This window comes from Ornithorhynchus anatinus, chromosome 3 (genome assembly GCF_004115215.2).
Source record: "Ornithorhynchus anatinus isolate Pmale09 chromosome 3, mOrnAna1.pri.v4, whole genome shotgun sequence".
Taxonomy (NCBI): Eukaryota; Metazoa; Chordata; class Mammalia; order Monotremata; family Ornithorhynchidae; genus Ornithorhynchus; species Ornithorhynchus anatinus.
Genome location: NC_041730.1, coordinates 111,738,122 through 112,026,479, shown reverse-complemented (window position 1 = coordinate 112,026,479; position 288,358 = coordinate 111,738,122). Strand labels below are relative to the sequence as shown.

The 288,358-nt window shown below is 45.3% G+C and overlaps 2 protein-coding genes and 3 non-coding genes across 12 annotated transcripts in view; 3 read left to right on the top strand and 2 right to left on the bottom strand.

Moving 5' to 3' along the window:
* The window catches only part of HECTD2 (HECT domain E3 ubiquitin protein ligase 2), a 96,143-nt gene extending 427 nt beyond the window's left edge, over window positions 1-95,716 (bottom strand). Inside the window, exons 1-22 of the mRNA XM_039911327.1 lie at window positions 95,713-95,716; window positions 79,757-79,860; window positions 68,094-68,229; window positions 51,829-51,967; window positions 50,774-50,876; window positions 50,221-50,310; window positions 48,375-48,439; window positions 46,505-46,550; window positions 38,777-38,886; window positions 36,992-37,140; window positions 34,650-34,770; window positions 33,217-33,313; window positions 31,246-31,353; window positions 27,710-27,842; window positions 26,951-27,039; window positions 17,057-17,215; window positions 15,166-15,240; window positions 12,784-12,871; window positions 12,448-12,554; window positions 6,535-6,650; window positions 4,358-4,501; window positions 1-1,779 (exon numbers count right to left, since the gene is read on the bottom strand). The exon at window positions 1-1,779 is cut by the window's left edge and continues 427 nt beyond it. Of these exons, the coding sequence (XP_039767261.1) occupies window positions 1,659-1,779; window positions 4,358-4,501; window positions 6,535-6,650; window positions 12,448-12,554; window positions 12,784-12,871; window positions 15,166-15,240; window positions 17,057-17,215; window positions 26,951-27,039; window positions 27,710-27,842; window positions 31,246-31,353; window positions 33,217-33,313; window positions 34,650-34,770; window positions 36,992-37,140; window positions 38,777-38,886; window positions 46,505-46,550; window positions 48,375-48,439; window positions 50,221-50,310; window positions 50,774-50,876; window positions 51,829-51,967; window positions 68,094-68,229; window positions 79,757-79,860; window positions 95,713-95,716 (2,304 nt within the window). The 3' untranslated portion in view covers window positions 1-1,658. The remainder of the gene's footprint in view (window positions 1,780-4,357; window positions 4,502-6,534; window positions 6,651-12,447; window positions 12,555-12,783; window positions 12,872-15,165; window positions 15,241-17,056; window positions 17,216-26,950; window positions 27,040-27,709; window positions 27,843-31,245; window positions 31,354-33,216; window positions 33,314-34,649; window positions 34,771-36,991; window positions 37,141-38,776; window positions 38,887-46,504; window positions 46,551-48,374; window positions 48,440-50,220; window positions 50,311-50,773; window positions 50,877-51,828; window positions 51,968-68,093; window positions 68,230-79,756; window positions 79,861-95,712) is intronic.
* On the top strand, window positions 24,430-24,566 carry LOC114810799. The gene has a single exon (XR_003758491.1). It is a non-coding gene; the product is annotated as a small nucleolar RNA SNORA7 (small nucleolar RNA).
* An 18,964-nt stretch (window positions 95,717-114,680) lies between the features above and the next one.
* Window positions 114,681-257,766, bottom strand: PCGF5 (polycomb group ring finger 5). 8 transcript variants are annotated; one of them, XM_029059653.2, is made up of 11 exons: window positions 202,245-202,342; window positions 202,001-202,088; window positions 198,961-199,261; window positions 174,208-174,304; window positions 160,511-160,566; window positions 160,287-160,346; window positions 156,479-156,627; window positions 152,172-152,270; window positions 148,713-148,802; window positions 133,927-133,986; window positions 114,681-120,683 (listed from the first exon to the last, which is right to left on the bottom strand). In XM_029059653.2, the coding sequence occupies exons 3-11, from the start codon at window positions 199,070-199,072 to the stop codon at window positions 120,636-120,638; spliced, it is 771 nt and encodes a 256-aa protein (XP_028915486.1). In that variant the 5' UTR covers window positions 199,073-199,261; window positions 202,001-202,088; window positions 202,245-202,342; the 3' UTR covers window positions 114,681-120,635. The 8 variants fall into 8 exon arrangements, with proteins under 8 accessions (XP_028915486.1, XP_028915485.1, XP_028915491.1 ...); XM_029059652.2 differs by lacking the exon at window positions 202,001-202,088 and adding an exon at window positions 199,380-199,473 and having other exon boundaries at window positions 202,245-202,336; XM_029059658.2 differs by lacking the exons at window positions 202,001-202,088; window positions 202,245-202,342 and adding an exon at window positions 257,483-257,766.
* Window positions 123,268-123,405, top strand: LOC114810856. Its single transcript, XR_003758546.1, has one exon. It is a non-coding gene; the product is annotated as a small nucleolar RNA SNORA7 (small nucleolar RNA).
* Window positions 241,198-241,335, top strand: LOC114810679. The gene has a single exon (XR_003758374.1). It is a non-coding gene; the product is annotated as a small nucleolar RNA SNORA7 (small nucleolar RNA).
* Window positions 257,767-288,358: the final 30,592 nt, after the last annotated feature.

The window sequence follows — 288,358 nt, the reverse complement described above, 5'->3', positions numbered from 1 at the left end:
ATCTGACTTCTTACCCACGATTTGTGCTTATTAGTCTAAACTGACTTACATGTCTCCAAATCTAATTCAAGCAATACAGCAGTGAAGTAGTTTTAGTTGCATATGAATTAAAAACAAACAAAAACAACAACTAAACCAGTCAGCAATTATTTTAAGCTTTCAGGATTTTTTTTAAAGACACTCATCACTACAGATAACTAGGAACCCCAGATAGTAAAAGCAGTCACTTCATACAGACAGAGCATTTCAGGATCACAGACGAATCGGTTGATTAGTTTTTTTTCTCCACCCGGGTTGAAGTCTGCTGGTTGGGTGCAAGAAGCGAAGCCACGAGAAAGCAGCGCAACTCAGAGAAATTTGGGAAAGGTGAACTAAAGTATGTTTTGCATGTGCGTTATAAGCTGGCAATGCATGCTGGTATCATTTTACTGTTATTGCAAAAATATAACTTCTGAGTTTGCTGAAGCAAAGCTCATAGCTAGTCTTTGAGAAAAATATTTAGAAAGCTGATAAAGAGCTTCTCTTTTACAAAAAACTGCACTTCCCATAGTGACCTTACAAGCAGTTTCCCTCAGAAGCTACTTTGCTACTTTACATTCAAACTAACAATCGTCTGAATTTAGTCTATTGTTCAGAGAGCAGTGAGTCAAACAAACATTCAGGCCAAGAGGTTGACCACTAGGGTATTCTGACACAAATGTTCATTCATTTCTTCACTTTTGTCATAAAAATTGATTCTACAGTTCCACAGGTTAGAGTTGCTGCTGTTACAATAAGCAGGGTCTGTCAAACAAGAAGACAACAGGAATGTCATTCATTTCCTGTGGACTTCTGCTAAGTCTCCTTTTGAACAATCAGATGCCTTGCGGGACAATTATCGTTTTAAAAGCCCCTCTACTGGGGGATCCCAACGAGATTATTTTCTGGCCGATTGCAATCTATAGGCATGCGGACTAACACTAACACTTACAAGTGTATTTCTCTGAATGCGGTTACTCTTACAGTGTTACGTTACCGGACAATCATTTCAGTTAATTTGTAAAAGCTGCATGCTCATCTAAAACCCTGAATCTATTTTGTAAAAATAAATCTCTAGCAATAAATGGCACTATCAAAATCCCATTTCCTCAAGGAATTATGTACATGCTTCTTTAGCAGCCCATTTAATCCTCACGGAACGAAAGCGAGAATATCAAAAGAACTGTAAATTTAATTTACAGTTAAATTGTTGTTTGCCTCAATATGAAAATATGGCTATATGCTTTTTTTTTTTTAATCAATGGCAGAGTAGCTCTATGTTTCGCTGTTGACTATTCCCAATCTGCTACTATGCTTAACTCTGCCGGGAATGCTTTAATTTTGAACTTGGTTTCCCGGTGGAATGTGGGTGATACAAACAAATTGCGATGAGCAGTCCAGAGCTCTAGAGATCCCACACAAAGCCCCGTCCTCGTTATCGGTGTCTTCCGTCAAGCAAAGTCTCTCTTGGGCCTTCGGAGAGCCGCGCTGTGCCTCGGCTTCAAAATGTATCAAATGTATCAGTGGCTGAAACTGCGAAAGACCGGCAGGGCGTTGGGGACAAGAATATGGAAAGGTCAAAGGCACAATAAGAGGAAAGGGAATGCTACATAGAAACAGCGAACTCGAGGTTCTCCACGTTACTCTAGACCGAAACCTTCTGAATTGGAAATGCCAATGATCAGCTTCTGTCTCAGTTCCTTTTTGTTCTTGTAAGGAGGCAGGCAGAGTTGGTTGAAGCAGGTGTGGGCCACAGGCAACCTGTTCAAAATAAAGAGGGAACTTAAAAATTCGACCCACACTGCAACCGCCTCCCACTGACTCATGCTGCTGTTCAGACCCCACAACTCATATATGTTGCTTTTTACTGTCTGTTTTTCAAAGACAGTCCTTAAGGGCCCAGAGCTCTAAGACCACTAACCTACCTGACCATGAAGTCTAAGGTCCAGATCATATAATCTGAGTCCAAACCGTCCCTCTCTCCTCATATTTCTAGACTGTGAGCCGTTGTTGGGTAGGGATTGTTAGCTAGCTGTTGCCGAATTGTACTTTCCAAGCACTTAGTAAATACGACTGACTGACTGACTGACTGACTGACTGAATGAATGAATACTTCAGTCCTGGGAACCAGAAAGCTTCCAAGTTTACTCTCACCCCTTAGGTTCGGTTCAGACATAATCCAACTTGGAATTTCATTCATTCATTCTTTCTTTCATTCAGTTGTATTTACTGAGCGCTTGCTCTACAACAAAGCACTGTACTAAGCATTTGGGAGAGTACAATATAACAACAGACACATTCCTGCCCACAATGAGTTCAATTCCTTGAGAAGAAGTGGGGGTCCGCTCTTGTTGACACTAAGCTCCAGAGGGTCTGCATTACTTCCAGCCCCAAAGATTTCCGGATGAATCAAGATGAATGGATCGAAAAAAGTTTCCTAAATTCCATAATAATAAAAATCATAATTAAGTGCTTACTGTGTGCTAAGTGCTGAAGTCGATGCAAGATCATCATATAGGACACAGACCCTCTCACACTTGGGCCTCACAATCTACCTGATCAACACTTTACAGATGAGGAAACTGAGGCCCAGAGATGTCGAGTGGCTTGCCCAAAGTCACACAGACAGAATTGAGACTAGAATCCAGGTCTCTTGACTCCTAGTTCCATACTCTTCACTAGATTCCACTGCCTCCCCTAAACTGATACTGTTATTTTTGCAAAAAGTAGTTTACTGGTACTCTACCAGAACATACCACAAATGATCTAAAGTAGAATCATAATAATTATAATTGTGGTATTAAGTGCATTCTATATGCCAAGCGCTGTTCTAAGTGCTGCGGTTAATACAAGATAATCAAGTCCCACCGGGGGCTCACTAAGTAGGTGGGAGAAAAGGTATTACATACCCATTTTGCAAATGAGGGAACTGAGGCACAGAGAAGTTAAGTGACTTGCCCAAACTCACATAGCAGACAAGTGGCAGAGCTGAGATTAGAACCCAGGTCCTCTGAATCCCAGGTCTGTGCTCTTTCGACTAGGCCACGCTGCTTCTCTAACAGAAGAACCACATTGAAATAGTTCAAAACTCCATTGCTTAATGCTAAATTACAAGCAGATCAATTGTCAATAAAAGAAATCATGGATGACCAGCAGAAAGAGGTTGGAGCCTGATCTTTCCTAAATTGTTGCTTGCTGAGCTGCTGAGGCTCCCTTCCTCCTGCCGGGGCTGGGGTTCAGCTTGGCTTCCTTTCAGTGCAAAACCACCAGAAAATTGCAGGAGGGTGTTGGGGAGGGAGAGAGAGAGAGAGAAAGAGGGAGGGAGAGAGAGAAAGAAAGAGGGAGGAAGGAAGAGAGAAAGAGAAAAGGAGAGAGATGACAGGAATGAAAATGCAGAAGCAGCAGAAGAGAAAAAGTGGCAGCATTGAGAGGAATGGGAGTAGTAAAAAAGAGCAGAGAAGACTATGAAGGAGGACCCACTGACAAAGATAAAATGAGAAGAGAGTAAACTACAAGAGGAAAGGGGAAACCATGGTGAAAAGTGCAGGGACCTGAGGTGGGAGCTATGTATTTTTTTTAATGGTATTTGTTAAGCGCTTACTATGTACCAGACACTGTACTAAGTGTGGCGGTAGATACAAGGTAACCAAGTTGGACACAGTCTAGTCAATGTCCCACATGGTTGCTCACAGTCTTAATCCCCATTTTCCAGATGAGGTAACTGAGGCTCAGAGAAGTTATGTGACTTGCCCAAGGTCACACAGCAGACAAGTGGCAGAGCTAAAATTAGAGACCACGTCCGCTGACTCCTAGGCCCGTGCTCTTTCTACTAGGCCACGCTGCTTCCCTGGGGAAGTCATTACCTGGGGAGAGAATTCAGTTCAAACTATATGTAAAGCAATCACTAGCATTGAGATTGTGAGTGAATTTTCATCAGCGGGTGCTGTTGAAGATTGGGGGCAGTCTGTGATCAATCAATCAATCACTGGTATCTTTGAGTGCTTACTGGGTGCGAAACGCTATACTAAGAGCGTGGGAGAGTACAATAGAATAGAGCTGGTAGACATGTTCCCTAAAAACATATATATGCGCTACTGTCTCCACCATTTTCAGATTCCACTCTAACAACGGTCGACATGACACAACCCGGTGAATGGGCACTTGATCACTTGAGCAAGGCAAGCAAAAATTCTCAAACTCTCACAACGCTAGCCATGCATTTCAGGAAAAGAGGAAGCTTAGAGGGCTAAAAACCATGATCTCTACAGGAAATAGACCATTTTCTTTCAAAATGGCACTTCTCCAAAATAAAAACCAGAAGACAAACTAAAAAAATCACCAGTTGGTGGATGTTTCATTCTTTGAAATCTTGAAGTTCAAATCAGCCATCCCTCCCACGGGGACTCTGTCACTTCCCGTAGTAAAATGCAGTAATTTCTTTTGAAGATCAAGAGAAAACTCAAGTACAACGTCCCAAAAATATCTAAAAGAAACAAAGAAAAATCTGTTCAGTTTCTTGGCCAAATTAATTTAAAGTCATATACAGTCTAGAAGAAAAATGGATTTACAGAAAATGAATATGCACACCTTTAAAAACAGAGGGAAGGCTATCTTAAACAAAAGATGGAGAAAACTGAATTTTTCTGAGCTGTTCTATATGAATACATTTGTTTTTAACTAAGATTCTGTATGTAAGTGCCTATGACCAAGTGAGGCCTAGGAATATTTAATGACCGCAAGGTCTTCAGGTCGGGAACCAACCACCATTTTTGGTCGTGAGACATCGGGACCAAGAACCAGTATGAAGGAACTGATTTGAGAGCAGGTCATTGACACAGTGCCACTCCCATTCCCTTGGGAATAAGTTCCCTTTGAGGCCTGGAGTGCCATGATCAATTTGCATGATCGATTAAACAAATTGATTTGTTTAATCAATCGCACTTACTGACCGGTAATTGCAGAGCACCGTACTAAGTGCTGGGGAGAGTAAAACAGAATTAGCAGACAGGTTCCCTACCCATATCGAGCTTAGAGACTAGAGGGGGAGACAGACATTAGTATAATAGTGACTCAAATATCAACCTGGCAACATCGATTCTACAGGATAATTAAATAAGACATTAACAATCATGAGACAAACTCTATTTTAATGGATATTTTACAAGCCATCTCCTGGAGAATTCACAAATGGTATCTTTCCAATACGGGTTGATGGAGACGCCCCACTGAATTACAGCTGAGCTTCCCGTCCTGAGATTTCCAGCCCCACAAAGACCCAAAGGTACTGATTACTGGGGTGAGTGTTTGTGCAAAGCCACTTACACTCATTCATTCAGTCGTATTTATTAAGCACAAACTGTGCACAGCAGTGTTCTAAGCTCTTGAGAGAGTACAACATTACAGTCACATTCTCTGCTCACAACGATCTTACACTCCCTCATCCCCGCCAGCTGAATTAGCCCTTGTGGCACAAGTGGACTCAAATGAAGATGCTCTTTATTACCAATTCGAAAAGATTTATGATGGTGCTACCAGAATCACAACTAAATCAAGATTTTAGCTCAGTCTGGATGATTACTTTAAGTTGGTACTCTGAGCTACAATTTTTTTTTTACAGCAGCAGACTGGTAGGTAACCCCAGAGTGGTGTAGCCTTGCTGCCCCCTCCCCTAATTCTGAACTAAATAATAATAATGAAGGCATTTCTTAAGCACTTACTATGTGCTTAAGCACTGTTCTAAGTGCTGGGGGGTACCAGGTAATCAGATTGTCCCATATGAGGTTCCAGTCTTAATCCCCATTTTACAGATGGAGGTAACTGAGGCACAGAGAAGTTAGGTGACTTGCCCAAAGTCACACAGCTGACAAGTGGCGGAGCCAGGAATAGAACCCAGTAGCTTTGACTCCCAAGCTCGTGCTCTTTCCACTAAGCTATGCTGCTTCTCTATGCCTGCCTCCAGCAAAGAAATGTTAGCCCCGGGACCAGCTGGCACTGGGTAGTGGCTCAGACTTAAGGTGTTTTTTTTGGTGTTTGTTAAGCGCTTTCTATGTACCAGGCACTGTACTGAGCGCTGGAATAGATACAAACTACACAGTTTGGATACTGTCCATGCCCCACATGAGGCTCCAGTCTTAATCCCCATTTTACCAATGAGGTAACTGAGGCCCAGAGAAGTACAGAGAGAGAAATTAAGTGAGAGAAGTGAAGTGACTCACCCAAGGTCACACAGCAGACACGTGGCAGAGCCGGGATTAGAACCTACTTCCTTCTGAGTCCCCGGTCCAAGTTCTATCCACTAGGCCACGCTGCTTCTCTAAGGAATGGGACCGGGATACGTGCTGACAGATCGAGATCTCCCCTGACAGGGAGTTCTGAAGCTCTGTAACACCAAATCCATCAGGCCTCCCGAGGGAATCCAAACTGAACCAAATTATGACAGCCTAATGGTACTTTTGACATCTTTGGAAAAACACACGTACACACACCCACACCCAGACGCCCACACACACGCTTTACCGTATAGTCAGGTCAGTTTTCACATAGCCTTCGTACTGAGTATTTCTCTGTAGAGCATGCATATCCAGCTGAGGACTCCCACAGACTAGAATTTCCACTTCTTCCGGACGAAGCAGCTGCCAAAAACCAGGCTCAAAATTATAATAAAGAATCATCAGGGAATAATTTAAAAACCCCAACTAAAAATATTTCTAGCAGATTATAGCACTGAAAAAAAAAAACCTTTGCCTCCATCCATTATTTTGCATTTTTGAAAATTCAATTCCATTTCAATGAAACGGGCACCTTAGGGACCCTATCAGATGATGATTCTGGTGGCAAATGATTTTAGGGAAGGGAGAGTTCCAGCAGAAGCATCCGGAGAAAGAATTGGAATTATAGTACTAATAATTATGGTATTTGTTAAGCATTTTCAGTGTGCCAAGCACTGGAGTAGTGACAAGCAAGTCGGGTTGGACACAGTCCCTGTCCCATGTGGGGCTCACAGTCTCAATCCCCATTTTCCAGATGTGGTGACTGAGGCCCAGAGAAGTGAAGTGACTTACCCAAAGTCATACAGCAGACTAGTGGCAGAACCGGGATTAGAACCCATGACCCCAGGCCAGTGCTCTATCCAATACACCATGCTACTTCCAATAGGCCACGAAAGGGCAGGGGGGCTTGTTTCTTGACAGGTCAAACTCTCAGCGTGGCTCAGTGGAAAGAGCACGGGCTTTGGAGTCAGGGCTCATGAGTTCGAATCCCAGCTCTGCCACTTATCAGCTGTGTGACTGTGGGCAAGTCACTTAACTTCTCTGTGCCTCAGTTCCCTCATCTGTAAAATGGGGATTAAGACTGTGAGCCCCACGTGGGACAACCTGATTCCCCTATGTCTACCCCAGCGCTTAGAACAGTGCTCGGCACATAGTAAGCGCTTAACAAATACCAACATTATTATTATTATTATTCCTGCCATATTTCTGATACTTTGCTGAGAGGTTACAGTTCACTTTTGGAGCTGCTTATTCATTTGAGGCATCGCTGTTGTATTTTGAGGGTTATAAAGAGTTACCTTAGAGAAGCAGCATGGCTCAGTGGAAAGAGCACGGGCTTGGAAGTCAGAGGTCATGAGTTCGAATCCCGACTCTGCCACTTGTCAGCTGTGTGACTGTGGGCAAGTCACTTCACTTCTCTGTGCCTGTTACCTCATCTGTAAAATGGGGATTAACTGTGAGCCTCACGTGGGACAACCTGATTACCCTGTATCTACCCTAGCGCTTAGAACAGTGCTCGGCACATAATAAGCACTTAACAAATGCCAACATTATTATTATTATTATTACCTTTTGATTCCAAACTTGATTCTGTGATAGTAAGAGGTGAGCCATGCAGAATTCAAAACCCACAATTCCATCCCAACCACACTAGGGCACACAAAAAGGGTGTCTTTTGATCAACCAATCAATTGTATTAATTAAGCGTTTACTGTGTGCACAGCATTGAACTAAGTGCTTTGGAGAGTACAATATATCCGAGTGGATGGCCATACTCTCTGGCCACAACGAGCTTACAGTCTGCGGGGAAGGGGGAGAGATATGTTGCTTCAGGTTGATTGTGGCTTCTAGGCTATTTTTGGTAGTGGCTCTTGTTATCATGTGTTTTGATCTTGGTGATCTTGACTTTGTTCCAGGGCTTCATTGCTGGTAATCCCGCCTTGTCATTTAATGTTGAAAATGGCTCCAAGTTAAGCTGAAACTGCTTGAAAAGCATGATCTTTCTTCTGGGGTAAATTTTACAGCCACAGGTTACCCTTTGATCTGTACTCAAATACAATATACAACTTTGAATATTGTACTTTGATCTGCACTGTAGCTTTAAAGCCCTCCATCACCTTGCTCCCTCCTGCCTCACCTCGCTAATTTCCTTCTACAACCCAGCCCGCACACTTCACTCCTCTAGTGCTGACCTTCTCACTGTGCCTCGATCTCTCCTGTCTCGCCGCTAACCCCTGCCCATGTCCTACCTCTGGCCTGGATCGCCCTCCCCTTCCTCAAATCCGCCAGACAGTGACTCTCCTCCACCTTCAAAGCCTTACTGAAGGCATATCTCCTCCAAGAAGCCTTCCAAAGCTAAATCCCACTTTTCCTCATCTCCCACTCCCTTCTGCGTTACACTGACTTGCTCCCTCTCCCTCCCCACAGCACTTATGTATATATCTGTAATGTCATTTATTCATACTATTGCTTGTTTATTTATATTGATGTCTGTCTCCTGCCCTGTAGACTGTGACTCCTTGTGGGCAGGGATTTCTCTCTTTTTTGCTAAATCTGTTGTTTTGTACTCCCCCAAGCTAATGCTCTGCACACAGCAGGACTCAATAAATACAATTGATTACTCTTTGAGCACTTGATAATCACCCCATTCTTGCCCCCACAGCACTTACGTACACATCCCAGCCTGCTCACTTCGCTCCTCTAATGCCAACCTTCTCACCATCCCTCGATCTCTACTATCTCCGCACGGACCTCTCGTCCACGGCCTGTCTCTGGCCTGGAAAGTCCTCCATCCTCAAATCTGACAATTACTCTCCCCCCTTCAAAGCCTTATTGAAGGCACATCTTCTCCAAGAGGCCTTCCCACACTAAGCCTCTCTTCCATCTTCTACTCCCTTCCGTGGCACCCTGACTTGCTCCCTTTATTCATCCTTCCTCACAGCCCCACAGCATTTATGTACATAGCTGTAATTAATTTTTTAATATTACTATCTCCCCCTCTAGACTGTAAACTCAGGTGAGCAGGGAATGTCTCTGTTTACTGTTATAGCGTACTCTTCCAAAGCTCTGCACACAATAAGCGCTGAACGAATAAATACAACTGAACGAATGCTTTATTAATAGTAATGTCTGTCTCCCCATATAGATTTTAAGCTTCTTATAGGTTGCACTTTACTTCCCAGCAGTTAGTGCTCTGTACAGTGTATGTGCTCGATAAATACGAATGATTGACTGACTGATTGATACTGAAGACTGAAGACTGAAGACTTCAGATTGCAATTGGATCTGTAGTTTACTGCCTCAATGTCACCATGGTGAAGGCCAGTCTCACAAAGGCCCCGTTGGGCTTCTTGATTCTGTTTTCAACTTCTCTGTTTATCCTTGTTTCACTGGCTAAAGGTGTGGTATTTATTCAATCAATCAATGGTACTTATTGAGTGCTTACTGTGTGCAGAGCACTGCACTAAGCACTTGGGAGAGTACAATATGTCAGAACTAGCAGACATATTCCCTGCCCACAGTGAGCTTTCAGTCTAAGACAGTCAGATTCAGCAATTGCATTCAACTTTGTATGTCCACTGAAAATCTTTGGTCTTTGTTGCTGAATTGTACTTTCCAAGTGCTTAGTACAGTGCTCTGCACACAGTAAGTGCTCAATAAATATGATTGAAAGAATGGTCGTGCAGAGGGATTCTCAGGTCGGGTTGGGATAAAGAGATCAGGGAACATATCTGTTTAATGCTATATTGTACTCTCTCAAGCGCTTAGTACAATGTTTTGCTGTACAGTAAGCACTAAATAAATAAGTTTGAATGAATGAATGAAGTATTTCTTCAGACTTCTGTTATTCCATTGGGTTTTACAGATGGTGCCACATAACTCCTAATGACTGAATGTCTTCAATCAATCAATCATCTTTGTTCAGCGCTTACTGTGTCCAGATCACTGTACTCTCTCCCTCTAGACTGGAAGCACGCTGGGGCAAGGAATGTATCCATCAACTCTGTTGCAGTGTACTTTCCCAAGCACTTAGTACAGTCCAATGAACATATCTGTAATTTTATTTATTTATACTAATGACTTTTTCCCCTTCTAGACTGTAAGCTTGTTGTGGACAGGGAATGTGTCTTACAGTATATTCTCCTAAGGGCTTAGTACAGTGCTCCACACACAGCCAGCACCCAAAAAATAAAACTGACTGACTGTTCTGCAGCACACAGTTACTGATAATGTTGGATGATGATGATGAATAGCGCCTTGGGAGAGGACAATATAACAGAGTTGGTGGACATGTGACCTGCCACAAGGAGATTACAGTCTGGAGCCTCCAGTCTTCTTGTGTATTTGCTTCCAGAGCATGGCAATCGGTGGGTAGCAGCTCCTGGATGATTGTCTCAAGGCTTTTTTAAAAAAAATGGCATTTGTTAAGCACTTACTATGTGTCGGGCACAGTACTAAGCAAGATAGTTGGGTTGGACAAAGTACCTGTCCCACATGGAGCTCACCCTCTTAACCCCCATTTTACAGATGAGGTAACCAAGGCACAGAGAAGCAGAGTGAGCTTTCCTCTAGACTGTAAGGTCGTTGTGGGCAGGGACTGTGTCTGCTATATTGTTATACTGCACTCTCCTAAGCACTCAACACAGTGCATGGCATACAGCAAGCGCTCAATAAATATGATTGACGGATTTACTTGCCCAAGGTCATGGAGCAGACAAATAGCAGAGTCAGAATTAGAACCCAGATCCTCTGAATCCCAGGACTGTGCTCTTTCTACTAAGCCATGTTGGTTCCAATGAATCTCGTAGCCTGTTCACATGGAAAAGTTTTTTTTTCCCCCAAATAGGAGCCTATTGTAATAGCGACTTTCAGATTCCCAATGGTGTAAGTATGGGCACATAGTCCTTTTAGTCTGTGAGCCTGTTGTTGGGCAGGGATTGTCTCTGTTGCCAAATTGTACATTCCAAGCACTGAGTACAGTGCTCTGCACACAGTAAGTGCTCAATAAATAAATACAATTGAATGAATAGAGGAAGTTGTACAAGATGATGACAGAGAAAATACCATTTAACCAGCAGTGTCCTGGGCTGCTCAGAGGGGACCCTCCCCTTTGCCATCGGCTAAATTATCAGTTCATCCCAAGAGTGTGCAGTGAATGTCAAGTTGTCAGGGATGGTAATTGCTTCTATTATCATTATTACTATTAAGTGCTGTCGAGTGGTTCCCGATTCATAGCAACTCCATGGATTCTCTATCTTCATTCTCCAGAATGCCCTGTCCTCTGCCATAATCCATAACCTTTCTAATTATCCATTATCATTATGGTTTTCATCCATCTAGTCACTGGTCTGCCTCCTCCACGTTTTCCCTGGACTTTTCCTAGCATTAGTGTCTTCTCCAGAGACTCAGTCCTCCTGATTATGTGTCCAAAATATGCTAATCTAAGTCGAGTCATTTGGCCTTCCAAAGACCACTTTGGTTTAATTTGCTCCAAAATCCATTTGTTTGGTTTTTGGGCAGTCCATGGTATATGCTAAAGCCTTCTCCAACACCACATTTCAAAAGAATTGATGTTCTTTCTATCCTGTTTTTTTCACTGGCTGTGTATAGAAGTGATTATTTTATGGGGACCTTAAAACTTGCTAGGAATTGGAAAGAGAATTAAGGAATTAATGAAGTGAAATGACTTGCCCAGGATCACACAAGCAGACCAGTGGCAGAGCCAGGATTAGAGGTCATCTATCCACTATGCCATGCTCCATCTCACAAAGGGCCCACAGTCTTAATCTCCATTTTACAGATGAGGTAAGTGAGACACAGAGAAATTAAGTAGCTTGCCCAAGGTCACATAGGAGCCAAGTAGCAGGGCCAGGATTAGAACCTAGGTCCTCTGACTCCCAGGCCCATGACCTATCCACTTGGCCACGCTGCTTCTCCACAAGAATCTTCTGAGGTCTCCTTTAACAGTAAAATTGCATAGTGGCCCTTCCCCGCCCCCTCCCCGCAAAGAATCAGATAATTCCTTGCCCATTCTAACCAACAGAAAACATTCTTTCCCCAAAATCTCAGTGACTTGAGAATAGTCTTCTGTAGACATTTGCCCAGTGATTCTAGCTCACAGTCCTATCTCTTTGGTAGCATGCTTTGGACTTATACTTACCATTAGTGCATTTGAAGCGCACACACTATGAAATCCATAATAAAATGCGGCAAACTGTTTATAAATGGATTTGTTGAGAAGAAAGTCAATATAAAGCTGCACGTATTCTAGAAAGAAATTTAACAAAACAATTTAACTTCATTAAAGTGTATGAAAATATGTAAAGCAACCTCTAAACTCTTACGTGCTAATACAATGCTTGGCCCATTAAGTTTCCTTTAAAAACACCAATATTTAAATTTTTCCAATAAAATTCTGCCGTAAATCTTCATTTTCCTATTTAATTAATAAAACTGAACTCCAGGTGCTGAGTTTGAATTTTCAATCTTCACTTACCTTTCCTATTCTGGTTGGTAACTGGAATTTTATCACCCCCTGGTTTTAGACTGTACGATTTAATCACGCCAAATTCTTCTTGGAAAACCTGACGAGAGATCCAGGACAATATATTTTCTTGTTTGGCTCATCAAGTGGCTACTGTTCAACACCATTAACGGTTCAGTGGCAGTGAAGTAAAATTAGCTCTGCGGTTTCATGCTTACCCTAAATGCAAACTTTCATGAAAGAATGACATTTCTTGTCGGGTGAAGTACAAAATGCAGTGTTAAATGCATTTGGAACTTAAGTGAGTATGTCATCTATCTTTGAACTGACAGGTCTTACTGAGAGCACAAAGGTTGTTGCTCTGGACAGGAATTCACTCTCAGAATGGTCGTCTGTGGTCATTCTCATCTCCCGGATTCATCATGATAGAGTGTGCCCACAAATTTTGGTCCAGGGTTGTAAAACATTTAATTTTGCTAAAAGACGCACTTTATGTGCCGGTGCCTTCTTCATCTCTGCAAGTAATTCCTCAGATTTACAGCCCAGAAAAATATTTCACAGCCTACATAGCTGTTGTTTATAATAATAATAATAATGATAATAATAATTGTGGTATTTATTAAGAGCTTGATATGTGCCAGAAACTGTACTAAGCGCTAAGGCGGAATCAAACAAATTGGGTTGGAAGCAGTCCGTCCCTCACGGGGCTCACAGTCTTAATCCCCATTTTACAAATGAGGTGACTGAGGCACAGAGAAGTTAAGTGACATGCCCAAGGTCACACAGCAGACAAGTTGACAGAGCCGAGAATAGAACCCAGGTCCTTCTCACTCTCAGGCCTCTGTTCTATCCACTAGGCCACGCTGCTTCTATAATGCCATTTTAAAACTGTTTCGTTGAAGATTATAGGGCAAGAGTCTTCAACTGTCAGCAAACTATCCAATTAGACTGTAAGCCCGTCAATGGGCAGGGACTGTCTCTGTTGCCGATTTGTACATTCCAAGTGCTTAGTACAGTGCTCTGCACATAGTAAGCGCTCAATAAATACTATTGAATGAATGAAAATGACTGTTTTAACTCATTTACGGTATCTGCGAGGTTGTTGGCAAATAATCCATAGCCAGGAAGGCTTCTGTTTCCAAAACTCTCTCCGTCTATTGGGCTATTTTCAGAATTGGGTCACACGACAAGATACTTCAGGCCACCCAACCTGCCTCATGACTGGGTAAAACACCTGCAACAGGTTCAGTGGAGGAAGTCGAAAGCCCAGCTGGGGCTAGAGCACCCCCTGGTCCTTCCCTGAATACTATGAATCAATATTGTATTGTTAGATTGTAGTCTCCCAAGTGATTAGTACAGTGCTTGGCACTGACTAAGCGCTCAATAAATCCAATTGACTGACTGCCCCCTTCCTTCCTGCTATCTAGGATTCCTGCTCCCACAGTGCTCCGTGCACACCGGGCTGAGGACAGAAGTTGCTATTGGGTGTCCTTGGCGTTCCCCACTCTCCACGTACAGCCAGTTACACTGCCTCCCCTAAAACTGTCATTGACTCTTCTGTACCCCTGAGAAGACTCCACCCTGTGCTGTCTTCCACCACCCTGGTGGGAAACACCAAAAAACCCATGGCATAGTGGATAGAGGTATGGGCCGGGGGGTCAGAAGGTCATGGGTTCTAGTCACGGCTCTGCCACTTGTCTCCCTTGTGACCCTGGGCAAATCACCTCACTTCTCTGGGCCTCAGCTACTTCATCTGTAAAATGGGAATTGAGACTGTGTGCCCCACGTGGGACATGAACTGCATCCAACCCATTTGCTTGTATCCATCCCAGCGTTTAGAACAGTGCCTGGCATATAGTAAACACTTCACAAATACCATAATCATAAATGAGGACTCCACAAAACCCAGAGGTTGCTATGGCTGTGAGCTGTGGGCAGGGAACATGTCTACGAACTCTGTTGTATTGTAGTCTCCCCTGCCCTTAGTACAGTGCTCTGCACACAGTAAGTGCTCAGTAAATACCACTGATGCTGATGATGTTGATGAGTCTGTCTCCAGTCCCTTCTCCTGTCCAGATTGATTTGCTCGTATCCATCCCAGCACTTAGTATAGTGCCTGGCACATAGTAAGCACTTAACAAATACCATTTTTATTATTATGTTATTATTCTTTTAGATTGTGAGTCCCCAAAGGGGCTTAGTATAGAGTGCGCTGCACGCAGAAAACACTTAATCAATATTACCGCAACTACTTAAACTCTGCACAGGTTCTCAGTCCTGAAGTCTCTATTATTATCACAGCAGTGTCTTGATGGTGATAAGTCAATAAGAAAATGATCATCACCTTCATGTTTACCTAAATTGAATATTAATGGTTTTGTATCTTACATTTACCTGGAAGGTTGAATAGAAATCTTCTTCAACATTACCTTCATAAGATAAAAGTTCACTGAGTCCATGAGCCAACTCCTGCAAAACATAAAAATATATTAGCCCTTTTTACAGTAAAAAGTAACGAAAACCAACTGACAATAAAATATTTAACCGATCACAATGCTTAAGACATTAGGTAAATCACCCAAGGAAGTGTCCTTAAGAAAAAACATATAATTATCAATTAATATATGGACCACTTCTGAAAAGAAACACTTTTTTTGAATAGCCAATTAAAAGCATAATTTGGTAACCGAATAGCATTGTTAACCTCTTAAATAAGGTCAACTGATGTCAACTATTTTAAAAAACAATTTTCCCTGTTTGACACAATGTTAATTGTTAATAACATGATTTGGCTACAGTTATATTACAAACAACTACTTTAGTTTTCTTCCCAGTAAGCACTCAATCACTCAAAATATTATCTTTGTAAAAACTGTCAGACTACATTACCAAATGAAGACTTTTTGTTCCAAGAATAAAAATTTCAAGACAACTGCCTACTTTGTGCTTTAAAATCTCCAGAAGGAGATTTAACAAGTCCTTAAAGAAATCCAGGGGAAATCACAATTTTACAGGGAAGCAATTAACCTCCTCGACCATTTTACTGCCAATTTACATACCCTTTCTTCATCAACTTGAAATGTGCCATTAGATCCCCTCTGTCTTTTACGCTCTAGAGTACAGGTATCCTATTCCTCAAATAATCTACTTTCCAAACCTTTAAATTGTGTTTTGGCACTTCTCTGGACCCTCTCCGAGTTCTCCGTATTGTGATCGCTTGACCTGCAGCGGTATAAGCACTTCCACATGCCGAGTTTGGAGGAGATCGTTTTTGTGTTCATTATAGCTCAACTTTTTTTTACACATCAAGCATGATAAATCTGAAATTTAGATTGTACCCCCAGGGCAGAAACTGAATCTGCTGGTTTCTTCAACTTCCTATTGCACTAGAAAGTTTATATTTAGAGAGAGATGGAGATGTCTATATATAGACAGATAGATAGCTATATTACCTGGAATGTGACTGCTCATTGTTGTACTGTACTCTCTCAAGCACTTAGTATAGCGCTCTGCACACAGTTAGCTCTCAGTAAATACAATTGACTGACTGGCTGAGTGGGTATCAAGCAGTTATGCACTCGGGGTGTGTCTGCCAAAAACAAAGCTACCACGGCTCGGCTTCCCAGCAACACACGAACGGTGTCAATAAACAAGACACATTGTTGGGAAGTAGCCCATGCCTCTTTCAAATAAAGAGGGGCCAAAACAAGCTCATTCTCCCCTCTGTGGCGCCTGAGATGTCCGGGGGAAAATTAAGCTCATTTTGTCTGTCGACCCTTGTTAAAACAAAAAGCTCAGTCAGGCCTGACTAGGGAGATACTTGTCCTACTGGACTTCATCCTGTGAAAACTGCCCTTTAATTCAATAATAATAGTAACTGTGGCATTTGTTAAATACTTACTATGTGCCAGGCACTGTACCAAGCACTGGGGTGGATACAAGTAAATCGGGTAGGATGCAGTACCTGTTCCACATGGGGCTCACAGTCTCAATCCCCATTGTACGGATGAGGTAACTGAGGCCCAGAGAAATGAAGTGACTTGCCCAAGGTCACTCAGGAAACAAGTGGGAGAGCCGGGATCACAACCCATGACTTTCTGACTCCCAGGCCCGGGCCTTATCCACTATGCCATACTGCTTCTCTGTGAATTTTCACTATCCATGAACCTGGCCAAAGACATTTCACAATATATATGGTACACAAGATGTGTAATCCTGCAGGCTTAACAATTATTTAACCAGTCAGTCATTTCAGCAAGGTAAAGCAGAAATGATGTATACTTACAGGCATAATCTGGTACAGGTCATCTATTGAAACACCGCAGATGCCTACAGGCGAATTGGAATCACAGGGAACAACGGGAGGACTCAACAGTTTCTTGTAACAGCAGAGTGGGAAATGAATATCCAAGTTATTGCTGTTATAAACAGCTAGTCCCATAAGCTAGGCACGTTAAATGTTAAGTATTAAAATCACAAGCATGGCAGCAAACCAGAATGAAATTAAACCATCATGTTTCTTCTCCTTCTAATTCTTGTACATATCCTGCTGGATCATTATTTCCCTAATTACGCCTACTCATTTCCTTCCCATCAGATACTTTCTCTTCAATATTTTTTGAGTTTGAAGACCACGCTTTGCTCATATCCTATGAAACGTGATCCATCTGCTGTTTCTCCAGAGTTGCCCGTTTAAATTGTTTCCAATTTAAGTTGACTTTTTATGATAATAAAATGTATTCAAAAACTGGAAGATGATAATAATCATAATAATAACGGCACTCGTTAAGCTTTTACTTTGTGCCAGGCACTACTAAGCGCTGGTATGGACACAAGCTAATCAGGATTGGCAAGGTCCTTATCCCACAAGGGGGTTCCCGGTCTTAACCCTCATTTTACAGATGAGGTAACTGAGGCCCAGAGAGGTTAAGTGACTTGCCCAAGGTCACACAGCAGACAAGTGATTCAGTGGTTCAGTGGTTCAGGCTCGCATCTCCTCCTGCCTCCAGGACGTCTCCACCTGGATGTCGGCCCGCCACCTAAAACTCAACATGAGCAAGACTGAGCTCCTCGTCTTCCCTCCCAAACCCGGACCTCTCCCAGACTTCTCTATCACCGTGGATGGCACGACCATCCTTCCCGTCTCTCAGGCCCGCGATCTCGGTGTCATCCTTGACTCGTCCCTCTCGTTCACCCCACGCATCCTATCCGTTACCGAGACCTGCCGGTTTCACCTCTACGATATCGCCAAGATCCGCCCTTTCCTCTCCACCCAAACGGCTACCTTACTGTTACGGGCTCTCGTTATATCCCGGCTAGACTACTGTCAGCCTTCTCTCTGACCTCCCTTCCTCCTCTCTCGCCCCGCTCCGGTCTATTCTTCACTCCGCTGCCCGGCTCATCTTCCTGCAGAAACGATCTGGGCATGTCACTCCCCTTCTTAAACAACTCCAGTGGTTGCCTATCGACCTCTGCTCCAAACAAAAACTCCTCACTCTAGGCTTCGAGGCTCTCCGTCACCTTGCCCCTTCCTACCTCTCCTCCCTTCTCTCTTTCTACCGCCCACCCCGCACGCTCCGCTCCTCCGCCGCCCACCTCCTCACCGTCCCTCGGTCTCGCCCATCCTGCCGTCGACCCCCGGGTCGCGTCCTCCCGCGGTCCCGGAACGCCCTCCCTCCTCACCTCCGCCAAACTGATTCTCTTTCCCTCTTCAAAACCCTACTTAAAAATCACCTCCTCCAAGAGGCGTTCCCAGACTGAGCTCCTCTTCCCCCTCTACTCCCTCTGCCATCCCCCTTTACCTCTCCGCAGCTAAAGCCTCACTTTCCCCTTTTCCCTCTGCTCCTCCACCTCTCCCTTCCCATCCCCACAGCACTGTACTCGTCCGCTCAACTGTATATATTTTCGTTACCCTATTTATTTTGTTAATGAATTGTACATCGCCTCGATTCTATTTAGTTGCCATTGTTTTTACGAGATGTTCTTCCCCTTGACTCTGTTTATTGCCATCGTTCTCGTCTGTCCATCTCCCCCGATTAGACCGTAAGCCCGTCAAACGGCAGGGACTGTCTCTACCTGTTGCCGACTTGTTCATCCCAAGCGCTTAGTACAGTGCTCTGCATATTGTAAGCGCTCAATAAATACTATTGAATGAATGAAAAGTGGTTGAGCCGGGATCAAAACCTAGGGCCTTCTGACTCCCAAGCCCATGCTCTTCCCACAAGGCCACGCTGCTTCTCACGGGATTCTCACTGTCTCCTGATACAACCAACCATCATCCCTTCCCCTACAGCAGCCACCTGGAATACAGCGGAGAGAAAGGGGCTGGGAGACTGTGGCAGGGGACAGCGGAGTACCCTTTGTGGGCCCTGATCTGTCAGTGGAGGGGTGAGGAAATGGAAAAGAGAACAGAATTTCCACTCTTCACTCCCCATTCCCTGAAAAAGACCTCTCGCCTGCATTGCCTGCCCTAGGCCCTGATTTTCTACCAGGGACACTCAGTCAGTCCATCATGTTTATTGAGCGCTTCCTGGGTGCAGAGCAGTGTACTAAGCACTTGAGAGAGTGCAATATAACAATAAACACATTTCTTGCCCACAACGAGCTTAAAGTCTCCTCAAAAGGCTAATAACTTAAAAATGGTCCTCCAATCCAGAGAACTGACCTCTCCTCCTTCACAGAACACCCTGGCAACTTTATGTAGATTCCATCGGCAAAACTGCTAATTGTGAAGCTGGAAAGTATTGGGATCATTCCATCCAAAAATAACTCTCTTTATGTCTATTTTAAGTTCTCAAATGTCCAGCATGATGCTTCGAGTACACAGAAGGCACGCAATACATATTTTTGTTGAAGTTGATAATGATGATGATATTCTCACTGGGTCAGCTGTCTTCCCATCCTCTTCTAAAGCTATCCAAGTGGCTCTCCACATATCTATGCAATTATCACAATTTACTATTATCTAGGATGCACTAACATTTTATAAGAAGGTCTGTAGGCCATCAATCTTATCTTCCAAATATTCCGAATACTGAACGATATTTTGTGGCTGAGAAGTCTTTTTCTTTCCATATGGGATTTGTGTACTCGAAATATGACTAAGGTGGTTGACCAAAGACTGGCAAGGATTGTTGCAATTTAGTCAGAAATGGGGAGGAGCGGGGAGGAGGACTGGGAGGAGAATGGGAAGGGATAAAGAAGGAGCGTGGCTCAGTGGAAACAGCCCGGGTTGGGAGTCATAGGTCATGGCTTTGAATCCCTACTCAGCTGCTTGTCAGCTGTGTGACTGTGGGCAAGTCACTTAACTTCTCTGTGCCTCAGTTACCTCATCTATAAAATGGGGATTAACTGTGAGCCTCACGTGGGACAACCTGATTACCCTGTATCTACCCCAGTGCTTAGAACAGTGCTCTGCACATACTAAGTGCTTAACAAATACCAACATTATTATGATTATTATGAAGAGAAAGTGGTTTGGAGGGAGAGAGAAGGCACAGGGAGGGAAGGGGAGAGCTGGGGAGGGAAGGGATGAGGCAGGGAGGGATACGGAGGGGAAGGAGGTTCAGAGTTCCCAAGAAGCTGCTTCTCCTGTTCTTTTCTTTCCATCTTTTTCTGGCATCCTAAAGCTCCACAAGTCTGGCTCTTTGCGCTACATTACTCCGTCATGGACGTCCATCCATGTCCATGTCCGTCATGGACACTTGACTAGGGTCTCTCAAAATAGTGCACACAGTTTTTAAAGTTAAACTGGAGGTCAACTTAAAGACATCTTTCTCTGACTCCACTTCCATGTCTTCATTAGCTAACAGCCCTAGCCCTGGCCAGAATCAAACACTGCAATTATATGCCCGGGGAAGAAATGTTGCTTGTCGATCAGTGGCATTGGCCATACTTGTTATGAGAAGCAGCATGGCCTAGTAGATACAGCACGGACCTGGGAGTCAGAAGATCATGGGTTCTAATCCCTGCTCTGTCACTTGTCTGCTGTGGGACTTTGGGCAAGTCGCTTCACTTTTCTGTGTCTCAGTTACCTCACCTGGAAAATGCAGATTAAAACTGTGAGTCCTATGTAGGACAGGGACTGTGTCCAACCTGATTATCTTGTATCAACCCCAGCACTTAGTACAGTAATATCACACAGAGAGTGCTTAACAGATACCACAACTATCACTATTATTTTTATACTCCTCTATGAGAGGAAGCTCTCACCAACATGTCTGCTCTCCCATTTGACCCATTTGATTAGAGAAGCAGCATGGCTCAGTGGAAAGAGCACGGGCTTGGGAGTCAGAGATCATGGGTTCAAATCCCTACTCAGCTGCTTGTCAGCTGTGTGACTTTGGGCAAGTCACTTAACTTCTCCATGCCTCAGTTATCTCATCTGTAAAATGGGGATTAAGACTGTGAGCCCCACGTGGGACAACCTGATCCCCTGATATCCTCTCCAGTGCTTAGAATAGTGCTTTGCACATAGTAAGCGCTTAACAAATGCCATCATTATTATTTGACCCAGAAGATGTTTGATAGGTAGCCTGGGCAGTATTTTTCCAGCACTATTAGATACTCTCTGCTTAAGGCCATGATTCAATTTCAGACTGGAAGTTGCAAAGTCACAGCTATCTGGCAAACAGTGGTTAGATTTTTTTCAACTGATGCTACAGTCTTTGAATACCTGTTTCTTAAACTATGTGAGCTCATCCACTCTGATCCTCGGAGACTTCAACATTCACATGGATGTACCCGATGACTCCGCTGCCGCCTGCCGGCTATCCCTCCTCGACTCTGCCGACCTCCTGCTCCACCATACCTCGCCCACTCACCGACTCGGTCACACCCTCGATCTCGTCAACTCCTACCGCTGCACTACCTCCTCCCTCACCAACTCTGAAATCCCTCTCTCTGACCATAACCTTCTCACCTGCCTCATCTCTCACACTCTCTCCCCCTGCAAATCTTTGCTACTCCCCCACATAGACCTCCGCTCTCTCGATCCCATCCATCTCTCCTAAAGCATCTCTCCCCACCCTGCCCCCGTCCTCTCTTCCCACTCTCGATGATCAGGTCACCGCTCTCAACTCCACCCTCTCTACTCATCTCAACTCTTTCGCCCCCCTTTCCCACCGCCGCTCTCGCTCCACTAACCCACGGCCCTGGGTCACCGCCTCTGTCCGCCTCCTACGCTTCTATGCTCGAGCTGCCGAGCGCTGCTGGCAAAAGTCTAAGCACCAAGCCGACCTCATACATTTCAAATTTATCCTTTCCTGCCATAACTCTGCCCTCTCCTCCGCCAGGCAAAACTTCTTCTCCTCCCTCATCGACACCCATGCCCGTCACCCCCGCAAATTGTTCCGGACCTTTAACTCTCTCCTTAGGCCTCCTGTTCCTCCCCCTCCCCCCTCCCTCACCCCCAGTGATCTGGCCACCTACTTCATCACAAAAATTAACACAATCAGGTCTGAGCTCCCCAAAGTCACCCCTCCCCCTCTTGCCTCCCCACCCCCAACCCTCTCCCCTACTTTCCCATCCTTCCCTGCAGTATCCTCAGAGGAGATCTCCTCCCTCCTCGCAAGTGCCACCCCCTCCACCTGTGCCTCGGACCCCATTCCCGTTCACCTTATAAAAACCATCGCCCCTGCCCTCCTCCCCTCTTTAACTTCTATCTTTAACCACTCACTCTCCAATGGCTTCTTCCCCTCTGCCTTCAAACATGCCCATGTCTTCCCCATCCTAAAAAACCCTCTTTCGACTCCACTTCCCCTTCCAGTTATCGCCCTATCTCCCTACTACCCTTCCTTTCCAAGATCCTAGAACGAGTCGTCTACACTCGCTGCTTAGAATTCCTTAACTCCCATTCTCTCCTAGACCCCCTCCAATCTGGCTTCCGTCCCCTCCACTCTATCGAGACTGTTCTAAGGTCACCCGTGACCTCCTTCTTGCCAAATCCAATGGCTCCTACTCCATTCTAATCCTCCTAGACCTCTCAGCTGCCTTTGACACTGTCGACCATCCCCTCCTCCTCCACACCTTATCTCACCCTGGCTTCACAGACTCCGTCCTCTCCTGGTTCTCCTCTTATCTCTCTGGCCGGTCATTCTCGGTCTCCTTTGCAGGCTCCTCCTCCCCCTCCCATCCTCTGTTGGAGTTCCTCAAGGGTCAGTTCTTGGCCCTCTTCTGTTCTCCATTTACACTCACTCCCTCGGTGAACTCATTTGCTCTTACGGCTTCAACTACCATCTCTATGCAGATGACACACAGATCTATATCTCTGCCCCGTCCTCTCCCCCTCCCTTCAGGCTCGTATCTCCTCCTGCCGCCGGGACGTCTCCACCTGAATGTCTGCCCGCCACCTAAAACTCAACATGACCAAAACTGAGCTCCTCATCTTCCCTCCCAAGCCCGGTCCTCTCCCTGACTTCCCTATCACCGTGGATGGTACGACCATCCTTCCCGTCTCTCAGGCCCACAACCTCGATGTCACCTTTGACTCGGCTCTCTCGTTCACCCCACACATTCGATCCGTTACCAAGACCTGCTGGTCTCACCTTTATAATATTGCCAAGATCCGCCCTTTCCTCTCCACCTTACTGCTTCAGGCTCTCGTAATATCCCGGCTAGACTACTGTCAGCCTGCTCTCTGATCTCCCTTCCTCCTGTCTCTCCCCGCTCCAGTCTATTCTTCACTCCACTGCCCGGCTCATCTTCCTGCAGAAATGCTCTGGGCATGTCACTCCCCTTCTTAAAAACCTCCAGTGGTTGCCTATCAACCTCCGCACAAAATGAAAACTCCTCACTCTAGGCTTCAAGGCTCTCCATCACCTTGCCCCTTCCTACCTCTCCTCCCTTCTCTCTTTCTACTGCCCACCCCGCACGCTCCGCTCCTCTGCCGCCCACCTCCTCACCGTCCCCCGTTCTCGCCTATCCCGCTGTCGACCCCTGGGCCACATCCTCCCGCGGTCCTGGAACGCCCTCCCTCCTCACCTCTGCCAAACTAATTCTCTTCCCATCTTCAAAACCCTACTTAAAGCTCACCTCCTCCAAGACGCTTTCCCAGACCGAGCTCCTCTTTTCCCTCTGCTCCCTCTACCCCCCACTTCACCTTTCTGCAGCTTTCCCTCTGCTCCTCCCCTTCTCCTGTCCCATCCCCTCAGCACTGTACTTGTCCACTCAACTGTATATATCTTCATCACCTTATTTATTTTATTTAATGAGATGTACATCACCCTGATTCTATTTATTTGCCATTGTTTTTATGAGATCTTCTTCCCCTGACTCTATTTATTGCCACTGTTCTTGTCTGTCTGTCTCCCCTGATTAGACTGTAAGCCCATCAAAGGGCAGGGACTGTCTCTATCAGTTACCGATCTGTACATTGCAAGCGCTTAGTACAGTGCTCTGCACATAGTAAGCGCTCAATAAATACTATTGAATGAATGAAATTGGGGACATGCTGAATTTCTTCATTAGCATCAGCTTGCTGTGAGAGATGGCTTCTTAGGTATGGAAAATATTCCATGTTTTCTAGCATCTTCTCAGGATATGAATTGCAGGGGTTAGAATACCCTCATTATAAATTAGTGCTTTTTCCATTATGGTTCTCTCCCACAACACTTTATCTTGTTCTCTATATTTTTGTATTTTTAATCATATTTGTTAAGTACACTCTCAGGATGGCACCTGGAGAGTTTCAGTACTCTACCAGTCTCAGCTATGGGAGGAAGAGTCAAGCAGAGGCCTACCCATTCCATTCCTAGTTTGGGCAGTGGCTAGCGAGTGGAAGGCGATCTGCTACAAGTCAAAACTCACCCTTGCTGGGCATCAGTAGCACGGGAGAGAGTAGAAGGCGGAGACTCAAGTTTACTGCGCGGAAGGAGGCAATGGTAAATCACTTCAGTAGTTTTACCAATAATAATAATAATAATAATAATAATAGTGGCATTTGTTAAGCTCTTACTATATGCCAAGCACTGTTCTAAGCGCTGGGGTAGATACTAGGTAATCAGGTTGTCCCACGTGGGGCTCACAGTCTTAATCCCCATTGTACAGATGAGGTAACTGAGGCACAGAAAAGTTAAATGACTTGCCCAAAGTCACACAGCTGACTAGTGGCGGAGCTGGGATTAGACCCACAACCGCTGATGCCCATTCCATGCTCTTTCTACGAAACCATGCTGCTTACCAAGAAAACTCTTTGGATACACTACCAGAATGATTGCAGGTGGAGCTGGGGCATTCTAGGAGAGATATGTACATGGAGTCGCTATGGGTCAGAACGACTCAACAACAGCATAAGACAAAACTTGTTAAGTGCTTACTCTGTGCCACGACTGTACTAAGTGCTGGGATCAATACAAGGTAATCAGGTTGGACACAGTTCCCGCCCCACATGGGGCTCACAGTTTAAATTGGAAGGAGAAAGATTTAATCCCCATTTTACAGGTGAGGTAATGGGCACAGAGAAGTTAAGTGACTTGCCCAAGGTCACACAGCAGGCCTAGTGGCAGAACTGGGATTAGAATCCAGGTCCTTGGACTCCAAGACCCAGGCTCTTTCCACTAGGCCATGCTGTTTCTCTAAGTTGCAACTGATGTACTTTCTCCTCAAATCTCTGAGATAGAGAACTGAATGAACAGCTATCCAGTGCTTTGGCTTCAGGGGACCCAGAGGCTTTTAGGGAGAAAGAAAAATAAAGAAGTTGAAGCAGCACTGTGTGTAACTCCATTAAATTCCTAATGGCCCAATCTTTTTCCTTTTTAATTTGAAAACTCTAGTTTAGCCATCGAGCCCAATAAACATCTACTCCTTTTCGGCAAAGGGATAAATGATTGCCCTACCAGGGTCATCACAGAAAGCTGCTAATGTCCATTTGTTACACAGTCAGGAGTGAGAGGTTAACAATTAGTCACAGGATTGGACTGATTGGTTATATGGATTGACACCTAGGTAATAAAGCAGCTCAGAGACTGGAGGTGAAGATGAGTAAACCATCGCTATAGGGGTATAGTAAACTCCTCTTCTAGACTATAAGCTCCCGGTGGGCAGGAACTTGCCTACCAACTCTGTTGTAGTGTAGTCTCCCAAGTGCTTTATAGTGCTCTGCCCCAAGTAAGAGCTCAATAAATGCCACTGATTGGAGTTAAACTGGATCTGAGATGGAGAATTAGAGATAAGGAAGGGTACATCTTTTGCCAATCCATGCCTGCAGCTTTTCAGGTTCCACGATCAATGATTTTATAATATTTTAAATATCAGTCCTCAAACGTGCAGCTTTCTGCAGCGGATGATTAATGCTGCTAGTTTCCACTTGACTATAGATGCCAACATCTGAGAAGCAATGTGGCCTAGTGGATACAGTACAGGCCTGGGAGTCAGAAGAACATGGGTTCTAATCCTGGCTCCACCACTTGTCTGCTGTGTGACCTTGAGCAAGTCACTTCTCTTCTCTGTGCCTCAGTCACCTCATCTGTAAAATGGAGATTGAGACTGGGAGTCTTCTGTGGGACATGGACTCTGTCCAAACTGCTTATCTTTATCTACCCCAGCACTTAGTACAGTTTCTGGCACATGGTAAACACCTAACAAATACCACAATTATTATTATTATTTAGGAACTTCATTTGAACCGATAAACATTTCAGATACCCATGGACTTTTTAGAGGGTTTTCTTTGTTCACCAAATTAGTAGGATGGTGAAGAAAAAATGGAATTTTCAGACACACAGGAGAAAGCGTAGAATTTTTTTAAAAACTGGCTATGATCTCCCTAAATGGGGAAATACTAGACTGGCAACTGAGAAAATACATCTCTTGACTTTTAAACTCTTTTAAGGCATTGGACTCTTTTACAGTACACATTACCATCCTTGAAGGAGACAAATCAACACTACCTCAATATGCTCATAAAATGGTTTCTTTTCAGTTGCGAGAAGGCAGAACAAACAAGTTAGCAAGAAAGTTAAGATTCTATTAAAGGTTTATAGTCACCATTTAAATATTTGGTTATTTATAGTACCTCTACTTAAATTCTCTCTGCTCCAGTTATCCAGGCAGATGACATTACTAATAATAAAAGCAGAACTCTATGACAAGAGTAGAGACATGTATCTATTAAAATATTCGCAGCAATGAACCAGAAATAAAAAATCTGTTAGCACCTCCTAGTGGACAACTTAAAGGATACAATTCCAACCAATCGGAATTCAGAATAATTATCACATTTAAAGCCGCTAAACCAATGACTGTGTGAATCCTTGTGATAAGCAAACATACCTGCAAGAGGGAAAAATAGTCAACCGAAATGACAGTGAATGACCAAGAATGAGAGGCTAAAGCTTCTCTTAAGTCTGCACCTATTAGAAGGTTTCATGGTATAAAATGCCAACCATTTTCCTTTTCTCAACAAAAAGTCTTAAAATATCTATGCAGACGCACGAATGTAGGTTTGAAACAACAGTCGGAGTCCCACTTAAATAAAGGATTTCATTTGTTTTACGTTTTGGGGAAGAGGAGATTTCCAAGCTCTTTGTGGGCAGGGATCATGTCTAACCTCTTCTATTATTGGCATTTATTTATTCATAAATTATTGACTTGCATGAATGTCTGTCTGTGTCCATGGTTTATTCATCTGCATTAATGTCTGTCTCCTTCTAGTCCGTAAACTCATCTTGGGCGGGGGATACGCCTACCAACTCTGTTGCACTATACTCTTCCAAGCACTTAGTAGAGTGTTCGACACACAGTAAATGCTCAGGGAATACCACTGATTGACTAAACACAATTGATTCACTGAGGGTTTGGGAGAGAATAACACAATAGCACTTAGTAAAGCGCTCTGCACACTGTAAGTGCTAAACAAATACCATGGATGGACTGAAATTCACTGATGAATTCAGCTTCTCATTTAAAGGAGCAATCAAGTAGTTTGAATTCAAGTACTCACCATAGTCTGGATGAAAAATCTGGCGAATTAGAAGAAGGAACCATTCCTTTGTCAAGCCGCCCATATCGAGGCCAGCCTCCCCTACAAATGTAACCTTCAGTTTCTTTTTCAAATCCGCTGTTTTTCGTGTTAGCTGTTTTTTTTAAAGAAAGACACCCTTAGAATGACACAAAACAATGACTGAAAAGCAAACTATCTTATCTTAGCTACACTGCAAATTTAAAGAAATATGCATCAATTGATTTTCCTATCTTTCCCTACTTTTTTATTACTAGAGCTATAAAAACAACATTTGAAACACTTTGGGTACAAATGCATATAAACCTCTGACTGCAAATAAAAATCCCAAATGGCTCATCTGATTATTATTATTATGGTATCTGTTAAGCGCTTACCATGTGCCAAGCATTGTTCTAAGCGCTGAGGTAGATACAAGGTAATCGGGTAGTCCCACGTGGGGCTCATAGTCTTAATCCCCATTTTACAGATGAGGTAACTGAGACACAGAGAAGTTAAATGACTTGCCCAAGGTCACACAGCAGACAAGTGGCGGAGTGGGGATTATAACCCACATCCTCTGACTCCCAAGCCCGTGCTCTTGCCACTAAGCCACACTGCTTCTCCCATTCTGATGTTCTTTGGAAAAAGAAAAACCAAAAACCACTGTTTCTTAAGAGCACAAATGGCTTCAAATGAAAGGGAGACTGGCTATCAGTTCTTTTTATTATAGCTGGTGATTGGGTCTCCTGCAAAATAGCAGATGAGACCTGCACTCAGGAAATGACTACCAGGATAATAGTTTCCAAAGCACCGTTTGCACTCTCTTGCTCCAATCAACTGCTTTCCCGATGCGGCTCAGAGTGTGACAGAGAGAGAAGGTAGGCAGGGAGGCACTGCCTTCACACTGCAAAATGATGCACAGTTGTGGTTTTCTTTACTAGCAGGCCGCCAAAGTGACCATGGCATAATGCCGATGCCGTGGCATAATGTCTCAACCCAGCAGGTGCTTGCCTAACAGCAGTCAAAGCTGCCTACTAAAACCAGCTATAGTGTACCCTTCCCAGTGGGCAGTGCTCTGCCCACAGAAAGCGCTCAATAGATACCACTGACTGTGATTTTGCAAGAAATAAACACCCGGCCTCCCCAACCATGATGCTCTGCTTTAAGTGTTCTTTCTAGAGAGCACTGTTGGATTTTATGGTATTACCAGCACTCTCACTTTGATAATCTGCTGAGTTTAGATGGTCCTAAGTGCTTCATCCCTTTTGCCTGACTTTCTTTTTTATTATGGTATTTGTTAAGCGCTTACTATGCACCAGGGAACCTTTCTAAGCATTCAGGTAGATACAAAGAAATCAGGTTGGACCCAATCCATGTCCCACATGGGGCCCACAGTCTTAATCCTCATTTTACAGGTGAGGTAACTAACTGAGGCCCGGAGAAGTTAAGTGGCTTTCCCAAGGCCACGCAGCAGAGAAGTGGCAAAACTGGAACTCCTTCTGATTCCCAAGCTTGTGCTTTATCCTCTAAGCCACGCTGCTTCAAGATTTGAAGAGGAAGGATTGCAGGGCATTTCAATTTAACATAGACAATGACAGATCTACTTGGGGTGGATGGTGGCATCCTCTTTTTGCTGAATAAAATGCGAAAAAAGAACTCTTTGGAAACTAAGTATCTGTATTTCATATGGACACAAAAAATCAAATTCAGAATCTTTCATTACTGGCACATATACTGCCATTTGATTCTGTAACCACATTTATTGTGTTTTTAATCAATTTTAAAATATAGTCATTATTTTGGTCCATTTTTTTGATCTTCAGAATGCCATATTTCTCTTGTGAAACTATACTTTTTTTTTTAGCAATCTCAAGTTAACATGATTTTTAAGGAAACAATTATAATACCTAGTATTTTAGGCACTACTGATTATGGAATTAGAATGACCTATCTAGAATGTAAACTCGTTGTGGGCAGGGAATGTGTCTACCAACTCTGTAACATTGTCCTCTCCCAAGCGCTTAGTACAGCGCTCTGCCCTTGGTGAGTGCTCAATAAATACGATTGATTGACTCAAGGGAAAATCCCTACATATCCAAGGTAAGAAAGCTATATATCTACTAAAAAGGGAGTCATTTTTATCATTCGAACCCATATTGTGAGATCTAACTAGTGCTTCTAGTGCAGTGGAGGCACTGTTTATTGAATCTGCTGTTTTGTTAAATCAGGAGCAGCCAAGCCTCATGAATGAGAATGGAAACCAATATCAGAAACTAGTTGAGAAACGGGAATAAAAAAATAAAAGTAATATAACTGGAGCAGCAAGAAAGCACTCTGGAAGAGCTGGGGTAGAAATGAAATCTAGTATGTATTCTAAATCCCAGACATGAGGCTGAATTGACAAAATATCCTACTTAGAAAGAAATCCATGTTATAAGCATACAGTATTCAAATTTAATACCAGATACACTTCAGGGTAGTCTTAGGTCTCCCTTTAATTATATGATTCAAAAGAATTTTTTAATTCAGTCAAACATACTCAATGCCTGGGAGCCTCCCTAGGGAGTTTTGCATAAAAAGCAAACACATTAAACTGGGACAATTTCAGGACCTCTCTGAGATTTTGAGGGGCTTCTGGGGAGTTGAACCTGGGATTGCTGTACCTCAAGGCAAATTAATTCTTCCCAAGGCCACTCTGGACCTGACCCAGAACAACAGAGGGCAGTTCTATGGCGCCCTAAAAAGACTTTCAGCACTGGGGAGTGAGTGCACCGTTAGCTCAAGCTCCTTGTGGGCAGGAAACATGCCTACTCTACTGTATTGTCATGGTTTCTAATTGGCCATGGGTTCTAACCCTGGCTCCTCCACTTGTCTGCTGTGTGACTTTGGGCAAGTTACTTCACTTCTCTGTGCCTCAGTTACCTCATCTGTAAAATGGAGACTGAGACTGTGAGCCCCACATGGGACAGGGAATGTGTCCAACCCAATTTGCTCATATCCACCTCAATGGTTAGTATAGTGCCTAGCACATAATAAGCACATAAATACCATTATCAATATTATTATTACTCTCCCAAGAGCTTAATACAGTAATCTGCACAGAATAAGTGTCCAGTAAATACCATCGATACTCATTTCTTCCAGCATGGCACATGTGACATTTTTTAAATGAACTAGGACACGGGTAGTTGGGACAAAATCTGAGTGCAAAGAGTGCAGAATTCCCAATTCCAATCAAAGCCAGGTAAAAAATCACTTCCCTGACATGGAATACTTCTGTCCCACCAAAAGGGAGGAGTGGAGGGACCCGTTTCTGCTTGGCAGGAGTAATACGGTGCTTAAAATACAACACTGTCTAAAATGTCTTACTGTCTCCCCCTGTAGTATGAACAGTAAACACTCATTTACCAACAGGAGCCAAATGGAACATTGGACTGTAGAAATAATGAAAGAGTTCAGTTACTCTATAATCATACCAGATCCCAGATTGAACGCAAAACGACAATGAATTCTAATATGAAATCATTTATTTATACCTCATCAAGTGAATCGCTAACCAGATGCGTTCTCCTTACTTTCATATTTAGAAATAACATATTCATGTCAGGTCTCTGCCTCCGAGATACTTTGTCCACCAGGCTTTGCTATTTAAAATGAGAGAACATGTTTTTTTACTTTACCCAGAGAACTTTACCAGATAACCCGACTAGATTGTAAGCTACTTTAGGGTAATCATGTCTACCAACTCTACTGTATTGTACTCTCCCGACCACTTAGTTCAGTGCTCTGCACATTGTAGGCACTTAATAAATACCCTTGAATGACTGATAATTTAATACAATAAACAAGAATGTCATTATAACTTTGGGAGTATATGGTGTTCTTGCCTTCCCTGGATCCTAAGTAAAAAATGCAATAAAGTCCACACTTAACATAATTCCTGAATAGTATAATGCTTTGTTTCAGTTTTCTACCAAAGTACTTACAGGGTAATACAGCCTAATCAGCAAAGACCACCAAAAACAACAGACAAGGTTTTTTAAAAAAATAAATCTTACAAAAAGATGTTCAAATTTCCAAACATGCTTTTTTAAATCAACTTTAAAAAACCAACCAACCTGCCACCAAACCATTTTTTTCCTAAGTACAAAAAATCTTAATTGGACATAATTCTCTTCTACTCATCGGCAGGATATACACTCCATTCTTACAGCACTGTCATTTAAATCAAGCTTGTTGTGAGCAGGGAATTTGTCTGTTTATTGTAATTTTGTACTCGCCCAAGCGCTCAGTACAGCCTCTGCACGAAGTAAGCGTTCAATAAATATGATTGAGTGAATGAATTTCGCAGACATATTGACCACAATGGTATCAGAAAACTGCGGTACTTTTAAGTAATGGGAATACTACTATACTGGGAAAGTTTTCAAGTTTCACTGCAGCTCTGCGTAATTTAATATATTATTAAGCTTAAAACATTGAAATAAATGAGCAGCGCACATGGAATCCTTCTATAGAACATCAGCATTAATTTCCAATAAGTTCCTTCCTTTCTAGATGATTATATTCAGTGAAAGCTCCTAAATCATTGGGAATTGCACAGACTAAGAGATTTCACAAGCATTACTTTGGATAAGAAAGTTAACAAAAATGGCAGGGTAAGAATCTCAATTAGAACAATGGCAAGTTTTCATAGGCATGGCAAAGGTAAAACAGGTCCAGGCATTAGGGTTGAGAAGGAAACTGGTTACTGGTATTTTTTTGCAATTTTCTCTACTTTGGGGACAGGATGAGGTAGATTTTCATTTGGAGGTAGACTTTCCAGCAGAGGTTCTGCAGTTTTTTATTGATATTCTCTCCTTCATCTGTCTCCCTCCAAACGAAATCTTTCCTGGGCTCTAAGATTTCAGTAGGCAGTTGTTAAAGGAAAGAACCCCTCTGAAACCCAGCCTCCTCCCAATTCTACAGTAAGTGGTCTCCTACTCTGAGGTCGCCTAATGTTGCTTCGGTTTTTAAGGGGCTTGCTATTTAAGGGGCTGACAATTTTCACCTTCCTATAGCCGGTACTTCAGTAATTACGATACACCTCCATATATTTTCCTTGTTTAGTTTTTTCGAAAAGAAAATTGTTCTCAATGACTTCAAGAAGTGCCCCTGGGGACCTCCTATAAATGATCCACCAGGTGGCACTGAGTATTTTGGGAATGAATATGGCAGGAAGGGGTACGACATCTAGAGAAAGAAATGAGACGAACTTTCCAGCATCGAATCTTTTCTAAATCTGAAGGGAAGCCAGTCCTGATGTTGAAAGGAATGTCATGATTGGTCTGGTAACAGTATATCACACAGAGCTTTCCTAGAGTTATTACAATACAAACTGTCAGCGAGCGGCATTTACTTTCTAGCTTCGGTGATAGTCCTGGTCATGTTCATAATACGTACGACACAGTCAAATATTTCCTGCATCTATTATGTTGACAGGAAGATTTTTCCAAGTTCTGGCTTACCCGTGCAATGGTGATCATCTGTTGCTCTGAATCCCTCTGAATGATGACTTTTTTTGCAGCTATAGAAATAATGAATGGGTACTGACAAAAGGAAAACCTGGTCAATAAGAGACAGAAAACAGGTAAAGAAAAAAAGACACTACGCTTTTAGGGAAATAGAATAAGGAATTGATTAATACAGCTCTTCGTTAAGTTGCCCTTTTGAATGAATCTTTTCTGAAGAATGACACCCATATTTCTGACATGATTCGCTCTATATAACCTAAATGGATGGTACACTGTCAAGGCTGAGGGAGTGACCGGAAAGATCCCCCACACCCACTTCATGTCCTTTAACACAGGAGCTCTACAAAACCAGCAACATGAGAAGGAAGTTTGACAACTGGGCAAATGCACCTAAACAAATGCATGAGGGAATACGGTATTCTTGATCCTGCGTTCTCAGGCAGATGCCAAAATGTGGCCTGAGGTTTCAGGAAAAACCGGTGAGGTGTAGCTCCATCCTGAGGAGACTGGTGGAAGGCCCCAGAAAAACCCAGATTCATCTCAGAACCAACCCCATTACCCTGGTTAACCCCGATCCGACCTGTTTTCGTAGGGGGTTGCCAGGCTGGAAATGACCCGGGCTGAACTTTCGTTTGACCCATCACCCACCTTCCCTCTCACACTTGCCTTCCCAACAAGATACCAGCACTCTGTTCATTCATTCATTCGTTCATTCACTCATATTTACTGAGTGCTTACTGTGTGCAGAGCACTGTACCAAATGCTTGGGAGAGTACAACATTCTGACTCTTAGCCTTGGTTTTTGATGATGCACATGGGAGAATGCATTTTTGTGACTGTGCGTAAACCCCAGTGTGTGTGGGGGGAGATGGCAGGAAGGGGAGAATTCTTGATTGTTTCTGCTATCTCCATTTTTAATGATGGAGGCAGGGGGGAGTGGGTGTGTCTCTTGATTCCTAGAATGCATCTTCCCAGCCACTCTTATCTATCTCCTCAAAGCTGTGACAGTGGTAGCCTCCATCTATTCTCATCTCGTTCTCTTTGCCCTCAGGGGGTTAGTCTGGTTGATTTAGCTAATCAATTGCCTAATCAATCAGGACTTTTCCAAATACAGATTCTGGGTCCTGGTAAGGCATCAAACAAAAGACAAATGCCATCACTATTATCAAGAAAAAATGAATTTTAGTAATATAACATAGTAACAAAGTAACATGAATTTCTTTCAAAACCCTATATTTTTAGATATATTTTTACTGACTTCATACAAGCAGCATTTGTAATCTATTGCCTCAACTGAAGATGGAAAGTAAATGAATTAGTCATCAGTTTTGACTTGCCTTTTAACTGGCACAGATATAATTAAACTGTTTGAGAGGAAGGCGGGGGAAGAACAGCTCAGCGCCCTTGGATCCATTTTCCGTTCTTACCTATGAGAGGCATAGTTCTGCCAAGTATGATACTCTTCCAGAAGATCAATGTGATCCAGTGTAGAATTATAGAAATCAGTGTAAGGGATAATAGGAGGATTAACTAGGCTGTTTGCAGCACCTGAAAAGAGAATATGAAGAATTACTCTCAGGAGTTTTCTTGCAATGCTTACTGTACATGAAGCCGATCTCCACAACAGAGTAGATAGTCTATTGCTTAAAATGTTTTATCATTTATTCACACATGAAAGGCCTCCAATTTCCTTAGGAATCCTCATTTGGGGTCATTTTAACCCCCCCGAACACAAGTGTTTTTGACTCAAAGGGAAATTTCAGCCAAAAATAAAGATAATAATGGTGGTATTTGTTAAACACTTACTATGTATCAAGCACTGTTCTAAGCACTGGGGTAGATACAAGGTCATCAGGTTGTCCCATGTGGGGCTCCCAGTCTTAATCCCCATTTTACAGAGGAGGTAACTGAGGCCCAGAGAAGTTAAGTGACTTGTCACACAGCTGACAAGTGGCAGAGATAACATTAGAACCCATGACCTCTGACTCCTAAGCCTGGGCTCTTTCCACTAAGCCAAGCTGATATTTTTCAATGTATTGGAGTGAGTCAAGGAAAGAGGGAAAATTCCTGTTTTTGTCTGAATCTGCCTGGGGCAAACATAAAACTAGGCAATCAGCTAAAATCACAGGGAGACAAGATCAATACTTTGGAAGTACAAACAAATGAATTGGTGCCTGGGTCAGCAAACTACTGAACTTATATAAGCAGCAGATGCCAGAGTGGTAGCTTTCCCTCACAGAATCTCCCCCCAGCCAAACTTCCCTGGCCCAAAGCAACTCTGGAAAAAAGGAGTCTCCACCCTGATTTCTGTTACTTCCCAGGAGGTGATATTCTGTGGATCGCTCATTCCCCTGTAATCGTTTACACAGAAACTTCATGTTTCTCCAGTCCTGCCTTAATATATTTATGATATGTAATATGTATATTATATATTATTATAACAATAATATCTGAGGGGGTGGTGTCCTTTGTATTCAGAGAAAACACTACTGACGGTGAAGCTCACCATCAGTGCAAGTGTGAATGCAAAGGTAATGCGGGATCCATAGTCCTGGCCACACTGGGCATAAAAAGCAGTTGTCCCACTTGTTGTGTTGCTGTACTTCGCGTTTGTAGGAGCTGGAGATACCTTCTCTTTTGCCTCCTTGTGGCTCTTTCCATATGACACATTTGTTCAAACGGAGCCAGCCCCTTCTTAATAGCAGTGGGATAAGCAGGTCTATTCTGAGCAATCGACTCCCAGGTTTCAGGTTGGATGCAACATTTTCTGAGGTCTTGCTTTGCTGTGTCCTTTGAAATGCTTCCTCTGCCCTCCCTGCTTTCGGTTTGCACTCTTTATTCACCTCCCCCTCAGTCCAGTAAGCACTTATATACATATCTTAATTTCTATTACCGTCTGTCTCCCCATCTAGACCATAAGCTCCCTATAGGCAATCTACCACCTCTATTATATTGTACTTTCCCAAACATACAGTAAACGCTCAATAAATATCACTGATTGGATGACTGATTGATTTCCCAATTTCAGCTGTCTCTACAGCAGCTGTTTGGGTATCCTGCTGCTGATCATTCTCCTTACATGTTCTACTCAGAGCTTCTGTGTTGAGAACACAGTTTTGATACTAAGAAACTGACTACATTCCCGAACTTCACTGTCCATCAAGGGTTATCATTTCCTGTGGATGGCAAATGGCAATAAGGCAGAGGCCCTCTGGCCAATCAGGAGAGAGCATGCTCACCAAGAATAAACAACTCAAGTGATCATCTTGAGCTTACATTTTTGCTCTCTACTGTACTCAGTTGAGACAGTGAGAAACAGGAACAAATCCTCTTTATGTGTGTGGCTATTGTGTGAGGCAATTAGAGTTTGTTAAGATACTGCTAGATTCTGTGAAAATTTTCCAAACTGCTGTTAGATTTGCTCCATAAACAGTCTTACTGTTTTCCCATATAGAGTCTCTTAAAATTGATCTGAGTTCCAGGGTATTTCAAATTTTGGTTTCTATAAAATCTCAATTAATTCAAGTTTATGTGGCTTTGGTTTAATGAAATTTCTTTGCTAACCAAAAGACTCGCAAGGGGGCAAATTCCAGTTAAATGAACAAAGATTTCTCCACCTAGCTAAGAACTCCATTTCTCTAATTTTACAAAAGCCTCTCCCTGGCCTGATTTTGAGAATTAACAAAATTTTCTGTATTAGACATGGAGGTGACTATTTTTATGGGTGTGCTGAGAACAGAGAATTGAATTAGCGGAAGACAAAACCTACTAAGTAAAGCCAAGACTTTGGTAGCGGAAGGAATCCACCAGGAACATTTTATCATGGGCGGGAGTTCTTCAGGCTTTGCAGGAAACAGGCGAAGAGAAATAAACTGCAGCAATCTGTCTACCAACTGCTTGAATCTCTTCTGTGATAGGCTAGGAAAGATTTTGAAATAATCCTAGTCAGTTTCCAGATGTCATCTAATATATACATATATATATTTATGGTATTTGTTACGTGCTTACTATGTGTCAGGCAGCACTTGGGCAGATACAAACCAATCCGGTTGGACACAGTCCATGTCCCACCTGGGGCAAACAGCGTTAATCCCCATTTGACAGAGGAGGAAACGGAGGTACGGAGAAGTGAAGTGACTTTTCCAAGATCACGCAGCGGACAAGTGGGGGAGGCAGAATTAGAACCCAGGTCCTCTGACTCCAAGGCCCATATAAACTAGCTAGAGATTGACAGGATAGTAAACAAGATCCAATCAAGGACCATGAGGGACCTGGTTGAGCTCTGATCGGGGTCTGCCCTTGTCAGGGCTAGGATAGGAAGGCGGTGGGGGAGGGGAAGGAAGGGCCCAGGCAGGGTTTTGTATAGGTGCAAATGAAAAAACAGCCAGGTGCATGCTCCCCCCTCTAAATAATTAGGCAATCAGCAATTAGGCAATTAGGCAGGCATGGCAAATTTGGCCCAAATCTGCAGAGAGTCCAGAATTACATTGGGGTAGCCAAGTCCCACCCTAGCACTGTGAACAGGACAGTTACAAGTCACGAGGTCTGCAGCAGCTGCCCACATTGCCCCAAAACACAATCCCGTTTCCTACCAAATATGCAGACTTTAGACGCTGAGTGGCCTAGTGGAAAGAGCACAGGCCTGGGAGTCAGAAGGCACAGGTTCAAATCCCCACTCTGCCATTTTTCTGCTATGTGATCTTGGGCAAGTTATTTAACCTGTGTCTCAGTTTTCTCACCTATGAAATGGGGACTTGAATACTTGGCCTCCCTCCTACTTAGACTGTAAGTGGGACTGTGGGACTGAGACTGAGATTCCCTAGTGCTTACATAGTAAGCGTTTAACAAATACCACAATCATCTTCATCATCGTGGCAAAAATATACAACCATCAATTCATTTTAAAAATGGGAAATGCAGATATATATACAAATTACTTCTCCAAATATTGTCTTTGATTATTTTCATTTAAAATCTACTAGTCTACCTTGTGGTTGGGTGTAAAGTGCTTCTCTGGCTTTGAAATAAATCAATTCCATTTTCTGATGGCAGATTTCTTTTCACATTACTGCATACATCAATTGTAGGAAAAATTCATTTAAATACATCTACCAAAAAATTTAATTCAGGGTCTTTATAAGTCCCCGATAATTTACACTACATGTGATGGATGATGGTGATGATGGTGAAGATGACGGCTATGACAGTTACTGCTTACAAAAAAGGAAATGTTAAATTTGTAAATAGCTGCCGATTCAAGGCACTCTTTTTGAAATACTTTTAAAACCTGATAAGTGTACTCCAAAAAATTGTGCAAAGCAAGCCCAAAAGATAAAAATTCAAAACTGCTATCTAATCAACAGGCTACATGAAACAAGAGGTAAAGCAATTGTAATTAAAATAGATTTAATACTAACTTTATATGCAGAATTTTACATTAATATCAAAATGTAAACAGTGTCAATACATATGAAGTTGTTTAGACACTTTTTTTTTTGAAATTTTACCAAAGTTAAGGCTACAAAAAAGTATTTGGAATCATGGAAAGAATTACTTTTTAAACCAGTGAACCAAGAAATGATGATCAGCTTCGGGTAAGGTGGCTATCTGCCTTAGTAAGTGAGCATAGATGACATAAGTAGATGTCATGCTAAACTGAGGATTCTGAAAAGATAATAAAAAACATTTTGTGAATATTCTAAATCATTAAAGGACAGTATTAAAACACTATGAATCACATATAATTACTTTTAAATGTTTCTAATTAAGAAACTAGTACGATAAAGCTAAAATGACAAAACCCCATATAATGATCTTTCAAATGTAAAGTTTAGCTTCAACCTTTTAAATGTAATTTTTGCCTTTTACCATATATATCGGTACATTTAACATGATGCTAAATAGAAGTATTCAAAAGGGAAGGGGAGTTGCCACAAATCTGCAGATTCACCTCTATGGACTTACGAAATGAGCCTAACATTAGCTCCTTGTGGGCAAGGACTACATCTATCAACTATTGTATCGTATTCTCCGTATTCAATGAATGTGCTGGTGTTTGGCAAACGGAATGCCTCTCGACTGCCTTCTATGTTGTGCACCACTCCCTTCTCCTAGAAACATTACCTCCTCTTGGATTATCTGCCACAGTCTCTCCTGGTCTTCTTCTCTTACCTCTGTAGCTGAACCATCTTAATCAATCAATCCAGTTCTCCTTCCTATTGTGAGCCCTGTGTGGGACAGGGATTGTGTCCACCCTAATTAACTCATAACTATCCCAGCACTTACACATCTTGGCACATAGTAAGTGCTTTACAAATGTAATTAAAAAATCAATCAATTAATCAATGGCATTTACTGAGCGCTTACTGGGTTCAGTGCTTTATACTTCAACTACCATCTCTATGCCAACAAGACCCAAATCCACATCTCCTCCCCTAATCTCTCTCCCTCTCTCCAGGCTCACCTCACCCTCTGACTTTAAGACATCTCTACTTGGAGATCCTCCTATCACCTCAAACTTAACATATCCAAAACAGAGCTCCTTATCTTCCCATCAAAACCCTGTCCTCTCCCGGACTTTCCCATCACTGTAGACTGCACCACCATCCTTCCCATCTCACAAGCCCGCAACCTTGGCACTATCCTTAACTCCGTGCTCTCATTCAACCCACATATCCATTCAGTCACCAAATCCTATCAGTTTCACCTTCGCAACATGGTTAAAACCCACCGTGTCCTCTCCATCCAAACTGCTAACACGTTAATGCAATCACTCATCCCATCCCATCTAGATTACTGCATCAGCCTCCTTTCCGACCTCCCAATATCCTGCCTCTCCCCACCCCAGTCCATACTTCACTAAACTGCCTGGATCTTCTTTCAATAGAAATGTTCAAGACATGTCGCCCCGCTCCTCAAAAATCTCCAGCGGTTGCCTATCCACCTCCAATTCAGACAAAATTCCTCACCATTGGCTTTAAAGCTCTCCATCACCTTTGCCCTTTCTACCTCGCCGCACTTCTCTCCTTCTATAACCCAGCCTGCACACTTGGCTCCTCTGGTGCTAACTTTCTCACTGTGCCTCAATATCACCTGTCTCGCCGCTGACTCCTGGCCCACATCCTACCTCTGGCCTGGAACGCCCTCCCTCCTCAAATCCTCCAGACAATTACTCTCCTCCCTTTCAAAACCTTACTGAAGGCACATTTCCTCCAAGAGGCCTTCCCAGACTAAGCCCCGTTTTTCCTCATCTGACCACCTCCTTCTGGTCACCCTGACTCGCTCTCTTTGCTCTTCCCTCCACTTCCCACACCATAGGATTTACGTATAGATCTGTAATTTTATTTATTTATATAGATGTCTGTTTATTTGTACTGATGTCTGTTCCCACCCTCCTCAGCTGTGAGCTTGTTCTGGGCAGGGATTGATTGTCTCTCTTTATTGCTGCACTGTACTTTACCAAGCACTTAGTACATTACTCTTCCCAGAGTAAGCACTCAATAAATACGACTGAATTGAATTGAACACAATACAACAGAGTTGACAGACACGATCCCTACTCACAAGAAGTTTAGAGTCTAGAAGGGAAGACAGACATTAAAATAAATGATGGACAGGGAAAAGAGTAATCAGGAAAATTACATAAGCCCTGAGGGGCTGGAGTGAGTACCAAAGTATTTAAAGAGTGCACAGCCACATTCATAGTCGATAATAATAATAATAATAATGGCATTTGTTAAGCGCTTACTACGTGCAGAGCACTGTTCTAAGCGCTGGGGTAGATACAGGGGAATGAGGTTGTCCCATGTGAGGCTCACAGTCTTCATCCCCATTTTACAGTTGAGGGAACTGAGGCACAGAGAAGTTAAGTGACTTGCTCACAGTCACACAGCTGACAAGGGGCAGAGTCGGGATACAAAATGGAGGGGAGATAAGGGAAATGAGGGCTTAATAAGGGAAGTCTTCTTAGAAGAGATGTGGTTTAGGGAGGATTCTGAAGAAGGGGAGAATGTTGGTCTGTCAGATATGAAGGAGGAGAGGGTTCCAGGCCCAAGGGAGAATATTTAAAAGGGTTTGGTGGTGAGATAGACGAGAACAAGGTAGAGAGTAGGTTGACAATGGAGGAGAACAAGATGAGAGAGGGTAGGTTGGCATTACAGGAGCAGAGTGTGTGGGTTGGGTTGCAGTAGATTAGCAAGGTTAGGAGGGAGGGAGAGATATGACTGAGCACTTTAAAGCTGAAAGCAAGGAGTTTTCATTTGATGCGGTGGTGACTGGGCACCTATACCAGGTTTTTGAGGAGTGGGGAGATATGGATTGAATGGTTTTCAAAAAAAATGATCCAGGCAGCAGAGTGAAGTACTGACTGGAGAGGGGAGACACAAGAGGCAGGGAGATCGGTTAGGAGACTGATGCTGTAGTCAAGGTGGAATGAGATACGTTCTTGGGTCAGCTTGGTAGCGGTTTGGATGGAGATTGAACAAACGGGCTGAAGGAGAGATGAGTCAGGATAATGTCAAATTTATGGGGTTGGGAGACAAGGGAGGATGGTGGTGTCCTCTCCAAGGATAGGAGAGTTGGGAGTTGGGCACAGGGTTTGGGTGGGAAGATGAGGAGTTCTGTTTTGGATATGTTGAGTTTGATATCTAAGCAGAGATGTCCCGAAGACAGAAGGAATTGTGAGACTGCAAAGAAGGAGAGAGGTCAGGGCTAGAGAGGTACATTTGGGAATCATCTGCGTTGAGACAGCAGTTGAAGCCATGGAAGCAAATGACTTAGCCAGCTCTTCCTCTGCCTCCCATCCCTTAACAGTAGGTGTCTCTAAAAGACTCAGTTTTAGGTTCTCTTCTTGTCTCGATTCATATTCACCTCTGTAGGCAGCTCATCTGCTCCCACCGATTCAATTATAACCTTCATACGGGTGGCTCCCAAATCCACCTCACTAGCCAGACTTCTCTCTGTCCCTCAATGTTGCATTTCCTCCTGCCTCTGGGACTTAGATGTTCCCCAGGGACCACAAGCTTTACATATTCATCAAATATCATTATTATATCCAAAATCAAATTCATCTTCCCTGACAACTCCCCTCCACTACTTACCTTTCCCAACTCATTTTTCACCACCACCATCATTCCCAACTCCCAACCTTGGTATTACCCTTGACTTCTCCCTGTACAACGACCCCCTTATTCAGTCTGTCACAAATCTTGTCAGTTCTTCCCCCACATCATTTCCAGATCTGTCCCTTACTCTCCAGCCAGAAGGTCACCAGGCTGGCCCAGGACCTTGCAGTATCCTGACTCAACTACTGCATCAGTTCATAATTCCAAAATGTCATTACGCATATGTCTTCCCACACCTCAAATGGTTCCCCATTTCCCACCTCATTAAGCAGACACTTCGGGTCATTGGCTTTGAAGTACTACATCCACTTCTCCCTCCTATACTCTCTTCTCAAACTATCCCCGGGCTCACACTTTTTGTTCCTGTTCACTGTGCTTCGTCTCTCCTACCAACTGACCCCTGGCTCACACCCTCCCCACTGCCTGGGACTCTCTCCCCCTTCATATTTGACAGACCAAAGCTCTCCCCATCTTCAAAATCCTTCTGAAATCCAATCTCCTCAGAACTCTAATCTCCTCCTCTAGACTGTAAAGTCCTGTGGGCAGGGAACACGATGTCTACCATCTAAATTGCATTGTAATTAACAATAATTAATAATTCTGGTACATGTTAAGCCGAGCACTGTTCTAAGCGCTGGGGTAAATCCAAGTTAATTAGGTTGGAGACAGTCCCTTTCCCACATGGGACTCACAGTCCTCATTCACAGATGAGGTAACTGAGGCCCAGGGAAGTGAAGTGACTTGCCCAAGATCACACAGCAAACAAGTGGCAGAGCTGGAATTAGAACCCATAACCTTCTGATTCCCAGGTCCATGCTCTAACCACTACGCCATGCTGCTTCTCTTACTCTCCTAATGGCTTAATGATAATAACAACAACGGAATTTATTAAGAGCTTACTATGTGCAAAGCACTGTTCTAAGCGCTGGGGAGACACAATGTGATCAGGTTGTCCCACGTGGGGCTCACAGTTTTAATGCCCATTTTACAGATAACTGAGGCACAGAGAAGTTAACTGACTTGCCCAAAGTCACTCAGCTTACAAGCGGCAGAGCTGGGATTTAAACCCATGACCTCTGACTCCCCAACCTGTGGTCTTTCCAGTGAGCCACACTGCTTCTCTAGTTTAGCGATCTGCATACAGTAAGAAAATATTTTTCTTCCCTTACTGACACCCATGCCCATCACCCCGCCAGCTGTTCCAGACATTTAACTCCCTCCTCAGGCCCCCTGTTCCTCCTCCTTCTCCATCCCTCACCCCCATCCCTCACCATCAGGTCTGAGCTCCCTGAAATCACCCCTCCTCCTTCTCCATCCTCCCTACCCTCAACCCTCTCCTCTACTTTCCCAACCTTCCCAGCAGTATCTTCAGAGATCTCCTCGCTCTTTTCAAGTGCCAGCCCCTCCACTTGTGCTTTTGACCCCATTCCCGCTCTCTTATAAAAACTCTCATCCCTTCCCTCCTCCCCTCCTTAACTACCATCTTCAACTGTCCACTCTCCCATCTGCCTTCAAATATGCCTACGTCTCTCCCATCTTAAAAAACCCCTCTCTTGACCCCACTGCCCTTTCCAGTTATAGCCCTATCTCCCTCCTACCCTTCCTTTCCAAACTCCTGGAGCGAGTCATCTACACTCGCTGCCTCGAATTCCTCAACTCCAACTCTTTCCTGGACCCCCTCCAATCTGGCTTCCGTTGGCTCTATTCCAACAAAACTGCCCTCTCAAAGGTCACCAATGGCCTCCTTCTTGCCAAATCCAATGGCTCCCACTGTATCCTAATCTTTCTCAACCCCTCATCTGCCTTTGACACTGTTAACCATCCCCTCCTCCTCAACACATTACCCAACCTTAGCTTCACGGACTCCGTCCTCTCCTGTTTCTCCTCTTATCTCTCTGGCTGTTCATTCTCAGTCTCCTTCGCGGGCTCCTCCTCCCTCTCCCATCCCCAAACTAAAGGGGTTCCTCATGGGTCAGTTCTAGGTTCCCTTCTGTTTTCCATCTATACTCACTCCCTTGGGGAACTCATTCGCTCCCATGGCTTCATCTATCATCTCTATGCAGATGACACACAAATCTACATCTCCACCCCTGTTCTCTTCTCCTCCCTCCAGACTCGTATCTCCTCCTGCCTCCAGGACGTCTCCACCTGGATGTCTGCCCGCCACCTAAAACTCAACATGTCTAAAACTTAGCTCCTTATCTTCCATCCCAAGCCCTGTCCTCTCCCTGACTTCCTGTCACTGTGGACAGCACGACCCTCCTTCCCGTCTCACAGGCCCACAACTTCGGTGTCACCCTTGACTTTGTGCTCTCATTCACCCCACACATCCAATCCGTCACCAAAACCTGATGGTCTCACCTTCACAACATGGCCAAGATCCGCCCCTTCCTCTCCTCCCAAACTGCTACCTTGCTGGTACAATCTCTCATAATATCCCGACTGGACTACTGAATCAGCCTCCGTTCTGATCTCCCAACCTTCTGTCTCTCCCTGCTTCAGTCTATACTTTACTCGCTGCCTGGATTATCTTTCTGTAGAAACGCTCTGGGCATGTCACTCCCCTCCTCAAAAAACTCCAGTGGTTGCCTATTAACCCTCGCATGAAGCAAAAACTCCACATTATTGGCTTCAAAGCTCTCCATTACCTAGCCCCCCTACCTCACCTCCCCCTCTCTTCTTATAGCCCAACCCGCATACTCTGCTCCTCTGCCGATAACCTACTCACTGTGCCTCATTCCCACCTGTCCCACCGTCGACCCCTGGCCCACATCCTACCTCTGACCTGGAATGCCTTCCCTCCTCACATCCGCCAAACTAACTCTCCTCCCCTCTTCAAAGCCCTACTTAGAGCTCACCTTCTCCAGGAGGCCTTCCCAGACTGAGCCCTCCCTTTGCCTCTGCTCCTCCTCCCCTCCCTATTGCCCCTACTCCCTCCCTCTGCTCTACCCCCTTCCCACAGCACTTGTATATATTTCTATATATTTATTGCTCTATTTATTTTATTAATGATGTGTATTTATCTCTGGTTCTATTTATCTGTTTTGATGGTAGTGATGCCTGTCTACTTGTTTTGCTTAGTTGTCTGTCTCCCCCTTCTAGACTGTGAGCCCAGTGTTAGGTAGAGATTGTCTCTATCTGTTGCCAAATTGAACTTCCCAAGCGCTTAGTACAGTGCTCTGCACACAGTAAGCGCTCAATAAATATGATTGAATGAATACCTTCCCTGATTAATTTCTAATTTCCACTTTTATATCCCCAAACTGCCACTTAAGCACTTCCACACTTCCTAAGTTTTCACAACTCCTGCAACATTTATGTACATGACTCACAGATTTGATTACCTCCTCCTTTCCATAATTTATTTTTAATGTATGTCTCCTCCTCTACACTGTATGCCCCTTGAGGGCACGGATCATGTATACAATTCTGTGGTACTCTCCCACGTGCTTACTACAGTACTCCGCACACGTAATTGCTCAATAACTACAACTGAATGAATGATTGACAATGCACAGCATAGTTTGGGGGTTGCCTAGAGGTGAGACAGGAGTCAGATAGCTACAGGGGGATCGGGAATGATTGTCATCATCAGCCTAGCACTCTCCTCTTCCTCAAGCTTTTCAATGCTGTCATTTTAAGAAGGAGTGGGCTGAGCAGTGCTACAAAATTTGACCATTTGGCCAGTGAAGCTCTTAAGGGGCCAGAGGTATGACTCAAGAAAAGAATACATCAGGAGGGAGACAGAAGCAACTTGCTCTTCCCACCACCTCTCATTCCTGAGAGAGCTTTCTGGCCCCTCAGGAGTCAAGGAGCAGGCAGGCTCAAAGTATGACTAGTAAAAGTAAGACCATAAGACTGTAAGTCCAATGTGGGTAGGGAATGTGTCTATTTACTGTTATAGTATACACTCCCAAGTGCTTCGCACAGTGCTCTGCACACAGTAACGCTCAACAAATACAACTGAATGATTGAATATATAAAAGTAAAATACCTTTCCTTGTTTTCAAAAAATTGCCAATAGTTTAAATGTTTTGGCAATAAATGTTGAGGCGATTTTATAAAATAATCAATAGGTTTAACTAAATTAGAGGGCTTTCACAGATATTACCAATTTATTTCACTTTCACTTGGTTTAGCACCATATTTGACTTTCTTACCTGTAAAAGTATAAAGTATGCTCTAAGATCATCTTTTATTCGCGGCCTAGAAACAAAAAAGCATTTCAAAGACTATTATGAATGTGTAATTCTTACAGGGATCATATGGAATTGACTAGAAGTGTTCACTGCAAAACATATCTGAACTAATACAGATAAGGAATAACGTTAGACAACATTAGAGGTTGGGATCACAATTTAACGTGGCAGGACAGAGAAAGGATAAAAGGAATCAGGGGAAGCTTTATGAGTGAGGTAGGTCTTGAGGTGTGATTTATGAAGGGATGATGCTCCACGCCTAAAAGATCTCTTGGGCAAAGCTCAAAGTTGGGAAGAGGATTGAGGCAGAAGGCTGGATTAAAACGGCACACGAGTGGAGATGGATGAGATCGATCCAGCTGCTGGAGAGCTTTGTAAAATGCTAGTCGGAAGCTTGGGTTTACGGAGAGATTCAGTAATTCTAAGTTGAAGCAAAGCAGAGGTGAGGATGGTATTTCAATAGCAATTTCCAGGTAACTTTGGAGTAAGGAGAGGCTGACGGCTGAGAGTTTGTGTAGCAGGTTAGGAAGGTTTCTGGTGCTGGCTTGTTTGATGTGGCTTGGGCATAGCTTTAAGATCAAGGTAGAAATTGTGACTTCCCTAACTTGGTCTGAGCTTTGAGGAGTCCGAAATCCTGCTGTTCCTTTGTCTCTTGTATTTTTGCTCACCTTTCCTTACATGCCTGTCAGCAAAAGGCTCTCTTCGGCACCCAATTCTTAGACTGTGAGCTCCTGGGGGCCAGGGAACGCAACTATAGCTAATCTATGGACTTCTTTCTCAGGGCTTACTACACTGCTTTGCACATTGTGAAATGCTAAATAAATGTAATTACAACTAATATTAACAATAATTATTATGCTACTTGTTAAACATTTACTATGTGCCAAGCACTGTTTTAAGCACTGGGATAGATACAAGGTAATCCGGTTGTACAGAGTCTCTGTCCTACATGAGTCTCACAGTCTTAATCCCCATTTTACAAATGAGGTAACAGAGGCACAGAGATGTTAAAGTGACTTGCCCAAAGTCACGCAGGAGACAAGTGGTGGAGCCGGGATTAGAACCCACATCCTCTGACTCCCAAACCTGTGCTCTTGCCACTAGGCCTTGTTGCTCCCTTCTATTACTCCTACAACTGGGAGGCATTTTTCATAGCTTAGATATAAGAATTTGGGTGAAGAATGCAAATGTGGAGATGGGCACATATAAGCAACGTGATAGAAAAGGAAGCAACTGATTATATGTGGGAGGGAAGTGAAAGAGAAACATTAAATACAATCCTGAAGCTCCAGGGTTGGTTGATGATGTTGGTATTTGTTAAGCGCTTACTATGTGCCGAGCACTGTTCTAAGCGCTGGGGTAGATACAGGGTCAGCAGGTTGTCCCGTGTGAGGCTCACAGTTAATCCCCATTTTACAGATGAGGTAACTGAGGCACAGAGAAGTGAAGTGACTTGCCCAGAGTCACACAGCTGACAAGTGGCAGAGGTGGGATTCGAACTCATGACCTCTGACTCCCAAGCCCAGGCTCTTTCCACTAAGCCACGCTGATTCTCTAGGAAAGGCAAAGAAGCAACTGGACATGGGGAAAAGACAAGAAGCTCCATCTTTTGTGCTACTCAGTATTTCATGACCCAGTATTTAAAAACCAAACAAAATACACACCAAAATAAGACACTTTTTTGGTACAACTGATTTATAATCATGCATGTTACTCTACATACCTATTCTAGTGTGACATATTTAAAATAATCTATATTTTTAATTCCCAAAGTACTCTGGTATTTCATAGAGTTAAACTTCCCAATTTAAGAATACATGTTGGCTCTTACCCTTTCCATTCCATTAATAGACTGTTAATGATTCCCTTTAGTACTGACTTCTGAATATCTTGAGGCTGTGGAGATGAATAAATGATAATATCAGGTCTTTGGACTCAAAAGAAAATCCAGTTTTACATTTTAGGCACACATGTAGTCTCCTTCCTGAATAGAGAAACGTGATTTGTTAAACAGTAAGCAATTGAAAAGAGAATTTGCTTTAGTCTGCTTTGTGCCACCACCAGCCCCTAACTGGGAAAGTTAAGCAGATTATGTTTCCTTAATAAAGCACTGTAAATCTTATTTTATTAAAAAAGAATGAAAATCAATCATCCAATCAATCATATTTACTGAGCGCTTGTTCTTTGCAGAACACTGAACTAAGCACTTGGGACAGTACAATACAACCGAACTGTATTGAATTGTAATGAATTGTAGTGTATTGAATACAGACACGTTCCCTGCCCGTAACGACTTTGAGATGAGAGCTTTTGGAATTGAAGAAATATGCAAATGAAAAACTCTTAAAATTAATCACACACATCATTTAAAGGAAAAAGTAATGAAAGGAATGTAGAAGTTTAGTATTCTACCTTCAACTATAGAAAGAAGGATGACACTAACTTAGTTAAAGATTCTGAATGTTCTGAATCTACTACCTGGGCTTCTCAGGCCCCTGCAGTGCATTTTTCAGAGATGAGGATAAACAGTGACTCAGTGATCAACAGCATGAGCACAGCGTGGCTCAGTGGAAAGAGCATGGGCTTGGGAGTCAGAGGTCATGGGTTCGAATCCCAGCTCAGCCACTTGTCAGCTATGTGACTGTGGGCAAGTCATTTAACTTCTCTGTGCCTCAGTTACCTCATCTGTAAAATGAGGATTAAGACTGTGAGCTTCACGTGGGACAACCTGATTACCCTCTACCTACCCCAGGGCTTAGAACAGTGCTCTGCACATAGTAAGCACTTAACAATACCAACATTATTATTCAGCGTGGCTCAGTGGAAAGAGCCCAGGTTTGGGAGTTGAAGGTCATGGGTTCGAATCCCGGCTCTGCCACTTGTCAGCTATGTGACTGTGGGCAAGTCACTTCACTTCTCTGTGCCTCAGTTACCTCATCTGTAAAATGGGGATTAGCTGTGAGCCTCACATGGGACAACCTGATTACCTTGTATCTACCTCAGCGCTTAGAACAGTGCTCTGCACATAGTAGGCGCTTAACAAATACCAACATTATTATTATTATTATTACTACCAGTTACTCCAAGTCAAATTATCTGAGACAGAGAGAGAGATAGCACCCATTTCCCTTCCCTTACCCACTGCTTCCCTAAGATTCAGTTTCCCACTTTTCCCCATCAGGCTTCGGCCCTTCAACAACAACAACAAAAAATGCCATAAAAAAATACACATATGGTAGACATGACCCCACCTACAAAGAACTTACAGTCAAGAGGGGGTGACAGACATTAAAACAAATTACAGATAGGGGAAATGGCAGAATGTAAGGAAATGTATATAATAAGTGCTGTGGGGCTGAAAGCGGGGTGAATACCAAATACTCTGAGATGGGGGAATATCAAATGCTTAGAAGGTACAGATTCAGTTGAATAGGTGACAGAAGGGAGAAGGAGTAGGAAAAATTGGGGCTTAGCCAGGGAAGGCCTCTTGGAGGAAATATGATTTTACACTGGCTATGAACCCTTCTCCTGTATGTAAATGGCAAAAGGTGTTTCTTTCAAAAGTTTGCAAGTTTTGTGAGAAAATTTTAGGTTACACAAAGATGGTTTTGTAAACTGCACTCAATACTTCAGCAGAAATCCATCTATTTGTAAAGAGGTGATATTTTAATACTTACAGTATTTAATAAGGCATCATACACAGCATTCACAAACTGAGCATTGATCCCAGAATCCTCAGTGGTATTAAATGGAGCATTGGCATCTTTCTGAAAATACAATTGAATTAATGAGTACTAGAGAAAAGTTTTTAATGCCAGCTCTCACTTACTACTAATATATTTGTTCTTTGATAGAAATGTTCATTATTGTTTTTATTACAGGAAAAAAAAAAACATTTCTCTTGAAGAAATTCTTGAAGTTGGAAATAACTTTATTTTGGAAAGTATTTGGTATTTGCATAGATGTTGTGTGGTTAATTTTTATTCCCCACAAAGAAGTCTATTGGAACAATCCAAATGATTTCTTTGTGAAAAATAAAGTCATTTATACTAATATCAAATGTTTTCTAAAGTAGCACTCAGACTGTGCTCATAAGTGTTTGGAGCAGAAATACTTTCAATCACTCCGGTGTATTTGAAATACTATTTTATCTCATTAATACTTTTTTTCATCTCTTTAAATTAAAATGAGAATAAAATATATTAAGCATAGATTAATTTTTCTACCAACCTTAAATGCAGCATTTAGTTGCAAGAAAGAATCAAATGTTGTTAGATAAAAATCATGTACAGCTTTCCATTCTCCGGATGACTTAACTTTCTCCACATTCTCCCTAGAAGGAGAATATACATATTTCTAACTAAAAAAGAATAATTTATGAAGGTTAAAGACATTTATTACCTCTTTTCAATCATTTATTGAGCACTTACTGAGTGCAGAGCACTCAGTACAATATAACATTAGAGGCAGACCACTATTACCAGTTCACTTTTCAATATTACAGTTCAAGAGTTGTAACAACATTTGCATGAAGAGGGATAAAGAGTGATGGAAAAGGAGGGAAGGTAAAAGGGAAGGAAAAAGGGAGAGAGAGGGAGGGGAGGGAAGATATGGGATTTAAAGGTGATAGCTAGAAATATAATTATAATTATAGTAATAATGTTGGTATTTGTTAAGTGCTTACTATGTGCAGAGCACTGTTCTAAGCGCTGGGGTAGATACAGGATCATCAGGTTGTCCCACGTGAGGCTCACAATCTTAATGCCCATTTTACAGATGAGGTAACTGAGGCACAGAGAAGGTAAGTGCCTTGCCCACAGTCACACAGCTGACAAGTGGCAGAGCCGCAGAGAATGTATTCATTCACTGGTCTCGAATTCCCACCCCCTTCATATCTGACACACCGCCACTCTCCCATCTTCAAAGGCTTGCTAAAAGTCACATCTCCTCCTAGAAGTGTTCCCTGACTGTGCCTTAAACTTGGTTCTTGATACTCACCCCACCCTCAGCCCCACAGCACTTATTCTCTCCCATTTCCTCTGTGTGTAGTTTATTTTAATGCCTGTCTCTCTCTCTCCCACCCCCTGGACTACAAGCTCCTTGTGGGCAGAGAACGTGTCTGCTAATTCTGTTGTATTGCACTCTCCCAGGTGTTCAGTACAGTGCTCTTAGTACAAGAGTAAGTGTTCAATAAATATCATTGATGGCTTCACTGATGTCCCAAATCTATCCTGAGAGAAAGAGAGAAGTATTAGGGAAATACAGAATGGATAGCTGGAACTTACTGAAAGTTTTGAATAGTTTTGTTGAGGAGAGGGAGGGCAGGTTCTGCAGGGGTTGGTGCCTTCATTTCAGGAGGCAAAGCGTCTGGAGAGACACGTTGTTTTTGTCTCACATCAAGGCAAATCGGTGGTCGCTCTCTCCCTGTGTAGCACAAAAAAGAAAACTGATAGTTATGAGTTCTAAGACTCTTTGAAATACAGAGCGAACTGATGGAGAACTCCAAATTTATCCTTTAATTTTCTGGCTAAAATGTAAACCCACTGAAGTACTGTTTGAGAGAGAGTAAATTAAGAGCATTTTGGAGGTTTGTTGTAGAATAAGAGAGCTCTAACAGATAGGCCCAACCGATAGCTTTAATAGATAGGCCGAGAAGTAGCATGGTGAAGTGGAGAGAGCGGGGGCCTGGGTGTCAGGAGGTCTTGGGTTCTAATTCTGGCTCCGCCACTTTTGTCTGATAGGTGATCTTGGGTAAGTCACTTCACTTTTCTGTGCCTCGGTTACCGCATATGTGAAATGGGGATTGAAACTGTGTGCCCTAGGAAGGGCAAAGACTGTGTCCAAACCCTATTTGCTTATATCCATACCAGCGCTAAGTACAGTGCCTTGCAGCATGGCGTAGTGGATAGAGCTTGGGCCTGGGAGGCAGAAGGTCATGGGTTCTAACCCTGGCTCCGCCACTTGTCTGTTGTGTGACCTTGGGCAAGTCACTTCACTTCTCTGGACCCCAGGGACCTCATCTTTAAAATGGGGATTAAGACTGTGAGCACCATGTGGGACAGGGACTGTGTCCAACCTGATCACTTCAGTATCATATTACCATGTAATAAATGCTTAACAAATACCACCATTATTATTATTGCACATAGTAAATGCTTAACAAATACCATATTATAATTACTTCACTCACCACAGATCCCCTGGATGACAGCTCTCCCCATCTTCGAAGCCTTTTGGCAATCACATCTGCTCCAGGAGGCCTTCCCAGATTACCTTCCATTCTCCCCAGGTTATAATTTGCCAAATATTTCAGGAGATCTGTGCCAACTATGTACTTCTGTTCTCACAATCATTCATAGCACTTTTTTTAATGGTATTTGTTAAGCACTCAGTACGTATCAAGCACTGTTCTAAGCGCTGGTAGATACAAGTTAATCAGGACAGATACAGTCCCTGTCCCACATGGGGCTCGCCATCACAGTAGGAGGAAGAACAAGTATTGAACCTGCATTTTGCAGTTGAGGAAACCGAAGCACAGAGAAGTGAAGTGAATTGCCCAAGGACACAAAGCAGGCAAGCGGTAGAACTGGAATTAGAACTCAGGTCCTCTGGCTCTCAGGCCTGTGATTTATGAACTAGGCCACACTGCTTCCCTTCTGAATTTTTGACCATATTTTACTTTCCCTACTACTTAAGCACTAATTCTTAAGTCTATCCAATTTTCCTTCTTCCTCAGATTTGTACACTGTTTCAGTGTCTACTCCCCCACTAGTTTCTAAGATCCCTACCATCTATCATACTCTCCTAAATACTAATTACAGTGCTCTACACACACATAAGCAACACAAATAGCTATTTCAGGCCTGGGGTTCAGAGAAACTGGGATCTAATCCTGGCTCTGCCACTTTCCCGTTGCATGACCTTGGGCAAATCCCTTAATTTCTCTAGGCTTCAGTCTCCTCATCTGTAAAATGGAGATTCAACACCTGTTCTCTCATCTACTTAGACTGTGAGACCGATGAAGGACAGGAACTGTGCCTGATCTGATTATCTTGTATCTTTCCTAGAAGTTAATACAGTGCTTGGCACATAGTAAGTACTTAACAAATACCACCATCAGAACACTAATAATTATTGTTTGGTAAGACAATATGCATTAATGTATAAACACTGAAATAAATGATTAAATATTTGTAAACAACAAAATGAATTACAGAAGATATGACCTGAGAGAAATGTTTAAATAAAAGGTGTACTTTACTTATTTAAATTCTTTCCATTTTCCCCATATGGCACTTTTAATTTCCAGAAGCTGATTTTCTTCCCACATATACATTACAATGGAATTACAGCAACTTTCCCAAAAAGATCTTCATTGACTGACTTCTCAGGCCTAACAAGATTCCTTTACTGTAACAGTGCAAAGCTTCAATTTATATAATAGTAATTATAATTCATATTAACCCTAAACTATGCCTAAGTAATGGGGAAAATACTAAATAATCAGAATGGCCACAGGTAGGCCTCATTCCACATGGAGTTTACAATCTTCGTCATCATCGTCATCACCATCATCAGTGGCATTTACCGAGCACTTTCTATTTGCAGAGTACTGTACTAAGTACTTGGTAGGTTATCAATCAATTATATTTATTGAGTGCTTACTTGTGGAGAGGACTATACTAAACACATGGGAGAATACAACAGAGTTGGTAGACATGTTCCCTGCTTCTAGACTTACAAGCTGGTTTCAAAATAATACAATAATAATAATAATAGTATTTGACAAGTGCTTATTCTGGGTCAAGCACTGTTCTAAGCATTGGGGTAGATACAAGGTAATAATAATAATTGTGGTATTTGCTAAGCGCTTACTATGTGCCGGCACTGTACTAAGCACTGGGGTGGATACAAGTAAATTGGGTTGGACACAGTTACACAGTCTTTATCTCCATTTGGAAGATGAGGTAATTAGGTCCCAAAGAAGTGAAGTCACTTGCTCAAAGTCACACAGCAGACAAATGGCAGAGCCACGATTAGAACCCAGGTCCTTCTGACTCCCAGGCCCATGCTCTACCCATTAGGCATCATCTACCGCTCCCTTGGTCCCACCTCCAACTTCTTTAACCATTTTGACCCTTCTCACCTTCCTTCTCGCTTTTTCCCTGCCCATTATGATCCTCGGAGACGTCAACATCCACATGGATGTACCCGGTGACGACTCTGCCGCCTGCCTTCTATCACTCCTTGACTCCGCCGACCTCCTGTTCCATCCCACCTCGCCCACTCACCAACTTGGTTACACCCTTGATCTCATCATCTCATACCACAGCACTATCTCCACCCTCACTAACTCTGAAATCCCTCTCTCTGACTATAACCTTCTCACCTGCCTCCTCTCTCACACTCCCCCTCCCCGTAAATCTGTATTACTCCCCCAGAGTCCTCTGCTCTCTTGAACCTATCCATCTCTCTCAGCGCATCACACCCCATCCTGCCTTCCTATCCACTCTACCCACTCTTGCTGACCACATTGATGCTCTCAACTCCAACCTGTCTACTCAACTCAACTCACTCGCTCCCCATCCCTTCATCGCTCTCGTTCCACTAGCCCACGGCCCTGGATCACTCCCACTGTCTGCCTCCTTCGCTCTTATTATCAAGCTGCTGAACGCTGCTGGTGGAAGTCTAAACACTAGGACAACCCTGTTCACTTTAAATTTATCCTTTCCTGCCTTAACTCTGGCCTCTCCTCTGCCAGGCAAAGCTATTTTTCTTCCTTTAATGACCCTCATTCTCACCCCCCTTGCCAGCTGTTCTGGACATTTAACTCCCTCCTCAGGGCCCCTGTTCCTCCCCCTCCCTGATCCCTCACCCACAACAATCTGGCCATCTACTTCATTAGGAAAATTAACACCATCAGGTCTGAGGTCCCCAAAATCACCCCTCCCCCTTTTCCATCTGCCCCGCTCTCAACTCCCTCCCTCTACTTCCCATCCTTCCCAGCAGTATCTTTAGAGGAGAGCTCCTCCCTCCTCTCAAGTGCTACCCTTCCACCTGTGCTTCGGACCCCATTTCCTCTTACCTTATAAAAAATCTCACCTTTCCGTCCTCTCCTCAACTTCCATCTTCAACCACTCACTCTCCAACAGTCTTCTTCCCTTCTGCCTTCAAACATGCCCATGTCTCCCTCATCCTAAAAAAAACCTCTCGACCACACTGCCCCTTCCAGTTATCTCTCCATCTTCCTCCTATGCTTCCTTTCCAAACTCCTACAGCAAGTCATCTACACTCACTTCCTGGACCCCCTCCAATCTGGCTTCTGCCCCCTCCACTCAACCAAAATAGCCCTCCCAAAAGTCACCAATGACAACCTCCTTGCCAAATCCAATGGCTCCTTCTCTAACCTAATCCTCCTCAACCTCTCAGCTGCTTTTGACACTATCAACTATCCCCTTCTCAACACGTTATCCAAGCTTGGCTTCACGGACTCCGTCCTCTCCTGGTTCTCCTCTTATCTCTCTGGCCATTCATTCTCAGTCTCCTTTGCGGGCTCCTCCCCCCCACCATCCCCTAATTATAAATGTTCCTCAAGGGTCAGTTATTGGTCCCCCTTCTGTTCTCCATCTATACTCATTCCCTTGGTGAACTCATTCGCTTCCATGGCTTCAACTATCATCTCTATGCAGCTGACACGCAAATCTACATCTCCTCCCATGTTCTCTCTCCCTCCCTCCAGGCTTGTATCTCCCTCTCCCTTCAGGACATCTCCACGTGGATGTCTGCCCCCCACCTAAAACTCAGCATGTCCAAGATTGAGTTCCTTATCTTCCCTCCGAAACCCTGTCCTCTCCCTTTCTCGTCACCGTGGACAGCACTATCAACCTTTCCGTCTCACAAGCCCGCAACCTCGGTGTCATCCTTGACTCTGCTCTCTCATTTACCCCACACATCCAATCTGTCACCAAAACCTGCCAGTCTAACCTTCACAACATCGCCAAGATCCACCCCTTCCTCTTCTCCCAAACTGCTATCTTGCCAGTACAATCTCGCATAATATCCCGACTGGACTACTGCATCAGCCTCCTTTCTGATCTCTCAACCTCCTGTCTCTCCCTGCTTCAGTCTAAACTTCACTCTGCTGCCCGGATTATCTTCCTACAGAAATGCTCTGGGCATGTCCTCCTCAAACCTCCTCTTCAGTGGTTTCCTATCAACCTACGTATGAAGCAAAAACTCCTCACCCTTGGCTTCAGAGCTCTCCATCACCTTGCCCCCTCCTACCTCACCTCCCTTCTCTCCTTCTCCAGCCCAGGCCGCACACTCCATTCCTCTGCTGCTAACACCTCACTGTGCCTCGTTCCTGCCTGCCCCGCTGTCGACCCCTGGCCCATGACCTACCTTTGGCCTGGAATGCCCTCCCTCTCACATCTGCCAAACTAGCTCTCTTCCCCTCTTCAAAGCCCTACTGAGAGTTCACCTCCTCCAGGAAGCCTTCCCAGACTGAGCCCCCCTTTTTCCTCTACTCCTCCCCCGCCCCATCGCTCCGACTCCCTCCCTCTGGTCTATCCCCCTCCCCGCCCCACGGCACTGGTGTATATTTGTACACATTTATTATTGTATTTATTTTATTAATCACGTGTATATATCTATAATTGTATTTAACTATTTTGATGCTATTGATGTCTATCTACTTTTTTTGTCTGTCTCCCCTTTCTAGACTGTGAGCGCGTTGTTGGGTAGGGATTGTCTCTATCTGTTGCCCAATTGTACTTTCCAAGCTCTTAGTACAGTGCTCTGCACATAGTAAGCACTAAATAAATACTACAATAAATGAATGAATAGGCCATGCTGCTTCTCTCTCTACAATGGAAAAAAGACAGAATGATCTCCCTCTAGACTGTAAGTTCACTGTGGGCAGGGAACGGGTCTACCAACTCTATTGTACTGTATTCTCCCAAGTGCTTAGTACAGTGCTCTGGACATGGTAAACATTCAATAAATACCAGTGACTGATGTATCACAGAAGGCTGTACTGATGGCAAAAACATTTCTATATTCTCCTCAACTCAATTCATTCATTCAAGAGTGTACGGGGTGGCCAGCAGAAAGAGAGAAGAGAGATGAGGTAGGAGAGGGCAAGGTGATGGAGAGCTTTGAAGCCATGAGTGAGGAGTTTTTGTTTTGTGCGAAGGTTGATAGGCAACCACTGGAGGTTTTTGAGGAGGGGAGCGACGTGTCCAGAACGTTTCTGTAGAAAGATAATCCGGGCAGCAGAGTGAAGTATGGACTGAAGAGGGGAGAGACAGGAGGATGGGAGATCAAAAAGGAGGCTGATGCAATAATCCAGTCGGGATATTATGAGAGCTTGTACCAGCATGATAGCAGTTTGGATGGAGAGGAAAGGGCGGATCTTGGCGATATTGTGAAGGTGAGACCGGCAGGTGTTGGTGACGGATTGGATGTGTGGGGTGAATGAGAGAGCTGAGTCAAGGGCGACACCGAAGTTGTGGGCCTGTGAGACGGGAAGGATGGTCGTGCTGTCCACAGTGACAGGAAGTCAAGGAGAGGACAGGGCTTGGGAGGGAAGATATGGAGCTCAGTTTTAGACATGTTGAGTTTAGGTGGCGGGCGGACATCCAGGTGGAGATGTCCTGGAGGCAGGAGGAGATACGAACCTAGAGAGAGGAGGAGAGAACAGGGAAAGAGATGTAGATTTGGGTGTCATCTTCGTGGAGATGATAGATGAAGCCATGGGAGCAAATAAATTCACCAAGAGAGTGAATATACACAGAGAACAGAAGACGGCTAAGAAATGACCCTTCAGGAACCCCTACAGTTAGTGGATGGGAGGGGGAAGAGGAGCCCGTGAAGGAGACTGAGAATCAACGGCCAGAAAGATAAGAGGAGAACCAGGAGAGGCCATGAAGCCAAGGTGAGATAAAGTGTGGAGGAGAAGGGGATGGTCGACAGTGTCAAAGGCAGCTGAGAGGTCGAGGAGGATTAGGATAGAATAGGAGCCATCGGATTTGGCAAGAAGGAGGTCATGGGTGACCTTTGAGAGGGCAGTTTCGGTGGAGTGGAGGGGACGGAAGCCAGATTGGAGGGGGTCCAGGAGAGAGTTGGAGTTCAAAGCAGCGAGTGCAGACCACTATCAGAAACAGCATCCTTCAAATCAGGCCAAGGCTTCTAACATGGGGAGGTCTGGAATTTACTCCAACTCTTGGGGAAAACACCGCAGCAATCAGAGCCATTGAAAAAGGAAGAGCACCCAGGTCCGATGGCATCATCCACCTACTAAGTGGCAGTATGGACTAATGGATAGAGCACAGGCCTGGGAGTCAGAAGGTCATGGGTTCTAATCCCGATTATGCCACTTGTATGCTCTGTGACCTTGGGCAAGTCACTTAACTTCTCTCAAACTCAGTTCTCTCATCTGTAAAATGGGGATTAAGACTGTGAGACTCATGTACTATGTCCAATCCAATTATCTTCTATCTACCCCAGCACTTAGAACAGTTCCTGGCACATAATATGCGCTTAACAAATACCATTATTATTATTATTATTGAGATCCACAGCCCCAGGGGTCAACCTTTATGAGTGGGACAATGCAGCTGGGACTGGAGATCGCACATTGGCCTTTTCACTAGCATGTACACCCCTGGGTAAATTTCACTTTTGGTGGTGACCTTCATTTAGGAAAGGACAACCATTTATGAGTGCCTTTATGTTCCTATATCTACAGTACACATACCCTTTGCCATGGAGAGCAACAGCATTGTTTCTAAAGTCTGATTTCCTGCTTAGTCTCAGAGATGTGGAAGCAGCATGGTCTAGTTGATAATAATAATAATACTTGTTAAATGCTTACTATATGCTGAGCACTGTTGTGGTAGTTACAAGCTAATCAGGTTGGACACAGTCCCTGTCCCACATGGGGCTAACAGTCTCAATCCCCATTTTCCAAATGAGGGAACTGAGGCCCAGAGAAGTGAATTGACTTGCCCAAGGTCACACAGCAGACAAGTGACAGAACCAGAACCTTCTGATTCCAGGGCCCGTGTTCTATCCAGTACACCATGCTGCTTCTGGAGTCAGGGGACATGGGTTCAAATCTCAGCTCTGCCCTGTGTCAGCTCTGTGACCCTGAGCATGTCACTTAACTTCTCTGGGTCTCAGTTACCTCATCTGTAAAATGGGATTAAATCCTACTCCCTCCTACTTAGACTGTGGCCCCCGTGTGGCATAGGTACTGTGTCCAAACCTGCTCCAGCGGTTAGAAAAGTGCTTGGCACATAGTAAGCACATAATAGGCACCATAAAAAAAGAGATGAGTAGTAAGATTTAGAGTCCAAAGAAGCAATTAATAGCCATGTTAATGAACGTAGACACCTGAAGACAACCAATTGGGCCTGGGCCGGATAGAGCCTGTCGGCAGGCAGTGACAAATCAGTAACGGCCAACAGAACTCGAATGTTCGGACAACTGGAAACCCAAGAAGGCTGGTGGGGAGGGAAGGAGTTCAAAGGTCGCACCAAAAGAATTAGTGTGAAGAAGGCGAGAGAGACGATCACACTCTTCTTCCTTGGCCTATTTACTAAGAGATAGATTTGAGGTAAAGTGATGATGTTGGGAAATGACGCGAGGCAGGCTGAAATTGAAAAAAGCATTAGAAAGTTGGGCTTCATTTATTTAATGGATATAATACAGTCTCAGACTTGGAGGGCCTGTGACAATGAGTGAATAAATTAATCTCAAACGTGACATAAATAGAACGAGTGGGGTTTTATTTTATCACATACAAATCTCTGAAATACAAAGTTACCACAATGCTACGAAAGAAGCCACTGTACATTCATCAGCTAAACCCTGTCACAGGTTTAATTCAGCCAATACTTGGGAACATTGTGTGCTGAATTAATAATCAGTGGCTTTTTTTTTCCCCATTTCTTTTTATATCATGCTGCCACTTTTAGCTGGTTGCCTGGTTACCAAAGGTAAAATCCTGAAAATTAGTGCATGAAGAGGAAAGGTTGAAATCCTATGGAATAGTACACCATAGTCCTAGGATGGAGTTTGAGTACCACCAGAATTTAAAATTCCCCAAAGCCAAACAGGTGATAAGAAGTTTCGAAGTAACCAGTGGGAGAAAACTTGGGCCAATCACCATCACCATGTCAGAACCCTCACTACCACTGTTGCTGCTAATTGTTAACATTTTACCTTTAAAATGTGGAAAATAATTATAAACACTTTCACTGAATCGGCCAGGCGATATGTATACGTGTTAAGTCTAAAGTAAACCAAGGTGATATATTTGCCTACACCAGACTAGCCATATTCACAACCAAAAATGTATATCAGCAGCACAGAATTAATGCTGTCCCAGAATTTTCTTAACTACATAGTACGCTAACCAACAAAGCAGTGTGAGGAAAAGAAAGCAGCATAGCCTAGTGGAAAGGGTATGGGCCTGGAAGTCAGAGGACCTGGGTTCTAATCCCGGGTCTAGCAACGGCTTGCTGTGTGACCTTGGGCAAGTCGTTTGACTGCTCTGTGCCTCAGTGACCTCGTCTGTAAAATGAGGATCGAGATTGTGAGCCTCACATGGGGCAGGGACTGACTGTAACCTGATGATGAACTCCCTCCCCACTCATATATGACTGGCAATCACTCTCCCCACCTTCGAGGCCTTGTTAAAAACCACACCTCCTCCAAGAAGCCTTCTCTGATTGGGTAATTGGGTTGTCCCACGTAGGGCTCACAGTCTTAATCCCCATTTTATAGATGAGGTCACTGAGGCACAGAGCAGTCAAGCTACTTGCCCAAGGTCATGGAGAAGGCAAGTGGCTGAGCCGGGATTAGAACCTATGTCCTCTGACTTTCAAATCCATGCACCTGCCACTAAGTCATGCAGATTTGGGAGTCTACCCTCTGAGCGGTGTTAGCCAAAGTCTAGACTGTAAGCTTCCTGTAGGCAGGGAATATGTCTAGCCACTCTGTTGCATTTTCCTCTCCCAAGTGTTTAGTACAGTGCTCGACACCCAGTAAGCACTCATGCCCTAGGGAAGCAATGTGACCTAAAGGAAAAAGCACGGGCTTGGGAGTCAGAGGAAGTGGGTTCTAAGCCCAGATCCACCAAGTGTCTGCTTTGTGACCTTAGGCAAGTCATTTAACTTCTCTGTGCCTCAGTTCCCTCATCGTCTGTAAAGTGGGGATTGGGACTGTGAGCCCCATTTGGGACAGGGACTGTGTCCAACCTGATTACCTTGTATGTACCCCAGTGCTGAGAACAGCGCTTGGCATGTAGCAGGCGGTTAACAAATACCAAAATTATTATTATTATCAGCAATAATAATGATAATAATAATAAATACCACTGTTTGATTATGTGAGCAGATAAGCTCAATTAACAAATCAGTCAGAATGAGATGAGTAGGAGATCCTGAATAGAGGCCATGGGACTTGCAAGGTGGCTGGGAGGCTGAAAAGGGGGCCAGTGAATAAAATGGACCAAAATGGAGCAGTCCAAGGAGTATGTGATGAAGCAGGTGAGTACCGAGTCGGCAAAACCGAGGTGTGAGAGGGCTTCCAAGGCGGGGCGGACCAGTACCCACCGCGGCTAAGATGTTAAAGAGGATTAGGACAAGAGTAGAGTCCACTGGACTTGGCTCTGAGGAACTCATCGGTCGCCTCACAGAGTGTAATCATCATCATCATAATAATATGATGATGGTATCTGTTAAGCAATTACTATGTGCCAGGCACTGTACTAAGCACTGGGGTGGATACAGGCAAAACAAGCAAATCAAGTTGTAATTAGTCCTTGTCCCATGTGGGGCTCACAGTCTCAATCCCCATTTTACAAATGAGGTAACTGAGGCACAGAGAATAATAATAATAATCATTAGGGAACTTGTTAAGCACTCATTATGTGCTAAGCACTGTTCTAGGTGCTGGGGTAGATACAAGTTAATCAGGTTGGACTCAGTCTCTGTCCCACATTGGGCTCACACTCTTAAATCCCAATTTTTCACAGATGAGGTAATTGAGGCACAGAGAAGTTAAGTGACTTGCCCAAGGTCACACAGCAGACAAGTGGCGGAGCCGGGATTAGAACCCATGACCTTCTGATTCCCAGGCCCGTGCTCTATCCACTACATCATGTGAAGTGACCTGCCAAAGGTCATCCGGCAGGCAAGTGGAGGAGGCGGGATTAGAACCCATGACCTTCTGACTTCCAGGCCCATGCTCTATCCACTAGGCCAGGCTGCTGCTAATCATGGCAGGGCTAATGGAGTGAGGCGGGAAGACCCGATGGCACCCTGAGAACCAATCCTAGGAAGTGTAGAGAAGCAGGCAGCTGTTGTGGCCCGTGAGAACAACAGGTGCCTCTCGGGGACGCTAAAATAGCTCCCTGAGAACAGAAAATGTAAAGAGTCATTTCAGAAGGAATGACGGTTTCTGGTCAGGCTGACCCGATGGCAACGCCGCCCTAGCTGTGCTGCGCAGTCAGGAGAGCCCCCAGCATACTTGTCATTCAATCCACATACTCAATCTGTCACCAAATCCCGTCGATTCTACCTATACAACACCTCTATAATCTGCACTATCCTCTCCATCCAAACCGCTACTCTGCTGATCCAAGGGCTTATCAATCAATCGATCGATCAATGGTATTTATCAAGCGCTTACTATGTGCAGAGCACTTTTCTATGCCTTGGGCAGAGTACAATAGAGGAGAATTAGCAGCTAGGTTCCCGGCCCAGAATGACCTTAATTATATCTTGCCTTGACTACTGCATCAGCCTCCTTGTTAAGCTCCCTTCTTTCTGTCTCTCCTCACTCCAGTCCTTACTTTACCCTGCTGCCCAGATGGCTTTTCTACAAAAACATTCAGTTCACACCTTCCCACTCCTGAAGAAAAACCAGTGATTGCCCATCCACCTCCGCATAGAGAGAAAATCCTCATCGTCGGCTTTAAAACACTCAATCTGCTTGCCCCCTCATATCCTACCTCACTGATCTCCTCCAACGCCAACCTACTCGCTGTACCTTGATCTCATCTAACTCACTGCCTACCCTTTGCCCACGTATTCCCTGAGGCCTGGAAGTCACTCCCCAATCATATACAATCGGCAATCAGTCTTCCCACCTTCGAGGCCTTATTAAAAACCACACCTCCTCCAAGAAGCCGTCCCTGACTAAACCCTCATTTCCGCTACTCCCTCTCACTTCTATATCACCCATGCACTCACTGTTCCCTCTGGACTGTAAGCTCGTTGTGGGCAGGGTATGTATCTCCTTATTGTTATACTGTACTTTCCCATGTGCTTAGTACAGGGCTCTGCCCACAGTAAGCCCTCAATAAATATAACTAAATGAATGTATGGTCTGTATCCTCGGAGTACTTGAAATTCTCTCTAGTATCAGCAATTTGGCACTTGTGTACATGTCCATAATTCCTTGTAATGACTGTCTCCCACTCTAGATTGTAAGCTCCTACCAACTCTGTTGTTTTGTACTCCCTCAGGCATTTAGTACAGTGCTCTGCACACAGTAAACACTCAGTAAAAATCACTGGTTGATTGGGCCAGCAAAACTCAGGTGGATGTGGTTGAGTGTCATTCAAACTGGGGTGATTATTGAGTCTGTAGAGGAATTACGTCCCAGATGGTTCCCCCGAGACCCCACCCTTTGTGAGTAAGCAGGTTTCCTGCTGCAGGAAACAGCTGTGAGACCTGAAGATCCACTCGCCGGACCCTTCACCCCAGCCCAGCTTCACCCTGGATTCTCTCACAAGTGAAGCTAGATTGTGATTGTGGTTTGGGGCACCTAACACCTCCACATTACTTCAGTGTGAAAGATGAATCTACCCTCTTCCATCCTTCCCCTAGTGAGTAGCCTGGCCTAGAGGATAGAGCATGTCCTGAGAGTCAGAAGGAACTGGGTTCTAATCCCAGCTCTGCCACTTGTCTGCTGTGGGCTGGGTGAGTCACTTCATTTGCTCTGGGCTTCAGTTACCTCATCTGTAAAATGGGGATTTAGACTGTGATCCCCATATGGGACAGGGACTGTGTCCAACCTGATTAGCTTGTATCTACCCCAGCGCTTAGTACAGTGCCTGGAACATAGTAAGCATTTAACAAATATCACTATTATCATTATTATTATTATTATTATCTTCTTTGCTCTTCTCCTTGGCCCTTGTCTGATTACTTCCAACCACTCAAGAATTCTATCCTCTCTCAGTGATCAGCATCCATTTATTTCACATTATGGTGCGAACACTGTAGCATGGCCTAGTGAAGAGAGCACGGGCCTGGGAGTTACAGGACCTGGATTCTAATCCCAGCTTTCCCCGTATCTGCTCTGTGATCTTGGGCAAGTCACTTCACTTCTCTGTGCCTTGGTTTTTCTCTTCTGTCAAATGGGGATTCAAAACCTGATCTCCCTCCTGCTTAGACTACGAGCCCCATGTGGAACAGGAAATGTGTCTGACTTGATTGTCCTGTATCTATGTCAATGCTTAGAGTGCTTGGCACATAGTAAGCACTTAATTATTATAATTATTATTACAATCATTGCTATATATTATTTTTTTGAAATGCTTAATGGAATTTATTAAGCGCTTACTATGTGCCGGGCACTACATTAAATGTTGGGGTAGATCAAAGCTAATCAGGTTGGAAACAGTTCTTATCCCACATGGGAGCTTGCAGTCCTGATCCCCATTTTACAGATGAGGTAACTGAGGCACAGAGGAGGAAAGCCAGTCCCCCAAAATCAGACGGCAGACAGGTGGAAGAGCCGCCAGTTCCTTCTGACTCCCAGGCCTGTGCTCTAGCCATTAGGCCACACTGTTTCTCTCCTCTTCTTCACTTCTTATTAAATCCTTTGACAGATTTCCTGGCCCCAGTGAGACTAGTGGGGGAGACAGACTTTAATATAACGGATATGTACATAAGTGCTGTTCCCCCTTAGGATCATTTGACTCGGCTCTCTCGTTCACCCCACACATCCAATCCGTCACCAAAACCTGCCGGTCTCACCTTTATAATATCGCCAAGATCCGCCCTTTCCTCTCCACCCAAACGGCTATTTTACTGTTACAGGCTCTCGTAATATCCCGGCTAGACTACTGTGTCAGCCTGCTCTCTGATCTCCCTTCCTCCTCTCTTTCCCCGCTCCAGTCTATTCTTCACTCCACTGCCCGGCTCATCTTCCTGCAGAAACGCTCTGGGCATGTCACTCCCCTTCTTAAAAACCTCCAGTGGTTGCCTATCAACCTCTGCATGAAATAAAAACTTCTCACTCTAGGCTTCAAGGTTCTCCATCACCTTGCCCCCTCCTCCACTCCTCCCTTCTCTCTTTCCACTGCCCACTCCGAAACATTCCGCTCCTCTGCTGCCCACCTCCTCACCGTCCCCCGTTCTTGCCTATCCCGCCGTCGACCCCTGGGCCACGTCCTCCCGCAGTCCCGGAACGCCCTCCCTCCTCACCTCCGCCAAACTAATTCTCTTCCCCTTTTCAAAACCCTACCTAAAGCTCACCTCCTCCAAGAGGCCTTCCCAGACTGAGGTCCCCTTTTCCCTCTGCTCCCTCTACACCCCCTCACCTCTCCGCAGCTACACCCTCTTTTTCCCTCTTTCTCTCTGCTCCTCCCCCCTCCCTTCCCATCCCTTCAGCAGTGAACTCGTCCACTTAACTGTATATATTTTCATTACCCTATTTATTTTGTTAATGAGATGTACATAGCCTTGATTCTATTTATTTGCTATTTTTTAATGAGATGTTCATCCCCTTAATTCTATTTATTGCTATTGTTCTCGTCTGTCCGTCTCCCCCGATTAGACTGTAAGCCCGTCAAAGGGCAGGGACTGTCTCTATCTGTTACCGATTTGTACATTCCAAGCGCTTAGTACAGTGCTCTGCACATGAGAAGCAGTGTGGCTCAGTGGAAAGAGCACGGGCTTTGGAGTCAGAGGTCATGGGTTCGAATCCTGGCTCGGCCACTTGTCAGCTGTGTGACTTTGGGCAAGTCACTTAACTTCTCGGTGCCTCAGTTACCTCATCTGTAAAATGGGGATTAAGACTGTGAGCCCCACGTGGGGCAACCTGATTCCCCTGTGTCTACTCCAGCGCTTAGAAGAGTGCTCGGCACATAGTAAGCGCTTAACAAATACCAACATTATTATTATTATTATAGTAAGCACTCAATAAATACTATTGAATGAATTGAATGAATGAGAATTCCAGAACTCTACCAGTTTCGGCTATGGGAGGGAGAGTCAAGCAGAGGCATAACCATGCCATTCCTAGCTTGGCCAGTGGTTAGCGAATGGAAGAAAGCTGCTACAAGTCAAAACTCACCTGTGCTGGGCAGTAACGGCACGGGAGAGAGTTGAGGGCGGAGATTCAAGTTGACTGGGCAGAAGAAGGCAATGGTAAACCATTTCCTGATTTTTACCAAGATATCTACAGATCTACTACCAGAACGACTGCAGATGGAGGTAGGGCGTTCTGGGAAAGATGTGTCCATGGAGTCGCTCTGGGTCCCAAATGACTTGACCGCATAAGACAAAAGTGCTGAGGGACTTGAAGGAGGGGTGAATAAAGGTGCAAATTCAAGTACGGGGGTGCCGCAGAAGGGAGTGGGAGAAGGGTAAATGAGGGCTTAACTGAGGAATGTCTTTTGGAGATGTACCTTCAATAAGGTTTTGAAGGTGGGGAGAGTGATCATCTGTCAAATATGAAGAGGGAGAGAGTTCCAGACTAGAGGTAGGCCATGAGCAAGAGGTCAGTGGAAAGAGAGGAGACCGAGGTACTGTGAGTAGGTCAGCGTTAGAGGAGCAAAGTATGCAGGCTGGGTTGTTAGTAGGAAATCAGGGAGGTGAGGTAGGAGGGGGCAAATTGAAGGAGTGCTTTAAAGCCAGTGGTGAGGAGTTTCTGTTTGATGCGGAGGTGAAGGACAACCACTGGAGGTCCTTGGGGACATGAACTCAACAGTTCTGCAGAAAAATGATCCCAGCAGCAGAATGGAACTAGCAGAAGTATGGACTAGAGAGGGGAGAGACAGGAGGCAGGGAGGTCAGCAAGGAGGATGATCTAGTACTCAAGACAAAAAATGATTAGTGCTTGGATTAACGTGGTAGCGACTTGGATGGAGAGGAAAGAGTGGATTTTAGAGATGTGAAGGTTGAACCGTCAGGATCTGGTGAGAGAATGAATGCACGTATTGAATGAGAGAGATGAGTCGAGGACAACACAAGGTTAAAGGCTTGTGAGGCAGGTAGGATGGTGGTGTGTCTACAGGGACAGCAAAGTCAGGAGAAGACAGGGCAACAGTACCAAGCAACAACAACAGCAGGAAATTGAAAAACTTAATGGATACCTGAAGAATGTGGCAGAGCTAATATTTGTTTGGCTGGCTAATGTCCTTAAGAGGATCGAGAAAAATAGGTGAAAATTCAAAGTTTAAAATACTTAACATTATTGCCACAATTTAAGGATTTCAAAAGGCAAAAAATCTTCTGTAAGTCTTTACCATTTTTGATGCTAGGTGCAGCAAGTGGAGGAGGGGATCCTCTGCTCTCAGCTCCCTCTTTCTTCTGATTAATGGTTGAAATGAAACTCCTCAAAGTGGATAATCGGCCTTTGGCTCCTCTGTCTTCTCCCTGTGACTAAGACGACAGATATTTAAGACGACGGATACTGGACAGACAGGCATTATACCAGATACAGGGGCACTCTGATCCTTTCAAGGAAAACCATTCACCGGAAACACGATAAGTCATTGTCAAGGTGCTCTAATTTAAGCCTACGTACAGTGTGAAATTGTTCAATGGCTATATTGGCTCAGTACCAGCAAAGAACTTGAAGAATCGTGTTTTCTGGGCCTTGATGTCATATATGACCCAATACTGTATTTCTCAGCATCTCAGCATAACTATTTGAGACTTTTTCAAAAAGTGCACAAATAGATATTTTCTGATTTCAGATCAACAAAACTCTTCTGCTACTTCTTTCCTTTTGGCTCGTATTTTGGATGCCATAATGTCGAACAATCTCTCTTAATAATAATTATGGTATTTGTCAAATGCTTACTATGTGCCAGGCACTGTATTAAGCGCTAGAGAGGATACAAGTAAATTGGGTTGGACACAGTCCCTGTCCCATAGGGGGCTCACAGTCTCGATCCGCATTTTACAGATGAGGTAACTGAGGCACAGAGAAGTGAAGTGGCTTGTCCAAGATAACATAGCAGACGAGTGGTGGAGCTGGGATTAGAAGCCATGACCTTCTGATTCCGAGGCCTGTGCTCTACCCACTGTGCCATACTGCTTCTCTAGACTCTATGCTCACTAATGGGAGGGAATGTTCAGTTCCCGAGTGCTTAGTACAGTGTTCTGCACATAGTAAACACTCAATAAATACCATTGATCAATAATGATAAGGTGGCACTGATATTTTAGAAAAAACACATCTCGGTTAACCCAAGTGCAGGATAGTCCAATTCCTCTTAGTAACGATCACGTTCCGATTAACTTTGGCAGTGGCTCTGGTTACTAGATTGAAGAGTTGTACTAGAGGATAGCACACATGCCAGTTTCTAGGGTTTTCTGCTTGGGAAAGTGCCAGAAAACACAGCTTTTCCTGTTTTGTGCCACAGAATTACCGTCTCTTAGATTAGTACTGAGTTATTTTCCTTTCAGGATCCCGAAATTTTGTCAGCTTGCATCAGTGGCCCTCTCGTGAGTATTATAACACATTTTATATATCTCTATTTATGGCCTGGCCTAGGCGACAAATTATTTTGATGTAAACATATTCCAACGTAAGCGTAACCGAGAAAGTGTTTGCACCTCCTCTGTCAAAATACACATGAAAATATTTTCACAGACTATCACCAAGAGATATTCCCTCCATAAAAATATTTAGCAGCACTGGCATCAAAAAACTACGCTCAGCCTTGGTGGCTAAAATTCATTCATTCAATCGTATTTATTGAGTGCTTACTAAAATGGCAGTAGCTCACTTGAGAGCGTGGCAAAGATGGCAACAAGCTGACGAATACTCAATTTAGTCCATCCCCAAAGGGGTGTCAAGGTTGATAATTAGGAAGCGATCACTAACAAATGAAAGGGGACATCTTGACAAGGAACATAGACATTATTCTCTACTCCTGCCAGATCTTCTGAGGGACTGGCCTATTAGCACACTGCGGAACCTTTGATTCAGATTGCGATATTCACTAGAATTTTTCCCTTTGTTTTAAAATTCAAGGAGGGAGGGTGCCAAAGATTTGGAGAATGGCTTTCTTTCACCCACCCATGTAAATAAAGGAAGAGACGACAGACTGCCGAAGCAACAGGAGTGCATTTGGCTAATGAGGATACATTTTCTCAATTCGACATTATAGACAACAGTAACAGCGCTGCTATTAAGCACTTACTATTTGCTCTGCATGGAGATTGAACAAGGTTACCGGATCAAGTCCTGTCCCAAACTCAGCTCATGACCTCTCTTATCCCCGTTTCACAGATGAGGAAACTGAGGGCCAAATAAGTAATTTGCCCAAGGTCAACACAACAGACTAGCTGCAGACCTGGAACTAACACCCACTTGTTCTAAGCTCCCTTGGGGCAGAGACCATACCTACAAATTCTATTCAATAAATACAACTGATTTACTGAATTGGGAGAGTACAATCTAACAGAGCTGGTAGACACGTTCCCTGCCCACAAGGGGCTTACAGTCTAGAGGGGGACACAGACATTAAAATAAATGATGGATGCGTACGTGATTACCGTGGGACTGAGGATGGGGTGAATAAAGGGTACAAATCAAAATACATGAGTGACACCGAAGGGAAAAGGGGTAGGGGAAATGAGGGCTCAGGCAACTGTAGAAGGCCTCTTGGAGGAAATGTGCAATTTTAATACGGCCTTGAAGGTGGGAAGAGTGGTAGTCCGTCAGCTCTAAAGGGGGACGGAATTTCAGGACACGGGAAAGGGGTTGGCGGCATGATAGACGAGATGGAGGTACAGTGAGAAGGCCGTCCTGAGTTGTAGTGAGAAATAAGTGAGGTAAGACGGGAGAGGGCAGGTGATTGAGCACTTCCAAGCCTATGATAAGGAGTTTTGATCTGATGTCGAGCCCATCCATCTCCGCGTCACAAAGAAACTCCTTACCGTTGGCTTTAAAGCACTCATTCGGCTCACCCCCTCCTACTTTACCTCCCTGATCTCCTATTACTGCCCATCCCACTCACTCCACCCCTCTAGTGCCACCTTATTCACTGTGTTCTGATCTCGTCTATCTTGTCAATGACCCCTTTCCTACATCCTTCCCCCCAGCCTGTAACTCCCACTCCTCTCTCCACCTTCAAAGCATTCAAACCTTCAAAGCATTATTAAGGTCACCTCCGAACTGTGAGCTCACTGTGGGCAGAAAATGCGCCTGTTTGTTGTGGTACTGTACTCTCCCAAGCGCTTAGTATAGTGCTTTGAGTAAGTGCTCAATAACTACGATTGAATGAATGAATGAACATCACTTCCAAGAGGCCTTCCCCGATTACGACCTCTTTCCACCGGCTCGCTCTCCCTTCTGCATCATCTATGCACTTGGATCTGTGACCTTTGGACATCTGATAGTCAACCCACCCCCATACCCACAGCACTTATGGACATATCTTTAAATTATATATTATAAAATAAATCACTTATTTATTCCTATTAATGTCTGCCTCCCCCTCTAGACCATAAACTCATTTTGGGCAGCGAACGTATCTGCTAAATTCTGTTGCATTGAACTCTCACAGGAGCTTAGTAGTGCTCTGCAAGTGCTCAATAAATACGATCGATTGATTGATAGATTGGAGGTGCACGAGTAACGATCGGAGAAACTTGAGGAGTGGGGAAACATGGACTGAAGATTTTTTTTAGAAAAGTCATCTGAGCAGTAGAGTGAAGATGGAGTGGGGAAAGACAGAAGGCATTCATTCATTCAATTGTATTTACTGAGCGCTTACTGTGAGCAGAGCGCTGTACTAAGTGCTTGGAGAGTTCAATTCAGCAATAAAGAGAGACAATTCCTGCCCACATCGGGCTTACAGTCTAGAAGGTCAGCAACGAGACTGATGCAGTAGTCAAGGCAAGAGAGGATTAGTGTTGGTTTCAACATGGTAGCAGTTTGGATGGAGCAGAAAGGGGGGATTTTAGCAATGGCAAAATAAGGTACAACTGACAGGATTTGGTGACAGATTGAATATGTGGGTTAAATGAGAGATAAGTCAAGGATAATGCCCAGGCTTGTAAGACAGGGAGGATGGTGGTGCTGTCTACAGTGATGGGAAAGTCAAGGGGAGGGCAGGTGAGGAGCTCTCTTCGGTATATGCTAAGTTTGAGGTGTCAGCGGGACATCCAAGTAGAGATGTCCCGAAGGCCGAGGAAATACGAGAATGCAGACAAGTTGGTTTTGTGGACCGAAGGAGGCAGAATCCAAATTGGCACACAATAATCAAGTCAGTCACAGGCTCACTACCTAAGGGGAGAGAAGAACAGATGCCCTCTCATTTTAGAGTGAGGAAACGAAGTGCCAGAGAGGCTAAGGACATTCCTGAAGTTATTCATTCATTTATTCAATCAAATTTATTGAGTGTTTACTGTGTGTAGACCACTGTACTAAGCGCTTGGGAGAGTACAGTATAACCATAAGCAGACACATTCCCCGCCCACAATGAACTTACAGTCTAGAGGACGAGAAGCAGGCTTGTGTCAGAGCCAGGATTAGAACCCAGATCTCCTGAGTCCTATGTCTGTGCTGTTTCCATTAGGCCGTGCAACCACCACCAGGTTTGTCAACAGAACCAGTACACTGGTTCTGAGCCTCGTGCGGGATGGGGACTGTGTCGGACCCAGTGATATTGCATCTACCCGAGCTCTTAGAATAGTGGCTGGCACATAGTCACCACTTAACAGACAGCACAGTTATAATTTGTGGTAATGGTGGTAGAAATTATCCAGGCTCCACCACTAGTCTTTTCATTCATTCAATCGTATTTACTGAGCACTTACTGTGTGCAGAGTACTGAACTAAGCGCTTGGAAAGTACAATTCGGCAACAGAGAGAGACAATCCCTACCCAAACAACTGGCTCACAGTCTAGAAGGGGGAGAAAGACAACAAAACAAGTAGACCGGCATCAATATCATCCAAATAGATGTATAGAATAATAGACAATCACTTCACTTCTCTGTGCCTCCGTTTCCTCATCTGTAAAATGGGGATTGAGACTGTGAGCCCCATGTGGGATTGAGATTTTGTCCAACCCGATTTGCTTGTATCTAACCCAGTACCTTAGGACCATGCTTGGCAAATAGTAAGTGCTTAGCATATTAGAGAAGCAGCGTGGCTCAGTGGAAAGAGCATGGGCTTTGGAGTCAGAGGTTATGGGTTCGAATCCCAGCTCGGCCACTTGTCAGCTGTGTGACTTTGGGCAAGTCACTTAACTTCTCGGGGCCTCAGTTACCTCATCTGTCAAATGGGGATTAAGACTGTGAGCCCCACGTGGGACAACCTGATTCCCCCTGTGTCTACCCCAGCGCTTAGAACAGTGCTCGGCACATAGTAAGCGCTTAACAAATACCAACATTATTAAATACCACAATTATTATTATTAGTAATAGGACAAAACATCCTCTAGGGATGATCCACTAGGCACCTTTACTATCCCCTAACCTTCTCCCTGTCCATCCCAGTCACCTCCTACTGCTTTAGCTCTTCTCTATGGAGTACCTCTTTTTTACATTTTTATTGCTTTACAGTATTGGCTAAACACTTACTATGGTCAAACACTGCTCTAAGCCCTGGGATAGGTACGAGTTAATTAGGTCGGACGTAGTCCATGACTATTACGAGGTGGTCTTTTCTGTCTTTTTGCTGCCACAGGGCATCTAGTGGAATCCTTCCTCTGTGGAGGAGTAAAAAGGGGAGCCCGTGGAGTAAGGGTGTGCCTCCTGTCTGGAGGCCTCCCATCTCTTTCAGGCGGACACTCACACAGAGAAAATGATTATTACCAGACTGGCTACTTTCACAAAGTGATTTTTTGTATTATGAAAGCTTGAACTGCTGCTGTGTACGAGAGGGGACAATTAAGTAAAAGGGATAACAGGTACTGAATCTCCACTTTACAGAGGAGGAAACTGAGGCAATGAGAAGTTAAGTGACTTGCCCAAAGTCACACAGAAAGCAATTGGCAGGATTAGAACCAAGATCCTCTGACTCTCAGGCCTGTGCGCTAGCCACGAAGCCATGCTGCTTCAGGATTGCTAAACATGGGCCCGAAAAGTTCAGGTTCTCATCAGTCATTCACTGCAGAGCACTGTACTGAGTGCTTGGGAGAGTACAATACAAGTGAGTTGGTAGACATGTTCCTTCTCCACAATGAGTTTGCAGTCTAGAGTTTTGGTTTTTTTAAAGCTATTTGTTAAGCACTTACTATGTGCCAGGCACTCTATTAAGCACTGGGGTAGATACAACGCTGGGGTAGATACAAGATAATCAGGTTGGACACAGTCCAGGTCCCACATGGGACTCATAGACTTAATCCCCATTTTACCAATGAAGTTCCCTCTAGACTGTAAGCTTGTGGTGGGCAGGGAACGTGTCTGTTATACAGTTGTGTTATACTCTCCCACTTAGCACATTGCCATGCACATGGCAAGCACTCGATAAAAATGATTGACTGATGGAAATAACTGAGCCCAGAGAAGTTAAGTGACTTGCCCAAGGTCACAGAGCAGATGGATGGTAGAGTGGGGATTAGAACGCATGTCCTTCTGACTCCTAGGCCCGGGCTCTATCAGGGTAAGAGGAAGCAGATAGGAAGCAATCAATCAGTCGTACTTATTGAATCCATATTGTGTGCAGAGCACTGTACTAAGCATTTCGAAGAGTACAGTACAAGAGAATTGGTAGACATACTCCCGGCCCACAGTGACTTTACAGTCTAGAGATGGAGTAAGTAGGCAGGAAGAGAGGAGAGTAAGGGGAAGCAGATAGGAAGCAATCAATCATATTTACTGAACGCTTACTGTATGCAGAGTACTGTACTGTGCGCTTGGGAGAGTACAATATAGCTGAGCTGTTAGGCATGTTTTCTGCCTACAGTAATAGAATGAAGATAATGGGAAGGTCAGAAAGGGTCATGCATGAAGGACTGTGAGCCCGTTGTTGGGCAGGGATTATCTCTATCTGTTGCTGATTTGTACATTCCAAGCGCTTAGTACAGTGCTCTGCACATAGTAAGCGCTCAATAAATACGAATGAATGAATGAATGAATGAATGAATGAATAGGGAAGCCAGGTGAGGAGAAAATCAGAGGACACAGAGAAAAGCACCATGGCATAATGGATAGATCCAGGACCTTCTGATTCTCAGGACCTGAGAATCAGAAGGTCATGGTTCTAATCCCTGCTCTTCCAGTTGTCAGCTGGGTGACCTTGGGCAAATCACTTCACTTCTCTATGCCTCAGTTGCCTCCTCATACAGTGCTAAGCACTTAATACAGTGTTCTGTACACTGTAAGAGCTCAAAAAATACAATTGAATGACTGAATTGAATGAATAAAATGGGGATTGAGACGATGAGTCCCACATGGGACCGGGACTGTGTCCAACCCGATTTGCTTGTATCCTTCCCAGCGCTTAGTACAGCGCCTGGCACAGAGTGAGGGCTTAACAAATACCATCATGATTATTATTATTAGAAAAACAGAGTCATGCGAAGCAAAAGCACGGCTAAGTCAGGCATGGGAAGAGTTAGAGATGGTAAAGTCTTCCCCTGGCTGAAAGCTTGGGCCTGGGTCTGCCCCTAGCCCAAAACCCCGCTGGGCGCAAGAGGATCCAATCTCGCCTTTAGGTGCGGAAAGAGTTACGGTCCCCTTGAGTGCCTACCAAGGGGGAATCCAAGCCGGACACAGGGGCCATCCTTTTGCATGAAGACGCGGTCGTCTTTTCGGGGAACTGCAACCACCCCCACCAGTGGGCCAGAGGAAGCCCAAAACAAAGGCTCGCCATCCCTTTCAAATCCGAGGCAGGTGGAAGCTGCCAACACAGGGCTCCCACCATCAGCGTTCCTGGGTCCAAGAGGACCCCCAGAGGTCCGTCTGGGACCTGATGTGACCCCTCCCTCTCCACCTGCCAGAACGAAGAAGCCCCTCCACCCCATCACTGGAGGAGCAGAGAAGAAACCACCTACCCAAAATGACAATTGGGGAGAGGTTGAATCTGTTCCTCACTAAAGTCTGACTGAAGCAGCATGGCCAGGTGGAAAGAGCATGGGAATGGGAATCAGAGGACCTGGGTTCTAATCCCAGCTCTGCCCTTACCTGTTGTTTGACCTTGGGTGTGTCACTAACTTCTCTGTGCCTCAGTTCCCCTATTCTTCCTCTACTTGGACTGTGGGACCCATGCAGGACAGGAACTGTGACCAACCTGATTGACTTTTAACTACCTCAGCGCTTAGAACACTGACACCATAGTAAACGCTCAACAAATACCATAAAAACATGGAGCACTGAGGTGCCCAAGAACTGTACATATAAAATATCTGAATATATCTGTTCTGATAACATTAATTGTTGACTTTTTTCTGTGTGTCTGTCATCTCCTGTGCCTTTTAGGTGATTATCAGGTAGAAATCAATTCATTCATTCATTCAATCGTATTTATTGAGAGCTTACTGTGTGCAAAGCACTGCACGAAGAGCTTGGGAGAGTACAATATAATAACAGGCACATTCCTGCCCATAAGGAGCTCACAGACTAGAGGGGGAGACGACATTAATTTAAATAAATAAATTACAGATATGTACAGATATAGACATATAACAATGTTGGTATTTGTTAAGCGTTTACTATGTGCAGAGCACTGTTCTAAGCGCTGGGGCAGATACAGGGTAATCAGTTTGTCCCACTTGAGGCTCACAGATAATCCCCATTTTACAGATGAGGTAACTGAGGCACAGAGAAGTTAAGTGACTTGCCCACAGTCACACAGCTGACAAGTGGCAGAGCTGGGATTCGAACCCCTGACCTCTGACCCCCAAGCCCACACTCTTTTCACTGAGCCACACTGCTTCTCCATATCTGCTGTGGGGATAGAAGGGAGGATGAAGGAAGGAGCAAGTAAGAGCGGTGCAGAAGGGAGTGGAAAAGAGGAGAGGTGGACTTAGTCAAGGAAGGCTTCTTGGAGGAGATGTGCCTTCGATGTCAAAGTCCCTAAGGTTAGCGGGGAGCTTTGCACTTAATGTTATTGTCTATGACTCATGGGCCTCCTAAGCGGAGTGTGAGCCCTTTGGGTCACATCCAGCCTGGGCTTGGCTTGCAAAGGAGGGAAAGGACACGGTCTGCTGGGGAGAAAAGTGGGGGGAAATGGACAGGAGAGACAAGAAGGGGGGAGGGGTAAGATGGAATGACTGCGGAGAGAAAAGAACACGTGAAAATCTCCCTTCCCAGACGGTCATGTCCTTCCCTCCCCTCAGTCTCTCTCCTTTTATCCTCTTCCCCCGGCCACACACACACACACACACACACACACACACACACACACACACACACACACACACACACACACACACACAGAGTCCTCCTTGCAGGGGCTCAAGGCTCGACAGGAGATGAGTGACAGAGAGGCCAATGTTCAAGTGATTCTCTACACTTTCTAGTGAGTGCTGGGAAGGTTCATTTATTCTGGGTATACCATTTCATTAAAGGTTTCACAATTAGCCATCCAATTAGCTCTTCCTCAAAATTCTCCTTTAAGTACTTTGGGCAGATTTCACTCAAGAGGATACTTTCTCTCAGACCCGTACTTCAAAAAAACCAAGCAGAGTTTTCCTGCCTATGATTCTGTGCTCATTTTGAGAAAGTGCAGTGACCAAAAGAAACTAAAAGTTATACTTTGTCACCACTTTAACGAGGTGAGCTTAGCTATTAATCACATCTATGAAATATACTAATAAAATGTACGTGTGGTGGGGAATGTTCATCACCTATACCCATCCACAGAACACTTATGTACACTTCCAGTTCTAATTTATTTTAATGTCTATCTCTCCCTCTAGTTTGTAAGCTCCTTGTGGGCAGAAGTGGAGAAACAACAGGGTGAAGTGAAGAGAGCCCGGACCTGGGAGTTGGAAGGTCGGAGGTTCTAATCCCGGGTCCACTGCTTGTCTGCTGTGCAAGTCACTTCACTTCTCTGTGCCTCAGTTACCTCATCTGTAAAATGGGGATTGAGACTGTGAGCCCCGTGTGGGACATGGACTGTGTCCAACCTGATTTGTCTTGTATTCCCACCCCAATGCTTAGTACAGTGCCTGGCACAGAGCAAGCACTTAAAAACCACAATTATTATTCATTCATTCATTCAATCGTATTTATTGGGCGCTTACTGTATGCAGAGCACTGTACTAAGCGCTTGGGAACTACAATTCCCTAGTAAAGAGAGACAATCCCTGCCCACAATGGGCTCACAGTCTAGAAGGGTGGAGACAAGCATCAAAACAAGTAAACGGGCATCAATAGCATCGATATCAAAATATGAAACGCTTCACGAATTACCTACTCTCTTGCACTGTACTCTCCCAAGAACTCAGTACAGAGCTTTACACGCAGTAAGCACTCAACAGATGTCATTTATTAACTGAAATCTTAATAAGGCTAGATAAGACAGTACTTAAAACCTCAAAAATTAAAACGAGGGGAATCCAATGACGTCAGTCACTATTCTACTGTCGGAAATGCTTGAAGCCTCTTTCATTCATTCAATCGTATTTACTGAGCTCTTACTGCGTGCAGAGCAATGTACTAAGCGCTCCGGGAAAAAACCGCGGCTCGCGAAATCATTCCTGTCAAAGTTGGATACATTCAGCTTTCCATGATTACAGGCTAAAAAAGCCTCAAAAAAAAAAAAGTCACATGTCTGTTCCGTATAAAATAAATAAATAAAATAATGCCGCCGGCGGTGCACCCACTCCCTGCTTTCCTGATAGAAATGGAAAGGTCATAATTAAGTGGTAAGTCACCACATAGCAGGATGCAATGTGCAGGGAGGGGAGGGAGAAAAGAATAGGGAAAAATAAAAATTCTCCTTCCCTCTGAGAGCTCAAGCATTTTCCTTTTTGGTTACCTGCCCCCCCCCCCCCAGCCTCCCAACCCCATCCCCAACACACACACACACACACACACACACACACACAACACCCCACACAAACACCCCCTGTACAGCTATGACTTTTACGCCTGATGCTCCTGCTACGTCAGAAAAAAATAAATAAATCTGTCATCGCCGTTCTTTGGATATTCCGGCCTGAAAATAAATTCGAGCGCGGAACCCCCGCCTTCCCCCACCCCCCCAGCCCATCCCCACCACCAATCTCCCGGGTCCCGAGGCCTCGGTACTTTGAAGATGACTTCAGTTTCAACGTGTGACCTCCCTAACTGTCTGTAGGATTGGATGGGGCGAGGATTCCCCCCGGTCTCTCCCTGAGCTGGGGAATCCCGGCGGCTTCGGCAGGCCCGGAGCGGGGCTCCGCGAACGGGGCTGCGCCGCGGCTCAGCCGAGGTTGGCCCCAACGGGGCCCCAACGGTCCCGCGCCGCTCCGGACGGTCCCCGAACGGTCCCGCGCCGCTCCGGACGGTCCCCGACCGGTCCCGCGCCGTTCCGAACGGACCCCGAACGGTCCCGAGCCGTTCCGAACGGACCCCAAACGGTCCCGCGCCGTTCCGAACGGTCTCCGTGCCGTTCCGAACGGACCACCCGACGGTCTCGCGCCGTTCCGAACGGCCCCCAAACGGCCCGACGCCGTTCCGAACGCCCCCCCCCGAAACGGTCCGCGCCGTTGCGAACCCCCGCGTCCGTTTTCGAACACACCTCGCCCGTTTTCGCACAACCCTCCACCCGTTTGTGAACGCCCCGGGGCCGTTCCGAACGCCCCCCCCCCCACCGCCCGTTTTTCGAACGGCCCATCCGGTGGGGAAACAACGGTCCCGCACCGATTCGAACGGCCGCGGGGCGTCCCGGCCGGTCCCGCGCCGCCCGCCACGGTCCCCGGCCGTCCGGCGCGCAGCCGAGCGTCTCGTTGCCGCGTCCGGCCGGCGGCCTCGGTGTCCCCGGTGTCCCCGGGGAGGGGGGGGGGCGGCCCTACCCCGGACGCCGCGGTGTCGCAGGCGGTCGGGCGGGGCGGCGGCTTCTCTGGCTTCTGCGCTTCGTCGTCGTCGTCGTCCCCCTCCGCCTCCTCCTCCTGCTGGTCCTCCTGCCCTGCCTCCGCCTCCGCCTCCTCCTCCTCCTCCTCCCGCTCCTCCCGCGGGGGCGTTGGCGGGGGCGGTGCGGGCCCCGGGCGGGCGGCGTCCATCCCGCAGCCCGGCGGGGGCGGCTTGGGGGGCGGGGACGGGGGCGGGAGCGGGAGCGGGGCGGCGGGTCCGGAGCAGGAGGTCGGTGCGGCTCCGCGGCGGCGGCGGCGGGTCCGGGGGGGGGGGGGGGGCGGGGGCGGGGGCCGGCCGGGTCGGGGCTGGGGAACCACCGCTAGGGGGCTCTGGCCCGCCGGCCCCGGCCCGAGGCGGGAGACCGGCCCCGCCCCCGGCCCCGCCCCCGGCTCCGCCCCCTCCCCCCGGTCCGTCCCCCCGCTTCTCCCGCCCGCCCGGACAAAACCGCGTCCTCCCCGGGCTGCCGCCGGGCCGCTCCGGGACGCCGACGGGAAGAGGCCCGGGCTGGGAAGGGAAGAAGGCCCGGGCGAGGGCGGCGCCGGCCGCGGGGTGGCGCTGTCGGGCCCGGAGGGCTCGGCGGGGCTCGGTCGGGGTGGGCGGGGAGTGGCCGCTAGGGGGCGTGGCCTGGTCGGGGAGGGCGGGGAAGGGCCACTAGGCGGCGGGGCCTGGTCGGGGTGGGCGGGGAAGGGCCACTAGGGGGCGGGGCCTGGTCGGGGGGCGGAGAAGGGACACTAGGCGGCGGGGCCTGGCCGGAGTGGGCGGAGAATGGCCACGAGGGGGCGTGGCCTGGCTGGGGTGGGCGGGGAATGGCCACTAGGGGGCGTGGCATGGCCGGTGTGGACGGGGAAGGGCCACTAGGGGCCGTGGCCCGGCCGGGTGAGCGGAGAATGGCCACTAGGGGGCGTGGCCTGGCCGGGGGGGAAAATGGCCACTAGGGGGCGTGGCCTGGACCAAAGGGGTTGGGGGCTCTGGCCGAGATGGGCGTGGCCTGTCCGGGGAGGGAGTGGCCTGGTCTGAAGGGGGCGTGGCTCGGCCTGGGTGGGCGGGGTCTGGCCAGTAATAATAACGTTGGTATTTGTTAAGCGCCTACTACGTGCAGAGCACTGTTCTAAGCGCTGGGGGAGATACAGGGGAATGAGGTTGTCCCACGTGAGGCTCACAGTCTTCATCCCCATTTTACAGATAAGGTAACCGAGGCCCAGAGAAGTGAAGTGACTTGCCCACAGTCACACAGCTGACAAGGGGCGGAGTCGGAATTCGCCCCCATGACCTCTGACTTCCAAGCTCTTTCCACGGAGCCACGCTGCTTCTCTAGCCACGCTAGGGGGCGTGGCCTGGACTGGAGGGGCGGGGCCTGGCCGAGAGGGGCGTGGTCTAGTATATATGGGCGTGGCCTGGTCGGGATGGGCGTGGCTTGTTCGTGTAGGGCGGGGCGTGGTCAGAAGGGGCGGGGCTTGGCGAGGGCGTGGTCTATACCAATGGGTGTGGTCTAAAGGGGCGTGGTTGCCCTGTGGGCGTGGTCTAGGGGGACGTGGGCCCCCCCCCATGGGCGTGGCCTGGTCTGGGGGCGTGGTTTGTGTGCGGTGGGCGTGGCCTGTCCTGATTGGGCGTGGCCGGACTCCGAAGCCCCGCCCCTCCCGTGCCCTCCCGTGTTGGCTCTGTTTGTGGTATTTGTTAAGCGCTTACTATGTGTAGAGCACTGTTCTAAACGCTGGGGTAGATACAGGGTCATCAGATCGTCCCACCTGGGGCTCCCTTTTGCTTTTTTTAATCCCCATTTTTCCAGATGAGGTAACTGAGGCCCAGAGAAGTGAAGTGACTTGCCCAAGGTCACACAGCAAAGTGGCGGAGCGGGATTAGAACCCACGAGCTCCGACTCCCAAGCCCGGGCTCTTTCCACTAAGCCACGCCGCTTCTCTCACCGTGCCCTCCCGTGCCCTCTTCCCGACCCGCCGTCGGCCGCCCCACAGCCTGCTTCAGCGGGGCCGGGGGTTATAAGACGAAACATTCTCCCCCTCTTGGCTGCTGCCTGGCCTTTGGGGAGTCACTTCCCTTCTCTGGGCCTCAGTTCCCTCATCTGGAAAATGGGGATCGAGACCGTGTGCCCCACCTGGAACGGGGACTGGGTCCCACCCCATCCGCTTGAAGCCGTCACAGTGCTCAGTACGGAGCCTGGCACACAGTAAGCGCTTAACAAATGCCACAATTATTATTAGTAGTAGTATTATTCTTAATAAAACACAGGTTCAGGGACATGGACCAGGGCACGGGTAATAATAATGATAATGTTGGTATTCGTTAACTGCTATGTGCCAAGCACTGTTCTAAGCACTGAGGTAGATCCAAAGTAATCAGGCTGTCCCACTTAGGGCTCACAGTCTTCATCCCCATTTCACAGATGAGGCAGTTGAGGCACAGAGAAGTGAAGTGATTTGCCTAAGGTATTACAACTGACCAGCTGCAGAACAGGCTTAGAACCCATGACCTCTGACTCCCAAGCCCGGGCTCTTTCCTCTAAACTACACTGCTTCAGGTAGGCATAGAGACATAGAAAGTCTACCAGTAAGGCCGAGTCACAGACAAATCCCGTTATTTGGAAATGATGCTGCAGATGATGTGATTTGACCCATAATTGTGTTACCTGTTAAGCTCTTACTATGTGCTAAGCACTTTTCTAAACACTGGGGTAGATGCGAGGCAATCAGGTTAGACACAGTCCCCTTCCCCCAGGGGGCTCAGAGCCTCAATCCCCATTTTACAGATGAGGTAAATGATGCACAGAGAAGTGAAGTGACTTGCCCAAGGTCATACAGCAGCCAAGTGGGGGAGCCAGGATAAGAGCCCACGACCTCTGACTCCCAAACCCGTGCTCTTGCCGTTAGGCCACACAGTTTCCACGTGTAACAACTGTCTTGGAGAGAGAACCTCCTGTGCCCTTACGCCCTGTGAAATAGCTGTTCAAAGAGCCCGGGGCTTGAGATTCAGATGACCTTGGGCAAGTCACTTCACTTGTCTCAGTTTTCTCTTCTGTAAAATGGCGATTCAATACCTGTTCACCCTCCTACTTGGACTGTGAGCCCCGTGAGAGAGAGGGATTGGGTCCAATCTGATTAGTGCTTATTCATTCAATAGTATTTATTGAGCGCTTACTATGTGCAGAGCACTGTACTAAGTGCTTGGAATGTACAAATCGGCAACAGATAGAGACAGTCCCTGCCCTTTGACGGGCTTACAGTCTAATCGGGGGAGACGGACAGACAAGAACAATGGCGATAAATAGAGTCGAGGGGAAGAAACATCTCGTTAAAACAATAGCAAATAAATAGAATCAGGGTGATGTACATCTCATTAAACAAAATAAATAGGGTGATGAAGATATATACAGTTGAGCGGACGAGTACAGAGCTGAGGGGATGGGACGAGAGAGGGGGAGGAGCAGAGGGAAAGGGGGGGAAGAGGGGGAGGAACAGAGGGAAGGGGGGGGGAAGAGGGTTTAGCTGCGGCGAGGTGAAGGGGGTGGGTAGAGGGAGCAGAGGGAAAAGGGGAGCTCAGTCTGGGAAGGCCTCCCTCTCCCCAATGCTTAGTGCAGTGCCTGGCACATACTAAGTGCTTAACCTATACCATTAAAAACAAAACAGAATAAAACGCTCAATGGCAGTAGAAATCATTAATCCATCATCACTCAGTAAACCACGGTTGAATACTTCCTTGATTACTTTCTATCTCTACCAGCCCTTAGTAGAGTCCTTGGCAGATAATATAGGGTACTTGTTAAGCACTCAAGTAAGTACCAAGTAAGTGCTCAATTAGTGCCATAATCATCATTAGGTCCGGATATCAGTAAATCTGTTTTTCAATCCCGACTCTTTCACTGGCCTGCTCTGTGATCTTGGGTAAGTCATTTAGCCACTTTGGATCTCAGTTCCCTCTAGACTGTAAGCTAACTGTGGGCAGGGAATATGTCTGTTATATTGTAATACTGTAATAATCATAATAATAATTATGGTATTTTCATTCATTCATTCAATAGTATTTATTGAGCGCTTACTATGTGCAGAGCACTGTACTAAGCACTTGGACTGAACAAGTCGGCAACAGATAGAGACAGTCCCTGCCGTTTGACGGGCTTACGGTCTAATCGGGGGAGACGGACGGACGAGAACGATGGCGATAAATAGAGTCGAGGGGAAGAACATCTCATAAAAACAATGGCAACTAAATAGAATCAAGGCGATGTACATTTCATTAACAAAATAAATAGGGTAATGAAAATATATACAGTTGAGCGGACGAGTACAGTGCTGAGGGGATGGGAAGGTAGAGGGGGAGGAGCAGAGGGAAATGGGGGGAAAAGAAGGTTAAGCTGCGGAGAGATTATTAAGTGCTTCCTATGTACAAGACACTGTACTAAGTGCTGGGGAGGATACAGGCAAATTGAGTTGGACACAGTCCCTGTCCCACGTGGGGCTCACAATTCCAATCCCCATTTTACAGATCAGGTAACTGAGGCACAGAGAAGTGAAGTGACTTGCCCAAGGTCACACAGCAGATATGTGGCAGAGCTGGGATTAGAACCCACGACCTCTGGCTCCCAAATCCGTGCTCTTTCCACGAAGCCACGTTGCTTCTCCAAGCAGATTCTCCCAAGTTCAGAGTAGAGTGCTCCGCCCATAGTAAGTGCTCAATAAATATGATCGATGGGCTGACTCACTTGTAAAGCGGAGAAACTAATATCGTCTCTTCTTAATTTGCGGGTTATTGTGAGAATAAAATGAGAAATGATGTGGAAGTTTTTTGGAAAAAAAAATCACAAGTATTCAAGATACACATGTAGATGAGCACAAATGAAGATTCACATATTCACATTCAAATGTACCTAGTCACACTGATTCACACTCATACAGATATATACGGACACAGTCACACCAAGGCAAATATACAAACATAAAAATAATACCCTCAAGCGGGCCGACTTGCCCAGAATCATCGTGCCAAGGGGAATAATGATGAAGGTAAACAGCAGCTGTTGAGCTCAGCCAGTGTCAGTGCCGGCTCTCTGGATGTTTTTCCAGTGCTGATGTCCAGCAAGAAGCCTTTTCATCATCCAGCAATCGATCGTACTTATTGAGCACTTAATATCGGCTGAGCACCGTACTACGCACTTGGGAGAGTACAATGCCACCGAGTTGGTAGACACGTTCCCGGCCCACTAAGAGTTTACAGTCTAGAGAGGGAGCTAGATATTAATAAAAATAAATAATTTATAATCCATAATTTGTGGATGCGTATATAAGTGCTGTAGGGTCGAGGGTGGGGCAAATACGAAGTGCCCGAAGATCACAGATCCAACTACGCAGACAACGCAGAAGGGAGAGGGAGCCGGGGGAGGTGAGCTTAATTGGGGCAGGCCTCTTGGAGGAGATGTGATGTTAATAAGGCTTTGAAGGTGGGGAGAGTGTTGGTCGGCCATATATGGAGGGGGACGGCGTTCCAGGCTGGAGAGCAACGCTTTTGTGAGATTGCAGAAGGCATGAACTTTCAGGGCTGCCGCTTTAAGCAGCATAGCCTAGCGAGAAGCTGTGTGGCCAAATGGATAGAGCCCAAACCTGGGAGTCAAGGACCTGGGTTCTAATCCCATCTCTGCCACTTGTCTGCTGCGTGACTCTAGGAACGTCACTTCACTTCCTCTGTGCCTCAGTTCCCTCTTCTGTAAAATGGGGATTAAGACTGTGAGCTCCATGAGGGCCAGGGACTCTGTCCAACCTGCTTACCTTGTATCTACCCCAATGCTTAGAACAGTGCTTGGCACAGAGTAAGTGTTTAACAAATACCATAATAGTAATTCTTATTATTATCATTTAATTGCCCTCTGTCACTCAGCTCCGCAGTGGACTTCCCAGCCCTCCCATTATCCCTCTCCCCTCCATAGTGAAATGGGACTTTTGTTGGCCTTACAGTCTTCCTCGTCTGTCATCATTTCTGACAATTACCCCACAGTATTTGTGTATCTAGTCTTATACCCTGCCATTCCCTGCTAGTGGTAATTCATTTTAATGTCTGTCTCCCCCTCTGGACTGTAAACTCATCTGAGGCAGGGTCATGTCTACCCTCTCCATGGTGTCGTACTCTCCCAAGTGCTTAGTACGGTGCTCTGCAGAGAATAGGCACTCAGAAAATACCATTGATTAATTGATTAATTTAAATGGCTGACCAGTTGTTGGTTTTTCAGTAGATTGTGTAAGCGCCTCAAAACCAGGGGCCTTTACTGTTTCCTGTTTGTATTGTTGGCTCCCAAGCACCTGGACTGTGAACCTACAACTACAAGCCAGCTCACACACTTCACTCCTCTAGCGCTAACCTTTTCACTGTGCCTCGATGCCGTGCATCTCGCTGCCGACCCCTTGCCCACATCCTGCCTCTGGCCTGGAACGCCCTCCCTCCTCAAATCCAACAGACAATTACTCTCAGCCTCTTCAAAGCCTTATTGAGGGCACATCTCCTCCAAGAAAGCTTCCGACTAAGCCCTCCTTTCCTCTTCTCCCACTCCCTTCTGCATCGCCCTGACTTGTTCCCTTTGTTCATCCCTCTTCCCAGCCCCAAAGCTCTTATGTACATAGCTGTAATTTACTGATTTATATTAATGTCTGTCTCCCCCTCTAGATTGTAAACTCGTTATAAGCAGGGAATGTATCTGTTTATTGTTATAAATGTATCTGTTTATTGTTATATTGCACTCTCCTAAGCGCTTAGTACAGTGCTGTGCACACAGAAAATACTCAATAAATACTATTGAATGAATGAATGAATGAACCTTATGTGGAACAAGAGCTGCATCCAATCTGTTACGTTTGTATCTAACCCAGAATTTAACACAATGCTTGGCACCTAGAAGGCACTTAATAATGATGGCATTTGTTAAGCACTTACTATGTGTCAAGCACTGTTCTAAGTGCTGGGGTAGGTAGAGTCTAATCAGGTTGGACACAGTCCCTGTCCCACATGGGGCTCACAGTCTTAACCTCCTTTTCACAGATGAGGTAACTGAGATACAGAGAAGTGAAGTGACTTGCCTGAGGTTACACAGCAGATAAGTGGAAAAGCTGGAATTAGAACTCAGGTCCTTCTGACTACCAGGCCCACGCACGGCCACTAGGCCTTGCTGCAATGGTAGACTATGTGCTAGATGCTGGGGTAGATTGCAAATTCAAGAGACTAGACTGACCACAGGACTCACAATTATCATTAATGATAATAATCATCTTATTTGTTAAGTCCTTATTACGTGTCAAATCCTGTTCTAAGTGCTGGGGTAGGTTCAGTCTAAACAGGTTACAGATGCGGTAACTGAGACGCAGAGAAGTTAAGTGACTTGCCCAAAGTCATACAGAAGACAAGCAGTGGAGCTGGTGGAACTCTTTCCTGTGCTTTTTCCCCTAGACAACACTGCCTTGCCTACAAATTTCACACCTAACCAATAATAGTAACTGTGGTATTTCTTAGGCGCTTACTATGTGCCAGGCACTGTACTAAGCGCTGGGGTAGATATGAGATGATGGGTTTGGACACAGTCCCTGTCCCACATAGGACTCACAGTCTTAATCCTCATTTTGCAGATGAGGAAGCTGAGACACAGAGAAATAAAGTGACTTGCCCAAGGTCACACAGCAGATAGGTGGAGGAGTGGGGATTAGAACCCAGTGCCTCCAACTCCCGGACCTGTGATCTTTCCACTAGGCATTCTGCTAACTAAATTAAAAGAGTACTCTAATTACAGTAAAGGGCTCAATAAGTACTGAAAAATGAGTGAATGAAAAGCCAAGTTTTTTTTGTTTTACATTTTTAAAGTTAAAGGCACATTCATATATAACAATATTCATATATATATAAGGTAGTACTTTTGTTTTGAGAAGACTGCCCCTGGAATTAGAATGGGGTGAAAATCCCCTCAAGATGCATTATTTCCAAGCCACCAGATTATACTTTTTAAAACCTTTTTTTTATTTTAGAAGTACCTTTCTCAAGAGGCTCTTAAGAGTATAAAGACCTAGTGTAAGTCAGTAGAGCAAAAATTGCTCACAATATTGCTCAACTCTGGTGGCCTAAGAACATATTAATACCCTCTGCCATGCCCACACTTATGGTGGGAATATATTATTTATCACCGAATTGTACTTTCCAAACGCTTAGTACAGCGCTCTGCACACGGTAAGCACTCAATAAATACGATTGAATGAATGAATCAGCAAAAGAAAAACTGGAAGCTGAAAGGGCAAGGGTCGGCATTCAAGCAACATAGTTCTCCAATGAAGCGTCAGCTCCCTGTGGGCAGGGGACGTGTCTTGTGCTTTAATTACCCTTCTCAAGGGATTAGAAGAGTGCATGGCATTTAGTAGGCTTTTTCAGGAGTATAATAATGGTGGTATTTGTTAAGCGCTTACTATGTGCCGAGCGCTGTTCTAAGCGCTGGGGTCGACACAGGGGAATGAGGTTGTCCCACGTGGGGCTCACAGTCTTCATCCCCATTTTACAGATGAGGGAACTGAGGCACCGAGAAGTGAAGTGACTTGCCCAAAGTCACACAGTTGACAAGTGGCCGAGCCGGGATTCGAACCCTTGACCTCTGCCTCCAAAGCCTGTGCTCTTTCCACTGAGCCACGCTGCTTCTCTGTCCTAATGGAGAGAGTGCAGAGGACCTGGGTCCTAATCCTGCCTTTGCCACTTTCCTGCTGTGTGACCTTGGGCAAGTCACTTCACTTCTCTGGGCCTCAGTTTCCTCATTTGTAAAGTGGGGATAAAATGCCTGTTCTCCCTCCCCGCTTAGATTGTGAGCCCCACGTGGGACTGGGACTGGGACCGACTGGATTATTTTACATTTTATTATATCTTATTGTTATAGTGTACTCTTCCAAGGGCTTAGCACAGTGTTCTGCACAGAGTAAGCGCTCAATAAATAAGAATGAAGTATCTATCCCAGCACTTTCAAGTAGCACTGACATATAGTGAGAAGGAGCATGACGTAGTGGACAGAGCACAGGGCTGGGAGTCTGAAGGTCATGGGTTCTAATCCTGCCTCCACCACTTGTCTGCATTGTGACCTTGGGCAAGTCATTTCACTTCTCTGGGCCTCAGTTACCGCAGCTGTAAAATGGGGATTGAGATCGGTAGCCCCATTCAAGATAAGGACTGTGTCCAACCTGATTTGCTTGTATCCACCCCAGTGCTTAGCACAGAGCCTGGCACATAGTAAGTGGCTTAACAAATGCCATAATTATTAATTATAGTAAGCACTTACAAGTACTATAATAACAATAATATTAAAAACGAATATTTCATTACCACGACAATCTGACTTCTATTACTACTAGTTCCTGGAGGAAGTGAAAGGGGGTGCCTATGCCCCTGACATCAGTAAAGGTTTGGTCTCCCTGACGTCACCGGCAACTGAGGCTGGGAGGCAGACCAAAGAGCTGGTAGGGGAAGGATGGTCACTGAGGGTGATGTTTGGGAGAAGGGAAAATCAATCGATCAATCATATTTATCAAGCGCTTACTGTGTGCAGAGCACTTTATGAAGCGCTTGGAAGAGCACAACACAACAATATGACCGACACATTCCCTGCCCACAATAAGCTGACAGTTAAGAGGTGGAGAGTAATCAATCCATCAAACGATGGTATTTTTTGAGCACTTACTGTATTCAGAGGACTGTACTAAGCATCTAGGAGAGTGAAATACAATAGAATTGGTAACCATGTTCCCTGCCCACAAGGAGCTTACAGTCTACAATTATAGTGGACAATAAAAATGGTTCATCTCTTCCCTCTCCCAAAAGGCGAGACCAGGAGAGGCAGGAGGGCTTCTACCCCGCTTCCACTAGTGGAATGGTTCTCCCAACTGCTACAGGTTAAACCGTTATCATGCAAGTACCTCAAGAGACTGTGAATTCCTTGTGCTTCTGGTTAGAGTCCTTTCTTTAAAAAAAAAATCCTCGAGAACTTTATACTTCACCCTTACGATATGCCCTTCAAAAGAAAAAGTGTGACTTTTTATGTTTTCTCAGAAGGTTTCTTTAAAAGTGCAAAAGTGGGTTTATATATATATACACATATAGATCCGATTCCTGCCCTCAAGGAGCTTACAGTCTAGACGGGGAGACAGATAAATTGATGATGCTATCACAACGCTAGATTAAAAAGGGACCGGTCCCCATGGAGAAATAAATATTTTATTATATTCTTTAATATTATCCATTACTCTATGGGTTTAGGTTGCCCTGGATTTGAGGAAAGGAAGTCAATCCTGATATGGAAAACAGTAACCCACAGATCGGCTTATCAGATCACTGTGGAGTTTGGAAACTTGTTTCCTGCAGTTCTAGGTGGCTTTTGCATAAACCACCCTGCTTGTAGTTATGGAACTATATATAGGTTAATAAAAACTTAACTAAATGATTAATTTGAATGAGTCACATCCTGTCTTTGAGCCAATTACTGAATGTGTCTTCAATCCAGCTGCCATGTGCAACACTCTTTTGAGTTAAGAATAGGGACTGTTTCTGATCTGATTGCATTTTATCTACCCCAGTGTTTACATCAGTGCTTGGCACATAGGAAGCACTTAATAAATACCGCAATTACTATCATGCTAAATTATTTCATGGCGTTCAAATGCCCCCAGTCATTATCATTTTGGTGTTGAAGTATATTAAATGTATTTTAAATAACCATTACTTAGCAAACCAATGAACTATCTCTTAAAGTGATCAACAGTAAAACAAAATTGTAGGTGAAATCATTTTAAATAAGCTTTGGATCCCTTTAAAATCTCCGAAAAAAGTCAAATACAAGCAAATATCCTTGTCAGGGTAACTTTTAAAATTTCTTATTGGTACAATTTCCAACAGTTAATCTTGAATAAACCGAATGCAATTAAATTAAGGATTCCCATACATCTGTGCAGTTAAAAAGGCATTAGGTAAAGCGATTGAATGAGAAGTCAAAAAAGTATGCAATACAAAAGAAAAGGCTGTCTTTTCAATGGTATCTGTTAAGTGGTTTCCCCTCTCAGGGTCGCACCTGGAGAGTTGCCAATACTCTATCAGCTTCGTCTATAGGAGGGAGAGTCAAGCAGAGGCCTACCCATTATATTCCTAGCTTGGGCCGCGGTAAGCCAGTGGAAGGCAATCTGCTACAAGTCAAAACTCCCCTGTGCTGGGCAGTGACATGGGAGAGAGTCAAGGGCAGAGACTTAGGTTTACTGCCCAGAAGGAGCAGTGGTAAACCACTTGCGGATTTTTACCAAGAAAACTCTCTGGATCCACTACCAGAACGATTGCAGATGGAGAACAGGGCATTCTCGGACAGATGTGTTCATGGTGTCGCTTATGTCGATGGCATAAGACAAGTGCTTACTGTGTGCCAGGCATCATCACCACCTTCATCACCATCATCATCATCAATGGTTTTTGTTGAGCACTTACTACATGCAGACCACTGCACTAAACAGTTGGGAGAGTACGCTACAACAGAGTTGGCAGACACAATGCCTGCCCACAGTGAGCTTACAGTCCAGAGGATTGTAATAAGTCCTGAGGTAAATACAAGCTAATAATAATAATGATATTTGTTAAGTGCTTACTATATGCCAAGCACTGTTCTAAGCGCTGGGGTAGATACAAGGTAAGCAGGTTGTCCTACGTGGGGCTCAAAGTCTTAACCAAGGCACAGAGAAGTTAAGTCACTTGCCCAAAGTCACACAGCTGATAAGTGGCAAAGCTGGGATTAGAACCCCTCACCTCTGACTCCCGGCGTGTGCTCATTCACTGGACTATATTGCTTCTCTCTTCACAGTCCCTGTCCCACAGGGGGCTCACAACCTGACGAAGAAAAAGTCGGCATTTAATCCCCATTTCACAGATGAGGAATCTGAGGCACAGAGAAGTGAAGCGACTTACCCAAGGTCACCCAGCAAGCAACTGGCAGAGCCGGGATTAGAGCCCAGGTCCTCTGACTCCCAGGCCCGGGCTCTTTCCGCTAGGCCACACTGCCCCTCAGCAAGCTCCTTCTAGACTGTAAGCTCGTTGTGGGCAGGGAATGTGTCCATTTATTGTTGTATCGTGCTCCCCCGAGCGCTTAGTACAGTGCTCCGCACACAGTAAGCGCTTAATAAATACAACCGAATGAATGAATGAATTACGCCTTGAAATTCATTTCTTAAACCTTCCCCCATGAGGCCGGCCCATGGTTCCTTCATTCAGGCGTATTTATTAAGCGCTTACTGTTTGCAGAGCACTGTGGCGAGGGGCCAAGTCGGGTCAGGGGATGGAGCAGCATAGAAAGAGGTAATTTATGTTGTCAGGCGCTAGAGTGGGAGGCAGAACAAATAGCTCTATGTTAATGCCGAAAAGGAAATGGAGAATTAGTGGGAAAACTTACTGATGTTCTCCAGCTGCTGTCACTAATATAGAAAGCCAAACCGTGGCTGCGGCAGTCAAATTTGTCAATATTACATTTCACTTTTCACTTTTTCAATGTAAAACCGTTCCAAAAGACAAGACTTTGAAATTAAACTCAGCAGCTCCCAATTAACTAAATAGTTTGAAAAGCCAATTTCCATCTTTCCAGAAAAGCAAGCGAGGAAGTGCAATAATGCTTAACCACACTGGGATAATACATCCCATTGATGCCCGAAAGTGTCGATCTATGTACTAGGTTCTCCTGAATTCTTCTGCATGCGAATTGGTTATTTCATTAGAGATATCCAGGGGGGGCTTGAAGGCTGAATAGAAATGGGTCCAAATTCAGCATTAACATCGCAAATCTCCTCACGCCCCGGGGCAGAAGAGTGAAACACAGGCGGTGAGAGAGAGTAAGGGATGAGCAGAAGAGTACGCATTGACCTACTCTGACCCCTGAAAGGTTATGGGCAGCAGTGCACGTATCATCAATTATAACCATCAAGAGTTCAGTGGAAAATAAGTTTCCTGATTTTACAGCCCCCTCTCCAGTACTCCAGTAGAATTTCCAGTACTCTACAACTCTCAACTCCGGGAGGGAGAGTCAAGCAGAGGCCTACCCGGTCCATTCCTAGCTTGGGCAGCGGCTAGTGAGTTGAAGGCAATCTGCTACAAGTCAAAACTCACCTGTGCTGGGCAGCAGCGGCAAGGGAGAGAGTCGAGGGCGGAGACTCAAGTTGACTGCATTGGAAGGATGCGATGGTAAACCACTTCTGGATTTTTACCCAGAAAAATCTATGGATACACTTACCGGCACGAATGCAGATGGCAGTGGGGCATACAGTGCTCTGCATATAGTAAGTGCTCAGTAAATACTATTGAATGAATTTTGGGAGAGATGAGTCGCTATGAGTTGCTATGGGTCGGATGCTACTCGACAGCATGAAACAAGATTTTCCAGAAATGGAACAGGAGCCTTCAGGATTCCACAATTCCAAGATGAGCACAATCATGATTATGGTATCTGTTAAGCGGGTCCAGTGTGCCAGGCACTGTACTAAGCACTGGGTGGATACAAGGATAGTGGGTTGGACACAGTCCCTGTCTCATGTGGGGCTCACAATCATGATCCCCATTTTCCAGATGAGGTAACTGAGGCCCAGAGGAGTGATGTGACTTCGCCAAGGTCACACAGCAGACAAGTGGCAAACCCGGAAATAGAACCCATGACCTTCTGACTCCCAGGCCCGTGTTCTATCCACTACGCCATGCTGCTTCTCTTTCGCCTTGGAAATACCCTAAAATAACATGTACTCGGTCTGGGATCCATCCCCTACCTGTTGCCAGAGTGCGTATGTCCAGACCCAAATAGAAGACTTTCAAACACAAGAGAATCCAGAGCAGGAGATGCTTGTGGTTTGATATGAGACACTTGGCTTCTGGAATTCATTTCTTCTGGTTCTCTTTCAGCAAAATCAACATTCATTCCCCAACCTGACACTTCGTGGGACTGTGCATGATGTTGCTAGGGCTGAAGCACATGGCCTAGTGGAAAGAGCACGAGCCTGGGAGTCAGAGGCCCTGGGTTCTAATCCTGCCTCCACCACTTTGGAGAAGCAGCGTGGCTCAGTGGAAAGAGCATGGGCTTTGGAGTCAGGGCTCATGAGTTTGAATCCCAGCTCTGCCACTTGTCGGCTGTGTGACTGTGGGCAAGTCACTTAACTTCTCTGTGCCTCAGTTCCCTCATCTGTAAAATGGGGATGAAGACTGTGAGCCCCACGTGGGACAACCTGATTCCCCTATGTCTACCCCAGCGCTTAGAACAGTGCTCGGCACATAGTAAGCGCTTAACAAATACCAACATTATTATTAATTGGTGTGTGATCTTGTGCAAGTCACTTCACTTCTCTATGCCTCAGTTCCCTCATCTGCAAACTGGGGATTCAATATCTATTCTCCCACCTACTTATGCTATGAGCCCCATGTGGGACCTGACTATCCTCCATCGAGCACGGGCCTGGAAGTCAGAAGGTCATGGGTTCCAATCCCGGCTCCACCATTTGTCTGCTGTGTGACCTTGGGCAAGTTATTTTATTTCTCTTTGCCTCAGTTACCTCATCTATAAAACGGGGATTGAGTCTGTGAATCCCACATGGGACAGGGACTGAATCCAACCCAATTTGCTTGTATCTACCCCAGCGGTTAGTACAGTGCCTGGCACACAGTTAGCACTTATAAATACCATAATTATTATAATTATTACTATCATTATTACCCCAGCACTTGGCATAGACTAAGCACTTAACAGTTACCACATTTATTATTATTAGGAACTTTGATTCTCCTGGGTGTTTTGTTTTAGAGAAGCAACATGGCATAGGAGTCCAGGTCATGGATTCTAATTCCAGCTCGGCCACTTGTCGGCTGTGTGACCTTGGACTTCATTTCTCAGGGCCTCAGTTACCTCATCTGTAAAATGGGGATTGAGAGTTTGAGCCCCACATGGGACAACCCGATTACTTTGTACCTACCCCAGCTCTTAGAAGAGTGATTGGCACATAGTAAGTGCTTAACAAGTACCATAATTATTATTATTGTTATTATCATTTTCAATCAATAGTATTAACTGAGGGTTTACAGTGTGCAGAGTACTGTATTTAGTACTTGGGAAAGCACAACAGAGACAGTAGATATGATCCCTCCCCTGAAGGAGGAATCTTTAGTGGGGTAGAAAGAAATTGAAATAAATTACAAGCAAAGGGCAACAGCAGAATTTAACAACGTGCATGCATGGACATTCATGCACTCGTTCAATCATATTCATTGAGCGCTTCCTGTATGCAGAGCACTGTACTAAGCCCTTGAGAGAGTACAATATAACAATACAGAGACACGTTCTCTGCTCACGAGGAGCTTACAGTCTAGAGGGACATGTAAGTTCGGTGTGGGCAGGGAACATATCTCTTCTCTTACACTGTCAAATCATCTCCGACCCACAGCGACTCCATAGACACATCTCTTCCAGAACGCCCCACTTCCATCTGCAATTGAACCGGTAGTGCGTCCATAGAGCTTTCTCGGTAAAAATCCGGAAGTGGTTTATCATTACCTTCTTCCACCCAGTAAACTTGAGTCTTCACCCTCGACTCTGTCCCATGCCACTGCTGCCCAGCACGGGTGAGTTTCGACTTGTAGCAGATCGCCTTCCACTTGCTAGCCACTGGCCAAGCTAAGAATGGAGCTGTTATGCCTCTGCTTGACTCTCCCTCCCGAAGCCAAGACTGGTAGAGTACTGGAAACTCTCCAGGGTACATTCCCGAGAGGGGAGGGAACACTTCTACCAAATCTTTTATATTGTACTTTCCCAAGCGATTAGTACAGCGTTCTGCACACAGTAAGCGTTCAATGAATACGATTGAATGAACGAATGAATGTCCAGGCGTACACATCGCGAATTGGTGTATTCTCAATAAATACGATTGATTCACTGATTGATTCCTTGGATTTTGGGGAGAGTGACCCACAAGTCCTGAAGTGGTCAGGGGATGAGAGATTAATCAGGGAAGGTCTCTTGGTAAGGAATGGGATAATAAAATGGCTTTGGAGATGGAGGAGGTCAGTGGTCTACCAGATGTAAGGAGGGAGTCAGTCAGTCAAACGTATTTATTGAACTCTTACTGCAGAATACTGCACTGAGTGCTTGGGAGAGTTCAATATAACAGACACATTTCCTGCCCACAATGAACTTATGTTCTAGGGAGGGAGTTCCAGCCAGTCACTTAGCTAGTTCATTCATTCATTCATTCATTCAATAGTATTTATTGAGCGCTTACTAAGTGCACAGCACTGTACTAAGCGCTTGCAATGTACAGTTCGGCAACAGATAGAGACAATCTCTGCCCAGTGACAAGCTTACAGTCTAATCGGGGGAGACAGACGGACAAAAACAAGACAACATAATCACGATAAATAGAATCAAGGGGATGGACATCTCATTAACAAAATAAAGTTCCAGGCAAGCAGGACGGAGGGACCAAGATGTCAATGGTGCGAGGTATTAGAATGATGTCCATACAGTAGATTGGCTTGGGAGGAGCAAAGTGTGCAAGTTGGGCTGTACTGGGAGAAGAATGTGGATAAAAAGAAGAGTGTGGATAACATAGGAGGGAGATTGCTGTTAAGGTGCCTTAAAGCCACTGGTCAGGAGTTTCAGCTTGCTGCAGTGAGAAGCAGCCTGGCTTAATGGAGAGTGCACAGGCCTGGGAATGAGAAGGAACTGGGTTCTAATCCTACCTCTGTCAATTGCCTGATGTGTGACCTTGGGCAAGTCACTTCACTTCTCCAGGCCTCAGTTCCCTGACCTGTAAAGTAGGGATTAAGACTGTGAGCCCCAGGTGGGACATGGACCATGTCCAAACTGATGAGGGGCTTTTCCAGACCCCTCCTTTCCTCTTCTCCCAGTCCCTTCTGTGTCACCCTGACTTGCTCCCTTTGTTCTTCCCCCCTCCCAGACCCACAGCGCTTACCTACATATATGTAATTTATTTATCTGTATTGATTCTGTGATTCTCTCTCCCCCCATCTAGACTGTAAGCTTGTTGTGGGCAGGGAATGTTTCTGTTTATTGTTTGTATTGTATTCCCCCAAGTGCTTAGTACAGTGCTCTGCATAGAGTAAGCACTCAACAAATACGATTGAATGAATAAATCTGCCCCAGTACTTAGTATGGTGTCTGACACTTTACAAATACTGAAAAAAGAAAAACAAAGTGCCTGGAATTGGGTCTCCAGCCCTACTTCTGAATGCCAGACATGGCAGCTTTTCAATTTTGCTTCTCGTAGTTTGATCAGATTTGTATGAAAGCTGCCTATGTCTTGGTTGTTCTCTGTTCTCTAGGTTTAAGACGTTCCTGAATTATTTCCGATTCGCCAGGTGCCCAGGAAGGGTAGATTGGGGAGGATTAGAACTGCTGGGTGGCCCAGCATGTGCTCAGTCGGTCCTGCTGTTGTTCCTGCTCCTGCCGCTGCCAAGAGAGCCAGCCACGCTCCTGGATGAAGGCCTTACCACAGCCCAGCACCCACTTCCCTGTCAAATCGGCCGAAGCCCACCCCATCCATCTTCAGAGACCTCCTAAGAAACCAGGGTCAATAGGAGCTCATTGGCAGGCCAGCCAGTTAGCCATCATCATTGAAAATGATAACCAACCCACTAACCCTGTCTCGAAGACTTGGGGACCGAGTACTTGTGCGAAGGGATGAGGTTATAATGCCAATATCACTTGCACGGTGTCACTCTGTCTGTCCGGCCGGGCGGTTGTGTTCCCGCTAGGGTGTGGAGTACAGTTAATGGGCAGGCACACAGGACTGCAGCACGCTGAGAAAGGCACACGAGAAATGGGGAGAAGCAGTGGGCCCTAGTGGAAAGAGCCTGGGCCTGGGAGTCAGAGGACCTGGGTTCTAATCCCAGCTCTGCCACATGTCTGCTGAGCGACCTTGGGCAAGTCACTTTACTTTTCTCTGCCTCTGTACTTTTCTCTGTAAAATAGGGATCAAATCCTACTCCCTCATACTTAGATTGTGAGCCCCATGTGGGAAAGGCATTGTGGCCAATCTGATGAACTTGTATCCACCCCAGCACTTAAAACAGTGTTTGGACCACAGTGTTTAACAAGTATAACAATTTTTAATATTACTCATTTACATCCAAAGTAACTGCAGCAAAGTGCTGACACTTTTTTATGGTTTTTGTTAAGTACTTACTACGTGCCAGGAACTGTACTAAGCACTGGGGTAGATAAAAGCTAATCAGGTTAGACCCAGTTCCTGTCCCACATGGGGCTCCCAGTTTTAATCCCCATTTTAGATGTGGTAGCTGAAGCACAGAGAAGTGAAGTAACTTGTCCAGGGTCACAGAGCAGACAAGTGGCAGAGCCAGGATTAGAACCCAGGTCCTTAATTTAGACTAGGAGGTGGGTGAATGCTATTGCTAGGAGCTTCCTGGGAGCTCATAAGGTGTGAGGTAGTTAAGACAGCTCCCATGACTCCCTAAAGTTCCACCTCACCGGATGGGAAATTTAATCAATCTTCCAGATGGCAGTTGACAAACTGAGATGCCGCAACAATTTGCCGCCCTCTTCCCCAAGATCAGGGGGATGACTAGTTGTGTTAATCATTGGAGCATCAGGCAGATTTGCCTTTATTCCCATTATATTCTACCTCTCAGATGGAGCTGTTGGAAGGAGCCCATGAGTTAAGGGCACGGGAACACATTTCTAACATTTCACACATAGTTTTGGTCAGTGACATCTGCCAGTAACAATAATAATAACAATCGTGGTATTTCTTAAGCACTTACTAGGTGCCAGGCACTGTTCTAAGTGCTGGGGTGGATACAAGCAAATTGGGTTGGACACAGTCCCTGTCCACATGGGGCTCACAGTCTCGTTCACCATTATACGGATGAGGTAACTGAGGAACAGGGAAGTGAAGGGACTTGCCCAAGGTCCCACAACAGACAAGTGGCGGAGCCAGGATTAGAAGCCATGACCTCTGACTCCCAAGCCCGTGCTCTTGCTTTGACTCGAAATATAAAAGAATGCATCTCTTCTCCAATGAGCAAATAACTCTATACAGCACAACAGGCAGAGTCTCTGGGAGAAGGGGGGGCAGAGAGAAAGAGAGAGAGAGAAAGGCATTCGAGGTTCCCTTCTCCCCATTTCCTCATCTCCCTGACTCTAAGTACCTTACTTATCCCAGCAGAGAGTCTAGCACGTACCAAGTGCTCTCAATAACTGCAGCAATCTCTCATTTTCTTATGGAGAATTAAAAGGATAAAAAAATTAGATGTGTTGCTTGTGAGAGATAGAACGCGAAGAATTCTGAATATTTAACAGGTTTTCAGTCTGAGCCTGCCCCCGCATGCCCAGGACCTGTGACTCCCCAGAATTCATTGTCCTCCATCATTAGGGAAATCCATGAAGTTGTGGTTTTTCATATTCCACTCAAATGGCCCTTTATTTAAATAGAAAAGAAAATGTATTTCTAGCAGTAGTGTTTCGTGCACTCTTTCAGGGAGCTCCTCCGCTCAACTCCCTCCCCCCAGCTTCTTCGCTGACTTAGCAGCCTCCAGTCTCTTCCCTCTCCCATTCAAATGTCATATTGCTCCCCCCAAACTTTTCTACACCACTGTTCTACGCACACCTCCCCAATCCTCAAAAACCTCTTATGGTTGAGCATTCCTCTCCACATCAGAAAATAAACTCTTGGCCCCTGGCTTCAAGGTGCTCAATTAGCTCTCCCACCCCTACTTATCCTCGCTCCTCTCCCTCCACACTCGAGTCACACATTTCTTACCTTCTCAAGCCAACCTACTCACTTGCTTAATTCTCAACTCTTCACCTCTGACCCCTTGCTTTACATCCTCCCTTCTGGATGAAATTCCCTCCCCCTTCACATGCGGCAGACCTCGGCCCTTCCCATCTTCAAAGCCCTTCTGAAATCACATCCCTTCCTGGAAGCCTTCCCTGATTTTGCTCTCACAAGACCACAATTTTTTACGCATTTTGTTAAGTGCTTACTACGTGCCAGACACTGTACTAAGTGCCTATCTCTCCCAAATGCCACTACAGCACTTCTCCATCCCCTCCCCACCCCACCACTTAACTACTCGCATCTTCCCCATGCTTTTCTCTAGGTCCGTCTCCCTAATCTGTCTAAATCTATCAACGGTATTTATTGAACACTTCCTGCATGCAAAGCACTATACTAAGGACTTGGAAGAGTACAATAAAACAGAGTTCGTAGACACATTCCCTGCCTGTGGTCTAGCGGGCCAGTTTGGATTCTAATCCTGTCTTCCACAGTATTTGAGAAATTTAGTATTCATTCATTCATTCAATAGTATTTATTGAGCGTTTACTATGTGCAGAGCACTGTACTAAGCACTTGGAATGTACAAATCGGCAACAGATAGTGACAGTTCCTGCCCTTTGACGGGCTTACAGTCTAATCAGGGGAGACAGACAGACAAGAACAATGGCAATCAATAGAGTCAAGGGGAAGAACATCTCATTAAAACAATAGCAAATAAATGGAATCAGGGTGATGTACATCTCATTAAACAAAATAAATAGGGTGATGAAGATATATACAGTTGAGCGGACGAGTACAGTGCTGAGGGGATGGGACGGGAGAGGAGGAGGAGCAGAGGGAAAGGGGGGAGAAGAGGGTTTAGCTGCGGAGAGGTGAAGGGGGGGGGTAGAGAGAGCAGAGGGAAAAGGGGAGCTCAGTCTGGGAAGGCCTCTAGGAGAAGGTGAGCTTTAAGTAGGGGTTTGAAGACGGGAAGAGAATTAGTTTGGCGGAGGTGAGGAGGGAAGGCATTCCAGGACCACGGGAGGATGTGGCCCAGGGGTCGACGGGGGGATAGGTGAGACCGAGGGATGGTGAGGAGGTGGGTAGCAGAGGAGTGGAGGGTGCGGGGTGGGCAGTGGAAAGAGAGAAGGGAGGAGAGGTAGGAAGGGGCGAGGTGATGGAGAGCCTCAAAGCCTAGAGTGAGAAGTTACTGTTTCCTGCGGATGTTGATAGGCAAGTTGATAGGCAACCACTGGAGGTCTTCAAGAAGGGAAGTGACATGCCCAGAGCGTTTCTGCAGGAAGATGAGCCAGGCAGCGGAGTGAAGAATACACTGGAGCAGGGAGAGACAGGACAAAGGGAGATCAGAGAGCAGGCTGACACAGTAGTCTAGCCGGGATATTAAGAGAGCCAGTAGCAGTAAGGTAGCCATTTGGGTGAGGAGGAAAGGGTGGATCTTGGCGATATTATAAAGGTAGACCGGCAAGTCTTGGTAACAGATTGGATGTGTGGGGTGAACGAGAGAGCCGAGTCAAAGATGACACCGAGATTGCGGGCCTGAGAGACAGGAAGGATGGTCTTACCATCCACGGTGATCCCCAAAGTCACCCCTCCGCCTCTCCCCTCACCCCCACCAACCCCCTCCCCTACTTTCCCATCCTTCCCTGCAGTATCCTCAGAGGAGATCTCCTCCCTCCTCGCAAGTGCCACCCCCTCCACCTGCGCCTCGGACCCCATTCCCGCTCACCTTCTTAAAACCGTCGCCCCTGCCCTCCTCCCTTCCTTAACTTCTATTTTTAACCACTCAATCTCCAAGGGCTCCTTCCCCTCTGCCTTCAAACACGCCCACGTCTCCCCCATCCTAAAAAAACCCGCTCTTGACCCCACTTCCCCCTCTAGTTATCGTCCTATCTCCCTACTACCCTTCCTTTCCAAAATCCTAGAACGAGTCGTCTACGATCGATGCCTAGAATTCCTTAACTCCCATTCTCTCCTAGACCCCCTCCGATCTGGCTTCCGTCTCCTCCACTCTACCGAGACTGCTCTCTCTAAGGTCACCCTTGACCTCCTTCTTGCCAAATCCAATGGCTCCTACTCCATTCTGATCCTCCTTGACCTCTCTGCTGCCTTTGACACTGTCGACCATCCCCTCCTCCTCCATACCTTATCTCACCTTGGCTTCACAGACTCTGTCCTCTCCTGGTTCTCCTCTTACCTCTCTGGCCGATCATTCTCGGTCTCCTTCACTGGAGCCTCCTCCCCCTCCCATCCTTTAACTGTTGGAGTTCCTCAAGGGTCAGTTCTTGGCCCTCTGCTGTTCTCCATTTACACTCACTCCCTCGGTGAACTCATCCGCTCTCACGGCTTTGACTACCATCTCTACGCAGATGACACGCAGATCTACATCTCCGCCCCTGTCCTCTCCCCCTCCCTTCAGGCTCACATCTCCTCCCGCCTCCGGGACGTCTCCACCTGGATGTCGGCCCGCCACCTAAAACTCAACATGAGCGAGACTGAGCTCCTCATCTTCCCTCCCAAACCCGGTCCTCTCCCAGACTTCTCTATCACCGTGGATGGCATGACCATCCTTCCCGTCTCTCAGGCCCGCAATCTCGGTGTCATCCTTGACTCATCCCTCTCGTTCACCCCACACATCCTATCCGTTACCGAGACCTGCCGGTTTCACCTCTACAATATCGCCAAGATCCGCCCTTTCCTCTCCACCCAAACGGCTACCTTACTATTACGGGCTCTCGTTATATCCCGGCTAGACTACTGTGTCAGCCTTCTCTCTGACCTCCCTTCCTCCTCTCTCGCCCCGCTCCGGTCTATTCTTCACTCCGCTGCCCGGCTCATCTTCCTGCAGAAACGATCTGGGCATGTCACTCCCCTTCTTAAACGACTCCAGTGGTTGCCTATCGACCTCCGCTCCAAACAAAAACTCCTCACTCTAGGCTTCGAGGCTCTCCATCACCTTGCCCCTTCCTACCTCTCCTCCCTTCTCTCTTTCTACCGCCCACCCCGCACGCTCCGCTCCTCTGCCACCCACCTCCTCACCGTCCCTCGGTCTCGCCTATCCCGCCGTCGACCCCTGGGTCACGTCCTCCCGCGGTCCTGGAACGCCCTCCCTCCTCACCTCTGCCAAACTGATTCTCTTTCCCTCTTCAAAACCCTACTTAAAAATCACCTCCTCCAAGAGGCGTTCCCAGACTGAGCTCCTCTTCTCCCTCTACTCCCTCTGCCATCCCCCCTTTACCTCTCCGCAGCTAAAGCCTCATTTTCCCCTTTTCACTCTGCTCCTCCACCTCTCCCTTCCCATCCCCACAGCGCTGTACTCGTCCGCTCAACTGTATATATTTTCGTTACCCTATTTATTTTGTTAATGAATTGTACATCGCCTTGATTCTATTTAGTTGCCATTGTTTTTACGAGATGTTCTTCCCCTTGACGCTGTTTATTGCCATTGTTCTCGTCTGTCCGTCTCCCCCGATCAGACCGTAAGCCCGTCAAACGGCAGGGACTGTCTCTATCTGTTGCCGACTTGTTCATCCCAAGCGCTTAGTACAGTGCTCTGCACATAGTAAGCGCTCAATAAATACTATTGAATGAAAGTCTGGGAGAGGTCCGGGCTTGGAAGGGAAGATGAGGAACTCAGTTTTGGTCATGTTGAGTTTTAGGTGGCGGGCAGATATCCAGGTGGAGACATCCCAGGAGGCAGGAGGAGATACGAGCCTGAAGGGAGGGGGAGAAGACAGGGGCAGAGATGTAGATCTGCGTGTCATTTGCGGAGAGATGGTAGTTGAAGCCGTGAGAATGGATGAGTTCACCAAGGGAATGAGTGTAAATGGAGAACAGAAGAGGGCCAAGAACTAACCCTTGAAGAATTCCAACAGTTAGAGGATGGGAGGGGGAGGAGGAGCCTGCGAAGGAGACCGAGAATGACCGGCCAGAGAGATAAGAGGAGAACCAGGAGAGGACAGAGTCTGTGAAGCCAAGGTGAGATAAGGTGTGGAGGAGAAGGGGATGGTCGACGGTGTCAAAGGCAGCTGAGAGGTCAAGGAGGATTAGAACGGAGTAGGAGCCATTGGATTTGGTAAGAAGGAGGTCACGGGTGACCTTAGAGAGAGCAGTCTCGGTAGAGTGGAGGGGACGGAAGCCAGATCGGAGGGGGTCTGGGAGAGAATGGGAGTTAAGGAATTCTAAGCATCGATTGTAGACGACTCGTTCTAGGATTTTGGAAAGGAAGGGTAGTAGGGAGATAGGACGATAACTGGAGGGGGAAGTGGGGTCAAGAGCGGGTTTTTTTAGGATGGGGGAGATGTGGGCATGTTTGAAGGCAGAGGGGAAGGAGCCCTTGGAGATTGAGTGGTTAAAGATAGAAGTTAAGGAGGGGAGGAGGCCAGGGCGATGGTTTTTTATAAAACCATTATAGGTGAGCGGGAATGGGGTCCGAGGCACGGGTGGAGGGGGTGGCACTTGTGAGGAGGGAGGAGATCTCCTCTGAGGATACTGCAGGGAAGGATGGGAAAGTAGGGGAGAATCATCTGTAAATCTGATGAGAACATTCTCAATTACTTCAGCCACAGTCAACGGTAAAGATATTGAATAGACTCAATCCCAGAGCCAATCCCAGTGGAACACCTCTTGCTATTCCCCACCCAGCCCTCAGCCCCTGTAGTTGCTGACCTAGAAGCTACTGATAATGACCCTTACTTAGATTGTGACCCTTGAACCGGTCTCTCCCAGAACTACCTCCCAGGTATTGATGAGGCAGGCCTGGAGAGACTGAGAAGGAAAGCTGGCCCTGACAATCCAGAAGCATCTCTGATTTGAGAATTAATATGATGATGATAATGGTATTTGTTTAACACTTACTATGTGTCAAGCACTCTTCTAGGTGCTGGGTAGACACAAGCTAATCAGGTTGGACACAGCCCCTGTCCCACGTGGGGCTCACAGTCTTAATCCCCTTTTTACAGATAAGGGAAGTTAAGCCACTTGCCCAAGGCCACGCAGGAGACAAGTGGCAGTGCGGGGATTAGAACCCAGGTCCTTCTGACTCCAGGCCTGTGCTCTACTCATTAGACCATGCTGCTTCCCAGAACTCATCATTCCTGTCATGGCCATCTTAGATTCACATTAGTCTACCAAGCAATTTCTTCCTGGCCTTTCGATGCTACGGGCGAGTACTTACTTTGTGCAGAACACTGCCCCAAAGGCTTGGGAGGAACAGCATGGCCTAGTGGGTAGATCCTGGACCTAGGAGTCAGAAGGTCATGGTTTCTAATCCCAGCACCCTTTGTCTTCTGTTTGACCTTGGGCAAATCACTTCTCTGGGCTTCAGTTCCCTCATCTGTAAAATGGGGATGAAGACTGTTAGCCCTCTGTGGGACAAGAGACTGTGTACAACTCGATTATCTTGTAACTACCCCAGAGCTTAGAAAAGTGACTGGCTCTTAGTAAGCACTTAACAAATACCATCGTCATTATTATCATTATCATATCCAAGAGTTGATAGGCACGATCCCTGCCCTCTAGGAGCTTACAATCTGGTGCAGGTGGTGTTGTTGCCTTATGCTATCAAGTCGTGTCCGGCCCATAGCGACGCCATAGACACATCTCTACCAGAACGCCCCACTTCCATTTGTAATCGTTCTGGTAGTGTATCCACAGAGTTTTCTTGGTAAAAATACAGAAGAGGTTTACCATTGCCGCCTTCCGTGAAGCAAACCTGAATCTCCTCCCTCGACTTTCTCCCATGCTGATGCTGAGCAGCATGGGTGAGTTTTGACTTGTAACAGATTGCCTTCCACTCCCTAGCCACTGCCCAAGCTAGGAATGGACTGGGTAGGCCTCTCCTTGACTCTCCCTCCCAAAGCCGAGACTGGTAATGGAAACTCTCCAGGCGTGACCCTGAGAGGAGTGCAGGTGACAGATATTAAAATAAATTACCCTCCCTAGAATCCACAGCCCCTTCTCATTGTCACCCCGATTCCTCTTACCATTCTTCTCCAAACTCTTCGATTCAGTGGTCTATATCTGCTGCTACCAGGATTTGGTGACAGAGTGAATATGTGGGTTGAATGAGAGAAATTGAGGATAACGCCAAGGTTACAGGCTTGTGAAACGAGGATAGTAGTGTTGTCTAAAGTGGAGGGAAGATGGAGAGAGAGCAGGGTTGTATTATACTCTCCCACGCGCTTAGTACAGTGCTCTGCACAGCATAAGCACTCAATAAATGCAATTGATCGATTAACGGTCACACCCCTCCAGTCCCACAGCATTTACATCCATTCATATCTGTAACATTTATATTAATGTCTGTCTCCCCTTCTAGACTGTAAACTCACTGTGGACAGAGAACGTGTCTTCCAACTCAGTTGTACTCTCCCTAGCACGTAGTACCGTGCTCTGCACAAGGTAAGAGCTCAACAAATACCATCGATTGACTGACGTGGCAGACCTGTGGTCGCTTGACAGATAGCAGCCGAAGAAGCAGGCCGTCCATAGTGAGATATGGCAAAACATGAGTGAGGTGGCTCCGTTTCAACCGAGGCGTTGAGGAGATTGTGGTGCTGAGAAAGAGTCTATTGTACACTGGGAGGGAACAATGTTTACATCCCTGCATTTTGCTAATGCCAACCCAATCGCGGTTCCTCGATCTCGTCTATCTCACCGCCGACCTCTCGGCCAGGTCCTATCTCTGGCCTGGAATGCCCTCCCACTTCATAACCCACAGACCATCACTCTCCCCTTCTTCGAAGCCTTATTAAAAACACATCTCTTCCAAGAGACCTTCCCCAACAAAGCCCTCATTTCCTCTTCTCCCACTTCCTTCTGTGCTACTCTTTCACTAAGAATTTGCATCCTTTATTCACCCTCCCTCAGTCCCATAGCACTAATGTTCAGATCCATAATTTAATGGATTTATTTCTATTTATGTCTGTTTCTCCCCGCTAGACTATAAGCTCGCTGTAGGCAGGGAAATGTGTCTGTTATGTTGTACTTTCCCAAACGCTCAGTACAGTATGCTACATGCTGTAGGCTCTCAATAAATACAACTGATTGACTAGATTGTAAGGTCTTTGTTGGGAGGCAACATGTCTACCAACTCTATTACACTGTACTCTCCCAAGCGCTCAGTACAGTGCTCTGCACACAGGAAGCGTTCAATAAATACGACTGAGGGCTCGACTGATTGCTACTGGAAGAGATAATTTCCCAACTTAGCCTTACCTCAAAGCAGAGAAGGGCCCTGTCCAGTGCACTGTAGGACTGACCACAAATTCCTTGATTGCTTCACTTTCCATTGAATTTAGAAAGATGGCAATAGAAACTTACAGCTTTGTAAGATTTAACTGTACAAGGAGGGGCTTTGTGTTCCAGCAGCGTGGCCCAGTGGATACAGCACCGGCCTCGGAGTCAGAAGGACCTGGGTTCTAATCCTGGCTCCACCACGTCTGCTGTGTGACCTTGGGCCAGTCGCTTAACTTCTCTGGCCCTCAGTTACCTCATCTGTAAAATGAGGATTGAGAGTGTGAGCCCCATGTGGTACAAGGACTGTGTCCAACCTGATTAACTTATATCTACCCCAGAGCTTAGAACAGTTCTGGGCACACGATAACAAGCCCCCTAATATATAGTCCAGCTGCAGTGATGTCACTGAACAGTTTGGGAAACCCTGACCGAGACCAGCCACAAGCTTCTGACAAGCCCAGGCAGGATGACAGCAACTTCAAATCTGTCACCAGAGCAGACTCCGTATGAGCTCACCACCTGAATTAAGGGCCCGATGAGGCTAAAAAGACATGCCATTGGTCACCCAACTGAGATAAAAGCTGCAGTCACAAGTGCTTGCAGCAAGCTGGTCTCTCTTGCCAACTCTATATATGGATGAAGAATGTCTCAGCAGAGACACACCTGCAAATTTTTAGATAACAAAAATGATGGTAGATTCTCTCATGGGGGACTGGGAGATAACTGCCCCTTGCCAAAGTTCGTTTTATGTCTATGTGGCAATAAAAATTCAGAGATTTGATTGCTTCTCTAAAAGGGGAAGTTTTCAACCTGAAGGTTCTAAAAGCTGGAGCTCACTGCTTCTCCCTGGAGTTTATAAACACTGATGAATTGGTTTGTGGCTCAGAAGGAACAGGGAGCATCTATTTTTAAAGCAGAGCAATGAGAACAAGCAGTGAAACCATAAATGGAAAACAATTTTAATACAAGTAGAAAATAAAATATACATACCAAGACGACAATACCAACTGTGCTTTGCCATAAAATGCTCTACTTTCTTGTCCGCAGAGGAAGCAAGGAAGGAATGGATACTTAATTTTGGAGAAGATATACAAAAGAATTGAAGGAGAGAAGAAGCATGGCCTAGCCGAAAAAACACAGGTCTGGGAGTCAGAAGACCTGGTTTCTCATCCTGGCTCTGCCACTTGTCTGCTGTTTGACTTTGGGCAAGTCACTTAATGTCCCTGTGCCTCAGTTACCTCATCTATAAAATGGGAATTAAATCCTCCTTCCCCCTACTAAGACTGGCAGCCCAACGTAGGATGGGAACTGTGCCCAACCTGTCTGGCATCTACCCAGTGCTTAATACAATGCTTGGCACGAGTACCATTTTTTTAAAAAAAATAGAATTGAATGTATCCATGTATTTCATCCTCAGGACATTCAATCTGAAGTCAGTGAAGGGCTGGGGGACAAAGAACCAAAAGAATGGGGAACTCCATCAGATCAACCTAAAGTAGTCACTCAAATTCAACTCTAGAAAAGACTTACAGAAGTCAATGTAGATTCACTGTATTCCATTGCACTTATTACATGCTCTGCACAGAGGAAACATTCAATCAATTTTACTGGTTTGTCTTGCAGTGTGATTATTGCTAAGAATGTGATTGAGACAGAAGTAGGAAACATTGCCAAATGTTTGTTTTTTGTGTGCTCTCCTGGTTTAGCATCATTTTCAGGTTCAGATTCATCCTCCTATTTGTCCTCAAATATTACATCCAGGGAACATGGTTCATTCATTCAATCGTATTTATTTAGAGCTTACTGTGTGAAGAGCACTGTACTAAGCGCTTAGACATTTTTCTAGCAGAAAGGGCATTGTTTCACTCCTCACACCCCACTTTTTTCCAACCTGACACTTCCCTCACTTCTCCCCTGGCTCCTACTGCCTGCAAATGTTCTTATTCCCTATCAATAGTAATAATACCAACAACATAATAATAATTTTAGTACTTAAGTGCCTACTATGTGCAAGCACTGTTCTAAGTGCTGGGGTTGATACAACCTAATCAGGTTGGACATCAATTGATCAATGGTATTTACTGAGCATTTGCTATGTGCAGAGCACTGTACAAAGCACTTGAGAGAGTATAATGTGATAGAGTTGGTAGACATCATCACTGTCCACAAGGAGCTTATAGTCTACAGGGTGAGGCAGCATTTAAATAAATGATTTAGGGGGAAGGGCAGGGTATTAGGAAATGCATAGAACTGTTGTGGGGCTGAAGTTGGGGTGAATATCAAGTACTTTAAGGGGTAACAGATTCAAGTGTACAGATGATGCAGAAGGGAAAAGGAGCAGGGGAAAGAGGGCTTAGTGGGGGAAGACCCCTTGAAGGTGTGGAGAGCGGTGGCCTGCTGGATATGAAGGGGGACGAGGTTCCAGGAGGGAGGGAGAGAAAGAGAGGATGAGAGGAAGAGATCCATGGAGAGATAGATAAGCTCAAGATACAGTGAGTAGGCTGGTGTTAGAGGAGTGAAGTGTGTGGGGCTCTTTCTTCTTCATTCCCTGACCACCTCTTCGACTGCTTACAACCCTTTGCTCTCCAATGGCTCCTTTCCCGCTGCTTTCAAATATTCCCATATATCCCGTCTTAAAAAAAAAACCCTTCCTTGACCCTCCAGTTATTACCCCATCTTCCTACTACTGTTCCTTTCCAAACTCCTGGAGTGAGTTGCCTTTGCCTACACCCGCTGTCTCCAATTCTCTCCTTGACCCACTCCAATCCTGCTTCTGCCCCTTCCCTCCACAAAAACTGCCTTCTCTAAGGTCACCAATGACCTCTTTCTTGCCAAATCCAACAGCCTCTACTCCTACCTAATCCTCCTTACCTTTCAGGGGCTTTCTGAGACCTGAAAGCACTGTGGACCATCCCCTTCTGCTAGAAAAATGATCTAACTTTGGCTTCACTGACAATGTCATTTTTTTAGGGCATTTGTTAATAGTTACTATGTGCCAGATCCTGTACTAAACACTGGGGTAGATACAAGATAACTGGGTTGGACCCAGTCCCTGTCCCACTGGGCAACTAAGAGATTGCTATGCACCCTGGACTCACTAGACCAACCCAAACAACTGCTCCTTCTAAGACTGGGCTGGAGGAAAATGCACCCTCCTATTGAACGATAAGTTTTGCCTTCGGTTCTGTAACTCCGACTCTTTGACACTGTACTGTCCCAAGCGCTTAGTACAGTGTTCTGCACATAGTAAGTGCTCAGTAAATACCACTGACCCATCGATAACATTTCAATCACATCAGCGATCTTGTCCGTTAGCTGGATCTAGTTTCTCCTCCAACTATCCCGCCTGTTCTTGCCCTTTGCCCATCTCACTGCTCATCAGAATCTCTCCCAGAGATCATGCAGGGAAGGGAGGTTGGAGGAGACATAAATCAGGCCATTTTGTCACTGGTTAGAAGATCTAGCTAAAGATTGGGAAGGGAGGAGATTGAGTCTATTAAACAGGGAATCGTCTGGCTTTACAATCATGCTTTCTATTCCCCTCCCCATCACTAATATAATTATTGGGAATTAGAGGGAACGGAGTGGTCTGGTTAAACAATATCCTTTAGAGTTTGTGCAGAGAATCTCTTTGAAGACAAAACTCAGCAGCAGTGTGATCTTCATGCTCCAGACTCTCATGGGGAATCTTAGGCAGTTCTGCTTCTCATCAGCTACCTCTAGCAGCTGCATGCTTCTAATAACTGTGGTATTTGTTATGCGCTCATTACGTGCCAGGCACTGTACTAAGCGCTGGAAAAGAAACAAGCAAATTGGGTTGGACACGTCCCGCATGGGGCTTACAGTCTCAAACCCCATTTTACAGATGAGGTAACTGAGGAACGGTGAAGTGACTTGCTCAAGGCCATACGGCAGATGTGACAGAGCTGGGATTAGAACCCATGATCTTCTGACTCCCAGCCCTCTGCTCTATCCACTAGGCCGTTCTATTTCCCCTGCACCTTGCTCTACATCTCTTGGGGCCCCAGTGGACATTGCTAGCAGAGGTCATATTGGAGCAACCAGTCCACCCTGCTCTAATGGACTTTCACTTCTCGAGCCCCCCACACCGATCCATTTCCCTTCCACTCCACAACCCACTTTCGAGTTCCTCACTGGAACTTTCCAGGCCAGCCCTGAGAGTAACAAATCCAGCTCTGCTTCAGGGTGTGGGCATCCTTAATCCGGCCCTGGGGTTGCCCATCAGTAACACCAGACTTCTCCTTGGGGCCCAGTGGAATCCAAATTTTTTTTTCTTTTGGCATTTGTTAAGCACTTACTATGTGCCTGGCTAAGGTGGATAAGTTTTCCACATCCACAAACAGCCCCATTTACCAGTGGGGCTCCCCTGATTCCTCATCGTGGAATACTAAAGTGTTTAAACTTTAGTGTTAGAGTCTTCTGGGAAAGAAAGAACTGCCTTACGGCCGGTGAAGTGACCTTGCTTTTCTCTACGTGGCAAAAGAGATTCTCTTTGGATGGCATGCAAGGGCAGTGGGAGAATAATCAGATTGGACACAGGCCATATCCTAAACAGGGCTCACAGTCCTAACTCCCATTTTACAGATAAGGGAACTGAGCCCCAGAGAAGTGAAGTGACTTGCCCAAGGTCACACAGCAAACAAGCAACAGAGCTGGGACTAAAACCCAGATTCTTCGGAAACATTTTTTTCTAGGACCACAGAAAAGGTTCACTGCTCTGGCAGAGTCTTCCCAATTTTTTCCCAAGTGAGATTTACAACCTCTCCCCCTGCCCCTGCATGTCATTGAAAGAGAATCTTTCACCCACATAGAGAAAAGTGAGGTCACTTCACCAGGCATGAGGCAGTCCCTCTCCGAAGACACTAACACTAAAGTTTAAAAACTTCAGGATTCCAAGATGAGGAAGCAGGGGAGCCCCACTGGTAAATGGGGCTGTTTGCGGATGTGGAAAATTTAAGGTGTAATAGGCTCTGGTTAATGCAGCAGAACTGAGAGGTGCTGGGAAACAATAGCCGCGAGCTGACCAACTTAGCATGTAGTAATCAGGAGTGAGCTGTAGCTTTGGGAGGACAGGGCTAGCTAGAGACAGAATTTAAATACCACATGATGTTGTAAATAGCAAGTGCATCGGTGCCCTGAGGAAGGGAAGCAGCATGGCACAGTGGATAGAGCACGGGGCTGAGAGTCAGAAGGTCATGGGTTCTAATCCCGGCTCCACCATTTGCCCGCTGTGTGACCTTGGGCAAGACACATCACTAGGCCTCAGCTACCTTATCTGTTAAACGGGGATTGAGACTGTAAGCTCCATGTGGGACAGGGACTGTGTCCAACCTGATTTGCTTGTATCCACCCAGCGCTTAGTACATTGTCTGGCACATAGTAAGCGCTTAACAAATATAATTATTATTACTAAGGGACTGAGTCTCCAAATGATCATTTCAGCCATACCTACACATTCATGGAGAATTTATTCCATAGTGTACTCTCCCAAGTTTTTAGTACTTAGTGAGAAGCACCGTGGCTTAGTGGAAAGAGTGAGGGCTTGGGATTCAGAGAATATGGGTTCTAATTCCTGCTCCGCCACTTGTCTGCTGTGTGACCTTGGGCAAGCCACTTCACTTCTCTGTGCCTGTTACCTCATCTGTAAAATGGGGATTAAGACTGTGAGCCTCATGTGGAACAAACTGATGACCTTGTATTTGCTTTAGATATATTTAATTTTAGGAGGCGGAGGGACATCGAAGTAGAGTTATTCTATGCCCCGTCAGTCAACAAGAAATGGGGGGATAGAGAGCTTCTGACTGATGACAATCCATAGTCGGGAAGAAACAGCCTGTAGAGATTTGGGGAACAGCCCCCCTGCCTCTTTCCTCTCCAAACACCCCATGCTGTGGCCAGCACCACTGCCGCCAGCAACTCTATAAAGTCAGTAGGCCAGGAGAGAAGTTCTTTGAGAGCAGAACTATCATACTCTCCTAATATGCAGTGCTCCGCCCAGAAAAAGCATTATAGAAATACTATTTATGGATTGATTTGGGTGTCATCTGTGTTCAGACTGTAACTGAAGCCATGAACTCTTCAGGGGAGTGAATGTCAACTAAATAGAACCAAGGCCCGGAACCTTGAGGGACACTCAGGGTAGGGTAGCAGGGAAGAACAGGAGGCAGTCCATGTGATGGACGAGTATATCTTTTAACTCCATCTGTCTACAGTCCCTCAAACTGATCCCGATTTATGGTTAACCATATGCTAGGCAATGTATTATCAGTAGCCATTCCAAAGCTGGTGGGATTCCATACCTGCCCTCAAGGAGCTGACAATCAAATATTACTGATTGCTTTTGGCCCTTCTCTTCGGCAGAGCTCTACACATCTCTCTCTCCCTCCCCATTCATCTGTTTCATCTCGGTAACTTTCTCCACTGTTGTTTTATTCTCCCAATTTCCCTTACTTTCTGAATCTGTGTCCATCTTAGATAACTCACCTGGTGTCTCCTCTAGCTTTCGCCAACCATGCTTGCTGTAAACAACTTGAAAAATATATAAATGATTAGTTAAACAGGGGTAAAGGAAACTGACAGATGCACTAAGGAAGAGGTGACAAACCCAAAGGATTAAGGAAGAGCAGTTGGAAGATTAGGTTAGGATTTAGTGATTCATCAGAAATCTATGGTGGTCTTTGTTTTCAGCAATGTGGTATTTTGGCTATGATTTACCAGTTGCAGGATGGTCAAATGTTTAGTACAGTGCTCTGCAAATGGTAAGTGCTCAATAAATATGATTAATTGATCAGTGGATCAGGTGATTAACTGATCAACAATCCAAGTCCTAAGAGCTTGGTAGATGGTGGCTGCAGTAGCTGTGTAGCTTTTGTGCTCACATCCTTTACTCCATAAGCAGCGTGGCCTAGTGGATCAAGCACGGGCCTGTGAGTAAGAGGACCTGGGTTCTAATCCCGGTTCTGCCACTTGTCTGCTCTGTGACCTCGGACAAGTCATTTCACTTTTCTGTGCTTTATCTCATCTGTAAAATGGGTATTAAGACTATGAGCCCCATGCGGGACAGGGACCCTGTCCAACCTGATTAACTTGTATCTATCCCAGAGTTTAGCACGGAGCCTGGCACATAGTAAGGGATTAACAAATACCACTTGAAATACAAAAACAAAACCCCACGTATGAAACACGTGCTTCTCAGTTGGTAGATGGAGGCAAAGGAAGATCAGATAGGGAAAGAATATGGGCCCTTTTTTTTTTAATCTGGTCACAACTCCAAGGGCTTATCCTGCTTTCCTTCCCTGCCCCAGTGAGTGTTTCCAAGACATATAACAGCTACTCTTCTCCCCACTCAAAAGAAACCAAAGGGCAAGGAGCAGGTCTGTCTCCCCCTCTAGACTGTAAGCCCGTTGTGGGCAGAGAATGAGTCTGTTTATTGTTATATTGGACTCTCCCAAGTGCTTTGTACAGTGCTCTGCACACAGTACGTGCTCGATAAAAACGACAGACTGACTCCAACCGGCGCGTATTTGTGAGTGGAGGTGTTGTGGGGTTGGAGGAAAGGGAAAACGTGAGGGTTAGAGCCCCAGGGGGGAAACGCTCGGGGCTACATGGACCCCCTAGGATGGGGGAGCCCCGCCTCCAAAAGCTGCAGAGGGGACCTCCCCCATCAAGTTCGCACCTGTGAATAGGACCAAATGAAAAATCAGAATCCTCCACGTAGGTGCAATCTGATAGGATGCAATAAGGAAATAACATCTCATAGTAAAGATGACAAATGGCCCGATCCTGATATTATGCAATCAGAGTTTTAATAACAAAGATACTATTTGTAGCATGGTCAGATATACTTGGCAAAATCCAGATAAAAAATGTATTTAGCCCAACTGTAACAACTATACAGCTTTATACAGAACATTCCATAAATCAACAGAAAATACATTTGAGCACAAAAATAAAAAAATATTTAAGTGATTTTCTAAGCAGCATTTTATTTCTGCAAAACCAACATAGCTCTATCTTGGACTGATTAAATATCTACAAGTGCTTTTCCTTTACAAAAATACATATATTTTTTTAATAATAGGATAGACTAAGTCATTAACAATGACCTGGTTATTTTTTTTTCACTTCAATTTGAATGATTTATAAGCTAAATTTTACAACCACAAAAAGGTTTATTTGTATTTAGATGTTACCACTTTTGACAAAAAGCTTAAAATATTTTAGATTTTAAAAGAAAATTAGCAACATAACGTGACTCTACGCTATAGTCTAGGATTTTTTTTTTCAGTATCGGATGTGAGGGCCGTAATGCCAAAAAACTGACAATCACTAGAGCGCTGACCAGATGCGAGGAAGCATTAGAACATCGGTACTGCCCAAGCGGCCTTTTCCAGCTTCTTTCTTGTCGCTACTAGGCTCTCGGCTTAGCTGAGGTCTCTCAGACATCCCTCACCCCCTTGAAAACAACAAAAGTGATCCGAAACCCCACTCTGGTACGGTCTGATCCCACTCCTGAGGCCCCAGGGGCAAAACTACCATTTACGGGACTAGTTGCACAGTGCGTGAAGGGAGAGCTTGGGGACTCTGTGAAAGAAGAAAATGAAACCCCGGTTGTGTAAAAATAGAGGATTCAAATGTCAAGCCCAATTTTCAACTCTAATTGGGAAATCTGAAACTCTTCAATTTCAATTCCAGACACAAATTCTTAATCAATTCATGAAAACATGAAAACGTTTCCTGACTTACCATTTAATTGTTATTGGAAACTCTCCTGAATGTCTAATTTCTTGCAATATTTTATTTTAAAATCTAAAGCAGACAGTAGGCAATACTACCAATTGTGACAGCTGCACTTACTACACTATGCAAAAGAGAATTACATCTTTAATTTTTCTATCGATAATTTGAAATTATTGAAAGCACTGCCATAGCTTCAAAAAAAATGCTATTACAGCCAACACAGTGCACTTTTATATATTTTTCTGAAACGTCAAACCTTCCCTCCCCAGTAAAATTTTATTGAACAAGGCCAAGAAAATCTAAAAGTAGCTGGTGACCTTATTGTGCTTTGGAAGGGCTAAGAGATGGACACCACTTTTAAGAATTTTATCTGTTTCCAAAACATGTGTCATGCAATCCCTGTGCTCACTCTTGCTCGGTGATTTTTGCCTTTAGGTGCAGGGCTAAAGATAGAAAAATAACTGTAAACCTAATGCCACCTCTATTCTTCATGTCTTCTCTGAGAGGAAACCGTCTCCAAATTTGGCAGCTCTTTTAAATCAAACTGATATCTGATTTTACAGATAGTTAACCAGATTATCATCCTACTTCTTTAGGCTGGAAAAAAAAATTGCTTTTTAAATAGATTCCACACATCTGAACTTGCAGGAATTTTTAGTGCACAGTGGATTTTTAAAATAGGCTCTCAATTGATAACTACTGAATGACAGAAAAAGATGTATTTTGTTTTGTTTTCTTAGCCACCTGGAATTCTGTCGCCTTTTATAAAGGTAAAGGTACCTACTGCTTTACCTAACTTATAAGATGCCATTACCGATTAACAAAGTTCCAAAATGGGCTGCCTTCACAAAAATAGATGCTCCTCACCTTGACCTGAAAATTCTTGGCTTACATTTGCTTAAAGTTTCAATGTAAATATCAGTACCATAAAAACATTTATACAGGAATTAAATGTATATTCTACTGCCATTACCTCTTTATCTGAACCCTGTTCACCATATATCATTTCCAGAAAAGATGGACAGACAATTGTGCTCATTTCTCTGTTCTTTGGGGATATATTTTAGTCTGCCAGTGTTCAACTCGACTGAAACCGGCAGGTAGAAAAAAATCAAAAACTGAGGTTATTGCAAGGAAACCTGCAACAGACTGGTCTCATCAGGCAAATTCAGTCTACAGCCTCTCTTTGGTGAATGTTAATAGAAACCAATAAAAATTATTTGTCTAACCAAATATAAAATTAAATCAATCCAAGCTTCAACCTGTTTCCAGTTTGCAAATTGTTCAAACTGTATTTCCGGACACGGTAACCCAATTAACAATAAACATTTCTTTGGTGATAACTATTCATTTTAAATGCTTTAAAGAAAGGAACTTTTTTTTTCCTAAACGTATCTTTTTTAAGAAATCTTTCTAGTTTAAATAATGAAACTATTCATAAGATAGGAACAAAAATATTTCGATCAAAATGCACGTATTAATTCTAAAACACAGATATGTGGTTTTAGCAATGAGGCACTTTCTCTTAACATTTTCAATAAAGCTAAAGCGTTAGTCACAATATTATATAATATAAACATCTGGTTTTCTTTCAATTAAATAATCAGTTAAAAATTAAATCAGTTAAAATTTAAACTTTATCTGAATGGTATGTCATACTTGAAAGTATTCATTTCCCAATATAAAATGTGGCACATTAGTAAAGGATGGATTTTTTTTTTAACAGTGGAAAGGTACATAACATATCCTTCTTAATACAATGAAAAGATATTACACAATTTTTGTCAGAGTTTACAAGATCTTTTTCTCCTTAAATCAGGTTATGTGCTTCTATTATTATTCTATTAACATCTGGTTAATTTGATGGGACCTGCACTTACCCAATTCAAACAATGAGTTGACTGGAGAAAGCAAATACCCTCTACCTCTCAAATTTTTTTGTATTTACTGTACATATTTAGGGGGTTTTCCTAAGGTAACTAAAACAGATTTAAAAAACAACTATCTTTTCTGGAATGGGGGAGAGGGCCAAGGGGGGGGGGGGGTGGAGTGTAACGGCCCTTTAGTTTATTGCTACTTTATCTAGGCAATGGAATAGTTCCAGCAAAACTGCCTAGGGTTGAATTTGCATTTTCAAGCTTCTAACCTTCTCGGCCCGTTTCTATAGAGATCCCATGGAGGTGATACTCTCTTGGGGCTACTGAGTTAACTTTCCACTAAACTTCAAAAACTGACTTCTCACTTCTTGCATCTCAGCTTTTGCAAATATAAAAAACTGATTTATGGGGCCAACCTTTCTGAGCATGCGTAGTTAGTGGACATGAAAGTAGTTTATACCCACAGTGTCATTTCTGACCTGACCAAAACAGTGGCAAGAGTTATCATGCACTATTTTGGAGAAAGGGAGGGTGTGACTTCCCACAAAATTTCTTTGAAATTCCAGCCATGTGACCATTTTTCCCACCCCCCCCCCGAAATATCCTATTTAAACTGCCAGTTGCTGCCTCTTTTTCTCTCCCCCTCCCCCCAACCCAAGAGCATTCCTCAATATTTTTGGCACATTTGTCAACAGGTATAATTAAATTTCAATAGGCATGTGGCACATACACCCTAGATGAACATATTTTAACCGATGACTGTCCATATACATTTGAAATTGCTTGGTGTCTATTCCACAGAGATAAATTTTAGGACAATATGCAATCTTGACAGAATACCGAACACCTTAAGGAGCTAAAGAGACTAAGCACATAGGAATATATTTAAGGCTCTAATTCTTGACTGGAATTATGGAAATATCTCAGTCTCAAACTTTCATTGTTAGTAAAAGAAGTCACCCGTTTTAATCTATCTCTGGGTCAGATTAGCTAATAAAATAAAAATTACTTTCAATTCGGAACAAGGTAAGTAGTTTTCTCAAAGGTATATGACAAATTTTTTGATTTTCTTCCACCGTTTGGGCTATTCAGGGAATAAGAGGGTCTGACAAAAGGACAAACTACTTTTTGTCGTTCAGTGTTAAAATCCTTTTCAAACATTCAAGGACTGTTCACTAACACATGGTGGTTTAAATCTCCTCTTAATGGGTAATGATAAATAAGTACCTACGCCCAAGGAACCACTCAAGAAGCTGGCAGCTTGAAGCTTTAAATGTATCTTTAATTTCCTGACCAAAACATTTTAAGAACTTTGAAATACATCTTTAACTTTTAAAAATTGGTGAAAACACTATTATGAAATGACATTGTGCAGAATATATAAATTTAGGGTTTTTTAAAATATTTTGTTATTCTATGGTATTTCCTAATACTAAAGTATGTCTTTGTGATTCTGGAGGCACTACTTGAAAATATATTTTTGAGATATTTATACTCAGAGTTTATAGCATATATATACTGGGTGTCTAACAGAAACTGCTCATTTCAAACTTCTAAAGCAGGTAAAGTCTATTTTTAACTTCTGTGCTCTCCCCCTTTAAGGTTTTTTTTTTTTGCTTTTTTTTTTTTTTGCTTTTCTAAGTGACTAATTCAACTTACTTTCAGAGTCAATTACCCCTTTTTGATCACAAAGAAACTAAGAAAATCTAAAAATGCTGGTAACTTGAATTGTATTAGAAAGCACAGTTTTATTCTCGGTAGACTTCAAAATAAGACTTGTTTTGACTTGTAAACTGAGCAGAAATGAATGGAAGACTACAATACGAGACCGGTAATATTAAGGATGCCATTTCAGCACTAACCTTAATACTGCTAAATTTCCTAAAATAGATAAGGCAAAAATCCCATTTTCTCTATTCTTACAGTATCTAAAATGAAATGCCCATACCCACCTTTTATTTTGGTGAGACTACAGATCTGCCATACCGCATGGCCTCTAGCTTTAGGCATAGACATGAAAACATGACATTCAACTGAAAATGTTCATCTAGGTTTGCTTTAGGATGCTGGAAAGAAAAGTCACAAAATATCTAGCCATCAGGTCTATGGATTGTAACATTTAATGTTAATTCAACTTATAACCTTTTGCATGGCAACAATGACATATTCCTAAGGCCAATCTTTTTTTGTGTGTCTGTATGTGTATGAGCAAATAACTCATTCATTTAAACAGCAACCAACTAAGGAGACTTTAAAAAAACAAAACAAAACGATGACTTGAGCAAGCAGCATTGCTTGTCCATAAGGCATTTGATGAAGGGAGTAACCTCACCGACATATTGATTTTACTCTAAGCGATCAGCTGCCAATATCCTGGGGTAGGTGTTAATCAGAGTTCAGTTCTCACACAAGTCACACACATTTTCATTCAAGAAGACCAACAGGCCTTCCTGTGCTACTGGTAGACGATTTAGACAAAATAAAAATGAATCTACAATTATGTTGTGGTCTGCTTTTACCTCAAGTATATCAACATCCACTGGAAAAGGACTCTTGCACACCCATGAGTGAGCTGTACCTGTACCCAAAAGAAGGTTTACAAGAACGAGATAGTGGTCCAACAACCACATGTCTAAATATTGTCTTTCTAAACAAAATGATTTCAATATATAATTCCCAAGTCCTTGAAAGGTACTCTACTATTTTAAACATGACTCGATAAAATAGTAAATATGTGAAAACTGCAACACCACAAAGATTGGACACTGTCATTTTGCTAGTGTAATCAACGGTAGGACCAGAACAACCTTGTAACAGGCGAGCAAAATATTGAGAAGACTGAATGTTGACTGTACAATTGATTGATTTTGACTACAACTTGGGTACACCGGTAAGAGAGCACAACAATCTTATGCAGGCATTTCAGTAGCAGAATGACACTTGGCTTGCTCTAATAGAAACGACAAAGACGGCTATGACGATTGAAAGAGAACGTCCTTATTTGCATGCTGAAATTCTGGTTGTGCCAGATATGCCTAGCTCAGGCCCACCCATTCATTTGTGCAATCTGTTGAAAGGTAAACAAATAGTGCAGGAGTCAGTTCAGTGGGATTTAGGCCCTTTGGCTAGCCGAAATCAATTCTTGGTCGATACTGCAGTACCATTGGATAAGACTACAAAAGAAAACAAAAAGAAAAAAAGAAATAAATGTAAGTGAAGCATCCTAGAGAGGAGCATAAGATGGTTAGGTTAGAACTTTCCTGAGAGTAGGGGTGATGGCTACGATTCAAGTTATAACTTTTACTGCAATTAATTTTACTTTCTAGTCAGTTTTTCTAAGAGGCATTAGTTCAATATTTCAGGTGCGTTGGCCGACTCCTTTCACAAAAGGTCTCCTAATTAAGAATGAAAAAAAACTGGACCTTCCTCAAGAACTACATTTTGGGAGTGCAGATTTAAAACAAACTTTTACAACACAAACAACATACATATAACCTACCATTTGCGTGAGATGGGTGACTTCAATCGTACAGTACTCTTTCAGCCAACGCGATGACTTTGGACACTACTACATGGGAACCCAGTGAGCAAACACAGTCGAGAAGGAGCATGGCCTAATGGATATGGTATGGGCCTGGGGGTCAGAAGGACCTGGGTTCTAATCCCAGCTCCGCCGCTTGTCTGTTGTGTGACCTTGGGGGAGTCACTAATTTCTCTGTTGCCTCAGTTACCTCATCTGTAAAATGGGGATTAAGACTGTGAACCCCATGTGGGACATGAACTGTGTCTGACCTGATTAGCCTGTATCTACCCCAGCGCTTAGTATGATTCCTGGCACATAGTAAGTGCATAACAAACACCATAAAAAAAGAAATTTTCAGGAGCTTTACTTTTATGGTTGATCTGTATATTTCAGGCCCAGCCCCATTCCTCCTGCCTTAGCAGCAGCAACCTAAGTTCCTGGCAGCAACTCTTTTTTGCCTGCTCATCTGTGCTGCTAGCCCTAGCGTCCCCACTATGGCTCTGGAATGCTCAAGGGCTCCTGTACCAACAGGTGCCCTTTTCTGGGCATGAAAGAGCTCCCTTGCAAAGAAGATCCAATCTACAGGCAGGGGAAGGCTCTTCCCAATTTAGGCTGGGCTTCCTGATATCTGCCTAGAGCTTGGGGCCAGTATGAACTCCATGTCTTCTTTCTGGCCTGGAACACTCTCCCCCACCATATATGACCACCGCTCACTCCACCTTCAAAGCCATCCTAAAAACACTTCTCCTTCAAGAGGCTCTCTCTGATCAGTGCTTTGAACAGTGCTTGGCATGCAGTAAGTGCTTAACAAATACCATCATTATCATTAGCCCTCGTTTTCCCCACCCACGCTCCCTTCTATGTCACCTGTGTACTTGAGTCTGTACACTTTAAGCACTTTAATATTCATCCCACCCTCTGCCCCACAGCATTTACACACATATCCTTATTCCCTGCTATTCCCCCATCTGTCATTTATTTTAAGTCTGCCTCCCGCCTCTAGACTGTAAACTCCTTGTAGGCAGGAATCATGTCTACCCATTGCACTGTACTCTCCCAAGTGCTCAACCTAAGATGAGTACTCAATAGAGAAGCAGCATGGCCTAGTGGATAAAGCACGGCCCAGGGAATCAGAAGGGCCTGGGTTCTAATCTCGGCTCCGCAACTTGCCTGCAGTGTGACCAAGTCACTTAACTTCTTTGTATCTCAGCTACCTCAACTGAAAAATGGGGATGAAGATTATGAGCCCCATGTGGGACAAGGACTATGTCCAACTTAATAAGTCTGTATCTACCCTGGCGCTTTGTGGCACATCGTAAGCAGTTACCAAATAAAATTAAAAAATAAATAAATACCATTGATTGATTGATTGACTGATATGCCTGGAGTTGAATTTAGGGCTGGGTCACAAAATTTCAGTCAATTCACTTTCACATTATCCTCTTGCACTCTGATACTGCAGAAAAGACTGCGGTGACATTTGCTAATTAGCAGATGGCAGGTGTCCTTTCAGGCCCCAAAATCACTACTCTCATAGAGGAGGTTTTCTAAGCCTGATCCTGATTGTTCCCAATTTCCTGCCACTCTCCTCTCTGGGATGCCTGGGGAACATAAAGGAAAAGCAGAGCCTTTCATGTACTGCTAGAAACTGTCAAGGCCTTCCCTCTGGTTCCTTTCTCCAAATCGGCTCTCCAGGCTGAGAAACTCTCTGAACTCCCATGGGCTGGAAGCGAGGGACAAGTCCGTAGTTTCTGCCCCTCAGAGTTCAATCAATCAAGAGTATTTATTGAGTCAGTCAGTCGATCGTATTCATTGAGTTCATACTGTGTGTACAGCACTGTACTAAGCGCTTGGGAAAGATATAAAAATACAACGGACACATTCCCTGCCCACGACGAGCTTACAGTCTAGAAAGCTTGAGTACTTACTCTGAACAGAGTACTAAATACTTCAAAGAGTATAACAGAGCAGGTAGACATGATTCCTGTCCTCGAGGAGCTTATGATTTAAGATGATCTAGTTCTTTTCTTAATGAACCTGGGACTGGAACCTACGTCTCGACTCCCAGTTCTGTGCTCTACCTACTAAGCTACACTGCCTCTCTGCAGTTCACTGAGTGACCTGGAATCACCTTTTCAATCCCAAATATACATTTTAGTCAATGATCATCTAATGGTCTCAATGATTACTTAACCTCTGACAGGGTTGAAAAATCATTTGTAATTGGCTATGGGCCCCTCTAAAGGTTGCACCTGGAGAGTTTCCAGTACTCCACCAGTCTCTGCAATGGGAGGGAGAGTCAAACAGAGGGCTACCCATTCCATTCCTAGCTTGGGCAGTGGCTAGCGAGTGAAAGGCAATCTGCTACAAGTCAAAACTCGCCTATGCTGGGCAGCAGCGTCATGGGAGAGAATTGAGGGCGGCGACTCAAGTTTACTGCGTGGAAGGAGGCGATGGTAAACCACTACTGAATTTTGACCAAGAAAACTCTATGGATCCACTACCAGAATGACTGCAGATGTATGAGGGGCGTTCTGGGAGAGATGTGTCCATGGCGTCGCTTTGGGTCGAAGACGACTCGAAAACATAAGACAAATTGGCTACGGCACCTCTGGCAAGATGGTCTGTCTGATTTCCTGTTGGCCCCGGACCTGCTGCATCTAATGACCCTCCCTGTTCTCATCCATGGGATAACTTTCCATTTATTAAAGGAGGCCGTTTTCCCTTTCATGATCTCTTTCAGAGGTGCCACATTTTCACTTTGGGAGACAAAATGAGGGAGGGTTTTGAGTGGAGCATGAAAGCTGAAAGGAGACACAGATCACAAGCCATTATTTGGGTTTTTGGGGGAGGGCCTGCTTGGAAACTCCCAGGCTTTGCCAGAGACCTGGGATGAGGAAGTCTGGGAGGCAGGTTTAAAAACTGTGAGCACCACTGCCCCCAAGTAATGAAGCACCTATGATCTCTTTAACTCTGCCACCTAGCCAGGCCGGATTTTGATAGTCATCTTTTTTTTGTTGTTGGGATGGGAGGGGTGGCTGTTTTATGTTTTGTTCTGGGAAGACATTTTACCACAGCCCCTGAAGATAGAATTTTCTTTTATACACGCTTCTAATAAGTCCCTTTTTCTTTTAGAGCTAAGCCTTTCTGCTTCTTCCAACTAAGGTTGGAAATTTTTCAGTTTTCTAAAATGAAAACTCCTTTTTGTGGATTAAAAAAATACGCTATTTGTTAAGCACTTATTTTGTGTCAAGCACTGCTCTAAGCACTGGATTAGATACAAATTAATTACATCAGACACAGTCCCTGTCCCACATGGGGCTCACAGTCTAATCTAGAAGGAGAACAGGTACTGAATTCCCATTTTACAGTTGAGGAAACTGAGGCACAGAGCAGTTACATAACTTGTCCTAGGCCACACAACAGGGAATGGCGGAGCCAGGATTAGAACGCAGGACCTTTGACTAACAGTCCCGTGCTCTTTCCACTAGGCCACATTGCTTCCCTTTCCTCTTTATTCAACACCCAAAATTTGAAGTATTTTTTCAAGGTGATGTCACAGTTGCAAAGTGGCTTTCTCGCATCAACTTCCTTTATCACCTGTTCTGTCCACTACTCAAAATTCAATCCAATATTTTAGCTTTCCTTTTTGGCTCTATGGTTAGCTATTCCAGAAAAGACATCTATCCTAATCTAACACCAAATTTACACCTCTTGCCCTGACTTTTGTAGCCAATTTATATGAGGATAAGGGAAGACTCACATGATTAGTACCTATAATTTTTTTTAATCTTCCCCAACCTGGTACAACATTTCCTGATCACTCCTCCATATCCTAGTCATGAGAGCAGTAGAACACCCCTATGGTGACATTTTTGTTTACATTTAGAATTTCTAAGGGAAAAAGATCATGGTACTTATTTACTCATATCTACCAACATTTTCACACACATTTTCTTGGAGTAGATGCCCTTCCCCCACCCTCCCTTCTCCTACACACACACAGATGCACACTCTCTCCCTCTCTCTCTCTTCCATTTTTCTATAGGACTTATAGCCTAGTAGTACTGGACCCCTCCATTACTTCTAAACATGCTCAAGTCTCTTCTGTCCTAAACTGCCCCACCCTTCATCCCATGGCTCCCTCCAGTTATCAGCCCATCTTCCTCCTACCATTCCTCACCACCATCCTTCCTGTCTCACAAGCCCGTAACCTTGGCTTTATCCTTGACTTCTCTCTCTCATTCACCAACAATTCAATCTATCACTAAATCCTTTCGGTTCAATCTTCACATCTCTGCCCTTTCCTCTCCATTCAAACTGTCATGCCGATTGAAGCATTTATCCCACATTGATTACTGTATCAGCCTCCTTGCTGACCTCCCTGCCTCCTCTTTCTCCACACTACTAATCCATACTTCACACTGCTGCCTGAATCATTTTCCTACAAAAAGTTCAGACCCTGTTTCTCTACTCCTCAAGAACCGCCAGTGGTTGCCCATCTACCTCCGCATCAAACAGAAACTCCTTAGCATTGGCTTTAAAGTACTTAATAAATGTGCACCTTCCTACCTCCCCTGGTTACTCTCCTACTACAAACCGGCTTGCACACTCAGCTCCTCTAATGCCAACCTATTCACTGTATCTCGATCTTGTCTATCTCGCCACTCACCTCTCACCCACGTCCTACCTCTGGCCTGGAATGCCCTTCCTTTTCATATCTGTCAGACAGTTACTCTCCTCCCCTTCAAATCCTTACTGAAGGCACATCTCCTCCAAGAGGCTTTCCTTGAATAAGCCCTCATTTCCCCTTTTCCTACTCCTTTCTGCATCACCCTGACTTGCTCCCTTTATTCATCCCACTCCCACCCCCAACCCCAGAGCACTTATGTACATATCTGTAATTTATTTATCTATATTAACGTCTGCCTCCCCCTACAGACTATAAGGTCTCTGTGGGTAGGGAATGTGTCAGTTATACTGTTGTATTATACTCTCCCAAGCGCTTATTACAGTGCTCCCCACACAGTAAGCACTCAATAAATGTGATTGATTTACTTCTCTACACCTGCTGCCTCTGCTTCCTTTCTTTCAACTATCTCCTCAACTCCCTGCAATCTGACTTCGGCCCCATTCACTCCGTGAAAATAGCCCTCTCTAAGGTCACCAATGACCTCCTTTGTGCCAAATCCAACAGCCCTGAGAAGCAGCGTGGCTTAGTGGAAAGACCACGGGCTTGGGAGTCAGACGTCAGGGGTTCTAATTCTGGTTCTGCCACTTGTCAGGTGTGTGACTCTGGACGAGTCACTTAACTTCTCTGTGCCTCAGTTACTTCATCTGTAAAATGGGGATTAAGACTGTGAGCCCCACGTGGGGCAATCTGATTACCTTTTATCTACCCCAGCGCTTAGACCAGTGCTTGGTACAAAGTGAACATTTAAATGCCATTATTATTATCCTACTCCTCTTCAACCTCTCAGCTTCCTTCCACACTTCCCCTTCTCCTGGAAACTCTGTCTAACCTTGGTTTCACCTACACTGTCCTCTCCTGGTTCTCCTCTTATCTCTCTGAGTGTTCTTCCTCAGTCTCCTTCCGCTGGCTCCTCCTCTCCCTCCCACCCCTCTAACTGTGCCTCAAGGCTCAGGTTGTTTGGAGTTTTTTCATGGTATTTGTTCTGGGTCCCCTTCTAGTCTCTATCTCTACCCACTCTCTTGGAGAATTCACTCACTCCCACCACTTCGACTACCATTCCACCTCTACTTGGATGCCCCGCCGACACCTCAAACTTAACACGGCCTAAACAGAACTCCTTATCTTCCCACCTAAACCGCGTCTTCCCCCTGACTTTCTGATCACCAAAGACATCTCAACCATCCTCCCTTTCTTACAAGCTCACACCTTGGCATTATCCTGAACTCATCTCTCTCATTCATCCCAAATCTTTAATCTGTCATCAAATTATGTCAATTCTACTTTCATGACGTCTTGAGAATCTAGCCCTTCTCCTTCCAAACTCCTACCAGGCTGATCCAAGATCTTATCCTATGCCACCTTGACCATTCTGCTTCCTGACTCTCTCCACTTCCAGTCCATACGTCACTCTGCTGCCTGGATCATTTTTCTGAAACACCTCTCAGTCCACATCTCCCCACACTCAAAAACCTCCAGCGGTTGCCCATTGACCTCTGTATCAGACAGAAGCTTCTTACTGCCAAAGCTCTCTCCCTTCTACCTCACCTCACTCATCTCCTACCACAATCCAATACTTACACTTGGCTCCTCTAACGCCAATCCACTCTTTCTACCTCCATATCATTTATCCCGCTACCGACCCCTTGCTCACCTCCTCCTTCGGGCTTGGAACTCCCTCCCTTTTCATAACTGATGGTTCAACCCACTCGCCACCTTCAAAACCCTCCTAAAATCTCATGTCCTCCGAGATGTCACCCGAGTAAACCTTCATTTCCCCTATTCACCTGCCTCTCCGTGACACCTACTCACTTGACTGTGTACCCACTTGGACATTCACCCTGGCCCTTGAGCACTTATGTACATATCCTTTCCCTCTAATAATAATAATGCTGGTATTTGTTAAGCGCTTACTATGTGCAGAGCACTGTTCTAAGCACTGAGGTAAATACAAGGTAATCATATTGTCCCACGTGAGGCTCACAGTTAATCCGCATTTTACAGATGAGGGAACCAGAGAACCAGAGAAGTTAAGGGACCTGCCCACAGTCACACAGCTGACAAGTAGCGGATCCGGGATTCAAACCCATGACCTCTGACTCCCAAGCTCGGGCTCTTTCCACTGAGCCACGCTGCTTCCCATAACTACTTCTCCTATCTGAAATTTATTCATCCTCCCTCCCAGCCCCAGAGCACTATGTACATATCTGTAATTTATTTATTTATATTAATGCCTGTCCCCATCCCCCAGACTGTAAACTCATTGTGAGCAGGGAATGTGTCTGTTTATTATTGTATTGTACTCTCCCAAGCACTTAGTACAGTGCTCCACAAACGGTAAGCGCTCAATATATATGATTGAATGAATGGTAAGCACTTGATATATGACTGAATAAATGAATAAGCTTTCCTGAATTCATTCAGTAAACTACTGAACTAATGAATTCAACTAATGAATTTTACTATCCATCTCCCCCTGTAGATTGCTAGCTTCTACTGTATTGTATATTCCCTAGGGCTTAGAAGTGTGCTTTGCACACTGTGAACGCTGAATGAATGCCAATGATAGATTGACTGATCGTCGCACATGTGAATTACGTCAAAATCTCGATTAGCGACTTAAGCATCCGATCCATCCATTTTACTCTCTAGCCTTCCGGCACTGGTGTAGAAAGAGGTCCATTTTCCGGCTTTGCTTTTTTTGGGCCAATTTTACATCGGCTGTCCCACGAGACAGGCAGTCTAATCTGCCCTTGGTCTTTTCCTCAGATGTTCCATTTGATTCCCTCTGGGCTTCTCCAGCCTTCCTTGATCTGGAGCCCTGTCCCTCCCAGGAGGGGCAGCCAGGTTGCCTTATTTTTCTGCACCCGCCAGCTTTCCCCCAGCCTAAGTTGAACACCGTCTCTGCCACCTTTATATACTTTCGTGTCAGCAGCCCGATGCCATTTTAGGTTAAAAGAGTTTTTGTTCCACCTGCCGCCCTCCCCCCTAACCCTCAGAGGTTTTCCCCAGTTCTTAACGTATCTAAACCCCACCTCTCTACATCACCATGTGCACACGTCTTAAGAATCTGGCCTGCCTCTTGGAATCTGCTTTAGGAACTGGCGGCTTTTCAGAGACCACTATCGTTGGAGGCACCTGAACGTCATTCCCCAACCTCAGGATCTAAATTTGTCTTCCAAATTGCTACCTTTGCTCAGCCTCCTCAGAGCTAACATCAGAGCGGCTGGCTCTTTCCCCCCATCCCCACCTAACAATCGATTCCATGTCCGGTGAGGTGTGCGCAGTCCTCTGCTTCCGGGCAGACAATAACCAGAGAGTCATCCCAGACGTCACAAACACAGCTACCTCTGGGCCTAAAGACTAAATCGCCCACTAGGACCAGCGACTTCTGCCTAACCGAGGAGACCGGCTTCTGAGAATAGTAACCTTTGGGCAAGAGAACTACAGGGCATCAGATGGAAGTTGAGTCAATATCCGAGGGTAAAATTAAAGGAAGAACCCCGTGCCTAGATTCTTTTCCCCACTTAGCTTCAGTCAATCACTGGTATGTTATCAAGTACCTCCTGTATGTAGAACACTGCAATAAGCACTTGGGAGATTACCAGCCCCCCTTCACCTCTCCGCAGCTTAACCCTCTTTTCCCCCCATTTCCCTCTGCTCCTCCCCCTCTCCCTTCCCGTTCCCTCAGCACTGTACTCGTCTGCTCAACTGTATATATTTTCTTTACCCTATTTATTTTTATGAATTGTACATCACCTTGATTCGATTTAGTTGCCATTGTTTTTACGAGATGTTCTTCCCCTCGACTCTATTTATTGCCACTGTTCTTGTCTGTCCGTCTCCCCCGATTAGACCATAAGCCCGTCAAACGGCAGGGACTGTCTCTATCTGTTGCCGACTTGTTCATTCCAAGTGCTTAGTACATTGCTCTGCACATAGTAAGCGCTCAATAAATACTATTGAATGAGATGTTTACGAAACAGAACAGAAAATGAAATGGAAGCTCATCTCTAGACCATAAGCTTGTTTTGGGCAGGGAAGGTGTCTACCAACTCCGTTATATTGCGCTATTCTGAGTGCTTAGTACAGTGCTCTGCACACAGTATGCGTTCAATAAATATGATTATTAATAATAATCCATTATCCAATAATAATAATTGAGATATTCGTTAAGCACTTACTATGTACCAGGCACTGTATTAAGCACGGGGGTGGAAACAAGCAAATCAGGTTGGATACAGTCCATGTCCCATGTGAGGCTCACATTTTAAAATCCCCATTTTAAAGATGAGGTAACTGGGCCCCAAAGAAGTGAAGTGACTTGACTAAGGTCACACAGCAGACAAGTGGCAGAGCCGGGATTAGCACTCATTGTTTGATTGAGAGCATAACAGCATGAGAAAAGATGATCCCTGCCCTCGAGATGTTTAATATCTAAAGGGAGAAATGGAGTGGTGGGGGGGGGGCGTGTTAAGGGACAACAGACAAAGAAAATCAATCAATCAATGGTACTGATTTGAATACCGTGTGCAGAACACTGTATTAAGCACTTGAGAGAGAATGACAGAGATGGAAGACACAATCCCTGCTCTCAACATAAATTACGGATACATGAAAGACAGTAGGAATAGATAATAAAAGATGTGTACCTAAGGGGCTCTAAGCAGTTAATTTCTTAGGATGGGCACAGATTTTAAAGGGGCAGCTGGGGAAATATAGAGTTGAGAAGATTAGAAATTAACTGGGGAAGGCCACTTGGAGGAGATGTGATTTCAGAAGGGTTCTGAAGATGGGGAGAGAAGTGGTTCACTGGATACAAAGCAGGCATGAGCAAGAGGTCGGTGGCGGGAGAGGTGAGAATGAGGCACACTGAGTAGATTACCTTGAGAGGAACGAGAGTATAAACTGGGGTGTAGTGGAAGAAGAGAATGAATAAGCAGGAGGGGGAGAGCCGAATGAATGATTTAAAGCCAATGATAAGGCATTTCTGCCTGATGCGGAGAAGAACGGGAAACAGTTGGAGGTTCCAACCCAAAGAATCAAGAGTGCCTGAAAAAAATTTTAAGACCAGGAAAGGCATACCTGGAATACGATTCTGTAATGAAGCATTTATCTAAATAGTCACAGAAACAAATTTGACCTGTATATACTATAGATATGTGAGTGTGTAGCTATGTCTCATACAGTGATGTGAAAACTCATCGGTTTAGATCGGATGAATGAAAAGAGGATAAATAGTTTATTTCTCAAAGATATATTAATTCGTATAAAATACAGTGAAACTAAATATCACCGAAATACTGAACATGTACCATTTTAGAGAAAATTGCAATTTCTTCAGGAACTAATATCATCTCTAATTCTTTATTGATTAATCGGAAATTTTAAAAATTAGGACAAAATGCTATAAAGGCAAAGAAATTGTTTTAGTAATAATGAAGGCACATTGTTCTTGATTGACTGAAATAAATACCTGAACTCTACCTTGCCAACCTAGTAATTTATATGTCTAAAAATAGCAAAATGTACCCATATATTGGGATTATATAAATACATTATACATATTATTCATTCATTCATTAGTATTTATTGAGTGCTTACTATGTGCAGAGCACTATACTAAATGCTTGGAATGTACAATTCGGCAACAGAGAGAGACAATCCCTGCCCACTGATGGGCTTACAGTCTAATCGGAGGAGACAGAGAGACAAAAACAATAGCAATAAATAGAATCAAGGGGATGTACATCTCATTAACAAAATAAATTGGGTAATAAATATACAAATGAGCAGATGAGCACAGCGCTGAGGGGAAGGGAGGGGGGAGGAGCAGAGGGAAAGGGGGGAAAAGGGGGCTTAGCTGAGGGGAGGAAGGGGGGGCAGAGAGGCAGCAGAGGGAACAGAGGGAAAAGGGGAAGCTCATATTATATATGTTATATATACTGAATGCTTTTGCAGAGAAAGAAAACATAGGAAGTGGCAGTTGAATGATAAGAAATGGATAATTAATGATAATTAGAAAAGAATTAAATCACAATCATTTCTAGAATAAAAAGAAGTTTAAAAAAGGGTAATGTTTTTTCTATCTTCCTTTACTAAAGAATCTCCCATTTCTCTTCAATTTTTCTGGCCTAAACTAAAAATATCCTCTGATGCATTTACTTTGCTTACTTCTCTTCTCACTTTAACTGCTGATTCTCAGTTGCTGTATTCAATGTTAAACCTTTTTCTAATTTTTATACTGAAATTGCAGTAAAATAACACTCAAAGTTTTGGGTGTAAAACAAGGAACAGTGGACACCCCAGGCATATGGTATTTCATCAACTGAATTTTTCTGGTCACAAATAAAATAGAGAATTAAAAAAAGGTCAGTATGCCCAATATAGCAGTTATTTTGGATTATAAATTGCCTCTTTAATGAAAGCATAACATGCATTTGTTGGGATGTTATCTGTGGTGTTCATACTATTAAACCCACGTATATTCATTTGTGGCACAAACCTAATTTTTGGAATTTATTTATTTTCCAGTTTTAAAGCACTAGTTGAGAGAAATTCAGTGGCTCCAAAACCCTAAGAGTGAAATACAGCTTCTCTGAAAAACTACATATGAGCAGCTCCTCAAATCGCTTCTCCATCTTGAAAACATATTTATCCTAATTAGATCTTCATTTCTTTTGCAGGATGATTTTCTAATGTGTTTGTCTTATAGAACTGGTGAGACACTGGCTTTTAGAGATAATGTGGCCTAATGGAAAGAGCACAGGACTGGAAGTGAGAAAGCTTGAAGTTCCATTCCCAGTTCTGCCACCTGCCTGCTGCATGGCTTAGGGTAAGTCACTTAACCTCTCTGGGCCAGCTTCCTCTTCTGTAAAATGAAGATAAAATACATATTCTCCCTCCCTCTTAGACAGTAACTTCCTATAGGGCAAGGGCCATATCCAAGCTGATTCTCTTACACCCACCCTAATGCTTAGGATATAGAAAGCACTTAATAAATACAATAATTATTATTATCCCTTCTTTCCTGTACTCAGCTACTCTAAAGAACATCTGTGGAAACAAGAGCAAAGAGACCTGGGTTCTAATCCAGGCTCCGCCACTCAAGAAGCAGCATGGCTTAGTGGAAAGAGCACAGGCTTGGGAGTCAGAGGTTGTGGGTTCTAATCCTGGCTCTGCCAGTTGTCAGCTCTGTGACCTTGGGCAAGTCACTTAACTTCCCTGTGCCTCAGTTACCTCATCTGTAAAATGGGGATGAAGACTGTGAGCCTTACGTGGGACAACCGATTACCTTGTATCTACCCCAGCGCTTAGAATAGTGCTTGGCACATAGTAAGCATTTAACAAATACCAACATTCTTCTTATCATTATTTATTGTCTGCTGGGTGATCTTGGGCAAGTCGCTTCACTTTCCTGTGCCGCGGTTACCTCATCTGTAAAATGGGGATTAAGACCGTGAGCTCCATGTGGGACTGGGTTGTGTCCACCCTAATTAGCTTCTATCTACTCCAGCTCTTAGTACCCTGAATGGCTCATAGTAAGTGCTTAGCAAATACCATTTTAAAAAAGGTGGGGTGGGGAGAGAGAAGTCACACCAGAAGGCAAATTAGTTGCTCAAGCAGGACTAAAGAAAGCCATGTTCAATCATTCTGACAGTAACAGTTCTGTGGGTAAAGGAGGAAAACACTTTTGAGAGAGATGTGCTGGTGCTTTCTAGCTAGACTGAGATGAACCACAAAAACCCTAATTGAGGTCACGGGTCCTGGAAACATTACATGGGCTCTATCGCCTATAATGTTTTAAATATACTTCTGTGGTGTAGCACTTTCTCAGTTCATCTAATCTGGCAATTTCTGTCCACAGTACATGCATGACTTGGGAAAAAGAGATACGGTTTCTGTAACGCGATAATGCGAAACAAGATCAAGAAGAGAGCCTACACATTACTGAAAATCTGAAACAATTCTACTCAACCTCCCTCTAAAGGTCACTTTAGCCTTGATACTAAATAGATTTGAATAGAATTCCAAAAGCTTTTAAACTTCATCAGCACATCCATGCTGTCATAAGGATGTTTAATTTTATTGCCCACATGAAATAAGCAACACTAAGTGGTAAATCCTAGAAAACAGGTGTTTGAGATGGGGTGTTTACACATCCTTAATGGCAGTGACATGTACAGTCGTGAGTGCCTCTTACCTGATAAAAAGGGCCATCCTGTGAGCAGACTTGCGAAGCTGAGCAGTTCAGACACCGAAACTGCGGAGGAGATGAACTGATCAGATAAGAGGCATCCACAACTGGACACATATTTATATCTCTTCATGTCAAATGGTTTAAAATCAAACATGAGAATTAACAATGATTTCCTTCTCAATTAATTCTCTCAAAATATGACCACAGTCTCTTCGAAATAAAATCTTTTCATTTCACAATCCAAAGTAAATTTGGGTTGGCATGTTAAATGCACAGAAATGAAAACTTGGAAACTGCTTGCTCTAAGCAGAACCAGTGGTTCAGGAGTTTGGAAAAAAAACCACTACCTTCAAAAAAACATCTAAACACATTATGAATGAAACAATTTTATTGGAATGTATGCCACATTTGGTAAACTAAGAGCCCTATGGAGTTGAGGTATTGATAGAAAAAGGAAAAGATTTTTAAAATAATTTCCTTGCCTGTGTTGGTATAGTAGTAAGATTTTCTTACTTAAAATATATCCACCATCTAAGCTGATTTTAAAAGACTTTTGGTTTCTTCAATCAGGTGATTGCATAATAGGGACGAAAATGGCTTGCCATGGGTTTTGAATTTCAAAGGGAATGTTTAAGGAAAAAAATCATCTCTAAATACTGAATTACCTAAATAGGGTGAATCAATGTGTGCCTCTCTCCAGCCCCAAGACAAAAGTGCAGTGTGCCTCCAAGTAAGCTTTTGGGATGGGGAGGAAAATGCAAGGCAAACCCGATGGGGATTTGGCCAGGACTCTGAAAGGGAGGGTAAAGAAAAGTTGTGGGGGGGAGAGAAACAGCTGCAGAGGAAAAAGTGGTTAAGTGGAGGCTTCAGAAGATAGTACCAGAGACAAAGATCTGGCTTGGCCTGGGGCAGGGGGTGGGAAAGGCTATAAAACTATGAAGTCTGGAGAAATTAGGAGCCAGGAAAGGAAGGGGAAGTCTTCCATTACTGACAAATAAAAATACTTTATAAGACTGAATGAATGCTTTTGAGAAAGAAACATAAATTAGGGAACAAAAAAATAAAAAGATAGATAAAAGACAAGGAACAAGAGACACACATTGGCCACCACAAGTACACAAAGAAGGCAGTGATGGGACGGAGTAGAAAGCTAGATTGAGGGTGGACAGAACAGAAGATGAGACATTTCACAACGAATTTAATAGAAAGTCTGCCTAGAACAATCACAGAATGCATTTTTAGAGACAGATCAACCAGGCTCAGGAAAACCATCTACAATGAAATACAAAATGGACCTCCGAGAAATGAGTGCATTGCATTCTGGGGGCACTCAATTAACACCATTACTCTTACTTGCTCTCAATCATTCAATTGAATTATTGAGTGCTTGCTGTGTGCTGGGCACTGTACTAAGCGCTTGGGAGAGTACAACAGAGTTGGCAGACACATTCCCTGCGCCACACCCGTTTAGCGTCTAAAGGGGGAGACAGACATTAATAAAAATCAATGAATTGCAGGTATGTACCTAAGTGCTGTGGGGCTGAGAGAGGGGTGAAAAAAGGGTGCAAATCCAAGTGCACTTCCTATCTTCCTCTTGGTTTATCCCTCCTTCATGGTTCTCCTCTTACTATCCATCATCCCTCTCTTTCTTTGTATTTCTCTTTCAGCCTACCCATATTTCTTCATCCATTTCCCCCAATCTCACTCTTTTGTGACCATCTCTCTTCCTCTTTCCTTGCTCCCTAACCCCAACCTATTAACTCCGGTGTAATTGGCTCCATTTTTCACGGTGGCTTATTGAGATTCTATACTGTTCCTCGGTTATTATGACTTTCTCTTGTGATTTTGGTTTCTAGCCTATTCTTCTTCCCTTTGCTTACTCTTTTTCCACTGTGATCTCAGTTGTATCCTTCAATAGGATGCCCTCTGTCAGAACTTCTTGTTCTATCCTTTCTTTGCAGAACTGAGCAGTCACCATTAGAAGATAGGAGGATCGTGTCCCAGAACGCTTTTTCTGTGTTCCAGTTGCACATGGCTGACACAGGAATCCTGGCAGCTTGCATGGCAATTGGGCTACAGATTTTTCACACTCAGGCTAACAGACCAATTTCCAATACAATTTACTTGCTCACCATGAAGGTTTAACATAAGGAGCTATTACTTGGAACTTATTACAACTAACTGCTCCCTAGGAATGAGTTTTAACAAGTGGGGAGTTTTGAGCTGCCAGGGATGGAAGACGACAAAATGGAAAGCTGGACTGTTTTCTTGGGAACTGTGGAGGAGATAAAGGAACTGCTTTCTTATTTCTAACTTTGCTCCCTCCAGCTTACCTAGCTTCTTGAAGGGACTAAAAATAGAAAAACAAATTTCACCGAGCAAGTATTTTCTTAGGGTGCTGATAGGGATCCTTGAAAACCTGGCTTTCTTTTCTCTCTGTCACTCTCTTTCTGATTCCTCTCACTTCACTGGATTTTAGCTGCTAAAAGCCCCGCAGCAACTGAGGTGGATAGGAGTGAAGGCCTTGATCTACTACTTCTCTCTAGCCCAACTCAGGGCACTGATTCCATGGGGCAATCATTCCCTCTTTGTCACTCTCCTTCAACAAGTCCTTGACAGCCTTTGCATCTTCTCCTTTCCAACATTCATTTTAGGAAGTAGGACCTTAAAGAAAACTTTGGTAAGAGAGGATAGTTATGGGGCAGAGAGGGAGAATAAAGAGAATGATGCCGTATAGTACTTTCCAAGCACTTAGTACAGTGCTCTGCACAAAGTAAGTGCTCAATAAATACGATTGAATGAATAAATGAACTGATTCCACGCCCCCATGGAGGCCTCAGCCTCTTTTCTCTGCATCCAAGTTTGGACCTGGGTTCTAGTCCCAGGGCCGCCACTTGACTGCTGTGTGACCTTGGGCAAGTCACTTCGCTTCTCTATGTCTCAGGGACCTCATCTGTAAAATGGGGATTAGGACTGTGAGCCCCACGTAGGTCAGGGGCTGCGTTCAACCTGAGAACCCCGGAACTACCCCAGCGCTCAACAAACCCCATCATTATTATTATTACAAGAGTGACGGTACAATGAAGTTCTTCCCCGTCAACCCACGATGTCACACGTAACTTTGGGCACACGCATGGCATGATGATATCATGGGCTGGTACAGTGGCCAGCAACCCAGCCTCTCTCTGGTCTCCATCTGTAAAGCAGGAAGCCAGAATTCCCTTAAGAAAGGCCCCCAGCCCTCTTCACCCCTGCCCCCCCCACCCCAAGCAGTTCTCCCCCTAGCCTGCTTGAACCAGCAACCAGCAACAGGGTTTGTGCAGGGGCAATAGAGGTGGGGCAGCCGCTCCTATTCAGACCCCAAATTTTCATTCTCCTCCTGTCCTCCTGTCCGATCACACCCAGAGTCCTCCGGGGTGGTGATGGAAGAGGGCGGCCATAGGTAGAGGAGGAAGGAGTGAGCAGATTACCACCATCTCCTTCACCTGGAAACCGGGTGAGGGATGAGGGAGCAGAAATAAACTGGTCCAGAGGCCGAGGTGGGATCAGAACCCAGGTCTCCTGAACCCCAGGCCCAGGTACTTTCCACTGAGCCACATGGCTTCTCTTCCACTTGGAAGACTGCTTTAGCGGAGATGGGCTGAGTGAGACTTTGAGTTAAGGCCAGGGAAGTTGAGGGCAAAGCCAGGCTCCAGGGGAGTTCGGAACAGAACCAGGCTGACACCGCATGCATATGTAAAACTGAATTCCAGTTCTCTGATGCAATTCCAAACGATCGCTGTTACAACCTGGGTTGGTCCTGTGTTGGTCAATAAGGTGCTATTTGACCGTTATACCAGCTGGTTACAAGGAGGGAGGGTAAGCTACAAAATGAGAGCAGTAGAGAAGCAAGATGACTCTTATTGAGGAGGAGGACAGTATGCACTGTGAATTTCTGAGACTAAGAGAAGGCACCTGCTGGGTATGAGCATACTGTCTCTTTCATCCACTCTTCACTCACAACGAAGTCTAAACTATCAGGGAAGGCTGGCTGGGAACTCGGTGTGAGTTTTATTCATGTATCAGCTGATATTTGCCCTTCATATCTAGCTAAAAAGTGAAGGGAGAATGTATTTTCTGTCACTTTCTATTTAAAAAGCAGGAGAAGTCTTTTTCTAATTTCAGAGTCATTGATCACTCCTCCAATCTATAGCATTTATTGAGCCCTTTTGCTGCAAAGAGATGTACAAGGCACTTGGGAGGGTACATTAGAGTCAGTAGACCACTAGTCGGGGAGTTGAGACAGGTGCTAAATCCCAAATAGTGTGAAGCAACACAGTTCAAAAGCTATTGTACTTAGGTGCTACATGTGGTAGGCAGGTGCTGTTGACGTGCTGAAGTGGCAGAATCGAAGGAAATAGAGTGGGGAGATGAGAGATTATAATCAGGGAAGACCTCCTTGAGATGTCATTTCAGAAGGGCTTTGACGATAGGAAAGTAGTGGTCTGCTGGATGTGAATAGTAACAGAAATAACTGTGATATTTGTAAAGTGCTTACAATAAGTCAAGCACTGTAAAAAGCACTGGTGTAGACATAAGATAATCAGGTTCCATATGAGGCTCACAGTCTAAGAGAGGACAGGTATTGAATCCCCATTTTACAGATGAGGGAACCGAGACACACAGAAGTTAAGTGACTGCAGTAAGTGGCAGAGCCAGGATTAGAACTCAGTTTCTCTGATTCCCAGGCTTCTGCTCTTTCCACTACACCAAGCTGTTTCCCGGGGTGGAGGGAGGAATTCTAGGCAGGATGGAGGGTGTAAGCAAGAGTCTGACCATGAGAAAGACAAGAACAAGGCACAGAGAGCAAGCTGGCTTGACAGGAGCAAAGCAGATGAGCAGGGGTTTAACGGAAGAGGAACGACGGGGGAGAGAGCTGACTGAGTAGCCTAAAGCTGATGGTGAGGAGTTTCTGCTGGATGGGGAGAGGAATGGGCAACCGTTACAGATTTCGGAGGAGTAGGGAGATGTGTAAAATAATAGTTTAGAAAAATGATCTGGGAAGACATCTCCTCCAAGAAGCCTTCCCTGATCAAGCGCCCCTCTTCTCTTCTCCCACTGCTTTCTGTGCCACTCTTACTTGCTCCTTCATTCATTCTCCCTCCTATCTCCACAGCACTATGTATAGACCTGTAATTTATTTCATTTACTTATTTATCTATTTATATTAATGTCTGTCTCCCCCTCTAGACTGTGAGCTCGTTTGGGGCAGGTATGTTGTCATACTGTACTCTCCCAAGCGCTCAGTACAGTGCTTTGCCCACAGTAAACACTCAATAAATATGAACAATTGAATGAATAAAAGCAGAATGAAGCCGGGACTGGAGAAGGGAGAGACTGGAAGCAGGAAGATCTGCGAGGAGGTCTATGTCAGGTATTTATGCATGATCTTAAAAACTGAATACAATTCAAATGGATCAACAGGAGAATCAAGCCATTTAGGACTGCAGAAGGCTCAAGAGGGCTTGGATACAAACTCGGATGTTAGGTAAAGGATGGTCATCAATCCGTAGTAGCTGCTGAGTGTCTACCGTGAGCAAAACATTATACTAATTGCTGGGGAGACCCCAATACAGATAGAAGACACAATCTCTGCCCTCAGTCTAATGGGGAAGACAAACATGAACTAATTCCCGTTACAGGAGGAAGAAAAGACTGGAGATGGCTATATACGTACATAAGGAAAAGTATGTATTTTAACAGTATGGTGAAGTGCTCTGGGGGTAGTTGTGAGTACATAAGCTCTGAGGCCTTTGAGGCGGGACTTGGAAGGACAAGATCTGGGGAAAAGATAAATTAATCCAGGAAAACCTCCCGGAGGAGGCACAGTTTCAGCAGGACTCTGGCGGTGGGTGGAGAAGCAGCGTGGCTCAGTGGAAAGAGCATGGGCTTTGGAGTCAGAGGTCATGGGTTCAAATCCCGGCTCTGCCACTTGTCAGCTGTGTGACTGTGGGCAGGTCACAACTTCTCGGTGCCTCAGTTACCTCATCTGTAAAATGGGGATTAAGACTGTGAGGCCCACGTGGGACAACCTGATTCCCCTGTGTCTACCCCAGCGCTTAGAACAGTGCTCTGCAAATAGTAAGCGCTTAACAAATACCAACATTATCAGAGCCGATTTGAAAAAGAGGGAGGTCCAGGCAGGAGGAAGACTCTGAACCAGGGCCGAGTGGTGGGGGAGTAAGGAGCCAAGTACCGTGAGAAGGGGAGTTTGGGAATAATAATAATAATGTTGGTATTTGTTAAGAGCTTACTATGTGCAGAGCACTGTTCTAAGCGCTGGGGTAGATACGGGGTAATCAGATTGTCCCATGTGAGGCTCACAGTTAATCCCCATTTTCCAGATGAGGTATTTGAGGTACAAAGAAGTTAAGTGACTTGCCCACAGTCACACAACTGACAAGTGGCAGAGCTGGGATTCGAACTCATGACCTCTGACTCCCAAGCCCGTGCTCTTTCCACTAAGCCACGTTGCTGAAGGGCATGAGCTAGGGTATTACTGGGAAAAGCTGGGGCTGTTACAAGATCCACCATTAGCCAGGTAACGTCAAGGAGGGCAAACACCTCCCATTATTCCAAGAGACCCCGAGCCGAACCGCTGAAGCATCGTTTTGGCACTTTTCGATTTTGCAGCGTCCTCGTTTAGCTTCGGTGATGGGGCTTTAGGTCCAGCCTGGGGAAGAGGCTGTAGCGGGACAGTTAGAAGCCCCATCTGAAATCGAAAAGAGAATGGAGCAAAGCTTTGCGAACAGCAGGTTGAACTTCCAGGCTGGTTAAAAGTGCAAAAAGAGAGTGCCAGACATCTGGCTGCATACTTCCCCCTAGTGGCTACAAAGATTAATTAATTCCCTTTTTTTCTGCCCCCCCCCCCCCAAAAAAAAGGACAGAGTAGGGGCCCCCCAAGGGGAGCCTGAACTCTCTCCCTTTAGTGTCGCCCGCTGTAGCTGGGCAGATGGGCCCGGCTGAGGTTGCAGTGAGAGCTGTAGACTCAACATATGCCCCCTCCTCGTGACGTCATTTGGATTCACCTAGCAACAGAAGGGCCCCGGCGGTAACGGGAGTTCAGTGAAGCTAATCTAATTCTCCCCTTTATATGCCGCTAGCTAATGGCTACCTGACAACATTTGGCTTCTAAGTATTTTTTCAGTGCTCTAGCAAATGGTCAGAGTGGACCCTTGTTCGGATATCTGAGGAGCAGAGCACCGCCCCCGCTCCCCCCGCCAGGTTTAACCTCCAATTTAGAGATTGATCGGGGAAGAAATGGGGATGTCTTTATAGTTATTATTAATGATGACGATGATAATAATAACTGTGGTTTTTTAAGTGCTTACTATGTGCCAGGCACTGTACTACGGGGGGATGGATACAAGCAAATTGAGATGCACAGAGTTCCTGTCCCACATGAGGCTCACGGTCTCAATCCCCATTTTCCAGATGAGGTAACTGAGGCCCAGAGAAGGGAAGTGACTTGCCCAAGCAGCATGGCGTAGCAGCTAGAGCCCGGGCCTGGGAGTCACAAGGTCACGGGCTCTAATCCCAGCTCCGCCACTTGTCTGTGTGACCTTGGATAAGTCACTTCACTGGGCCTCACTTACCACATCTGTAAAATGGGGATGAAGAAGACTGTGAGCCCAAGGTGGGACAAGGACGTGTCCAACCCAATTTACTTGTATCCACCCCAGCACTTAATACGGTGCCTGGCACATAGTGAGCCCTTAACCGATGCCATCATTATTTCTAGACTGTAAGCCCGGTGTTGGCAGGGCTTATCTCTCTTTCTTGCTGAACTGTACCTTCCAAGCGCTTAGTAGAGTTTTCTACACATAGTAAGCGCTCAATAAATACAACTGAATGAATGAAAGTGGCAGAGCCGGCTTGAATTAGTGCTTAAGTCCTAGGGGATGTAAACTAGGTAGGGAAGTGCTACGGGAGGTTAGGAGTGCACAGGTTTTCAGGAGTTGCAGAGAAGCTGAAGTGGCAGCTGGGGAAAGTAGAAATTTAATAACAATAACAACGATGGTATTTGTTAAGCTCTTACTGTGTGTGAAGCACTGTTCTAAGCGCTGAAGCACTGTTAGAGAAGGCTTTCTGAAGATGTGATTTCAGGAGGGCACTGAAGATGTGAAGGGCTGCAGTCCAACAGATTTGAGGTCCGGGGGGGGGGGGGGGGGGGGGGAGTTCCAGGCAAGAGAGAGGCCAGGGGGAGATGACAATGTGGCCCGGTGAATAAATTAGCTGGAGGGAAGCAGAGAGTGCGAGCTGGGGTATACTGGGAGAAAAGAAGATAAGTAGGAGAGAGAGAGCAGAGGGTTTTAAAGCTAATAATCAGGGGGTTCTGTTTGATGTGGGGAGGAATATGTTCACTAATGAACATTTTAAGGTCTGAGAAGAAGTGTGCAGAATGATGGCGTAGAAAAATGACTTGGGCTGCAGAGTGAAGTAGGGCCTGGAGAGGGGACACCATAGGCAGGGACACCGGAGAGGAAGGGGATGGAGTAGTCGATCTGGGATTTGACAAGTGCCTGAACTAGTGCGGTGGCCATCTGCATGAAGAGCAAGGGATAGATTCTGGAAATGTTGGGCAGGAGGAACCAACTGATTTTAGTGAGAGATTGAATGTTGAGGGAAAAAGGGAGAGAGGAGACAGGGATAATGCTGAGGTTGTAGGATTCAGGGACAGGGAGGATGGTGATGCTGTCAGCTCTGATGGGAAAGTTAGGCGGAGGAGGGAATTTGGGAGGAAAGATCAAATGAGGGAAGCAGCTGGCCTAGGAGAAAGAGCCAGGGGACCTGGGTTCTAATTCTGGCTCTGCCACTTGCCTGATATGTGACTTTGGGTAAATCACTTCATTTCTATGTACCTCAGTATCCTCAACTGAAAATGGGGATAAAATACCTATTTTCCCTTCTACTTAGACTGTGAGCCCATGTGGGGCAGGGATTGTGTCCTACCTGATTGATTTGTACCTCCCCCAGTGTTTAGAAAAGTGCTTGACATATATTTAGCACTTAGCAAAAGCCATAATAATGATAGTTTATCATTATTATTATTTTAATTTTGGACACATTAAGGTTGAAATATCACTGGGATGTTCAAGTAGCGATGCCTTGAAGGCAGGGAGAAATTTTGTGAGATTGCAGAGGTGAAATAAGGTTGGGGTTAGCGAGGTAGACTTGGAAATCATCTGCATAGAGTTTACAGTTGAAACATACAGGGACCTAGAATAGAATAGGAGGTGGGAGGTAGGAAGAGAGCCAGTAAAAAAGACTGAAAAGAATCACCAGAGATAAGGGGAACGTGGAGATAACTGGGCCAGGAAAACCAAGGATAGATCTTTTTTAACATTGTATTTGCTAGGGCTTACTATGTGTCAAGTACTTTACTAAGCACTGGGGGAGATACACACTAATCAGGTTGGACACAGCCCTGGTCCCACATGGGGTTCCCAGCCTTAATCTTCCTTTTACAGATGAGTGAAGGCTCAGAGAAGTGAAGTGACTTGCCCAAAGTCACAGAGCAGTCGAGTGGCTGAGTTGGGATTAGAACCCAGGTCCTCTGGCTCCCAGGCCTGGACTCTTTCCACTAGGGCACACTGCTTCTCAATGTTTCCAGAAGAAGGGAAAGATCCAGAGTATCAAAGGCAGCCAGGAGGTTGAAGAAGATCAGAATAGAGTCTATTAGATCACCAAGGATCTTGGAGATCTTGGAGACAGCGGGGTGAAGGGGGGTAGAAACCAGACTGTGGAGGTTCAAAAAGCAAATCAGAGGAGAGGAAGCGGAATCAGAGGGTGTATATAGCCCATTCAAGGAGTTTAGACAAGAATAGGAGGAAGGAGTTGGGGTGATAGCTGAATGGTCAAGGGGGCTCAGAGGGCTTTTTGTTTTTTTTTTTTTTTTTTTAGAGTAGGGGTGACGTGGGCATGTTCAAAGGCAGAGGGGAAGGAGCCATTGGAGAGTGAGTGGTAAAAGATGGCAGCCAAGGATTGAAAGAGATTAAGTGCAAGTGCTGTTAGGTAATAATGATGGGATTTGTGGGATTTGTTAAGTGCTTACTATATGCCGAGGACTGTTCTAAGTGCTGGTAGATACAAGGTCATCAGGTTGTCCCACGTGGGGCTCACAGTCTGAATCCCCATTTTACAGACATGGTAACTGAAGTGCTGAGAAGTGAAGTGACTTGCCCAAAGTCTCAAGGCTGACAAGTGGCGGATCTGGGATTAGAACCCAAGACTTCTGACTCCCAAGTCCGTGTTCTTTCCATTGAGCCACACTGCTTCTTTAAATGGTAAGAAGGAATGGAGTTAGAGGAACATGTGGAGGAGATGTATTTTGAAAACAGACCGGAGATCTTGTCTTGAAAGAAATCTGAGAAGAATGAAAATTAAGAGTGAAAAGAATGAGAAGCAGCGTCATCTAGTGGATAGAGCACGGGCCTGGGAGTCAGAAGCACCTGGGTTCTAATCCCGGCTCCCTCATTCATCGGATGTGTGACCGTGAACAAGTCACTTCACTTCTCTGTGCCTCATTGACCTCATCTGTAAAACGGGGATTAAGAATGTGAGCCCTATGCGGGACAGGGACCCGGTCCAACCTGATTAGCTTGTATCTAACCCAGTGCTCAACACAGTGCCTGGCACAGAGTAAGCACTTAACAAATACCTTGAATAAAAATGTTCATCTTGAGAGAAATGTGTCGAACAAAAGAGTGGATGTGGGATCTGGGAGAGTGGATTAGGGAAGTGAGAAGAATTTGGGGAGCTAATACCTGATGATTTTAACTTTGCCAATATTCAGGGACAAGGGAGGAGGAGGGCGGCCCTGGGGGCCTCAGAAGTGAATTAAAGAACTGGTGAGGGCAAAGGAAGTACATGATGAACAATACAGGCGAGCACAGTCATTTTACCTATACAAATAGGGTTTAACAAATGTTTTGATCAATCAATCAACCAACGGTATTTATTGAGCATCTACGGTGTGCAGAGCACTGCACTACACACTTAGATGGATACAATATAGCTTTTATGGTGGCAAAGACAACAGAACACTGCTTTAAAAACTGCAGTCAAGGCCACAGAGGAGTGCGACAACTTCACGGATTCCACCGCTTTTATTAAATGGAACGAGTGTTTTACCCACTTTTATGAGACAATTTAAATTGCTCAAACTGCCGGTTAGAAATAAACTGCAAGTTAATTTGTTCTAGTGTTTCCGATCAGGTATGAATATGGTGCTCATGAGCTGCTCATTAGTTCTTACACCACATGAGCTAAAACACAATGTGTTTTCTGTTGACTTTCCCCTTTTTCTTCCTTATTGGTGATGAACTGAAAATTAATTTTATGCAATAAAAAGTGTATAAGACACCAATGTTTTTCCTATATGTTCTAAGTGCAAATGAGAAATGTGCAATATGTGGGGTTTAGAAAAACATAATTCAAACATAATGAGGATTTAATGGGACCAAGTGGATTCCCCTAAAACACTGTGAATAAGCGGTTCTCCATCTACGACTGAGAAAATCTGGGCTCTGGAGGGGGGTCTGATGAGCTGAGGGGGCTGCTCCTGGGGGGAACCAAGAAGGCTGGGGTTCAGGCAGCCTGCCCGCTCCCACCCCCTCCTCCAATTCTCCTTTTCTTTCCTCCAACTTTCCTTTCCCGCTTCTGCTCCAGATCTGTTCCCCTAGAGACGGAGGGCTGCAGCCTCCATGTTCCAATGCGGGTTGTGGAGAATGCTTGGTTTCTGTGCCCGGCCCTACCGATCAATGGTATTTATTGAGCGCTTACTGTGTGCAGAGCACTGTGCTGAGCATTTGGGAGAGTACCAATCAACAGAGTTGGAGGACATGGTCTCGGGCCTGCCGGACGCAGCCTTCGCTCCTCTCCCCTACTCGAGCAGGGGCTGGGCCCAACACGGTCGTCAATATTAATGGGATTCATGACAGATCCCCTTTCAGTTACAATAGACCAAGCGCTGGAAGGAAATGCCAGAATTCTGGAGCAATAAAATTTCTGGCTTCCTCCTTGTGTCTGCCTCTTCCCCGTCCTCCTCCACCCCCTTCATTCTCTGCTTCTTCCACACAGTGCGCATCTTTCACCTCCCCTCCTCCACCCCTTCCCCTCCTTACCTCCATGCCTGTGTCTCTCCTCTCCCTCCGCTCTAGGCCTTGGTTTCTGTGCTTGTTCGGCCTGTGTCTGCCACCCTGTGCCCGCCCTCTGTCAAAACTTGGCCTTTTTTTGCTATAAAATATGCTCCTTAAATGCATATGGTTTGCTCATCCATATATGCAAGCAACACAGGCATATTAAAACTGTCCTATGAATTAAACTTTGCTACTCCTGACCTCTTATGGAAAACAAACAACTTGCAGGCTTAAGGATTAATAGCACTAGTATTCAATTATTTACACATCCTTTTTTTGCACCATGACCTTTAAATTGTCTATAAAATAACAAAAGGGAGCAGAAGTGAATCCGGGTCTCACTTCTTCTACTGGAAGATGCCCTACACAAATAGCATTTCCCACCATGTGCTTTTATAATAATAATAATGATGGGTTTTAAGCGCTTACTATGTGCCAAGCACTGTTCTAAGTGCTGGGGTAGATACAAGGTAATCAGGTTGTCCCATGTGGGGCTCATAGTCCTAATCCCCATTTTCCAGATGAGGCAACTGAGGCAGAGAGGAGTTAAATGACTTGCCCAAAGTCACACAGCTGACAGTGGCGGAGCTGGGATTAGAACCCACGACCTCTGACTCCTAAATCCAGGCTATTTCCAGTAAGCCACACTGCTTATCATTGGGAACTGCTGGCACCGAAGCTTCAGTGGCGCCACAGAACAGCCGTGCAGAAGTAAAAAGCCAACAGATGCCAGTAGGTCCCAGCAGCCAGGCTGCACCATGCTTTTCCGAGCCTGAAACGGTCTAGAATGGGCAGCTGGAGGAGAGATGAGTAAGTTTGCTGTGAACAGGGAACGTGTCTGTTTACTGTTACATTGTACTCTCCCAAGCACTTAGTACGGTGCTCTGCACACCAGAAGCACTCGATAAATATGACTGAATTGTACTGAACTGAACAGAGAGCATCAGGAACAATCAATCGTATTTACTGAGCACCTACTGTGTACATAGCACTTTACTAAGCATTTAGAAGAGAGGAAAATATAACAGAGTTGGTAGACATGTTCCCCGCCCACTAAGAGCTTACAGTTTGGATGACATGGTGAGACCCCGGCTCTACCACTTGTCTGCTGGTACCTGGGCCTCAGTTACCTCATCTGTAAAATGGGGATTAAGACTGTGAGCCCCACATGGGACAACCTGATTACCTTGTATCTACCCCAGTGCTTAGAACAGCGCTTGGCACATAATAAGCGCGGAACAAATACTATAATTATTATTATTATCCAGTCTGTGCAAGGCTCTACACCTGCCTTTCCTCCTAAGCATTTCAAAAATGTCTTATAACTTCTACCCCCCACATCCCTTCTAGCCTCCTCCAGTTACAGACTCCCAGGGAAAGACAATTTCTTCTCAGGTCTCTCTGTCTTTTCCTCAATCTGAACATTCTGATTCACACACCCAAGCAATCTCACAATTGCTTTTATCCCTAGACTTCACCCTCACTGGATTTTTCAAGTCTGCCAGAATCCCTCCTCTTCAACACTTCATAGGGTTTTGGGACACAAGAGGCTGTGGTAGAATGACAGGGCTACTAGTAGTGACCGTTGCAGAAGGAGAACGGTCACCTGTCACTTTGTTTTTCACTTACCACTGGAGAGTGGACGAGTGCATATCTACAATCAGCCCCTCATCAAAAATAAGCTATCAAATAATCGCTACGAATAAAATTGCCCACTCAATTACTACTTCCTTGCATTCCAATCCATCAACTGAGCCCTGTGCGTGGCTCAGAAGGGGCGTGATTTAGTGATTAGAGCACAGACCTGGGACTCAGAAGGACCTGGGTTCTAATCTCGGTTCTGCCACGTCAGCTGTGCATGTTGGGCAAGTCGCTTCAATTCTCTGGGCCTCAGTTACCTCATCTGGAGAATGGGGATTAAGTCTGTGAGCCCTACGTGGGACAGGGACTCTGTCCAACCCAATTACCTTGTAACTACCCCAGCACTTAGTCAGTGCCTGACACACAGTAAGCGCTTAATAAATATTATTATTATTATTATCATCCCAACTCAGCAGAAGAAAAGAACCTGGGAAAAGTCGATTCAGATTCCCCAACATCCCCACCACCACTTTTGCTGAATCACTTACATTTTTGAGTGGTCTTAGTTGAGGAAAAGCCACCTTTCCCCCATTTTGCATTGCTACGAAAGTAAACTTGGAAATTTGCAAAGGCTTAAAATGGCACTTTCGGATCCTGCCAAATCATTCAATTCATTTAATCGTATCTGTTGAGCGCTTACTTTGTGCAGAGCACTGTACTAAGCGCAATCACCTCAAATCCCTGGCCTCTTTGTTTTGGTCCAAGTGACAATTTACATATATCTGGGTATTGGAGAAAGCCAATTTAAAAAGGCACCAGACTTTCTTCCCTTCGGATCAGTCCCCACTTCCATTATCAACAAAGAGACAGAAAAATGATGAGCCTGCAATTCCCCCTCAACCCAAATAAGGTCAAAAAGAATGCAGACATATTTAAATAATATCAAGTTATGCTCAAGGAAAAATGTGTTCATATCTAGGTACGCATTTGAGTATAGACACAAGAATAATATTATAATAATATATTTACATTTTCTCCTCTTAGTCGCCATCTTGTCATATAGATGAATTCCATAGTATGGTCCTTCCCCATAATTTCCCCATTGCATAGTACGTCCAGCTTTAAAAAAAAAGATACAGCTCCATCAGCAAAAAGTTATTTTGAAACTAGATTTACGCTGCAGACTGAAAACTATGAGGGCAGAGAAAATCAGCCTAAAAAAAGAATTCTATAAAAACTGCCACTAATAGTTGTAATAGTATTTATTAAGTGCTTCCGCTGCTAATTCTGTTGTACTGTACTCTCCCAAGCACTTAATACAGTGCTTAATGAATTCCATTGATTGATTCATTTATATTAATGTCTGTCTCCCTCTCTAGACTGTGAGCTCGTTGTGAGCAGGAATGTGTCTGTTGTTATACTGTAGTCTCCCAAGTGCTTATTTATTTATCTCAATGTCTGCTTCCCCCTCTAGACTGTGAGCTCATTGTGGGAAGGAATGTGTCTATTTGTTGTTCTAATGTACTTTCCCAAGCATTCAGTACAGCGTTTTGCACAGATTAAGGGCTCAATAAACACGACTGACAATGAATGAATGAATGGTGGAAATTAGACATAATCCCATAGTCCCTCAGGACCTGGGGGAAGGTGTGTCACTAAAAAGCATAATGTGTGTATTATAACTTTCTGCTGTTTGACAGTGGTTGCTTTTGTGCATTTGATTAGCACAGTATAATGCTAATCCTTATTTATACTTACTTTGTGTTCTAAGGAGGTCAAATTTACCAACAGACTCTCATTAAGTGTCACACTGGTAGAAAGTCATTTTACTAATTTATTAATAGGAAAAATAAATTCAGCGAAGGGGGGAAAAAAGCACGCTGCTGAGACAAACAATACATAAATACACAAGAATTGGATCCAGGCATCCAGATTATCCATAAAGGCACCTCTAACCAGTAAGCCTTGGGGTCTCTATAGTTAAAAGGAATAATTAATCAGATAGATTAATTAAAAATTCAGGCAAGCTTATCTTCTTTAAGCAGGAAGATATGGAATGACAACACATATAACTGAAAGTGGTAAATGACTCAAGGAGTCCAAATGACCTCAAGGAATCATGTGCTGACTTATTCTAACAGAAGCCAGCTCGAGAAAGCAAAAAATCCCTTTTCTAATTTCTTCCCAGGAAAGAAGAAACTTTGCAATATGTAATTTTCCTTCCCAGATCAGTGAATTAGAAAACTGGCAGCTGAAAAATTTAGAATTCAAGCATCTTTTTTAGTATAAAATGGAACCTAAGGTATATATCGTTAAAAGGGGATAAAAGAAAAGATGTCAGATTTTGGGCAATGTCCCTGAATCGATAATTAAAATTGCATTCAAAATCTAAATAGCATCTTCGAAGTTGAACGTGTCAACAGAATTCTGCTGTTTCTCAACTAACACCAACGAAAATACATTAGTCCCTAATACGAACGTTACATCTCTACAGATTTGGCCAGAGTATTCTAAACCACGTTATAAAAACAGATCTCTCGGGGTTGGGGCTGGAGTCGGCTGTGAACCAAGAGGCTGCACTGCTCTGGCTGACCAATCACCTCCTTCTCGTGAAATCTAGCAGACTCTTCTCTGTGTTTATCCTCCTTGACCGCTCGGCTGCCTTTGACCCCGGGAACAACTCCCTTCTCATGGAGACGTGATCTAACCTTGAGTTTCCTCACAGGTTTCTTCAGGCTCATTTGCTCATTCATTCATTCAATCGTATTTACTGAGCGCTTACCGTGTGCAAAGCACTATACTAAAACCTTCGGAGAGTTCGATATAACGATAAACGGGCAAGTTGCCTGCCCACAACGAGCTCACTCCTCTTATCTCTGGACACTCGATCTCTTTTAGTGGCTCTTCCTCTGGTCCCAAATCTCTGTTGTCACTGTTCACTTACTCCACTGGGGGAGATCGTCCAACTCCCTTGCCTTCAACTACTACCTCTAGGCAAATGACTCCCAAATATGCCTCACTCGCTCTTACCTCTAACCCCATCGACAGTTCTGCCTCCCTTCTTGCCTCTAGGCCCTCTTAAGCTGTAAGCTCACTGTGGGTAGGGAACATATCTACTAACTCTGTACTGTACTCTCGCAAGCACCTAGTAAGCACTCTGCCCATAGAAAGCGCTCAATAAATACCACTGACTGATTGATTGACCCTGGCACCTTCATAAGGTCAATATGTTTGCAAGGGATTTCTTACCTTCCTTCCCAACTCCTTTCCTCCACCTATTTCTCCAATGGCAGCTGAAGACTCCACCAACCTCCCTGTGTCTGAGGCCCTCAACCATGGCATTATCCTTGACTCCTTCTTCTCTTTAATACTCTCATTTTTCTGTCTGTTCCTAAACCCTGTTGGGTTTTTCCTCCATAACATTTTCCAGATCCATCCCTTCCTCTCCATCAAAATAGCCACTGAACGATTAAGGCAATGACATCATTCTCTAATTTGGACATTTGCCTGTCCTAAATATTCTCCTCAATATTCTGAGTGTCCTTTTGACTTGAACATGTATGTGCTCAACGTTTTAAAGAGAAAATATAGGCTCTTCAACTTCACATTTAACAACTATATGAGAGGCTGTGTGGCCTCGTGAAAAGAGCACAGGCATGGGAGTCAGAGGATCTGGGTTCTAATCCTAATTCTGCCACTTCCCTGCTGTGTGACTTGGGAAGTCACTTAACTTCTCTGTGCCTCAGTCACCTCATCTGTAAAACAAGGATTAAATAATAATAATAGTAATAATAATGATGGTATCTGTTAACTGCTAGCCTGGCATTGGGCAGGGATTGTCTCTATCTGTTGCCGAATTGTACATTCCAGGTGCTTAGTACAGTGCTCTGTACATTGTAAGCACTCAATGAATACTACTGAATGAATGAATGAATGTGCAAAGCACTGTTCTAAGCACCCGGGGGGGGGGGGGGGGGCGGCTACAAGGTGATCAGGTTGTCCCACGTAGCCCCATTTTACAGATGAGGTAACTGAGGCACAGAGAAGTTAAGTGTCTTGCCCAAAGTCACACAGCTGACAACCTCCCTCTGACTTAGACTGTGTGCCCCATATGGGGCAGAGACTGTGTCCAATCTGATGATCTTGTATCTACCGCGGTGCATAGTACAGAGCCTGGCACATAGTAAGCACTTAACAAAAATCACAAAATAACAAATGAGAAAACTATATTTGTATAAATGTACTTTTTTTCTGGGCTCTAAAGTCACAGACAGTGGTGTTATTTCACTTGGAATACACCAAATATATAAACTGAACTCAAAATGCTGCAAAACAATTCTGTTTCAAATAGAAAATTTTATGTCATATAGAACCAATTAATGTAATTTGTTTTTAACTGGCTTTAGGTGGAATTGCAACACAAACAAGAATATTGGTGATTTAATCTAATAATCAGTTTTGAAGTCAGATATGATTACTTTGACTTACCTCATAAGAACTTGGGAGCTTTAGTTTTAAGCTTAGAAATTTTTTAATAGTTCCCACAGTCACTCGTGTAGAACAGCGGATAAATTTCTTCATTAAACCCTGAGGCAAAACATTTAGGAGAAATACTTCAAACATATGTTGTTTCATTTTTGATAAACATATTTTGTTATGTGAAAAATGGCTGATTTCACCCTTTTTGGGGAGTCACTTGCGAATGTTTTTAAGAGACTACCTTAATATTTGGATGACAGCAGGTTTCTACCATGCGGCCTTTTCCTCATGAAAAATTTAAACCCATCGTTTTTGTTGGGAAAATAATGACAGACAGACACAGAAACACTGGCTCAAACATACGTGTAAAATAGGTAAACCAAAACGATTGCTCCTTCTGCAAATAGTTAAGATTTTTTTATAAAATGACTCATTTATTCTTACAGTAGGCACGGTGGAGGGGCATGACTCAGCAACAGCCCTGGAAATTTGTTGACAATGACTGGGTATTTAGAGTTTAGAGAAGCAGTATGGCCTAGTGGAAAGAGCATGAGCCTGGGAGCCAGAGGACCTGGGTTCTAATCCTGACTTTGCCACGTGTCTGCCACGTGTGACCTGGGGCCAGTCATTTTAATTTGCTGTGCCTCAATTACCTCATCTATGAAATGGGGATTAAACCCTACTCCCTCGTACTTAGGCTGATTATCTACCCCAGTGCCTAGAACAGTGCTTTGCCCCTAATAAGCGCTTAAGAACTACTATCATTATTATTATCATTACTGTTAAGTAAGGTAGAGATTTTGCTCCAAGGAGACAGTTTGACTGGCTATTCCAGGTCCCCAAATCCTCTGGATCGAGCTGAGCTGTCCTCCAGGGAGCAATCACCTGGGTAACTGCTCAATTTTCCACTTTACTCAGGCCGGGCAGACTCGGCCAATGATGGCAATGCAGAATTTGGCAAACATTTGCTGCATAATCATGATCTAGTTACTTAGGCTCCCTCTGGCTCACCTTCCTCTATTCCCTCGTGCTCTTCAATGTCATCATCAACAGCCTTTCTGAAGTGCCTTCTCTTTGCAGGGGCACTCGGGAAAAAACAAGAGAATTCCCAAAATGCAATCCCTGCCTCGAGCAGCTTCTCCAAAGCTCCTTGCTTTTAAACCATCTGCTGCTGGGCTCCATGATTGCTCCCCCTACTCTTTTTCTATAATGTTCTTGAGTGGGCTTTTCCTTCCTACCCTGCTGAAACTACAGCTAGAGACAGTTGCTATTACTATCATCGCATCAGCAGAACTGCACCTACCAATCAGTCAAAGGTTTTTAATGAGTTCTTACTGTGTGCGGAGCACTGTACTAAGTGATTGGAAGAATACAATACAATAGAGCTGATAGACATGATCTCTGCCCACAAAAAGCTTACAATCTAGATGGGGAGACGACAGACATGAAAATAAATTAGAGAGAGGGGAAATGGAGGAATACGGGGATATGGAAGCTCCTCTTGTAGACTGTAAGCTCTTTGTGGGCAGGGATTGTGTCTATCTACCTCTGTTGTAATTTCCCAAGTGCTCGGTACACTGCTCTGCCCATAGTGAGTGCTCAGTAAATACCAATGACTGAATGATAAATATAGTGGGGATGAGGGTGGGGTGAATAGCAAATGATTAAGGAGTAAGAATAATAATAATAATGTTGGTATTTGTTAAGCGCTTACTATCTGCCAAGCACTGTTCTAAGAGCTGGGGTAGATACAGGGTAATCAGGTTGTCCAAGGTGGGGCTCACAATCTTAATCCCCATTTTACAGATGAGGTAACTGAGGCACAGGGAAGTTTAGGGAAGCAGCGTGGCTCAGTGGAAAGAGCCTGGGCTTCGGAGTCAGAGATCATGGGTTCGACTCCTGGCTCTGCCATTTGTCAGCTGTGTGACTGTGGGCAAGTCACTTAACTTCTCTGTGCCTCAGTTACCTCATCTGTAAAATGGGGATTAACTGTGAGCCTCACGTGGGACAACCTGATTACCCTGTATCTATCCCAGCGCTTAGAACAGTGCTCTGCACATAGTAAGCGCTTAACAAATACCAACATTATTAGTGACTTGCCCAAAGTCACACAGCTGAGAAGTGGCAGAGCCGGGAGTAGAACCCACGACCTCTGACTCTCAAGCCCATGCTCTTTCAGGTTTAGTATATATCAGGTAGCCAGTAGATCATATTTGTTGAGTGCTTAGTGTGTAGAGGACTGTACTTTGTGTTTGGGAGAATACAACAATTAACAGACACATTCCCTGCCCACAGTGAGTTTACGGTCTGGAAGGGGAGGCAGACACTATCAGAAAATATAAATTACAGATACGTACATAAGTGCTGTGGGGTTGGGAGGGTGGGAAAACAAAGGGAGCAGGTCAGGGTGATGCAGAAGGGAGTGGGAGAAGCAGAAAGGAGGGCTAACTCAAGGAAGGACTCTTCAAGGAGATGTGCCTTCAAAAAGGCTTTCGTGGGGGGTAGGGGAGGAGTCACTGTCTGTCAGATATGAGCAGGGTGGCCTTTCCAGGTTAGAGAGGGCCTACAGATCAAAGTGCATAGGTGACCCAGAAGGGAAGGAAAATAGGAGAAATAAGGGATTAGTCAGGGAAGACTTCTTGGAGGAAGTATGATTTAAAACAGATTCAGGCTTTGTTTGGAGGTGCCAAGTACTAACAAACAAAAACTTGTACAAATCTCCTGGAAAGCACTCACTTTGAGTGGACAAGTTAATAGTACATCTGTGGATCCCCTGTTTCAACTTCTTATATTTCTCCCTTCCATCGGTACATATGCTAGAATTTTCTACCTGCAGAGCTATTATGAGTTTTTGGCTATTTTCACAAAGGACAGAGTGAGAGAATATAGATAAGAGGAATGTCCATTAGGCAAAAGACAAAACTTCCTGACAGTCTGAATAATGAGATCCTCCAACAGGCTACGGTGACTAGCTGTGGAATCTCTGCCCTAGCAGTTCTTTAAGAATAGTAAAAAGCCACTGTCCCACTTGCAAGGCTTAGATATGTTTTTACGGTACTTGTTAAATGCTTACTATGCGTCAGACACTGTACTAAGGGCTGGAGATACATTGGAAACAGTACGTCCCATAAGGGGCTCACAGTCTAAGTCAGTGAGAAGAAGATTTAATATCCATTTTACAGATGAGGTAACTGAGGCACAGAGAAGTTAAGTGACTTTCCAAGTCACACAACAGGCAAGTGGCAGAATCAGGATTAGAACCCAGGACCTCAGACTCCCAGGCCTCTGCTCTTTCTATCAGGCCATGCTGCTTCCCACACTGCTTATCTTGCAGTCAACGATGGGCCTAGACAAGTGCTTCCTAATTAGTGTGCTATGGCACAGGGGCCTCTAGTTTGTCACAACTAACTTCTTCATACGCTGCATGTAAATTCTGGAACACCACCATCTTGGACTGAACACTCTGCATGTGTACCAGAAGAAAACCCAGGGACAGAAGCTGGTGGCTTTTCCACTTTGCAACACACTTTTTTCCTCATGCCACAAGCAATAACCCACCAAAATTTCAAAACTTTGCAATTTGGAGCAAACAGATTACATTTTTAATCTGAGCATGGGCTCTGAGTCAGTCATGAGTTCGAATCCCAGCTCTGCCACTTGTCAGCTGTGTGACTGTGGGCAAGTCACTTAACTTCTCTGGGCCTCAGTTACCCCATCTGTAAAATGGGGAGTAAGACTGTAAGCCCCATGTGGGACAACCTGATTCCCCCGTGTCTCCCCCAGCGCTTAGAACAGTGCTCTGCACATAGTAAGCGCTTAACAGATACCAACATTATTATTTTTAAAGATGATACAATAGACGGATGGAAGGCTCAGTGGAGTGTTACTAAGCACCCAGGCTGGAGAACTGGGGAATTCTTCCAATTTCTAGTTGAGGAAGAAATGCCAAAATAAATTATGAAGAAAGGGTTAGACAGACAAAAAATCAATGGAGAATGCAGTTTCCAATCCTGATTTGGCTGAAAATGTTTTTAGAAGATAATCCACCATATCAGGAATAACAAGTCTATATGAGTGAGTATGGAAATGCAACAAAATGAACATAATGCTTATCGCTCAATAAATACCCTTGATTGGTTATTTGAGGCGGTGGGAGGTATACATTAAGAATAGATTGTTCAAAATTGAAACTAAACACTCATTTCAAACTTTCACTCATGTTTCTGTAATACTAAAATCAGAGTTCCGCAGCTATTGACTGGTAGCATTTTCAACAAAATCGATAGAAGAAACAGAAAAAGCAGACATCGGCTCACCTTTACTATGTTGTCTCCTGATTGTCCATTATTACGTAAGCAATCAAGGCAGATAGCAATCTGTGGGTCGCTTCTATGATAGTCTTTATCTTCTTCATTTTCCTCACCATCTTGATCTACTTTGGGTTTGTCAGCTTTTGAAGATTCACCTGTAAAATTAAATTAAAAAACCGCGCATCACTATCAACGACAATTACTGAGCATCTACTGTTTGCAGAGCACTATACTAAGCCCTTATCAGTGGTTCAAAAAGCAATGGTTTTAAAAGTCATGAAATGCTCGCTCGCTGTCCATTAGGGTAAGGGTGGGAGGAGAGGGGATGGTTATTGCCACCTGGATTTTCCCGCAAGAGCTGTGTGAAATAATGGGCTGGTCATCTCTTCAGATTGTACAGTTGTTCAATGCACACTGTGTCATGAGCAACGTAGGAACAACCAAAGATGAGGAAACATCTCTGCAGCCCATGTGGCTGACACAACCAAGCATCCAAGTTCTTAAACTTCTGTCACAAGACTCACGAGGGCAAACTAACAGGACATTCTAAGCTCCATTTGCCAGCCAAAGATGGGCTATTTCTCACCCCTTGTTGGCTTACTTTTTTTAAATGGTATTTGTTAAGTGCTTATTAGGTGCCAGGCACCTTATTACAATTTGGAGACAGCCTATTTCCCACATGGGGCTCACAGTCTCAATTCCCATTTTTCAGATGAGGTAACCAAAGTGCAGAGAAGGTCACACAGCAGGCAAGTTGGCAGAGATTAGATCCTAGATCCTTCTGGCTCCCAGGCTCGGACTCTATCTACTACTGCTTTGTCTGACCTTCCCAGTGGGAAAGGTTCTGGATGACTGAATCAATCAATCAATCAATGGTATTTATTGAGAACTTGCAGAGTGCAGAGCACTGTACTAAGCACTTGGGAAAGTTCAGTACGACGGAGTTCGTTCATTCATTCATTCACATTTATTGGGCACCTACCGTGTGCAAATTACTGTATTAAACGTTTGGGAGAGTACAATATAACAATAAGGTTGGTAGACATGCTCTCTGGCCATAATGAGCTTACTACAATCTAGAGGAAACTAAAGGGGCTAAAGTGGTTTTCCATGGTTTTTGGTCAGAGGTTGGAATTGTTGGTACTCCTAGACAGGTATTTTAGATCAAGAGAAACATAAAACCCTAATTAAGTCAGAACAATTCCTCCTGCTAGACTTCCCACTCTCCATCACAAAAGCCAGGAACCAGCAACCTTCAGGAGTCATCCCCCCCCCCCCCAGCGCCAGGTTTTTCCGGGAGCCGCGCAGGTGCAGCATGCCCTCCCTCTCTCCCTCCCACTCCCACCTCGCTAACCTGGAGCGGCGAGCCAGCAACCTTCTGCTTCCCCAACTGCCCCTCGGGAGCAACGAGTTGCTGAGCAAAAATTCCTAACTTTAAATATTCTGCATTTTGGCAACATCCAAATGTCTTTGGATGTTTCCACATGTCTGCTGTGTCACTTTGAGCAAGTCGTTTAACTTCTCAGGCCTCAGTTACCTCATCTGTAAAATGGGGATTAAGATTGTGAGTCCAGTGTGGGACAGGGACTGTGTCCACCCTGATTATTTTGTATCTACTCCAGTACTGAGATCAGTGCTTGGTACATAATAAGCACTTAAAAAGTACTAGTATTATTATTACCTAATAAATTATACCATAAACATCAACATTCACCCTTCTGCTTTCACTTTTACTCCTCCAGACTCATAACCTAGTCTTTTCCTATTATCAGAAGAAAAACAGATGCAAGTGAGAAATAAATGAAGATACTGACCCCGAGGACTAAAGACCACAAATCAATCAATCAATCAATTGTATTTATTGGGCGCTTACTAGGTGTACTAAGAGCTTGGGATAGTACAATACAACAGAATTAGGAGGCACATTCTGTGCCTATAACAAGTTTACAGTCTAGAGGAGGAGATATATATTAATATGAATAAATAAGTAATTTATAATCTATCATTTAAAGATATGTATATGAGTGCTATGGGGTGGGGTGCACTTTGTTTCTATTTCAAGAAAAAAAATAATCTTTAAATAGAAGAACATGGAATGGAGAATTTGGGGCATTTTGGTTGCAGTGCAACCTTGTTTTCGACAATAGGGCACAGAACAATCATCTCATTATAATGACAGAAAACAAAAACCCTCTCACATTGTTAAATGTGGAAAAGAGCAGGGTTAGAATGAGATCAGTGCCTGACTCTCTTGGATACCTACCACAACAGGAACTGAAGGAAAAGAAATTTGCAGTAGGGAAGAAAGGGGCTCAAGAAATGGATTTCACTATTCCCAGGGAAATTAAGAAGGTGGCAACAGGTAGCAAAAAAAAAAAAAATTCCCCCAATGGCTTTCTCTGTCCCATCTGGGCTCCAGAAGGGGAGGACACCAAACTGAGTGATCTAAATTCTACCCACTGGAGTTTAGAGTAAAATACACATTTGGCCACTTCTCTGATTCAAAAGGACCATAATAAGAGCACTTAAATTTACCCTTAATCTCTAGTTTCAACCACCTTATTTCAGGTCACTTTGGTTACGGTTAACAATCATTGTATAATAGGCATTTTTTCTGCATTTTATGATCTTTCTCTATTAAACGGTTTTCTCTGGTTATTTATTAAGTGGTTACAAAATGGTGGTAGAGTAGACAAAAGATTATCAGGGTGGACACATTCTCTTTCCCTCATGGGAATAACAATCTACTCTATAGAGAGGATAAATTACTTAACCAAAGTCACGCCATTTCATCTGCAGTAGACTGGAAGAACCACGTAATTAGGAAAGATAGTTTCTTCAGAGAACATTAGTCTGGGGTACAGGTGTAAGATTGACAATGATTCATTCAAACTAATATTCTAGACAAAAGTATTACTCCAATTTAAATGGGTCCTTAAAAATTCATCCCTACTGGTTGTGGACTATTGGAATTTTTATCTAATTCACAAAAATCAAGCCACTTGAAAAAATATTAAGATTACAATATTTGCTACCGCAAATATTGAAAATAAAATATTACAAAGTCGTTGAGAACTTGGTGGATAACAGAGTAACTTTTAAAAAACTCAAAATAGTTTCAATTGTGTCTCTCAAGTGCATCTTTTACACATTTCAAAAATATTTTTGCCTATAAAACATCTTCGAACAGTTTACGACGAAATCGTTACCTGGGCACATGAGTTTCCTGTGTCTATGTACTAAGTATGGACTTAGTACATTGCCCTGAACACAGAAAGTACTCAGTAAATACCACTGATGAATTGATCGATTCCTGTTCAAACCTTGAACAGATCTGTTTACCTAAAATAAAAAAACTGAACTTTTCTGCATTATTTATTCAATCAATAACAGCTTCTGAAAGTTCACAGGGCCCTTACTTTGAGAAACATATTGAATCTAATTGAAATATCCATTTGGTTCTTGTTAAAAGTTTGCTACTTTCCATTACTAATTCTTTAATAACTTCCCACTGGGTAAAATTTGAGACTAGAAAACATGCACCAGATCGTTCCAACAATTTTAAGACTTAGTTAATAGCGGATTTTACTCAAAATGAATAATCTCAAAAAATATGGATGCTATTAGGAACCTGATGAAGAAATGTTCTAATTTCAAATACTGCAGTATTGCCAGAGAACAGAAGTAGTAAAAAGATAAAACAATTGAACTTGTAAAATTAAGTCTGCAGAATATAGATTGATGGCTCTTCATATGGGAGAAGTTACATTGCTAATGTCTTAGCTAAAGATTGTATTGAAAATAAAATAGTCACCTTGCCCATTTTCTTGAGGTTTATTTTTCTTCCAAAATTCTGTCTCTCGCTGAAGTTCCTCTACATGAAAAAGCATACAAAAAAACTCAACATAAGAGTCGCATCTGAAATACGTTCGGAATCGTAAGTAGAAATACTGCTTAGCACAGTGCTCTTCATATAGTAAACACTCAATAATTGCCATTAATTGATTAGATTTTTAAGAAACCTAATGAATAACTTACGCTCTCGAAGTCCAGGAACCAGCTTAAATATAATTTCCTCTAATGTATTGTCCAACCTTTCAAAAAGAAAATAATAAGTCAGTAACTAAGAAAACTAGGTAAGACCAAGCTTTTCAAGCAGTAGTAGTTTAATATTTCAATTTTAAATACACATTGCCAGACTTAAAATAGAACTGCAAAACAATTTGTGAATTTTGATGATTACATAAAATATGGCAGAAAAAAATCTTGTCAAACAATGTAAAGTATGAGCATTGAGAAATGTTTCAGAAATACATCGTTTTATCTCCTTTGGCCTTAGCAGCGTGGCTCAGTAGAGAAGCAGCGTGGCTCAGTAGAGAAGCAGCGTGGCTCAGTGCAAAGAGCATGGGCTTGGGAGCCTGAGGTCATGGGTTCGAATCCCAGCTGTGCCACATGTCAGCTGTGCGGCTGTGGGCAAGTCACTTAACTTCTCTGTGCCTCACTTACCTCATCTGTAAAATGGGGATGAAGATTGTGAGCCTCATGTGGGACAACCTGATTACCTTGTATACCCCAGCGCTTAGAACAGTGCTCTGTATATAGTAAGCACTTAACATATACCAACATTATTATTATTAGCAGCCAGTTACTGACATTATATATTTATGCTATTATTTTAAAGATGGCAAAAACAAAAATACCTTAATAAAGTAAGCTAAACACCTGTGAACCTCTCATGCAAGGTTTAGTACAGTGCTCTGCACACTGTAAGCGCTCAATAAATACGATTGAATGAATGAATGCTGGCCTTACAAACCACTGTGATGATCCATTTAATTCATATATCAACCACTTCATTCATTCAATCAAAACACTGTACTCAGTGCGCAGGAAAGTACAATACAACAAAAAATAGACACATTCCCTGCCCACAATAGACTTACAGACTAGAGACTGTAATATCCACCAGTATTACTGACTGAATTCCAGCGCTTAGAACAGTGCTTGGCACATAGTAAGCGCTTAACAAATACCATCATTATTACCGCAGAGCACTGTACCAAGTGCTTGGTAGAATACAACAGAATCAGACATCATCCCCGACCTCCATGCACTCTAACTGGGGAGAGGGCCACTCCAACTAATTACAGATAGGAGGAAGTAAGAGTACAAAGGGCACAAGCTCGTCTTCTCGACTGTTTAGATCGCTGGGGGCAGGAATTCTGTCTGCTTATTGTACGCTCCCAGGCGCATGAGTATAGTGCTCCGCAAGCAGGAAGTGCTCAATAAATACGTCTGGACGATTGAACAAATACAAAACGTTAAGGCATTGGGAGGGGTTACCCAAGTGCATGAGAGAATGTGAAACTGGGGAAATGGCAGTTGGGGAGGTGGGGGACACACACACACACACACACGTTTCCTGGACATGTGACTTCAGCAAGTTTTGAAGGTGGGGAAGGCAATGGTCTGCCAGATGTGAAGGGGGAGTTCATTCATTTGCTCATTCAATCATATTTACTGAGCGCTTACTGTGTATAGAACACTGTACTGAGTGCTTGGGAAAGTATAACAATAAACAATGACATTCCCTGCCCACGAGTCTAGGCAGAAGGAAGGGTGGACGAGTGGTCAGCAAAGAATGAGGCAAATGAACTGGGATGTAGTAGGAGAAGAGAGGCTTAATAGGAGAGAGAGAGCTGATTGAGTGTCCTTAAGCCAGAAGTTTCTGCTTGGTGCAGAGAGGAAGGGACAACCATTTGAGGTTTGAGGATCACATATTCTCTTTTAGAAGGGAAAAAGAGATTAAGTTCTCCTTTCCCCTTCTCCCTGTTATTTATTCATTCATTCAATTTTATTTATTGAGCGCTTACTAAGCACTAGGGAGAGCAGTAGATCCATTCCCTGCCCATAACAAGTGTGCAGTCTCAAGCTGTAAACTGTCATTTATATTACTGTCTCCCCTTCTAGGCTGTAGGCTCTTTGTGGGCAGGGGATCTGTAATAATAGTAATAATAATAATAATAATAATGTTTGTTAAGCGCTTACTATGTGCTCTAAGCGCTGAACCCTGTAAGCACTCGATATTCACCCCACCCTCTGCCCCATAGCACTTACCAATCAATCATATTTATTGAGCACTTACTAAGTGCAGAGCACTGAACTAAGTGCTTGGGAGAATATAACAGAATTAGCTGACACGTTCCTTGCCCATAACGAACTTACCGTAGGTATCGCCAATCAATCAATCAGTTTCATTTCTTGAGCGCTTATTATGTGCAGAGCACTGTACTATGTACAAAACAACAGTTCATAGACCCTTTCCCTGCCCAAAACAAGTTTACAATCTCAAGCTTTAAACCGACATTTATGTTACTGTCTCCCCTTCTAGATTGTAAGCTCCGTGGGGACAGGGAATATATCCACCAATTCTGTTGCACTGTACTCTTCCAAGCGCCCAGTACAGTGGTCTCTGCACCCAGTACGCAATGAAAAAAGTCCAATCAATCAATGGTATTTATTGAGCATTTACTCTGTGCAGAACATTTTAGTAAGTGCTTGGAGAGGGCAACAGGATCATTAGCCACAATCCCTGACCTCTAGGAACTTTCAATCTAGCAAGGGGGACAGACATTAAAATAGAGTCCAGGTATGGGAAGCTGCAGAGCATGAAGGTTTGTGCACGACTGCAGTGGGGGGCGGGGGGGGGGGGGTGGAGTGGGGGTAGGTTAAGTGCTTAAGTGCTTAGGGAGTCAGGGCACAAGTGCTTAGGTGACATGGTGCTCTGCACATAATAAGTGCTCAATAAATACTATTGAACAGTAGGCAGTAAAATAGGATGGGAGGATGATACCAATGTGGTGTAGTGGTTAGAGCCCAAGCCTGGGGTCAGAAGGATCTGGGTTCTAATCCCAGCTCCACCACTTGTCTGATATGTACCCTTGGGCAAGTCGCTTCACTTATCTGCACCTCAATTACCTCATCTGTAAAACATGGATTAAGACTGTAAGCCCCATGTGGACTTGGACACAGACTTGGACTGTGTCTTATCTGATTGGCTCATATCTACCCCAGTGTTTATTACATCACCCGGCACCTATTAAGTGCTCAACAAATACCATTAAAAAAACAGACATCAGTCTGGGCTTCCTGGAGGAGGTGTAATTTTAGTAGGGTTTTCAAGATGAGGAGAGTAATATTCTGTCAAATGTGAACGGGGAGGGAGTTCTGGGAAGGAGGGAGAGAGGGTCTGGGCAAGTGGTGGATGGTGAGACCCGATGAGAATGAGGCCCAGGGAGTGGAGTGGTATTAGAGGAGCAGCACAGTGAACATGCAGGTGGAGAGGAGAGAGACTGGAGGAGGGGAGGTCTGCAAGGCGGCTTATGCAGTAGTCAAGCTGGAATAGAGCCTGGACCACTGTTGTGGCAGTTTAAAACACCCATCCTCTCGCCTCAAAATCCTCTGATGCTTGCTCATCTCGCTCTGCATCAAGCAAAGAACCCTCGTCCCTGGCTTCAAGGCTATTCAGCAGCTCTCTCCACCTTACTTTTCACAGCTCCGACTCCCCTGCTCACTGTCTTCACTCCTCCCAAGGCCAATTCCTGGCTAGAGCCTGCTCTCGTCTGGCCTGCCTCTGACAGCTTGCTCACGTCATCCCCTGGGTCAAGAACTCTCTCCCTCTCTGCCAATATCCTCCAGATCTCAGTGCTCCCCAAACCTTCCAAACCCTTCTGGAATCCCACCTCTTCCAACGCGCCTTCCTCAACTAATTATAATTACTCACAATCTTATCAATTGTTCAGTCACCTCTTGCACTAGACAAGTGGCAGAGCCTGGATTAGAACCCACATCCTCTGACTTTCAAGCCCGTGCTCTTTCCACGAAGCCATGCTGCTTCTTTAATATTTCATTATAATAACTGTGGTATCTGTTAAGTGCTTACTATATTCCAAAAACTGTATTACGACGATCAGGTCCCACGTGAGGCTCACAGTCTAAGTAGGAAGGAGAACAGTTATTGAATCCAAATTTTGCAGATGAGGAAACTGAGGAACAGAGAAATTAAGTGGCGTATCTCACAGCAGAACAGTGGCAGGGCCGGGATGGCAACCCAGGTCCTCTGCCACCCAGGCCCATACTCTTTCCACTAGGCTACGCTGCTTCCCATCTGTGACTGCAACCACTAAGATTCGTGACAAAGGGCAAGTTTTCAAGAAAGAATGCCACTGATTGTCTCAATCTCAAAGAACTGCTGTGGCTACTGCTCTCTCTGTCAAGTTCCCAAATCATGAAATTCAATAAGAGTTACCTATGGGATTTCCTTGTCCTTTATTGTCACATGGGGGGAAATCAATTATGAATCAAAATTGAGCACTTTACTGTGTGCAGAGCACTGTACTAAGCACTTGGGAGCCTTGGTAGATATGTTCCCTGCCCATAAGGAGCTTTATATCTAGATGGAGAGAGAGACATTAAAATAAATTACTGGGGAATTAGAGGAAATAGGGGAAACAGTAGAGTTCAAGGACATGGACACAAATGCTGTGGGGCTGGAGGTGGGGTGAATATCAAGTGCTTAAGGGGTTGCTGTACCACTTGTCTGTGCTTAGTACAGCAAATAGCATGGCTTGATGACTATGCTAAACCAAGGATGGCTCTTTGTTGGATATAACTTTTGAGCCAGTTAGACAGTCATCAAATAACAACGTGGCCAAGGTTATGTATTCTTAACTTGTCAATGACGCTGATATGTAGGATGGAATCAAATTCCTCATTCATGTCCACATCCTATACTCTACTCTCTCCCCTATCTGTAATTTCTTTCAGTATTTACCTCCACCTGTAGACTGTAAGATGTTTGTGGGCAGGGAACGCCCACTGTATTATATTGCACTTTCTTAAGTGCTTAGTGCAATGCTCAATAAATAGCAATGATTGATTGATTGACTTACTGATATGTAAATTCAGAAATCATTGCTACTTCCTTATCATAGATTCAGTTTGCCTGGAAAATTTGCTCCTACAAAATAATGATGCTGCTCCTTAGCATCTTTTGGGGTTTTTTCAAAAGTTGAACAAAATATTTTTCCAAGGTTGATTCAGAGAAAATTAATGCTTTGAAATACAAACTGCTATTCTGTTACTCCATTTGTCCCATAAAATAACCAGCACAGTTGAAATATTTAAAAATTGGACCGCTGATTAACTGCTCTGAAATAAATTATTACTCAATCAATCATACCATGATCTATTATGAAAATACCCTTAGGGTTACAAGCTATGATGCAAAGTGGCATTGAAAAAACTTTCACTTGGATTAGCTTTCTAATTACTTCCGCAATACTGCCTGCTACTGTACTGTAAAGTTTTGCTATGAAATAGGTCCCTCTGTGGGTTTTTGATTCAAATCAGTGATCTCCATATAAAGGGCTGTTTTAATGTTCTGAATAGTCTGATGTTCAAAGCAGATTGAATGTTGCGGAGAAGTAGCATGGACTAGTGGAAAGAGCACGGGCTTGGGAGTCAGAGGATCTGGGTTCTAATTCCACCTCTGTCACTTGCCTGATGTGTGACCCTGGGCAAATTACTTCACTTCTCTGTGCCTCAGTTCCCTCATCTGCACAATCAGGATATGACACCGGTACTCCCTCCTACTTAGACTCTGAGTCCCACATGGGACCTGATTGTCTTGTATCAACCCCAGTGCTTAGTACAGTGCTAGGCCCACGGGAAATGCTTTATAAATTCCATAATTATTATTATTATTCCCAAGCTCCAACCCCCAGGTTAGAACGCTGAATCCAGGGAGCAGCTTGCCTCTGTGGCCTCAGTGTCTGGACGGAGGAGGACTAGAAAACAGGAGTCTTGGAGTGCCTTGGCAAGCTCATTGTTATATCGTCCTCTCCCATGCTTTTAATACGGTGCTCTAAGCATAGTAAGCGCTCAATAAATACAATTGACTGACTGACTGACTAATGTTCCCAGAGCAGTCCCTCAGGCCATGTCAGAGGGAACTTCTCTGAGGAGAGGAAGCAGCTTAGTTTCCAAACATTGGAATGTGTCTTGTTCTTTTGTAGACTCCCAAGTACTCAGGACACTGCTCTGCATATAGTAAGTGCTCAATAAATAATCATAATAATAATAATGGGATTTGTTAAGCGCTTACTATGTGCCAAGCACTGTTCTAAGCGCAGGGGGAGATAAAAGGCAATCAGGCTGTCCCACGTGGGGCTCGGAGTCTTAATCCCCATTTTCCAGATGAGGTAACTGAGGTACAGAGAAGTGAAGTGACTTGCCCAAAGTCACACAGCTGACAAGTAGTGGAGCCGGGATTAGAATCCACGACCTCTGACTCCCAAGCCCATGCCCAGTGCTTAGAACAGTGCTTTGCACACAGTAAGCGCTTAACAAATACCATCATTATTATTTGGTTTTGCTGCTTGATAATACCACTGATGATGATGATTACTTGATCATTCCTGCTACCTAGGAAAGCAGTCTGCAGCTTCCTCATTTAGGGGGGCATGATCTTACTTGCAGTACAATATCATCTGGAGTATTTTGAGGTGTATTGTATTGTGCTATGAACTGGCCATCCCATATTTTTCGTAAAATAAAAATACTCCTAATTTTTAGTTCTCTTACTTTTTTATGTTATTGGTTAATAATAATAATAATGTTGGTATTTGTTAAGCGCTTATTATGTGCCGAGCACTGTTCTAAGCGCTGGGGTAGACATAGGGGAATCAGGTTGTCCCACGTGGGGCTCACAGTCTTAATCCCCATTTTACAGATGAGGGAACTGAGGCACAGAGAAGTTAAGTGACTTGCCCACAGTCACACAGCTGACAAGTGGCAGAGCTGGGATTCGAACTCATGAGCCCTGACTCCAAAGCCCATGCTCTTTCCACTGAGCCACGCTGCTTCTCCATTAAGCACTTAAGGCTTAAGTCCCATGTGGGACATGTGTTGTGTCCAACCCGATTACCTTGTATCTACCCCAGCAATTAGTACAGTGCCCCACACGTGATAAGCACTTAAAAAGACCTTAAAAAAAAGTCTCAGAGAATCAATAAAAGAAATGGGGTGGGGAGGGGGGAAAGCTGCTAAATCACAAGCTGTGCCTTTTCCAGAACAGGAAATCTCTGGGAACACAAATTTCTCAGCACTGCATGCCACTGGACCCCATGTGTGCTGCAACGCAGTATCTAGCTTCAGATTTAATCATCTGTTTAATAATGCCAATGTTCCTTTTACATGACAAAGAATGATTAAAGGACATTATTTTCTGGAATATAAAGGAAGCCTACAACTTATAAGATCCCGACAATGGTGTTACAGCTGCCTGAACCGCTAGTATAACTCTTTTTGTTTACCTCTTCTTCTTTCCTACTTTTATACTTCAAAAGGTTGTTAGTCAAGACAGTCATAATTTCATGCTTCACCTTAACAGAAAATTACTATTACTGATTAAATACCAATAAATAAATGGCATTTATTGAGGGCTTACTGTGTGCAGAACACTGTACTAGCACTTGGGAGAGTCCAATATAACAGAGTGGGTAGCCACTTTCCCAGCCCACAACAAGCTTAGTCTAGAGGGCTTATCATGGCTACCACGTGTGTATTTTCAATAAACTTTACATGGATGCACAGCTCCCAGGAGACTGAGCACTAACACCGACCATCAGGAGATCTGGACTCTGACCCCAGTTTTGCCCACAACTGGCTCACGTGGGCAAAGGTGGCACTTCATGGTGGGCTTCCCTGCTCATCACACTCTGTGCCCCAGCGGCACTCCTGGCACAAATGGCTGAGAGCAAGTTGTGCTGTGCAAACCACTATCACTAACATCAAGTCCTCCGTGCAGAGTCTCGGCCACGGAGTCTCCGGACTGAGGTTCACCCGCGGCTTCTGGCTGGAGACTCCAACATCACACCCATCCACAATATAAAAATAATGATAATACTACTAATAATGATCATGGTATTGGTTAAGCGCTTACTGTGTGTCAAGCACTGTTCTAAGCGCTGAAGTAGATAAGAGCTAATCAGGTTGGACACGATCCCTGTTCCACATGGGGTTCGCAATCTTAATCCCCATTTTACAGATGACGTAATTGAGGCCCAGAGAAGTGAAATGACTTGTCCAAGGACTCATGCCAAACAAGTGGCGGAGCTGGGATTAGAACCCAGGTCCTTCCTGTATCCCCTAGGACATGAATCTGAAGGCCAGTAAGTCTTTTGCACATCTCCCTATTCCTCAAAAACCTCCAATGGTTGCCCATCCCTTTCCTCATTAAGCAGAAAGTTCTGACCACTGTCTCTTCAATCAATCCATCATGTTTACTGAGCACTTACTGTGTGCACAGCAATTAATCAGTGATATTTACTGAAAACTGTGTGCAGAACACTGCACTGAGCGCTTGGGAAAGTACAATATAGCAGAGTTGGTAGACACGTTCCCTGCCCACAATGAACTTAAAGTCTAGAGAGGGAGAGAGACATTAATACAAATAAATGAATTATGGGTATGTACATAAAAGTCCTGTGTGGCTGAGGGAGGGGTGAATAAAGGGAGCAAATCCAAAGGCAAGGGCGACGCAGAAGGAAGTGAGAGAAGAGGAACTGAGGGTTTAATCAGGGAAGGCCTGTTGGAGGAGATGTGCCTTCAATTAGGCTTTGAAGGTGGAGGGAGTGATGTGAAGGGAGATGGTGTTCCAGGTCAGAGGCAGGACATGGATGGGATGCTGGCAGCAAGGTAGACGGGATGGAGGTACGGTGTGTAAGCTGGCATTAGAGGGACAAAGTGTGTCTCTTCCCACTACCCATCCTCCTCACTTCTCTCCCACTGCCCTCCAGATTTCTCTCCTCTCAAGCCAACCTAGTCATCGGGCCTTATTCTCTTCTCATGTATTTTGAAGGGAAAAACTTTGTACTCAGTGGCAAAGGATAGGATAAAACAAAAATCAATGGGGTCCTGAAACCCAGTAAGCTCGGCAGCATTGAAACAATGCTGACAGCAACATAGTTTCATGGGGCAAGACACGTGAGGAGAATCAAGCAGTCGTACTCATTTGGGGACTTACTGTGTGCAGAGCACTGTACTAAACTCTTCTGAGAGTACAATATAACAGAGGTGGTAGACGTCCCCTGCCCACAATAAGCTTACGATCTCCAGGGGAATGCATAATAGGGTGGTATCCAAATGAATAAATTTAACTTCTCTGTGCCTCATGTTTCCTCACCTGTAAAATGGGCATTAAGACTGCGAGCCACATATGGGACATGTATGGACAGTATCCAACATGATTAACTTGTCTCTACCACAACACTTAGTACAGTGCCTGGGACAAAGTAAATGCTTAATGAAGACCATTTAAATAAAAAAAAGTCCCAGCAGTTGCTTAACACTTGCGCTGAACACTCGCTCTTGACCTCTCACTCTTGACCTCCCTCCTGCCATTTCCTCCCCTTTACATCCAGCAGGCCACCCTTCTTTCAAACTACTTAGCCCTTCCGAAATCTGTCTTCATCAAGAGGCCTTCTCTGATTAACCTCTCACTGTCCTATCTCCCCATCCCGCCTCCACCGAAACACTTGGGTACTCACACATCTTCCCCACTGCCCGTTGTACAGAATTTTAAATTCTCTTGCAACCCGCTACCTCCAAATTACTTAGGTGTCTGTAAATAAGACTGTGAATTCCTTGAGAACAGGGATCGTGTCTACTAACTCTACTGTACTCTCCTAAGTACTCAGCACAGTGCTCCTGCGCACTGTCAATGAATACCACTGATCGACGGATATTTATAACTGAATGAACTCATCTTCCCTCCAAAATCCATTCCTCCACCTATCTTTCCCAACCCAGTCAACATCAGCACTACTCTCCCTTCCTCTGAAGCCCCCAACATCAATATCCATGACTTCTCATTCTCTACTCTTTTTTTTTCCCTTTTTATATGTTGTCAAGCGCTTACTATGTGCCAGGTGCTGTACTGAGCGCTGGGGTAGAAACAAGATAATTGAGCTGGACACAGCCTAGGTCCCCAGGCTGAATCTTAATCCCCTTTTTTACAGGTAAGGTCCCTGAGGCAGAGAGAAGTTAAGTGACTTGCCCAAGGCCACACAGCAAGCAAGTGTGAAGCTAAATAATAATACGATACTGATGGTAAGCTCATTGTGGGCAGGGAATGTGTCTGTTTATTGTTGTAGAGTACAGGGCCCTGATTTGCTCCCTTTGTTCTTCCCCCTTCCCAGCCCCACAGCACTTGCGGACAAATCTGTTAACACCTACTTGTATTGATGTCTGTCTCCCCCACCTGCCAGACTGTAAACTCGTTGTGGACAGGGAATGTTGATCTGTACTCTCCCAAGCACTTAGTAAAGTGCTCTGCACATAGTAAGCACTCAATAAGTACAATTGAATGAATTTAACTTCTTTGTGCCTCATGTTACCTCACTTGTATAATGGGCATTAAGACTGTGAGCCCCATATGGGACATGTATGGATCGTGTCCAACATGATTAACTTGTCTCTACCCCAACACTTAGTACAGTGCCTGGGACAAAGTAAATGCTTAATGAAGACCATTTAAATTAAAAAAAAAGTCCTGGCAGTTGTTTAACTGGAAAACACAAACATTCCCTTATACTCAATCCCACACATTCCAGTTTACACACTAAAGTAATCAACAGGCAGGCATTTCTGACATCGGATATTTGACCAATTTATTCTTCTAGTCTATGAGTATTTTTTCAATATAGCAATAATGATAATATTTGTTAAGCACTCACTATATGCTGAGCACCATACTAAACGCGGTGGTAGATATAAAGATAATCAGATTGCAGATGAGGGAACTGAGGCACACACAGAGAAGTTCAGTGACTTGCCCAAGGCCATGCAGCCGGTACACGGCAGAGTCAGAATTAGAATCCAGGGCCCCTGATTTCCAGGCCCGGCTCTTTCCATCAGGCCACACTGCTTCTCAAGATATCTTAAATATCTAGTAATCTACCTCTTGTAATCTACATGATATTTCATAACAGGCTTTATTAGGCATTTCTTAAATGGAAGAAAGTAGGATTGCTTTTATTTCCTCTATTTTAGAGATTAGAAAATTTAGGACAAGTAATTTATGCATCGTTTTTCACTTTCACCATCAGTGGTAGAGCTGAGTTTAGAACTCGACCCTTTAGCTCTTTAAAATCAATGTCTGGAAGAGAATGTGATCATTTACTTAACTAGTTTCACATAATTCACAGAAACAAATGATGTAATTCTCACAAATCGGTGGAAAAAAATGTGTATTTTGAAGGGAAAAATTTGATACTCGACGGCAAAGGATAGGACAAAACAAAAATCAATGAGTCCTGAAACCTAGTAAGCACGGCAGCACTGAAACAATGCTGACAGCAACATAGTTTCATGGGGCAAGACACATGAGGGGAATCAAGCGTCATATTCACTGAGTGCTTACTGTGTGCAGAGCACTGTACTAAGCGCTTCTGAGAGTACAATATAACAGAGGTGGTAGACATGTCCCCTGCCCACAGTGAGTTTGCGATCTACACGGGAATACATAATAGGGTGGTATCCAATCAACTGCTGTTTGGTGAACTGAACAGGGGCAACATGCAATTGTGGCTCAGTGGAAAGAGCAAGGGTTTAGGAGTCAGAGGTCATGGGTTCTAATCCCAGCTCCGCCACCTGTCAGCTGTGTGACTTTGGGCAAGTCACTTGTCTTCTCGGTGCCTCCGATACCTCATCTGTAAAATGGGAATTACGACTGTGAGCCTCACATGGGACAACCTGATTACCCTATATCTACCCCAACACTTAAGAACAGTGCGCAGCACATAGTAAGCACTTAACAAATACCAATATTATTTATGCAATGGAAGGCAGGTGGGTGACGGTAAGAATTGGGTGGGGCTGAAGAAATGAAAAAGACAGGGGAAAAGGAGAGAAAGACCCCAGAGGATGATAGGAGATTGATTTTAGAGTGGAAAATTGAGTTTTACATTTTACTAGGGCTCACTTAAAGGCAATACGGTTCTGTGGGAGACACAGGCTATCATTTCTACGGGTTTGGGGCTCAGCATTCACTTGTAATATTATTGATGCCCTTTACAAAATAATTTTATTATAAAAATTTGCTAAATTTACCCATATTGTGTAGCTTGTGTAAATTTATTAATATGGGAGGATGAATCTTAGACTGGAACGTGGTAGAGAGAAGCAGTGTGGCGCAGTGGAAAGAGCATGGGCTTTGGAGTCAGGGCACATGAGTTCGAATCCCAACTCTGCCACTTGTCAGCTGTGTGACTGTGGGCAAGTCACTTCACTTCTCTGTGCCTCAGTTCCCTCATCTGTAAAATGGGGATTAAGACTGTGAGCCCCACGTGGGACAACCTGATTCCCCTGTGTTTACCCCAGCGCTTAGAACAGTGTTCTGCACATAGTAAGCGCTTAACAAATACCAACATTATTATTATTATTAATTTTGCTCCAAACAATCCTGAAACCACACATCTTTCCAAAAAATTGGAGAACTGAGCTCTGAGTCCCCTTCCTGAGCAGTCCAAATCTCAAATGAATTAATAACAATAACAATGATGATTATTATAATAACAATGGTATTTGTTACATGCTTACTATGTGCCAGGCACTGAACTAACCGCTGGGGTGGATGTAAGCAAATCAGGTTGAACACAGTCTCTTTCCAATATGGGAATCACAATCTTCATCCCCATTTTACAGATGAGATAACTGAGGCACAGAGAAGTGAAGTGACTTGTCCAAGGTCACACAGCAGACAAATGGCAAAGCCGGGATTAGAACCAAGGTCCTTCTGACTTCCAGGCCTGGGCTCTTTCCATTAGGCCACACTGCTTCTTAACTGATGCGATCTGTACTCGCCTTTGAGAAAAGCTGGTATTCATACAGCTTTCCCAAAATAGTAAGATTGCGCTCCTTATCATTTGGTTTAGAGCAACTGTTACCAAGTAGCAATTAATTCACAGACATTCAAAGAGAGTCAAATGAATGTCTATATGAACAAAACCGATATTATATAATATACATTTGCTTCCTAAAATTTCATTAATTTATACCATCTTAAAATTTCTATACAACGAAGACTATTTCCCCACATCACTGCTATTGTTTTCAACTAACAAAAATACTGGCGCCTCTAAGAAATCACAGTGGGTAAGGTGCAGATCGCTTTGGATAGCTGCTTTAACATTAACAACCAGCAACCGTTCTGCTGCATTTCAAAATTAATGGAGTACTTTTGAGTATATAAGTGCTTAGTAGAGTGTTTTGCATCCAGTAGGTACTCAAAAAGAAAACTGAATGATGATAGTAATTAAAGAGGAAATGTTGGAGAGTGTTAGGCTAAAAGTGTAATTTTAATATCTTAAGAACAGCAATTGTGTTATTTTTTAAATGGGGCTAAGAGAGTATGCAACTTGACTCTCCAATTCTCTATAAAAAACATACTTTGATTTTAAAATGTAAACAAAGTAAAAAAAATCAAAAGAGACATGCGACTACTCATGAAAGATACTTGCTGTGTGCTCTGCAAATAGTAAGTGCCTAATAAATACTTATAAAAGCAGAAGACAATTTCAGGATTTCTCACGCAAACAATTTTATGAAATGAAGCCTACCAAAATTTATATTATTTCAGTAAATTGAAGGTTGATTAATATGAATTCACTTACCGTAACATTTCTAATGGATTTGTCTCATGCACCTGATTACCACACCTTGGGCAGTCATTACTATCTTCAAAGTGCTGGACGATACAAGTCTTACAAACTGGAAGAAAGAAGTTTATGGTAGAGAGAGAGAAAAAAAAAATCAATGACACTGAAATTTAGTTTGACCTAAAACTAGTACAAATCTTTACCATCACTTTCACCAAAAATGGAACTAAAATTAAGTAAAAAATGCACTTAATGACCCTCAAGTCACTGCTTCCTTTAATGATAAATGAGAAAAATCAGACTCTAATTGATAAATACAAGTTTTCCCATTTCCATTCAAATCTCTGAAGTGGCAGCTCTAGCATCTTCAGTAGGAAATACAAAAAGAGACTTCAGAGGATGTGCTATTTCAGGTTTACCTGACATGTGACATCAGCATTTCTGATCAGTAGAAACTTCACAAGCAGGAATCAGCACAAAGAAGGAAATTATTATGGCACGGTTTGCAGAGGGTGAATTTTTGGAAGTTACGCCTCACCTGAGCAGAGTTTTCCGCGACTAAGCCCTGATATCCCTTACTCCCTCTCCCTTCTGTCTCACCCTTGTCCTTGGATTTGAACTCCTTATTCACCCCAACCTCAACCCCACAGGACTTTTGTCCATATCCATCATTTCTTCATTTATATTAATGTCTGTCTCTCGCTGTCGACTGTAAGCTTCTTGTGGGCAGGGAACATGTCTACTAACTTTGTTACACTGGAGTCTCCCAAACTTGGGACAGTGTTCTGCACATAGGAAGCACTCACTAAACATGACCGATTGTTTTTGAGGGCATGCTCCTTTTAAGAATTTCAATTTTGGCCCAAATCAAAATAGAACAAATCTAATACCCATGGGGGTGCACAATTCAGACCAAATTAACATTTCTGGAGCCCCATTTCACTCTTCTGGCCTTCAAGGGGCCATGAGATTCATGGGAACCAAGAGGATCAAGGAATTGACATGTTCCCCGATAACAAAACCCAATTTGAAAATGTTCCTCTCACCCACACAGTCCTCTTACCTTTCACCTTCCTGCCACTCCGGGTACTAAAGCAATCCACAGAGAATATTAGCAGGCCAACAGCAACATTAGCCTACTAGCAATCAACCAAACACTCTCAAACAATCAATGGTATTTATTGGGTACTTAATAAGAGCAGAGCTCAGTATTAAGCACCTGAGAGCCCATTGTTGGGTAGGGATTGTCCCTATTTGTTGCCGAATTGTACTTTCCAAGGGCTTAGTACAGTGCTCTACACACTGTAAGCGCTCACTTAATACATTTGAATGAATGAATGATTGACACAGTACCATATGACTTGAATTAGCAGACACATTCCCTGCCCGCAAAGAGCTAACTACTAAACTAATCAGGAGGCAAGGCTGACAAAGAATGTCAACACTAAAATCATTCCATTTGTACACTAATTGGTTACACAATTAGCCCATTTAGTTACACCAAAAAAATGTAGTGGCTGAAAATCACTAGCTGCTGAAAAAACCTTACTCAAAATACGAATCATTTTCAAATCTAGTACAAATTTATCTAGTACAAATAACTGCAACTTAATATGACACTTTAATTTCTACATGTAAAAAACAAGCAAAACTTGTGCTGTATCTAAACATGACTGGTTATTTTCCTTCGATACCAATGGTACTCTTATTGATAATAAATGAGGACACACACTACTCAAAAAAAAAAAAAGGCCTGAAACATTAATTAGTTTCCTTTCCTCTGTTGAACATTCATTACAAGGAGCATTAGTAATGCTTTGAAGATTAAATCAACAGAGTTTCTGCTACTGCACTTGAAAAAATCTACCCAGTCCCACTCTGCATCAGTGTCAAATGCCAGATGACAGCCAATTTATGCAGAAGCTAAGGCTGGTCAGGGGTCAGATATTACACCTTCGGTTGACCCGTCACCCCCCTGATCCCGACAGGGCACCAGATACTTTTATTCCCCGTTTTTTATTTTCGGCACCGGGCCTCAGAGTGCCATGGCTAATTAATTTGCACCTACCCCAGCACTTAGAACAATGTTAGACACAGAATAAGTTCTTAACAAATAACAAAACAAACGCACGCTATATTTGACCCAGACCCAGGAGCAGACCTTAAAGGCTCCGGAGTGATGGGGAAGGTAAAAGCAAGCAAAAACTCTTCACTATTGGCTTCAAAGCTGTCCATCCCCTTGCCCCCTCCTACCTCACCTCCTTTCTCTCCTTCTCCAGTCCAGCCTGCACACGCCGCTCCTCTGGTGCTACCTCACTGTGCCTCGTTCTCGCCTATCCCACCGTCAACCCCTGGCCCACATCCTACCGCCGTCCTGGAATGCCCTCCCTCCTCCTCACCTCCGCCAAACTCTCTTCCCCTCTTCAAAGCCCTACTGAGAGCTCACCTCCTCTAGGAGGTCTTCCCAGACTGAGCCCTCCCTTTCCCTTTGCCCCTCCTACCCTCCCCATTGCCCCTATTCCCGCCCTCTGTTCTATCTAGCCCCTTCTCCTCTCCACAGCACTGGTGTATATTTGTATATTTTATTTATTACTATATTTTATTAATGATGTGTATATATCTATGACTATCTATTTTGATGGTATTGATGCCTACTTGTTTTGTTTTGCTGTCTGTCTCCCCCTTTTAGACTGGGAGCCCATTTTGGGCAGGGATTGTCTCTATCTGTTGCTGAATTGTACATTCCAAGTGCTTAGTACACAGTAAGTGCTCAATAAATATGATTGAATGAATGAATGAATGAATGAATGGTAACCCGGGGAAGCGTACTGGCCAGAGCACGGGCCTGGGAGTCAGAAGGTCATGGGTTCTAATCTGCGTGCCTCCACATGTCTGCTGTGTGACCTTCGGCAAGTTACTTCACTTCTCTGGGCATCAGTTACCTCATCTGTAAAAATGGGGATTGAAACTGCGAGTCTTATGTAGAACGGGGTCTGTGTTCAACCCAATTTGCTTGTATCCACTCCAGTGCTTAGTATATTGCCTGGCACATAGTAAGTGCTTAACAAATAACATTACTATCATTATTATTATTATCATTATTATTAAATGCACTAGATCCAGATCAAGTCAAGCAAATTTCCACATAATGGCAACCATCTGATGTCATCATGTAGCATGAATGACATCATGGGCATCTAAGAACCCAGTTAACTATTACTACTATTATTCTTCTTATCGTTATTATTATATTTGTTAAGCACTTACTTCGTATCAAGCACTGTTCATTCATTCATTCAATCATATTTATTGAGCGTTTACTGTGTGCAGAGCACTGTACTAAACGCTTAGGAAGTACAATTCAGCAACAAATAGAGACAATCTCTGCCCACAGCGGTTCTAAGCACTAGGGTAGCAGCAAGTTAATCACATCAGATACAGTCCCTGGCCCTCATGGGGCTTACAGTCTATGTAGGAGGAAGCACAGGCATTGAATCCCCATTTTAGAGATGAGGAAACTGAGGCTCAGAGAAGTCAAACTCAGAGAAGTCAAATGACTTGGCCAAGGTCACACAGCAGGCACATGGTGGAGCTGAGATTAGAGCCCAGCTCCTCTGACTCCCAGACTCGTGGCTCTATCTACTAGACCGTGCCGTCGTTTGGAGTACCACCTTCACGAACCCCTGTAAACTACTCACTCCTCTGGGCTCGCCAGACTTACGCAGCCGTTTCTCCCAGCAACGCATCACACTGGATCCCAAACAGGCTTGCGCTGTCATTAGAATGCTCCCTAACTCCCTAACAGCATTATAACCAAAACGCGTAATGAAAAACAGGCACCGTGGCAAAACTGAAGGAATCAATAAAGTACTCGTCAAATTTACATTCGAAATTTTCACATGCAATATGACAAAAAGCTCATTCCGAAAGTAATAAAACAAAATGAGAGTTAATGTTCGGTAATGCTAAATCCATATTATGACTAATGCTAAACAGCATTTTTTAACAGTAGTGGAATAACCCGGCTCCTTCTCATTCAATCAATTGTATTTACTGAGTGTCCTCTGTGGAGAGAATTATACTAAGCACTTGGGAAAGGACAATATAACAGTGGGTAGACACGTTCCCTGCCCACAGCGCAAACTCGCTGTGGGCAAGGAATGTGTCTGTTTACTGTTGTACAGTACTCTCCCAAGCACTTAGTACAGTGGTTTACACACAGTAAATGCTCAATAAATATGATTGAATGAATGAGATTACAGTCTAGACAGGGAGAAACTCACTCCTGCAGAGAAGCAGTTTAGTCTAGTGGAAAGAGCAAGGGCTTGGGAGTCAGAGGACCTGGGTTCTTATCCCAGCTCTGATCCTTGTCTGCTGTGTAACCTTGGGCAAGTCACTTAACTTCTCTGTATCTCAGTTACCTCAGCTGCAAAGTGAGGATTCAATACCTGTTCTCCCTTCTCCTTTCACTGTGGGCCTCATATGGGGCATGATTATCTTTTATGAACCTAGTACAGTGCTTGGCACAAAGTAAGGGCTTAGCAAATACCAATACACACACGTGTGTGACCTTGGGCAAGTCACTTATCTTCTCTGTGCCTCAGTTACTTCATCTATAAAATGATCAAGATTGAGAGCCCCATGTGGGATAGGGACTCTCCAATCTGATTACCTTGTACCTATCCCAGTGCTTAAAACACAGCTTAGCACATAGTAAGTGCTTAACAAATACCACAAATATTATTATACACACACATATATTTATATATCGTCCTATTTACCCACACATGTTACACACTCACCCGCACACTCAGCTACCTCAACTTGCACACTCAGTTTTCCCCCATACTGTTGGATGAAGAAACTGTGGCACAGAGAAGCTAAGTGACTAGCCCAAGGTCTCCCAGCAGGCAAATGACAGAGCACACATTACCCTCCAAGCCTCCTGATTCCTGCTTCTTAGCACAAAGCCATGATGCCTTTTTAATCAACGGAAATGTATTTGGCACTTTACATTTTCCAAGGGTTTTTCAATAATTAGTTATTTCTAATAACCCTATAACACTTTGCTCTTGGCTCTATTTTGCACTCATTCATTCATACTTATTGAGCGTTTACTGTGTGCAAAGCACTGTACTAAGTGCTTGGAAGAGTACAATATAAAAATAAAAGGACACATTCCCTACCCACAACGAATTTACAGCCTAGAGGGGAAGACAGACATTAATTTCTAATCCCGGCTCCACCACGTCTGCTGTGTGATCTTGGCCAAGTCACTTCACTTCTCTGGGCCTCAGCTACCTCATCTGCAAAATGGGGATTAAGACTGTGAGCCTCATGTGGGACAGGGATTGTGTCTAACCTTGTATCTGTCCCAGTGCTTAGTACAGTGCCTGTTGCATAAGCGCTTAAATTCCAGATATAATAAATTTCAGATATAATAAATGAATTACAGATATGCAGATGAGAAAAGAAAAGCCCTGAAAGGAAAGATAATTCATGAGAGTAGCATTACAAGGGGGAGAACATATGGAATGCTGGGTGTTTTGTTTTTTGGGGAGGGGGACGGGGGGCACCCCTATAAAAATGCAGAATTGCCCTTCCTAACTAGAAGAGAAGGGGTTCCTGCTACAAGTGTAGGTTCCCCAAGGCCCCACCACATAGAGCCGGGTCACCTCTCCCAGTTTGGGACACCCGTCCCTCTGAGGCCAACATTCTCGAGGTGGGTTCCCTTTCCCCAGACAAACCACTCCAGGTGGTCAAGAACCCCAGCATGGCCTAGTCTCCCCCAGCGCTTAGAACAGTGCTCGGCACATAGTAAGCGCTTAACAAATACCAACATTATTATTATTATTAGTGGCTAGAGCCCAGGCCTGGGAGTCAGAAGGTTGGTATTTGTTAAGCGCTTACTATGTGCAGAGCACTGTTCTAAGCGCTGGGGTAGACACAGGGGAATCAGGTTGTCCCACATGGGGCTCACAGTCTTCATCCTCATTTTACAGATGAGGTAACTGAGGCACAGAGAAGTTAAGTGACTTGCCCACAGTCACACAGCTGACAGGTGGCAGAGCTGGGATTCGAACTCATGAGCTCTGACTCCAAAGCCCAGGCTCTTTCCACTGAGACAAGCTGCTTCTCTAGAAGGTCATGGGTTAAAAGTTAAAGTTAGTATTTGTTAAGCGCTTACTATGTGCCGAGCACTGTTCTAAGCGCTGGGGTAGACACAGGGGAATCAGGTTGTCCCACGTGGGGCTCACAGTCTTAATCCCCATTTTACAGATGAGGGAACTGAGGCACAGAGAAGTTAAGTGACTTGCCCAAAGTCACACAGCTGACAAGTGACCGAGCCGGAATTCGAACCCATGACCTCTGACTCCAAAGCCCGTGCTCTTTCCACTAAGCCACGCTGCTTCACGTGGTTCTAATCCCAGCTCCGCCCACTTGTCTGCTGTGTGGCCTCAGGCAAGTCACTTCACTTCCCTGGGCCTCAGTTACCTCATCTGTAAAATGGGGATTGAGACTGTGAGCCCCACATGGATATCTAGTGGACAGAGCCCGGGCCTGCGAGTCAGAGGACCTGGATTCCAATCCCGGATCTGCCACCTGTCTGCTGTGTGACCTTGGGCAAGTCACTTCTCTTCTCTGGGCCACAGTTCCCTCCTCTGTAAAGTGTACATTAAGACCATGAATCCCATGTGGGATGTGAACTGTGTCCAACCTGATTACTTTCTATCTACACCAGCACTTGAAACAGAGCCTGGCACAGAGTGAACACAACCAAGGTAATTTAAAAAAATGCACAACAAATAGCTCATCCTCTGGATTGTAAACTCACTGTCGGGCACGGAAAGAGTCTACCGACTTTGTTATATTGCACTCTCCCAGGTGCTTAGTACAGTGCTCTGCACATGCTAAGCACTCCATAAATATAATTATTAGTGTCCTGTTATTATTACGACATCCTCTAAAACCAAACGTGTTCAAAAAGGAGCACATTCTCCCCTCCCTCCCAACTTCTCCATCCTCGAAAATTCCCTTGGCCTTCCCTAATCCCAATCCCCTTCTTCTGTCCTTCACATCTAGTACAGCCCCAAGCCCGGTCCCTTTTCCCCATTCCTTCCTGTCCACTCCATGCTTGTGCCGGTTTGGTGGTCTGCCAGGCTCTGACCTCCCTCGTCCCCATAATAGACAGAAGACTCACAATAAACCTAATCCTCTTTGTGATAAAAACCAGTCATTCGCCATCTCAGAAACTGACAGTGCCTCAGGTGCCCCTAAGATAATTAAAACTTCTTATGATAAAAACTTCAAAGTCCTCTTCCCATTTCCCTTGGCAGGTTGCCTGACTATTCCCTTGTATTACCCTCCATCTGGAACCCTCTGCTCCAGGCAGAAATCACCCACTTCCTGTGCTCCATCTCCACTGCCTCAATCTCTCTCTCTATCTTCCTACGATAAGCCAGATCCTGCCTTTCCTCAAAACTGATCGTTCAACACAACCCATCGTCAGAGAAAAGCGTCTATGGAGTTGCTAGGGTCGGAGACGATTAGACAGCATAAGATGAGTTTTTGGCAGCCAAAATGAAATAGGCTAAGTAAAAGGGACTAAACTGGACTGGACTAAACTGTGTGTTCACATAGCCGGGGTGGTGTTCCAGGTATCAACAAGTCGTTCTATTTATTTACATGAGACTCAAATTCTAGGATTTTTTATTCAGAGTTTTTTCATCGGCTGGGTCTTCCCTGACCTTAGAATATAAGAAAAGTTCATAAGGGACGGAGAGCTTTGCTATTGCTCTGGAACAAGAAAGACGTGCTAGTCCGCTGGAACTCATAATGGCACTACGTCATCAATGAAGCAGTGTGGCTTAGTGGAAAGAGCCCGGGCTTGGGAGTCAGAGGACATGGGTTCTAATCCTGGATCTGCCACTTGTAAACTGTGTGACCTTGGGCAAGCCACTTAACTTTTCTGGGACTAAGTTACCTCCGCTGTAAAATGGGGATTAAGAGTGTGAGCCCCCCCCCCCCCCGGAACAAACCGATTACCTTGTATCTACCCCAGTGCTTAAAAAGGTGCTTGGCACATAGTAAGAGCTTGACAAATATCATTCCTAGACTCTTAGCCTGTTGTTGGGTAGGGGATGTCTCTATTTGTTGCTGAACTGTACTTTCCAAGTGCCTAGTAGAGTGCTCTGCACACAGTAAGCGCTCAATAAATACGAATGAATGGTATTTACTGATCACTTACTATGTGTGGAGCACTGTGCTAAATGCTTGGGAGAATACAACAGAGTTGGTAGACATATTCCCTGCCCACAACGAGCATACAGTCTAAGGGGGAGGGGAGACAGACATTAATATAAATAATATGTAATTTATAGACCTGTACATAAGTGCTGTTGGTGATAAAGGTGGGGCAAATAGCAGACTCCAGCACTTAGTACACCCAGTGAGTTCTCCAAAAATACGATATTAATCAAAACAATTTTACAGCTTTCTTCTGCGGGTACACCTGAAATGCCCCAAGTCAAACTACTTGATTAAAACTTTAATAAATATAAATGAAATGCCCTAAATATCAATAAAGAAAATCCAGGAAGATTAGGACAAACAAAAGCAGTATTCCAGTTCAAAGAGGTTGACAATGTTATTTTTGTTGAAAACTGGGCCCTCAATTACTGAGAAAAAAATGGTAGATCAGATTGCCTTGGGACCTAATTTGAGCATGTACTGAGTAGGCTCCAGTCTGTACATGACAACTTAAGTGTTTAAAGTGAACAAGAGAGAGGATAGGGTTTCCGTCAAGGTAGGCCGAAAAGTTTAACCAGGAGAGTCCTAATTCCAGTACATCTGTATATTTTTTCTTAGATTACCTAGGACTGCCAGTAAAAATTCAGAGCTATCCTGGCTAAAGAGGATGACATGGGTTCAGCAGAAGTACAAAGAAAATGAAATTAATTTCTTCAAATAAATGATTCCTCCAAGTAAGGAAAGCTGGGGTTACTTCTACTGTATGTTATATTCAGAAGTCAATTATGATTTTATCTTTATCGGTTAAAAATAAACACAGACCCTGACCAAAAATCGTTCATGGGCAAGAGAGGAAATATGCAGTCTATCAATCAGTGATATTTATTGGGTGTTCACTGGGTGCAGAGCACTGTACTAGGTGTTCGGGAGAGTAAAATACAACAGAGTTGGCAGATATGTTCCCTGCTCACAAGGAGCTTACAGTCTACAGTCAGTGGAAATGAGCGCCCTCTCCACACGCACCAAGTGGACTGAAATAATATGGCGGCAGGAGTGGTCAAGCTGTGGCTCAATCAATCAGTCGCATTTATTAAGCACTTACTATGTGCAGAGCACTGAAGTAAGCGCTTGGGAGAGTACAGTATACAGAATTAGCAGACCCGTTCCCTGCCCATAACGAGCTTATGGTCTGGACATGAGTCTTACAGTCCCTCTAGACTGTAAGCGCATCGTGGGCAGGGAAAGTGACTGCTAATTCTCTTGTAATGTACTTTCCCAAGCACTTATTACAGTGCTCTGCATATAGTAATGCATATAGTAAGCACTCGATAAATACGATTGGCCGAGTCATCTTCCCACTCTGTGAGGCTCATGGTTAAGAACACATTTTCAGAGCAGTGGGCTGCAGGATGCTGTGGTACCCACCATTCACCCTTCCTCACTCTTGGCTGCTTCCCCTCATCCCCACCACACCCATTAATCAATCAATTGCATTTACTTTTATTATTTTTTTTGGTATTTGTTAAGCGCTTACTATGTGCAGAGCACTGTTCTAAGAGCTGTGGTAGATACAGGGTCATCAGGTTGTCCCGCGTGAGGCTCCCAGTCTTCATCCCCATTTTACAGATGAGGTAACTGAGGCACAGAGAAGTGAAGTGACTTGTCCAAAGTCACACAGCAGACAAGTGGTGAAGCCGGGATTAGAACCCACGACCTCTGACTCCCAAGCCCGGTCTCTTTCCACTGAGCCACACTGATTGAGTACTTACGGTGTGCACAGCACTGTAGTGAGTGCTTGGGAGAGGACCAGATAATAGAGTTCCCTGCCCACCACTGGCTTACGGTCTAGCAGGGAAGACAGACATTTATATAAAGGAATTAGGGATATGTATATAAGTGCTGTGGGCCTGAGGGAGGAGTCAATAAAGGGAGCAAATCCAAGTGCAAGAATGATGCAGAAGGGAGTGGGAGAAGAGGAAAGGAGGGCTTAGTCAGGGAAGGCTTCTTGGCGGAGATATGTCTTCAATAAGGCTTTGAAGGATTGGGTTGCGGGGAGTAATCGTCTATCAGATATAAAAAGGGAAGGAGTTCCAGGCCAGATGAAGGATAGGGGCTACAGATCAGCAGTGAGACAGACGAGATCGAGGTACAGTGAGTAGGTTGGCACTAGAAGAGCGTACTGAGCAGGTTGGGTTGTAGAGGGAGAGAAGCGAGGTGAGGTAGAAAGGGGCAAGGTGATTGAGTGCTTTAAAGCCTATGGTAAGGACTTCCAGTAACGCTTGCTCTCCGCCCCCCGGCACCGACCCAAGACGCCAGCTCACTGTTAAGGTCCACTGCGCTAGGCCATACTGTTTCTGGCCCATGCCTTTTTGATTCACGAGGCTGGGCCGCCCTGGACAGTCAAGACTGATTTGGCCACCTCCCTATAGAGTGGCCCACTCACTTTAAGGTGATGCGCATCAATGCAGCCTCTTATTCATCTCACTTGAAGGCTCCGGATCTATTATAAAATTATGTTCAGAAACTCGTCAGAGAGAGAAACACTTTACACATTCAGTAAGTTCAAAAGTAAGAAGCAGTGAGGCGTGTCTGAGAAGACATTTAAAGAGACGAGGTGATGACACCAACGTGTTCTGTGCAAGGGAAGAGAGAGACGTGAATCTAAATTTTGAAAACGGAATACAATTTAGCATAACTTCCAATTTCCCTTGTCATTTGTACAAAATCATTTTCTGGAAAAGCTCTCATCATCTGAATGAAAGAGCAGCATGGTGTAGTTGATAGAGCATGAACCTGGGTGTCAGAAGGTCATGGGTTCTAACCCAGCTCCGCCACTTTCATTCATTCATATCTATTGAGCTCTTACTGTGTGCAAAGCATGGTACCAAGCTCTTCGAAGAGTACATTATACCAACAGACACATCCCTGCCCATGACGAGTGACCCTGGGCAAGGCACTTCATTTCTCTGCACCTCAGTTACCTCATCTGTAAAATGGGAATTAAAACTGCGAGTCCTACATGGGACAGGAACTGTGTCTTACCCGATTTGCTTGCATTCGTCCCAGTGCTTAGTACAGTTCCTGGCACACAATAAGTGCTTAACAAATACTATTATTCTTATTCTTATTCTTATTATTATTGAGGGTGGGGGGAATCCACCACTGATGTCTTCAAAAGAGGACAAATTTCATTTGAGCGAATGTTGCTATTCGGTGGCGCACAATCAGGTACCTAGCCCTTTAGGTTACATAGTGGTGCTTTATGGAGCTTTGGGGGCTGACCCACAGGATGGCTTCATTTCTGAGATGGGCCACGGCTTCAACTTCACGTGTACAGTGCTCTGTACACAGTAAGCGCTCAATAAATACAAGTGAAAGATTGAATTACATACTATAAATTACTTCTTCATATTAATGTCTGGCTCCCCCTCTAGACCATAAGCTTACAGAGGGCAGGGGATGTGTCTACCAATTCTGTAATATTGTACTCCCCAAGAGCTAAGTACAGTTCTCCGCAACAGTAAGCGCTCAACAAATACCGATGATGATGATGATGATGAATAGAGGGGCAGGGGAGGTAAAACGCAAATCACACCTCTGGGCCTCACCAGTTTGCCTCCATTTGTCGAGATAGGCTCCAAATGGATCTGCCCCCAAGCCCCACCGTGTCCTGGATGACGCTGAGGCGGGACGTCAGTATTCCATGGATTTGGCCCTGGCTCACACACAGTCCTGACCACTTGGTACAGCGTTCTGCACACGGTAAGTGCTCAACAAATACTTCTGATTGGTTCTACTCTTCTCGCATCTGGGTCTTGAGTGGCCCTAGAGTTCAGAGGCGCTCTGGTGAACTCTGAGAGGAAGGGCCGGAATAGCAGGTAGCTGAATCTGGGTCACAGCCACTCAAAGAGGGAACGATGCTTGAACATAAACTTGTTGAAAAGGCTAAAAGTCATAAATAGCTAAGTTGGGCCAAAGGAAAGAAGTATATGGAAGAGGACAGTTTTAAGTATGTGCTTTCGTTCATTTAAATTACGTTCATTTTAAATTAAATAATAATGGTGGTATTTAAGCGCTTACTATGTGCCCAAAACTGTTCTAAGCGCTGGGGTAGATACAGGGTAATCAGGTTGTCCCATGTGGGGCTCACAGTCTTAATCTCCATTTTACAGATCAGGTAACTGAAGCTCAGAGAAGTTAAGTGGCTTGTTCAAGGTCACACAGCAAGTGTCAGAGCTGGGATTAGAACCCATGGCCTCTGACTTCCGAACCTGGGATGCAATACCTGTTCTCCTTCCTACTTAAGACTGTGAGTCCTGTGTGGGACAGGGATTTTCTCCGATGTGATTTACCTTGTATCTTCCCCAGTGCTTACAACGGCACTTGACACATAGTAAGCACTTAACAAATATCACAATGATCATCATTATTATTATGATGATGAGGCAGCTCTCGATCCTGAGCCCACTGAGGAGATCTGGCCCACCCCCAGATCTTCTAGACTGTGAGACCATTGTGGGCAGATTTTATTTATTGCTGAATTGCACTTCCCAAGTGCTTAATACAGTGCTCTGCACACAGTAAACTCTCAATAAACACGACTGAATGAATAATTCCTGATGGCTTTCTTCAGAAGAACAATCACTTTTCTAAACGAGGATTAAATAGACTGGAAAGTACATCTGAGGAATGAGTACGGTTTACTTTGAATGTCATACCTAATAAAACCAACCAGACAAAATGACAAGTACACTAATTACTCTACCTGGCCATATGTCAGACAAGTCATTAACACAAGAGAAACTGCAACTTAAGAAGTGGATTTTCAGGATTTTCTAGCACACACAGTGTGTACGCCAGTGAAGTGGGACAAGCCACTTTGATATTTTTGAGCAAAACAGACTGAGGCAGGGAATGCTTTCCGATCACTAAACGATCTGTTAGTAGTACTGACTGAGATATTTCTTAAGCACTTACTCTAAGACAAACACTGTGCTAAGCACTGGAATAGATACAAGAGGAGTAGATCGGAAACAGTCCCTATCCCACATGGGGCTCCCTTTTCCACAAGTGGAAGAGAGAAAATGGGTGTCTATCCCTGCTTTACAGAGGAAGAAACTGAGGCACAGAGAAGTTCAGTAACTTGCGCAAGGTTGCGGTACACACAAGCGGCAAATCCAGGATTAGAATACGAGTCCTGTTACTAGCTGATTGAGCAAGCTCAAACAGATATGGTGGACTCAATTCTTCTCTGTGGGTCTGGAGAGGAACAAAAGAGCTTTACTTCATCCCTAATCCAGATATTCAAGTTTAGCTAGTCAGAGGGAGAATTCAATCGATCAATGGTATTTATTAAGTACTTCCTTTGTGTGGAGGACTATACTAAGTACTTGGAGGTGCCCAATACAGAACTGTCGGCTAATCACCTCAATTCACGTTTCCTGCCCCGTTCCTGGGAGCAGTCAAATGCCCCGGTCACCAGGATCCAGGAAAAACCCTCGAAGCACAAGGAGAGGCAGCAGATGTGTTTCGCTGGGAGAAAGAGTGCCAGATGGGGACCCCCTCACTGATCCCAACCCCAAAATGCGGGAATGTGGCCCTGGACAACCTCTCTAGTGGCTCTGAGCAGGTGTTTGGAATCAGAGGTGCCTTTCCCTCTTCTTTCTGGCCACTTCCTGTGTTACATTCATTTATTCAAACGTATTTATTAAGTGCTTACTGTGCAGAGCACTGTACTAAGCACTTGGAAAATACAATTCAGCAGTGGAGACAATCCCTGCCCACAACGGGCTTATAGTCTTGGGGGGCGAGGGGGAGCGGTAAGGGACAGACATCAAAACAAGTAAACAGGCATCGATATAAACAGAATTATAGATATGCATATATACATAAGTGCTCTGGTGAGGGAGAGCAAAGGGAGCGAGTCGGGGAGATACGGAAGAGAGGGAAAAGGGGGCTTAGTCTGGGAAGGTCTCTTGGAGGACGTGTACCTTCAGGAGGGCTTTGAAGGGGGAAGAGTGATTGTTCGGCGGATTTGAGGAGGGAGGGCATTCCAGGCCAGAGGAAGGACGAGGGCTAGGGATCGGCGGCAAGACAGGTGAGATTGAGGCATAGTGAGAAGGTGTTTCCCTTTCACAGTGGAAAGTTGGGCCAAAGAGGGCCCAAAGATGGACCCTGGTCTAACAAATTATCTTAAGAACAGGCCACTGAAACCACTTCTTCTCCTTGGCCAGTGCACAGTGATACAGGTATCACTCAGTGTTGTTGGATCAATCATCTCTCAAATGTCACATATGACTCTTTTGAATCATACTTTCTCTCCAGGAAGTCTGTGATTAAAGAACCAACTTAGTAAAATAAGTTAACTAGGTCTCAGAAATACACTCTGCAAAATGCCATATGGTCTTGGTTTAAAATCTTATTTGTATCACTTCATAATATCGTGTGGTAAACCAAAATCCCAATTTTCCAAATCATAAATTTATTGGACCCTGGCATTAAAAGAGCAAACTAATAAAAGAAGTATTTACAACCACCAGGCCGACTTTGGATTTAGTTTGGAAAACACCAAGATGGTTTAACCTGAATTGTCTGTCTTCTCCTTGACTAAGTCACCAGTTAAATAATTTAATGTTAATAAAAAATTTAAGGAATAACAGTTTTCATTGATGACATGTAAAATAAGGTGTGGGCCCACTCTGAGTGACAGAGGGCTTTCAGACCAATAAACTCTGAGATACTAATAATGATACTAATACTCCCGGTCGCCGATTCAAAACTCTCCAAGGTTGGTAATGGCTAAAATTTTCCAGCCAATGATAGCATCCAGCTGGTCATTCTCCCAACCTTTCCTGACATCGCTTTAAGTTGCAACCACATCTGGCATCAGCTATTAATTTTTGTCAATGAACTGACCTACTTTTTCATTTGAGTAGCAATCAATCAATGGTAATTATTCATTCAATTCATTCATTCAATCGTATTTATTGAGCGCTTACTGTGTGCAGAGCACCATACTAGGCGCTTGGAAAGTACAATTCAGCAACAAATAAAGAAAATCCCTGCCCAACAACGGGCTTACAGTCTAGAATTATTGAGCACTTACTAAGTGGAGTGCCATTACTATGTACCGAGCACTGCACTAAGCATTTGGGAGAGTACAATACAACAAAATTGGCAGACGTTCCCTGCCCATAATGAGCTTACACTCTAGACAGGGAGACTGACATTAATATGAATAGTTTATTATACATAATTTAAAGATATGTACGCAAGCGTTGTGGAGCTGGGGGGAACAGCACATGTCCAAAGGTCAAGCAACAATATCAAATCCAGATTCTCATATTCACAACTTGTCCCTCACCATCAAAGTCACTAAATTCCAAGAAAAAAATTCAATTCATTAATAACCATGGCATTTGTTTAGCACTTCCTATGCGCGCCAAGCACTGGGGTAAATAGTGGATAAGCAGAACGGACAGTATCACTGTCCCATATAGGGCAAAATAGCTGGTGGGGAAGGAGAACAGGTTTTTAATTCCCCATTTTACATATGGGCCCAGGAGACACGAGGCACAGAGATGTTAAGTGACTTGCTTAAGGTCACACAGCAGACCACTGGCAAAAAAAGGATTAGAACCCAGTGCCTCTGATTCCCAGGCCTGGGCTCTTACCCCTAACCCATTATGAGTGTTATTGGATATTGGCAATGCTGTCACCTAAAAAAAGGAAGCAGAATTGACAAGACTGCCTCATATGGCGTAAGGAAATATAAAGTACACATTTTGGGGGAAGTAAAGGTGAATTCCAACCAGAGATATTAAACAATTCCCCTTGAAAGCTTGAAGAATAGAAGAAAAATCTGATTATAAATGCAAACAAAGTTTAATCGGGCCAAATGGAAACTTCAGGCGATCAAGTTCACATTTTAAATTTGATGACTCTTGCTGAGGTATTAAAAAGACTTCCTAGCACCAAAACTATGTGGAACTTCTGGCTAAATGACCCATAACCAGATTTTCACACATCTTCTCCTTTCTAGACTGTAAACTACTCAAAGGCAGACTGCGTTTCTACCGACTCGGAAGAACAAGGAGCAAAGATGTTCCTGATCAGAGGGGATCTAGGAAAGAGCCCATGTGGTAATAGCAGATGTTGTAACACCTGAGAGACACCCCCTCACCCCCGCTGGAGAGTTGCAGCTGGAACAATACACAGATATGCAAAGTAAACAGCTTTGGGACAAGGAACTTCTCTGCAGAAAAGAAATATTCCCTCCAGGTGATCGACCAGAAATAGATGGCAAAAGGCATGAATCACTTAAGCAGCGATATGCTTCTCAAATTGAAGACTCCCCTTCATGCGGGACAAGAGAAAACAAAATATTGTTGGAGGTCTTCAATCGCCAAATTACTTCTCATTCATAAATCTGAGAGCTCTGCCTCCTTTTTAAGATCTACCAGAGAGAATAATCATTCATCTAACAGTCTTAAAAATTAACACTGGCACGAAAGAAAGGCCCGCTGTCCTCAACTTCCCAGCCTTACTAAAATCGTATCTCCTCCAAAAGGCCTTTCCGACTAAGCCTCATTTCCTCTACTCCCTCTACCGTATTGTCCTCGCACTTGGATCTGTAACTTTAAAGCACTTGCTATTCACCACCCCCTCAGCCCCACAGAACTTAGGTACAGACCTATAATTTATTTTAGTGCCTGTCTCCCCCTCTAGGCTGTGAGCAGGGAATGACTCCATTGCATTGTACAGCACTTAGTACAGTACTCAGCACACAGTAAGCGCTCAATACCACTGACGGACTGATTCGGCGAGCACAGAGACATTTAAACAAATATGTCCGCTACACTGCGTATTTCTTTAAACTACTAAATTGCATTAAATGCACACGAGGACAAAGATTGCTCATGTACCTAAAGACTTTGAAGCCGCCTTCGAGGTTAGCCTGCCATGGGAAGCAATAATTGAGCAGTTACCCAAAGATGAATATTTTGGAAGTACGCAAACCCCTTTGCCCAGATGGCGGAAGACCCACTCCCTTCCTTTCGTCAAGCAGTTCCTACCTTCCTAGATGTAGGGGAAGAAATGCCAGCTGACTTAGGTAATCGGTGGTGAAGGTTTCTGACTAGAATTACTGGGGTGTCGTATGTGGTGGCTTGGCTCAGTAGTACCTCAATGTGGGCAGGGAATGTATCCGTTTATTGTTAGGGCGTACTCTCCCGAGTGCTCAGTAACAGTGCTCTGCACACAGTAAGGGCTCAATAATTACGACTGACTGACTTGAAAAGAGCTGGTCGACACAGAGCGCCAAGACTGTGGCAGGTACTGAGGTGGCTACCCTGGCAACCGCGAGCTGGTCAGTGGCATTACCACAGCAGAGCTCTGGCTCTAGGCTGCAGTCCCTTTGGTCACAAATCCCACCCACATCTTCGTGTCCTCTGAGCCCCTACGAGAAGACACTGGCAGGGTCATCGCCAGCGAGCACCTGCTTCTGCCCAAACCACAAATACGATTCACACGCATAGGTTCTCATTCCAAAAGTCATCCCGACTGGATCTAGGCTCGCCCATCATTTGGGACCGTGGACAGGGCACATGTCTACCAACTCTGTTGTACTGTACTCTCCCAACCCTTATTACAGTGCTCTGCAAGCAGCCAGCTCTCAATATCACTGATTGATAGGAGATGCCATTATCAGTTCATCCAACAATTCCACTTCTGCCAGAAATCCTTCCTGACACTCATACTTCCTGAATGGTTCGGGCTGAGAAGTAGGCAATCTGGGCCAAATGTCCTCGTGAGGGTCTTTCCAGCTCTAAAATTCTGTGACTGTAACTGGAAAAAAACATTGGAGAAACCCTGCTGGATCCATCCTTTTTGGCTCCTATGAATTCTTTGTATTTATTACTCCACTATGTGCAATTAATTCTTTTGCTTATCAATCAGAGGTATTTCTTGAGCGCTTACTGCATGCTGCTTCCACAAAAGGAATGTGATTCCCTACCTCTCTGAAGGAGATAGATGGGGCGGTGTAAGGCAAACTCATAAACCCGAATGCGGCAGGGGTTTTGGTATGCAATCCTGCGTTGCTAAATTTGCATACCATTAAATAAGGGAGAATTGGCAACATGGCAAAAGGTGATTCCACTTTTTATTCGATTTAAGTACTTGGGCATTATTTATCCAGTTGACTCTATGCTCTTACAGTATCTATCCTCAATGGTATGACAGTGAGAATGGGCCACAGGCCCAAACGTGGTAGAGTAAAATACACTGAAGAAATGAACCTACTGCATAGCACCGATGCACTGAAATAATAATAACTGTGGTATTTGTTAAGCACTGTCCTAAGTGTTGGGGTGGACACAAGCAAATCAAATAACAATAATAATAATAATGGCATTTGTTAAGCACTTACTATGTAGAAAGCGCTGTTCTAAGCACTGGGGGGGATACAAGGTAATCAGATTGTCCCACGTAGGTTCACAGTCAATCTCCATTCTGCAGATGAGGGAACTGAGGCACAGAGAAGTGAAGTGACTTGCCCAAAGTCACACAGCTGACAAGTGGCAGAGTGGGGATTAGAACCCATGACCTCTGATTCCCAAGCCCGTGCTCTTCCCACTGAGCCACGCTGCTTCTCTGTTGGACACAATCAAGTTGGACACAGTCCGTACCTCATGTGGGGCTCACAGTCTCAATCCCCATTTTACTGATGAGGGAACTGAGGCACAGAGAAGCAAAAGTGACTTGCCCAAGGTCACCGAGCAGACAAGTGGCAGAGCCGGGATTAGAACCAATGACCTTCTGACTCCCAGGCCCGGGCTCCATCCACTACACCATGCTGCTTCTCCACGGTGATGGAGTCAGGCGGAACATCTTCCACTCTGCCTCAACTAGTTTCAATAGTAGTTCCATTTACTGCATGCCCCCTGGGTGCACTGCACTGAAATAAGCACTGGAGCGGATTTTAAGACCTTTAAATGAACTTCTCTGAACAAAGAAATCTGCTTAGTAGTTTCTAGAGTCAGGATCTATCGATGGTGTTTAATATTTTTTGAACATTACAGAGGTCTTGTTGGGCTCCGTACAATTCTCCTGATCTTTGTAGAAGAGTAAACTCATGACTGCAATTCTGAGTTTTGGTCTGGCGCCACGCTGAGATTCAGGGAGTGTGTAGTTTTAAGGAAAAAACATCTCTCTCTTCTTTCACCTTTCTTCTGAAAAATAATAGCACTCCTGGTGGCATGTTTGAAGTCCTGTGGCATTTCCTAAGTACCCCATGTGAGGAAAATGCATACAGATGCCTAAACATTGTCTTCTCCTTGCTCGTAGATATCCGAAGGAATGCTAATAGATCCAGGTGCTTTTCAGTTTTCCACAGTTTCGATTGTGAGAATCAGTCAATGGTCTTTGAGTGCTCGCTGGATGCAGAGCACTGAACTAAAAGCTAGGGAGAGGACAATGCAACAAACAACAGTTGGTAGGATACCATCCCTGCCCACAAGGTGCTTGCAGTCCCCTCAAAGGATGAGGAACAAAAGCTGTGATTTGACTTCTGGTCCGGCTCTCTATGCTTTGTGTGAGCTCAGTCTTGAAAAGGGAACTATGTACAGGAGACCATTCAAGTGCTGTTGCTATCCCTGCATGATGTCCTTCAGATTTGCCACGAAAGGGAAGCCAACTGCCATCACCACCATCATCGTTAGCATTTTCGAAGCACCTAAGGGTTACAGAGCACTGTGGTTGGCACTTGTAACCACAAAATAAAGCAAAAGACGAGCTTCCTACCCTCGAAGAATGAATAATCTATGGCAGGGGAAGAGAGGTAAGCACAAGTTACAGTCATTTCTACTCTAAGATGTGTTTCGTTATAGCATTCTGATGCGATGTGATGGAAGAATGAGGGAACTCTTCCCAGAACCCAAGTCTGTTCTGAACTAATCACAGCCCACAGCTTGGTGCAGATAGAATCCGTTTTGGACAAAAATGGTTGCGCGTATACACGGGGCATCGGTCAAGGATACGAACTTCCCAGCCTCACAGTACGGCACCGGACCATACAGTATTTTGTGTTTCTGCTATTTTACATATTGAATTCAGTAAAATAACAATGAAGAGCAAAGGTGTAAAAAGACTCTGGGAGTGAATATAACAATATGGAAATGAATAGAGAAAAATGTCAGCCATAGGGATTCTTTGAACCATCTCTTCCCAGCCCAAGATGCCCACTGAATCAATGGATGCTACAACACAATTTTTCCTATAGCAAGTTGGGTTCCAGTACCCAACTTCTCTGTTATAAGCGAAGTGACTGTACATAATGTAGGAACAAGAATAAAACCAGATTCAAGTGGTAAAGACATAGGGAAGAAAATGGAGTTCAGTGCATTTTGCCTTAGCGTGTGTTCCCACGTGATTTGAATTGGATGCGATGGCAGAAAGGGAATGCTCTTCCAGTCACGCCCCTCTGCCTGAAAAGAATCCGAGGCCAGGTTGGAAGAACGGCTGTGCAGGTGGGCAACATCAAAAGCAGGTGAGTAACAAAACTTGTTTGCCTCAACGAAGGCATCGTTAAGAGACTCAAGTGTTATAGGAAAATGGACTGTAAATGAATAAGAAAAAGAAACCCGTATGCATGGGACTGCTAACAGTGCCTGATGGGAGGACATGCCTGGAGTGGTGATTAGTCAGGGAAGATCTCTCCAGAAGTACTGAGAGTGGCATGCCGCTTCCTTAGTGACAGAATTTAAGTCCTTATTTTGATGGAGGTCCGTCAGCATGTGCCTGGAACTTTTGCGCTTTAGCAGCATACCCCTGGGGTACATGTTTCTTAGCTTAACACGCACAACACTTTTTTTTACGATAGTTGTTCAGCACTTCCTATAAGTGGAGCATCGTTCTAAGGGCTGGAGTAGATACAAGTTAATTAAGTTGTCCCGCATGGGGCTCACACTCTAAGTAGGAAGAAGAACAGGTGTTTATTTAATCCCCATTTTACAGTTGAGGAAATTGAGGCACAGAGAAGGTAGGTGACTTGCCCAAGAACACACAGCAAGCAACGGGCAGAGTTGGGATTAGAACCCAGGTTCTCTGACCCCCAGGCCTGTGCTCTTTCCACTTGGCAATGCCGCTTCGCACGTGCAACAATTTTATAGACTCCCTTCCGTTATGATCATAAAGGGTTGCAAGATGTTGGTGAAATGTATGATTCTTGCTTTTTGTCATCCAGGCCGTCTTCATCAAATCAATCTCGGTGTTGTCGCCTTGTCCTTCCCTCCGCCTTAATGAGTTTCGGGTCAACAGGGTCTCAGAGAGGTCTTCCGCATTCACTGTTCATGTTCCCGGGATTCCCAGATCCAATGAGGCTCCGGTATTATTGACAAGGAGCACTATATGGCAAGACAGTTTCACCAAGTGGGGATTTTGTAGCTCGGTCAGCCCAGACATAATAACAATAATAATCGTGGTATTTGTTAAGCATTTACCGGGGGCCTTTCAATCATTTGCATTTATTGAGCACTTACTGTGTTCAAAGCACTGTATTAAGTGTTTGGGAGAGTACAATAGAATGACAAACGGACACATCCCCTGCCCACAACGAGCTCACAGTCGAGAAGGGGAGACAGACATTAATATAAATAAATAAGTTACAGGTAAATACAGAAATAGCCATAGGTGCTGTGGTGATGGGAGGGAGGATGAATGAAGGGAGCAAGTCAGGGAGACGCAGAAGGCAATGGGAGAGAGGGAGAAGAGGACAGTCAGGGAAGGCTTCTTAGAGGAGATGTGCCTTCAATAAGGCTTTGAAGTGGGGGAGAGCAATTACCTATCGGATATAATAATAATAATAATAATAATAAGTATGGTATTTAAGCGCTTACTATGTGCCAAGCACTGTTCTAAGCGCTGCGGTAGATACAAGGTAATCAGGTTGCTCCACGCGGGGCTCATAGTCTTAATCCCCATTTCACGGATGAGGTAACTGAGGCACAGAGAAGTTAAGTGGCTCGCCCAAGGTCACGCAGCAGACAAGCGGCAGAGCCAGGATTAGAACCCACGTCCTCTGACTCCCAAGCCCATGCTCTTTCCACTAAGCCACGCTGCTTCTGAGTCACTGAGAGGGAATCTCTACAAGAATAAGACAGAGTAAACTTTTTAAGACAGAGTGAAGCAGAGACTCAAATAAGGTGACAGAGCAGTAGGCAGCTGGGAGACAACTTTGCACACCGAACAACCTGGTGAACGGAAAACGGGACACGGCTACTCTTCTGAATCTCTAGGAAGAAGGGAAGGCCAAGAAGCATAGCCACCAAACAGCACGATAGGCTACAACGGTCAAACGCCTCTTCTCAACAAAGGATAATCTTTTCCTGCTCACAGCGTGTAACGCACTGCCAGTCAAACTGCAGTCTTAACAGCCACACCCCACACAGAAGGAAAATATCGCCCGTCAAAAAATGTCATCGTTTAGCACAAAAGACAGATTTAGCTCTCTCTTCTTACATATTCCGTTCGCCTTCTGTAAAAATCACCAACTTTATCGACTTAAAATATTCATTCATATTAAACCTTCTTGATCATCTTGTCTCCTGGGCCAAAATAATCTGAAAATCTTTAAAGCAGGACATTTCCGGAGCCAATTCAGTATATACAAACTGAATTATTTAAGAGATTATTTTGAGACCTAAAGATCTTGTTACTTACTATGGTGTTGTAAAATGTCAAATACACTGGATTGTGTAACAGAATGACACTTTCATGCATGCAAATTACTCACATAATTTGAGCCAAAAAAAAGAAAAGAAGAGAAAAAGAAATATCTGGCCTGAATTAGCCTGGCATAAGGACTTTTTGGCCTGAACTACCTGGTTAATTTAGCAATGATAATAGTATAGACCAAGCACCACCAAAAAGCAGGGCCGTTCTAGGTGCACAGGGACTATACAATAGAAGTAAAAAATGCGATCCCTGCTTTCAAGGAGTTTAGAATACATTTCTCACTAAAGAGAATTTTCCCTCAATCAATCGATAGTATTTGAGTTCCCGATTACTTGGAAATGTACGATAGTTAAGAAAACATAATCCCTGACTTTATGGACCTTACAATCTAGCAGGGGGTGTCTGTGCAGGCCGGGGGGAGACAAAAAACAAGGAAAACAGAATGAAAACATAGCTACGTGGGTGAATAAATGCTTACAGAGCAGAGCATATAGGTCTACAAAGGCTTCCGTTATCCAGATTATTATCGTTAGAAGTACATCCATTTACACTTAAAGGAAACCGGGGAAGCTTACTTCGAAAAGTCAGCTAATTTGATATTCTAAGGAGCAGAATTCTTCATTTTAAAATGCATATTAATGCCATTCTTCTTCTGAGTTACTTTCTTTTGAAATGAAACAAAAACCCGTTCTGACCATTTCAAACCCTCCCCCCTCTCCCTCCACCTCACTGTCCTGCCCTCACCTATGTTCACCCAACCACTCCCCAAGAGCCAGCCCGGCAACGGCCCTGCCAAGGGCCGCACTGCAAGTTCCCTCTCCGGGACCCCAGAGAGCCGGGCCTCTAAAGCGGCCCCGAGGCCTGAACCACGAACCGTCGCTGAGTAAACCTAAGGGAAAGCGTGTTGCTTGCGCTCGCTCTGTGACCGCTCCTCCCTGGAGCTCAGCCGGGCTTATCCTGGCCCTGGAAGAGTCGGTCTGGAGGACCTGGTCCCGACCGTCTCTGAGGCTTCAGACTGTGCGGTTCCGAGCCCTTCACTCTTCATCTTTCTGGCTCCTCTTTCCCGCTCCCCACCTACTTGGACGCCACCTTCCCGATCCCGGTGCTGCCTATCTCCCATCCCTCCATCTAACTTATTTCACGCTTCAAAAAGTTTGTGTGTGTGTATATATACTGTGAGTCTTGATATATATATATATATATATATATATATATATATATATCAAGACTCACAGTGAGTCAAATGTTCTGGAACGTTCTGCAAATCAACCAGAGGTTAAACTCCCTGCTTCATAATAAAATGTGGAGTCAAATAATGACAGTACACTATATTCGAATAATAATAGTGATAACGGCATCTGTTAAGTGCTTACTATGTGTCAAGCACTGTTCTGAGCCCTGGAGTAGATACGAGTTCGTCAGGTTGGCACAGTCCCTTCCACATGGGGCTTCACAGTCTAAGTACGAGGCAGAACAGGTATCGAATCCCCACTTTACAGCTGAGGAAACTGAGGCACAGAGAAGTTAAGCGACTTGCCCGTGGTCACAAAGCAGACAAATGGCAGAGCCAGGATCAGAACCCAGAATCTCTGACTCCCAGGTCCGTGTTCTTTCCCCTACTTCCACGGAAGCTGGCAAAAGACGTCATCTGGCTAGGATTCCACAGCACATTACTACTTCTTGGAACATTTTGGTTCCCAAAGGGACCAGGTGGCCAGAAAACACAAAAGAGTAGTAGCCAATTCAGAGAGCAAGGTGGAGAGGTGAAGGCCTTTGAATACTCACAGGTGTGGAGGCACTCGGTCACGGTGGTGGGCTTGATGAGATACCCTTTACAAAGGTAACAGGTGATGTGAGGGTTGAAATCTTTCACCAAGTGTTTCCTTTGGGTAGCCATTCGTAGAGTAACTTGGATTGGTTCAAGCAGTTTGGACAGGAGATGCCTTAGATGAACGAATGCCGTTTTACAGGAGAGGGTGATGTACTTCTCTGGTCAGCTGGACTTGATGAGGCATCTGCACTGACTTCCAGGGTTTTCAGAGGATCATCGCTCATTACTTCTTTGGGGGCTTTGCCTTTTTCATTCCTGTTTTCCAATTACATAGACATTAAAAAAAAAGAGAGAAGAAATGAGGTTCCTATTACGGTAACCACAACGAAGTAATAACCAGCGAGTTCGGGTGGTAAATGTTCAAAGTACCAACCTGAATAAATATGTTTAAGGTGCCCTTAAAACACATAAATTCACCTTGACTACAGGATGAGCTTTTCCTGTCTTAATTTTAATCCCAGCTAAGGCTGTGAGAAAACAAAACAAATAAAAAAGGGGTTTGTAGCTTCCCACTTTAGCATTACTGGATTTCAACTTTGAGAAAATGGGACCCTAGATTTCACGGGTTTCTCCTAAGGACAGAATGAGTGCTCGGTAAATACCCCCATTTAACTGACTCAGGGCAAGAAAGCTCGATGTGGGAAGGGAATGCATCTACCCAGGTCGGCTGTACTGAACTCTCCGAAGGGCTCAGCAGAGAGCTCGACACACCGTACGCGCTCAGTAAGTACCACCGAAGGAGTCCATTCTCGCAGAGACGAGCCAAAGCTTGTGTCATTCGAACTTGGTCAAGGATGCAGCCCCTCCCAAGGGAAGAGTCCCAGGAAAATTTGACGAGATAATCAAATAATAATAATATAATAATAATAATGTTGGTATTTGCTAAGCGCTTACTATGTGCCGAGCACTGTTCTAAGCGCTGGGGTAGACGCAAGGGAATCAGGTTGTCCCGCGTGGGGCTCACAGTCTTAATCCCCATTTTACAGATGAGGGAACTGAGGCACCGAGAAGTTAAGTGACTTGCCCACCGTCACACAGCTGACAAGTGGCCGAGCCAGGATTCGAACTCATGACCTCTGACTCCAAAGCCCGTGCTCTTTCCACTGAGCCACGCTGCTTCTCGTGGGGACCGATCTATTCATAAAGGATACTGAGAAGCAGCGTGGCTTAGTGGAAAGAGAACAGATCTGGGAGTTGGGGGGACTTGGTTCTAAACCCAGCTCTGCCAAATGCTTGTTCTGTGACTTTGGGCAAGTCACTTCACTTCTCTGTGCTTTGGTTTCCTCAACTGTCAAGTGGGGATCAAATACCTGTTCTCCCTCCTACTTAGACTGTGAGCCTCCTGTAGGACATATACCGTGTCTCACCTAATTGACTTGTACTTACCCCAGCGTTTAACACAAAGTAAGTGCTTAATGAGTACCATAAAAAAACCACACCCCCTCCCTAGTTCTCCTATAGTTGGGGTCTTTTCTCCCATTCCTCATTTCAGGTTTCCAATGCCCAAACAGGTCCAAAGTAGTTACAGAATCACGGAACACCATAAAAATTCTTCTCCAAAGATTCCCTCATGACCATTGCCTTTCTCCACAAGGCCACCTGTACTTAAAGCGCAAACCTACACACCACCTGTGCTTAAAGAGCAAACCTACTTGTACCCCTCTGTTCACCACTTTTTCTTATCACCGTTGGGTGGGGGCTGTGAGGAAAAATGGAGGAGGGCTGTGCTAACAGGAGGGAGCTCGTTGTGGCCAGGGAATGTATTTGATGTTATATTGTACTCTTCCAAGCACAACTCCAAGTACTCTCACAACACAATCAGCGCTCAGTAAGTATGACTGAATGAAAGAGTGATGATTGAAGTCCCCTTTCCCTCTCCTCTCCCTTCTGGTCCTCTGTGCAGTGAGAGCGGTGCCTAGGGAAGCAGCGTGGCTCACTGGAAAGAGCACGGGCTTTGGAGTCAGAGGTCATGGGTTCGAACCCCGGCTCTACCACTTGTCAGCTGTGTGACTTTGGGCAAGTCACTTCACTTCTCGGTGCCTCAGTTACCTCATCTGTAAAATGGGGATTAAGACTGTGAGCCCCACGTGGGACAACCTGATTCCCCTGTGTCTACCCCAGCGCTTAGAACAGTGCTTGGCACATAGTAAGCGCTTAACAAATACCAACATTATTATTATTAGGGAAGGATGCTGTTGGGAGTGAGGATCTGTGCCTCATCTCTACCTTAGGGCAGAGCCACAGAGGCATCTCCTCGGGAAAGCTACCTGAGAAAACCAGAGTCAGGTTGTGTCAGGTTTTATAAGGCAGTGAAGCGGCACGGCGTCGTGGAGAGCGCACCTTCTGGGACTCAGAAGGTCATGAGTTCTAGTCCCCACTTCACCTGTCGTGTGGTCTTGGGCCACTTTGCTTCTCTGTGTCTCGGTTACCTCCTCTGTAGAACGGGGATTACGACTGTGAGCCCCAAGAGAGACGAGGATTAGGTCCAATTCGATCTGCTTGTATCCACCCTGGCACTTAGTACAGTGGTTGGCACAGGGTAAGCACTTAAATACCACAATTGTTAGTTTTCAGTTTCCTGCAGATCTGCACCCTGACTGAAACAGCGCTCTGCACAGAGTAGGTGCTAAATTATTACTGTTGACTGACTGATCGGGTGTCGGATATTCTTGAAAGCCACAACCACCCTTGTACAAACTGGCCCTCGACCCGGCTGGGTCCATACACGATCATTACATCTGCTGAGGCTGTGGGGGATAGTTTGCTGTGGAACATTCATCAGGGTGCTCGCCGATGGCCCTGGGTACCTATGCCAATCCGGAAGTAACAGGTGCACGTTACATAATGACATTATAAGGAACCATTTACGGAAATCCACAGCCAGTCAATGGTATTTATGCAGCACTTATTCGGTGCAGAGCACTGAACTAAGCGCTTGAGAGAGTACAACAGAGGTGGTCTACCCTATTTCTGCCCCGCCCTCCAGAAGCTTACCATTTACAGGCAGAATCTAGAGTGTGCTGCCAAGCAGACCAGTGACCCCACCTTTGCTCCACAGCCATCGCATTCCTTTCCCGGGGCCCTGAAAACACAGGTGATGTGGGACTCTGCAGCCCGGCGCCAAGGTGTGTGTGTGTGTGTGTGTGTGTGTGTGTGTGTGTGTGTGTGTGTGTGTGTTGGGGGGGTGAAGGGGAGTGAGAATGGGGAGGGGGAGGTAAGGAGGGTAAAATAAAAGTACCAGGTAATAAATCATCCAGTGCCGAATCAGTACAGCGCGGCTCAGTGGAAAGGGCCCGGGCTTGGGAGTCAAGAGGTCATGGGTTCGGATCCCGGCTCTGCCACTTGTCAGCTGCGTGACTGTGGGCAAATCACTTCACTCCTCTGTGCCTCAGTGACCTCATCTGTCAAATGGGGATTAAAACTGTGAGCCCCACGTGGGACGATCCGATCACCCTGTACCTTCCCCGGCGCTTGGAACAGTGCTCTGCACATAGCCAGCGCTTAACAAATACCACCATCGTTATTACCTAGCCGGGGACAGACCATGGGCCTGGGAGCCGGAAGGTCATGGGTTCTAATCCCAGTTGCGCCACTTATCTGCTGGGTGACCTCAGGCAAGTCACTTCGCCTCTGTGGTCCTCAGTCATCTGTAAAATGGGGGCTGATACTGTGAGCCCCAGGTGGGACGGGGGCTGGGTCCGACCCCCTTTGCCTCTCTCCACCCCAGCGCTCAGTACAGTGCCTGGCACCCCGTCAGCCCTTAACAAATACCACCCTCATTATAAAACCCCACCTCTCCCCTGTAAATCCGGCCCTACCGTGACCACACTTTTCGCCCTAAAAGCTTCATCCCATCACCATCCGCCCCCCACCCCGCAGGTGCAGGGCCAAACCCCCCTTCCCTCGGTGGTGTTTACTGAGCGCCCACTCTGTGCGCAGCGCTGTACGACGCGCCGGGCACGGGCGCTGGGGCCGCCGACGGGGCCCGTCCCCGCCCCACGACGGGCTGGCGGTTCAACGGGCCCAACGTGCGCCGCTCGCGCGGGGGCCTCGGGGCCCGGGTTCCAATCCCGCGCCCCCGGCCGCTCGCAGCTCCTGGGCCCGCCGGGACTTCTCCGGGGAGGGGCACCGTGCAACCCAGTCGGGGGAGCCCCCCCGTCCTCCCCACACACGCCCAGCCCGCCCCGGGGTGGCCGCGAAGCCCCCGGGACGGCGGCGGGCCCGATTGTCTTGCACATGGTGGCAGTCGGCCGCATTTATCATGCGGAGGGCGGACAAGGGGCCAAGTTGCCGAGCCGTCCCAGGGGGTGGGGACGCCGCTCCTCACCTTCCTCCCCCTCGTTTCTCATTGGGACGGGACCGGCCCCGTCCCCGCTCCCCACCCCAACCCCGCCGGCCCCCGACGCCGCCAGCGGGCCGCAGCGGCCGGCCTCGGCCCGGCGGCAGGTGCCTGGAGGAGCCGCCGCCGCCGCCGCCGCCGCCGGCCGCCCCGGGGGCAGAGTTCAGGGAGGAGAAAGGCGGGAGAGGCCCCGGGGAGAAGGAAAGGCCGCCCCCAAACTGACCGGCCCCCTACCTACCCCGACGGACAACGCCAAGGCCGCCTCCCGCGCCGGGCCTGGCCGCCCCAGCCGCCCACGGCGCCCACGCCAGAGCCGACCCGGCCAAAGTGAAAGAGAAACGGCGCCCAACGCCGACAACGCCGCCGCCGCCGCCGCCAAGGCTCGGGACACGCCCCCCTCCCTTCCCTTCCCTTCCCTTCTCTCTTCTCCTCTCTTCTCCTCTCCCGGAGCCCCGACCCCGCCCCCGCCCCTCGGCCCCGTCACGGCTCCACCGCCGCCGGCCCCGCCCCTCAGCCCCGCCGCCAGCGCCCCACTGCCCGCCTCTCAGCCCCGCCCCTCGGCCTCGCCACTGCCCAACCGTCCGCCCCGTCACTGGCCGCCCCTCAGCCCCGCCACTGCCCAACCGTCAGTCCCGCCCCTCAGCCCCGTCCCCGGCCGCCCCTCAGGCCCGCCCCCGCCCGCCCGCCACTATCCAACTGTCAGTCGCGTCGCTGCAAAATGGTCAGCCCCGTCCACCGGGCCGCGGCCCGACTCTCAGCCCCGCCCGCCCCTCACTACCCAACCGTCAGCCCCGTCAACCGGGCCACGGCAGCCTGACCGCTGCCTGACCCTCAGCCCCCCCCCCACCCCACCCCCGGCCGTCTCTACACTGCAAAACTGTCAGCCAGCGCCGGCAGCCCGGCTCGCCCGCCCAGTCGACGAGGCTCCTCCGGCCCGGCCCGCTCCGATCCGATCCGATCCGATCCCGACCCGTGGGCGATGACCCAACGATGGCCCCCAACGGCCGCCCCGGCCCCGGCCCCGGCCCCGGCCCCGGCCCCCGCTCGCCCTCTCGTGCCGCCCCGTGCAGCCCCCGCCCGGACCCCCGCCTGCCCTCCTCGCCCCTGACCCCTGCTCCCTGCCCCATTCCCTATCCCATTCCCTGCCCCTACCTCCTGCTCCCTGCCCCATTCGCTGCCCCTACCTCCTGCTCCCTGCTCCTACCTCCTGGCCCCTGCCTCCTTCTCCATTCCCTGCCCTTACGTCCTGCTTTCTGCCCCTGCCTCCTAGCCCCTGCCTCCTGCTCCCTGCCCCACACCCTGCCCCTTGCTCTCTATCCCATTCCCTGCCCCTGCCTCCTGCCCCATTCCCTGCCCCTGCCTCCTGCCCCATTCCCTGCCCCTGCCTCCTGCCCCCTTCCCTGCCCCTGCCTCCTGCCCCCTTCCCTGCCCCTGCCTCCTGCCCCCTTCCCTGCCCCTGCCTCCTGCCCCATTCCCTGCCTCTGCCTCCTGCCCCATTCCCTGCCCCTGCCTCCTGCCCCATTCCCTGCCCCTTTCCCTCCCCCTGCTCCTGCCTTCTCCACTCTGCTCGCTGCCACCCTCTCTCTGCCCCCTGCTCTCTGCTTCTATGCCTTAGGCCCTGCCTCCTGCCCCCTGTACCTGCCCCTACCCCCTAAGCCCCTGCCTCCTGCCCCCTGCTCCATCCCAAGGCACCCAGTCGTCGGCTTCCTGCCCCCTTCCTCAATATAGGGGATGAAAGGCAGTTCCATTCATTCGGGTTTAAAGACAACCCTTCGAACTGAGTACTCCCAAACATGAAATCATTTCCTTTTGCCACTGTTCCCCTCGCTTCTTTGTAAACATGAACATGCATCAGATTTTGTTTCTTTTTAATGGCCGGAATCATGCTTAATCCAGCCTCAGGTTGAGATTTAAGGAGAACTCAAAACGCCTGAATTCTAATACCCAAGCCCCAGAGATGTATTGATTCGATCGGGGTTGGAACAAGTAACAGACATCTGAATGTCCTATTTGACCTTTGATTATTGCTGGTCAAAACGGGTTGCTACTGTACTGTTGGTCAGGAATGGTGATCATTAGCATTTTGTCAAAGACCGGAGGCAATGTTTATATGGAAAAAGAATTAGATAGCAGAGTATATACATATATATATGTATATATATATGTATATATATATATATATATCTCGGGACATAATTAGGCTGAATCTCTGTTTCGAGATTTTTTTTTTTAATCATCAGTAAATGCAATTTCATTGGAACACACATGCTCTGTTTTTGTCATGGTTCATTTCAGTCAAACTTTACCCAGAACCAAGCCAACCAAAAGACTGGATAAGTAAATAAAATAGTATTCCCAATTTCAGTTTTAAAAAATCTCCTAGCTACCAGTTTTTCACTGCGACCACAGGGTGAACAGTGTACTCAGAGTAGGAGAGGCTTCTAGGAAGTGAGGTACAGGTCCCAACTCGATCTCTTAAAAAAATGGTATTACTAGACAGAGGGAAGGAGCCCCATTGGGAACTAACCCCTACCTTCAGATAAGGTCATCCCATCAGCCACCCTTCACACTTACATGCCAATCCATTTATCCCACAATTATTCATCTTTGTTTACTTTTGTTATCAGTTGTATCTGTTTTCCTCTTGGTTGCATTCAGTATACGCAGATAGACTGATAACAACAAAAATAGGGAAAGAGGAATAATTAAGAGGAATAAACCGAAGTTACCTGCAACTCCCCCTCTAGACTGCCAACTCATTTTGGACAGGGAACAGGTCTACCAATTCTGTTATATTATACTCTCTCAAGCACTCAGTACAGAGTTCTGCACACAATAAGCACTCAATAGACACATGAAAGATGGAGTGATCTGCCTAGCTTCCCTATTGGATTATGAACGGGAGCTACTTTTATTGTATACGTGCGAGTACCTAATACAGTCCTCTACAAATGATAGGTACTCGATAAATGCAAGTGATGATGTTGTTGATGATGACGATGATGATGATAATAATGATGATGGCCCTTAGTATGTGCCAAGCACTGTTCTAAGCACTGGGGTAGATACAAAGTAATCAGGATGTCCCACTTGGGGCTCACAGTCTTAATCCCCATTTTACAGATGAGGGGACTGAGACACAGAGAAGTCAATGACTTGCCCAAAGTCACACAGCTGTTCAGTGGCGGAGCCGGGATTAGTTTGTTTTGCTGTCTCTCTCCCCCTTTTTAGACTGTGAGCCCGTTGTTGGGCAGGGATCGTCTCTATCCATTGCCGAATTATACATTCCAAGAGCTTAGTACAGTGCTCTGTACACAGTAAGCGCTCAATAAATACGATTGAATGAATGAATGAATGAGGCAGAGTCCACTGAGTTTCTGGCATGTTCATTTACCTGGTTACAAACACCGTAGGTATCTATTCTGAACAGTGACAACAAAGACATCCTGGGTTGGTTCCTGTTCCCGTACGATTCATTACGTTACATCGATCACAATCCAACCTGAACATTGGGTAGGTCCCTGGGGAGATGCCCTTTCTTTACAGTCTGCAGACCCCAGCTCCTCTGAATCCGACTACCTTCACAAGACAGTTGCTCTAAACGGCAGCGCCAGAGTCCAGATCTACCCAGGCAGAACTAAAAGCAGCGTGGCTCAGTGGAAAGAGCATGGGCTTTGGAGTCAGAGGTCATGAGTTCGAATCCCAGCTCTGCCACTTGTCAGCTGTGTGACTGTGGGCAAGTCACTTAACTTCTCTGTGCCTCAGTTACCTCATCTGTAAAATGAGGATTAAGACTGTGAGCCCCACGTGGGACAACCTGATTCCCCTGTGTCTATCCCAGCGCTTAGAACAGTGCTCGGCACATAGTAAGCGCTTAACAAATACCGACATTATTAAAAACCAACCAGGGCTGTCCCAACTCTGAACTGATTAATCCAAAAAAGCAAGCAGCCCAGGAAGGGCCTGCATGAGCAACTCTGAAGAAGCAGAGAGACCAGAATGATCAAGCTTTCAGACACCTACAGATACAGGCTCTTAAATCAATCAATCAAATCAATCAATCAATCAATCAGAGTGACCAGAGTGATCAACCTTTCAGACACCTACAGACACAGGCTCCTAAATCAATCAATCCATCAATGTCCCCTCTAGACCGTAAGCTCTTTGTGGGGTGGGAATGTGTCTGCTTATTGTTATGTTGTACTTAGTATAGTGCTCTGCACACAGTAAGCATTCAATATATATGACTGACTGAATGAATGGTATTTATCTGAGTGTTTACTCAGCACTTGGGAGAGTACAACAGAATTAGCAGACATGTTCTCTGCTCATAAGGAGTTTACAGTTTATAGTCTTAACGCTAATAAGCTTCTCCTCTAGACTGTAAGCTCCTTGTGGATAGGGAATATAACTACCAAAACTGTTATAGCCTTCTCTCCCAAGTGCTTAGTACAGTGCTCTGCACACAGTAAGCGCTTGATAAATACAATTGATTAAATGCAGACCCAGCTAGTTCATTCTCATTACTCAGGAGCTGTTTCTCCGGTTTGGGCATTTTCCAGGCCCTCTGTTTCTCGCACTTTCTTTCTGCTCTCTCACCTTTTAATAATAATATTATTAATAATACTTGTGGTATTTATTTTATGGTATTTGCTAAGCGCTTACTCTGTGTCAGGAACTGTACTAAGCACTTGTTAAGTTCTTACTATGTGCCAGGCCCTATATTAAGTGCTGACATGGAGACAAGTAAATCGGGTTGGATGCAGTCCCTGTCCCACATAAGGCTCACTGTTTCAATATCCATTTTAAAGATGCGGTAACTAAGGCACAGAGAGAGAAGTGAGCTGCCCAAGGTCACAAAGCAGGCAAGTGGTAGAGTTAGGAGTAGAACCCAGGTCCTTCTGATTCCCAGGCTTATGCTCTATCCACTAGACCACACCGCTTCTCTTCAGCCACTTCACTCGTCTGAATCATTCATTCAATTGTATTTATTAAGCGCTTATTGTATGAAGAGCACTGTACTAAGCCCTTGGAAAGTACAATTCAGCAATAAAGAGAGACAGTCCCTGCCCACACCATAGGATGGGACAGCAATAAAGATTAAAAAAAACAACCCACCAATTAAATTGGAAGTTCTGATATGGAAGAGATGAATATTTTGGATGTTCTGGTGGTTTCATTTATCTGTGCTACCACAACCCCATCACCCTGGATAATTGAGTGTTCATTGTACTACGAAATGAACATGCCCCCAGCTCTATTGGAAACAACTTATTTTTAATAAGATAAACCAATCATAATCAACTTGGAAAATAGGTTAGGTAAATGATTTCATGCTTGATGGACTTGACTTGTCGTATTAGTTAGATATTTGAAATTAGACACACGAAACAATCTTTTTCTGGCACATTTAAAAAAATGTCAGAAAGGTCATTCTGCGACAAAAAAGAAACCTATAGCATAAGGCAACATACCAAGTCCATTTCATAATTGCTGCAACTCTATATACTGGCACGTACCCCAACAGGTACAGTTGAAATTTAGATTTTAAAGCAAGATTTGAGTCACTAGGGTTCAAGGCTGATGGGTTGCACTGAAACATGGAAAAGAGAAGACCAGACGGAGTTAGTTATTTTCCTGATATTTCATATATCATTGCTGGTTGCTCTGTTGTTGGTTTGGAGGAACGGCCAAAGCTTTAAAAATCAAAAGACCCCGGTTCTCATCACAGCTCCAGAGTGGGACTAGACCTCTAGCCCTCTAGACTGTAAGCTCCTTGTGGGCAGGGAACATTTCTACCAATTCTATTATACAGCACTCTTCCAAGCACCTTAGTACAGTGCTCTACACAAAGTAAGCTCTCAGTAAATATCACTGATTTATTTTTTATGGTATTTCTTTAGCACTTACTATGTGTCAGGCACCTTACTAAGCACTGGGATAGATATGAGTTCATCAGGTTGGACACAGCCCATGTCCCACATGGGGCTCATAGTTTATGAGGTAACTGAGGCACAGAGAAGTTAAGTGACTTGCCTAAGGCCACAAAGCAGACAAGTGTCAAATCAGGATTAGAACCCAAGTGCTTCTGACTCCCAGGCCCATGCTCTATACTCTAGACCATGCTGCTTCTCTACTGACTGATTGGCTGCTTCTCCACTGACTGATTGCTTGACTGACTGTAAGTCAATTGCATTTATGGAGCGCTTACTGTATGCAGAGCACTGTATTGTGCGCTGGGGAGAGTACCATATAGCAAACACATTCCCTGCCCCCAACAAGCCTATGGTGTAGAGGGGGAGACACACCTTCATATAAATAAATAAATGGCAGATATGGACATCAGTGCTGTGGGGCTGAGAAGGGGGATAATAAAGGGATCAAATCAAGACGATGCAGAAGGGAGTGGGAGAGAGGAAAAGAGGGCTTAGTCAGGAAGGAATCTTGGAGGAGATGTGCCTTCAATAAAGCTCTGAAAGGGAGGAGAGTCACAGGATTAGATATCAAGAGATCCTGGCACTGTCAGTCACCAGCTGGGCATATTTATGTTGGTTTGTTGATGGTATTTGCTAAGCGCTTACTCTGTGCTAGGCACTGTACTAAGTGCTGGGGTAGATACATGTTAATCAGGTTGGACACAGTCCATGTCTCACATGGGGCTCACAGTCTTAACCCCCATTCTGCAGATAAGGAAACTGAGGTACGAAGAAGTGAAGTGACTTGTCCAAGGTCACACAAGCAGACATATATGGAGAAGGGCTTAGAACCCAGGTCCTTCTGACTTTCAGGCCCATGCTCTATCCCCTAGCCCATGCTGCTTCAGTTAAGTCACGCAAGTCACTTAGCTTCTCAGCCATTCATTCATTCATTCATTCATTCATTCATTCACCATGGGAAAGGAACTGAATGTAGTCTGACCTAATTACCTCTAGGGACACGGCCCTCTCTAAGGTCGCCAATGACCTCCTTCTTGCCATGCAACTGCCTCTATTCCATCCTAATCCTCCTCAACCTTCCTGCTACCTTTGGGAATGTGTCTGTTTATTGTTGTACTGTATTCTCCCAAGTGCTTAGTACAGTACTCTGCACAAAGTAAGTGTTCAGTAAATACAACTGAATGAACAAGTGAACGAATGGCACTGTGAAGCACCCTCTTCTCCTGGAAACATTACTTAATCTTGGCTTCAGAGACACTGTCCTCTCTTGGTTCTCCTTCTATCTCTCTGACTGCTCATTCTCAGCTTCTTTCACTGTGCTGCTTCAAGGTTCAGTTCTGGGACTCTTCTAGTCTCCATTTAACCCACTCCCTTGGAGAATTGATTCGTCCCAGGGCTTCAACAACCACGTCTCCAACCCCGACCTCTCTCTTCCGCAGTCTTGCATTTCCTCCTGCCTTCAGGACATCTCTACTTGGATGTTTTACCAACATCTCAAACTGAACATGTACAAGATGGAATTCCTCATTTCTCACCCAAACCCTCTCTTCTCCATGACTTTTATTCATTCATTCATTCATTTATTCATTCAACTGTATTTATTGAGCACTTACTGTATGCAGAGCACTGTACTAAGCACTTGGAAAATACAATTCAGCAATAAAGAGAGACAATCCCTGCCCACACTGGGCTTACAGCCTAGAGGAGGGGGGAGAGACATCAAAACAAGTAAACAGACATCAATATAAATAAAATTATAGATATATGCACATTAAAACAAGTAAACAGGCATCAATACAAATAAATAGAATTATAGATATATACATATATACATAAGTGCTGTGGGGATGGGAGGGGAGAGCAACGGGAATGTGTCCAGGTGACGCAGAAGGGAGGGGGAGCTGAGGAAAAGGAGGGCTTTCCTATCACCATAGACAACACCTTCCTCCCTGTCTCACAAGCCCACAACCTGGGCATTATCCTCAACTCATCTCTCTCATTCGATCCGCACACTGTCATGAAATTCTGTCAGTTCAATCTTGACACCATCTTCAGAATCTGCCCTTTCCTCTCCATCCAAACTGTTATCGTGCTGATCCACACATTTATCCATTTCCACTTTAACAACTCTATCAGTCTCCTCACTTACCTCCTGGCTCCTGCCCCCCCACTCCTGCCCCCCACTCTCCTCCAGTCTGCATTTCACACGGCCGTCCCAATCATTTTTCTGAAAAACCGTTCAGTCCATATCTCCCCACACCTCAAAAACCTCCAGTGGTTGCCCAACTACCTCCACATCAAACAAACTCCTTACCAGTGGCTCCTTACCTCATTGATGATCCACCCACTCCTCTCCTTTAATGCCAACTTGCGCTGTACATCAATCTCATCTATCCCGCCACTGACCCCTCGCCCATGTTCTCCCTCGGGCCTGGAACTCCCTCACTCGTCATATCTGACAGTCCACCAGTCTTCCCACCTACAAAACCCCTCTAGAGTCACATCTCCTCCAACAGGCCTTTGCAGAAGAAGCCCTCATTTCCTCAACCTGCCCTCCCCTTTGCATTGACTATGTTCTTGGCTGCCTACCCCATAAGTGTTTTGAATCTCCAGCTCCATAGTATTTATGTAAATATCTTTATATTTTACTATTTCCCCTGCCTGTATATATTTGAATGTGTCTCCCCCTCTACACGATAAGCTCCTCGTGGACAAGGATCACACCTAGCAACTCTAAGGGCTCACTACAGTGCTCTGCACAGAGTAAGCACTGAATAAATACCACTGATTGATTGACTCATTGTGGGGAGGGAATGTGTCTGTTTCTTGTTATATTGTGCTCTTCCACTCACTTAGCTTAGTGCCCTGCACACAGTAAGTACTCAATAAATATGACTAACTGACTGTCTTAACATAGTGCCTAGCACATAATAAGCAATTAACAAATTCTATTATAATCATTATTATGAGTACTACTGAGAGACCCTCTTAGGGTCACATCTGAAGAACTTCCAGTATTTTACCAGTCTTGGCTACAGGAGGGAGAGTCAAGCTGAGGCCTACCCATTCCATTCTTAGCTCGGGCAACTGCTAGTCAGTGGAAGGCAATCTACTACAAGTCGAAACTCACCCGTGCTGGGAAGTAGTTGCATGAGAGAGATTTGATGGCAGAGATTCAAGTTGACTTTGTGGAAGAAGGCAATGGTAAACCACTACCAGATTTTTACCAAGAAAACTCTATGGAGCCACTGCTAGAATGACTGCAGATGGAAGTGGAGTGTTTTGGGAGAGATGTGTCCATGGAGTCGCTATGGGTCGGAGTCAACTCGACAGTGTCAGACAAGACTAGACTATGGAGAGAGGATTCCTCACTGAACTTGAGGAGCAGCAGTCAAATCCGGGGGATCCAGGCCAGAGGGGATGAGGATAAAAGAGATGGGATTACAGAGGACTCCTCTCTAGGCCCTGTCTTCCCAAAGATCTTCCCTCCCCCAACTTCCTCCCACCCCTACGTCCAGTCTCCAGTCTCTTCTTTGTTCTCCTGCTTGAATCATCTTTCTGAATCATCGTACACATACACATCGCTCCGATTCCTCAAAAACCTTCATTCATCTTGGCAACAAACAGAAATTCCCAACCATTGGCTTTAAGGCATTCCACCAGTTCTCTCATTCATTCATTTACTCATCCAATCATATTTATTGAGCACTTACTGTGTGCAGAGCACTGTACTAAGCACTTGGAAAGTACAATTCAGCAACAGAGAAGATCCCTGCCCACAACGGGCTCACAGTCTAGAAGGGGGGAGATAGATATCAAAACAAGTAAACAGGCATCAGTAGCATCATTATAAATAAATAGAATTATAGATATATACACATCATCAATAAAAATAAAGAGAATTATAAATATGTACATATATACACAAGTGCTGTAGGACGGGGTGGGAAGAGCAGAGGGAGCGGGTTGGGACAATGGGGAGGGGAAGGAGAGCAGAGGAAAAGAGGGCCTAAGCCTGGGAAGGCCTCTTGGAGGAGGAGGTGAGCTTTCAGTAGGGCTTTGAAGGGGGGAGGTGTGTCAGTTTGGCGGATTTGAGGAGGAAGGGCATTCCAGGTCAGCAGTAGGGCTTGGGCCAGGGGTCGACGGCGGGACAGGCGAGAATGAGGCACAATGAGGAGGTTAGCGGCAGAGGAGCGGAGTATGCGAGCTGGGATGTAGAAGGGGTGAAGGGAGGCGAGTAAGAAGGGGCAAGGTGATGGAGAGCTTTGAAGCCAATAGTGAGGAGTTTTCGCTTGCTACGAAGGTTGATAGGCAACCAATGGAGATTCTTGAGAAGGGGAGGTGACGTGCCCAGAGTGTTTCTGTAGCAAGTTAATCCGGTCAGCAGAGTGAATTATAGACTCAAGTGGGGAGAGACAAGAGGTTGGGAGATCAGAAAAGATGCTGATGCAGTAATCCAGTTGGGATATGATGAGTGATTGTACTAACCCTCTTACCTATCCACTCTCTTCCCCCACGACAACCCAAATCATACTCAGTTTCTCCCAAGTTCACTTTCTCCCTGTGCCTTGTTCTCTCCCACCTTTGACCGCTGGCTCCTGCCTTTTCTCCAGCTTGGAACTTCCCACTCCTTCAAATCCAGCATGGCCTAGTAGATAGAGCACTGGATTGGGAATCAGAAGGACCTGGGTTCTAATCCCGGCTCCGCCATTTGTCTGCAGTGTGATCTTGGGCAAGTCACTTCACTTCACTGTGCTTCAGTTCCCTCAACTGTAAAATAGGATTAAAACTGTGAGCCCTCTGTAGAACAGGGACTGGGTCCTACCTGATTAGCTTGTATCTTCCCTAGTGCTTCGAACAGTGCCTGGCACATAACAAATACCATTATTATTACTAGTATTATCCAACAGATCTCAGCAATCCCTATCTTCAAAACCCTTGTGAAATCCCACCTATTCCAGGACACTTTCCCTGATAGATTTTGTTTCTCCCCAGCTCACATCCTCCCTACTACCAACTCATCAGTGGCAGCACCTCAACCCTTTAGCCCTCATTACTTCTCTTTCCATCTTTGTTCATATCATTTTAGAGTACTTCTACCTCCTATGTGTAATTTATGTTTGCCTCCCCTGACACACTGTAAGCTCCTTGTGGGTGAGGAGTGTGACATTCTTTTCTATTGTATGCCCCAAAACACTTAATACAGTCCTCAGTGCACAATATTCGACAATAGTCACTCAATTAATCAATGGTATTCACTGAGTGTGTACTGTGAGTTTAGCACTGTACTAAGCATTGGGAGAGTACAACAAAACAGAGTGAGTAGAGACATTTCCTGCCCACGTAAATGCTGCTGAAAGATGAACTGAGTCCAAGGATACTGTAGGCTCATTGTGGGAAGGGAATGAGTCTGTTTATTGTTATATTGTACTCTCCCAAGCGCTTAATATAGTGTTCTGTACACAATAAGCACTCAATAGATATGACTGAATGAATGCTACAAGGTAGTCCTCTTTGGGGGTCTCAGATGCTGTGTGACCAGCCAGAGAAATGTGGCAACAGTCTCCCTGGATAGTGGCTCTTAATTAATTAATTACAGTATATGCTAAGCACGTTCTCTGTGACAAGCTCTGTTCACTAATTTATGTGTTCATTCAGTTGTATTTATTGAGTGATTACTGTGTGCAGAGCATTGTACCAAGGCTTGGGAAAGTCTGTGGGCCCGTTGTGGGTAGGGATTGTCTCTATTTATTGCTGAATTGTACTTCCCAAGCACTTAGTACAGTGATCTGCACATAATAAGCGCTCAATAAATACGAATGAATGAATGAATGAATGAATGAATGAATACCACAATAAACAGACACATTCCTTGCTCACACATTGAGGCAGGCACATTTTAATCTTGTCTGACATAGTCCCTGTCCCACATGAGGCTCACAGTCTGTACAAGGGAGAACAGGCATTGAATCCCCCATTTTACAGTTTGAAGGAACGGAAAAGCTAAATGACTTGCCCAAGATCACACAAAAGGTAACAAGCAGAGTCGGAATTAGAACCCAGGTCCTCTGATTACCAGGCCTGTGCTCTTTCCACTAGCCCACGCCAGAGTCGCTATTGTGGATGACTGCCAGATCAATCAATCAGTGGCTGAGAAGCAGCGTGGCTCAGTGGAAAGAGCATGGGCTTTGGAGTCAGGGCTCATGAGTTCGAATCCCAGCTCTGCCACTTGTCGGCTGTGTGACTGTGGGCAAGTCACTTCACTTCTCTGTGCCTCAGTTCCCTCATCTGTAAAATGGGGATTAAGACTGTGAGCCCCACGTGGGACAACCTGATTCCCCTATGTCTACCCCAGCGCTTAGAACAGTGCTCGGCACATAGTAAGTGCTTAACAAATACCAACATTATTATTATTATTATTGGTATTTTTAATAATAATGGTAATAATAATAATGGTGTTTGTTATGTGCCAGGCACTGAGTGCTTATTTTGTGGAGGGCACTGTACCAAGTTCTTAGCAGAGTGTAATACTGTTGGTAGACACGATCCCCGTCCTCAAGGAGTTTACAGCCTAATGGGGGAGACAGGTAAGGGAAGCAACTGAGTATAAGGATAGGTGCATAAGAGCTGTGAGGGAGGGGTTGGGGGAAGAAGAAGAAGACTTACGTGCTTAGTAAGAGGGAAGAAGTGTATAGGAGAAGCAGGAGGAAGGGAAACTAGGGTTCTGAAGAACAGTGACTGCTGGAAACTTCAGTCTAATCAGTCCCTGTCTGTCATGGGGTTCACAGTCTTAATCCCCATTTGACAGATGAGGTGACTGAGGCCCAGAGAAGTTAAGTGACTTGCCCCAGGTCAGACAGCAGACAAGTGGCGGAGCCAGGATTAGAACCCAGGTCCTTCTGACTCCTAGGCCCATGCTCTAAGCATTAAGTCACACTGCTTCTCTGCTTCTTCACAGCCTGGAGCTCAGCCTTTACCACCAGACTCCTTCATGCTACAGAGTGCTGACGAGCTCTTGGAAAAGTCTTCTAAGAGGCCATCGGAGCTCCCTAGCGGCGCAGTCTGTCAGCATGGAATGGGACTCACCAAGCTGACCGAGAATCCAACTGTGCTGTTTGGCTGCTGCTTTGCAACTGACTAAAATCAATCAATCAATCAATCATATTTACTGAGCACTTATTGTGTGCAGAGAACTCTACTAAGCCTTAGGAGAGTGCAATATAGCAGAGTTGGTAGACACTTTCCCTGTCCACACACACTCATATTGTGTGTGTGTGTGTGTTTGTGTGTGCTTATATGAGCAGGCACACAAATAGTGCCAAAAACAAAGCACCTATTGTATTGGTGTCATTTTGCTCAGCTCTACTGGGTTATACAGTAAGAAGGGCTTACTCTTAAGTTGCTTACCATACTGTTAAAAGAAATGGGACCCAGTTACATTTTTCAAATTCTGTTTCTGAGGGAGAGTAATGTTGGTTGCCAAATAGATGCTGAAAGTACCTTCCAACTTACCTATTTGTTTTCTTTTGGCATGTAAGTACTGGAACCAAGGAAGGATACACACACACACACACACACACACACACACACACTCACATCTAGTATTCTTTTTCACAAGGTCCCCTTTCAAAATAGCTACTTGCATACCTCCATAACCACTAAAATTTAAATGGCATTTGTTAAGTGCTTAAAGTGCCAAAGCACTGTTCTAAGCATTCAGGGCAGAAACAAGATAATCAGGTTAGATACAGTCCCAGTCCCACATGGGGCTTCCATTCTGAGTTGAAGGGTGAACAGGTCCTAAATGGGAGGCAGCATGGCTATAGGAAACAGCATGGCTCAGTGGAAAGAGCCCGGGCTTGGGAGTCAAAGGTCATGGGTTCAAATCTCTGCTCTGACACTTGTCAGCTGTGTGACTGGGGGCAAGTCACTTAACTTCTCTGTGCCTTAGTTACCTCATCTGTAAAATTGGGATTAAGATTGTGAGCCTCACGTGGGACAATCTGATTACCCTGTATCTACCCAGGGCTTAGACCAGTGTTCTGCACATAGTAAGCGCTTAACAAATACCAACATTATTATTATTATTAAATCCCCATTTCACATCTGGGGAAACTGAGGCCCAGAAAAATTAAGTGACTTGCTCAAGATCACAAAGCAAACAAGTACCAAAGGCAGGATTAGAACATAAATACTTGGACTCCCAGACCTGTAATTCTAAAACCAAGGATAATAAAACTTGATTTCAGGGAAGAGTGAATGTCTAAGAGAATTGCCGCTTTTTCAAATGTGGATAAAGTTATGGCCCTGGACAGATATGAAGGGAAAACTGGCTAAAACTCTTTCATTTATTCATTCATTCATTCATTCATTCATTCCTTCAGTGGTATTTATTGAAAGCTTACCGTGTGCAGAGCACTGTACTAAGCGCTTGGGAAGTACAATTCAGCAATAAAGAGAGGCAATCCCTGCCCAAAACGGGCTTACAGTCTAGAGGAGTGGAGATAGACATCAAAACAAGTAAACAGGCATCAATATAAATAAATAGAATTATACGTATATCACACACACACACATAAGTGCTGTGGGTTAGGGAGGGGGTGAAGAGCAAAGGGAGCAAGTTGAAGTGACACAGAAGAGTGGGGGAGCTGAGGAAGAGGTGGCTTAGTCTGGGAAGGCCTCTTAGTGGAGGCGCACCTTCAGTACAGCTTTGAAGGGGGGAAGAGTGATTGTTTGGTAGATTTGAGGAGGTAGGGCATTCCAGGCCAGAGGTAGGACGTGGACCAGGGGTCGACGGAGGGACAGGCAAGACTGAGACACAGTGAGAAGGTTAGCACCAGAGGCGCGGAGTGTGGGGGCTGGGATATAGAAGGAGAGAAAGGAGGTGAGGAAAGAAGGGGCAAGGTGATGGAGAGCTTTGAATCCAATAGTCAGAAGTTTTTATTTGATAGAGAGGTTGATAGACAACCACTGGAGATTTCTGAGGAAGGGGGTGACATGTCCCGAACATTTCTGTACAAAGATAATCCAGGGAGCAGAATGAAGTTTGGACTGAAGTGGGGAGAAGCAGGAGGATGGGAGGTCAAAAACTCTTTCCCATTGAGTTCCAGGCTATCCACCAGCTTATATAGCAGCCCCCTTCCCCCGCTCCTCTCCAGCTCATACTCTTCGCTCTTCCCAAGCTCACCAATCAATCAAATGTACTTAATGAACTATGAGTGTGTGCAGAGCACTGTGCTAAGCACGTGGGAGAGTATAGTATAACTGAGATGGTAGAAAGGTGGAGAGGTAGATTTTGAGAGGAGGCAGGTGATCTTCTCTTGAGACAGTGCTGGAAAGATGGGAGAATAGAAGGGGCAGAAGGAGGGAGGGACTGGAGAGGAGCAGGGGAGATTTTAGGGAGATAAAACCTGATGGTTTCAATTGTCTCAAAAAAGTACGTGGTCAGTTCACTAAGCTCACCTTCTAATTACACCTCCCAACTCTCCCACATCTAACTCTTCTGTTACAACCTTCCATCCCTACTCTCCCATCTTTTCCAGGAGTAGCTCGAGAAATCTCCCACCTCCTCTCAAAATCCACAGCCTCCACATGCGCCTTCAACCCCATGCCTCTGCCCCTTATCAAAACACTTGCCCTCTCCCTTCTTTCTCCCCTCCCCAACCACCATTTTCAACTATTAACTCTCAGTGGCATCTTCTCTTACTCTCCCTCCAGTTATTACCATCTCCCTCCTACCATGCCTCTCGTAACTCCTTGAACAAGTTGTCTACTCCGACTGCCTCCATTTCCTCTCCTCCAATTCTCTCCATGACCAATCTGGCTTCCAACTCCTTCGCTTCCCTGAAACTGCCCTCTAAAAGATCACATATCTCCTTCTTGCCAAATCCAATGGTGACTACTCCATCTTAATCCTCCTGGACAACTCAGTTGCCTTGGATACTGTGGAATACACTCTTCTCCTGGAAACATTATCCAACCTTGCCTTCACTGACACTGACGTCTACTGGTTCTCCTCCTATCTTTCTGGCCATTCATTCTCAGTCTCTTTTGCAGGCCACTCCTTGCCCTTCACCTCGTAACTGGAATCCCGGGGTTTGGTTCAGGATCCCCTTTTATTCTCCATCTATACCCATACCCTTGGATAATTCATTCATTCCCATGGCTTCAACTGCCATCTCGATGCAGATGATCCCAAATCTGCAACTCCAAGCCTAATCTTTCTGTTTCTCTACAGTCTCATATTTCGACCTACCTTCAGGTCATCTTTACGTGGATGTCCCACCGACACCTAAACTTAACATGTCCAAAAGACAACTCCTCATTCTCCCACCGAAACCCATTCCTCCCCATGACCTTCCATCGTGATAGAAAGCACCTGTCTCACCAGCCAATAACCTTAGTATTATTCTCAACTGATCTCTCTTATTCAACCCACATATTCAATATGTCACTGAATCCTGTTGGTCCAACATTCACAATATTGTTAAAATCAAACCTTTCCTCTCCATCCAAACTGCTACCACATTGAGCTGAGCACTTATCCCGTCCCATTTTTGATGACTGCATCAGCCTCCTTGCTGACTTCCCAGCCTCTTGTCTCTCCCCACTCCAATCCCTACTTCATTCTGCTGTTCAGATCATTTTTCTAAAAAAAAGTTCAGGACACATTTCCCCACAAGAACCTTCAGTGGTTGCTCATCCACCTTCACATCAAACAGAAACTCCTTAGCATTAGCTTTAAAGCACTCAACCATCTTGCCCCACCTTCCTTACCTCTCTGATTTCCTACTTTTCCATCTATACTCGCTTCCTTGGTGAACTCATTCACTCCCACAGCTTCAACTATCATCTCTATGCAGATGACACCCAAATCTACATCTCCTCCCCTGTTCTCTCCTCCTCCCTTCAGGCTCGTATCTCCTCCTGCCTCCAGGACGTCTCCACCTGGATGTCTGCCTGCCACCTAAAGCTCAGCATGTACAAAACTGAGCTCCTTATCTTCCCTCTCAAGCCCTGTCCTCTCCCTGACTTCCCTGTCACTTTGGACGGCACGACCACCCTTCTTGTCTCACAGGCCCACAAACCTGGTGTCATCCTTGACTCAGCTCTCTCATTCACCCTACACATCCAATCCATCACCAACACCTGCCGGTCTCACCTTTACAATATTACCAAGATCTGCCCTTTCCTCTCCATCCAAACAGCTATCGTGCTGGTACAAGCTCTCATAATATCCCGACTGGATTAATGTGTCAGACTTCTCTCTGATCTCCCTTCCTCCTGTCTCTCCCCACTTCAGTCTATTCTCCATTCCGCTGCCCAGATCATCTTCCTTTGGAAACACTCTGGGCATGTCACTCCCCTCCTTAAAAACCTCCAGTGGTTGCCTATCAACCTCCGCATGAAACAAAAACTCCTCACTCTTGGTTTCAAAGCTCTCCATCACCTTGCCCACTCCTACCTCACCTCCCTTCTTTCTACTGCCCACCATGTACACTCTGCTCCTCTGCCGCTTACCTCCTCACCGTCCCCCGTTCAAGCCTATCCCGCCGTTGATCCCTGGCCCACGTCCTCCCACAGTTCCTGGAATGCCCTCCCTCCTCACGTCTGCCAAACTAATTCTCTTCCCTTCTTCAAAGCTCTACTGAGAGCTCACCTTCTCCAAGAGGCCTTCCTAGACTGAGCTCCCCCTTTTTCCCTCTGCTCCCCCCCACCCTTTGTTCCTCCCTCCCCCTTAACCTCCCCTCAGCTGAGCCCCCTTTCCCTCTGCTCCCCCTCCCCTCCCCACACCATCCTCCACTCCTCCCCCCTTCCCCTCCCCTCAGCACTGTGCTCATTTGTATATATTATTACCCTATTTATTTTGTTAATGAGGTGTACATCCCCTGATTCTATTTATCATGATAATGTTGTCTTGTTTTTGTTTTGTTCTGTTCTGCTCTGTCGTCTGTCTCCCCCGATTAGACTGTGCACCCATCATTGGGCACGGATTGTCTCTATCTGTTGCCGAATTGTACATTTCAAGCGCTTAGTACAGTGCTCTGCACATAGTAAGTGCTCAATAAATGCTACTGAATGAATGAATACTGTGATCCAGCCTGCTCACTTCGCTTCACCTCTGTCTCATCTATCTCACTGCTAACCCCTCGCCCACATCCTGCCTCTGGTCTGGAACTACCCGCCTCCCTTCTCCCTGACTTCATATTCAACAGACCACCATTCTTACCACCTTCAAAGCCTTATTAAAATCACAGCTCCTCCAAGAGGCCTTCCCCGAATAAGCCCTCATTTCATATATTTTTTAATTGCATTTGTTAAGCGCTTACTATGTGCCAAGTTCTCTACTAAGCACTGGGTAGATACAAGCCAATCAAGTTGGATGCAATCCCTGTCCCACATAGGGTGCAGAGTCTTAATCCCCATTTTACAGATGTGGCAACTGAGGCAAGGATAAGTTAAGTGACTTGCCCAAGGTCACTCAGCAGACAAGTGGCACAGACAGCATTAGAACCCAGATCTTCTGACTCCCAGGCCCGTGCTTGTCCATGTTGAGGCCATGCTGCTTTCCCTACTGCCTTCTACATTTCCCGTGCACTTGCATTTGTGCCCTTTATTCACCTCACTCTCTGCCCCGTAGCACTTATGGACATATCTGATTTATTTATTTAAATTAACGTCTGTCTCTCCCACAAGACCGTAAGCTACTTATGGGCATGTAACGGGCCTACCAATTCTGTTTTATTGTACTCTCTCAAGCTCTCGGTACAGTGTTTAGCGCACAGTATGCGCTTGATGAATATGATTGATTGATTGATCTTTCTTTTAACCTCGGCCCTACTATTTCCTCCCCTCTACTTTCCCATCACTATGCATTCCACCATCCTCCCTGTCTCAAAAGCCTTGGCATTATCTTCAACACATCTCTCTCTTTCAACCATATCATCAGTCTGAGACCAAATCCTGCTGATTCTACCTTCCCAGTACCTCTAGAATCTGCTCTCTTCTTTCCATACAAACCACACTGATCCTATCCTTCCTTGATTACTGTATGAGCCTTCTAGTTGACCTGCCTACTTCCCATCTCTCCTCTCTCCAGTCCTTACTTCACGGTGTTTTTCCAGGTCATTTTTCTAAAAAAAATTCAATCCACATCCCCCATCCCAAGAACCTCCAGTGGTTGCCCATCCAGCTCCACATCAAACAGAAACTCCCATACCTTGGCTTTAAAGGACTCAATCACCTTACCCCACCCTACCTTACCTTGTTGATCTCCTCCTATCACCCAGGCCCCTCCTCTAATGCCAATCTAGTCACTGTACCTCAATCCCATCTATCTCATCACCAAACCAGGCCACACCCTCCCTCTGGCCTGGAATTCCCTCCCCATTCATATTTGAGACTACCACTCTCTCTGACTTCAAAGCCCTACTAAAATCACAACTCCTCCAAGAAGTCTTCCCTGACTAAGCCCTTATTTCCTTTATTCACTTGGTGTTGCCTATGAACTTGGATTCGAAGCCCCTAAGCACTTGGTAGTCATCCCACCCCCAACCCCACATCCCTGATGTACATATTCTTATACTTTCCCATTTCCCCTCTCTGTACTTTATTTTAATGTCTGCCTCCTCCTCTAGATTGTAAATTACTTGTTGGCAGGATGGTAGTGTTGGTACTCTAGCATTGTACTCTAGACTGTAAGCTCGTTGTGGGCAGGGAACAGGTCTATCAACCCTGTTATATTGTATTCTCCCAAGCACTTACTACAATGCTCTGCACACAGTAAGCACCTAATAAATACAACTGATGGATTGATTACTCTCCCAAATGCTTAGTACAGTGCTCTGCACAAAATAGGTGCTCAATAAATTCCACTGTATAAATGAATAAGTGAATGAACTATGTGTTAATAACTTTTGTCTGACTAGTTCCTTCATCCAAATGTAAGCTGCTGAAGATGAGTGACTGAGTGTTTGAATAATAATAATAATAAGAAGAAGAAGAATATTAATAGCGGTTCTAAGCACTTACCCTGTGTCAGCACTGAGCTAAATCCTGCTGGGGAAGATACAAGCTAATCAGGTTCCACATGAGGCTCACGGTCTAAATAGAAGGGAGAACACATACTGAATTCCCATTATGCAGATAAGAGATCTGAGGCACAGAGAAGTTAAGTGATTAGCCCAAGATCACACAGCACATAAATGGTGGTCCTGGGATTAGAACCCAGGTCCTCGAACTCCCAGCTCATGCTCTATCCACTAGGCCACACTGCTTCATTTGCTTCTGCCGCACTTTTCTAACCCCTAGGCACAATGGTTTGCACTCAAGAGCCACTCACTGTCATTAATTTTTTGATGAATTCAAGGGAGGATTGAATTGTGTTAAACTGTACTCTCCCAAATGCTTAGTACAGTGCAATGCACCCAGGAAATGCTCAGTAAATACGACTGAACTCTGAAATAATTAATTAGTAAGATTTATTTAGCATTTATAAAGCTGACTGCCCTTCACTGAGGCCAGGCTAGCTAATTCCCTCTATTATTATTATTACGCTGTGCCAGTGCTGAACTAAGTTCTGGGGTAGATACAAGCTAATCAGTTCCCACTTGAGGCTTGCCCTCTAAATAGAAGGGAGAACAAGTACTGAATCCCTATTATGCAGGTAGTAGTAATAATAATAATAACGGTACCTGTTAAGCACTTGTTATGTGCCCAGCTCTGTTCTAAGCCCTGATGTAGATACAAGTTAATCAGGTTGTGGGGCTCACACTTATCCTCATTTTATAGATGAGGTAAATGAGGCACAGAGAAGCTCAAAGTCACATAGCAGACATTTGGTGGAGCCAGGATTAGAACCCATTTTTGTCTTTGGTGGCTGCCTTGGATTTGCTGAGAGCATCCAGAGCATCTTCTTGCCCTGTCACGTAGGAAATGGACTGGTGCCAGAGAAAATCCCTAGGGGCAGAACAACAGCCCTTAAGTAACTATCCCCAAAAATATTAAGGGTGAAATCCAGCTCAATCAATCAATGGTATTTAGTGAGCACTTACTATGTGCAGAGCACTCTAAGTGCTTTGGAGAGTACAAGGCACCGTGGCTTAGAGGAAAGGGCTCGGGCCTGGGAGTCAGAGGACCTGGGCTCTAATCCTGGCTCTGCCACATGTCTGCTGTGTGACTTTAGGCAAGATGCTTTACATCTCTGTGCCTCAATTACCACATCTGTAAAATGGGGATTAAATCCTACTCCCTCCTTCTTGGACTATGTGCCCCTTGTAGGATAGGGACTGTGTCCGACCTGATGAACTTGTATTTATTCATTCAAAAGTATTTATTGAGCGTTTAGGATGTGCAGAGCACTGTACTAAGTGCTTTGAATGTACAATTTGGCAACAGATAGAGACAATCCCTGCCACTGATAGGTTTGCATTCTAATCGGGGAAGACAGACAGACAAAAACAATAGCAATAAGTAGGGCTTAGAACAGTGCTTGGCACAGAGTAAGAACTTAACAAATACCATAATAATTATTATTATTATTAGTATAGTGCAGCCAGATTACTTCACAAAAAGTGTACAGTTGAAAAAAGGGAAACCTACAATCATTCATTGATTTATTGAGCGCTTACTATGTGGAGAACGTTAGAGGGTAGGGTACAATACAGTACAGTTGGTAGACACAATTCCTGCCACAAGGGACCTTTTGTGAATGGTGACAGATCACTAATATTCCTTCTCAGGCCATTAAAGGCCCATGGCCATTGGTAGAAAAGGCATTTTTTTAAGCTATCCGAAGGTCAAAGCCTGATTTTCAGTACTTTTCACAACGGAGACATTTTCACCCAAACTCAAATGTCTTAAAAAGAGTCAGTCAACTCTCGATTGTGTAGGGTTGGGTTTGCTGGCCTGCGGGGGAATCTTTATCTAGTCCTTTTTTTGGGCCAAGAACCATAGATGAAGTAGTGAGGACAAAAGAAGTGTAGGGCAAGGTTTCTGCCTATGGGAAGCTTGCAATGCTAACTATTCTCTTCCTCCTTCTCTCCTCCCCTCCCCTTTCCCACAACCACAACCCTCTTCCTCTACTACCAACCTTTGAGTTCACAATCTGATAGATAATTCACAACTCTCTAAGAGCAAAATGTGAGAAGAGGTTTTAACTTAAACTTAAATCAGTTAATGCAGGTGTTCTTAAACGGCCTTTTAAAGGGCACAAGAAAGGGTCGATGGCAAAATTGAAGTTTGGTGTAATTTCATTTCCCTCTAGACTGCAAATTTCTTCTCTACAGGGTTAACTCCTTCTCTGAGCCCTGAACTGAGCATTTGGGATTGTACAATAGAATGAAGTTGGTTGACATGTTTCCTACTTGTGAGGAGTTTATAGTCTAGAGGGGGAGAAAGACACTAAAACAGATTATGGATGTGTATGTAAGTGAGGAGGGAAGTGCTTAAAGCATACAAATCCAAGTGCAAAGGCAACGCAAAAGGAAGAGGGAGTAGGGGAAATAAGGGTTTGGTCAGGGAAGGGCTACAATCCCTGCTACAAGGAGCTGATAGTCTAAAGGGGGAGACAGACATTAAAACAAACTATAGAAAGGGAAAATGGGAAATTGTAAGGTATTTAGATAAATGATGTGGGGCTAGAGGTGGGGTGGAGGGCTACAAGTCAGATTGCACAGACAACACGGAAGTGAGGACGAGTAGGAGAAAAAAGGGCCTAGTCAGAAAAATCCTCTAGGAGGAGATGTGATTTTAAATAAGGTTTTGAAAGTGCAGAGAGTAGTCATTTGTTAGCTACTAAACAGATGGGGTTCACTGAGTAGGTTGGCACTAGAGGAGCCCAGTGAGTGTGCTGGGCTGCAGTAGGAAATCAGTCAGGCAAACTAGGAGAGTGCTTTAAAGTCACCGGTAAGGAGTTTCTGTTTGATGCAGAGGCAGATGGACAACCACTGGAGGTTCTTAAAGAGTGGGAAAACATGACATCACATCTCCTCCAAGAGGCCTTCCCCGACTAAGCCCTCATTTCTCCTAATAATTGTGGTATTTGTTAAGAGTTTACTCTATGCCAAGCACTGAATTAAGCACTGGGGTGAATGCAAGATAATCAGTGTCCCACATGGAGCTCACAGTCTAAGTAGAGGGAGCACAGATCTTGAATCCCCAATCTGTGGATGAGGGAACTGAGGCACAGAGAAGTGAAGTGACTTGCCCGAGGTCACACAGCAGGTACATGGATTAGAACCCAGGTCCTCTGACTCCTATTCACCCTCCCTTCTGAATCGCCTATGCCCTCTGATCCGTAGCCCTTAAGGCCTTCATCCCACCCTCAGCTCCACAACATTTATGTGAGTATCCTTACACTCTCTCATTTCCCCATTTATAATTTGTTTTAATATCTGTCTCCACCTTTAGACTGTCAGCTCCTTGTGGGCAGGGACTGTCTATGAAGTCTACTGTATTGTTCTTTCCCAAGCACTTAGTGTAGTATGTCATGCCTTCCAATTAGCTGCTTTTCAAAGGGTCTTCCAATCTGCCCTCTTAGGGGAAGAGCGGTGAAAAAGTACGAGCCGCCGACCAGTTGTAAAGCTTGATATGCAAAGAGGTCTCCAAGTGAAATGGGAACCAGAGTAAGCAGAAAAACAAACTCCCCTGCCGAAATAGAGTGCTCAATAAATACCATTGATTGATTGATTGATGAAAATGGGCCTGGGAGATAGGAAACTCATTTTCTAGCCCCTGCTATACCACTAGCCTACCTACTGTAAGTCACTTAACCGCTCTTGCCTCAGTTTCTTCATCTGTAAAATGATGTCCTTCTCTTCTAGACTATGTCGCAGGGGGACTCTCCAATCTGAAGATCTTGTGTCTACCCCAGGCTTAGTAATTGCTTAAAAAAATACCATTGTTGTCAATATAAGGTTAACAGCCTTTGAGTAAGGCTGAAGAGAATCAAGATTCTGTGAGTAGGAACTGAAAATACCCCAAACCAGATTTCTGTAGCCACCCCTTAGTAATTCAGGTCCCCCTGGGGCCAGCCTACCTCTTTTTGTCCCAGGTCTGCCACTTGTCTGCTGTGTGACCTTGGGTAAGTCATTTAACTTCTCTGTGCCTCAGTTACCACATCTGTAAAATGGGGATTGAGACTGTGAGCCCCATGTGGGACAGGGACCGTGTCCAACCTGATTTGCTTGTAACCACCCAGCACTTAGTACAGTGCCTGGCACATAGTAAGTGCTTAACAAATACCATAATCATTATTATTCTTGCCCAACCCCACTCGGCCTCCCCGACAGGGAAACACTTCCCAGAATTGTCCTCTGATCAACCCCACTCCCTGTGCTGACTGCTGGGGTCACCTCTCGGGGATCCTTCTGCATCTGCATCTTCCAGGTCAGACTGAGGCCCGACAAGCGGGAGAGGCAGCAGCCACGCCAACCACCTCCTCTGGAATTGGGTCTCCACTTCTGGCTCCACCTCTCTCACCGCTGCCTCTCCCAAACTTCTGGGGCCTTCTTTTAACCTACCGTGGTCCCGGGGAAAACCCCAGCAATGTAGACAATGGCAACCACAAGAAGATGAGGAAGACTGCAGAGGTAGGTGGTTTCACCACAGCAGGTGGAGATGGGGCATAAGAGGATAAAGAGGAGAAAGTTGTGGTGGTGACAGAAGCAGTGATACCTGTGGGTCCTTCTCAATTCTCAGAACATGGGCAAGGCCACGGCTGGGGCCACATCTGTGACTTTGTGACTTTTGGACTGAGTCAGGAGGAGCAGGAAACGCCGCTCCCCTACCCACAGTGCCCTACTTGCCTCGCCATAATTATGGTCATCCTTTTCTCTTACATTGCTCATCTTCACCTTCCCATATGTGTCTGTCGCCAACACCCTCCCGGTCTTTACTTTCAGATTTGAGCCCTTTTGGGGGAGAGGAATGCAGTTTAATTGCAATTTTCCTCAGTGTGTTTAGTGGCACATTTTGCACAGAAGAGATGCTTAATAAATACTATTTCTACTGTGCAGCGGCAGGGCGCTAGTGGCATCTGGGATCAGGCCGGAGAGGAGAGGGTCAGGGCTGACTTCAGGCTGAGCCAGTTGGGGAAGAGGGTGGGCAGTCTTTTGACCGAGGTGAGCCAGGCCAAAGCGAGGCCATGGCAGGAGAGTGGTCTTAAGAAAGAACAAGAGAGGTGGGCATGAGTGGAGCCTAAGGGGTTTGTTTAGTTAAAAGTTCTTAGAGTGAAGTCTCTTTTTTTTTGCTGGAGTTTGGGGGAAAGGAGACTGCAGAACCTTTAGAAACAAACACTCCATTCCTTTTGATTACGACTACACTATATCCTTACTTTTTCTACACTTTCCTGTCTCTGATTCACCTTCAAAGTGTGTCTGTATTTTGACACCATCGCTCTTTGGAAGCTATACTCCCACACGCTGAACAGGCTCCGTTTCCAGTGTTCATAACCAAATGTTGGCACCTGTGCCGAATAGTCATTCTTCAGTTAAGATAGTCAGTGCACCTTTGAGCTCCTTACAAAAATGGCCCTATTAACCATTCTCGTATTAGATGTTCTGAATCTGTCTGATTATAAAAATACTATTGTACTATCTCATGCCTTCTAATTAGCTGCTTTTCAAAGGGTCTTCCAATCTGCCCTCTTAGGGGAAGAGCAGTGAAAAAGTACGAGCCGCTGACCAGTTGTAAAGCTTGATATGCAAAGAGGTCTCCAAGTGAAATGGGAACCAGAGCAGGCAGAAAAACAAACTTCCCTGCCGAAAGAGAGTGGGTGGCCAGTGAGATCCCCCTGGTGTTGTTACCCCTTGGCCTCTCTGGGATCCGACCTTCCTCCAACCTGGCAAATCATAAAAATAATAATTACAGTACTTGTTAAGCGCTTACTATTTGAGAAGCACTGTTCTGAGAGTTGGGGAAGATACAAGTTAATCAGGTTGGGCACAGTCCTTGTCCCACAGAGGATCACACTCTTATCCCCATTTTACATATGAGGTAACTGAGGCTCAGAGAAGTGAAATGACTTGCCCAAAGTCATGCAGCAGATATGTGGTAGAGCCGGGATTGGATTCCAGGAATGTGCTCTATCCTTTAAAACATGTTGCTTCTCCATCGTCTTCAGAAGCCAATGGGCGTGCAATACTTATAATAATAATAATAATAATGTTGGTATTTGTTAAGTGCTTACTATGTGCCAAGCACTGGTCTAAGCGCTAGGGTAGATACAAGGTCATCAGGTTGTCCCACAAGGGGCTCACAGTCTTAATCCCCATTTTACAGATGAGGTCACTGAGGCCCAGAGAAGTTAAGTGGCTTGCCCAAAGTCACACAACTGACAAGTGGCGGAGTCAGGATTAGAACCCATGACCTCTGACTCCCAAGCCCGAGCTTGTTCCACTAAGCCACGCTGCTTCTCACTTCTGACACGAAGATCTGCACCTTCCACCTCTGTCCTCCTTTCTATGGGATCACGGGTCACTGGAAAGGGCCCTTGGCCAGCCAGCAGCAGAGGGAGGGTAAGGGATAAAATGGCATGGGAGGGAAGGCACAGGGCTGCACGTGGCCTGCCCTCTGCTTGGGTACTTACAGACCATGTTGCCACTGCCCTGACAGCTGGAGGTTATGTGGAGTGTGTGCATATGTCAGATCCACTGTCACCATGATTCGCCTCAACAACCTGGATTCTTTTGTGAGAAGAGTCCCTGGAGGGGAGGGAGGTGAGAGATCACCATCCCATCTCCTTAGAAGGGCAGCAGCTGCAACAAAAAACAGATTTTGAAATTAAGTTCCTGCAGCTGCTACAACTGCTTGGGGCCTGGTTACTACAAGGAGATGTAATAGCAGCAGTGATTTGGCCGTCTACACGACACAACCCTCTGCGGACCTGAGTACTAATCCCAGCTCTGCCATTTGCCTGCTGTGTGGTCTTGGGCGAGTCACTTCGCTTCTTTGGACCTCAGTTACCTCCTCTGTCAAAGATTCGATAACCGTTCTCCCTTCTGATAGGACTGTGAGCCCCATGTGGGACAGGGACTATATCTAATCTGATTATCCTATATCTAAATCGGTGGTCAGTACAGTGCTTGGCATATAGTAAGTACTTTTCAATAGCTTAAAAAACACACACACACACACACACACACACTGCAAACTCACTTGGGGATTTCAGGTAAAATATCAAGCAAAATTCCGGCTCTCAAGTTCACAGTCCAGTGAGGCTGGTGAGGGTTTGGCTATGTCTGTTCCTGAGAAGAGCAGCACTTAAAGATATAATAAGTGATCCTATAATGTTAGGTGTGACTTCCTGAAGAGCCCCATATTGAGGAAAACTCACATTAAGTTACACATCTCAACTGCCTCAACATATGTGGATATTTACTTCTGACACCACTTGGCGTTCTATCCAGACACAGGTTTTTAGAAGATTATTCCTCAGTTTCTTCTGTTGCGTTCTCTGCCAAACTCAGAATGAAACACATGTTGTAGGAGAAGTGATGTCACTTTCTGCAGTGACCACAGGCCCCATACCCGACCCCATTCAGTCTTCTCATCATGCATTGTACGTCCCAAGCGCTTAGTACAATGCTCTGCACACAGTAAGCACTCAATAAATTTGAATGAATAAATCCAATGAGACAGCGCGAATGGCTCAGCAGTCAGTCATATTTATTGAGGGCTTACTGTGTGCAGAGCACTGTATTAAACGCTTGGGAGAGTACAATGCAACAATAAACTGACACATTCCCCAGCACCAGTACTGGAGAGACAAATCCAGGGAATGTCCTGTCCTCTAATCAATCAATCAATCAATTTTCAGTTAAAGCCCTAGGCAAATGGCTTGCCCAGAACATTGGTTGTTCACTTATTGAAAAGGTAGCAGGAGTAGCAGCAATTTTCAATAAGACCCTGGGTGTCTGATAGTCCTATTTAAGAAGACACTGCAGCTCACCAAGATGCAGTAATAATAATAATAATTATAATAATAATAATAATGGTATTCGTTAAGCACAATTTTGTGCCAGGCACTTTACTAAGCGCTGGGGTGGGTGCAAGCAAATCAGGTTGGACACAGCTCCTGTCCCACATGGGGCTCACAGCCTCAATCCCCATTTTAATAATAATGATGGTATTTGTTAAGCACTTACTATGTGCCGAGCACTGTTCTAAGTGCTGGGGTAGATACAAGATAATCAGGTTGTCCCACGTGGGACTCACAGTTTTAATCCCCATTTTACAGATGAGGCAACTGAGGCACAAAGAAGTTAAGCGGCTTTCTTGAGGACACCCAGCAGACAAATGGTGGAGCTGAGATTAGAATCCATGCCCTCTGACTCCCAAGCCCATGCTCTTTCCACTAAGCCATGCTCGCTTCTCCAGATGGGGTAACTGAGGCACGGAGAAGTGAAATGACTTGCCTAGGTCACACAGCAGAAAAGTGGCAGAACCGGAATTAGAACCCGTGACCTTCTGACTCCCAGGCCTGGGCTCTACCCACCAAGCCATGCTATGCAATGCTAACAATTCTCTGTGAAGAAGAACAGACCTGGTTTCACCTAAACTGATCAGAGAGAGAGAAACAACTCAGCAGTAAGTCAACAGAGGTTACTGGAAGGGCAACTCATGAATGCAGGGGTTGGAAACACCTATTCCTGAAGTAAACCAGATTGCAGACTCCCTGAGGGCAGGAATGGTGTGCCTACTAACTCTACTGTACTCTCCCAAGTGCTTTATAAAGTGCTCTCTTCACACAGAAAGCTCTCAATACATACATCCCCACTCTTAACATGGATGTCTTTAGACTTCATCTGCTCTTATCTGAGACCTCTCAAATCTTCCCAGAATGTGGGCATAGAAAGTTTCTACTATCTCTGTTATAATGTTCTCTCCCAAGCGTTTTGCATGGTGCTCTGCCCACAGTAAGTGCTTAATAAATACCATTGATTGACTGGTTGATTATCATGTCATAAAGGGCAGTCTGGCATATTGGCAATCTATGTTAAAGTGAACATAGCTGTTCATTTTTCCTGGAGTACTGGAGTAATAAAAAGTCTAATGGCTGAGGTACCATGAAGCTAATTGTACTGTGTGGAGAGAAGGGAGTTGGGAGTGGAGGACTGAAAAGCCAAGTTGTAGTTGGAAAAATCCAAGCCGCAAAGGTTTCCCAGACCCCTTCATTGATCATGGGAGTCACAGATTAGCAATCAAACAATCAGTGGTATTTATTGAGTGCTTACTGTGTGCAGAGCACTGTTCTAAACACTTGGGAAAGTAAAATACAACAGAGTTGGACACAATCTTTGCCTACAAGGAAACTTATTATGTACCTCTTCTAGTTCATTGACTGAATTTCTAAGTCTGGACAGAAGTGACCCTTGTATCTCTTTTTTTTTATGGTATTGTCAAATTCACCTGTGCTGGGCAGCAGCGGCACAGGAGAGAGTCGAGGGCGGAGACAAGGCGACATGGGTAAAATGCTTCTGTATTTGTACCTAAGAAAACTCTATGGATACACTACCAGAACGATTGCAGAAGGAGAGCGGGGCGTTCTGGGAGAGATGTGTCCATGGTGTCACTATGGGTCGGAAATGACGGTGTAACAAGACATTTGTTAAGCGCCTACTAGGTGCCAGGCACTGTTCTAAGCACTGGGACAGATACAAGCAAATCGGGTTGGACACAGTCCCACTTGGGGCTCAAAGTCTCAATCCTCACTTTACAGATGAGGTAACTGAAGCACAGAGAAGTGAAGTGAGTTGCCCAGGTCACACAGCAGACAAATGCTGGAGGCAGAATTTGAACCATGACCTTCTGACTCCCAGACCTTTGCTCTATCCACTACACCATCTCATTATTCATACAAAGTAGCAAAGGTTTCCACTTTAGAAATTCCTAATGGAACTGGCCAATTATAAAGGTGAGATATTGAAATTGTATGTGCTTAGTCATAGAGCACAACATCTATTGGTATGAACATGTTTTAACCATATTGGTCATTTTATTCATTTTACCTCAATTTTCTATTAGTCTCAGTTCCTATTTCAGGACATCACTGAAACATCTTTTGCACTTCAAAGAAATTTTTTTTTCCTTTGAAAAACGTGACCTGGAACATCCCATTCCTCTTCTTTGAGTGTGTCTTGTGTGACGTCGCTCAGGCTCCTTGTTCTGATAGTTTTTATATTCCTTTCCTTTCCAGAGCTTTGAAACTAGGGTGGCCAGTGATGGCATCCCAAAAAACCAGACCACGAGGCACACGTGACATCACACATGCTACATCAGCATACAGCATGACATGGTGGCGTAACACATGCTACCAGCAGGATGTGATGCTACCACATGGCCTCCATTTTGGGGGAGTCTTATTGCTATTGTTCTTGTCTGTCCATCTTCCCCGATTAGACTGCAAGCCCATCAAAGGGCAGAGACTGTCTCTATCTGTTACCGATTTGTACATTCCAAGTGCTTAGTACAGTACTCTGCACATAGTAAGCGCTCAATAAATACTATTGAATGAATGAATGAATGAAATTGGCCCAATCAGCGCAAATCCAGAGAGCATTTCCTCTGAGTACTCAGCCCTCCCAATAACTCTGAGAAGCAGAGAAGCACTGTGGCCTAGTGGACAGAGCACAGGCCTGAGAGTCAGAAAGACCTGGGTTCTAACCCTGGTTCTTCCACTTGTCTGCTGTGTGACCTTGGACAAGTCACTTCACTCTTCTGTGCCTCAGTTACCTCATCTTTAAAATGGGGGACTGTAAGCCCTATGTGGGACTTGAACTGGGTCCAACCTGATCATCTTGTATATACCCCAATGCTTTGTACAGTGCCTGGTACATAGTAAGTGCTGAACAAATACCATAAAAAATAAAATAAGTGCGGAGCTTTTGCATTCCCCCCCAACCCACCCCGGTTCCATGTGAAGTCTGGTGTGGCGGCTGAACTGTGAAATTCGGTGGCAGGAGTGGTGGGCGAGGAAATCTAGGAACTGAAAATTAAAACTCAAACATAAAAGCATCTAGTATCAAACTGGAACTACCCCAGGGATGGGCTGGCTGAAAATTGACCTGAACAAGCATAATATCAAACTCCCAGCTACCCTATCTAGAACACATCCTCTCTCTCCTCAGATTCTTCCTCCCTCTCCTATTTCTATCCATATTCCCTTTCTTATTACTTCCAGCTCTTTCTTCATCATATATATGGTCTTCTGCTCATATAAATTGCATTTTGTCAAGTTTTCACACTCCATTCTCCCATGTCTCGGTTTCTCGCATCTAGAAGAGTGACTATACCGCATTCAAAATGCAAATGTCTTTTGCATCTCACTTAAAACACATCCAGGGCTGCCCTCTGCGTTTAAGAAACTCTTTCTACAACCTCAAATAAAACATTCTTGGATGGTGTTCAACCCCTTCGCTACCCACAATCCCAATTCCACCTTGCTTGGAATTTTTCATCTAAATCCCATATCTGCCCATAATCTTTCCTGGCTGAAGAACTTCCCACAATCTCTCTCAGCCCCAATGCAATGTCCTTGACTGGCACAGAGAGAGTTCTCAGTGGTCTCATCACAATCTTTGTAAGTGACTCCCCTTTTCCATCAGCCATCTGCTCCATAAATAGTCATTCGCACCTCCTAATCTCAGGCTCGGGTCAAACCCTCTTGACCTTGGCATCTGTATCACCCTATTGACATTGCTTGGCTTGATGCTCTGAAAGACTATAATTAGTGTGCCCACCACATGCTCTCTTCGAGAGCACCATACTGCTTGTCCCATGAATCTTAACCTGCTACAAATCTCTCTTTCAACTCTGCCAAATATTATTTTCCTCATCTCCTCCATCTTCTTTTTACATTTACTGCTTGGCTGACGAGGCAAAAGATGGTGCCAATATTTTTCCTAAGCTCTTACCCCTGCACCTTCTGTTAGTCCACCTCCTTTCCTGTTTCTTGCTCCCTCTTTTTCAGAAGGATAAGGAGGAGAAGAAAGAAAAAGACAGAATGAATAGGAGGAAGAAGAGGGGAAGGAGACTAGGATATAGAATTAGTTAGTTCTGAGTTAGGATATAGAAAGAGAAGAGAATGGATTGGAGAGAGCTAATGGAGTGTGTCAAGTCAATCAGTACTTACAGAGCCCCTACTATGTGCAGAACGCTTTGCTAAGAACTTGGGAGAGTTCGATAGAATTAGTATTATTACTAATACCTACTGGTAAGTAGGTAGAATTAGCATGGTCAGGAGTTTTTGTTTGATATGAAAATGACTAGGTCACTAATGAAGGTTTCTAAGGGTGGAGAGACATGATTAGGAAGGCACTGTAGAAAGGTGATCCTAGCAGCAGAGTGAAGTAGGAAGTTACACTCTGAGCCCCACGTGGGACAGAAACTGGGTCTAATCCGATTAATTTCTACCTATCCCAGCACTTATAACAGTGCTTGGCACATAGTCAGCACTTAAAAAATAGGATAATAATGATGATGATGATGGTGATTTGTACTTTCATTCATTCAATCGTATTTATTGAGCATGCACAACACTGTACTAAGCACTTGGAAAGTACAATTTGGCAACAAATAGAGACAATCCCTACCCAACAATGGGCTCGCAGTCTAGAAGGGGGGAGACAGACAACAAAATAAAACAAGTAGACAGACATTAATTACATCAATATAAATAAATAGAATTATATATATACATCATTAATAAAATAAATAGAATAATAAATGTGTACATATATACACAGTGCTGTAGAGAGGGGAGGGGAGTAAAGTGGAGGGAGGGAGTAGGGGCGATGGGCAGGGGAGGAGAAGAGGAAAAGGGGGGCTCAGTCTGGGAAGGCCTCAGTAGGGCTTTGAAGGGGGGAAGAGACTTACTTTGGCAGGTGTGAGGAGGGAGGGCATTCCAGGTCAGAGGTAGGACGTGGGCCAGGGGCCAACAGCGGGACAGACAAGAACGAGGCCCAATGAGGAAGTTAGCAGCAGAGGAGCAGAGTGTGCAAGCTGGGATGTAGAAGGAGAGAAGGTTAAGAGGGGGAAAGATGATGGAGATTTGAGGCCAACAGTGAGGAGTTTTTGCTTGATACAAAGGTTGATAGGCAATGACTGGAGATTTTTGAGGAGGTGGGTGACATGCCCAGAGCGTTTCTGTGGAAAGATAATCCAGGCAGCAGACTGAAGTGGGGAAAGACAGAAGAGGTTAGGCGATCAGAAAGGAGGCTGATGCAGAAATCCAGTTGGGATAAGATGAGTGCCTGTATTAACAAGGTTGCAGTTTGGATGGAGAGGAACGGGTGGATCTTGGTGATACAGTGAAGATGAGAGCGGCAGGTTTTGGTGACGAAATGGATATGTGAGGTGAATGAGAGAGCGGAGTAAAGGATGACACCAAGGTTGCAGGCTTGTGAGACGGGAAGGATGGCAGTGCTGTCCACAGTGACGGGAAAGTCAGGGAGAGGACAGTGTTTGGGAGGGAAGATAAGAGGGCTCAAGAGCTTAGTACAGTACTCTGCAAACAGAAAGTGCTCAATAAATACGACTGAATGATAATGAAGAACTGGTGAGGGGAGAAGCTGGAGATACCAATGGGTAACCTAGTAGAAAAGGTAAGCCAGGTTTAGGCAAGCCCCTGGAACAGAGAGTCTTGGCTGTTTAGATGGAGAGGGAAGGGTGGATACAGAAAATGTTATTATAGAGAACAGGCTGACTGTGTGAAGAGGCAGAATGGATGTGGTAGATAAAAAAGAGTGAGAAGTCCAGGGATAATGCCAAAGTTGCTGACTTCAAAAACAGGGTTGGCATGGTGGCGTTTGTCAACTGTGATGGGAAAATTGGGTGCGGGAGAGGATTTAGGAGGGAAGATGGGGAATTCGGTTTTCAACATATGGAACTTGAGGAGCCAGCAGGACACCCATATGGAGACGTCTCAAAGGCAAGAAGGAATATGAGATTGCAGATTGGGGAAGATGACAGAGCTAGTGAGAGGGATTTGGGAGTCATCTGCACGGAGGTGGTAGCTGAAGCTGTGGGAGTAGCTGAGCTCCCTGAGGAAGTGAGTATGAAGTGAGAAGATTAGGGGACCCAGGAGAGATCCTTAAGGGATATGTACAAGGAAGGGATATGTACAAGGAGAGACAGACGAGGAGCCAATGAAAGAGACTGGAGAAGACACTGTGTCACTGAAACCAAGACTAGATAGAGTTGCCAGGAGGGGGTGGTCCACAGTGTCAGACATGGTTGTGAGGTCAAGGAGGGCTAGGCTGGAGTGGAGACCACTAGATTCGGCGACATGGAGGACAATAGTGACCTTGAAGAGAACACTCAAGAGATTTTCTGGCTCATTTAAAGCATTGCTTGTAAACCTAAATAACATAAAAAGCTGAATATCAAGGAATAAATTCAAATAGGAAATTCCCCTTTCAACATGTCCAGTTTCTAGAAAGCAGGTATGAATAATCATAAGATGATTTGAATAAAATAAAGACAATTACTGGGTACTTGAATTTCAGCCTGTGAGGTTAATTCACTTTCTGTGAAGAGCAATTAAAATTTGCACTGTTAAGCTCTAATCCTGGTCTCTTCTTCCCAAAAGGATGTCTGAAATTCCCTACCAGGAATTCATGAATTTCCTACGAACATGGTCTCATTTTTAGTTTACCTTGTTTCTGCAAAAATAAAATACATCTAGGTTCCTTACAATTATATCTTATTCATTCCTTATAATTATAACCTATTCAAAACCAATTCTTTCAGCATTCCTTTACTAATTTGAATAGCTGCTTCCCTTTGAGAAGTAACTGTGAGTCCTTGTCCACACCAATGATCTACCAAATTACGGAAGAGAAAGGATGAGTTTACATTCCAGAAATGTTTTCGCCACTTCTAAAATAAAATAATTTGACCACCAAAAAAAGGTTTCTCTTTGCAATTTTACAAAAAAAATCTTTGCGCACGGCCGTACACATAAACACACACAGAGAAATAGAGTTGTCCTTCACGTTTGAAGATGACTTTACCAGATGAGATTTTATCCATATATTATATTGTACTCTCCCAAGTGCTCAGTATAGTGCTTTGCACACAGTGAGTGCTGAATAAATATGATTGATTGATATGCAGGGGTATGATCTATAATTGTTACTTCTCTATGCAGGGGTATTAGTCTCTCTTTACTGTGCTGTTGCATTTGTTCATTCAATCATTCAGTAAGATTTAATGCGATAGCTAAAATTAAACCTCAGTGGATCTGCAACCATTTCATAAATGTGAATGTGAATTCGATATATGCACTTTACTGGCTCTCTAGGGAAGCTCAACCATTCATGTGGCTTTATCCACCATCCCTGCACAGAAGATTCAAACAATCAATCAAATGTATTGAGTGCTAACTGTGTGCAGAGCACTGTACTAAGCAGTTGAGAGAGTACAATAAATAGAGTTGGCAGATACATTCCTTGCTCACTAGAAGCTTACAGTCTAGAGGCAGGAAACAGATTCCCAGTTCTACTTCTCCGGTTCTGAACTCTCACCTACTCTACAGTTCAGTATTTCCTCCTACCTCTAGGACATACCCTACATGGATGTTCCGATGACACTTCAAAGTTAACAAGTCCAAACCGCTCACCTTCTCTGGGGGAAGCAGTGTGGCCTAGTAAATAGAACCAGTCCTGGGAATCAGAAGGACCTGAGTTCTAATCCTAGCTCTGCCAATGTCACATAACAGACTTGGGGCAAGTCACTTAACTCCTTTGTGCCTTATTACCTCATCTGTAAAATGGAGATTAAGACTGTGAGCCTTATGTGGGACAGAGACTGTGTCCAACCTGATTGATTAGATTGTATCTACCCCAGAGCTCAGAACAGTGTTTGACACATAATAAGTACTTAAAAATGCCATTATTATTATTATTATTATTATTATTATTATAATTATCTTCTCTCCTAAACTCAGTCCTCCTCCTAACTTTCCTTCTCATGTCTCTAACCCCACCATCTTCCCTGATCCAGGAGGCAAACTTGGCATGGTCTTTGACTCCTCACTGTGTTTCTGTCCTCAGAATCAATCAACTGGTAAATCTTGCCAATTTTTCCTACATTTCCCAGACCTGCCATATCACTATTAGACTTCTTGGCCTCCGTGCCTCCAGCCTCTCTCCACTTCAGTCCATATTTTATGTGGTTGCCTGGATCACCTTCTTGAAACTCACCCAGCCTACGTCTCCCCTCGCCTCAAAAACAGACAAGGTTACCCATCTCCATCCGCATCCAACCAAAAGCCAAATAATCAATCAATCAATCGATGGTATTTGAGTGCTTCACCCAGTCCTCACCCTTGGCTTCCAGGCCCTCTACTAGCTTTATCCATTTTTACCTGCCACTCCCCAGTTTTGCATTGTTGGCACTTCCAAAACCACCTCTCTAGACTGTAAACTCGTGGTGGGCAGGGAATGTGGTCTGTTATATTGATATTCTGTCCTTTCCCAAGCTCTTAATACAGTGATCTGCACAGAGTAAGAACTCAATAAATATGATTGACTGACTATTGTGTATCTCAACTGGCTCTCCCACTTCTCACCGCTTAATATATCTATAATTTTATTTATTTGTATTGATCTCTGTCTCTCCCACTCTGGACTGTAAACCCATTGTGGGCAGGGAATGTAACTGTTTACTGCTGTATTGTACTCTCCCAAGCACTTATTACAGTGTTCTGCACACAGTAAGCACTCAGTAAATATGATTTAATGAATGAATGATAGATTTGTGCTATTTCCTAGTCAACTCTTCCTCTTCCTCCAGATTTCACTCTTTGTAAATAATTTAAAATTTTCATAGCTGATACAGAATGAGAGTGTACAATCAGATATTCAAGTCTTCTTCAAGGTGAGTGGTAAAATGCCAACAGTTACAAACAAACTGCAGAAAGACTTTGGAAAGCTGAATGAGTGGGCTGAAAAATGGTAGCCGGGCTTCAAGTGCTTAGAACAGTGCTTGACACATAGTAAGCGCTTAATACCATAATCATTTATTATCATTCATTCAAGGGAACAGATACAATTTGGCCTAGTGGAAGGAGCACGAGCCTGGGAGTCAGAGTACCTGGGTCCTAATCCTGGCTCTGCCACCTGCCTGGTGTGACACCTTAGGCAAGTCACTTAACTTCTCTGAGCCTCAATTTCCTCAGCTGTAAAATGGGGATTAAACACCTGTTCTCCTGCCTATTCAGTCTGTGAGCCTCATGTGGGACAGGGACTGTGTTCATCCTGTTAACCTGGTAGCTACCCCAGCTCTTAACAATAATAATAATAATTATGGTATTTATTAAGCACTTACTATGTGCCAAACACTGTTCTAAGTGCTCAAGTAAATACAAGGTAATCAGGTTCTCCCACGTGGACTCACAATCTTAATCTCCATTTTCCAGATGAGGTAATTGAGGCACAGAGAAGTGAAATGACTTGCCCACATTCATACAGCTGAGAAGTGGTGGAGTCAGGATTAGAACCCATGACCTCTGACTCCCAAGCCCGTGCTCTTTCCTCTAAACTACGCTGCTTCTCTAAGAAGCTCTTAACAAATATCAGAATTACTATTCAATCAATTGTATTTATTGAGCACCTACTATGTGCAGAACACTGTACTGAGCACTTGGAAGAGTACAACAGAGTTGGTAGACACATTCCCTAAAGTATAAAGTACTTAATATGGATTAGTCTTTTTTTTTCTCAACACTGGAAATACCACTAAGGTGCATACTGAGAATAACCATAACTCTAGACCAAATGATAGAAAAAATCATCTGAATTCAAAGAGAGTGTGGTCTAGTGGGAGAAGCAGGGAGTCAGAAGTCCTGTGTTCTAATTCCAGTTTCACCATTTCAATCAATCAATCAATCCTACTTATTGAAAGCTACTGGGTGAAGCCTCTCAGGGTCATACCTGGAGAGTTTCTAGTACTCTACCAGTCTCAGCTACGGGAGGGAGTGTCGAACAGAGGTCTACCCATTCCATTCCTAGCTTGGCCAGTGGCTAGCGAGTGGAAGGCAATCTGCTACAAGTCAAAACTCACCTGTGCTAAGCAGTAGCGGCATGGGAGAGAGCCGAGGGCAGAGACTCGTTTACTGCATGGAAGGAGCAATGGTAAACCACTTCTGGATTTTGACCAAGAAAACTCTATGGATCCACTACCAGAACAATTGCAGATGGAAGTGGGGCATTCTGGGAGAGATGTGTCTATGGTGTCACTATGGGTCGGACATGACTCAACAGCGTAAGACAACAACAACTGTGTGCAGAGCACTGTACCAAGCATTTGGAAGGGTACAATACAACAATATATTATTATGATTACTAGACTGTGAGCCCGAGTGTTCAACCTGAGGACCTTGTAACTACCCCAGCTATAATAACAGTGCTTGACACATAATAAGCACTTAAAAAATATCATAATTATGAATATTATGATTCCTTCATTGTGGGATCTTTGTAGGACAGGGACTGTGTCCAACCTGATTAACTGTATCTATCCAGGCTTTGATTACAGTGCTTGGCACATAATAATAATAATGGTATTTGTTAGTGCTTACTATGTGCCAAGCACTGTTCTAAGCACTGAGGTAGATACAAGGTAATCAGGTTGTCCCACCTGGGGCTCACAGTTTTAATCCACATTTTCCAGATGAGATAACCGAGGCACAAAGAAGTTAATGACTTGCCCAAAGTCATACAGTTGATAAGTGGCAGAGCCGGGATTAGAACCCATGACCTCTGAGTCCCAAGCCCGTACTCTTTCCACTAAGCAATGCTGCTTCTCCGATATTAACACTTAACAGATAGTGCAGTTTTTACCATTACAGGGAAAAATCATCCAAATTTCCATTACAAGATGTTGGGATCTGAGCTATAGGTCATGACAGGATATCTTAGAGTCCTTCCACCTGTGGCAGCAGCCAAAACAATCAACAAAATGCTAGGCATTGTATTCACAAGTCCATGGAATGCTGGGTGTAATTCTGGTCACTACATCTTATGAAAGACATAATAAGCAGGAAAAGGGATAGAGACAGGAAAACAAAATGTCGATAAGGGAGATGGAGCAGCTTCCGCAGAGGATGGACTGAAGAGATTGAGAGGTTGGGGGCTAAAAAGAGCCTGACCGAAGCCGACAAAATAACAAAGCTTGTGACCTGGATGAATCCGGAGTTGTTCACCAAATAACACAACACCAGGGAGAGGGGGGCCATTCACTGCCCTTGAAAGAGATGGTTGCAAAATACAGAACTGGAAAACTTTTCACTTAGGATTTGTTTGCCCAGGAAGTTGAGAAGGACCTGGGTCCTTCTGTCACCTAGGCCCATGCTCTATCCACTAGGTTACGCTACTTCTCACTTGTCGCTTCTCGCTTGTCCGCCATGTGACCTTGGGCAAGTCACTTAACTTCTCAGTGTCTCAGTTACCTCATCTGTAAAATGGGGATTATTTCCATGTTGGAAATGGACTGTGTCCAACCTGATTAGCTTGAATCTACCCCTGCACTTAGTACAGGGCCTGGCACATAGTAAGCACTCAAATACCATAAAAAAGAGAGAGAAGGCAGAAAATGTAGGTTCAAGAGTGTTTGGAAAAATTCACGGGTAAGAGATCCAAAATACTTTAACAAAGTGAAAATTTAGGAATCTGAAAAGGCTTGAGAAGAGTTAAACAGAAATAGAGATCCATATTTGTACTGTTTAGGAGGGAATGGAAAGTTAGTGATAATAATAACTATGGTATTTCTTAAGCATGTGACAAGTGTCAAGTACTGGGGTAGATATGAGTTAATTACATTGGACACAGTCCCTGTCCCATGTGGGACTCAGAATCTGAGTAGGAGGGAGGATAGGTACTGAATAGCTATTTTACAGATGAGAAAACTGAGGCCCAGAGAGTGACTTGCCCACAGAGCAGGCAATTAACAGAACTGGATTAGCACCCAAGTCCGCTGACTCCCAGGTTCATGCTTTTTCCACTAGACCATGCTGCTTCTCTGTTGGGATCTTTGAAGGCACATCCTTAGCTATCAGTCAATTAAAGGGTGGTATTTATTGAGCACTTACTAAGTACAGAACATTTTATTAAGCACTTGGGAGGCTACAATACAACAGAATTAGTGGACACGTTCCCTGCCCGTAACAAGCTATACACTCATCTCCCTCATCCCAGCCCTTCTCCACCTTCAAAACATTACTAAGGTCATATCTCCTCCAAAAAGCCTTCCCCGATTAAGTCCTCTTTGTGCCGGCTCATTCTCCCTTCTGCGTCGTCTATGCAGTTCAATCTGTGACCCTTGGACACTTGATATTCTCTCCACTCCCAGCCCCACAGCACCTATATACATATCTTTAAAGTATACATTACAAATCGCTTATTTATTCATATTAATGTCTGCCTCTCCTTCTAGACTGTAAGTTCGTTGTGGGCAGAGAACGTGTCTACTATTTCTGTTATACTGTACTCTCCCAAGCACTTAGTACACTGCTCTGCACATAGTAAGTGCTCAATAAATATGATTGATTGACTGACTGATGCCAGACACACACTTATAGGGAAGCAGCACGGCCTAGATGTCAGGAGATGTGGGTTCTAACCCCAGCGCTGTCGCTTGCCTGTTATGTGAGCACAGGCAAGTCACTAAATGTCTCTATGCCATCGTTTCCCGGTCTGTAAAATGGGGACTAAATGCATGGCCTCCTGCCTCTTTAGACTGTGAGCCCCTTAGACTGGGGCTGGGACTGTGTCTGAACAGACACAGTGCTTAGAACAGTGTTTAACACATATTAAAAGCTTAAACACCATTTAAAAAAAACCAAACCTGATCCTGATTGTAGTAAGTGCTTAACAAAATACCCACATATTATTAGTTTGCCAGACACTAATTGGAACCAAGTTTGCAGTGACGGGCGGTGCCTGGCTCACTAGCCCTCCCAACATGAGCATGATGGCATGAGCAAGCCATCACTAAATCCTGTCAGTTCTACTTTCACAACATGGCCAAAATCCGCCCCTTCCACTCCATCCAAACTACCACCACATTAGTGCAAACACTTATCCTAACCGGCCTAGATTATTGTATCAGCCTCCTTGCTGACCTCCTTCCTTCCTGTCTCTCCCCACTCCAGTCCATACTCCATTCTGCTGTCTGAATCGTTTTCCTTCCAAAACATTCAGACCATGTCTCCCACTCCTCAGGAAACTCCGTTTCCAACAAAAACTCCTCACCATTGGCTTAAAAGCACTTAATCACCTTGTCCACTCCTATCTCACCTCATTACTCTCCTACAACAACCCAACCCACACACTTTGTTCCTGTAATGCTAACCTTCTCACTGTACCTCGATCTCATCTATCTTGCCACCGACCTCTCGCCCACATCCTACCTCTGGCCTGGAATGCCCTCCTTCCTCATATCAGACAGACAATTGCTCTCCCCGGCTTCAAAACCTTATTGAAGGCACATCTCCTCCAAGAAGCCTTCCCTAAGCCCTCTTCTCCTCTTTTTCCACTCCCTTCTGCACCGCTCTTACTTGCTACTTCCTTTATCCTCCCTTCCATCCCCGCTGCACACAGGTATTTATCTGTAATTTATTTATTTATTTATATGAATGTCTGTCTCCCCCTCTAAACTGTGAGTTCGTTGTGAGCAGGAATGTGTTTGCTGTTATACTGTACCCTCCCAAGCGCTTAATACAATGCTTTGCATATAGTAAGTGCTCAATAAATTCATTCAATGGTATTTCATTCATTCAATCATATTTATTGAGTACTTACTGTGTGCAGAGCACTGAACTAAGCACTTAGAAAGTACAATTCAGCAAAAGATGGACACAATCCCTACCCAACAATGGGCTCACAGTCTAGAAGGGGGGAAACAGACAACAAAAGAAAACAAAATAAGTAGGAAGGCATCAATAGCATCAAAATAGATACATAGAATTATAGATCTATACACATCATTAATAAAATGAATAGCATAATAAATATGTACAAATATACACAAGTGCGGTGAGGCGGGGAGGCGTTTAGAGCAGAGGGTGGAAGTAGGGGCGAGGGGCAGGGGAGAAGGAGCAGAGGAAAAGGGGGGCTCAGTCTGGGAAGGCCTCCTGGAGGAGGTGAGCTTTCAGTAGGGCTTTGAAGGGGGGAAGAGAGCTAATTTGGCAGATGTGAGGAGGGAGGGCATTCCAGGCCAGAGGTAGGACGTGGGCCAGGGGCTAACGGCAGGACAGGCAAGAATGAGGCACAGTGAGGAGGTTAGCGGCAGAGGAGCAGAGTGTGCAGTCTGGGCTGTAGGAGGAGAGAAGGGAGGTGAGGTAGGAGGGGGCAAGGTGATGGAGAGCTTTGAAGCCAAAAGTGAGGAGTTTTTGATACAGACATAGGTTGATAGGCAACCAATGGAGATTTTTGAGGAGGGGGGCGTGACATGCCCAGAGCGTTTCTGTAGAAAGATAATCCGGGCAGCAGACTGAAGTGGGGAGAGACAGGAAGTTGGGCGATCAGAAAGGATGCTGATGCGGTAATCCAGTCGAGCTAGGATGAGTGATTGTATCAACAAGATAGCAGTTTGGATGGAGAGGAAAGGGCGGATCTTGGCGATGTTGTGGAGGTGAGACCGGCAGGTTTTGGTGACGGATTGGATGTGTGGGGTGAATGAGAGAACAATTAATACGAATAAATACGTATACGTATAATAAATGAATAAATACAATTGAATGAATGAATGAAAAAGAGGAGAATAGAGGAGTGGCGTTTTTGTGTTCAAGGATCATACATTAACTTCCCAACTCAGAGGCGAAACTTGGAACTGAGCAGGTCAGTACAGAAGTAATAGTAAGCTCCCTCTAGACTGTAAGCTAGTTTTGGGAAGGGAATTATGTTCATTGTACTGTCCCAAGCACTTAGTATAGCACTCTGCACACAGTAAGCTCTCAATAAATATAATTGACTATCATGTGCTTACTGTGTGCAGAGCACTGTACTGAGCACTGAGAGAATACACAGGTGGGAATTAGACAAGGTCCCTGCCCCTCAAGGGGCTTACAACTGAAAAAGCCCTAGTGCTTACTTTTATTTGATCTTCAGGGTGAATATGAAAATGAGATAAGCTTTTCTGAATTTAATAATAATAATAATATTGGTATTTGTTAAGCATTTACTATGTGCAGAGCTCTGTTCTAAGCGCTGGGTTAGATACAGGGTAATCAGATTGCCCCCCGTGAGGCTCACAGTCTTCATCCCCATTTTACAGATGAGGGAACTGAGGCCCAAAGAAGTTAAGTGACTTGCCCACAGCCACACAGCTGACAAGTGGCACAGCAGGGATTCAAACCCACAACTTCTGACTCCCAAGCCCGGGCTCTTTCCACTGAACCACACTGATTTCTCACTGAGGAGAGGATGGAGCCAGGTGGTACACTTGGGTGTTAGATTTTCCCCTTACAGTGCTTTGCACACAGTAAGCGGTCAATAAATTGAATGAATGAATGAGTGTAGCCACACAGAAGCCTCGGGAAAGAGAAAATAACCTGCTTGACAAAAATCTGTGTGTAGATCTTTGGGAGTGAGAGACAAAACAGTAGAAAACAGGTGAAATCTAAATGAGGCCAGGTGTTAAGCCAGGTGGGGAATCTGGAAGAATTATCTCAAGGCTGGAAACCTAAGAGAAGCAGCATGGGAGCCAGGAAGTCAGAAGGCTCTGACTTCCTAGTCTCGGCTCTGATTTGGGGAAAGTTGCTTTATGTCTTTGTGCCTCGGTTACTTCATCTATAAAATGGGGACTAAGACTGTGAGCCCCAAGTGGGACAGGGACTGTGTTCAACCCAATTATCTTGTATCTGTCCCAGCGCTTAGTAAAGTGCCTGGATGTAATAAGCACTTTACACATACCATAAAAAAAGAGGTGCTGGGTAAAAAGACTTTACCCACAGCTGGGGTAAAGTCTGGGGAATGGGTGGGCAGTCCACATGCCCCTCCTGGTATGACTTTTCTTACCTGCCTCCAGGGACACTGTCCCTCTCCTTTTAAGAATACAATTAGCTGGTACTAGATTCCACATTTTGGCCAAAAGGGCTTCAAAGACACCTGTGGATTTTCTTTTACAAGATTCTTTTTGATGAGGGTGCTGCTAGAGGGAGATCATTCTAAATACATCATTGCTCTACCAAACCATAATTGGCAGATCTGTTCTTAGCCACCTTTACCTACAGGCTGAAGTTTTGGGGCCTCTCTATCCCACCTATCTCCATTTATGCCTAAAAAGCCCCAAAGCAGAGACTAGGGCTTTCCAGGGAACAACAACCATATCCCTGCACTGCATTGCTCTGTTTTTCTGCTGCTCTTTGAATACCAAGAGGCTTCCAACTCCACCCTGTGAATTTTATAAGCAGCTGGATTGTCTCCAGAGTACTCTGCTCCATCACCCTGGGAGACCCCCTTTCAGGCTCTACTCCATGATTCCACAGCTGAAGTCAGCCCCCTTCTGCTAGCATCCTGTCCTGGGTGTGTATTAAGTCCTTTCACTCAGTGCTATTTATTGAGCACTCACCGTGTGCAGTCCTGTACTGCACACTTGGAAGAGTCCATGCATTCATTCATTCAATAGTATTTATTGAGCGCTTACTATGTGCAGAGCACTGTACTAAGCGCTTGGGATGAACAAGTCGGCAACAGATAGAGAAGTCCCTCCCGTTTGATGGGCTTACAGTCTAATTGGGGGAGACGGACAGACGAGAACAATGGCACTAAACAGCGTCAAGGGGAAGAACATCTCGTAAAAACAATGGCGACTAAATAGAATCAAGGCGATGTACAATTCATTAACAAAATAAATAGGGTAACGAAAATATATACAGTTGAGCGGACGAGTACAGTGCTGTGGGGATGGGAAGGGAGAGGTGGAGGAGCAGAGGGAAAAGGGGAAAATGAGGCTTTAGCTGCGGAGAGGTAAAGGGGGGGTGGCAGAGGGAGTAGAGGGGGAAGAGGAGCTCAGTCTGGGAACGCCTCTTGGAGGAGGTGATTTTTAAGTAGGGTTTTGAAGAGGAAAAGAGAATCAGTTTGGCGGAGGTGAGGAGGGAGGGCGTTCCAGGACCGCGGGAGGACGTGACCCGGGGGTCGACGGCGGGATAGGCGAGACCGAGGGACGGCGAGGAGGTGGGCGGCGGAGGAGCGGAGCGTGCGGGGTGGGGGGTAGAAAGAGAGAAGGGAGGAGAGGTAGGAAGGGGCAAGGTGATGGAGAGCCTCGAAGCCTAGAGTGAGGAGTTTTTGTTTGGAGCGGAGGTCGATAGGCAACCACTGGAGTTGTTTAAGAAGGGGAGTGACATGCCCAGATCGTTTCTGCGGGAAGATGAGCCGGGCGGCGGAGTGAAGAATAGACCGGAGCGGGGCGAGAGAGGAGGAAGGGAGGTCAGAGAGAAGGCTGACACAGTAGTCTAGCCGGGATATAACGAGAGCCCGTAATAGTAAGGTAGCCGTTTGGGTGGAGAGGAAAGGGCGGATCTTGGCGATATTGTAGAGGTGAAACCGGCAGGTCTCGGTAACGGATAGGATGTGTGGGGTGAACGAGAGGGACGAGTCAAGGATGACACCGAGATTGCGGGCCCGAGAGACGGGAAGGATGGTCGTGCCATCCACGGTGACGGAGAAGTCTGGGAGCGGACCGGGCTTGGGAGGGAAGATGAGGAGCTCAGTCTTGCTCATGTTGAGTTTTAGGTGGCGGGCCGACATCCAGGTGGAGACGTCCCGGAGGCGGGAGGAGATGCGAGCCTGAAGGGAGGGGGAGAGGACAGGGGCGGAGATGTAGATCTGCGTGTCATCTGCGTAGAGATGGTAGTCAAAGCCGTGAGAGCGAATGAGTTCACCGAGGGAGTGAGTGTAAATGGAGAACAGAAGAGGGCCAAGAACTGACCCTTGAGGAACTCCAACAGTTAAAGGATGGGAGGGGGAGGAGGCTCCAGCGTAGGAGACCGAGAATGATCGGCCAGAGAGGTAAGAGGAGAACCGGGAGAGGACAGAGTCCGTGAAGCCAAGGTGAGATAAGGTACGGAGGAGGAGGGGATGGTCGACAGTGTCAAAGGCAGCAGAGAGGTCAAGGAGGATCAGAATGGAGTAGGAGCCATTGGATTTGGCAAGAAGGAGGTCATGGGTGACCTTAGAGAGAGCAGTCTCGGTAGAGTGGAGGGGACGGAAGCCAGATTGGAGGGGGTCTAGGAGAGAATGGGAGTTAAGGAATTCTAGCAGTAGAGTAGTAGTACATTATAGTATCAATCAATTAATCAATCATAATTATTGAGTGCTTACTGGGTGCCAAGCACTGTAATAAGTGCTTGGGAGAGAACAATATAATAATAACAATAATAATAATGGTGGTATTTGTTAAGCGCTTACTATGTGCCAAGCACTGTTCTAAGCACTGGGGTAGATACAAGGTAATCAGGTTATCCCACATGGGGCTCACAGTCTTAATCCCCATTTTACAGATGAGGGAATTGAAGCACAGAGAAGTTAAGTGACTTGCCCAAGGTCACACAGCAGACAAGTGGCAGAGTAGGGATTAGAACCCACGACCTCTGACTCCCAAGCCCATGTTCTTTCCACTGAGCTATAATAACAGAGTTGTTAGACAGGATCGCTGCCCACAATAAGTTTATAGTCTAAAGGTTGGTGTGGCGGGGGAGGAGTAATAATAATAATTGTGATATTAGTTAAGCACCATTATGTGTCAGGCTGGAGTGGATACAAGCAAATCATGTTGGACACAGTCGATGGAAGCCATGGGGCTCACGGTTTTACTCCCCATTTTACAGATGAAGGGACTGAGGCACAGTGAAGTGATTTGCCCAAGGCCACAGAACAGGCCAGTGGTGGAGCTGGGATTAGAACCCGCTAGAATTAGAATAAGCAGCATGGCCTAGTGGAAAGAGCATGGGCCTGGGAGTCAGAGGATCTGGGTTCTAATCCCTGCTCTGCCACTTGTCTGCTGGATGACCTTGGGCAAGTCATTTAACTTCTCTGTGCTTCAGTTACTTCATCTGTGAAATGAGGACCAAGTCTCATAGGGAATATGTCTAACCCTATCATCTCAGAGGTAGATCCGATCCCTGTCCACAAGGAACTTGCAGTCGAGTTGGGGAGATAGAGATTAAAATAAATTACAGGAAGGAGAAGCAACAGAGGATAAAGATAGGTCCATAAATTCTCAGGGGTCAGGTGAGTCGCAAAGTGTTCGATGGGTATGAATGCAAGGGCATAAGCATTGCAGAAGGGAGGAAGTCAATGTTGAGGGAACCCAGAGTGCTCTGGGATGCAGGGCAGCCTTGGGTGAGCTCCTTAATAATAATTACGGTATCTGTTAAATGCTTACTATGCGCCAAGCACTGTTCTAAGCACTGGGGTAGATACAGGCTAATCAGGTTGTCCCACGTGGGCTCACACTTTTAAACCCCATTTTACAGATGAAGTAACTGAGGGACAGAGAAGCTAAGTGATTTGCCCAAGGTCACACAGCAGACAAGTGGCAGAGGCGGGATTAGAACCCAAATCATTTAGACTGTGAGCCTGTTGTTGGGCAAGGACTGTCTCTATCTGTTGCCGAACTGTACATTCCAAGCACTTAGTACAGTGCTCTGCACACAGCGCTCAATAAATACAACTGAATGAACATCCTCTGACTCCCAAGCCCGGGCTCGTTTCCACTGACCCACACTGCTTCCTCTTGCGGGTAGAGAGTGTGTCTATCAACCCCATTCTACTGTAGTCTCCCAAGTGCTTAGGACAATGCTCTGCATGCAGTAAACTCTCAATAAATGCAATCAATTGATTGGATCTGGCCCAAACAACCATGGAGATGCTAGGCTGGGCTGGTTTCCCAGGGTCATTTTACTTTCACCCCACCCCATCCCCACCCCCAGGGATCTGCCTTGAATGAAATCATTCCTGGGGTCTAGGATGGTTCTGGGGAACCATGCCACCAAAGCCCCTCAAAAGCAAGAATGGGACCATGTTGAGACCAAGGCCAATAGAAGCCACCTCAGAGCAGAAGCCAGGCCGGTGGTCAGGGTTCAGGCCTGTGTGCCTTTCCAGGACACAGGGACATCTCACAGGGAGGGCCTCACCTGGGCTGCTCTGTGCTGGAGAGCAGATTGCTCTACAGCACTAATCACTGACCATCCTCTCCCCTCCCCTGCCAGCCTTTCCTTCTCTCATCTCATTTTCTCCCCATTTCCCCACTTCTGTATCTGTTTTCCCCTTTTCTTTTCCTCCATTCCTTCCAAAAAATATAGGACTCCTGGTTCCTAGGGGCTCAAAATCTAAGGTAAGAGGTCAGGGTTGGTGCCAGACAATTAATGTCAAGGGCAACTACTTGCTCCCCAGAGGGTCAGCCAGTAGAGAAGATGATGAAAGGAATGAAGATATCTATTGCCTGAGCAGAATTTAGGTCCTTACTCCCCCAATTTTCTGTCCCTGTTACTCCTGCTCCCTCTCCTCTAGACACATACATACACACACACATACACCCATCCCCACAAGCCTTCATCCCATTGTCCTGCTTTGGTGTGGTTATATATTCCAGGCCCCTGCCAGTGTTATGCTCTGTGCCCCTTCTGGGTCCCCTGGCTGGTCTACTTCTGACCCGCTGGTGACCCATCTCTAAGACTGAAAAGTAACCCAAGAATAAGCTGTTCTCCTGCAAGCTCCTCTGTAGCCACAAGTTTTGAGTGCCTGGATGCTCTCCACTGGAAGTCCTATCTCAAATGTTATGTGGTCTTCTGTTTCTATAGGAATTCCATTTCCTGGGTTTTCATGTTGAAATTTCCTGAAAATTGAACTGTTGCTTTCACACAGTGCAACCAGTTAATAACAGTTTCACTGTGTGAATTGTTTCACTACTTTATGAAGTGTTCCAATACTAAAGAAAATAAGACTGACCAGACTCCAAACCTTTTTATTTCCCTGAAACTGAAAAACAGAGGAATGCTGCTCACCTCATTTTTCTTTCTCAGATGTACCTGGGCACAGGACAGAAACTGGATAAAGTCACCAGATGTGACGATGGGCCCAAAGACCCCATATCTCCCTTGATGTTACTAATAACTGTGGTTTTTGTTAAGCGCTTACTACGTACGTGTCAAGCACTGTGCTAAGCGTTGGGGTGGATACAAGCAAATCAGATTGGACACAGTCCCTGTCCCACATGGTGCCCATCTTCATCCCCATTTTACAAATGAGGTCATTTAGGCACAGAGAAGTGATGTAACTTGCCTGAAGTCACACAGCAGACGAGTGACGGAACCAGGATTAGAACCTAGGTCCTTCTGACTCCCAGCCCATCCACTGGGCCACGCTGCTTCTCTAGTTGCTGTTGGCTCTGCTCTGGCAGTGGCATGAAACCAGGAACTGTAGGGACTCAGGTCGGGGGGGTAGGGCGAGGCATTATCCCTGTACACTTCACAGTACTTCTTGTGATCAAGAAGGGGTGGAGAGGGTGGGTTTGGGGAAAGAGGGACCCAGAGTTCTTACTGGAGACCCAGCAAGATCTTACCCAGGAATTGGCTCAAGATCAGCAAACCCGAGGTAAATAAGGGGGCTTTGGGAATACATCCATTGCCTTTCTTACCTGTACACCTTAAAAGAACTGAAAGAGCATTTTGTGGATAACCTTTTTAAGGTAGGTGATAATAGATTTTCATTTCTTTCCTGATCAAATTTCACTTGAAATAGCCTCTATTTACTTCCTTCTCCCACATCAATGTGGCTAGGAGTTCATTCAGACAGGCAAGGAAACTAAGCTCGGGGCTAATAGCCTGCATGGGGCAAGGCTTTCAAATAGGGTTCTCAAATGCTCATCTACTTTGAGAAATAATAAAGATCTTGCGAATTTAGAAAATTGAATGAGATCATAGTAAGAATAATAATGTTGGTATTTGTTAAGCGCTTACTATGTGCAGAGCACTGTTCTAAGCGCTGGGGTAGACACAGGGGAATCAGGTTGTCCCACGCGGAGCTCACAGTCTTAATCCACATTTTACAGATGAGGGAACTGAGGCACAGAGAAGTTACGTGACTTGCCCACAGTCACACAGCTGACAAGTGGCAGAGCTGGGATTCGAACTCATGAGCCCTAGCTCCAAAGCCCGTGCTCTTTCCACTGCGCCACGCTGCTCCAGTAAGCTGCTTAGTAAGAAGCAGATTGAGAGATGACAGGTTCTTGTCCTCACGCATTAGCCTCCTATTCCAGCAGAAGAAGGGTGACTAGCACCAAATTATGATTGGGTCAGCTGAATTTCCCGGCGGATCGTCACCCTCTGGTTGGTACTTGTTGGCACCAGCCCACAACCACTCTCTCTCACACACTCCCCCTTCCTCACCTTCTTTCATTTATCAGTCCACACACCATCTCGACTCTTTGTTTTCCTGTTTTTTGGTTCCTCAGTGTCCTTGCTTACCACTCTTTCTTTCCAGGTTTTTTTTCCCTCTTCCTGCTTTTCTATGTCCTGTTTTCTCAACTCACATGCATTTTCTGCTGTTCTGACTTCTCCCCTTTGCCTCTTCTTCTCCCTCACCTTGCGATCTCATTTAATTTTCGACTTTTCTTTCCTCCCCTGCTTTTTTTGCCCCTTTAATCAACATTATCCTTTCTTCTTGCTTTTCTCCTCTTTCCCACCCCAAACCCATTCTTTTCCCTTCCTCACCTTCTCTATCTTTTCTTCCCTTGAGGGCCTCTGAAAGCCACTCACTCTCAGCTCAAGTAAAGAAGAGGCCCTCCAACTTGGGCTGGAATGTCTGGGAGCTGCTTGGGTTCTTCAACGACATCTCTTGCTTCTTGTTGTTTTAAGAGCCCTGCAGTATTCTGGGCTGGTTGCCTACACTGCTGCTGGGCTCGGAATGGATGCCAAAACTACTGCCGAGGCTCGGTCCTGACAGGAAAAAAGACAGATCTCGGGGCTAGACACCTGGACAGCTGCTAGGCCCCAGGTCAGAAGGTGGTACCGTTTGGGGCAAGGAGGTGGGCGGGAGGGATGACTCCCTATTACAGAGCTACTCCTCATCCCGAGGTCACCAGTGCAAGCTCGTTGTGGGCAGGGAATGTCCATTTACTGTCACATTGTACTATCTCAAGCACTTAGCCCAGTGCTCCACCAACAGTAAATGCTCAATAAATAGTATTGAACGAACAAATGAAAGAGGATGGATGGCAGCTCTCCCTGTTCTTGAACTGAAAACTTGTCACTGCTTTCCACGGTCCGGGAATTTCTGTCTCTGCGGGGCAAAAAGACTGCTCCCACCCCCATGGCAGTGAGTATCCCGATTTTGGGGAGGGAATCGAGATAAAATCTAAGCAGCCAGTCAGGTCTCTTCCTAGGGTTCTGAAAAGGAACCGAATTGAATCCCGTGAAACTTTCAGTGGAGATGCTAGGATGAGGCTTTGGGAGGTGGTAGATGGTAGAGCGTAGACAGACTGTAAGTTCCTTGTGGGTAGGGAACGTATCCACCAACTCAGTTACAGTATACTCTCCCAAGCGTTTAGCACAGTGCTGTGGCACACAGTAAGCGCTCAATAAATGCAAATGATTGAGAAGCGGTGTGGCTTAGTGGCAAGAGTGCGGGCTTGGAAGTTAGAGGTCATGGGTTCTAACCCCAGCTCTGCCGCTGATCAGTTGTGTGACTCTGAGCAACTCACTTGACTTCTCTGGGGCTCAGTTTCCTCATCTGTAAAGTGGGGATTAAGACTGTGAGTCCCACGTGGGACAACCTGATGATTCTGTATCTACTCCAGCGCTTAGAAGAGTGCTTGGCCCTTAGTGAATGCTTAACAAATACCATCATCATTATTATTGTTATTGACTGATGAGTATGGAGGACTTTTAGACTGAGAGCTTGTTCTGGGGAGGAATCTGTCTGTTGTACTCTCCCAAGCGCTTTTTACCACGGAAACAGCGTCGCTCAGTGGAAAGAGCAGGGGCTTGGGAGTCAGAGGTCGTGGGTTCTAATCCCAGCTCTGCCCCTGATCCGCTGAAGGACTTTGGGCAAGTCACTTGACTTCTCTGTGCCTCTGTTCCCTCATCTGTAAAACGGTGATGAAGACTGTGAGCCCCTAAAGAGGACAACCTGATGACCTTGTACCTACCCCAGCACTTAAATCAGTGCTCGGCACATAGTAAGCGCTTAACAAATGCCATCATCATCATCATCATCATTATTATTATTACAGTGCTTTGCACACAGTAAATATGATTGAATGATTGATACAGAGACCCCCTTTCTTCTCTCCGACAGAAACCCCAGGCCCTCCCCATTTCGGTGCAAAAAGTGCCTGGAGTTTGGGGGGAGGACTGGCTTTCCCCTCCCCATCACCTGGTCAGTGTGGGCAACCAGAGCTGGGCGTGACTTAGTGGGAAGAGCCAGGGCTTGGGAGTCAGAGGTCATGGGTTCGAATCCCGCTCCGCCACCTGTCAGCTGTGTGACTTTGGGCAAGTCACTTCACCTCTCTGTGCCTCATCTGTAAAATGGGGGGTGAAGACTGTGAGCCCCACGTGGGACAACCTGATGACCTTGTATCTACCTTGGCGCTTCGAACAGTGCTTGGCACAGAGCAAGCGCTTAACAAATACCAACATCATTATTATTATTATTAGGTGTGTGTATGTGTTCGTGTGTGTCTGTGTGTACCTTAGACGGATGATTCACCAGGGTGTACTCCACGGAGCCGCTGATTGACCCTGCCGTCTATCAAATCATGGTAGCGTCTTCGTCCGGGACCTCGAGGGGCGGCCGGGCGGGCGGCTTTCTGCAGAGCGGCGTCGTCCAAGTAGCCAGCGCGCCTCCGAGGGCCCAGTGTGCCCGCTGCCCCAAAGGAGGAGGGCAGGCGACTCGTCTGTGCCCCTGCCCGGCGGGCACGGGGGCACACGGGGGCACAGGCCGACCCGGCCGGCCGGACAGATGGGGGATGGACAGAGGGACGGAGCCGGGCGTCCCCCCATCCCAACCCCTGCGTGGTGCCCGGCAGGTGGCCGCCCTCTCCCTCCCCCGCAAAGTTGGGTGAGCGCCAGCCCCTCCTTCAATATCCATTCGATCTATTTACTGAGCGCTTACTATGTGCAGAGCACTGGACTAAGCACTTAGAATGGCCAATTCGGCAACCGATAGAGACCATCCCTGCCCCAGGACGGGCTCACAGGCTAAACGGGTCATTCATTCAATCGTACTTACTGAGCGCTTACTATAATAATAATGATGTTGGTATTTGTTAAGCGCTTACTATGTGCAGAGCACTGTTCTAAGAGCTGGGGGAGATACAGGGTAATCAGGTGTCCCACGTGGGGCTCACAGTCTTCATCCCCATTTTACAGATGAGGTGACTGAGGCACAGAGAAATGAAGTGACTTGCCCACAGTCACACAGCTGCCAAGTGGTAGACCCGGGATTCGAATCCAGGACCTCTGACTCCCAAGCCCGGGCTCTTTGTGCAGAGCCCTGGACGAAGCCCTTGGAAGGGGCAATTCTGCAACAGAGAGAGACCATCCCTACCCAAGGACGGGCTCACGGTCTAATCGGGTCATTCATTCATTCAATCGTACTTATTGAGCGCTTACTATGTGCAGAGCATTCATTCGTTCTATTTATTGAGCGCTTACTATGTGCAGAGCACTGTACTAAGCGCTTGGAATGGACAATTCGACAACAGATAGAGACCATCCCTGCTCAAGGACGGGCTCACGGTGTAAACGGGTCATTCATTCATTCAATCGTACTTATTGAGCGCTCACTATGTGCACAGCATTCATTCGTTCTATTTATTGAGCGCTTACTATGTGCGGAGCACTGTACTAAGCGCTTGGAATGGACAGTTCGGCAACAGATAGAGACCATCCCTGCCCAAGGACGGGCTCCCGGTCTAAACGTCTTCCTCCAGAAGGCCGCCCGTCCCCCTTGCCCGGCCCCGTGCCCCCGTGCCCCGTGTCCGCTCGGGAGCTGGAGGAGGACGTGCAGGGTGCAAGGTGCAGGGTGCAGGGTGCAGGGTGCAAGGTGCAGGGTGCAGGGTGCGGGGTGCGGGGTGCAGGGTGCAGGGTGCGGGCCTCGCTCCGGGAAGCCGCGAGCATCCCACCCTGTGTCGGCCTCGTCTGGCCCGCGATGCCCCCCGGCCGTGCCCCCCACCGTGCCCCCCACCGTGCCCCTTTACCGGGCTCCGCCGCGGGGCACACGGCGCTGCTCTCTCTCTGTCTGCGTCGGTCCGCTTGGGTGCGGGTGTGGATTCTGCGTGTGCGTGCGGGTGCAGGAGGCTGTGCTGGGTTTGTGTGTCTGTGCGGGTGCAGGCGATTGGGCTGTGTGTGTGTGAGCGGCTGTGTCCGTGTGCAGGCGATGGTGCTCCGTGTGTGGGTGTCCGTGTACGTGTACGTGTGTGTGTGTGTGTGTACGCGCGAGCTGGGGCGTGTGTTTGCGTTCCTTCTCTGTGTGTGTGTGTGTGTGTGTGTGTGCGTGTGCTGGGGGCGTGTCTGTGTGTCCCCGGGGGGGCACTGCGGACCCAGCCCCGGCCCCAACCCTGGGCGCCACCCCCGGACACAGGGACCGGACACAGGGACCGGGGACCGAGGGCGGGGCGACAATCACCATCATCATCATCATCATCATCATCATGGGATTTGTGAAGCGCTTACTCTGTGCCAAGCGCTGGGGTAGATACAGGGTAATCGCGCCGTCCCACGTGGGGCTCGCCCTCTTCATCCCCACTTTAATGATAATAACAGTGATGATGGTATTTGTGAAGCGCTTACTCTGTGCCAAACGCTGGGGTAGATACGGGGTGATAGGGTTGGCCCACGTGGGGCTCGCCCTCTTCATCCCCACTTTAATGATAATAACAGTGATGATGGTATTTGTGAAGCGCTTACTCTGTGCCAAGCGCTGGGGTAGATCGGGCCGTCCCACGTGGGGCTCGCACTCTTCATCCCCATTTTAATAATAATAATGATGATGGTATTTGGGAAGCACTTACTATGCGCCAAGCGCTGGGGTACATACAGGGTAATCGGGTTGTCCCACGTGGGGTTCACCCTCTTCATCCCTATTTTTATAGTCATAATGATGGTATCTGTGAAGCGCTTCCTAGGTGCCAGCCCCTGGGGTAGATACAGGATAATCAGGATAAACACGAAACAAAAACTTCTCACTCTGGGCTTCAAGGCTCTTCATCCCCTTACCCCTTCCTACCTCTCCTCCCTTCTCTCTTTCTCCTGCCCACCCCGCACGCTCCGCTCCTCCGCCGCCCACCTCCTCACCTCCCCCGTTCTCGCCTATCCCGCCGTCGACCCCCCCGGGCCACGTCCTCCCGCGGTCCCGGAACACCCTCCCTCCTCACCTCCCCCAAACTAACTCTCTTCCCCTCTTCAAAGCCCTACCTAAAGCTCACCTCCTCCAAGAGGCCTTCCCAGACTGTGCTTCCCCTTTTCCCTCTGCTCCCTCTGCTGCCTCTCTGCCCCCCGCTTCACCTCCTCTCAGCTAAGCCCTCTTCCCCCCCCCCTTCCCTCTGCTCCTCCCACTCTCCCTTCCCCTCCCCTCAGCACTGTACTCGTCCGCACATTTGTATATATTTTTGTTACCCTATTTATTTTGTTTTGTTTTTGTTATTTTGTTAATGAGATGTACATCCCCTTGATTCTATTTATTGCTATTGTTTTTGTCTGTCTCCCCCGATTAGACTGAAAGCCCGTCAATGGGCAGGAACTGTCTTTATCTGTTGCCGATTTGTTCATTCCAAGCGCTTAGTACAGTGCTCTGCACATAGTAAGCGCTCAATAAATACTATTGAATGAATGAATGATAATCGGGTTGTCCCACGTGGGGCTCGCCCTCTTCATCCCCATTTTATTAATAATAATAATGATGGTATTTTTGAAGAACTTATTATGTGACAAGCGCTGGGGTAGATACAGGGTAATTGGGTTGTTCATTCTTTCAATAGTAATTATTGAGCGCTTACTAAGTGCAGAGTACTGTTCTAAGCACTTGGAATGTACACTTTGGCAACAGATAGAGACCATCCCTGCCCAAAAACGGGCTCACAGTCTAAACGGGGGAGACAGATGGCAAAGCAAAACAGAGCAAAACAAAAACAAGACCACATCATCAAGTTAAATAGAATCAAGGGGATGTACATCTCATTAAGAAAATAAATAGGGTAATAAATAATAAACACAAATGAGCACAGTGCTGAGGAGACGGGAAGGGGGAAGAGCGGGGGTGGGAGGGGAGGGAAGGAGGAGCAGAGGATGGGGGGCTCAGTCTGGGAAGGCCTCTTGGAAGAGGTGAGCTCACAGTAGGGCTTTGAAGAGGGGAAGAGAGTTAGTTTGGCGGACGTGAGGAGGGAGGGCATTCCAGGACAGCGGTAGGACCTGGGCCGGGTGTCGACGGCGGGACAGGTGTGAAGGGGGGACAGTGAAGAGGTGAGCAGCAGAGGAGTGGAGTGTAGGGGGTGGACAGTAGAAAGAGAGAAGATAGGTGAGGTAGGAGGGGGCATGGTGATGAGCTTTGAAGCCGAGAGTGAGGAGTTTTTGTTTTGTGCGAAGGTTGATAGGCAACCACTGGAAATTTTTCAGGAAGAGAGTGACATGCCCAGAGTGTTTCTGCAGGAAGATGATCCGGGCAGCGGAATGAAGAATAGAGTGGAGTGGGGAGAGACAGGAGGAAGGGAGATCAGAGAGGCCTGTGAGATGGATAGGATGGCCGTGCAGACCACAGTGACAAGGAAGTCAAGGAGAGGACAGGGTTTGGGAGGGAAGAAGAGGAGCTCAGTCCCACGTGGGGCTTGCACTCTTCATCCCCCTTTTAATAATAATAACGATGATGGTATTTGTTAAGCCCTTACTATGTGCCAAGCTCTGGGGTAGATACAGGGTAATCGGGTTGTCCCACATGGGGCTCACACTTTTAATTCCCATTTTACAGATGAGACAAGTGTGAAGTGACTTGCCCAACATCACACAGCAGACAAGTGGCAGAGCTGGAGTTAGAACCCATGTCCTCTGACTCGCAAGCCCATGCTCTTTCCACTAAGCCACGCTGCTTGATGATGGTATTTGTGAAGCGCTAACTCTGTGCCCGGCAGTGTACAAAGCGCTGGGTGTATACAAGCAAATCAAGTTGGACACAGTCCCTGACCCATGTAAGGCTCATAACCTCAATCCCCATTTCACAGATGAGGGAACTGAGGCACAGAGAAGTAAAGTGACTTGCCCAAGGTCATACAGCAGACAAGTGGCAGAGCTGGGATTAGAATCTATGACCTGACTCCCAGGTCCATGCTCTAACCATTATGCCATGCTGCTTCTCACTATGCCTTTCTGGGCACGGCTGAGGAGGTGGCGTGCACACTGCCAGAGAAGGTGATGGTGTGGAAACGGCTGGAGAGGTCATATGAACGCAGCTGGGAAGCAAGGTGGTGTGGGCACGGCTGAAGAGTGGGAGGTGATGTGGACACAGCTGGGAAGCAAGGCGGTGTGGACACATGGCTGGGGAGGGAGATGGTGTGCACAAATGGGTGGGAAGCAAGGTGGTACGGACATGGTTGGGGAACATGATGGTGTGGACACAGCTGGGGAGGGAGGTGGTGTGAAAATGGTGGGAAATGTGGGGAACGGCCTCAGCTTCTCTGACTGGACGTGGGCAGCCGTGGAGAGCGAGACTGTGGCGAGAGAGCGGACCAGTCTCTTGCCCGGTCTGAAGGCCCCAGGGGTGGGGCGTGGGGAGGAGGAGAGAACCACAGGGGGTACTAGGAATGCCCAGAGGGCTCATTGGCAGGAATCGGTACCTCAGGGTTTAAGCCCCATTACCACCATCGCCAGGGCTCGAGGTATAGGCCAGGCCCATCCTGCCCCTCACTCTTCCCTCCTAACCACCACCTCCCTTCCCACCTTCCCACTTCCTGCATGGCACACTGCACCGTGCCCTCACTCTTCTCCTTTCCCACCCACCATCCTCCCGCGCCCTCCTACCACCTCCTCTTCTTCCTCCCCTTCCCACTCACCGTTTCCCTCCCTCCCAAACCCCTCCCCCATCAGGCCCTGTCCATACTCCCACCAACCCTCCCGCCCCCTCAGTCAATCAATCAATGGTGTTTATGGAGTGCTTACTGTGTGCAGAGCACTGAACTAAGCACTTGGGAGAGTACAAAACAATGAAGCGGAGGCTCGGCTCGCTGTCGACTCCAAGACAAAAATGAATGGAAACAACAGGGATCGGGCCAGGCCGTGAGCTTGAGCCGGATCGAGGCAGACCGGAGCGTGTCTGGGGAAGGTGAAAAGGGTGGGAGCACCAGTCCTGGGAATACTAGCACCAGTCCCTTGGCAAGTAGATTTCTGAGGAGGGTGGGACTGTCCCTGGCTCCAGGGTGAAGGAAATCTGGGGGGGGGGGCTGGGGGGAGGTGCGCATGGGGCAATTAGCAAGCCACTCGGAAATCAGGGTCGCTAGCTAGCTAGAACAAATGATCTGTGGCAGTTTGGCCAGTTGGTTTTGTAAAGAAAACCTGTCTAGCAGCGAATGTGATCACACAAGTTCCTGGGCCAGAGGCAACCCTGACTGAACAGAGGCTCACTCAGATGGATGACGGTTGGCCTCTCTCTAGAGGTTTGCGCTGAAGGGGCCCAGCCCATCCTGGTCATGGCCCAGTCAAAGGAGCACCTGAGGCAGGTCCACCAGTGAGCCTTGCTCATCATTAGTAGTAGTAATAATAATAATAGTATTTGTTCACCGCTTACTATGTAATAATAATAATGTTGGTATTTTTTAAGCGCTTACTATGTGCAGAGCACTGTTCTAAGCGCTGGGGTAGCTACAGGGTAATCAGGTTGTCCCACATGAGGCTCACAGTCTTCATCCCTATTTTACAGATGAGGGAACTGAGGCACAGAGAAGTTAAGTGACTTGCCCACAGTCACACAGCTGACAAGCCTGGGTTCTTTCCACTGAGCTACGCTACTTCTCTAATTGTGCCAGACACTGTCCTAAGTGCTGGGGTAGACATAAGGTAATCAGGTCAGACACAGTCTCTGCCCCACGTGGAGCTCACAGTCTAAGTAGGAAGGAGAAACAGGTTAGAAATCCCATTCTGATACAGAGGAATTAAGTGACTTGCTCAAGGCTACATAGCGGGCAAGTGGCAGAGCAGGGATTAGAACCCAGGTCCTCTGATTCTCTGGCCCATGCTCTTCCCGCTAGGCCACGCTGCTTCTCATTTCCAGGGTGTGCAGAGCCACCCATGCACTGGTATCTTTGGGGGGTCACTGGGAATTACTGTCCCAGCAGTCTGGAAGTCTGAAAGAGGATTTCCCAACCTACCCAGAATAACTTTCAAACTGCAGCTGTCCCTTCCCTCTCTACATAGAAGCCCTCCATGGGAAGGCCTCTCTTCAAACCTTGACCATTTGACTTTGGTTCTGTTCAGAGAAAGATCCATCTATCAGTGGGATTTATTGAGCATGCTTACTGTGTGCAGAGCACTGTACTAAGGGCTCGGGCGATGACGATACAACAGAATTAGTAAAAATGTTCCCCATCACAAGGAGAAAGGTGACCCAGGCTTAGTCTGGGCCCTGGCCTTGAAGGTTTGACCCCCCTGCCCAACCCTCTAGGATTGGAACTCCTTCTGTCATTTTAAGTTTCCTACAGAGCATAGAACCTGGGTAGGAGTCCAGTTGACACGTGGCTATGTTTCATTCATTCATTCAATCGTATCTATTAAGCACTACTGCATGCAGAGCACTGTATTAAGCACTTGGGAAAGTACAATACAACAATAAACAGTGACATGGACTGCCCACAATGAGCTCACAGTCTTGGGGCGGAGGCCGGAGGGTAAATTTATTTATACAAATAAAATTACAGACAAATACATAGGTGCCTGTGGGGCTGGGAGGGGTGGGGAAAGGGTAAAGGGTAAAGTCGGGGTAACGCAGAAGGGCATGGGAGATGAGGAGAAGTGGGGATTAATGTGGGAAGGCCTCAGGCCTTGCACTTCGGCCCAACTGATGTCCACACCGCCTCCAGAGTATGACCCCAGGGTATGTTCCAGCATGAGCACCAGGGAGGGCTCTCCCCATCCCAACCCGGAGAAGCCCACAGGTCTGATTTTGGCCTGGTCCTGTGCTGTAGGTATTACCAGGCTAGTCTTCTAGACTGTAAACTCATCGTGGGCAGGAAATGTGTTTATCAATTCTGTTGATAGACTGGAAGCAGTGTGGCCTAGTGGATAGAACACAGGCCTGGAGTCAGGAGGTCATGTGTTCTCAGCTCCACCATTTGTCTGCTGTTTGGCAAGTCACTTCATTTCTCCGGTCCTCAGTTACCTCATCTGTAAAATGGGGATTAGGACTGGGAGCCCCCTGTGGGATAGGGACTGTGTCCAACCCGATTAGCTTGTATCCACCCCAGAGCTTAGTACAGTGCCTGGCACATAGTGAATGCTTAACAGATGCCATAATTATTATTATTATTGTTATTAATCCCGGTTCTGCCACATATCTGCTGTGTGACCTTGGGCAAGTCACTTCACTTTTCTGGGCCTCAGTTACCTCATCTGCAAAATGAGGATGGGTGTGAGCCCCATGGTGGACAGGGTCTGTGTCCAACCTCACTAACTTGTATCTACCCCAGTGCTTAAAACAGTGCTTGGCACATAGAAGCATTTAAAAAGTACCATTACTATTATTATTATTATATTGTATTCTCCCAACCACATAATGCAGGGCTCTGCACACAGTAAGCGCTCAATAAATAGCATTGATTAATTGATTGAGAGGCTCCAACAATTAGTCCTGAGCACATTCCTAGTTTCAATTATATTTATTGAGCACTTACTGTGTGCAGAGCTCTGTATTAAGCACTTGGGAGAGGAAAGTGCAAAAATAAACAGACTAAAGGTGGGGGGAGACAGATGTTAATATACATGAATAAATTACAGATTTATACCTAAGTGCTGTGGGTCTGGGAGGGGGGAATGAACAAAGGAAGCAAGTCAGGGCAACGCAGAAAGGAGTGGGGAGAAGAGGAAAATGGAGCTTTGTCAGGGAAGGCTTCTTGGAGGAGATGTGCCTTCACTAAGGCTTGGAAGGAGAGGAGAGTAATCATCTGTCAGATTGGAGGAGGGAGGGCATTCCAGGCCAGAGGCAGGACTTACACATCCCAGTCAGTCAATCGTATTTATTAAGAATACTGTACTAAGCGTTCAGGAGAGTACATAATAACAATAAACAGACAAGGGGACCGCCCATATTAGTATAGTGCTTGACACAGTAGGTGCTTAACAAATTCCATTATTATCATGTTCCTCCACAGCCCTGATCGGGAGAATCAAGTGGCTGGGTCAGTCAGGCCCCAGCCAAAGCACTAAGGATGTTGGGGCTCCCTTCAGCGTCATCCCGTCACCATTCCCCTGTGCGTCCTTACAGGACGCACTGAGCTGTGCCACTCCCTCGGAGCGAGGCTCAGGCCAAGTGCCCAGCAGGGCCGGGCCAGGACATGGCAGCACCCAGCAGGTGTGGAGAAGCAGCATGGCCTAGAGGATGGAACCTGGGCTTGGAAGTCTGAAGGACCAGAGTTCTAACCCTGGCTCCTCCACTAGTCCGCTGTGTGAACTTGCGAGTCATGTCACTTCTCTGTGCCTCAGTTACCTCATCTATAAAATGGGGATTAAAACTGTGAGCCCCATGGGAGACAGAGTTTGTTCGGCTGATTAGTTCATATTTACCCCAGTGCTTAGTGTTTGACACATAGTAAGTGCTTAACAAATACCATCATCATTAGTATTATTATTATCTCCCCAAAATCTCCTCTGCTCTTCTCCTTAAGGCCCATCCTCCTCCTGCCCCGCTCTTTGACTGTCCCACCTTTTCCAGTAGTATCTCAAGAGAACTCCCATCTCTCAAAAGCTATCCCCTCATTCTGTGCCTCTGACCCATTCCCTTTGTTTCTTATCAAAACCCTTGTCCGCTACCTTCTTCCCTCCCTGGTTGCCATCTTCCCCCGCTACTGCTCCACTGCTTTCAAACTTGCCCATGTCACCCCATACTAAAAAAACCCTCTCCCTTAACCCCACTGCTCCCTCCCATTATCGCCCCATCTCCCTCCTACCGTCCTCTCCAAACTCCTTGAGCAAGTTGTCTACCTCCTCTGCCTCTACTTCCTCTCCTCCAGTTCTCTCCCTGACCCCCTGCAATCTGGTTTCCACTCCCCTCCACATAGAAAAATCCCTCTCTAAGGACACCACTGACCTTTTTGCTAATGACTTCTACTTCATTCCAATCCTCCTTGACCTCTCAACTGCCTTCAACACTGTGGACCACCCCTTTCTCCTGGAAACATTATCCAACCTTGGCTTCACTGACAATGTCCTCTCCTGGTTCTCCTATCTCTTTGACCACTCATTCTCAATGTCTTATACAGACTCCTCCTCTGCATCCCATCCTCTAAATGTGAGAGTCCCTCTTCTAGACTGTGAGCCGGTTGTTGGGTAGGGATTGTCTCTGTTGCTGAATTGTGTTTTCCAAGCACTTAGTACGGGGCTCTGCACAAAGTAAGCACTCAGTAAATATGATTGAATGAATGAAGTTTTTCAGTTTTTCTCTTCTCCTTCTACACCCATTCCCTTGGAGAGCTCATTCTCTTACATGGCTTCAATTACCACCTTTATGCAGATGATTCCCAAATCTACCCTCTCCAGCCCCAACCTCTCTCCTTCTCTGCAGTTTCACATTTCCTCCTGGCTTCAGGACATCTCATTTTAGTAAGGATTGATAAATACCATTGATTGATTGAGCCATTGATTGACCTGTGACTTAGCTACCACCCTGACCCTTCAGATAATGTGGTGCTATGGGGCTCTGCATTCCAAGGCGGATTTGGGACCTCAACTGCTGTTTGTATTGTTGTGTTTTTTTTCCAGTAAAGCGTGCTGTGAGCAGAACAACCCAGTGGAAAGAGCACAGACCTGGGAGTCAGAGGACTTGGGTTCTAATCCAAGCTCCATCACTTACTTGCTGTGCCACCTTGGGCAAGTCACTTAACTTCCCTGTGTCCCAGTTACCTCATCCATAAAATGGGGATTCAATACCTGTTCTCCTTCCCCCTTAGACAGTGAGCCCCATGTGGAAGAGAAGTAACATGGTGTAGTGGGTAGACCACGGGTCTAGGAGCCAGAAGGTCATGGGTTCTAATCCCAGCTCAGCCACTTGTCTGCTGTGTGATCTTGGGCAAGTCACTTCACTTCTCTGGGCCTCAGTTACCTCAGATATAAGATGAGGATTGAGACTGTGAACCTCACGTGGGACAGATTGGACAGTGTCCAATCTGATGTGCTTGTGTCCATGCTAGCGCTTAGTACAGTGCCTAGGACATAGTGCTTAATAAATACCATTATCATTATTATTATGTAGGACAGGGGCTAGATAGGGTTTGCTAATATTATTGTATCAACTTCAGCACTTAGTACAGTGTCTGGCACATAGTAAGCGCTTGACAAATATCACAATCATTATTAGAAAGCATTACAGCAGTCACCCACTGCCACTAGCTATCAGGGTCTTGACTGAGAGTTTCCAGAGACCTTACTAGTAAAATGCCAAGTTGTTATTTGAACCTTCAGCTCATTAGAATGAAAGAAGCACAGTTTATGGTTAGGGAACATGTCCCATGTCTCTCATTCAAGGCACCTATTCAACCCATCACTAAATCCTATTGGTGCCACCTTCATCACATCGCTAAAATCCACCCTTTTCTCTCCATCCAAAGCGCCACCACGTTAACACAATCATTCACACTATCCCATCTGGGTCAGTGCATCAGCCTTCTTGCTGGCCTCCAGGCCTCCTGTCTCTCCTCACTCCAGTCTGTACTTCGCTCTGCTGCCTGGATCATTTTTCTACAAAAATGTTCAGGACACGTTACCCCCATCTTGAAAAACTCCAGTTGTTGCCCATCCACCTCCATATTAAACAAAACTCCTCACCACTTGCTTTAAACTACTCTACCACATTACCTCCTCCTACCTTACTTCGCTTCTCTCCTTCTACAGCCCAGTCCACATACTTTGATCCTCTAGTGCTAACCTTTTCACTGCACCTCGATCTCGGCTCTCTCACACTGACCCCTAGCCCGCGTTCTGCCTCAAATCCAACAGACAATGACTCTCCTCCTCTTCAAAGCCTTATTGAAGACAAATCTCCTCCAAGAGGCCTTCCCAGATTAAGCCCCACTCTTCCTCCTCTCCCACTCCCTCTGCGTCACCCTGACTTGCTCCCTTTGCTCTTTCCCCCTCCCAGCCCCACAGCACTTATGGACATATTTGTAATTGTATTTATTTGTATTGACGTCTGTCTCCCCTCCCCACAGCTCACTGAGGGCAGGGAATGTCGCCATTTATTGTTGTATTGTACTTTCCCAAACACTTAGTACAGTGCTCTGCAACAGTAAGTGCTCAATAAATATGACTGACTGAATGAATGAGTAGTGAACTTTCCCAAGTACATAGCACAGTGTGTTGCCCCTCGTGAGCACTCAATGAATACCATTATTAATGCTACCCTATGGGAGTTCCCTTGCAGATAAAGTCCCCAAAATAATGCTCTGCTTTCTTGAAATGGTAAAGCATTTTTCACTGAAGCCCACCAAGGCTTAAGTTGGTTAATCAATCCATCAGTGGTATTTGAGTGCTTACTGTGCGCAGAGCATTGTGCTAAGTACTTGGGAAAGTACACTATTGAACAGAGCTGGCAAACATGATCCTCACCCAACAAGGAATTTAGAGTACACAGTGGGGAACAGACATTAAGACAAATTACAAGAGAAGAGAAATACAGTACAGGGATATTTAACATAAGAGCTGTGGTCAAATTCATTCCTTTGGATAGGCTGCTTCAGCTGCTTATAATTCATACCCAGGCCACACTTTTTAAAAGCTGAAAATGCCTAATAGAGTATCTGTAAAAGAATTCACTTCATTCAATATTACTAAATAGAAGAAAAGGAAATGAAATGAATAAAAATAGTTTTATTTACCAATTGCGGGTGGAGTTTCTGTTGGGCGCGAGCTTCAAGGATGAAGGTTGACAAAGGCAGGAAAGGAGAACTCAAGGACAGAGAGAAGAGAGCCACCACACAGAGTCTCTCTCTCTCTCTCTCTCTCTGTTCTCCTGACAGACTGTCAGTCGCACAAATAGGAGACAGGTAATGGCTACTTAGTTGCTGGCTAGGGATGGAGATGCTGCTTCTGGAAAGAGGGGAGTGGGAAACAGACTGAGAAGTAGCCTGAGGGAAGGAGCAGGTTGTCCATCAATCACCATCATCAGTGGTTTTTATTGAGTGCTTTGTGCAAAACACTGTACTAAGCTATTGGGAGATTACAATGCCTGTTTATTTGAAAAGACTTTCCATCACCTAGTACAGAAGACATGTACTGTATTCGAATCTATATGTATTCACATAAGTATATATGTATAATTTAATTATTATTAAATACCAAAATAGTGATTTTGGTATTTAACTGCTTACTATGTGCCAAGCACTGTTCTCAGTCCTGGGATTCAAGAAAATCAAGTCAGATACAATCTCTGCCCCAAAAGGGGCTCACAGTTTAAGGATAGGAAGGACGAGTACTGAATCCCCATTTTACAGATGAGGGAACTGCAACCCCGAGAAGTGAAGTAACTTGCCTAAGGTCACACAGCAGGCAAGTGGCGGAGCTGGGATTTGAACCCGGGTCCTCTATGCCAGGCACTGTTCTAAGCATTAGGGTAGATAGAAATCAATTAGGGTGGACACGGTCCCTGCCCCACATAGGATTCACAGTCCTGATCCCCATTTTGCAGATGAGGGAACTGAAGCCCAGTGAAGTGACTTGACCAAGGTCTCACAGCAGACAAGCAGCGGAGCTGGGAGAAGCCATGACCTTCTGACTCCCAGGCCTGGGCTCTTTCCCCTAAATCATGCTGCTTCTCTTCTAGGTATAGTCCACATGGAGTTTTCCCCATCCCATAGCCCCAGTCACTGAGCCAGAGGGTAGTTTGTCTTTCCTGTAGTAAGGTCAGGCTGCACGAAATTTATCGGGAGGCAAACGCCTGATTACTTCACAGGGAAGTCTTAACACCTGCTCTACCCCCTCTGCATAGATTCCCTTTCAACCAGGTGCCAGGGCTGAGAATCAGCATGGCTCAGTGGAAAGAGCCTGGGCTTGGGAGTCAGAGGTCATGGGTTTGAATCCTGACTCTGCCACTTGTCAGCTGTGTGACTGTAGGCAAGTCACTTAACTTCTCTGTGCCTCAGTTACCTCATCTGTAAAAAGGGGATTAACTGTGAGCCTCACGTGGGACAACCTGATTACCCTGTATCTACCCCAGGGCTTAGAACAGTGCTCTGCACATAGTAAGTGCTTAACAAATGCCAACATTATTATTATTATTATCCACAGGGTAAAGCCTTCTCACACTCGAGAGGCTTCCGATGGAGCTCCCAACCTTGGATGGTGGAGAAGCCAGTGCCTCTGACCCACAGCAAGAGAAGCAGCATGGCCTAGTAGATAGAGCAGGGCCTGGAACTCAGAAGCTCACGGGTTCTAATCCCAGCTCTGCCACGTGTCTGCTGTGTGACCTTGAGCAAGTCATTTCAGGGGAAGCAGCATGGCGCAGTGGAAAGAGCCTGGGCTTCAGAGCCAGAGGTCATGGATTCAACTCCCTGCTCTGCCACTTGTCAGCTGTGTGGCTGTGGGCAAGTCACTTCACTTCTCTGTGCCTCAGTGACCTCATCTGTAAAATGGGGATTAACTGTGAGCCTCACGGGGGGCAACCTGATTACCCTATATCCACCCCAGCGCTTAGAACAGTGCTCTGCACATAGTAAGCGCTTAGCAAATACCAACATTATTATTTTACTTCTCCTGACCTCAGTTACCTCATCTGTAAAATGGGGATTGAGACTGTGAGCCCCATGTGGGAGAGGGACTATGTCCAACCCGATTTGCTTTTATCCACCCCAGAGTTTAGTACAGAGCTTGGCACATAGTAAGCGCTTAACAGATATCACAATAATTATTATTATTATTCAGAGTATAGCTTTGCCACACAGCAAGTTTTGACCAGCTTCCATTCAGTGAATGCCAACAGGCCTGCGTGGAGTGGGTACTGTCTATCTCAAATAGGGGGCAGAGGATTAATGCCTCTTCATTCCTCACTGTGGCCAGGGAATGGGTCTGCCAACTCTGTTGTATTGTACTCTCCCAAACGCTCGGTACAATGCTCTGATTGATTCTCAATCCCCTAGTTTCACTGGAGATGTAGGAAACCCTCAGCTGGGCCCCATCTTAGCTGTGAAAATCATCTTTTTCTCTGGAGCTTTTAGGGAACTCACTTGCTGAATTTAGAGGCAAAGCCAAAATACAGCATTACCTAATGCAGAGCTGCTGAAGAACGTTGCGACAAACACATCCTCCCAGACAAAGATTTCAGCGCGGCAGAATATAACCGAGGTGGAACGAAAACCGAAGCTGAGGAAAGCCTGGGAGATCCAAAATACCAGTCACAGATGAAAAAAAGAAAAATACAATAGCTTGTCAAATAGAAAAGAAAGACTGGAGCTTGAAGGAGCATTAGGATCCTAGCAACGAGAGCTGGAAGGGATGTATCAGGCATAATCCAGCGTGTTGGTGGGAAATGTGTACAGGCAAATTAACAACATGCCCACGATGGTATACGGCATGCAAAGGAGGAGGGAAAACCACCTGGACACAAATCACAGCGTGGCCTTGTGTACAGAGCATGACCCTGGTCATCAGAGAACCTGGATTCTAATTAATAATAATAATAATAATGTTGGTATTTGTTAAGCGCTTACTATGTGCTGAGCACTGTTCTAAGTGCTGGGGTAGACACAGGGGAATCAGGTTGTCCCACTTGGGGCTCACAGTCTTAATCCCCATTTTACAGATGAGGTAACTGAGGCACAGAGAAGTTAAGTGGCTTGCCCAAAGTCACACAGCTGACAAGTGGCCGAGCCGGGATTCGAACCCATGAACTCTGACTCCAAAGCCCGTGCTCTTTCCACTGAGCCACTCTGCTTCTCGCCTTCTTTGTGGCTTTGGGCAAGTTGACTTCACTTCTCTGTGCCTCAGCTCCCTCATCTGTAAAGTGGAGAAATTCAATACCCGTTCACCCTCCTGCTGAGACTGTGAGCCCCACGAAGGACAGGGACTGTGTCCAAACTTTATCTATCCCAGTGCTTAGCACATAATAAGCAGCATGGCTTAGTGGAAAGAGCACAGGCTTGGAAGTCAGAGGCTGTGGGTTCTAATCCCAGCTCTGCCACTTGTCTGCTGTGTGACCTTGGGCAAGTCTCTTCACTTCTCTGTGTCTCAGTTATTTCATCTGTAAAATGGGGATTAAGACTGTGAGCCCCACGTGGGACAACCTTATTACCTTGTATCTACCCCAAAGCTTAGAACAGTGCTTGACACATAATAAGCACTTAACAAATACCATTATTATTATTATTGTTATAGGCCCTTAAATACCATTATTTTTAATGATAATGATGATGGTATTTAAGTGTTTGTTAAGCGTTTACTACCTGCTAGGCACTGTTCTAAGCGCTAGAGTTGATATAAATTAATCAGGTTGGACACAGTCCCTGTTCCACATAGGGCTCACAGTCTTAATCCCCATTTTACAAAGGAGGGAACTGCAGCCCAGAGAAGTGAAGTGATTTCCCCAGGGTCACACGGCAGACAAGCGGCAGAGCTGGGGGTAGAAGTCATGACCTTCTGACTCCCATGCTCTAACCACTTGGTCATGCTACTTCCTCCTTTCATTATCATCAATTATTATTATTATTACACCATCTGTGGCCTCAGTCATGCCTCTCCAAACCTCTGTCTCTCAATGGGACAAACCTCAATGCCAACCACTAAGGCGAGGGGCATCAGAGGGGTCCTAGTGAATGTTTGTTGATTGGGCCCCTGGCTCGTGGGTCACTGGCTCCTTAGTATATTCCTCCTTAGGAGAAAGCAGGGCGCCCAGAAGCTTAACCGGCAGATGTTGACCGCAGAGATTTCAGATGGGGCTGTAAGCTCCTTTGCCCTGGGTGAGCCATCCAGCAGGATTTCGGGCACTTCTATTACTTAAGCATGAGCTTGGAACAGTTAAGTAATCCTCTCAGGTTCATTCCATTGTTCCTGGGCCAAAGGGGAAGGCTCTGACCTAAGTCTCTGCCTACCAGAATTCCTCTTTCAAGGGTGTTGTCTTCAGGCCCTGTTGCCAGACCTGTATTTCTGCCCGAGGCTCCTAGCAAATAGAGCCTCCTGCTGCAACCCATTTTCCCTGCAGAAAAACCTTCCCTCAATCAATCAACCAATTCTATTAATGAGCACTTGCTCTGTGCTGAGTACTGTACTAAGCACTTGGGAAAATACCTTATAACTGTATTCCAGTTATATGGAAGCAGCATGGCATAGTGAGAATTAGTATGGTGTAGTGGATAGAGCCCGGGGCTGGTGCCAGTCAGAAGGTCATGGGTTCTAATCCCGCCTCCACTGCCTGTTTGCTGTGTGACCTTGGGCAAGTGATTTCACTTCTCTGTGTCTCATATACTCCTTATCTGTAAAATGGAGACTGATATTGTGAGCCCAACATGGGACAGGGACTGCGTCCACCCAGATTTGCTTGTATCTACCCCAGCTCTTAGAACAGTGCCTGGCACATAGTAAGCACTTAACAAATACCGTAGTTGTTATTATTATTATTATTATTATTAGGAGCATGATTAAAAGGGAGATAATGGATAGGTCCCTTCACAGTCTCCCATATCAACCAAAACACTTTCCCTCTTCCACTCCCAAGTCATAACATCTTTGTTGTGGGCAGGGAATGTGTCTGTTATATTATTCTATCATACTTTTCCGAGCACTTAGTACAGTGCTCTACACATAGTAAGTGCTCAGTAAATACCACAGATTTTTTTTCCCCTATCTGACCTAGAATTGTTCTTCTAAATTGGAGGGGTAGCCAAAGTAGCCAATGGGAAATCAATCAATCAGTGATAATTATTGAGCATGTACTGTGCACAGAGCCCTGTACTGAGCGCCTGGGAGACTATAGTGCCACAGAGTTGGTAGATACATGCCCTGCCCACAACAACCTTCCAAGTCTAGAGGAAATGATCTGGAAGGGAAGTGGGTGTGGTGCTCCAGAGACTGGAGAGAGAAATGAAAGGAGTCACCCACAGATTGATCCCAGCCACAAGCTGGTCCCTGAAGATTCATTCATTCGATCATATTTATTGAGCGCTTAATATGTGCAAAGCACTATACTAAGTGTTTGGGAGAGTACGGTACAACAACAAACACATTTCCTGCCCATAATGCAAGGAGAGGAGTGAGGGGAGAGACAGGAAGTAGCATGGCCTAGTGGAAAGAGCACGGGTCTGGGATTTAGAAAGAACTGGGTTCTAATCCTGATCTGTCATTTGTCACTTCGCTTCTCTGTGCTTCAGTTACCTCATCAAAAAATTGGAGATTATTCATTCAATTGTATTTATTGAACGCTTACTGTGTGCAGAACACTGACTAAGAGCTTGGGAGAGTACAATGTAACAGTGAACAGACACATTCAATCGTGACCCCAATGTGGGACAAAGAGTGTATCCAACCTGATTACTTTGTATCTAACCCAGTGCTTAAGACCAGTGCCTAGCACATAGTAAGTGCTTAACAAATGCCATGAAAAAAAAGGGGGGAGAGAGAGTGAGGGGAGCAAGGGGAGATTTGTGCCTTTGGCCCATTGGGAGAAATAGCTTCCAGATGTGAGACAGCTGTGGCGAGGTGCCCAGGCTTGGGAGTTTAAAAAGAGAATTTGCCAAAAGGCACCATCTCCAGGATACTCACATCGTTGTCGTTCAGCACCTAGTAGGGACCTCAAAACTTGGTAGAGTGGTCCGTGCCTGGAGGGATACTCAGCTTCTGGCAGAGTGTTCAGGGCCTGATAATGTGCTCCCGGTCCAATTCAGTGCTCAGAACCTGTGCTAGCCTTCCATATTTTTCTGTTCATTTGTATTGAAGTCCGTCTCCCCCATTCTAGACTGCAAGCTCACTGTGGGCAGAGATTGTCATTCTTTATTGTTGTATCGTAGTTTCTTAAGTGCTTAATACAGTGCCCTGCACACAGTAAGGGCTTAATAAACAGAGAAGCAGCGTGGCTCCGAGGAAAGAGCACGGGCTTGGGAGTCAGAGGTCATGGGTTCGAATCCTGAATCTGCCACTTGTCAGCTATGTGACTGTGGGCAAGTCACTTAACTTCTCTGTGCCTCAGTTACCTCATCTGTAAAATGGGGATTAAGATTGTGTCTCATGTGGGACAACCTGATTACCCTGTATCTATCCCAGTGCTTAGAACAGTGCTCTGCACATAGTAAGCGCTTAACAAATGCCAACATTATTATTATTATTAAAATTAATAATATATTAATTTTATTATAATTAATTATTATATGATTGAATGAACAAATGAATCCAATACTCAGCCTTCAGAAAGCCTCTCAGCACTAGGTAGAGTGCTCAGAGCCTGGTATCATTATCAGAGCCCATTCAGTGCTCAGGGGCTAGCAGAATGCTCAGTACTTAATCAAGGTCCAACATCTTGCTCAGTGCTTGAGACTCATTTTGATGCTCAGTACCCCTGCAATACTCAGCACAGTGTTGATGCTCCCGGGACCACCAGAGGAGAGGAGAGAGCAGCAAGTGAGATAATTGCCCTGAGCCAAGAGGGAAGCGCTGGCTGACTAGATCAAGCTCTGCTGGCCAGGGAACGAGAGGCCGTGCACCCTCTTTCCCCGCCGTTACTTCTGCCACGGATCCCACGAACAGAGTCTAGGGCTGTCATGGCTGCCCCTGGGACTTTTATTACCCTATTAATTTTGTTAATGAGGTGCACATCCCCTTGATTCTATTTAACGTGATTACGTTGTCTTGTTTTTGTCCGTCTCTCTCCCCCGATTAGACTGTAAGTCCATCACTGGGCAGGAATTGTCTCTGTTGCCGAGTTGTACATTCCAAGCGCTTAGTACAGTACTCTGTACATAATAAGGGCTCAATAAATACTACTGAATGAATGAATGACTCTTGCAGCCACCCTGAGCTTTCCTGCCCCATGCACTTCTCCCTGCTAGGATCAGTACTTAGTAATCCATACACACAGTGGGTGATAATGAAAGTAGGAGTCTCACCAACTTCTGGCTAAAACAACATTCCCTCTTGGCTTTGTAAGCCACTAAGGAGACAGTTGTGTGAAGACACCTGCAGCTTCAGCTGGAGTAGGGAAAGGAGTCCCAGCTGAACAAAAAGATGGTCTAGTTGGCATTGGGAAGTACCATTTTCTAACCTCCTGGTGTAAGAACAGTAAGGGTGTGCATGCGTGTGTATGTGTGTACACATAGGTGTATGTGTGCATGAATATGTGTATACACGTACCCCTAACTCCAGGGATTTACTCCTTCATTGTACCTACTGAACTCTCATTTCTCTATAATACTGATTGCCCTTCCCCTCTGTGTTTCCTACGCACTTGGGTCTAATTAGGGTTAGAGGGTTAGGATTACTTCACCCTAGGCCCCACAGCAACTTGTACTCTGCTGCTCTCCCATCTGTAATTTATTTATGAATGTTCCTTAAGGGCAGGAATGGGTCCAGGAACTGTATCACACTCTGCCAAGTACTTAATACAATGCATGGCAAACAGTAAGTGCTGAATAAATACCAATGACAGATTGATTGATTATACCTGGCACATAATAATAATAATGATAATAATGATATTTGTTAAGCACTTACTATGTGCCAAGCACTGTTCTAAGTGCTAGGGTAGATACAAGGTAATCAGGTTGTCCCAGGTGGGGCTCACAGTCTTCATCCCCATTTTACAGATGAGGTAACTGAGGCACAGAGAAGTAAAGTGACTTGCCCAGAGTCACTCAGCTGACAAGTGGCAAAGCTGGGATTACTTGTTTTGTTTTGTTGTCTGTCTCCCCCCTTTGTAGACTGTGAGCCCATTGTTGGGTAGGGATTGTCTCTATCTGTTGCCAAATTGTACTTTCCAAGTGCTTAGTACAGTGCTCTGTACAGAGTAAGCTCAAAAAATACGAATGAATGGATGAATGAATGGATGGATGAATGAATGAATGAATGAATGAATGACCTCTGACTCCCAAGCCCATGCTCTTTCCACTAAACCACGCTACTTCCCACTAGCATGAACCTGAAGTCACTATTAGGGACAAAACATGGGGAACTCAGCTCTGACTCACCTCCACAGTCCATTTACTTCACTCCTAGACATGAGCCGGAAAACACTGCTGATGGAAATCCAGCTTATCAGGCTGACCTCACTCACCTCAAGTTCATCCTTGGATGTTTTAACTCTGTCCACTCCTCTGCCCGGCAACATTATTTCTCCATCCTTATTGACTCCCATGTCTCCAGTTGCTCCAGAGGTTTAACTCCCTCCTCAAACCCCCTGTCCCTCTGCCTTCCCCATCTCTTGACCCTACTGACCTGGCCACACACTTCAGTGAGGAAATTCAAACTATCAGGCGTGATCTCCCTAAAATTCATTCAACTGTATTTATTAAGCATTTACTGTGTGCAGAACACTGTACTAAGCACTTGGGAAAGTACAATACAACAATAAACAGTGACATTCCCTGCCCACAGGGAGCTCACGGTAAATCTCTCCATAATTCTCTCTCGTTCCATTCCAGTCCCTCCCCCATCCTACCCCTTCTTCAACTCTCCTATCTTTTCCAGCAGTATCTCAAAAGGTGATCTCCTGCCTTCTCTCAAAATCCACTCTCTCAACCTGCGCCTCTCCCCCATCTCTTTGTATCTTATCAAAACACTTGCCCCCTGCCTTCTTCCCCACTAACATTTTTAAGTGTTCACTCTCCAGTGACTTTTTTCCTACTGCTTTCAAATATGCTTATGTCTCCCTATCTTAAAAAACCCCTCCTTTGACCCCACGGCCCACTCCAGTTATCGCCCAATCTCCCTCCTACTAATCCTCTCCAAACTCCTTGAGCGAGTTGTCTTACACCCACTGGCTCAAATTCCTCTCCTCTAATTATCTCCTTCACCCCCTCCAATCTGGCTTCCACCTCTTTCACTCCACAGAAACTGCCCTCTCAAGGGCTACAAATGATCTTCTATTAAACCTAACAGCCTCTACTCCATGCTAATCTTCCTCATCCTCTCAGCTGCCTTCGACGCTGTCGACCACCTCTTTCTCCTGGAAGCATTATCCAACCTTGGCTTCACTGACACTGTCCCCTCTTGGTTGTCCTCCTATCTCTCTGGCCACTCATTCTTACTTTCTTTTGTGGGCTCCTCCTCTGCCTCCCAACCCTTACCTGTGGGAGACTCTCAAAGTTCAGTTCTGGGTCCCCTTCTATTCTCCATCTACACCCACTCACTGGAGACACCCACTCCCTTGGAGAACTCATTCGTTCCCATGGCTTCAACTACCACCATGATTCCCATCTCCAGCTCTGATCTCTCCCCTTCTCTACAGCCTCGTATTTCCTCCTTCCTGTCCAAAACTGAGCTCCTTATCTTCCCTCCCAAGCCCTGTCCTCTTCCTGACTTCCCTATCACTGTGGATGGTGTGACCATCCTTCCCGTCTCTCAAGCCCACAACCTTGGTGTCATCCTTGACTCAGCTCTCTCATTCACCCCACACATCCATTCCGTCACCAAGGCCTGCCAGTATCACCTTTATAAATTGCCAAGATCCGCCCTTTCCTTTCCACCCAATCGGCTATCTTACTGGTACAGACTCTCATAATATCCCTGCTGGATTATTGTGTCAGCCTTCTCTCTGATCTCCCTTCCTCCTGCTTCTCCCCGCTCCAGTCTATTCTTCGTTCCGCTGCCCGGATCATCTACCTTTAGAAATGTTCTGGGCATGTCACTCCCCTTCTTAAAAACCTCCAATGGTTGCCTATCAACCTCCGCACAAAACAAAATCTTCTCCCTCTAGGCGTCAAGGCTCTCCATCATCTTGCCCCCTCAACTATCATCTCTATGCAGATGACACACAGATCTACATTTCTGGCCCTGTCCTCTCCTCCTCCCTTCAGGCTCGTATCTCCTCCTGCCTCCAAGACGTCTCTACCTGGATGTCTGCCCACCACCTAAAACTCAACATGACCAAAACTGAGCCCCTCATCTTCCCTCCCAAGCCCGGTCCTCTCCCTGACTTCCCTATCACTGTGGATGGTACCACCATCCTTCCCGTCTCTCAGGCCTGCAACCTCGGTGTCATCTTTGACTCGTCTCGCTCATTCACCTGACACATCCAATCCATTACCAAGACCTGCCGGTCTCACCTTTATAATATCGCCAAGATCCGTCCTTTCCTCTCCATCTAAACGGCTATCTTACTGCTACAGGCTCTCGTAATATCCCGGCTAGATTACTGTGTCAGCCTGCTCTCTGATCTCCCTTCCTCCTCTCTATTCCTCCAGTATATTCTTCACTCCGCTGCCCGGCTCATCTTCCTGCAGAAACGCGTTGGGCATGTCACTCCCCTTCTTAAAAACCTCAGGTGGTTGCCTATCAAACTCTGCACAAAACAAAAACTTCTCACTCTAGGCTTCGAGGCTCTCCATCACCGTGCCCCTTCCTACCTCTCCTTCCTTCTCTCTTTCTACTGCCCACCCCGCACGCTCCGCTCCTCTGCCGCCCACCTCCTCACCGTTCCCCATTCTCGCCTATCCCGCCGTCGACCCCTGGGCCACGTCCTCCCGTGGTCCTGGAACGCCCTCCCTTCTCATCTCCGCCAAACTAATTCTCTTCCCCTCTTCAAAACCCTACTTAAAGCTCACCTCCTCCAAGAGGCCTTCCCAGACTGAGCTCCCCTTTTCCCTCTGCTCCCTCTACGCCCCCCCTTCACCTCTCCGCAGCTAAACTCTCTTCTCCCCCCTTTCCCTCTGCTCCTCCCCCTCTCCCGTCCCATCCCCTCAGCACTGTACTCGTCCACTCAACTGTATGTATCTTCATCACCCTATTTATTTTGTTAATGAGATGTACATCACCTTGATTCTATTTATTTGCTATTGTTTTAATGAGATGTTCTTCCCCTCGATTCTATTTATTGCCACTGGTCTTGTCTGTCCGTCTCCCCCGATTAGACTGTAAGCCCGTCAAAGGGCAGGGATTGTCTCTATCTGTTACCGATTTGTACATTCCAAGCGCTTAGTACAGTGCTATGCACATAGTAAGCGCTCAGTAAATACTATTGAATGAATGAATGAATACCTCTCCTCCCTTCTCGCTTTCTACTGCCCACCCCGAACGCTCCGCTCCTCTGCCGCCCACCTCCTCACAGTCCCCCATTCTCGCCTATACTGCCATTTTTCCCCTGGCCCACCTCCTCCCACTGTCCTGGAATGCCCTCCCTCCTCACCTCCGCCAAGCTAACTCTCTTCCCCTCTTCAAAGCCCTCCTGAGAGCTCACCTCCTCCAAGAGGCCTTCCCAGACTGAGCTTCCCCTTTTCCCTCTGCTTCCTCTGCAGCCTCTCTGCCCCCCCCACTTCACCTCCCCTCAGCTAAGCCCCCTTCCCCCCTTTTCTCTCTGCTCCTCCCCCTCTCCCTTCCCTTCCCCTCAACACTGTGCTCATCTGCTCATTTGTATATATTTTTATTACCCTATTCATTTTGTTAATGAGATGTACATCCCCTTGATTCTATTTATTGCTATTGTTTCTGTCTGTTTGTCTCCCCCGATTAGACTTTAAGCCCGTCAGTGGGCAGGGATTGTCTCTGTTGCTGAATTGTACATTCCAAGCACTTAGTACAGTGCTCTACACATAGTAAGCGCTCAATAAATACTATTGAATGAATGAATGAACTTGGATTTCCTTGTTGACACCTCAAACTTAACATGTCCAGACAGAACTCTCTATCTTCTCACCTAAACCCTGTCCTCTCCTTGGCTTTCTAGTCACTGTAGACAGCACCACCATCCTTCCTGTCTCACAAGCCCGAAACATTGGCATTATCTCATCTCTCATGCAATCCACATATTCAATCCGTTACTAAATCCTGTCTGTTCAACCTTCACAGCATCATTAAAATCCACGCTTTCCATGCCACCCAAACTGCTACCATATTAATCCAATCACTCATCCTATTCTTCCTTGATTACCGCATCAGCCTCCTTGCTGACCTCCCTGCCTCCTCTCTCTCCCCATTCCAGTTCATTCTTCACTCTGCTAAACAGATCATTTCTCTAAAAAAAAGTCAGTCCATTCAATCATTCATTCAATAGTATTTATTGAGAGCTTACTATGTGCAAAGCACTGTACTAAGCGCTTGGAATGCACAATTCGGCAACAGATAGAGACAATCCCTGCCCAGTGACGGACTCACAGTCTAAACATGATTCCCTGCTCGTCAAGAACCTCCAATCACTGCCCATCCACCTCTGCATCCAACAGAAACCCCTTACCATCGACTTTAAAGCACTCAATCAGCTCGCTCCATCCTATCGCATCTCACTGATCTCCTACTACAACCCAGACCACACACTCCGCCCCTCTAGTGCCAGCTTACTCAATGTACCCCCGTCTCATCTTTCTTGCCGCTGACCCCTTTCCCACGTCCTCCCCCGACCTAGAACTCCCTCCCCCTCCGTATATGTCAGGCCACCACTCTCTCCACCTTCAAAGCATTATTAAGATCACACCTCCTCCAAGAGGCCTTCCCCAATTAAGCCCTCTTTTCTCCTGCTCACTCTCCCTTCTGCTACAGTCTTACACTTGGAACTGTAACTCGTGGATATTTGATATTCACCCCATCCCCAACACCATACTTATGTACATATCTTTAAATCATCTATTATAAATCATTTATTCATATTATCCATCTCCTGCTCTTTTATAAATCATTTATTTATATTAATGTCTATATCCCACTCTAGTCTGTAAGTTCATTATGGGTAGGGAATGTGCCTGCTAATTCTGTTGTATTCTACTCTCCCAAGTGCTTAGTACAGTGCTCTGCACATAGTAAGTGCTCAATGAATATCATTAGCAAGTTGATAATAATAATAACTGTGGTATCTACTAAATTCTTACTATGTGACGTGCACTGTGCTAAGTGCTGGGGTAGATACATGCAAATCAGCTTGGACACAGTCCCTGCCCCAGTTAGGGATCACGGTCTTAATCTCCATTTTACAGATGAGGCATAGAGAAGGGAAATGACTTGCCCGAGGTCACACACTAGACAAGTGGTGGAGTTGGGCTTAGAACTCGGGTCCTTCTGACTCCCAGGCCCATGGTCTATCCAATAAGCCACGCTGCTTCTCTACTATCAATTCAATTGATTGAATGGTCATAGATAGATCTCATCCATCTCACTGCAGACCTCTCGCCTATGTCCTGCTTCCAGCTTGGAATGCCCTCTCTCTTGCTTGTTGTGGACAGGGAACATATCTACAAACTCTGTTATATTGTTATACTGTACTCCTCCAAGTGCTTAGTACAGTGCTCAGCATACTGTAAGAGCTCAATAAATATGATTGATTGACTGATAAATGACAGATGATCACTTTCCCCACCTTCAAAGTCTTATTGAAGGTACATCTCCTCCAAGAGACCTTCCCTAACTAGGCCTTTGTGTCTTTGTCTTCTACAACCTTCTGCGTCATGCTGGCACTTGGATTTGCAACCTTTCCCTCAGCCCCACAGCACTTATGTACATAGCCGTAACTCATTTATTTACTTTACTGTCTGTCTCCCTGCCTAGAGTGTAAGCTAGAATGTAAGGTGTTTCTACAGAGAAGCAGCGTGGCTTAGTGGATAGAGCATGGGCTTGGGAGTCAGAGGGCATCGGTTCTAATCCCAACTCTGCCGCTTGTCAGCTGTGTGACCTTGGGCAAGTCACTTAATCTTTCTGTCCCTCAGTTATCTCATCTCTAAAATAGGGATGAAGACTGTGAGCCCTACATGGGACAGCCTGATTACCTTATAACCACCCCAGTGCTTAGAACAGTGCTTGACACATAGTAAGCACTTAACAAATACCAACATTATTATTATTATTATTATTACTAAGCTTGTTGTGGGCAGGGAATGTGTCTACCCAATCTAATATATTACGCTCTCCCAAGCATTTAGTACAGTGCTCTGCACTCTGTAAACATTCAATAAATTTGTGTGATTGATTGAGTCCCCTTTGGTACAAAGGATGGCAAGACCAGCCCTGAGGACCCCATTGGTACAGAGGCTGGAGCACTTAGTATAGCGCTTAAGTGCTTAGTACAGTGCTTTGTAGACAGTCAGTACTCAATACATATGAATGAATGAATGAGAGCCAGCCAGGTGTGAGCCAGACTCAAGAGGAGGAATAGGGAGGAGTGGAGGAGTTATCTGTCCTTCTGTGTTACAAGGGACGGCAGACGGGATGCTCAACCTCAGTTACCTCATCTGTGAAACGGGATTAAGAATGTCCCACATGGGAACAGAGACCCTGTCCAATCTGATTGTCATGTATCTGCCCCAGTGCTTAGTAGAATACCTGACACCTAGTCAGCACTTAAGAAATAACAACAACAACAAAATCTTCCTAACCCGTCTCCTCACCTTTCCTCCCACACAATGACCTCCAATTTCTAGACTCCTTTCATCTATCCCAGACCATCATACCCCATTTGGATTCCTCACCCAACTTCCCACCTTGATGCACCAATCCACACCCTCCAATTCACCCTCTCCTCCAAATTCAAGTCCCTCCCTCCCCTGCCCTCTGTTGTTCTTGCACCACCAACTCCCAGCCTTGGATCACATCCACAGTGCACTTTGTTCACACTTTATTTGCTCGTGCACTTGCGCCACGGAGTGCTATTTGTTGAAATGCAGGCACTGGGCCGACTTCACTGACTTCAGATTCCTCCTCCCCTGCTCTAACTCTGCCCTCTCTTTGCTCAGTGACACTATTTTGCTTCTCTCATCCACCCTCAAGCTCACTGCTCTCTCTGACCTCCCTACTCCAGACTTTTACTCTCTCCTAAAACTCCCAGCGCTCCCAACTCCCACATGATGTTCTTGTCAACTAGCTTTTAGACAGAATGAAAGCCATGAGGTTTGAACTCGACAAAAGCTCCTCTTCACCTCCTTAGTTCCTTCCTATTTTCTCAACCATTCCCTCATCCTTCTCAGCTGTTTCTCAAGAAGAGATCTACCTCCTACTTTCAAATCTACCTCTGCACTTCTGACCCATCTCTTCTCACTTTCTAAAAATGGGTGTCCACTCTTCTTTGGCTTAGGGGGTAGAGTACAGACCTGGGAGTCAGAAGGACCCAGGTTCTAATCCTGACTCTGCCACTTGCCTGCTATGTGACTTGGGTAAATCATTTCACTTCTCTGTGTCTCAGTTACTTAATCTGTAAAATGGGGATTAAGAGTGTGAGACCCATGTGGAACTAGGAATTAACTTGCATTTACCCAAGCACTTATAACTGTGCTTGGAACATAGTAAGCACTTAAATAGTACCATTATTATTATTATTATCGTTATTATTATTATCTTAACCACTCACTCTCTGATGGCTTCTTATCTGATGGCCTCTGATCATACCCATGACTCCCCTAATTTAAAAAAAAAAGATCTAGATCCCACTCCAGTGGGATAGGCCTTGGAGTCAGAGAACCTAGGTTCTAATCCAGGCTCTACTACTTGCCTGCTGTGTAACCTTAGGCAAGTCATTTTACTCTCACCATCTCACCCAAGTCTCTGCAGGCTGAGAACTGAAAGCATTCCATCTCATTATCACTATATTGGATTTACCTAAGGGGCAGAAATCTGAGTCCACCGACAACCGCACCCTACCCCCGGTGGTTGTTTACAAAGAATATACTGTATGTCGCACCTGCCCTCAACCCAGTTCCATCAGCTGCAATTCAATTTAAGCACAGAAAGTTCCGGGGAAAAGGAGCCAACTACAAATCAAAATAAAATATGTCACATTCATGTAAAATCTTTAAAAAGAACTATCAGATTATTCAACCAAGAAGTAATTAACTTCTTTCATCTAGTCAACAATTTGTTCCATCAAACTCATTGTTGTTTGAACTTTGATATTAGGTTTTTTTCGCACTCGGTTGAAAATTGCACATTTGAGAGGAGGAAATACATAGATTTAAGAGAGCAACACTGAAGGGCTGGGGAGCCAAGAATGATCATTTTACCTCAGAGAAAACCTTTCTATTTTCCATTCAAAAGAAACTGACCAGAACCAGGGCAAAACAAAAAGGTTTTATTATTAAAATAAAGGAAAATCAGTTCAGTAGAATGAATAATTAAAATGACTCTTCCATTTATAGTGGACCTTTATTTAATGAGACATCCTTTTTATATAAATATATAACCTACTCAGTGAATATAATCACCCTCATGTTTTCATTTCTTCTTATCATGTACAGCTGAAGCTCACGGACATGCTGTCCCCTGGGACCAGCCTGCTGTATTTTTATTTTTAGATGCATCTGTTGACATTAATTAGCAGACCTCTTAGTCATGTGTAGCGGGAATGCTGTATGAAGAGTCTGCTTCACCCCAGGTCCCACCAGAGAGATGAATTCACTCCAAAGTAGCCCCCTGATGTAAGCACACATGCACTCTCTCTCTCACATACACACACACTTACACACACAGATTGATATTTTTAAATGGAATTTATTTAGTGCTTACTATGTGCCAACCACTGTTCTAAACACTGGGGTGGATATAAGTTAATCAGATTGCACACAGTCCCTGTCCCACATGGGGCTTGCACTCTTAATCTCCATTTTATAGATGAGGTAACTGAAGTGACTTGCCCAAGGTCACACAACAGACATGTTGCAGAGACAGGATTAGAACCCAGGTCCTTCTGACTCCCAGGCCAGTGCTCTATCCACTAAGTCACACTGCTTCTCAGTACTAAGTATTAAGCATTGGGGTAGAGATGCAACATATTCAGGTTGGACACAGGCCCTGTTTCACATGGGGCACAGTTCAGTTAAGAGGGAATAGGATTTAATCCTTATTTTACAGATGAGGTAACTGAAGCAAAGAGACTTACCCAATGTCAAACAGCCGGCAAGTGGCAGATCTGGGATTAGAACCCTGGTCCTCTGACTCCCAGGTCCTTCCTCTCTCCACTAGGTCATGTTGCTTCTCAGGATCGTTCTGGGTATCTCTAGTTTACCTTATGTCTAAAAGAAAACTCTCATCTTCCCATCCAAATCTTGAACTGACCCCTGACTTTCCCATCACTGTAGACAGCACTTCCTTGTCTCACATGCCTCAATCTTAGTGTTATCCTCAAACTCTTCTCTCTCATTCAACCCCTGTATTCAATTTATCACCAAATCCTATCAGTTCTACCTTCACAACATCTCCTGAATATGTCCTTTCTGATCCACCTAAACTGTTACTAAGCTGATCCAAGCACTCATTTCCTGACTCCACTACTGCATCAATCTCCTCCCTGACCTCCTACCTCCTGTCTCTCCCCTCTCCAGCCCGCCGCTTTCAAAAATGCCAATGTCTCCTCTATCTTAAAAAACTCCTCCCTTGACCCCATGGCTCCCCGCAGTTATCGTCCCATTTCCTACCATTCCTCTCCAAACTCCTTGAGTGAGTTGTCTAAACCCACTGTCTCAAATTCCTCTCCTCCAATTCTCCCCTGACCTCCTCCAAACTGGCTTCCATCCCCTTCACTCTATAGAAATCGCCCTCTCAAAGGTCACTGATGATCTCCTTCTTGCCAAATCCAGTGGCCTCTACTCTATCCTAATCCTTCTTGATCTCTCAGCTGCCTTCAATACTGTCAACCAACCCCTTTCTCCTGTAAACAGTATCGAACCTCAGCTTCACTGACACTGTCCTCTCCTGATTCTCCTCTTATCTCTCTGGCTGTTCATTCTCAGTCTCTTTTGCAGGCTCCTCCTCTGCCTCCCACCCCCTAACTGTGGGGGGCCCTTAAGGTTCAGTTCTGGGTCCCCTTCTGTTTTCCATCTATACCCACTCCCTTGGAGAACTCATTCACTCCGATGGCTTTGACTATCACTCTTTGTGGATGATACCCAAATCTACATCTCCAGTCCTGACCGCTCTCCCTCTCTGCAGTCTCACGTTTCCTCCTGCCTTCAAGACATCTTTACTTGGATGTCCTCTTGTCACCTCAAACTTATGTGTAAAATAGAACTTCTTATCTTCCCCCCCAAACCCTATCCTCCCCGAAACTTTCCCATCACTGTAATGGCACCACCATCCTTCCTGTCTCACAAGCTCTTAACCTGGCTTGACTTCTCTCTTTCATTTAACCCATATATTCAATCCATCACCTACATCCTCCAATGTTGCTAAAATCCACCCTTTCCTCTCCATCCAAACTGCTACCTCGTTAATCCATTCACTTATCCTATTCCACCTTGATTACTGTATCAGCCTCCTTGCCAACCTACCTGCTTCCTGACTCTCCCCACTCCAGTCCATACTTCACTTCCCCACTTACAGATGAGGAAATTGATGTATAAAGAAGTGAAGTGACTTGACCAAGGTCATACAGCAGGTAGGTGGCAGAGCTGGGATTACAACCTGGGTCCCCTGACCCCAACCCCGTGGTTTTTACACTAGGCCACACTGGTTGTCTACTTCCATGGACTATATGTAGGGAAGGAGGTTCATTCATTCATTCATTCATTTATATTTATTGAGTGCTTACTGTGTGCAGAGCACTGTTCTAAGCACTTGGAGTGTACAATTCAGCAACAGATAGTGACAATCCCTACCCAACAAGGGCCTCACAGTCTAAAAGAGGTAGACCAACAGCAAAACAAAACAAGTAGTCATGCATCAGTACCATCAGAATAGATAAATAGAATCATATATACCCAGAGGTGTCTCTGGGTTGTTAGATTGTGGGTGGAGTGGGTGAGGGGCTTAGAGAAAAGTGAAGTAGCATGGCCTAGTAGATTGGGCATAGGCCTGGGAGTCAGAAGGACCTGGGTTCTAATCCCCGCTCCACCACTTGTCTGCTGTGTCAAGCACGTAATAAGCCTTGGGGTAGATAAAAGATATTCAGGTTCCCCAAGGAGCTCACAGTCTAAGTAGAAAGGAGGATAATTTAATCCCCATTTTACTGGTGAGGAAACTGAGGAACAGAGAATTTAAGTGACTTCCGCAAGGTCACACAGCAGACGAGTGGGAGAGTTGGGACTAGAACCCAGGTCACACTGTTTCCTGGCATGGCCTTTTAGAAACAGCTGCTTCTCAAGTGTGTCATTCATGTAGGGGGTGGCACAGTGGGAGGGGTTAGATATGCTTGGGGAATATGAGGATTGGGTTGTCGCTGAGAGTAGGAAAATAACTCTAAATGAAGTGGAGGGCAGTGTTGATTATGTGTGTGTAGGGTGTGACTTTGTGTTCAAGGAGGTAGGAACATGATTACAAGGAGTCACTGTGTATTTGAGGATGGATGAGTGTCACTGGGGATGTGGGAAGAATATGTGTGTGTGTGTGTGTGTGTGTGTGTGTGTGTGTGTGTGTGTGTGTGCGCCTGGGTGGGGGTGTGTGCACATATCTGTATCTGTCTCAATCCTTGCCCCTGACTCCCTAGGCCCACATGAAACCAAGCCAATCTGGACTTTTCCGTTATAAAGAGGAAAGTGTTAGCATAGGATTTCTCTGAGAAAGGAAAGGCTGCAGACAGGAATGACCGATAAAACCAACTGAAAGCAGCCCTTCCTGTCTCTGAATCCTCCCCTGAACAATACAGTATGGCATAATGGATAGAGCACGGGATGCGGAGTCAGAAGAACCTGGGTTCTAATCCTGACTCTGCCACTTATCTGCTGTGTGACTTTGAGCAAGTCACTTCACTTCTCTGTGCCTCTTTCCTCTTTGGTAAAATGGAGATTCAATATCTGTTCTCTCTCCTACTTAGATTGCGAGCCCCATGTTGGGATATGGACCATATCCAACTCGATTTG

What these genes read in the sequence shown, in the direction of transcription:
- PCGF5 (XM_029059658.2), bottom strand. Translation starts at nt 199,072, where the DNA reads ATGGCTACCCAAAGGAAACACTTGGTGAAAGATTTCAACCCTCACATC. An exon ending in CAGGAGACAACATAGTAAAG is followed by an intron (nt 152,271 to 156,478) that starts GTGAGCCGATGT and finishes GTTTTGCCTCAG; the next exon opens with GGTTTAATGAAGAAATTTAT. An exon ending in AGCTCCCAAGTTCTTATGAG is followed by an intron (nt 148,803 to 152,171) that starts GTAAGTCAAAGT and finishes TTTTTTTTAAAG; the next exon opens with CTGGACGTACTATGCAATGG.